Source organism: Hyperoodon ampullatus, assembly GCF_949752795.1.
Source record: "Hyperoodon ampullatus genome assembly, chromosome: 1".
Classification (NCBI taxonomy): domain Eukaryota; kingdom Metazoa; phylum Chordata; class Mammalia; order Artiodactyla; family Ziphiidae; genus Hyperoodon; species Hyperoodon ampullatus.
In genome coordinates, this window is record NC_136914.1 from 113,503,057 (window position 1) to 113,758,507 (window position 255,451).

Consider the following 255,451-nt stretch of genomic DNA (forward strand, 5'->3'; position numbering starts at 1 on the left):
TTTATAGGAACTTTTATACTTCACAGAGATAATTTTTCATCTATGAAACTGGCAATGATATATAGAGATAGAGACTATGAAATATGCGTTTGGTAAGGGCTCAGGAAACAGGAATGCTAATTTGCTGCTGGTAAGAGGGTAAATTGGTAGCAACCTGTTTAGTCTTATTTGGCTATATGTATTAAAATTATTACACCAGCTCAAGACTTCTATTACTAAAAATTTATTCTAAGAAACAAGGACATGCACAGAGAATTATTGACAAGGATATTCACTAAAATGTTATTTCACAGTGTAGTAAAATGTAAATGTCAGTAGAGGACATTGTTGTTTTATAATTCCCAAATGATAGACACTAGAGCACTTCTAATACAGGCATCAGTTATGAGGAATGCTTAGCAATGTGCCAGGTAAATAGCTCTCTGAGCAAGGACTGGGACCCACTTCCATCCCATTGCCCAGACTTTACCCTCAGGGCTAACAACATGGAGTGAAGCTCACCCACGGCTGTCTGCTCGACCCCCTCTACTCCTGGGGGAGCAGAAATTCTGCCCTGAAGAACTGGAGGCAAAAACTGAGACAGGAACATCAGGTCCTGCAGCAGGGAGGGGCCCAAGGAGGCTCTGGCAGGAGCGTAGCGCTGCGGGGGAAGGAAACGCCATTGTTCTAGGGAAGCTACAGAAACGTACCATAATGACTTCACAAGCCTGCTCCGGTATGGTCAAGTGGCCCTTGACGAAGCTCTTACCTATGATCTCATTTGATCTTCAGATCAGGGCTGAGATGGACAGCGGTCACCAAAGCTCAAAGGAACGAGCTTCCCCGAAGTCTCCGAGTGAAAATGAGAGCTAACACCGTGGGCACTCACGAAGTTGTGCTCTTCTAAGTTCTTTGAGCATATTAATTCATTTAAGGTTGATAACAAGCCAAGGGAGGGAGGCTCTCTCATCATTATTCTATAGATAGGAAGCAGAGGAACGCAGCGAGGCCACAGCCAGCTTGTGGCAGAGCTGGGGCGTGAACTCGGGGGTCCTCACTCAGGGTCCACACACTCGGCCTGGATCCCAGCTGGCTCCTAGGTCCGCCTCACTGGTTTTTGTCAGAAGCGGAGGAGTCTCCCAGGCACGAGCCCGGCATCCGCTGTCTCACCGTGCGGGTGGGAGCTGGGAGGCAGGCACTCTGGGCTATCACTCTCTTTGTTTCCTTCCCTCCAGAGCACAGACACGCCGCTATCTACTGATGGAGTTCATCAGTCAGTGTGAGGGCGTGTTGCCGGAAGATGTGACTCTGTTCCCCCTCACCCTGAGGACAAGGCAGGGCCACCGCACGATGCAACAACATGCCGATCTCCATGGATTCCCGAAAGACAGGTCAGTGCCCCAGCCACACAGTCATGGTGATTTGCTTGCTTCTGTTCTGAACTCAGAGTCCTAGAAGCCCTCACTCGGTTCCCTGGGACAGTCTTACAGGTGATGGTAGCTGATGCTAAGAATCCTGTACCCATGAGTCTTTTTTGTAGTGTCATTTGCTGAGTATGCAATCCAGTCCTTCCCACCCTGGCTTTGAGATGGTCCTTTGTTAGACATGCAACTTCTGGCTTTTAACTTAAAATGGTTCTTCAGGCAAGCGTGGCAGGAAAGCCGAAGCCATCTGCTGAAGACAAGACTGAATGGCCTAGTTAAATTATTATAGTAACCAGCAATATCAGGATGAAGAGAAGAAATAACCTTTCGTGAGGTTTGATACAGAACTACTTCTCAGGGTTACCCCAGGGGCATGAGCACCGTGACATAGCCAGCCTTCCGACTCACCCTGTAAAGCACACAGACCCTAAATGTTTTTTTAATGTAACATTTTTTCATACTCTGCACGTTCTGCATGTACAAAATTAACCTCCTAAAGGTTGAACTTCACTTTTAGATTTTAGAGCTTTGCCTGCCCTGCGGACTGGATAAGTAGGTCAGCAGGTCAGCTCTTCAGTGTTGCATTAATTAAAAATGTGGAGCTAATTAAATGTAAAGGATAGCACCATGCCTCTTATTCCTAGGGTCTCTTGCACATGACTGCTGTGTCAGGTGACAGGTGAAGGAGCAAAAACCTCTGGGGCATTTGTTTATTCAGGAAGCATCAAGATGGTGAGGGTGTAAAACCACGTTGACAGCATTGGTTTTTTCTGAGTTTCGTGTTTGATCATAAGAAAGACAATACCAAATAGGCTTGTCTGAAGAGACTGGCCCCTTGGCTGAGGCTGAATCCTAGTTTCCTGGGAGTAAGACACAGGCACAAGGCCATGGACAGAGAGTGGACAGGGCATGTGAAGCCAGGCCTTTTAGGATATGGCACGAAGGGAAGTAAGACTACGAAGAAAAGCAAGGAAATCATTAAAACTGAGGATCAAAGTGAACACCTGGGTGGGTCAGGAGGATATGGCCACATCCGGGGCCAATGGTTTGCCCCCTTGAGTTACAGACTCAGGCTTAGGCACACACAGAAGATGCCTGAACATGATGGTGTGTCTACTTCATCCACTGAGACATAGTAGTACACTGGCCCTACTTCCTAGCGCTCTTTATGCCCTGCCTTTATAACCTCTCATACACATAACGTGACATTTATTTTTTTAAGGTGCAAAACATGTTTACATACAAAAACTTGAATCCCCACAAAATCTATGCAAGCCTAAGACGCAGCCCTGACTCTCCCTGACACAAATGTCCTGCGCAAATCTGGTCTAGGAAAAACTCACCTTTAAGATGAGATGAGGAAAAGAATCTAGCAAAGGATCACTTTGGAGATCACGACATGAGAAAAGTCAAGGCAACACAAATGGTTGAGGAAGGACTGTTGCCACGAGGCCCATGAAAAGCATGACCAAACATCTTGTGTCAAGTGACACCAGATGATAGAGTCTCCTTTGCAAACAGGAGACACATGTGGAGACACAGAGATAAGGGGAAGAGGGCAGGACCTCAGAGATGAACCGTGACCTGGCAGAGCTCAGGGATGGAAAAGCCCTGCTCGGAAGTGATTTCCTCTGGGAGCAGGCGGTGGGGAAAAGAGGAGGGAGTTGCTACAAAGAGCCTCTTTCTCACCCTACTCAGTGTCTGAGCCCTCTGGACCGATTCCCTTGCAGGAGTGCTCAGGAGTCTGCTCACACATCTCCAGCGGCTGGAAGGCCTGTTCTAGGACTGCTCTACGATGGAGAAGGCCTTCCTTAGGACAAGCTGTTCTCTCTCCCACCTTGACTCCCCACTAGCTGGTCCTAGATCTCTTCTTTTTAGGGCTTCATGAACCTCTGGGCTCCCTCTCATGGGTCTCCCACCCATGTTCCCAAGTCTAAGCTCCTTAAATCCCAAATCCTTGATCTCTCAGATGCTACAGCCTTGATCCATAGGCTCATGGTCCCTGACCTCAGAGCCCTCTGCCTCCTGTCAAAAGTACCCTGGCCACCCCTTCTCCAGGACCCTTGAAACCCCACTTCTTTGTGTTCTGCCTCATTGCATCTGGACATCTGAGCATTGAATTAGGGATGGGGTGTGGGGACCTGGAAGTGATGCAGAAACAAGAGTTTAGTGTTGTATGTCATCACCATGGAAACACCTGGTCCTGTGATCTGGGTGCAGCTTCAGGGAGGTGGGACCAGAGACAGACCAGCAGGGGCACCAGTCTCCACTCCACAAGTGTTTCTGAGTGGCTGTTCTCCTGCTAGGCCTCTTCTCTCCCCTGATCTCCTCAGAGCATTGGGTCCTTGGGAAGCATCGGGTTCCTGGGGCTCATTGAGGAACTGGGGAGCTCCAGGATTGAGGGGCTGCTCCACTGGAGGCTCAATGTGTGGCGGACACAGAACAAGTATCAGATAAGGAGCCCATCACAGGTCACCCACAACTGACAAGGGCAGAATAAATGCCAGCTGAAGGAGACCATCAGGGGACCCTCAGAATTAAAGACAGGAGTGAGTGAGCTGAGGCCGTTCACTACTCATCAGAGAGGACAAGAGAGTGGAGAAGCAAGTCTTGGAATAGAAATGCAAGAAGAGGGCTGGGCATACCAGAAGACCCTCGTGGCCTGAGAACTCAGCACCTCTGACTCTGGCTTAGAAGAGGCCTAAGGCTTCGAGCTGTGGCGAAGGCGGGGCTTTTAATGAAATAACATCTGTTAAGAAGGACTGGGCGACTTAAAGTCTGTACTGCCCGAGGAGCCATGGCCTGGGCCAGTTTCTTGATGTGTGCAGGCAGCCAGTGCGTACTACCTTTTTTTTTTTTTCGGTACACGGGCCTCTCACTGTTGTGGCCTCTCCCGTTGCGGAGCACAGGCTCTGGACGCGCAGGCTCAGCGGCCATGGCTCACGGGCCCAACCACTCCGCGGCATGTGGGATCTTCCTGGACTGGGGCACGAACCCGTGTCCCCTGCATCGGCAGGTGGACTCTCAACCACTGCGCCACCAGGGAAGCCCCTTACTACCATTTTATTCTTGGAGCTCCACTCTCCTTAAGACACTGAGTGAATCAACAACGAACTGAGCCAAGGTTTAAAAATATCCATACAGAAATGCAACAAGTGCTGGGACTTCCCTGGTGGTCCAGTGACTAAGGCTTTGTGCTCCCAATGCAGGGGGCCCAGTTTCGATCCCTGGTCAGGGAACTAGATCCCACATGCCGCAACTAGAAGATCCCACCTGCCGCAACTAAGACCCAACGCAGCCAAATAAATAAATAAATATTAAAAAGAAAAGAAATGCAACAGGTGTTTAGAAAATGGCCAGATTGTGAAGAGAGGGCCGGAGCAACAGAGTTGCCTTTTTAAAATAAATATATTTATTTATTTATTTTTGGCTGCATTGGGTCTTCGTTGCTGTACGCGGACTTTCTCTAGTTGCGGCGAGCAGGGTCTACTCTTTGTTGTGGTGCGCAGGCTTCTCATTGTGGTGGCTTCTCTTTGTTACAGAGCACGGGCTCTAGGCGTGTGGGCTTCCGTAGTTGAGGCTCACGGGCTCTAGAGCTCAGGCTCAGTAGTTGTGGCTCACGGGCTTAGTTGCTCCGAAGCATGTGGGATCTTCCCAGACCAAGGCTCAAACCTGTGTCCCCTGCATTGGCAGGTGGATTCATAACCGCTGTGCCACCAGGGAAGCCCCAGAGTTGCCTTTTTAAAAACCCACAAGGCATCCAAAAGCCAACTCCTGGAAGATATTCATAAAAATCTTTCCAGAAAAATCACATCTGAGTCAAGAAGGCTCTTTTGGCCTGCCTCCTGGAATTGGAGAAGTCCTTCACAACCTATCAGTGGTGTACAAAACTGGTTCTCTAGTTTCTGAATGTGCCGAGAATGGGCCTTTGCCTCAGCTAGGGAATCACCCACGAGGCCTCAAATAAAGTCAAGCCACGTGCAGAAGGCACAAGGCTGCACTCGCTGGGCCTGCAGAGGCACACGGGGTAGGGGCAGCGGGAAGCACTGTGCTGGGATGTGCAGCAGCCAAGGCCTGAGATATGCAGAAAGGAAGAGGGAAATGAAAGGCACAAGAAAGTGCAGAGATAGAAAGGAACAAGCAAAAACCATCTGAGCAGGTAAAAACATACAAGGAGAGCAGTCAAGAACTGCAGGAAAAATGACAGAAAACCGTGAACCCACCTAGAACACAGGTAGGCGTCCTTGGTACCCAAGAGCCCCTGAACGCCTCACTTCCGCCCCCTAGTGGCTGCAGGGTAAGCTCTGGTCAAGGACAAGACGTAAGTGCCAACTCCAGGTGACTTTGCACAGAAGCACATCTTTTTTTTTTTTTTTTTAAATTTAATTATTTATTTATTATTTATTTTTCGCTGTGTTTGGTCTTTGTTTCTGTGCAAGGGCTTTCTCTAGTTGCGGCGAGCGGGGGCCACTCTTCATCACGATGCGTGGGCCTCTCACTATCGCGCCCTCTCGTTGCGGAGCACAGGCTCCAGACGCGCAGGCTCAGTAGTTGTGGCTCACGGGCCTAGTTGCTCCACGGCATGTGGGATCTTCCCAGACCAGGGCTTGAACCCGTGTCCCCTGCATTGGCAGGCAGATTCTCAACCACTGCGCCACCAGGGAAGCCCAGAAGCACATCTTAAACTGAAGAGTTTCAAAGACCAAGCAGTTTAAAATCATTTCCAGGTAGACCTGGGCAGTGGGGTCTCAAGGCAACACCTGGGCTCGAAGAGGGACTTCTCCCAGGCCTCCACTTAGGGATTGAGAACTTTAGTGTAAATGTAATTATTTTCAAGCAATTTTTTTTCTAGAATTTATTATGAAGTGAAAGTTTTATGAATCTCTGCCAAATATATCTTATGTTTAAGGTTCTTCCTATTTGTGTATCTGTGGCTTCGTGTGAAAGAAAATTTTCAAAATTAAGGTTCATTAAAAAGTAAGAATAGGGAATTCCCTGGAGGTCTAGTGGTCAGGACTCTGTGCTTCCACTGCAGGAGGCACGAGTTTGATCCCTGGTTGGGGAACTAAGATCCTGAAAGCTGCATGGCAAGGCTAAATAAATAAATGGCTGTTGTTAAAAAAAAAAGAAGAATACTTTTGTTTTTTATTTATTTTTTAATTAACGTATAGTTGATTTACAATGTTGTGTTAGTTTCTGGTGTACAGCAGAATGATTCAGTTTTATATATATGTACTACTTCACTTAATATGTATATATATGTATTCTTTTTCATGTTCTTTTCCATTATGGTTTATTATAGGGTATTGAATATAGTTCCCTGTGCTATACAGTAGGACTTTGTTGTTTATCTATTTTATACATAGTAGTTTGTATCTGCTAATCCCAAACTCCTAATTTATCCCTCCCCAACCCCTTTCCCCTTTGGTAACCTTAATGAGTTTGTTTTCTATGTTTGTGAGCCCGTTTCTGTTTTGTAAATAAGTTCATCTGTGTCATACTTTATTTTATTTGGCCGCACCTGGCAGCTTGTGGGATCTTATTTCCCCGACCAGGGATCAAACTCTTGCCCCCTGCAGTGGAAGCTCAACCACTGGACCGCCAGGGAAGTCCCTCAGTAAACACTTATAGTCAACACGCTGCCCGTAAACTTGTGGTGTCCTGTAGTAGAATTCAGTTAGCAATGTTCTCAGAGTGTGTGGGAAGAAAGGTGAGTGGAAGCTGATTCCATCAAGCTGAGTGGAGAAGCATGGGGCGGGGGTGGAAGGTTTGAGACCTGATCGCCCTCCCCAGGCAGCGGCCGGGGGTCCCTTCCCCAGCGCCTTCCTCCGGTGCATGACCAGAAGCCTGTGGCGGCTGCCTAGACTCAGCCACCCAAGCCAGGTCCCATGTGCCACGGTGGTGCCCGATATCACCACCAGAGGGCAAGCGGGATTCAGCATTGTTTGGCCGTGCTCTCTGGACAACAGAACAACCAACCTGGCTTCTGTTTCAGGACACCAATCTGTTTAGCTGAGCTGACTGCCGTGCGGGTGAACCCCCATTTACTAGAGTTTGGTTTTTAATAAAATTCCCTCTGCTCTTCAGGGATATAATAAGGGGGTATTTCATCCCGGTGTGACTTTGCAGTGTGTGTTTGTGAGGAGGGCATGTGACCTCTCCCTGTACCTCCCCCCCACCCCAGCTTCCTGACCCTGAGCCTCTCTGGCTCTCCTGATAGTGTAAGTGCAAGACCTGCACACTGACAACCACGATGCTGCCAAGGGAAACCGGCAAGGACCTGAGCAAATGGAGAGAGAGTTCATGTTCATGGGCTGGAAGATGCAATATGATTAAGACGGTAATTCTCTCCAAAGTATCTGTAGAGTCACTGCAGTCTTTTCAAAAAATCCCAGAAGCTTTTTACAGAAATTGGCAAGCTTATCCCCGAGGGCAAAAACAGCCAAAAGAATTTTGAAAAAGAACAAAGTTGGAGGATTTATGTTTCCCGACTTCAAAACTTACTATAAAGCTTCAGTAAAAAACAAACAAACAAAAAACAGTATGGTGCTGGCATATGGATAGGCATATATATCAGTGGCACAGACTAGAGAGTCTGTTGCAGCAAAAATAGAAATGAGGTTTTCCCTTTCCTGAGAACAAGGAAAATAAAGGGAACAGTGAACAGGCTAGAGAAGAAACATAACCTGGCCTGAAAGAGTTAATCACTCCTAGTTTTTTTGGTTGTTGTTTTTTTAAATTGTTACTAATCTGTAGTGTTTGTAACTAGATTTTACTTCACAAACCTAACCTATTTAACACTATGTGAATTACATCCTGCACTCCCTTGTAGCAAATCACCCCTTGTAGCGTTTGCATTTCAGAAAAGAGGTCGCAGGCCGATAACCCAGAGACAAACGGACCCAGTTACGGGGCTGCCTGACGCCAGCTGTGACTGTTTTGAAATAATGCAGGAAGAAGAAGAATGCAAGACCTTCACTACTTTATCATATACCCGGGACTGCGAGCCCCACATATAACATCTCCGATTCCCGAAGGGGGGGTGGGCACAGTTCTTGAGGCGCTAGCCTGCTGTGTCTTTCCTTTTGCCTGGCAGAAAAATAAAGCCATCTCTCTCTTCCTCCAAAATCTCTGTCTCCGTATTTCTGTTCGGCCTCGGTGCACAGGGAAGCCGAGATTTCGGCAACAAAATGGGGGCTCGTCCGGGATCTGCTTGCGGGCAGGCGGCTCCGCAGGGCCCTTGGGCTTGATGGGAAGCTCGGGGATCTCTCTCCACGCCAGCCTCCTTCGGGAGAGCGGAGGGTTGGAGGATATCTCTGAGTCCAGGTCGCCAGGGACTCCCTGCCGCAGAGCTGTGCCCGGATCGCACCCGGCCCGGCGACTCGGCTGCGGAACTCCGAGGCTGCGGCGGAGAACGGGGGAGAGGCTGACCTAGCAGCTGCCGAGGCTCCTTTTGCCTTGAGGACACCTTCTCTTCTCTTGCCCCAGCCAGTCTGGACTTCCACTCCGAGGAAACACTGAATATTGGAGGACCAGAAAGAGGGCGTAGGGAAGTCGCGACACACCCGTCAGCACCTACGTGAGTCTCCCCGAGTGCACTCCGTGACCTTTGACCGTCCCCATACGGGAACCTCAGTTCCAATTTAGGGACTTCCCTGCAAAGGGAAATCCTGATGTGGAATTCTCCCTGCAAAGGGAGATTCTCATGTAAGGCGCCGCTTTGGGGCAATGGTCCAGGTCGAGTGGGACTCGGAAGTCACGTTTGGGCAGGTTTCCGCCGTATGTTTCTCTTTTTTCTTTTTGAGCATCCCTTTGCTGTTTCCTTTTACGGTTTATGTTTTATGTGTGACTTCCAGCTGATGAGGTGAAGGTTCATGTTTTGATTTGAGCGCGAACATCTAACGTCTGTTACTAACTGCTGGAGCCAAAATGGGAAGGGCTTTCTCTAAGGTTCCACCCACACCTGGGAATCCTTAGGGAAAATTTTAAACGACTGGTCGACCTATAGCTATGATCCAGTGACAAAGAAAAATGGCCTCAAAATGGGTCTCCTACAATTAGATCTTTATTGCCACAGGATGGGAAGAATGGACTGAGGTTCCCTTATGTTCCGGACTTCATGCTCCTTTTATTATAACCCTGCTCTAGGTGGCTCCATAATCGTAAGCCTGAGGAATCAGAAAAATAAACAAACAAACAGCTCTCCAGACATTCTAAATGATCCTCTTCTAACTTCTCCCAACTCTGGAGGCGTGGAGGGGGGGCGGGAACCAAGCTTCCTCCACTCCTGCAAGTTCTCTTACAACTTCAGATTCTTCTGGTCAAACTAAGACCCCACCTCCCCAGAGGGACAATCCCTGCTGGGACAACATTTTATCAGCCAGTCTGCCCCTGTTATCAGAGCCAATTTGAGCACTATCTGGTTTAAATTTTAGCTATGAAACCATGACCACAGAAAGAGAAAGATGATTTTTGACAGTATGGCCACAATATTCTTTAGACTCCAGAGAAAATTGGTTAAAATAAAACTTTTCTTAAAATTGCAAAACGAGTTCTTTTTGCATGTGCAATTAGAAAAAGCTAGCTTATTAAAATAGTTTTCTTCAAAATTCTGCCCCTGAGAGAACAAAAATATGCCTAGGACAAAGTCTGAAGTTAAGTCTTATCATGTCCTTGAGCTACAAACACAGCTCACCTTGCCTGAGACTTCAGCGTTGGGTTAATTAGTAGAATTTCAAACTAAGAGAAAAAAAAAAAAAGAGGCAAAGAGACATTTTAAATGTCAAGTGGAAACTATGAGATCTCTGTCTGGGTATATGTGTATGTCTCAGTATGTGTTTTTGTCTTTGGATAATATTGCTGAGGTTAATTTGTAGATGAGCTCTATTTAATTGGCTTAAAAGAAAAGCAAGTGCTTACAAATCAAACAATTCTAAACCCAAGAAAAATTAAGCTAAATAAATTTCAGGTTCATGTGAACTGGGAAATATTCAATATTAAATTAATACCTGGTATTAATGTTTAAGTTTGTTGATCTAATTAATATAGATATGTCTTTAGACTCATCAGCATTAAGTATAATACTTCTATTGTTCCTAGGTTTAATATAAACTAAATAAGATCTTATATCTATTACAAATTTGTCAGCAATGAAAATAACTTGATGTGAAGAAACTTTTAAGAAAAAAAAAATTGCAAATGAGATAAGAGCTTTGGGTGAACTTTTTAAGAATAATTATGTTGGGCTTCCCTGGTGGCGCAGTGGTTGAGAGTCCGCCTGTCGATGCTAGGGGACGAGGGTTTGTGCCCCGGTCCGGGAGGATCCCACATGCCGCGGAGCGGCTAGGCCCGTGAGCAATGGCCGCTGAGCCTGCGCGTCGGGAGCCTGTGCTCCGCAACGGGAGAGGCCACAGCAGTGAGAGGCCTGCGTACCGAAAAAAAAAAAAAAAAAAAAAGAATAATTATGTTTTAGGAATATTTACTTAAGAATGATCTCTCCAGATATTCAACAACTCGAAAATTTAGAGTTGTGCTAAATTAAGTTAAAGGTTAGAAGTTTATTAAATAACTAGGCCATTTCCAAATAAAATAAGATATTGAAACATTAATTACTGAACAGTGGCTTCCTTTTACAGAGAAACAAATGGTTTAGAACTATTAAAAAATGTGTTTGGTGCCACACTGAGATATTTTCTATAAGAAAGCACATTCTAGGGAGTGTGGGAAGGAGGCTTAAGAGGGAGGGGATATGGGGATATATGTATACATATAGCTGACTCCTTTTGTTATACAGCAAAAACTAACACACCATTGTAAAGCAATTATACTCCAATAAAGATGTTAAAAAAAAAAAAGCAAGCACATTCTTCAAAAATTATTATTTGGATGTATGTTTACTAATCTACAGAATGCTGATATAAAGGACAGTTCATGGTTGCTTAAGGAAAGTAGGATGTGTGTTTTTAGTAAAGAAACTATGAGGAATGGAATTGCATTTTATTAAGGGAAAAGGAAGTAGGTCTGACTTACAGGTGGCTGTTTCTGAATGGGAAAATAAAGTGATGGATACAGAAAGTGATAAAAAAAGGTTTGTGGAAAGTGGACCCTGAGGAAAAGAGGTTTATTATGCATGGTACAAGGTTTCTTAAGATGTTGAACTGCCTTGGATGACAGATTTTAAGCTGCTTTACCTTTTAAGTGATCAGTTCGATATTTGCCTTTAAAATCTTTTATTGTTACTTCGCTTAATTGAATAACTATTGTTTCACAGTGACATATGTTCTTATCTGACTGAGTGTTCTAAACCTTTTTCATTTTTTTTTTTTAAAGAAAAGCTTATCTGTATTGGCTAACATTTTTAGAGGATGTTTCTTTTTCTTTTTCTTTTTTTTTAAAGAAGATGTTGCGGGTAGGAGTTTATTAATTTACTTATTTATTTTTGCTGTGTTGGGTCTTCGTTTCTGTGCGAGGGCTTTCTCTAGTTGTGGCAAGTGGGGGCCACTCTTCATCGTGGTGCGCGGGCCTCTCACTATTGTGGCCTCTCTTGTTGCGGAGCACAGGCTCCAGATGCACAGGCTCAGTAGTTGTGACTTACGGGCCTCGTTGCTCCATGGCATAGTGGGATCCTCCCAGACCAGGGCTCGAACCCGTGTCCCTGCATTAGCAGGCAGATTCTCAACCACTGCGCCACCAGGGAAGCCCCCCTTTTGATATTTTTTATCAAACTTCCCAAATCAAATTGTAATGAAGTTTCTTTGACCTCTAGCTAACTTTGGGGTGCTTCAAAGGGTCCCTGAAACAGCCCAAAGAGAGATATTACACAAATTAGGTTCATTTGGTATGTTAAAAGTACGTGGGAAGTATTTTCAAATGTGTAATAAATCTCCTTAGGTTATATTGTATGATAATTGTTACTAATATAGATATTCTAGAAATTATACGGAGTTTCAAAAAATTCTGATATGTTCTGGTAAAATGTTATCAGTCATAATTCTAGTTATTATCTTAAGTGTTGTATGTCACAACAGTAAGTTACCTTGTTAATTACATTGTAATCAGATTTTAAACTTGCCTTAAGTCTTTTGTCATTATAGACACTTACAGTTTCACTCTGATGCCTTTGCAAAAATGCTTCCTCTTACAGATTTATAAAAAGGACTTTTGGATAAATACAAGTTTCTGACTTTCAGACCATAATGCTAAACTGGATATAAAGAAGCCCTTCTCCTCAAGCTACTTAGGGTTTACAACAATTTGGTAATTTACACCTATGGGTAAAATTAAACCATTTACCTTTTCTATCTGCTCCCTCCAGAGACTGGAAGCTCTTAGGTCCCCAGCAGCTTTATCAGGTAAATTAGGAAGGCTACCTCACTAACAAGTACAGAAATCTCAAGGTATTTTGGGGACCTTGAAAAGGAGGAATTCACCTAGATCTGGTAAGCGAAATTTGTGACAAGCCCTTGGTGTGACTTTCCTGAGAGGTCTTTTAAAAGTTCAGTGTGAGGGCTTCCCTGGTGGCGCAGTGGTTGGGAGTCCGCCTGCCGATGCAGGGGACACGGGTTCGTGCCCCGGTCCGGGGGGATCCCACATGCCGCGGAGCGGCTGGGCCCGTGAGCCATGGCCGCTGAGCCTGCGCGTCCAGAGCCTGTGCTCCTCAACGGGAGAGGCCACAACAGTGAGAGGCCCGCGTACCAAAAAAAAAATAAATAAATAAAATAAAATAAAAGTTCAGTGTGAGACTCCATATAAAATTTCAGCAAGCAAAAAGCCTAATATGATCAATTACCGTTATATAAATCATCAGGCCAAGTTTATCGAGACCAGACTGAAATTTGGTTCTCTCTCTCTGTTAAGAGAACAAAGTTTTCTTGGAATGCTGCTTTTTTAATTTAATTAATGGCTGTGTTGGGTCTTCCTTGCTGCACGCGGGCTTTATTTAGTTGCGGTGAGCAGAGCTACTCTTCATTGCGGTGCAACGGGCTTCTCATTGCAGTGGCTTCTCTTGTTGCGGAGCATGGGCTCTAGGCGCTTGGGCTTCAGTCGTTGTGGCATGCCGGCTCAGTAGTTGTGGCTTGTGGGCTCTAAAGGCAGGCTCAGTAGTTGTGGTGCACAGGCTTAGTTGCTCCGCAGCACGTGGGATCTTCCCGGGCCAGGGCTCGAACCTGTAACCCCTGCATTGGTGGGTGGATTCTTAACCACTGCGCCACCAGGGAAGCCCTGGAATGCTGCTTCAATAACTGACTATGTAAATTTCTTTGCCTTTAAGTTATTTACATTTGCTTTTAAAATCTTTTGTTACTTTGGTAAAGTAAATAAGTATTATTTCACAATGATGTATGAAGATGAAGGCATGTGTAGATAAAGCTCATTCTGCTTCTTCAAAAATTAACCCCTCAGTGTCAGACTTTTGTCATCCTGATGTCCTTAAAACATGACAACAGTCTACTCCTAAATCAGGAAATTTAAAATGGGTAAACAATAGATGTCAATCAAACAGTAAGGGCTATGGGAAATCCAAGACGGCTTCTTGGCTTTTTCCGGCTCCCTGACAAACCTCATTTTTTATTTGATGGGCTTTATAGCCTTCCCTGGCTGCAGGGTTAATGCCCTCACAATGAAGGAAAAAAAATATGTTTTACTGAAAATTAAATTCTAGTTTTGTTAATTAATGTCTGTGTTTACCAAGACTCACTTCCCAGATAGTTCCTTGCTGTTATGTTATATAGCTAAAAAGTTTAATTGAATTATTATAGGACACTCTAAGTTTGTTTCTAAAGTTTATCTCAGTAATCTATTTTTGGATGAAGATCAGATGCCCCATGACCTACAATCAAGGGATTATACATATGTAAAAGACATAATTTGAAGGACTATCTCCAAACTGGATGGAAGGACCCTTATCAGGTTCTCTTAACTAGCTCATACAGTAAAACTAAAGGGAATTAACTCTTGGGTTAATTTCCACTCACAAAGGGCTCCTGCACTGGTCTGGCATATAGAGAGGACGGCTGACCTCAAAATTACCTTAAAACAACGCTGAAACAGAGGAGAAAGTACACTCACGCCAGGATGAGAAAAAGACAACATCAAAAGTAGACAGCTTACCCAACCAAGATCCTGGACCTGACTCATATGCTCATTTATAATGTTTTCTTGACTTCTTGGACTTTTGCATATGAATCAAATGTTTTTCTTTCATAGGCACTATCCTATGCTAGTTTTAAAAATCAATCCAGTTGTTGGGTTTGTGGCCAGTTACCTATGTCTAGTACTTCTGGGTTACCTGAGTGGATTTCTCCTCTCCAAGGCTGTAATTGGTTGACTCTTAGGAAATTTATCTTAAAAGGAAAATTATAGTCATGTTCAGGCCACTATTGATATTACTAGATGAGATCCCCTCACGTGACCAATTAATAATACGTGCTCTGACCCTGACCATAAATATGAATTTTCCTCTATTACTCAAAGTTCAGTCAGAGCAACAAGCAAAATTTCAGCCAAGGAATAAAACCTCCACAATTATGGGATGGATTTATGTAATTAACACCAGGCTATGGTAATTTTAGGTTAAAGGCTCCTCTATGCTGGGAACAATTAAATCATACTAAGGATAATAAGTCTAGTAACACTAGGAAACTGGGCTGAGTACTTTATGGACGATGCCAGTATATAATTTCCCTGAAGAATAGGGACCGGTACAGAACAGGCGACCTGGGATATACTGGGCTGCACCTAATGGAAGTTCTTGGCTTAATTCTTACTTATGTCTTTATTAATACTGCCAGCTATGTTATTTGTATTTTGCCTATTTCAAAAAAATTATTGTTTCTTACAATACCAAATGTGTGACTGAGCTTCTGATAAAAAGGTGATATATAGTTCCAAATGAGATCAGTGATTGCAATAGTCTAACTAGATATGAGAAGAAGCAAGAAGAGGGAATATTTTCCTGGACCATAAGAGACTAGGAAGACAGGTGGTTCAGAGACTCTTGGATACTAGTAAAGGCTAGTCCAGTAATAGCACATGGAGTGGCCTATCAGCAAAATCTTTGCCAGACCTGGGAATGAGCATTCCTAGCACCGTGGGACAAAATGGTCACGAAGTGCCCCAAACCATGGTTGAAATTATGACCATAAAGGGGCCCTGCCGACTGAAAACTGACACTTGCCATCTACTTCTACAAGGATTAAATCATGAGCTGGTGCTGTAGTTGGTGACCTTCAACACCCCATACAAGGAGTTCAGGGTGGAGATCTGAAATGAGGCCCTCTATGCTCTGGGAAAAACTGACAGGACAGGCCTTCAGATAGTTATATACTTTCAGGAGATTTTATGAGCCCCAATTCTTGCATCTTCTCATACCTAGAGAAACACTGACATCATTAATGGTGACACTATGGTGTGATTTTAGGCAAGTCCTTTTATTGCTAAGAACTTGAGGTTTCTGAGCTGTGTTAGATTTGGGATGCCACCAGCCATTCTCAAAACAATGTCTGCTGGCAGCTGGTAACTGCAGCCTTACTTCTTAAAGGTCTCCCCTTGTAATTACTACACTTTTAGATGATAAAATTGCTTTAGATTATATGTTAACAAAAAGAGAAGACATGTAGTGACCAATAGCTCCTGTTATTTATATGTTAATACCACATCAAAGGTTAAAACCTACTTACATGAAACTAGATAACCGGCTTCCTGGCTACAAGTCTCCCCAAAGTGCCAGGTCTAGAATGGGTTTCAGGCTTACTGTCCTAAAAAGAAATGAGATCTATTTTGTCTATTAACGTTTAGGTTGTCACTCCTCCACATACTTATAACAGGGTCTGTTACACGTACATCAATCACACTGGGCTAATAAAATTATATATATGACCACACCAAATGGCTCCATTCCTTTAGACAGGGTAACCCAGGCGCTGACTCTTATCTGGACCAGGATCAAAATTGCTACCAAACGTAACATGGCTCTTAATCCTGCTTGGGCCTCCGGCTAATGGCTCTTAAATCTGCTTGGGCCTCCGGCTACAATAATTCTTTTACTAATCCTTGGCCTCTGTTTTTTTAAACTACTTGTTAAGTTCTGTCTCTTCCAGATTACAATAGGTTCACATCAAGATAATGATGATGTAAAGATTCCAGCCATTTCTCAGAACAAATCCTGCCAAAACAATAACAGAAGTCACCCTGGGGCCCTTAATAAGACAGGGCGAGAGCTCCATGACCCCAACTAGGTAGGGTCTATGAATCCCTTGCCAGCCTGAAGAAGCTACAGAAGACAGACCGTCGTCCCTCATCCTCCCAATAAAGATTTCTTGGGGTTCACGCCTCGAAAGGGGCATTTGAAATAAGAGATAGATGGGCCCCTGGGCTGGACAGCTGGTGTTTGTCAAGTGGAGCAAAACTGAAGTTTTGTCCTCAGCGAGACAAGGACTACGCCCATTTCCCTTCCTCCATTGATATGGAGGGAATGAATTAGCAGTGGGGAATTTGTTGCAGCAAAAATAGAAAAGAAGTTTTCCCTCTCCTGAGAACAAGGAAAATAAAGGGAACAGGCTACAGAAGAGACATAACCTGGCCTGAAAGAGTTAATCACCCCTAGTTTTTTGTTTTTTTTTTTAACTGTTACTAATCTGTAGTGTCTGTAACTAGATTTTACTTCACAAAACTAACCTATTACTCTTTAACACTATGCAAATTACATCCTGCACTCCCTTGTAGCATTTGCATTTCAGAAAAAAGTTGCAGGCTGATAACCCAGAGACAAACCGACCCAGTAACAGGGCTGCCTGACGCCAGCACTGAGTGTTTTGAAATAATGCAGGAAGAAGAAGAATGCAGGACCTTCACTACTTTGATCCTTATCATATACCCTGGACTGCGGGCCCCACATATAAAATCTTCTCCCATTCCCGAAGCGGGGGTGGGCACAGTTCTTGAGGCGCTAGCCTGCTGTGTCTTTCCTTTTGCCTGGCAGAAAAATAAAGCCATCTCTCTCTTCCTCCAAAATCTCTGTCTCCGTATTTCTGTCCGGCATCGGTGCACAGGGAAGCCAATATTTTGGCAACAAGTCTAGAAATAAACCCTTACATTTATGGTTCATTGACTTTCAACAAAAATGTCAATGCAATTCAATGGAGTGAAAGGATAGTCATTTCAGCAAATGGTGCTGGGACAAAGGAATTAATGGTTGCCTGGGGGTGGGGTAGGAATGGGGAAGGACTGCCCATGGGGTGATAGAAATGCCCTAAAACTGAATTGTGGTGATAGTTGCTCAACAAAACAAATTAACTAAAAATCATTGAATTTACACCTGAAATGGGTAAATTCTAGGGGGGAGGGAGAGGTAGACACCTCAGCCTGGAAGCAGGTCAGGCACTGGCGTGGTGAGGTGGGAGGGTCTGCGGTGGACTGGCTGGGTCTCCACCTTCTTCCCCAGCCCCTTGCTGAGCCTCCCGGAGCCTCTGCCCCTTCATTTTCGTAAACTAGGATAAAGACACTTGCAGGCGGGTGGGGAGGGTGGAAGGAAGGCACCATGTAAGGCCCTTCGCATAGGGCCAGCTGTGCCCTCCCTGGGGTCCCACTCAGCTCCCAGAGCTGGGGGCAGCAATCCCTGACCAGGAGCCTCCCACTCTGGCTTCAGAGCACCCAGGGGCCGGGAGGGTCTGGCCAGCACCGTCCTGAAGGAGTGGCATGCTGCCCCCATGTACACTTTTCTAGCGGCTGCATTTAAAAAGTAAAAAGAAACAGGTGCAATTCATTTAAATAGTACATCTTATTTAACCTAATTCACCCTACATATTATCACTCTGACGTGATCATTTTATTAATTATCAATAATACATTTTACATTCTGTTTTTCTTACAAAGTCTTCCAAATGTGATGTGTATTTTTCACTCATAGCGCGTTTCAGTTTGGACCAGATGTCCAGATAGCCTCCGCTCATTTTTTGATTGGGTTGGTTTTTTTGTGGTTGTTGTTGAGTTGTATGAGCTGTTTGTATATTACGGAAATTAAGCCCTTGTCGGTTGCATCATTTGCAAATATTTTCTCCCAAACAATTAGCACAGGTGCTAAGAACACCGGATACCCACATGCAAAAGAATGAAGTTGGATTCTTACCTCACCCCATATACAAAATTAACTCAAAATGGATCAAAGGCCTACATATAAGAACCAAGATTATAAAACCTGGAGAAGAAAACATGAAAGTAAACCTTCATGATCTTGGATTTGGCAAAGATTTCTTAGATCTGATACCAAAAGCACAAGCAAGAAAAGACAAAAGAGATGAACTGGACTTCCTTACAACGAAAAACTGTTGTGCATAAAAGGAGAAAAGGAAAAAGATAATCCACCCTCCAAAATGGCACAAGATGTTTGCAAATCATGTATCTGATAAAGGTCTGTAGCCCAGCAGCCAAGCCTCCTGCTGCCTAGTAAGAGTGTTTGTGTGACCCCTCCTGTCCCAGGTAATAAGGGGAATTCAGGCTCAACAGCACCGGAAGGGTGGACACCGGTCATCCTCAGCATCCTCGAGGAGTGAGTGCTGGATTATTTTGAGCCCAGATTCCTTCCCAGTACTGCACTCAAAGGCCAGGGGCTTCAGCATGCCTCCGGAAGAAGACACAGTATTTGCAAGTCTTTGAGAACCAAGAGAACAGTCTTCAATTTTCTGAAAAGTGCATCTCATTATTTCATAGCAGTCACCGTTTTTTCCAACTGGCTCCCAGGGGTGTGCCCCCACTCTTCTTTATTTCTCTGCAAGTGGAGTTGCCATGACGGTTGGCTGTCCTCCATCCCCACACCAGTGACAAGGCCAGTGGTGCCACCTCTGGGTGGTCCTTACCTTCGCTGGAGATGAACCCAGACTCTCAGCCTGAGACTGAATGTGACGCCCCTGCTACTCCCCCTCACCACTTCTCATCTCCCTCCCCGTCTCTTTTCCTCCAGCTTTTCAGTCTCAGAGGTACCTGACTGTCACCAATCACAGTCCCTGCAGAGCCCAGAGATTTCTCCTTGGAGGAAAGGTTCTGGAGAAATCAGAGGGATAAAGAGTGCAGCCAATTCTCGCCTTGTGCTGATGCCCAAGAGGGTGAAGAGAGTGAGTGTTTTCTCCTTAGAATTGTAAAATCCTCCAAGTAGTAGATCATTCGGGAGCATCCTGTGTCTTCCAGCTCATTCTAATAACATGTCATTCCTGAATTTTAATGGGGGAATTTCTTTATCTGGTAAATATGCTGAGTGGGAGATCCATTTAAAAATGTTATCAAGGTAACTCCAAGGGTTGCAAAGAATGAGGATGCAGTGCTCTGTGTTCAGACACTGGCTGAGAGTTTCCCACCTGGAGCCTGGGCCCCTTGGAGGGCAGGGCGGCCACGACCCTCCTCCCGCAGGTGGGCCTCATCAGGCACATCCCGCACTCGGACCCACCTCATGGCAGAATCCTAGATCGGCCAATGGCAGGCAGCTGGCTAGAGATGCAGACAAGAGAAAAACCACTCAGCATCCAGGGACCACCAGGCGCGTGGCCTCAGGAACCTGGTCCAATCCAACTGAATTGAGCCACATGCTGCACCAGGAGCTCTTCTGGTCTGAGACGTGGCAGGCAACCTTGTGAGTTGAAAGGAGAGGTGTTGGCTGGGGGAAACTTTCCGCTGATCTGCTCCCACCCTTGCCACCGGCTTGGGAGTTTGGTCTCCAACAAGCCCCTGCCCTCCCTCCTTGGCTTGGGTTTCCTCACCTATGGAGAAATGAGTTGGATGCCGGCTTCTTGAGTTTCCTCTGAGTTTGAGGTGCCTCTGCGAGACTCCAGCCCCATGGGCCCCTCCCTCCCCCTCGGGCACCTAGTGGTTTGGGCTCCTAAGTTCATGAGCTTTTAATAGGTTTCCATCATTTCCAGAGGGAAAAATGGGGAGGAGGGTCGTTTGTGGCAGAGACGGACCTCACTGCATCTGGGCTGGCAGGACACTCATTTCCCTGTTACTTCAGCTGATAACCCGCCACTTGCATCAGCAGATGAGTGAGTGTGGCTTATTCTTCCCAATAATGGTGCAAAATATACAATTTCTCCTAATGAAATGTGATTTTAATAAGAGACTAGAGCACAGGAGAGAGTAATTATTTAGATGGTATGCACGTGCTGGGTTAATTAATTAATTAATTTTGGGGGCTGCATTGGGTGTTCATTGCTGTGCGTGGGCTTTCTCTAGTTGTGGTGAGCGGGGGCTACTCTTCATTGCGGTGCACAGGCTTCTTATTGTGGTGGCTTCTCTTGTTGTGCAGCACAGGCTCTAGGTATGAGGGCTTCAGTAGTTGTGGCACGTGGGCTCAGTAGTTGTGGCTGGTGAGCCACAACTTTTTTGATTGGGTTGGTTTTTTTGTGGTTGTTGTTTATTGAGTTGTATGAGCTGTTTATATATTATGGAAATTAAATCCTTGTTGGTCACATCATTTGCAAATATTTTCTCCCAAACAATTAGCACAGGTGCTAAGACCACCGGATACCCACATGCAAAAGAATGAAGTTGGGGCTTCCCTGGTGGCGCAGTGGTTGAGAGTCCGCCTGCTGATGCAGGGGACGTGGGTTCATGCCCCGGTCCGGGAGGATCCCACGTGCCATGGAGCGTCACGTGGGATCCCCGTGGCCGCTGAGCCTGCGCGTCCGGAGCCTGTGCTCCTCAACGGGAGAGGCCACAACAGTGAGAGGCCCGCGTACTGAAAAAAAAAAAAAATCCAGTTGGGAAAACTGATTGGCTTTTACTTATAAACTTAATACTTTATTGGGAGTTCCCTGGTGGTCCAGCACTTAGGACTCGGCGCTTTCACTGCCAAGGGCACGGGTTCAGTCCCCCGTCAGGGAACTAAGATCCTGCAAACCAGGCAGCGTGGCCAACAAACAAACAAAAACCTTTATCTACGCTATTAGAAAAAAGAGTAAAAGTAAATACAAAACAATGAAAACTCTCTGAAGTTCTTTTTCTTAAGTTTTTTTAAAAATTATTATTTTTTTAATATTTATTTATTTGGCTGAGCCGGGTTTTAGTTATGGCACACAGGATCTTTAGTTGTGGCCTGCAAACTCTTGGTTGTGGCATGTGGGATCTAGTTCCTTGACCATGGATCAAACCCGGGCCCCCTACATTGGGAGCACAGAGTCTTAGCTACTGGACCACCAGGGAAGTCTCTCTCTGAAGTTCTAAGACACTCTTACTTTCTGTATTCCTCCAGCCATCTATAATCAGCTTCTATTTTGTGCAAACTTTAAAAAAAAAAAAATCAAGAGTAGGGAAACAGAGACAAAGTTGAGTCCCAGTATCTACATCCTCATGGTTATTATGGGACTCCTAATGCCAAAATCCCAGGGTATTATGAAGATTAACTCCAATAATAGCCATGAGATTTCCAAAACAGTGCCCTGTAACCTACTTGTAAACACATAATAGATGTGTTATGTTCAGTAACACATGTTCAGTGATTGTTGCACTAATGACTATAAATATGTTGTTTTCCAAATAGAGACATACTCAGATGTTACAGCCTTTATTAGCCTTCTGTAAACTTTGACATGCCAGCCAAACATGTGATCCTTCAAGATTGTGATGGTGGTCTTTAATGGTCTTTAATGGTCTTTAATAGTTGTTTTGAGATAAAGTGGTTGATGTCAGGGGCTGAGGTGTAGTGTGCCTACTTTCTCTAGTGCTACTAATAACGGGTCTGGGGGAGCAGCATTGGCACAAGGAAGAAAGTTGTTAAAGATGCCAGTTCATGGGCCCCGTTCCAAACCTGCAGAATTGCAATTTCTTCCATGGGTGCTGGAATGCTTTGTGTGCATATTAAAGTTTGAGAGGCAAGATTTACATAAGTGCTTACAATAAAGATGACATGGATAGTTTTAATAACTACTATCACCTATGACCTTCTTCGCAGATTCTGCCTGAGAGCACATTTTAATTTTTTTTTTGGCTGTGCTGCACAGCATGTGGGATCTTCATTCCCCGACTAGGGGTCAAACCTGCGCCTCACATATTGAAGGCTGATTCTTAACCACTAGACCACCAGGGAAGTCCCACATTTTAAAAAATATGAAATGTAGTTAACTTCAATATTATATTTGATTCAAGTGTACAACATAGTTTCAGGTGAGCAACATAATTTATAGAGATGACAAATAAATTTGCTTTAATTAGTTCTCCAGGGAATTCTAGGGAGAAACCAGGGTTATGCAACAGGCCTCGCACGTATTTTTGTGGTGTGAGAGTTGAGTCCAGCCTTTGGTTCAAGGAAAGGTAATAATAGAGTCTGTGTGAGTGGGTCCGGTCAGTGCATCCCACATTCCCCATTCCTGTAGCACCATTAGTAGCTGAGTGTGAGACAGAAGGGCCTAGGTAAACAGGGAAGGAGAATATCACGTTTTGGTCTCCGTGTAGGAGCTCATTTTCTTCTGAATCTGTCATGTGACAAAGGATAGGGGAGCGTGGCCTTTCTGCATTTGAAGGGCCTTCTGCCTGAGTGTGCGGGTAGCAGGTGAAAGTGCTGTGCCGATGTCTTCAAGGATGTACAGGTGTGATTTCTTTACACAATATCGCCTGCGAAAGAAACCTGGTAATGGAAGAGGAAGAGGAAGAAATGGCAGGTTCTCAGGTAAAATTTGTGATCCAGATCAGCAGCTGTGTCACCTTTTCTTGCTGAAACCCCATGTATTTAGAACTTGCAAACATTTACTTCTGTACCTCTGGTAGTCCTGCCTAAAAAATTTGTTTTCAATACTTTTCTTTTTTTCCTAATGATAGCCAAGGTTAGATCTCTAGGCTATTCCTCTCTTATATCCCATTGCCTTCTCTCCATTTTCTCCATCCAGGTTCCCTTTACAGCATAAAGAATTTCTACCATGAATTACTGATGTGCAAATGTTGAAAATGTTCCCTTTTTGTCATATCAACTTGAGGAGGTGTTGATATACAGGATTCTCACTGAATATGAGGTTGGGTCCTGGGATATCAGTGAAGACAGAGAATATGTAATATTTAGGTCCTGTCTGGATGCAGGATCAGTCTACGTAGACAAGGATAATGAAAATGTACCAATTAAGCTGATTGCTATAGGGCCTAGAATAACCCAGAGTTCTGAAAAAGAGAGCTCTCAATTGCCTCAAGAAAAGACTTCCTATTTAAAATACACAAGAGTACAAGACATGAGAGTTATATGTGGTTTTAAATGTGCTTAACACTGTTCTCATGATTAGATTAATGTTTTTTGGTTTGCTTTTTTCTTTGCTTGCTTGCAAAACTGTTCCAGCAATGATGAGGCCTGTGTGCATGGGTCAGCTGATATCAATTTGTCCCATTACAGCTGATGGTAATTTTGTTCACTTGATTCAGGGGCTATCTGCCAGGTTCTTCAACTGAAAAGCTAGTAATTTTCCAATTATTGTTAATAGGGTCTTGGAGGGATTTACTAAGAGATGTGCATAAACCATCACATTTCATGTGACTACTACCTGTCTTCTTCATTTCCCTTTACTTGTAGATTGCTTTGGAAAATGAAGGCTCTCACCTTTGTTCAGGTTTTGTTAGTAAGAGTTCTGTAAATGTTCTTTTTAATTCCATTGTCATTTCAGTTATTCTTTTGTTTATTACTTTTTGTATCTCCAGGAAAAGAAAACAAGAGTCCTATAGTATATGTTCAAGTATCTTAAAATGCTATAATATAATCAGCACAAATGAGAAATGAAATAATTTCATGGAAATAGGGATTTGTTGATGCAAAGAAAATCTTCGTGATATTTCATCTTGTTCTACTCATTTCTTGAGTTGATCTGCATCTTTCACTCTAGATCAGCGATAATTCTAGATATTTATAAAATGAAATAAGATATTATTGCTCACATCTTAACATCAGATATCCATCCTTATTTTTTTTTTGGCCACACAGCATGGCTTGTGGAATCTTAGTTGCCCCACCAGGGATCGAACCTGTGCCCTTGGCAATGAAAGTACGGAGTCTTAACTAGGGAATTCCCTCCATTCCTTTTTTTTTTTTTTTTTCGGTACGCGGGCCTCTCACTGTTGTGGCCTCTCCCATTGCGGAGTACAGGCTCCAGATGCGCAGGCTCAGCGGCCATGGCTCACGGGCCCAGCCGCTCCACGGCATGTGGGATCTTCCCGGACCGGGGCACGAACCCATGTCCCCTGCATCGGCAGGTGGACTCTCAACCACTGCGCCACCAGGGAAGCCCCCATTCCTTATTTTTGATTGGGTAGTACTTGGAAGTAGAGTTATGGATCTGCAAATTAGAAATACTTCCTAAGTGTTTTAAAGGGTCTGTGAGGAAGTACTATTTGGTAAAGTAATTTTCTATAACTTACAGTATCCTCTCTTCTCGACTGAACATAGTACTGGATTGGAAATTATAGAATCCCCAGGATGAGTCATCTTCCTTTGTTTAAATAAACAGGTCTTTCTGTCTCTAAGCTGAACCTGTCACCCTTTTAGAGCAAAGGAAGGAACCCTGGGATGTGAAGAAAAGGAGACAACAGTCATACACCCAGATAGGTGGGAATGAATAAAGTAGATAGCACAGGTGCAATGTCCAAAGGTGAAGGGGGAAGCTAGGCTTTAAAATGTTGTTTGGGCAGCTCTGCTTCAATGGAAATTATGTTGAGAAGCCTAGGTTTGTCTCTTGCTCTCACAGAGACACATGTCCTGCTCCACTCATATCATGCTCCTAAATTCTCTAAGGATTTTCCTTTTGCTCCAGTGATCTTCCCTGGCAATCAGAGTGAGAGCCAAAGTCTTCCCAATGGCCAGTGAGGGTCTGTATGTTCTGACTCTTCTTCCATTGCTTATGGGGGCCTTGGAAAATCTGTGCACATACAGAGTTCTTTCATGGAGTTTATGTGAGTTTCTCCTCCCTTATCTTTGGGGGCACTTGTCTCCTAGAGACACCTACACATTCCACTACAACACTGGGAACGTGAGATAGACTGACTGTCCCCCATTCCAGTCTACATAGAGCATGCTTCCCCATGAACCAGACCCTGTACTAGGTCCTCAGAAATGAACCTGGGAGCCTCACAGTGTTTACTCTGGCCTCACGATAGAATAACCTGGGCCACTTCGTTAAGATATCATTGATCCTGGACCCTGCCAAAGACTAACTGACAGAATCTTTCGGGGTGGGATACAGGGGATGGTTGTTCTGAAAGACACACAAATGATCCCAATGGGGAGTCAAGGCTGAAAATGACTTTGGTGAATGTTGCTCATCAGAATTTCATGGCTATACAAATCACTTATGGATCCCTTTAAAAACAGATACTGGGGGCTTCCCTGGTGGCGCAGTGGTTGAGAGTCCGCCTGCCGATGCAGGGGACACGGGTTCGTGCCCCGGTCCAGGAGGATCCCACATGCCGCGGAGCGGCTGGGCCCATGGGCCATGGCCGCTGAGCCTGCGCATCTGGAGCCTGTGCTCCGCAACGGGAGAGGCCACAAAAGTGAGAGGCCCGCGTACCGCAAAAAAAAAAAAAAAAACAAACAGATATTGGGGCCCCATACTCTGATGTTATGACTCTCCAAGTCTGGGATGAAGGTCATTAATCTGCACTTTGAGCAACCACTGCTTCCCCCAGACCTCATTTCCAGCAGCATTAATCTAGAGAAATCAAGAACAGCACCTGAGTGCCTTACATACAACCACCCTATCTGAACACAAATACTGCTTATTCCCAGGGAAGACCACTAACAACTTCTGAAAAGATGACATTCTCTGCTCACCACTTTCAAATTGAGTGGGGACGAGAGAAAGCAGTGGGGTCTGAGCAAGACTGTTATGGAGAAACAACATTTCATGAAAGGAATGTTTCATGAGGATCTACAGCATGCTCACAGGTATGTGAGGATGCACTATGTTCAAGACACTGTGCTAAGAGCCTCACATTATGAGAGTTAATTATCGTAATCTGCTGGGAACTGGGTATTCTATGTTCATCTTTCCCAAGAGGATTTAGATGTTGGGCTTACCTTCCTGGGAGTAGAGATTATCTTTGTCTCTTTCATTATCTCTGATGATAGAAATAAAACCCATCCCCCAAATTTCAAGTCCTTTGCTCTCCTTTATCTGAGTCTGAGCATCAAAAATTGTGAATGCCAGGTCTGTTCACAAAGGTGACAGAGTTTCCAGAAACTCTGGTCTTTGAGCTGCTCCGAAAAGGGTGACCAAGGAATGGGGGCAGAGCCATGGCAGGACATTTTTTTTTGGTTGTTTAAGTGGTCATTTTAAATAGAATCTGACCTGATGTTCACTTTTAAGCTCTGCAAGTCTGATTTTGGAAGAGAGGCTATATTCTGGGTGGAAATTCTGGAGCAGCAGAGCTGTGCCTGCAATGTTAAGCCTGAAGTATGAAACAGGAATCTGTGGCATTAGATGGGCTGCCCTAGAGGTGGGACTGATGGGTGCCTTATGTGTTTATATTACTCAGGGTGATTCTGGGTGGCCAGTCCCTGATTCTGATCTTGGGGAGAGAGCAGTGAATGGTGACTTGAAGCGGGATCTTAGTTCCCTGCCCAGGAATTGAACCTGAGTAGCCTGGGTGCAAAAACCAGGAATCCTAACGGCTAGGGGCTAGAGGCTAGAGGCAAAGTTGCCCTGGCTCTTGCCCTGTTTGATAAATGAATTTCTCAAGGAGGCAAAAACTGCAAAAACAGGTATTAAGTTTATTATCAGAGACACAGCACAACATGTGGGAGAGCACTCAGAGAAACAGTTTAAGACAGAAGCAAATATTTATAAATAAATAAATAAATAAATAAATTTTAAAAAAAGGTGGTTAGGAGCACTTTATCTGCAGGAAATAGGGGAGAGGTTTTTCTAGAGAAGACACCAAATCAAAGCAAGGATAATATTTGATTGTATCTTAGCCAGTCAACATGATTTTGGAAAGCCTAGTTGGCTGTGTATGATTGGTTTTTTTTTTTTAATAGTTAACTTTTATAAATTTATTTATTTATTTTTGGCTGCGTTGGGTCTTTGTTGCTGCGCGCGGACTTTTTTCTAGTTGTGGCAAGCAGGGGCTACTCTTCGTTGCAGTGCGCGGGATTCTCATTGCGGTGGCTTCTCTTGCTGCGGAGCACGGGCTCTAGGTGCATGGGCTTCAGTCGTTGTGGCTCGTGGGCTCAAGAGTACAGGCTCAGTAGTTGTGGCACACGGGCTTAGTTGCTCCGTGGTATGTGGGATCTTCCTTGACCAGGGCCTGAACCCATGTCCCCTCCATTGGCAGGCGGATTCTCAACCACTGCGCCAACATGGAAGCCCCTGATTGGTTGTTCTTAATTTATTTTCTTAGATTAAGGTGCCTTGACTCTGTATTAAATTTTGTTTGCTTAAATAGGCTACCAAAGCATTAGAGTCACCTCAGCCTAATGGTCTCCTTGTTTAATTTCTTTAACACTGGATATGCAGTAGGTGAGAAATTATACTTTTCATCCATTTGCAAGGTAATTTAGCAATCGTCTACCTAATGTAGGAATGCACAGTCATGTTGGTGCAACAATTTCATGTCCCAGAACCACCCAGATAAGCCACATGTGTAGAAATCGAAGATCCACATTCTGTGATAACAGGAGAAAAACACATGCAGCTATGTAAATGCATAATTAGGGGAGTGTTTTAGTAAAATCATTTTATTCATAATTACCATGGAATAGGATGTTGTGTCTCTGGGAATGCAGGAAATCCATTTCTACTGGTGTGAAAATATCACCTTCATATATGATTGGTTAAGGAAAGCAATTTGATTGACAGAAAGTTTGATTTAACAATATCTATGTAAATATTGAACTATGTACATAATATTTTAGCGTTTGTCTATGTGTGGATGTATATTATACATATTCAAATGTAGTTTGTTACACATGGAAATTGTATATTAAGGAGGATATACTTGGAACTGATGATATTACCTCTGGAGATAAAACTCATTGCTTCTGGGGGTGCTTAATTATTGGGCATTTTTACTTGATTTTATTGTTTAAAGATTTTATAATTTCATATTTTATAATGTTTATTATTTTATAATTAAATTTGTCCCTGTGCGAAGTAGTTTTCTATCACTGCCATAACATATGACCACACATTTAGCAGTTTAAAAAACATTCTATAGGTACTTCCCTGGTGGTCCAGTGGTTAAGACTCTGCGCCCCCAATGCGGGGGGCCCAGTTTCCATCCCTCGTCAGATAGCTAGATCCCGCATGCTGCAACTAAGATCCTGCATGCTGCAACTAAGGTCCTGCATGCTGCAACTAAGACCCGGTGCAGCCAAATAAATAAATAAATAAATAAATATTTTTTTAAAATTAAAAAAATAGAAAACATCCTACAGTGCATAAGTTAGAAATCCAGTAGTCTTAGCTGGGCTTTCTGTTTAGGGTCTTACAAGGTCAGAAATCAGGGTTTCATGAGGCATACGCTCTTATCTGCAGCTTCCAGGGCAGAATCCACTTTCAGGACCATTCAGGTGCTAGGAGGAATCCATTTCATTCTGGTAGTTTCCATAGTCATACCTTGTATCTGGTGTCCCTAAAGGAGAGAAGAAATAATGTGTTATTGTTTACTTATTTTTTTCTCTAATCCTTTACTGTGTATTCAGTTGAAGGAATCATCACAAATATTTTATGTAAGCAAGGTTATTACCTCAAGGTCCTAAATTAGAAACTATTCATGATTAGGTTATGATTTGAATGCAAATCATGGAATTAGTGAATAGGAGAAAAAATTAGTGACCCTCAATCTACCCGCTGCAACTACCATCACCCCACCTCCATCCCTCTACTCCATCATTCTCTATTCCTCCCTGTGACCTCAATCTCTCCACTTCTGTGACCTTTAGATATCTCTAGAACTAATTCTTTGCCTTCTAGGCTTCTTTATTTCTCTCCCATGTCCATCCTGTGCACTTTAGACCTCCATCCCCATGAAACCTCTATTCCCCAGATTCCAGAGCTCTCAGCCCAACTCTCCTCCCCTTCTGTTGTTCCCAAGCATTTTATCCTTTGTATCCTCCTTCTCCCTTGCCCTTTATCCTCCCCTCATTCCAATGACTTCAGCCCATTTCTCGTGTCCTGTATGTCTAATGCCCTCAAATGTTCCAGTCATCAGTTATCAAGTGTCCTTAATGTCCTCATGACCCTGCACCCATTTCCCCCAACCCTGTAATTCCTGACTCTGCAATTTTTTTGGAATAGTTTGAGAAGAATAGGTGTTAACTCTTCTCTGAAGTTTGGTAGAATTCACCTGTGAAGCCATTTGCTCCTGGACTTTCAGTGGTTGGAAGTTTTTGTTTTTGTTTTATAACAGATTCAATTTCATTACTGGTAATTTGTCTGATTATATTTTCTATTTCTTCCTCATTCAGTCTTGAGAGATTGTACATTTCTAAGAATTTGTCCATTTCTTCTAGATTGTCCATTTTATTAACATATAATTGTTCATGGTAGTCTCAGGCTCTTTGGTATTTCTGTGGTGTCAGTTGTACCTTCCCCTTTTTCATATCTGATTTTATTGATTTGGGCCTTCCCTCTCTTTTTTTTTTCCTTGATGAGTCTGGCTAAATTTTGTTTTATCTTTTCAAAGAACCAGCTGTTAGTTTCATTGATCTTTTCTATTGATTTTTAGTCTCTATTTCTTCTCTAATCTTTATGATTTTTTTTTAAATTTTACTAAATTTGAGCTTTGTTCTTTTTCTAGCTCCTTTGGGTGTAAGGTTAGGTTGTTCATTTGAGATTTTTCTTGCTTCCTATGGTAAGCTTGTATCACTGTAAACCTCCCTTTTAGAACTGCTTTTGCTGTGTCCGATAGATTTGGATTGTTGTGTTTTCATTTTCATTTGTCTCTAGGTGTTTTTAAATTTCCTCTTTGATTTCTTCAGTGATCCATTGGTTGTTTAGCAGTATATTGTTTAGCCTCCATGTGTTTGTGTTTTTTGCAGTTATTTTCTTGTAGTTGATTTGTAGTCTCCTAGCATTGTGTTTAGATACTTGATATGATTTCAATTTACTTAAATTTACTGAGGGTTGTTTTGAGACCTAGCATGTGATCTATCCTGGAGAAATTTCCATGTGCACTTGAAAAGGAAGTGTATGAGTGTATTCTGTTGCTTTTGGATGGAATGTGCCATATATATATATATATATATATATATCGTCTCCATCTAGTCTAATGTGTTACTTAAGGCCAGTCTGGATGACCTGTCCATTGTTATAAGTGGGGTTTTAAAATTCCCTACTTTTATTGTGTTACTGTCAATTTCTCCCTTTATGTCAGTTAATATTTGCTTTATGTATTTAGGTGCTCCTATGTTAAGTGCATAAATACTTACAATTGTTATAACTTCTTCTTGGATTGATCCCTTGATCATTATGTAGTGTCCTTTGTTTCTTTTAACAATCTTTATTTTAAAGGATAATTTGTCTGATATAAGTATTGCTACTGTGGCTTTCTTTTGATTTCCATTTGTATGGAATATCTTTTCCATACCTCCACTTTCAATCAGTGTTATGTCTTTAGATCTGAAGTGTGTCTCTTGCAGCCAGCATATATACAGGTATTGTTTTTGTATCCATTCAGCCACTTTGTGTCTTTTGATTGGAACATTTAGTCCATCAATGGACTATGTATGTTCTTATTGCCATTTTGTTAATTGTTTGGGGATTGTTTTCTAGGTCTTTTTTGTTCCTTCTTTTTGTTCTCTTCTCTTGTGATTTAATGGCTATCTTTAGTGTTATGTTTGGATTCCTTTTACTTTTGTGTGTGTGTGTTAATCTGTTATAGATTTTTGGTTTGTGGTTATCATCAGGCTTATATATAACAATCTATATATCTGTATCTATGATTATTTTACATTGCTGATCTCATAATTTCAAATGCATTTTCACAAGCCTGCATTTGTACTAGCCTCCCCTCATTATTACTGTCTTGATACTACATTTTACATCTAATTGTTCTTTGTATCCCTTAACTGTTTATTGTCAATATAGATGATTTTACTACATTTGTAAATGTAACTTTCCTACTAGATTTTTTTTTGACAATAAAAATAATTTATTTCCCAAACCATTTGAGAGTAGTTGCCAACATAATGCAATGTCTCCCCCAAATCCTCTAGTATTTCCTACAAACATATATCCAAATGTAATCATGAAAATCAGGAAATTAACACTGACACATGACTACAGAGCTACTAATCCTCAGACCCCTTTCAAGTTTTGTCAATTATCCCAATCATGTCCTTCATAATAAAAGGATCAGCCCAGTGTCACATGTTGCATTTAGTTGTCCTGTCTCTTTAGTTTTTTTTTTTTTTTTTGGACTGTTTTCGGACATTCGGAGGTCTCTTTTTTTTTTTTATTAGTTTCTGCTTTATAACAAAGTGAATCAGTCATACATATACATCTGTTCCCACATCCCTTCCCTCATGCATCTCCCTCCCTCCCACCCTCCCCATCCCACCCCTCCAGGCAGTCACAAAGCACCGAGCTGATCTCCCTGTGCTCTGCGGCTGCTTCCCACTATCTATCTAGCTTACGTTTGGTAGTGTATATATGTCCATGCCTCTCTTTCGCTTTGTCACAGCTTTCCTACTAGATTTGTGCATGGATGATTTTCTACCTTTACTATACGTTTTCCTTTAACAATGAGCTTTTTTCTTTTCATAATTTTCATGTTTCTAGTTGTGGCCTTTTCTTTTTTGCTTAGAGAATTTCCTTTAACATTTCTTATAAAGGAGGTTTGGTGGTTCTGAACTCTTTTAGTTTCTGCTTGTCTGTGAAGCTTTTGATCTATCAATCTGATCAAGAACCTTGCTGGTTAAAGTATACTTGGTTGTAGTTTTTTTTTTCCCTTTCATCACTTTGAATATGTTGTGCCACTCCCTTCTTTTTCCTTTTCTTTTTATTTATTTATTTATTTATGGCTGCGCTGGGTCTTCATTGCTGCATGAGGGCTTTCTCTAGTGTGACGAGCAGGGGCTACTCTTCATTGCAGTGCATGGGCTTCTCATTGCTGTGGCTTCTCTTGTTGCAGAGCACAGGCTCTGGGCACATCTTCAGTAGTTGTGCACATGGGCTTCAGTAGTTGTGGCTCACGGGCTCTAGAGCACAGGCTCAGTAGTTGTGGTGCACAGGCTTAGTTGCTCCTCAGCATGTGGGATCTTCCCGGACCAGGGCTTGAACCCGTGTCCCCTACACTGGCAGGCAGATTCTTAACCACTGTGCCACCAGGGAAGCCCATGCCACTCCCTTCTGGCCTGCAGAGTTTATGCTGAAAAGTCAGCTGTTAGCCTTAATGGGAGTTCCCTTGTAAGTACTGTGTTACTTTTCCCTTGCTACTTTTAACATTCTCTCTTTAATTTTTGCCATTTTTATATACAATGTGGGGACTTCCCTGGTGGTCCAGTGGTTAAGAATCCACCTTCCAATGCAAGGGACAGGGGTTTGATCCCTGGTCGGGGAACTAAGATCCTACATGCCACAGGGCAACTAAGCACGTGCATCACAACTACTGAGCCTGTGCGCTCTGGAGCCTGTGTGCCACAACTAGAGAGAAGCCCACGCACTGCAATGAAGACCCTGTGGGCCGCAACTAAGACCTGATGCAGCCAAATAAATAACTATTTAAAAAATATTAATATACAATGTGTCTTCGTGTCTTCCTCTGTGGGTAATCCTGTATGGGACATTCTGCACTTCCTGAACTTGGATGTCTGTTTCCTATCCCAGGTTAGGGAAGTTTTCATGTATTATGTCTTCAGTTATGTTCTCAGCCTCCTTTTCTCTCTCTTCTTCTTCTGGGTTCCCTATAATGCAAATATTAGTGTGCTTGATGTTCTTACAAAGGTCTCTTAAATGTTCTCATTTCTTTTCCTTCCTTTTTTCTTTTCAGTATGAGTGGTTTCAACTACTCTGTCTTTCAGCTCACTGATACATTCCTTTGTATCATTTAGTCTACAGTTGATTCCTTCTAGGGTGTTTTTCATTTCAGTTATCTTATTCTTCACCTCTGATTGTTCTTTATATTTTCTAAAATTTTGTTAAAAATTTCAGACTCATCTGTGCATCCATTCCTCCCCTGAGTTCTTTGGTCATCTTTATCATCACTACCCTGAACTCTTTCTTGGGTAGATTACCTATTTCCACTTTACTTAGTTCTCCTTTTGGGGTTTTATTTTGTTCCTTTGTTTGGAACAGGTTCCTCTGTCACCTCATTTTGCCTAATTTGCTGTTTATATTTTTATGTATCTTATAGATTGTTTATGTTTGTTTCCTAACATTGGAGAAGTGGCCTTTTGCAGGAGACATCCTATGTGTCCCAGTAGTGCACTCCCCTCTCATCACCAGAGCTTTATGCTCTAGAGGATTCCCCTGTGAGGGCTGCATGGGTCTTCCTGTCTTGGTAGGCTCATTATATGGGTGGTCTGGTAGGCTTGGTTTGCCCCTGGACTTGTTGGTTGCTGGGTCCTGCCTTGTGCAGAGGCTTCTGGCTAGCTATGGGTTGTTAACTGTGTCAGGCGGTGGCTTACTGCAGAAACCCGGGGTGGGGGGACTAGTGCTGCATTACTTGTGGGTGGAGTCAGCATCCAGGAAATCTCAGGGCTGTTGCCCAACCACTGTGGGTGAAGCCAGGTCCTGGAGTCTGGTTGCAGGTCCCAGGGGTCCCAGAACTTGTGTTTTATCATTGGTGGATGAGGCTGCTTTCTCACACAGTTGGCTGCAGGGCCCAGGGTGTCTTGAACCTTCTGTTGGACTGCTGATGGTTGGGGCCAGGGCCCAGCTGGTCTCCAGGGAAGGATCTGGCCTGCTAGTGGGTGGGCTGTGTCTGTAGGCTGTGGGGCTATAGTTTTCTTGTGGCTGGTGTCTGCCCACTGGTGGGTGAAGCTGGGCCTGAGGCTACAGCAGGCTTGCTGGTGGCTGGCGCTGGGGCCCAGCCAGTCCCAGGGCATGATCTGGCCTCCTGGTGGATGGGCCAGATCCACAGACTGCAGGGCTGTGGTTTTCTTATGGCTGGTGTCTACCCACTAGGGAAGCTGGTCCTGAAGCTAGAGCAGGTTCCCTAGAGGGTGTGGCTCAAGCCCATGGGATTCTGGGGATGGTGCCTGCCCACTGTTGGTTGGAGCTGGGTCCCAGGTTCTCTGGCTAGAGGGCCCCGAGGGTCTCGGGTTGGATTTAATGCCTGTGCACTGGAGCATGGGGCCGGGTCCTGGGCCCTCTGTTGGGCAGGATCATGTCCAGGGGTGGTTGTGGACTCCCAGGGTCATAAGGCAGTCTTCCTGCCAGTGCATGAGGCTGTGTTCATGCCGTGTTAGCTGCTTGTCCTGAGGCGTCCCAGCACCGGCACCTATATGCTGTTTGGTCAGGGCAGGGCTGGGTATTGGGGCTATAAGCTAGAAGGAGGATTCCAAAATGGCATTTGTCAGCACCAGTGTCCATGTGGTAGAACAAGCTCCCCAGAATTGCTGCAGTTAGTGTCTGTGTCCCCAGGGTGAGCTGTAGTTGCCTCCTGCCTCTCTGGGAGACTCTCCAAGATCAGCAAGTAGGTCTGACCCAGGCTCCTATCATATTACTGCTTCTTCCCTCCATCCCAGAGCCTGTGAGATTTTTGTGTGTGCCCATTTAGAGGGAAGTCTATTACCCCCAACCCTCTGGGACTCCTGAAATTAAGCCTTGCTGGCCTTCAAAGCCAAATTCTTTGGGAGCTCATTTTCTGGGTTGTCACCCCTTTTTCCACAAGTCTGTGAAATGGACATTGACAGTGGGGAATTGTAACAGGGAAGAGCCAAATCGGACTACATGTTGGATCTGTTTCTTTTACTTTAACCTTTGCTTTGCCGCTGCTTTTGTTCACTAAAAGGATACTGTCTACACATAATGGCCTGCCTCGGGGAACCCTGCCCCTCTGCCTGAATGTTAAACCAAAGTACCTTTGTTCAGGGAAACATCCCGACCCTGTTCCACCTGTGGCTGGCTGCAAGGAACAAGAAATTAACACATCACCTCCCCCAGGCTGGCCATTCCAGGTGATATTTGCAAAACTTATGGCCTTTTTACTTTACTTCCTCATCTCCTCCGCCTCTCTGTGCTATAAAAGAAACTGGCATCCAAACCCGGAGAAGATGGTTATTTTGAGACTTTAGTCTGTCATGTAGTAGGCCTGCTGGCTTTCCGAATAAAGTCTTCGATTTATTGGCCTGATTTATTGGCCTGTCATGTGGCGAGCAGGGGAGCTTGGACTGGGTAACAGTTACAAAATGATGACACTCTGACTTATCATTTAGCCTTCATTTATGAGCTGAAATGTTTCCATAAAGGGAGTATTTAGTTATATTACAGTTCATATAGGTAATGTAGACTAAATGCGACATTACATTTTTGCCTTCATTTACTGGTATTCAAAATAATGTGTTAGTTACCTAGCATCTTCCAAAGTTAAACATTTCTTTTTTTTTTCAGTGAACTCATAGAATTAAATATCCTTGATGTATTTTAAGTCATTACAGGAAATTCTGATCGATGTTAATTAAAATCATCCTTCTTTGGCCCTGGGGGTTTTGGAACAGCCTTCTGTCTCCAGTAGTTTATTTGTTTCTGATGTGACAATATGTTCCAGGCTCCTCTTATCCCTTTCCAGCCCTGGAATCAACCATTTCTCCAGGAACCTAGTTTTCTCTTAAAGGAAAATGGTATAGAGTGATGACAATCTGGTGCCAGAGGTTGGTCCTTGTTTGGGGACTTTTTCAGTGGACAGAGCTAGGACCTATATCTGTATTTTTAAAAGATAACGTCGTCAAGTGTTTATAGTGATACTTCTAATTCAAATGCAGAACTATATAGGATTTTAATTCGACCTCATCAGTCTTACATCTGCTTCTTTTCACACACTGAAATTTTCAGGGTCCAAAACAGCAAGATAATTACTTACCTGCATCATCCCACATGTGTAGAACATTTCAATAACAGAGCATGCAGTGTCTAATTTTATCTGAAAGGTCAGGGTGAAAAGAACAGTTGTTGACAAGATGAGGATGCATATTCCGGTTAGAGCAAAGAGCATGTACAAAGATCCAGAGGCTGGAGAGCACATAATTCATTTAGGAAGGAGCAGGTCCTGTTCTACGGGAGGGGTGAGGGGTTCCAGAGTCGGGAAGGCACTGCAACACAATGGGCCTCACATTCAATGCTGTGGATGTTAGAGCATCCACCAGGTCTTGTGTTTGTTTTTAATAAACAATATGACTTTTCTACTTCGTCTATATAAGCAGAACTTCGGTGTGAGAAAACGGTAGGGGTTACTTGAAGAGTTACTGTCCTTAACTGTTCTACAGCAGTTCAGGGAAAACACCAGTGAAAGTGTAGCTCACTTATTTTCTGACATTTGAAGATGCAGTTGCATACTAATGACCCATCGTCATGGCATTTTTCTCCCCACAGAGGACAAAGTATGGACCATCGTGTCTCACGATTTGCAGACACAGACGGCAGTGGTGCACTACAACCCAGAAGAATACTCAGCTCATTTTCAGCACCTCCATGTGGGCAGGATGTCACCTGTTTCTGCAAGATGTGGAGGTTGTGGAACCCCCCAGGTAGGCTGAGCACATGAGGGTTACTGTTCATTGCTATCTCATCTGGTGGTTGGAATGATGGAAACAATCCAGCAGGTGTGGCTTATTCTCTTAATAGGCCAGTCTTCAAAGTGCCGGTAGCTGTGAAAGTGAAATACAACCCCTTGGTCTGTTTTCTGGGGAAGGAAGCTAAGAACGTACCATTGGAAAAAAAAATTTCCATTACTTTCATAGATTTTTTTCAATTTTCTATGCATATATGTGTGTGTGAGTGCTTCTAGTGTTTAATTACCAGTAGTAGCTTTGGGCAAAAGTTTATCAGAGCTCCTTGTGAGCTTTCAAGTAGTTCCCTTTGAGTTCTTCAGTTGTCTTCAATGTAAAGATGAAAGAATTCCAAAGTCTGTCCACTGGTAAATAACATATAGAATAGCGATGGAATTTAGAGCTCTTTGTTGTCTGTAGTCATTTAACAGTATCTGTTGGTCAAGAAATCCTCCCCAAATTTTTTTTTCATGATGACTTACTTTTAGCAGTGCTTCAGGATGTGTGTTTGTGTGTGTACGCTACGGATGTAGAAAATAGAGAGTTTACAAAGGGTATCCTGGAATTATCTTTAATGCAAGACCTATACCCTCTGGGGTTCTTGGAATTAAATTCAACACAATGACAGAAAACTAAATCTATCTATCTCTAGTATAACACAGTGGAAATAACACATATGCTCTGAGTCAGAGAAACATAGGTTCACATTTTTCAGCCTTGCTGCTCCTTGGGTATGTGACTTTGGGGGAGTTGCTTGAACTCTCTGCCTCAGTTTCCAGTGTCTTTTTCAGTCAAATAAGGATCATAATGCCTACTTCAGGGTGATTGTGAGAATTGAATGAGGTAATGTACTAAGTGCTTATTATAGGGCTTGATGCACTTAAGGACTTAATAAATAGCAAATAGTATATTGATTACTTTTTAATATTAAGCAACTTTGGAAGTAGCATTATGTCAGAGACCAATGGGCTGTTTGATGCCCCAAATCAGTGTTGTATTGGAGCCAGTGTTGTAGGGAGTCGCTTACAGAGAAGAGTAATAAGCAGGACAGTCTATAATATTTTGAAGATTTAAGTACTTTTTTTTTTTTTTTTTTTTTTGCGGTACGCGGGCCTCTCACTGTTGTGGCCTCTCCCGTTGTGGAGCACAGGCTCCGGAAGCGTAGGCTCAGCGGCCATGGCTCAGGGGCCCAGCCGCTCCGCGGCATGTGGGATCTTCCTGGGCTGGGGCATGAACCCGTGTCCCCTGCATTGGCAGGCGGACTCTCAACTACTGAGCCACCAGGGAAGCCCTTAAGTACTTTTTATGTGCAAAGCCTTGTACTAAAATTACAAACAAGTGTAACCTATGAACTCTAAGAAAGTAAAATCTGTAAAATAGGAAAATGATTGGTTCAGACAAGTAGTGCTTATGCTATCTGGAGAAAGAAGACATGACTGTGGCTAGGATGTTAAAGAGATGCTTCATTAAAGAGGTTGAAAGACAATTCAAGGTCATGGAAAGAGAAGAAACAAGAGTCTGAAAGGCAGGATACGAATGATCCTTCAGGCCACAGTGAGAAGGAGTTTAGCAGAAGCGGAGTTCATGTCAAAGAGCAGTAAGAAATAAGGTTGGAAAGTAAAAATGGGAAAAACTGTGGAGGAAACGAAATGAGATGCTGGGAATTTTCCCTGAAGGCCCGTGCTTCTCAGGCTTTAGTGTGCATGCGAATAACCTGGAGAGATTAATAAGACACAAATTGCAGGGCTCCATTTCCTGAATTTCTGATTCAGTAGGCCTCAGGCAGGGCTTCAGAGTTTTCATGTGTTACAAATGCTATGGACTGAATTCTGGCCCCACAATTCATATGTTGAAGTTCTCATCCCCAATGTGACCCTATTTGAAATAGGGCTTTTAGAAGATAATGAAGGTTAAATGAGGTCATAAGGCTGGGTTCCTAATCTGATTGGATGGGTGGCTTATAAAATGAGGAAGAGCCAGGAAGAGAGCTCTCACCAGAAACCAAACTGGCCAGCACCTTGATCTTGGACTTCCTGCCCCCAGCTCTGTAAGGAAACAAACATGTTGTTTTATCCACCTAACCAGTGGTCTTTTGTAATAGCAGCCAGAGCAGACTAGTACAATGAGTCCCCAGGTAGTGATGAAATAGCTGGTCTAGAGACCACTCTGAGAACCATGGCTATGGGCAATGGAAATCCGTTAAGGTCCCTGCAACCATTTTTCTGTCCACCTTCACTTATCACAATTTTTAAAAATTGGATCCTGTTTTCACTGTCAGGAAAAGTCAAACAAGGATTATAGAAAATCTAGGCACAATTAATGAATCCCATCAGCTTGTCTGCACTCAGTTTCATGAGTGAGTGCTTCCTGTCCAAGTTCACTCTAAAGATTTCAGTCAATCAGTCTCCACTCCTGGAGGGGATGGGGTGAGGGAAAATTGCTGACCAGAAAAATAACTTGGCACCATCAGCTTTATTTTCTTCCATTCTCCTATTAAACTTCAAAATCAACTTTTACTGTTTGGATTTTGCTCTGGTGGTTAAAAAAATACATTGCAACTTCCAAATATTGATAAGTTGAACTCACGGTTCAGGCACCAGGAGAATTAGGTTGGAGGTAAGAGAAACCGTTTGCCTTTAGTGCTTCTGGTCTTGCAGTTCATTTTTTCCCTTCCCTCACTGGTACCCTCTGTCCTTTCCCCCAGCCACCAAGAAACCTCACACACTTATTACCCTCCTCTTGAAAACACAGGATGTCCAAACCCTGAGAAAACATAGGGTAAATTTGTTTTTAACCAATACTTCAGTTACATTTTCTAATAATAAGCTAAACACACTTCTCTTCAACCTCCAGACACCTTTTCAGAGGATGAACTACTAGACTGAAATCAAGAGTGAACTGTTAGGGCTTCCCTGGTGGCACAGTCATTAAGAATCCTCCTGCCAACGCAGGGGACACTGGTTCGAGCCCTGGTCCGGGAAGATCCCACATGCCACGGAGCAACTAAGCCCACGCGCCACAACTACTGAGCCTGCGCTCTAGAGCCCGCAAGCCACAACTACTGAGCCCGCGAGCCACAATTACTGAGCCCATGTGCCACAACTACAGAAGCCCGTGCGCCTAGAGCCCGTGCTCCACAACAAGAGAAGCCACTGCAATGAGAAGCCCGTGCACCTCAATGAAGAGTAGCCCCCGCTCGCCGCAACTGTAGAAAGACGGCGTGCAGCAACCAAGACCCCACGCAGCCAAAAATAAATAAATAAAATAAATTTAAAAAAGAAAAGAGTGAAACTGTTAATCTGCACAATAAGCACACTTTTTTGTGTTTCCAGACATTTGCAGATTATCATTGTACTTAATAAACTGTACCTTGAAAATAAGTTTATCATATGCTTCTTGCCTTTTGGGACACCCTCCATGTATCAAATTTACACTCACACAGGATCCGTACTTAATAAATGTTTGCTGACTGAAATGAAGTGAAAAATATATAGCTTTAAATATTACCTCATCCAAACTTCAGGCAGTTGTTGTTTTTAATTTATTTATTTGGCTGCACCGGGTCTTAGTTGCGACACACAAGATCTTTGTTGCGGCATGCAGGATCTAGTTCCCTGACCAAGATGGAACCCAGGCCCCCTGCATTGGGAGTGTGGAGTCTTAACCATTGGATTACCAGGCAAGTCCCAGGCAGTTGTTTTTAAACAAGTGTGTATGTCAGAATTTTCAGGTTGCTCATCACAATGCTGATTCCCATGATTTTGACTTGGTAGAACTTGGTTGAGGCACAGAAATGTTTGCTTTTTTTTTTTTTGCGATGCTGCGTGGCTTGTGGGATCTTATTTCTCCAACCAGGGATTGAACCCGGGCCCTCAGCAGTGAGAGTGCAGAGTCCTAACCACTGGACCTCCAGGGAATTCCCAGGAATGTTTGCTTTTAACAAACATCCAGGTGTCATTCTGTGACCCATACATTGAAAAATACCATCTTGAATTTATGGCATGAGGTCTCTCATGTTGGATTTTCAGGTGTCAGTCCTCCATGTGGGAGAGGATTAAAACATTAGAACTTGTCTGACCAATTGCCATAAAATGGCATATATAACCACCTGTTCCTTCAGCTAAACTATATTGGCGTGGTGGTATTTTTAAAATCCTTTTCATAGACTAAATATTGTAAAGTGAATTTCAGCCTCCCCTTCTGAGTCATTTTTCGCATCCCAATTTCTATTTTCTAGGCTAATTAATCAGTAGAACAGCTGAAGCAAGGAAAAGGAGTGGTTGATATAGCAAGTTTTCCTGTATTATTGTATTCTGTACATGTCCAAGTGAGAAAACATGATTTAATATAAATCTTTAATTTGCTGTTTCAAGGAGCTGATGTTTGCTCTAATTAGTTTTTTCCCTCCTTCCTGGTAAAATTAATTTTTTTCTTTTCTTTTCTTTTTATTTTTAATTTTTGGTCAGGTTGGGTCTTTCTTGCTGCGCGTGGGCTTTCCTCTGGTTGAGGCGAATGGGGGTTATTCCTCGTTGCAGCACGCAGGCTTCTCACTGCGGTGGCCTCTCCCATTGCGGAGCACGGGCTCCAGGCACATGGGCTTCAGTAGTTGTGGCTCATGGGCTCCAGAGCACAGGCCCAGCAGTTGTGGTGCATGGACCTAGCTGCTCTGCAGCATGTGGGATTCCCCCAGACCAGGAATCAAACCCGTGTCCCCTACATTGGCACGTGGACTCCCAACTACTGCGCCACCAGGGAAGCCCTGCAATCTTAATACTCGCTCTTAACTAAGGCTGAATTATATTGGAACTGCTGTAGTAGAACTTGAGACATCAGTTTGAATACAGAGTATATTCATTAGCGTCATGGCAATTAAAATGAGTATCAAATGGGTTTGTAATAGCTATGCACTTAAAATGTTGTTTTAAGAGCCTTGCTACCCTCAAGAGTTCATGTGGGGCTCTATAGTTTCTAGTGATACTTATGATAAAGAGTTGATTTTGTATGTATATGGACCTCATTTTTATTTTGATAAGTGGTTGTACCATACCATTAGCTAATAAATGTAGAATTACTCATTCATGGTTTCTCACAACTTTTACAAGGATAGTAATACATGACCTGCAACGTTATCTCTTCTTTTTTATCACTACAAAATTCTTAAAAAGAATCAATTTAATTTTAATTTTATTATTATTTTAACAAATTTATTTATTTATTTTTGGCTGCATTGTGTCTTCGCTGCTTCGCACAGGATTTCTCTAGTTGCAGCGAGCAGGGGCTACTCTTTGTTGCGGCGCGCGGGCTTCTCATTGCGGTGACTTCTCTTGTCGCAGAGCACAGGCTCTAGGCACGCGGGCTTCAGTAGTTGTGGCATGTGGACTCAGTAGTTGTGGCTCATGGGCTCTAGAACGCAGGCTCAGTAGTTGTGGCGCACAGGCTTAGTTGCTCTGCGGCATGTGGGATCTTCCTGGAACGGGGCTCGAACCCGTGTCCCCTGCGTTGGCAGGTGGATTCTTAACCACTGCACCACCAGCGAAGTCCAAAAGAATCAATTTTAAAGTAATGCTTTTGCCGTTCTTTATGGTTATATATATTCTTACAATTTAACTATTAATTCAATTGTCCTTAATCAACTTTATAAAAGACATAGAAACAAGACAGTTATTTGATTTCATGCCAAGTTGAAAATAAACAAATTAATTCTACCCAAACAGAAAAAACATTAATAGCTATCCAAAACCACAGGGATGTCAACGTGTTTTATATTTATATCCCTGAGACTGCAAGTAGACTGATATCTGAAGTTAATGAAGGGCAGAAATCTTTAAAGTAGAATGAAATCTACTTCTGAAATAAATACCTTAAGAACTTGAATTTGATAAACTAGACACCAGGAGAAAGTTTCACTTAGATCCCACTTGAGTCAAGTCTTAGGCAACAATCCTAATGCTTTTAGATGTCAAAAATATTTCTCTATATTTGGACAAGACTTACTAGCCTGATTTAAAATGCTTATTTGTGTATCTAAGATGAACCATCATCACGTATTTATTTTACAAAACATTGTGCTTTCTAATTAAGAATTTTCTGCTGAAGTATTTATTCCCTACTATATAAATATTTATTTAATTATAGAGGTATAAAGTTGATATTTTAAAAAATTTTTCTGACTATATTTAGTGTTGTTTTCATTGGTTCCCAGTGTTTCATTTCTTTTAATTTCTCAATGTAGTCTTGTTCTCATAAGTCATAGTTTTATTGTTTCTTTTGTTGAAAGAAGTAATATAAATTATCCATCCTTTTGGGTAGTTTACTATTAGATTTTGTATCCATTGAAAAGGAGTTAAGTTCACAATTTTTGCCTGTAAAGTAAGTTGCGTAAAATTCAATATACCTTTTTTTTTAAGCATCTTTATTGGAGTATAATTGCTTTACAATGGTGTGTTAGTTTCTGCTTTATAACAAAGTGAATCAGCTATACATAAACCTATATCCCCACATCTCCTCCCTCTTGCGTCTCCCTCCCACCCTCCCTATTCCACCCCCCTAGGTGGTCACAAAGCACCGAACTGATCTCCCTGTGCTATGCAGCTGCTTCCCACTAGCTGTCTATTTTACATTTGGTAGTGTATATATGTCCATGCCACTCTCTCACTTCGTCCCACAGTTTAATGACACTAAACTGTGATTTGGTCGCATCCAGAAGACAAGAAAACATCACTCTGATGTTGTAACTTATAACCTACTTTTAGCAAAAAATTCGAAACTTTGGTGAAGCTATCAAGAAAGTGAATTTTCCAAGTTTGTGATATGCATTATAAGAAACTATGATGTTTAACTATTGAAACAATATCTTGATAAAACACTGCTCAACTGCAACTAAAGATTGGCATTTTCAGTAAATGAGATCTATGGTGATTAGTCAGTATATTAATCAAAAGATTAATGATTTATCTTATTAATTATTGTGTTAAATAATTGTGCTGAAATCAGAGGATACAATTAAATGGGTCAAGAAAGGAAGAGAGTAATAACTAAAAGGTAAAATTAGAAAATTAAATCTAGTAATGTTCCACACCCAGGCAACTAGCATCTTCATAGAGGACACTGTAGTTAAAAGGTACAGAGTGGTACAGAGGAGAGTAGAGGCTATTTCAGCAATGTGGATAGGAGCTGATGAAAGTCTCAGCTGGAATAATGGATGAGAGAATCAATCCATAAATATTTATTGTTTTTTGTATGATGTCTAGGCTGAGATGTGAAGGATTCATGCAATTCAACTAAGAAAAAAATGGCAGGGACACTTCTAGGTCTGAGATGTCAGAATGGGTAGTATTCTGAGATGCAGGTCAAGGAACACAGAACTTTGAAGGAAATGAGAGAGGTTAGAGTGGCTGCAGCAGAGAACTTGAGTGTGAGAGAGAGGAAAGCAGACTGAGGGGATCAGTCTAGAGTCTCTGCGTGATGTTAAGGATTTCACTCGAAGGGCAAAAGGAATGGTTTTAAGTATGGGAATTCTGGCTGTGATGTGGAGAATAGAATCCAGGAAGGGCACAGTTTATATAAAGAGACCATCTGGCACAGTGTCACAGGAGTACAGATGAGACAAGATGACTGGGATGTTCACTGGGAATTCAAAGGAAAAAAATTTTTTTAGGTTTAAATAGTAGAATATACAGGATGTGTGATTGCTTCTATGTGGAGTAACTTTAGGGGCAGTGAAAATGCAATCCTCCCATGTACCCAGGGGTAAGGATAAAATGAATGACTATGAACAGTTGTACAGCCTTCATAAGATGACGCAAAAAGGTCACGGGAGGAGCAAGAAAAGAACAGGGCTTCCCTGGTGGCGCAGTGGTTGAGAGTTCGCCTGCCGATGCAGGGGACACGGGTTCGTGCCCCGGTCCGGGAAGATCCCACATGCCACGGAGCGGCTGGGCCAGTGAGCCATGGCCACTGAGCCTGTGCATCCAGAGCCTGTGCTCTGCAACGGGAGAGGCCACAGCAGTGAGAGGCCCGCGTACCGCAAAAAAAAAAAAAAAAAAAAAGAAAAGAACAGAAGGAAGAAGGGACTTCTCTGGTTGTCTAGTGGCTAAGACTCCATGCTCTCAATGCAGGGGGCTCAGGTTCTATCCCTGGTCAGGGAACTAGGTCCCACATGCTGCAACTAAGAATTCCCATGCCGCAACTGATCCCGTGTGCTGCAACTGAGACCCGGCGCCGCCAAATAAATAAATATTAAAAAAAAAAAAGAGAGAGAAGTAAGAAAACACTAGTTTGAAAAAAATGATTTAAGGAGAGGATACTGCTAATTAAAGAGACTCAAAAGTAATGATCAGGGCTTCCCTGGTGGTGCAGTGGTTAAGAATCCGCCTGCCAATGCCGGGGACACGGGTTCGAGCCCTGGTCCAGGAAGATCCCACATGCCGCTGACAAACTAAGCCCATGTGCCACAACTACTGAGCCCACACGCCTAGAGCCTGTGCTCTGCAACTAGAGAAGTCACTGCAATGAGAAGCCCACGCAGTGCAACGAAGGGTAACCCGTTTGCCGCAACTAGAGAAAAGCCCACGTGCAGCAACGAAGACCCAAGGCAGCCAAAAATAAATAAATAAATAAATTTATTAAAAACAAAAAAGGAATGATTAGAGCAGCAGGAGAATCAAATTAGATTTGATGCCTTACAGTGGGGAAGCTAAGGAAAATGAGTGTTTAACAATCAACAAGTAAAAAATACACAAAATCAGGAAAACTGAGATGTAGTCATTCTCGAGACTTCAAAGAAGGAAGCCAGCCCCTGGCTTTGGGTGTTGGGAGGACACTGGAGTTTCTTGTCTGTGGGGTCTGGTGGGTAGAGTCACTGAAGAATGAATGGGAAAAGGAAACAACAAGTAAAGTTTTTCAAAACGTTCCATGAAAAAGGGATGGCTAAATACAGAATTGCTGCTTAATCAGAAGGGAGAGCCAAAGCAAGGGTTTCGGATTTTTAAAATAATTAATAAAAATTTAAAATAATTAATAAAAATTTAAAATCATGATATTTAAACATCAAATCAAATATTAATTTATTAAATATTAATTAATAAATATTATTTAATATTATCTGTTAAATATGAAATTAAATATCAATTATATAAATATTAAATATATAAATATTAATATTTATTGAAATTGAATCTTTGGTGGTTTTTTTTGCGGTACGCGGGCCTCTCACTGTTGTGGCCTCTCCCGTTGCGGAGCACAGGCTCCGGATACGCAGGCTCAGTGGCCGTTGCTCACGGGCCTAGCCGTTCCGCTGCATGTGGGATCTTCCCGGACCGGGGCACGAACCCACCTGTGTGCCCTGCATCGGCAGGAGGACTCTCAACCACTGCGCCACCAGGGAAGCCCGAAATTGAAATATAAAATATTAATTTATTAGATATTAATCAATTAATTAATATTATTTCTTAAATATCAAATTAAAATAAATATTAAATATTAAATTAATTATTTAATATTAAATAATATTCAAAATAATAATATTTTAAAATAATAATAAAATTAAAAAACTTTTTAAGGATGAGAGAGTTATGAGTAAGTTTATAAATGTAGAAGATAGTGCAAGTGATGAGGCTAAAGATATTTCTACAGCTTTTAACCTGTAGGCCTCTGTGGATGTTGGCATCTGGAAAACGGGGTTGGTCTTCCTGAACCTGGAGCCTGTAAAAGCCTGGATATTTGCTGGGCGGGCTTTGCTCATCCCTGTGCCCTCTCTTTCTCTGGAGAATTCTCCCCAAACGTTTGTCTTCCCTTTCTATCTGATCCTCTTCCTTCTGTTTCCACAACCCTGCCTGGGGAAAACTGACCTAAAGCCAGGTCACCTGAATTAAAAGGGAGGTGATAGAGTTCAAGCGCAGTACATCAGTGACTTCAGGGGGCTATTTATTTATTTATTCTTTTTTGGCCACGCCGTGTGGCATGTAGGATCTTAGTTCCATGACCAGGGATGAAATCCGTGCCACCTGCAGTGGAAGCAGGGAGTCTTAGCCACTTGACCTCCTGGGAAGTCCCGAGCTATTTAATTTAAAGTAGTGGGTTGCGGTAGGGTGGGATAGGACCCTGGGAAACTTGGAGAGAGAAAATATCCCCATCTGTAGGGCACTTCATTGTGCTAAGAGGGAGAGGGGGAAGGAACTCAGGCTGGCAGGTGCCCAAGGCCAGTGCAGCGCCCCCGGGCTCCGCAGGGAAGAAGGGCTGAGAGTTGCCATTAGAGCCGACGGCCACAAGACGGCGCCAGAGCACCAGCGGTACCCCCGTGTGCATCCCTGGGCAAACCTCCAGGTTCGGAGATGGGGTTTGCAGAACGTCAAGGACGTGCCCAGAGGAAAGGGGTTGTTACTGGGCACCTCTGATTCACTTGCTCAAATTGCCTCCTCTCAGAGCGGGCTGAATTCTGCCTTCAGCTTGCCATGGGGGCACTTTCAGCCAGGTCGGGTGGCCCAGTGACCCGACAGCCAGAGAGGCTGTCTGCAGACTGACTGCCCATTGTTTCTCCAGAGTCAGGACTCTGGACCCGGAAACACCTGGCTTGACTCGGGCTTCCAGCTTTTAAGCTGCTGGTCTCTGTGTGTGTTGGCATCTGGAAAACGGGGCTGTCGTCCTGAAGAACCTGGAACCTGTAAAAGCCCTGGTGTTTTCTGGGCGGGCTGCGCTCATCCCTGTGCCCTTTCTTTTTCTCGAGAGTTCTCTCCAAAAGTTTGTCTTCCCTTTCTCTCTGATCCTCTTCCTTCTGTTTCCACAACTCTGCCTGGGGTAACCTGACCTAAAGCCAGGTCACCTGAAGTATGTAGGAGATTATTGATTTAAAGCCAGCTACATCAGTAAATGCAGTGGGCCTATTTATTTATTCATATTTGGCCATGCCGTGTGGCATGTAGGATCTTTGTTCCCCGACCAAAGATCAAACCCATGCGCCCTGAAGTGGAAGAAGGGAGTCTAAACCACTGGAGGACCAGGCAAGTCCTGGGCTGATTAATTTAAAGTAGTAGGAAGTGGTAGGGAGGGATGAGTACCCTGGGAGACTTGGAGAGAGAAAATATCGCCATCTCTAGGGCACTTCATTGTGCTAAGAGGGAGAGGGGGAAGGAAGTCAGGTGGGCAGGCGCCCTGGGCCAGTGCAGCCCCCAGAGCCCGCAAGGGAGGCAGGAGGAAGGGCTATAAGCTGCTATTAGAGACGATGGCCACAAGAGGGCGCCGGAGCACCAGCAGAGCCCACCTGTGGATCCCTGGACAAAATTCCAGGTTTTGAGATGGGGTTGGAGATGAGGTTGGCAGAACCTCAAGGATGTGCCCAGAGCAAAGGGGTTGGTTACGGGCCCCTCTGATTCACTGGCTCAGATTGCCTCACCTCACAGCGGGGCAGTGGTCTGCCTTCAGCTTCAGATGGGGGCACTTTCAGCCAGGTTGTGGCTTAGTGGTCGGACGGCCAGACAGATTGCCTGTAGACTGACTGCCCTTTGTTTCTTCAGAGTCAGGACTCTGGACCCTGAAATACCTGCCTTGACTCAGGATTGCAGCTTTTTAAGCTGTAGGCCTCTGTGGGTGTTGGCATTTGGGAAACGGGGCTGGTTTTCCTGAACCTGGAGCCTGTAAAAGCCTGGATATTTGCTGGGCGGGCTGTGCTCATCCCTGTTCCCTTTCTTTCTCTGGAGAGTTCTCCCCAAACGTTTGTCTTCCCTTTCTATCTGATCCTCTTCCTTCTGTTTCCACAACCCTGCCTGGGGAAAACTGACCTAAAGCCAGGTCACCTGAATTAAAAGGGAGGTGATTGAGTTCAAGCCCGGCACATCAGTGACTTCAGGGGGCTATTTATTTATTTATTCTTTTTTGGCCCTACCGTGTGGCATGTAGAATCTTAGTTCTATGACCAGGGATGAAACCCGTGCCGTCTGCAGTGGAAGCGAGGAGTCTTAACCGCTCGACGTCCTGGGAAGTCCCGGGCTTATTTAATTTTAAGCAGCGGGGTGGTGTACGGAAGGATGAATATCCTGGGAGTGTTGGAGAGAGAAAACATCCCAATTCTTAGGGCAGTTTATTCTGCTTAGAGGGAGAGGGGGAAGGAAATTAGGCTTGCAGTTGCCGTTGGTCTTTGCAGCCCATTGAGCTGGCGAGGGAGGCCCGAGGAAGGGCTATGAGTTGCTATTAGAGCCGAAGGCCACAAGAGGGCGACGGAGCACCAGCATAGCCCATGTGTGGATCCCTGGCCAAACCTCCAGGCTGTGAGATGGGGTTGGAGTTGGGGTCGGCAGAATCTCAAGGACGTGCCCAGAGCAAAGGGGTTGGTTACGGGTCCCTCTGATTCAGTCACTCAAATGCCTCGCCTCACAGAGGGGGACAGAGGTCTGCCTTCAGCTTGCGATGGGGGCATTTCCAGCCTGGTTGGGTTTCCCGGTGGCTGGTCGGCCAAACAGGCTCTCTGCAGAGTACTGTCCTTTGTTTCTTCAGAGGCAGGAACCTGGACCCGGAAATACCTGGCTTGACTCGGGATTGCAGCCTTTAAGCTGTAGGCCTCTCTGTGTGTGTTGGCACCTGGAAAACGGGACTAGTTGTCCTGAACCGGGAGCCTGTAAAAGCCCTGGTATTGCTGGGCGGGCTGTGCACATCCCTGTGCCCTTTGTTTCTCTTGAGCTCTCCCCAAACTTCCTTCTTCCCTTTCCACCTGATCCACTCCCTCCTGTCCCCCCCACGCTTGCCTGGATGTCCTGACTTCAATGCAGGTGAAGTCAGTTATGGGTGTTGTTTGATTTAAAGCCAGCTGACCTGACGTAGATGGCCAGGCCGCTGGCTGATTTAAAGTAGTGGGGTGGGGTAGGGAGGCGAGAGTGCCCTGGGAGACTTTGAGAGAGAAATACCCTCCTCTGTAGAGCACTTCATGGCGCTTAGAGGGAGAGAAGGAAGGCAATCACGGTGGCACGTTTCCAAGCCAGTGCAGCCTCTGGGGCTGCGGCTGGAAGCAGCAGGAAGTGTCGAGAGTTGGCATTACAGCAGACGGCCTCTAGAGGGCTTCGGAGCACCCGTGCAGCCCACCTGAGACCCCCCAGCTGGACCTCTAGGTTTGGAATTGGGGTTGGCTCTAGCGTTGACAGAACCCCAAGGATGTGCCAGTTTGGTTTTCACAGCAGCTCTACCATTTTACATTCCTGTCAATAGTTCATAAGGATTCCAATTTCTCCACATTCTCACCAACACTTGTTATTTTCCATTTTTAAAAATTATAGCCCTTGTAGGGCCTCCCTGGTGGCGCAGTGGTTGAGAGTCCGCCTGCCGATGCAGGGGATACGGGTTCGTGCCCCGGTCTGGGAGGATCCCATATACCGCGGAGCGGCTGGGCCCGTGAGCCATGGCTGCTGAGCCTGTGCATCCGGAGCCTGTGCTCCGCAACGGGAGAGGCCACAACAGTGAGAGGCCCGCGTACCACAAAAAAAAAAAAAAAAAAAAAAAAAAAAAAAAAAAAAATTATAGCCCTTGTAGTAGGTGTGATGTGGTATCTCATTTTGGTTTTTATTTGCATTTCTCATGATTAATGATGTTGAGCATCTTTTATGTGCTTCTTGACCATTTGTGATTTTCTTTGGAGAAATGTCTTTTCAATTTCTTTGCCCATTTTTAATTGAGTTATTTGTCTTTTGTTGTTGTTGAGTTGTAGGAATTATTCTCCTGCAACTAAGGAGAAGAAAATTCTGATTTGTAGGAAAACAAAGACTGTCACGTGCAGGGATAAATGGGTTTCACATCAGCATAGTGAGTATCTGTAAGAACCCAACTCAAATCCCACTAGTGAGCAAATATAGATAGCCCTTATAATGACATGCAAAAATAATAATGATGCAGTTGTTCAAAGAAGAGTACCACCCTAGAGAACCATAGCAAATTCTTTCAGCAATACTTATTGAACATCTCCTATATCCAGGCACTATTCTAGATGCTTGGAAGACAGCAGTGAACCAAATAAAAAATCCCTGCCCTGGTAGCACCTACATTCTGGCGTGTGTGTGTGTGTGTGTGTGTGTGTGGATGCAATAAATAAAATGGTAAATGTACACATACATTTAAAAAAAGGATTATGGGGGCTTCCCTGGTGGTGCAGTGGTTAAGAATCCTCCTGCCAATGCAGGGGACATGGGTTTGAGCCCTGGTCCAGGAAGATCCCACTTGCCGTGGAGCAACTAAGCCCGAGCACCACAACTACTGAGCCTGCATGCCACAACTACTAAAGCCCACGTGCCTAGAGCCCGTGCTCTGCAACAAGAGAAGCCACCACAATGAGAAGACCATGCACTGCAATGAAGAGAAGCCTCTGCTCGCCGCAACTAGAGAAAGCCTGCGCACAGCAATGAAGACCCAACACAGCCAAAAAAAAAAAAAAGAAGCTGGTCCAAGAAGTCTTCACTTAGAGCTGACACCTGGGCTTCCCTGGTGGCGCAGTGGTTGAGAGTCTGCCTGGTAGTGCAGGGGATACAGGTTTGAGCCCTGGTCTGGGAGGATCCCACATGCCGCGGAGCAACTAGGCCCGTGTGCCACAACTACTGAGCCTGCGCGTCTGGAGACTGTGTTCCACAACAAGAGAGGCCGCGATAGTGAGAGGCCCATGCACCGCGATGAAGTGTGGCCCCTGCTTGCCACAACTAGAGAAAGCCCTCACACAGAAACGAAGACCCAACACAGCCAAAAATAAATAAATAAACAAATGTGGCGTTTTAAAAAAAAAAAAGGAAAAAAAGAGCTGACACCTGAGCAAGGTTTTTTTTTTTTTTTTTAGTTAATTTATTTATTTATTTGTTTTTATTTTTGGCTGTGTTGGGTCTTTGTTGCTGTGTGAGGGCCTTCTGTAGCCACAGCGAGCGGGGGCCACTCTTCGTTGTGGTGCGCGGGCTTCTCATTGTCGTGGCCTCTCCTGTTGTGGAGCACGGGCTCCAGGCACGCGGGTTCAGTAGTTGTGGCTTGCGGGCTCCAGAGCGCAGGGCCAGCAGTTGTGGCGCACGGACCCAGTTGCTCCGCGGTATGTGGGATCTTCCTGGCCCAGGGCTCGAACCCGTGTCCCCTGCATTGGCAGGCAGACTTTTAAACACTGCGCCACCAGGGAAGCCCATGAGCACAGTTTTAAAGCAAGTGTGGGGCAAGCCATTGTGACACCCGGGGGAAAGATGTTCCAGATGGAGAGCACACATGCACCCCAAGGTGGGATCACAGCTGCAGTGTTTGAGGAACAGCTGGGAGGCCATGCGGATGGTGCAAAGTGAGCTTCGGGCAGGAGAGAACTGGGGTCAGAGGGTCATCACATGGGTGTGGCAAGCACTCCTAGTGAGGTAGGGCCCAGCTGACCTTTTAGTAGGGTCATTCTAGTGCTTTTTGAAGCATAGATGGTAGAACTCCAGAAGGCAGACCAGAGACACCCTGTAGGAGTCTGCTCTAATAATCCTTTGATAGATGCTGGGGGTTTGGACCAGGGTGGTGGCCATGGAGGGGAGGCAGAGTATATTTGCACAGTCAAGCCAAAAGGATTTGCTGATGCACTGGGAGTTGGATTTGAGAAAAATAGAACAGTCCAGGTTAACTCCACAATTTTTGGCCAGAGGATCCAGAAGGATGGTGTGGCCTTTAATTGAGCAACTGAGGAGGAGCACTTTGGGGGGAGAAGATCAGAAATTTGGATGTGAGCTTGTAAAGTTTGAGATGTCTCTTAGACTTCATGTAAAGTGATCAAGCAGGCCATTAGCCATAGGAGGCTGGGATTCTGATTCCAGATAGCAATGCCCAGGCTGGACAGGTGGGTTCGAGACCTGTCAGCACCCACGTGGTGTTTGTAATGCCAGAAGAGAGAGGAGAGATTGGAGCCCAGGCACTGAGCCACGGGCTCATCAGTACAGAAGTTGGAGGGATGAGAGGGGACCAGAAAAGGAGGCTGAGGAGGAGAGGAAACCAGGGGGTATGTCCTGGGACAGGCGAAGCAGGTGGGTCCAGAAGTAGGGCAAGAGCCCATGCAAATGCCAATGACAGTTTAAGTCCTCTGGGAACTAAGGGTTACTCCTTGGATCTGGCCATTGGGGGACAGGTGCAGTCACTGAGACCTTACAAGACCAGTTTTTCTGGATGAAACTAATTGGAATGGGTTCAAGAGTGATAGGATGGGAGTGAGTATAGAATGTGAACATAGACGCACTTCTGAGAATGTTTTGCTAAAAATGGGAGCAAAAAAGAGACACAAGAGAGGTTTTTGTTTTTTTTTTGCAGTACACGGGCCTCTCACTGTTGTGGCCTCTCCCATTGTGGAGCACAGGCTCTGCGGCCATGGCTCACGGGCCCAGCTGCTCTGTGGCATGTGTGATCTTCCTGGACCGGGGCACGAACCCATGTCGCCTGCATTGGCAGGAGGACTCTCAACCACTGCGCCACCAGGGAAGCCCAAGAGAGTATTTTTTTAAGGGTATGGTTAATAAAAATGTGTTTGAGATTGATATTAATGATCCGTTTGAGATGGAAAGTGATGCTGTAGGGGTGAGAAGGCATCCTTGCTGAAGCAGTGGCCCCGAGGCAGTGGGCTTACCCATTGTGTCAGAGGGGCGGAGTAGCGCAGTATCATTTCAGACAGGTAGGGGGGTGCAGTGCTAAACCCAGTGGCCCAGGGGTCCCACTGAGGCTGGGACTTTTCAGACTGCAGCACTAGTGGGCAGAGCATAGCAGGACATGAAGAGCTGCACCATCCACACCCCCTTTTCCTGCTTCCAGGCCACCACTTCCACCGAGAGCATGAGAACACACAGCAATGTTTATATGGCTCACAAAGCTGCAATTTGGGCAGGTTTGGTGGAGACTTCTCATCTCTCTCCACTCTGCATCAGCTGGGGTAGCTTAAAGGCCAAGGCTGGACTCACCTGCTGGTTTCATCCCTCCCTCACATCTATGTCTGGCAGTTGATGGTGGGGAGAGGCAAACAGCCGGGGGTTGGGACACTGGGCATTCTCGGGCATCTCTGTCTCATGATGGCCTCTCCATGTGGCCTCCCCAGCATGGGGGACCAGAGTTCTCACCTGTCACCTCAGATATCCAAGGCTCATGTCCCAAGACAGGTCCAGGACAAGGCTGTGTTGATGTGTATGACTGAGCTTGGAAATCACATGCTTTTGGTTGAGGCAGTTATTGAGGTCTGCCCAGGTTCAGGGGGAGGGCACTCGAGCCCCATCTTTTGATAGAGGCAAGTCCATATAACACTGTAAAAAGAGCATATGTGGCCACCTTTGGAAAATACTGCTGCAAGAGTTCCCACATTAATGTGCAACCTAGATCACAGTCCATTAAAAATATGTAGTCCATCCTGTTGATAAGTTCCTCCTGTATCTTTCTAAAATGCCTTTTCTCTAACACCACTCCTGTGTCTATCATGACCATTGAGAAGAGGCTGAGTGGTTCATACCCACCGAAGGCAGATTGAAACCTTTTGGGTCCCAGAGATCTGAGTTCCAGTTCTGCCACCTACGAGCCATGTGGGTTTAGGCAAGTCTCTTAATCTCCTCAGCCTCTGTTATGTTATTTTTATTTATTTATTTATTTTTGGCTGCGTTGGGCCTTCATTGCTGCGCAGGGTCTTTCTCTAGTTGCGGCGAGTGGGGGCTACTCTTCATTGCGGTGCACGGGCTTCTCATTGCAGTGGCTTCTCTTGTTGTGGAGCATGGGCTCTAGGCACGTGAGCTTCAGTAGTTGTGGTGCATGGGCTCAGTAGTTGTGGCTCACAGGCTCAGCAGTTGTGGCGCATGGGCTTAGTTGCTCTGCGGCATGTGGGATCTTCCCAGACCAGGGATCGAACCTGTGTCCCCTGCACTGGCAGGCGGATTCTTAACCACTGCGCCACCAGGGAAGTCCCCATTATGTTATTTTAAAGATGTGGATGATAATGATATCCCTTTTTAAAAAACCAAATATTTATTGAGCTCCTACTATGTGCCAGACCTGCTTTAGATGATTGGATGCAGTGATGAAACAAGCTCCATGGGGCTCATACTCCAGTGGCCGTGCTGCCTCGTGAGCTGTTGAGAAAATTCAAAGAAATGATGCATGGGACACAGGCACGCAGCCCAGCCTGGCCATAAGAACTGCTTGGGAATGCAGGTCCTCGTCGTCTTCATCCTCTTCCTCCTCCTCCTCTCTTCAGTGTTCTTCCTCCTATGACAGGCAAAATAAATATGTTCCCACAAACAATGGTGCCCAGGAAACCTTATGACAATGAATTTGCGCTTCAAATCGAGAGTCTGAATCTTTTGGGACAAAGAAAGAGAACTGGCTGGGAAAAAAAAGTAAAAGCATTTCAAGCCCATCATCACCAGTGCTATAATCGCTTAAGAACAGTTAAGTCAACCATGAAATTAACAAGGAGCAGAAATCTCTGCTCCTTCCACTGAGATCTCTGTGGCTGGGCTTCTTATTTACCGAGATAAACGTCTCCCGCGATCATCCCGCGCCTCCAAGGAGAGCGACCCTTCTTGGAGATAGTATTCTCATTAATGCTAGACAAACAGAAGCAGGCTTTGGCAGCAGTCCCAGTCCTGACAATCTCTGACCATGTGACAGTCTCCCTCATGCGGAGAGCCCTGGGCTGCGGACAAGGACAGAGGTCGTCTACATATGGCTCTGCCCTATATCCAGGCGACCCCACGCACCCCAACCAGTGCACCTGCGCTCTGCCTCCAGTCTCTGATCTCCTGGGTCTCTGCCATCCCGTCTACGCTACCTGGCCCGGAGACCTGCCTCAAGCCTTCGGCCTGTGCTAACACCCTGGGACACCTGGCTTGGCTTCTACCCAAATATCTAAAACGGATATGTGACACCCTATCCCAAATAAGGCACTCACGAAATTTCATTATTACTGAAAGACTTGGAAGATAAGTAATAATACTATTTTTGGCATTGAACCACAGCAAAGGTTGCAACATCACCTGGTCCCTCTAGGTCTTCAACCCATAACATACAAGGGACTCCACCTGCCCACCCCCTTCCCCTACTCCGTCACGCCTAGCAGGGCCACTCCCAGCCACTGTCCTTGCCCCCCTGCTATGCCTCTGAAACTTGGAGCATTGTTCTTCCTAATTCATTATACTAAGCATGATGGATGCCTCATCCTTAAAGGGGAGATGGTAAGGAGCCAACCTATACCACTGGTCCTCTGTGCTTATATCAGTCAGCGTGGGCTAAGAGGTGTTGCTGAAACAAATGATCCCAAATCTCAGTGCTGTCTGACAGCAAATGATTATTTCTTGCCCACCTCTATAGTCCAATGCAAGCTGGCCTCGGCTCTGCTCAGTTAGGACCTCAGGATTCAGAAGCAGTCGGTACCTGGGACCTACTAGTCTCCCAGATGAGAGAAAAGAGCAATGGGAGAACAACACGATGGCCCCTTATGTTCCGCCTGGAAGAGGCACACGGTACTTCCGCTCAGATTTCTTGGGCCAAAACATGTCAGTTGCCAAGCCTGCCGTCAATGGATGGGAAGCATGATCCTAACAGGGAGGGGCTGTACGAGGGACATCAGACATTTAGAACAAATCATGCCAAACACAACGGACCCACCCACTGGGCTGATGCTTCACTGATGATAACGCCTTTAGTTCCCTCCATGGAACCCTGTGAAGAAGGTAGAAGTGACTTGTTTTACAGATAGAAATGGAGGCTCTGGGGCCAGGTGAGCAGCGACTCAGGGGAGGTCTGGAATTCTCTGTGGTGAGCCCTGGGGTGCTGCGTTCCAGCACCAGTTTGGAGCCAGAGTGACCTGAGGAATTCTATAGGGAATCCCAACTCTAACCCAGGTGGGTGGAGGGACATACAGTATTTAGGGAGAGGCAGGTGGAGTTCTCCTAGAGTCCAATCAGACTGGTCGGGAGGGGGCAGGGTTGCCCTTAGGAGGTGGGCAGGACTGCCTCTAGGTGGGAATGGGTGGGGACTGGGGTGACCCACAGGTAGATCAGCCTCGCCCGCTGGGAGCAGCCCCTCTGCTCAGCAGAATTCCATCCGAATTTCCCTTCTGCGACTTTCTCCAGAATCAAGGGAGGACTTGCCGGTCCTGGTTGACAAGGACCCTGCTTTCCCCATTCCTAGTTTTTCCCTCCATGATCCTGGGCTCTCAGAAGTTTGGCTTAGCAGTCTATGGCCAAAGGCTTTTGCTCATAGGTATTCCCTGGACCCAGAGGACTGTGGAACCCCTTTCCCTGATAGGTGGAGTCCAGTTCAATAAACTTGGGCAACGCAGTCTTTCACTGCCCACCAAGTCTGAGTCCTCGGGCAGGACGAGGCCCAGAGTCCTTGATCCAGATGCTACCGCTAGGCTCCTTGAGCCCATCTGCAAAGAAAAGAGGCTTCACAGTCTCACACAGTTTTCTTTCTGGAGATCACCCAGTTGTAGAGCTCCAGAGCTAGGAGGGCTTTCGGAGACCCTAGAGTCCAACATGCTCTTTCCAGAACTCTCGCCCAGGGAGAGGAAGGTCAAGAGCAAGGTCACCAGCTGTTCAGTGCTGAAACAGAAACCAAGCATATCACGGCCAACCCCCTCCTGGCGCCAACAGTGTCTCGTCCTATGAACAACGAGAGCCGTGCTGGACCTCCTCAGGTGTTCACAGGGGCCAGAACATGCTGCATGGTCAAGGACCAGACCCAAACCAAGCCCCCTCCTCCAGAAGGCTCCCGTGGACATGTAGCAGAATAGAGTAAGCAGTGGATTCAGAGCCACAGGCAATGAGTTCAAGTCCTGACTGCCATTTATTGACTATGTGACCCCAAAGAATTGACTTAAACTCTGAGCATCTGTGAACTTGGACTGGAGCTGCATCGACCTTATCTGATGGGTGTTGGACGACAAGAAGACTGCCCTGCCCTTTCCCGCCTCCCCTAGATTTCCTGCAGACTAATGACTTCACTGGGTGTATGGAGTTGATGGGAGAGAAATAGTGCATTTAATCAGTTCAGAAATGTATACCTGTACACCTCAACTTTTCAGAAATCAGGTCATATCTCTCCATCAAGAGTTTTAACTTTCTGTTAGCTAGGTGGCAGCCCTGAGGTTAATATCATTTCCTGCACATGTCCCTCCTGGTAGCTTGACTGGATGACCTCACCCCCTCAATGTTTCTGTCAACAAATCATTGAAGCACCCTTGGGTGGAAGGAACGAGAGTCCTGGATGGTGTCTGAAATGTTCTGCTGACGCCTTCTGGTAAGATCTAGAAAGTGCCAGCACCAAACCTTGTAAAATAGTGATCAGTGGCGTATCCAGAAAAAGCTAATGGGGTGCTGTGTTCAGAAATGCACATGATGCAGGCTCCTGCTGGCACAGAGGACAGCATCGTGTGGAAAAACCTGGACATTGATGTTGCAGAGTCAGAACGTGACCATCAACAACTCTCTCTCTCACACACACACTCACTCATCCTCTACCTCGGGGACAAGGTATCTCCCACGACTGGGCAGAGACTTGAGTTCTTTTCTCTTCTTTCTGCCCCCGGGAGGCTTTGTGACTGGGAAAGCAGCCCAGGAGTCCCTGTTATGCCTCACCAAGACCTGGCAGGTGCTTTCACATGTTCTTTGCCTCCAACCAAAACAAATCTTTTATGTTTATATTTCATTATATTCTAGTTGCACAAATAATACATGTACATGTTATGTTATTTAGAAAAATGAAACTTACAGATGCATCAGAAATCCCCCCACATGGCCACCTGCTCCCTGCCACCATGCCAAAGGCTCTCCCCAAAGATGACATCATAACTGTTGTAGGGACTTTCCTGCCTGTCCAGTGCTTAAGACTCTGCGCTTCCACTGCAAGGGGCATGGGTTAGATCCCTGGTTGGGGGAACTAGGATCACGCATGCTGCGCGGCACGGCCAAAAAAAAAAAAAGTAATTTGCTTAATCTGCTTTTGCATAATTTGGGTTTCATCAGTGAGTTAATACAAATAGTTAACATAAACGATATTCCATGTATTCATGCTTTTGCAGTATGCTGCCTCCACTTAACAAGAAATCTTGTGAGAACTTCCCATATTAAATGAATATAGGATGACCTCATCTATAAACTGCTGAATAGTGATAATTTATTTACCCTTTTCCATGTTGATAGACATTTGGTTGTTTATTTTATATATTTGTGTCGCTGCTATAAACAAGGCTAAATAAACATCCTTGTTTAGCCAGCTTATGCATATGTATAGGAAGTGAAATTGTCTTGGTCTAAGGGATTGCACCCTTTAATTTTAGTAGATATGGTTAAATTGTTCCAAAAAATGCTGTTCCTATTTACACTCCCATCAGTTCTAAATAGTATCCAGTTTTCCAAACTGTTGAATGAAAAATGTATCTCATATCTTGAGGTTGCACAGTATACTATTATTAATGTAAATTTATTTTATAGATATTGTAATTTGTGTCTTAAGAATCACTTTCGTAACTCAATATATATTCTTTCATATTTTCTTCACGTATAAATATATTTTAAAATATTTTCTTCAAATGATTTTTATAATTTTGTTGGGATAAATCATCTGTATTTGTTTTAGTATTGTGAGGTAGCTGTCTACCTTCATTATACTACAAATGTATAGTTAGTCAATCCAGCACCATTTTTTGAATAATCTGTTATTCAAAATCTATATTTTACACTCTTTTAGTTTATATAGTAAATTCCTCAATGTGTAGGCCAGTTTCAGGAAACTATCCTCTTTCAAAGTGAATATCTGATATTCTATATGTTTATTCTTACATATTCCTTCAATTATAATGGTTTATTATATATTTTTATGTGTCACAGAGAATTTCTACTTCACTACTTTCCTTTTTCCTAACAGTCTTGACTATTCTTACACATTTTCTCCAGTTTATCTCTTTATTCATGCAAATTTTAATTTAAAAATTATAGACATGACACTTTATCATTTTCTCATATGGGTCCTACACGTTTTTTTTTTGGTTTACCCCTGGCTGTGTTGTAACAGTGTTGCTATTATGAACGACATTTTTCTTTATGTGTTATAATTCATTGCTGGTAGATAGGGGTACTTGGTGTAGACAGGCAGTTCTCGCCATCTAATAGAATTTGTCCTAATTATTCTTATAGTTTGTTAGCTCAGTTTTCTAGGTAGAAAATCACATTGTCTGAAAAAAATGACACTGCAATTTAGGGTAAACCTTGTACTTTTTTGTCCATTTCTTCCCTTGCAGTTATTAGTTTATTAGCATTTTCGCACCCATTGTGATGATTCATATTTTCCTGTAAATTTCTCCATGATGTCTCTGATTTCAAACCCTTTATCGTAGATATTGGCCTACTATGATTTATTTAATTTCCTTGATCTCCCTTCTTTTTTCCTGATCTTGTCTGTGTTTTCTCCTCGTCGGTCTCATCAGGTTGCAGTACCCATGTTGTAAACATGCACGTGACGGCACTGAGCCTCCCAGCATTTGTGCAAATTCAGCATTGCTAATTCTGAGAGCCCGCTTTGTGTTTTATGGATTAACAGTGTGAATTTTTTCCTACTGTAGGTTTGATTTCTATTTTATTATCTTCATCTTCTTTATCAATCACAATTCAACTTTCTTGGGTTTATTTTAATGCTAGCATTCCTGCTTTTGAACTAAGATAGTAGTTCCTTTATTTATAATCCTCCTTTTCTCTAATTAATGCATTTAAGGCTCTAAATTTTCTCAGGATACTGCTTTGAAAAATATTCACAAGTTTAAAAAGTGGAGTATTCCGTCATCCATTTCTTGGTTGTCATCAATTTCTGTTGTGATGTTGGGAATTTCTGTCATGGTGTTCTTTTAAATCCGAGAGTAACTTTAAGTGTGTTATGTAATTTGGGGGAATCACTAGTTTCTAACCTAATTACTTTGAAGTCAGTGAATATGGCTATATGAATTATACTTTTTAGACTCAATTTAGAGCTACTTAGGAGTTTACATCTCAGGAAAATTTTGTCCCTTTTTAAAGATTAATTCTATTGTTTTTTTAAATTAAAAAATTTAAAAAAAATTTAATTTTGGCTGCATTGTGTCTTTGTTGCTGCGCTCGGGCTTTTTATCTGGTTGCGGAGAGTGAGGGCCACTCTTCGTTGCAGTGCGCAAGCTTCTCATTGTGGTGGCTTCTCTTGTTGTGGAGCATGGGCTCTAGGCACGCGGGCTTCAGTAGGTGTGGCACGTGGGCTCAGTAGTTGTGGCTCATGGGCTCCAGAGCGCAGGCTCAGTAGTTGTGGTGCACTGGCTTAGTTGCTCCGCGGCATGTGGGATCTTCCCGGACCAGGGCTCAAACCCATGTCCCCTGCATTGGCAGGCGGATTCCCAACCACTGCACCACCAAGGAAGCCCCACTTCTATTGTTGATAGAAGGATTTTAATGAAATTTTAAAAAATTGATTTATCATTTTCCATTTTATTTATTTACTTCTTACTTTATTTCTTAGGAGATATATGTATATCTCCTACTATAAGAGAGCTATTTTAATACCTTCTGATGTTTCCATCAGTTAAAAAAAATAACTTTATTGGGAGTTGCCTGGCCGTCCAGTGCTTAGGACTCGGTGCTTTCACTGCCGTGGCCCAGGTTCAGTCCTTGGTTGGGGAACTAAGATCCTGCAAGCCATGTGGGGATGCCAAAAAATAATAATAATAAAAATTAAAATTAAAATAAATTAAAAATAAAAAGTAGCTTTATTGAGATATAATTCACATTCCATAGAGTTCACACATTTAAAGTGTACAATTCAGTGGTTTTTAATCTATTACATTATGAATTTTTAAAAAACTGTGGTAAAAATATATAACAAAATTTGCCATTTTAACCATTTTAGAGTATACAGTTCAGTGGCATTAATGGCATTCACAATGCTGTACAACATTCACCACTATCTATTCCCAAGATATTTTCATCAACCCAAACAGAAACTCTGTATCCGTTAAACAGAAACTCCCCATCTTCTCCCCAGCCCCTGGTAATCTTTAATCTATTTTCAGTCTCTAAGAATTTGCTTATTCTGGACACCTCATATAGTGGAATCATACAATATTTGCACTTTTGTGTCTCATTTATTTCACCTTATTTTCAAGGTTCATCCATGTTGCAGTATGTATCAGAACTTAATTTCTTTGTATGAACGCTATTTCATGTATGTATGTAATACACTTTGTTTATCCATTCATTTAGTGGATGCTTGGGTTATTTTCACCTCTTGGCTACTGTGAATAATGCTATGAACACTGGGATATAAATATCTGTTCCCGTCCTTGCTTTTCAATTCCTTTGGGGTATATAACTAGGAGTAGAAGTGTTGAGTCATAGTAATTCCATATTTAGCTTTTTGAGGAACTGCCAAACTGTTTTCCACAGCAGCTGCACCATTTTAACATTCCCACCAGCAATCTATGAGCGTTCCAATATCTGTGCTTTTGGTGTCTAATCTAAAAAATAATTGCCAAATCCAATGCAATGAAGATTTCACTTACGTTTTCTTCTAAGAGTTTTATAGTTTCAGCTCTTATTTTTGGGTCTCTGATCCATGTTGAGTTATTTTTTTTTAATATGGCTTAGGTAAACTCCAACTTTATTTGTTAACATGTAAATATCCAGTTTTTCTAGCACCTTTTGTTGAAAAGATTATCCTCTCCCCATTGAATGATCTTGGCACCTTGTCAAAAATCATTTGATCATATGTGAGGGTTTATTTCTGGGCTCTCTATTCTATTACATTTGTCTAAATGTCTGTCTTTAGGCCAACACTGTACTGTTTTGATCACTGTAGCTTTGTAATATATCTTGAAATCAGAAACTGTGAGACCTCTAGCTTTGTTCTTCTTTTTCAAGATTGTTCTGGGGTCCCTTGATATTCCATATAAATTGTAGGATTTTTTTTTTCTGTGAAAAATACCATTGGGATTTGATAGAGATTTCACTCATCTGTAGATTGTTTTGGATATTATTGTCATCTTAACAATATTAAGTCTTCCGATCAATGAACATGGGTTACCTTTTCATTTATTTATGTCTTCTTTATTTCAGCAATGTTTTACAGTTTTTAGTGTATAAATCTTTAGGCTCCTTGGTTAAAATTATTCCAATGAGGACCTACTGTAGAGCACAGGGAACTATACTCAATATTTTGTAAAAACCCATAAGGGAAAAGAATCTGACAAAAAAATTATAGCTGAATCACTGTGCTGTACACTGAAACTAACATGACATTGTATCAGTAAATCAATTACACTTCAATAAAATAAAATAATAAATAAAAATTATTCCTAAGAATTTTACTCTTTTTGATGCTATCACAAATCAATTAAATTTTATCTTTCAGTGTGTTTATTGTGAACATACAGAAATAGAACTGATTTTTGTGTACTGATTTTATATCCTATAACTTTGCTGAATCATTTATTTTCTCTAACAATTTGTGTGTGTGTGTGTGTGTGTGTGTGTGTGTGGTTAAGAGCTTTACTGAGTTATAATTTATGTACCATAAAATTCACTCATTTTGTGTGAATGATTTTTTAGTAAATTTACAGAGTTGTATAGCTATTACGACAATCCAATTCTGAACATTTCCATCACCCCAGAAAGATCCTTTATGTCCATCTGTAGTAAATCCCTATTTCTACTCCCAGCCCTAGGCAATCACTGATATACTTTCTGTCTATAGATTTGCCTTTTCTGGGCATTTAATACGAACTGAGTCATACAATATGTGGTCTTTTTCTTTTGGTTTCTTTCACTTAGCATATTGTTTTCAAGGTTCATCTTTGTTGTAGCTTGTATCTGTACTTCATTACTTTTTATTGCCAAATAGTATTTCTTTGTATGGATACACTAATTTTGTTTACCAGTTCACCAGGTGATGGACGTTTTGGCTATTATGAATAATGCTACTATAAACATGTGCATACACATCTTTGTGTGGAGATAAATTTTCATTTATCTTAGGTGCATACATAGGAGTGGAATTGCTTGGATCATATGGTAAATTTATGTTTACCTTTTTTAGAAAATAAGTGTTTTTCCAAAGTAGTTGCATCATTTACATTTCATTAGCAATGTATAAGTGTTCCAGTTTCTCCACATTCTCACCAAAAGCTTGTAAGGACGGTCTTTTTTATTATAGCTATGCTGGTGGCTGGCAAATGATGTCTCATTGTGGTTTTGATTTGCATACCCCTAAATGACTAATGATGTTGAACATCTTTTCATTCACTTACTAACGATTCCTACACATTTTTTGGTGAAGTATGTCTTCAGATCCTTTGCCTATTTAAAAATTAGTTAAAAAAAATTTTTTTGCTACTTTGTAAGAGATCTTTACGTATTCTAGATACAAGTCTTTTAGCAGATATTTACATTACAAATATTTTCTCCCAGTTCCTGGCTTGACTTTTAATTTTCTTAATCATGTCTTTTGAAATATAAAAGTTTTTAATGTTGACAGAGTCTAATTTATCTATTTATCTTTGGTTGCTTGTGCTTTAGGTGTCATATCTAAGAAAGCATTGTTTAATCCAAAGTCATGATGATTTATACCCGTTTGCTTCTAAGAGCTATATAAATATCGCTCTTACATTGAAGTTTTAGATCTACTTTCAGTTAATTTTGATACATGGTGTGAGGTAGGGTCTGACTCCATTCTCTTGCATGTAAATGTTCAGTTGTCCCAATACCATTTGTTGAAAAGATGATTCTTTCTTCCATTGAATTGTCTTGGCAACCTTTTCAAAATCAATTGCTCATAAATGTGAAAGTTTATTTTTGGGCTCTCAATTCTATTTCGTTGATCTCTCTGCTATATCCTTATGCTAGTAACACAGTCTTGTTTATGGTAGCTTGGTGGTAAGTTTTGAAACCAGGAAGTGTAAGTCCTCCAACTCTGTTCTTTTTTAAGGTTGTTTTAGCTATGCTGGTTTCCTTGAATTTGCATGTGAATTTTTGGGTCAGCTTGTGAATTTCTTCACAGAATACACCTGGGATTTTGGTAAGGATTGCTTTGAATCTGTAGATTTATTTGAGGAGTATTACCATCTTAACAATATTATGTCTTCCCATCATGAACATGGGATGCCTTTCCATTTATTTAAGCCATCTTTAATTTCTTCCAATTATGTTTATAATTTTCAGTATATAAGTCTTTGTTAAATTTATTCATAAATATTTTATTTTTTGATGCAATTGTAAATGGAATTTGTTATGGGTTGAATTATATCCCTTCAAAATCCATATGTTGAAGGCCTAACCCCCCAGTAGCTCAGAATGTGACCTTATTTGGAGTTAGGGTATTTACAGAGGTAATCAAGTTAAACTGAAGTCTTTAGGGTGGGCCCCTAATCCAGTATGTCTGTGTCCTTATAAGAAGGGGAAAATTGGACATAGACATGCACACAGAGAGGATGCCATGTAAAGACTGGAGCTATGCTGTGACAAGCCGAGAAACTACCAGAAGCTAGGAGAGAGGCCTGGAAGAGACCCTTCCCTCACAGCCCTCAGAAGAAACCAAACTTGCCAACACCTTTGTCTTAGACTTCTAGCCCCCAGAACTGTGAGACAAAAATATTTCCATTTAAGCCACCTATTTTGTGGCATGTTGTTATGGCAGCTCTAGCAAACTAACACAAAATTGTTTTGTTTTGTTTTTTTAAAATAAATTTATTTATTTTATTATTTATTTTTGGCTGTATTGGGTCCTCATTGCTGCGCGTGGGCTTTCTCTATTTGCACCAGGTGGGGGTTATTCTACGTTGTGGTACGCAGGCTTCTCACTGCGGTGGCTTCTCTTGTTGTGGAGCACTGGCTCTAGGCTTGTGGGCCTCAGTAGTTGTGGCACATGGGCTCAGTAGTTGTGGCTCACGGGCTTACTCGCTCCACGGCATGTGGGATCTTCCCGGACCAGGGGTTGAACCCGTGTCCTCTGCATTGCCAGGCGGATTCTTAACCACTGCACCACCAGGGAAGCCCCCAGAATTGTTTCCTTAATTCTATTTTCTGATTGTTCACTGCTGATATATAAAGATACGAGTGATTGTTTACTGATCTTGTATACCCTGCAACCTTGCTGAACTCATTTATTAGCTCTAACAGCTGTGTGCATGTGTGTTCGTGTGTGTGTGTGTAAGTGTGTATTCCTTCAAAGTTTTCTACATCCTAGAGTGTGTTATCTGCAAATAGAAATAGTTTTACTTCTTCCTTTCCAATCTGGATGCCTTCAAATTTGTCACTGAATATTTTTCTGGCTTCCTATTCAGTCATATCTCTCTGTGGATATTAATTATACTTTTTCTAAATTCTTCTCTCTTTACTCAATTAACTCTAAGTCCTTGAATGTTGATTTCCACGGGATGCATTGGTTTCCTCTTTTTTTTTTAATTTAAAAAATAAAAAAAATTTTTGGTTTCGTTGGATCTTTGTTGCTGTGCGTGGGCTTTCTCTAGTTGCAGAGAACGGGGGCTACTCTTCATTGTGGTGTGTGGGCTTCTCGATGCATTAGCTTCTCTTGCTGCAGAGCACAGGCTCTAGGTGCACAAGCTTCAGTAGTTGTTGCACTCAGGCTCAGTAGTTGTGGCTTGCGGGCTCTAGAGCGCAGGCTCAGTAGTTATGACACATGGGCTTAGTTGCTCTGCGGCATGTGGGACCTTCCCGGGCCAGGTATTGAACCCATGTCCCCTGCATTGGCAGGTGGATTCTTAACCACTGAGCCATCGGGGAAGTCCCTGGTTTCCTCTTTTGTGGTGTTTGTTTTCCTTTGGTGTGTGTTAAGTCACAGGAACATATGACTGCGCATCCTTGCCTTGCCATTTCCTTTTTACCCCTGTATGAATGTTCTAGTTCTTTCTACAGGCTCTTGCCCAAGGAACACGAGTGGAAGGGACAAGCCTTGTGGTCAGTCATGAGTCCCAGTGATGGAGGTTTCTAGACTGGGGCTACCTGTCCTCTTGGGAGTTGCCCCAGGCTCTGTCTGTCCTCTGAAGCCCAAGTGCCCACACCTACTGCCCCTGTCCTGGAGCAAGTGAAGGAGGACACCTCACCCCCTACTTACTGCCCCCAGTGTCCCAAATCTTTACCCCTCAGGAGCCCAGGCCCCCTCTGCTCTGTGTCTCTTTCCTTTCAGAACCTCCAACACAACCCGCCTTTCACAGTGGTCCTCTCCTGATGTGTTTTTTTTAAATTTTTTATTGGGGTATAGTTGATTTACAATGTTGTGTTAGTTTCAGGTGTACAGCAAAGTGAATCAGTTATACATGTACATATATCCACTCTTTTTTAGAGTCTTTTCCCATATAGGCCACTACAGAGTACTGAGTAGAGTTCCCTGTGCTATACAGTAGGTCCTTATTAGTTATCTATTTTATATATGGTAGTGTGTATATGTCAATCCCAATCTTCTAATTTATCCCCCCCTTACCACCCCCCATAACCATAAGTTTATTTTTTACATCTGTAACTCTGTTTCTGTTTTGTAGATAAGTTCATTTGTAGCCTTTTTTAAGATTCCACATATAAGTGATATCATATGATATTTGTCTTTCTCTGTCTGACTTACTTCATTTGGTATGATGGCCTCTAGGTCCATCCACTGATGTGGTTTTTTAACAAAGATATTTTTTTATTCCATAAATTTGTGGCCACAAAGGACTAAAAGACTGACCTCATAGGTTTCATCCTCTCATCTATAAAATTGGTATACTATTCCTTTCTCAAAATGTCAACATGGAAATGAACATGGGGCAAATTACAGACAGCACCTGTGCATTAAAGTGCATTTAGATGTCCAAGACTGTCCCCATTGCCTCACTGCAAGCAAGTTTGGAAAGTGCCTGCACCATACTGGCTTGTCTGTAGCCCCCAGACCCTGACAAGTGGGTGGCTGGAGTCTATGGGAACTCAGGGGAGCAGGACAGGCCAAGCTCCATCCCACCCTGGCTCCAACCCCTCGAAATTTCTAGAGATTTCAACAAGCTTCACTGCCTTACTGGCAGTGCCCACGTGACGGATGCCCAAGCCCATGATGGCGGCCATTTGACTGATGCTCCCTTGCAGTGGCAAGGCTTAGGGCTGCATCTGTGAATGTGCACTATTCCCACACATGTCCCCTACACCTGGCTCGTGTGTGTGCGCCAGCAGACACGCACACACACCACACATGCACACACACGTGCTCACACACACAGGCACACGCTGTCCTCTTCAGGAGTCAGTTTTATTCTTTCTTTCCCCATGTTTATAGCTGTTTATTCTTTTTTTTTCTTTTCAGCCGTGCTGCGAGGCGTGTGGGATCTTAGTTCCCCAACCAGGGATCGAACCTGTGCCCCCTGCAATGGAAGCGCAGGGTCCCAACCACTGGACCACCAGGGAAGTCCCCTATCTCTGTTTATTCTCTATCTTTTCCTGTCCCTTTCCCTCTCATTCTCAAGGAATCATCTCTTCCTCCATCTGTCTGTCTCCTTTTCTGTTCTCTCTGCCTCAGTTTTGGTTTTCTGTGTTTTGTTTTTACCAGCCATCAGCTGTGCTGCATGCAGAGCAGGGGTGGTCAATTCAATGCCAGTCACAACGGCCCCCGAGCATAGGAGGCAAGGCTGAAGCTGCCTCACTGCCCTGACTGAGGAGGGCTGGTCGCGGTGTGAAAATCAGGACCAGGGACCCGCTGCAGTGAGTCCATGGAGCGCAGACCCTGCTGCCCTGGGATGAGGCCCAGGGCGTCTCCCAGAATACCTCATCTCTCAGCCCTCATCTGCTGGGCAGGGGTTCGTGGGCCACCCCTACAGGGACAGCTTTGGGTCCAGTCCTGAGGTCACCAGAGGAGGCCCTGCTGGTCCAACCTGGAAGAATGGCTGGGGGTCTGGCTGTGAGCAACTCAAGCCCAGGTAAGCGGCTGTGTGAGGGGCGGGGGTGGGCCTGTTGCTGGGGGGTCTGGGCTGTGCCCAGTCCCTCCCATTTTCTCGGAGCAAGCCCCCCAGCCCCTCAGCCCCTCCGCTCAGTCTCCTCTTCTGTAAGACAGCTGCCTGTTTTCCCTGTGGGATGTGAGCATTAGGGGACCTGAGTGGCCATCTTACCCAGCTAAGAAAACACAAATTCTTTCCTGAATTTCCCACTTCTGCACCTGTTTTCTCCATCCATTCATTCACTCATTCATTCATTCAGCCTGCCATGTGCTGGACATGGCTCAGTGCTTTGGGGGTGCAGAGACATGATCAAGCCCTGGCCCTTTGAAAACCCTCTGTTTCCTCTTTCACGCATCCCCCCTCTGTTTCTCTTCTTTAGCTTATGGGCCCCCCAACCCAGAGCCCATTGTCTGCTTCCTTGAAGCTGGCATGTAAAAGCAGATAAATCAGAAGAATGGAGAACATTTTCTAACCGGTTATGATCTGTTTAGATTAAAGACAAATACTGTTCACAGAAACACCCATGTAGGATCTTTTTATCTAAATTAGAGCTTTTTATCCAAATGAGAAATGAGTCATTTAATCTGTGAGGAGGGGAGAAGTTGGATTTTGACAAACACATCAACCTTCAGAAAGACAAGAGTACTCAACTCTCTCTCCCTCAATTAGCAGAGCACAACACTTCCGTGTGTGGCTCTCCGTTTTCTAGTGGAGAGCGGAGTGGGGAAGGGGGAAGGGGGAAGAGGAAGGGGCATCCACAGACCACCAGTGTCCTGACTGGTGCCAGGTCAAGAGGCTGGCAGGTGAGGGAAGTAGAGGTGTGGCCCACAGGCTCCATGTCTTTCCTCTTCAAGGACCAGCCACACACTCTCCCAGGGGGCACCCAACACACCACTGGGGCAGGGCACCAACTACACTTCCTGAGAAATACTGTTGGCCTCCAGGCATTTATCACTCTCAAAATGTTTTCATTATTCAAAACCCAGTCTTGGAGAGCTTGCCCCGAATGACTAGTTAAGCAGGCTTTGGAGGTGTGTGTGTGTGTGTGTGTTTGTGTGTGTGTGTGTGTGCGCGCGTGCGCGCGCGCACTGTCAACCTCTGTTGATCAGTGCCACTGTGGGGAACTGTTCTGGTGTCTTCCACATGTTACCTTTTCTTTTATCTGGAGAGGGAGCTTCAGTTTACTCACTTGACTGATGTAGAAACTGCTGCTTGCGGGTACCAAGTCCAAACAGCCAGTACGTGGCAGAGCTGGAACAGAAATCAGCTGTGACGACCCTCAAGCCCTCTGGGGCCACAGCTCTCTCCATGTCTAGTGCAGGTGCACCTAGTGGCTTCCCTCACCTGTAAGTTTGGGACACATCCCCTCCCTCCAAACTCCCATGCTCTGTGGGTTCAAGCCATCTCGTTTCTGAGAAGCACCTTGGCTTCCAAAGAAGAGAATCATGTGGCCAGGGAGGCCCCCATGCTGACCTTCAGCAGCATAAGAGTGAAGGAAAGGGAAGTGACCAGGAAGTGGTCACGGGGAAGATCTCAGCCTCCACCCCCAGGACAGCAGATCCACCATGATGCAGAGGCTGGTCAACCTTCACGACTCCTGGCAGGAGACCTGTTGCCGGTGACTCAGTGTCCAGGAGGAACAGGCTCAGTTCACAGGTCCCCCACATGCAGTTCAGAACGAAGTCATGTCTATTGAACCTGTACCCTGGACCAGACACCTTTTAGTGCAATTTCTTCCTGGGCAGTGTGTGAGAGAGACATGATTGTTATGTCTCTCATCGAACAGGCAAATAGTGGAGGCTGGGAGGTTAACACTGTATGACTATTTGTGCATTAAGACTGGCCTTCCTGTTGGACTCTTGGCTTCAGAAGCAGAGACCTTGTAAGCCCAGCACAGAGCAATGCCATTTGTTGTCTGACCCCCAAATCTAAATGGCTTCTGACTACCTAGAGAAGGAAGGTTATAGGGCTTGGCTGTGATGTGTCCTTTACCCCAGAGTCCTTGCCCCAGCAGTCCTCTTCCCTTGGAGTCATACACTACAGAGCAGGGACACTGGTTGGAGGCAGATCTGAGTGACAGTCCTGGCTACAGTTACTGGCCATGATTTAGCCTCTCTGAGTCTCAGTTTCTTGTCTGCAGAATGGGAGAAGAAGCAATACCCACCCACAGCGTTGCTGTGATGATCAGAAGAGAGGACATAGGTAAAGAGATTAGTGTTTGCAGGACATAGGAAGTGGTCAGTAGAAGGTAGCTCCTCGGAAGGCAAAGAAGGAACAGTGTTGTACCACTCAGTGATCTGGGAATGGAGCTCCGCCCCGACCCAGCAGCCACGTTGGAACCTGCATCAGGAACGTGGGGCAGCCTCATCCCATTGAGACCTTCTCCCGCTTGCAGGGGTTCCTACTGCTCCCAGGATTTCTCCAAGTAATGGTGGATCTATAAAGGCATATCCTTTCCCACGTCGAGGGCCTTTGGAAAGCTTAGCATCCCAGGTCAACAGCATGAGCACTAGAGAGAAAGTGTGCTCTGAGCCAGGAGGGAGCCATGAGGCCAGTCTGTGTTGGGCAGGCAGAGCTTGCCATTTTGGGGGACACATTGCATATCTCTCTCCAGGGAAGTTGTCCAGCCCCCAGTCTTCTCGTGGCATCCACTTGTGCCAAACGTTTGGCCTCCCAGCCCCTGAGTCAGCGACCCCTACTTTAGAAGGTGTAACTAGATGACTGGCTGTGATGACAAGAAGGGGGATGTCAACTGCTTGTGGCATTTGCAGGGCACCTGGGCACACCCCTACCCTCAGTCTGACCCTTCCCGGTATCTGTAAGGAGGCCCTTCTTTCCCAGACTTGACATCTAGTAATTCTATTAAGCGCCAATTCAGGCGCTGTCCTTGGTGCTGACCAACATCACACCTTATGGCCAGATTCCAAGAATCCCTACCACAGCGAGTGGGCTTTAAAAATTTTTTTTAAAATAAATAAACTTATTTATTTATTTATTTATTTATTTTTGGCTGTGTTGGGTCTTCGTTGTTGCACGCGGGCTTTCTCTAGTTGCGGCGAGTGGGGGCTACTCTTCGTAGTGGTGTGCAGGCTTGTCCTTGCGGTGGCTTCTCTTGTTGCGGAGCACGGGCTCTAGGCACGCAGGTTCAGTAGTTGTGGCTCACGGGCTTAGTTGCTCTGCGGCATGTGGGATCTTCCCGGACCAGGGCTCAAACCCGTGTCCCCTGCATCGACAGGCAGACTCTCAACCACTGTGCCACCAGGGAAACCCCTGTTCTAATTTTTAAATTACTTTTCTTCTGCTTACTTTGGATTTAACTTGTGCTTCTTTTTCTAGTTTCCCAAGGGGGAAGCTTAGATGGTTAGTTTTAGGTCTTTCTTCTTTTCAAATATAGGTATTCAATGCTATAAAATTCCTTTTAAGCATTGCTTTTGTTGCATTCCACAAATTTTGATAAGTTGTATTTTCATTTCATTTACTTTAAAATACTTAATTTATTTTGAGATTTCTTCTTTGAACCATGTCTCACTTAGAAGTGTGTTGTTATTCTCCAAGTATTCTGGGATTTCCTAGCTATTTTTCTATTATTTATTTCTAGTTTAATTCCATTGTGATCTGAGAGCAGATATTGTATTTTATATTTTAAAAAAATTGTTAATATGTGTTTTATGGCCCAGAATGTGGTCTATCGTGGTAAATGTTCCACGTGAGTTTAAGAATGTATATTTTGCTGTTGTTGAATGAAGTAGTTGATAGATGTCAATTATACCCTGTTGATCGATGGTGCTGTTGAGTTTGCTATATCCTTACTGATTTTCTGTCTGCTGGGTTTGTCCATTTCTGACAGAGGAGAGTTTATGTCTCCAACTATAATAGTGGATTCATCTGTTTCTCCTTACAATTTTATCAATTTTTGTGTCATGTACTTTGATGCTCTGTTGTTAGGTCCATACATGTTACTGTTTATTATGTGTTCCTGGAGAACTGACCCCTTTATCATCATGTAATCCCCCTCTTTATCACTGATAATTTTCCTTGCTCTGAAGTTGGTTCTCCCTGAAATTAATACAGCTACCCTGCTTTCTTTTGACAAGTGTTAGTGCAGTATATCTTTCTTCACCCTATTACTTTTAATCTATATAGATCTCTATTTAAAGTGGGTTTATGCAGACAACATATAGTTGGGGTCTTGTTTTTTGATCCACACTGACAATCTCTATTTTTAAATTGGTATATTTAGATAATTGACATTTAAAGTGATTATTGATATAATTGGATTAATATCTACCATATTTGTTATTCTTTTCTATTTGTTGCTCTTGTTTTTTGTTTCTATTTTTGTCTTTTTACACTTTCTTTTGCCTTTTGTAGTTTTTTTAAAGGTTTTAAATTTTTTATTTTTATACACTTTTAGAAGGTTACATTCTATTTACAGTTATTGCAAATACTGGCTATATTCCCCATGTTGTACAATACATCCTTAAGACTATCTTATACCCAGTAGTTTGTACCTCCCACTCCCCCATACCTATATTGCCCCTCCCCCTCCCCTCCCCCCACTGGTAACCACTAGTTTGTTCTCTATATCTGTAAGTCTGTTTCTTTTTTGTTATCTTCACTAGTTTGATGTATTTTTTAGATTCCACAGATAAGTGATATCCTACAGTATTTGTCTTCCTCTGTGTTACTTATTTCACTTAGCATAAAGGCCTCAAAGTCCATACATGTTCTTGCAAATGGCAAAATTTCATCCTTTTTTATGGCTGAGTAATATTCAATTGTTTGTGTGTATATATATATATATATATATATTATATATATATACCACAACTTCATTTATCTGTTGATGGACACTTAGGTTGTTTCCATGTCTTGACAATTGTAAATAATGCTGCTGTGAACATGGAGGTGCATGTATCTTTTTTTAAAAAACATCTTTATTGGAGTATAATTGCTTTACAGTATTGTGTTACTTTCTGCTGTATAACAAACTGAATCAGCTATATGCATACCTATATCCCCATATCCCCATATTTGCTCCCTTTTGCATCTCCCTCCCACCCCCCTTATCCCCACCTCTAGGTGGTCGCAAAGCACCGAGCTGATCTCCCTGTGCTATGCAGCTGCTTCCCACTAGCTATCTACATTACGTTTGATAGTGTATTTATGTCAATGCTACTCTCTCACTTCGTCCCAGCTTACCCTTCCCCCTCCCCATGTCCTCAAGTCCATTCTCTACATCTGCATCTTTATTCCTGTCCTGCCCCTAGGTTCATGAGAATGTTTTTTTTTTTTTAGGTTCCATATATATGTGTTAGCATATAGTATTTGTTTTTCTCTTTCTTACTTACTTCACTCTGTATGACAGACTCTAGGTCCATCCACCTCACTACAAATAACTCAATTTCGTTTCTTTTTATGGTTGAGTAATATTCCATTGTCTATATGTGTCACATCTTTATCCATTCATCTGTTGAGGGACACTTAGGCTACTTCCATGTCCTGGCTATTGTAAATAGAGCTGCAATGAACATTGTGGTACATGACTCCTTTTGAATTATGGTTTTCTCAGGGTATATGCCCAGTAGTGGGATTGCTGGGTTGTATGGTAATTCTATTTTTAGTTTTTTAAGGAACCTCCCCTCATTGTAGTTTTGATTTGCATTTCTCTAATGATTAGTGATGTTGAGCATCTTTTCATGTGTTTGTTAGCAATCTGTATATCTTCTCTGGGGAAATGTCTATTTAGGTCTTCTGCCCATTTTTGGATTGGTTTTTTTTGGGGTGTTTTTTTTTTGTGTGTGGTACGTGGGCCTCTCACTGCTGTGGACTCTCCTGCTGTGGAGCACAGGCTCCGGACGCGCAGGCCCAGCAGCCATGGCTCGTGGGCCCAGCCTCTCCGCGGCATGCGGGATCCTCCCGGACCGGGGCACGAACCCGTGTCCTCTGCATCGGCAGGCGGACTCCCAACCACTGCGCCACCAGGGAAGCCCGGGTTGTTTGTTTTTTTGATATTGAGCTGCATGAGCTGCTTGTATATTTTGGAGATTAATCCTTTGTCAGTTGTTTCATTTGCAAATATTTTCTCCCATTCTGAGGGTTGTCTTTTCATCTTTTTATGGTTTCCTTTGCTGTGCAAAAGCTTTTAAGTTTCATTAGGTCCCATTTATTTATTTTTGTTTTTATTTCCATTCCTCCAGGAGATGGGTCAAAAAGGATCTTGCTGTGATTTAGGTCATAAAGTGTTCTGCCTATGTTTTCCTCTGAGAGTTTTATAGTTTTATCTGGCCTTACATTTAGGTCTTTAATCCATTTTGAGTTTATTTTTGTGTATGGTGTTAGGAAGTGTTCTAATTTCATTCTTTTACATGTAGCTGTCCACTTTTCCCAGCACCACTTATTGAAGAGGCTGTCTTTTCTCCATTGTATATTGTAGTTTTAATTGAGCATTTTATGATTCCATTTTCTCTCCTTATTTAGCATATTTGTTGTACTATTTTAAACTTTTTTTTTGTACTAGAATTTTTACTATACATTTACAACTAATCCAAAATCACTTTCAAGTAACACTATGAAGCTTCCCTGGTGGAGCAGTGTTTAAGAGCCTGCCTGCCAATGCAAGGGACACAGGTTCGAGCCCTGGTCTGGGAAGATCCCACATACCGTGGAGCAACTAAGCCTGTGAGCCACAACTACTGAGCCTGCGCTCTAGAGCCCACGAGCCACAACTACTGAGCTCCAGGGCCACAACTACTGAAGCCTGAGCACCTAGAGCCCGTGCTTTACAACAAGAGAAGCCACCGCAATGAGAAGCCCGTGCACCGCAATGAAGAGAAGCCCCCGCTCGCCACAGCTAGAGAAAGTCCGTGCACAGCAACAAAGACCCAAAAATAAAAAAATATATAAATAAAATTAATAAATTTTAAAAAAAGTAACACTATGGATTCATGAGTAGTGAAAGTACCTTATAATAATAAAATATTTCTAATTCCTCCCTCCCATGCATTGTATCATTACTGTCATTAATTTCACTTATATATAAGTATATATATGCTTATATATGTAATTATTTTGAACAGTTATCTGTTAGATCAATTAAGAATAAGAAACTAAAAGTTTTTATTTTACCTTCACTTATTCATTTTCCAGTGTTTTTCCTTTCTTTATAGATCAGACTTTCTGACCTATATCATTTTCCTTCTCTCTGAAGAATTTCTTTTAACATTTCTTGCAAGCCCAGTCTACTGGAAAAAAATTCTCTCAGTTTTTGTTTGTCTGAGAAAGTCTTTTTCCTCCTTCTCTTTTGAAGGAGATTTTCACAGGGTACAGAGTCTAGGTTAGTTCTAGACACTTTAAATATTTCCCTCCATTCTCATCTTGCTTGCATGGTTTCTGAGGAGAAGTCAAATGTTGGTCTTATGTTTGCTTCTCTATAGGTAAGGTTTTTTTTTTTCCTTCTGGCTTCTCTCAAGATTTTTTCTTCATCTTTAATTTTCTGAAGTTTGAACATGATATGCCTAGTTATAGGTTGTTATTATTGTTGTTTTGGTGTTTATCTTCCTTGGTATTCTCTGAGCTTCCCAGATCTGTGGTTTAGTGTCTGACATTAATTTGGGGGAAATTATCAGTCATTATTCCTTCAAATATTGCTTCTGTTTTTTTTTCCTCTCTTTCTTCTTCTGATAATCTCATTATACATATGTTACACTTTCTGTAGTTGTCCCACAGTTTTTGGATGTTCTGTTCTGTGTTTTTTTTTTTTTTCTCTTTGATTTTCAGTTTTGGAAGTTTCTACTGTCATATTGTCAAGCTCAGAGATTTTTTTCCTCAGTCATGTTCTGTCGACTAATGAGCCCATAAAAGGCACTCTTCATTTTTGTTATAGTGTTTGTGACCTTGTGATCTCCAGCATTTCTTTTTGATTCTTTCTTAGAAGTTCTATCTATCTGCTTCCATTACTGATGTGTTCTTGCATGTTGTCTACTTTTTCCATTAGAGCACGCACTTAGCACATTAATTATACTTGTTTTAAATTTCCAGTCTGATAATTCCAACATCCCTGCCATATCTGACTCTTATTCTCATACTTTTTCAGTCTCTTCAAACCATGTCTTTTGCCTTTTAGTATGCCTTGTAATTTTTTGTTGAAATCTGCAGATGATGTACTGAGTGAAAGGAACTCTGGTAAATAGGCCTTTAGTAACATGGTGGTAAGGTGTGGGGGAAGGGGAAGCATTCTATAGTCCTACGATTAGATCTCAGCCTTTTGATGAACGTGTACCTTGGTCCTTGGTCTGTGAACTTCACCAGTACTTCTCAGTTGTTTTTCCCCCTTAGGTGGGACAGGATGGCTAGAAGGGACTGGAGTTGAGTATTTCCCTTTCCCTGGATAGGTTAGGCTCTGATAAAATCCCAGTAGGTTTTGGTAAAACAGTTTTTCATGAGGGCAGGCATTGCCAGAAGCTTGAGGGGATTTTTCTGTGATATTCACTGTGAGGACTTGGTAGAGCTCTTAGAGGTAAAACCCAAAAGGTGTGGGGTCCCCCTGATGACTAGGTCCTCCTGGAGTTTTTAACTCTCAGACTTGTCCATATTGGGCCTCCAGAAATTAATCAGTTACAGTTTACGTTGCCCTGGCACTGGTTCCTGCGGAGGTTTCTGCTCCATTGACTTGTGATTCTCCACATCTGCCCATCTCTCTGATTTGGGGAATAGCAGTTTGTCCTGTGATTTCACTTCTCTGTAGAATCTAAGAAGTGGTGGTGATTTTTCAGCTTGTTCAGTTTTTTACTTGTTAGGACAGAGTGGCAACTTCTAAACTCCTTACATGTTGGACTAGAATACCAAATAGTTGAATCTTAATGTGCTCTATGAGGAGACAGAGAACAACCATGAAAGTCCTCTGTATCATAGAGAGGTGTGCTGGTTACCACATGCAAATCACTAAAAGGAGTTACTAGAATTCATGATGTTACACATTTTTCTTAGACAAAAAGACAAGTGTTCTAAATTGTTAACATTAATGACTCTGTCCTAAATGTGATGGAAAATGAGCGTTACTTCTCAAGGAAGGGAGAGACCTGGTCAGATTTGAGTGTTTGAAAGATCACTCTGGCTGCATCAGGCAAAATAGGTCTCAGGCAACTTCAGCAAGAATGTTTTTGTAAAAAAAGACTCAGTCCCTTAAGACTGCCCTCACTTCAGACACCGGTCACAAATGTCAGGTCCCCAGGTTACCCACGCTACTGTCTAACTTGGATTCCCATGACCCTCCCAAGTTTCAGTTCACAGAACTCAGGAAAACAGTTTACTTGCACTTACTGGTTTATTATAGAGGCTATAGCTCAGGAACACCCAAATGGAAGAGACATGTAGGGCATGACTTCTCCAGGCTTACCACCCTCCCAGTACCTCAATGTGTTCACCAACCTGTAAAACTCTCTGAATTACATTGTGTAGGGGTTTTTATGGAGGTTTAATCATGTCAGCATGATCTATTATTAAATCAATCTTCAGTCCCTCCACCTTCTGGAGCTTGGGGAATGGGGCTGAAAGTTCCAGGATTCGAATCAAGGTTTGGTCTTTCTGGTGACTAGCCCCCATCCTGAAGCTAGGACATTTGCCAAGAGTCATCTTATTAGAAGAAGAGACACTCCTCTCACACAGGAAATTCCAAGACATTTAGGAGCTCCATGTCAGAAACTGGGAACAAAGACCAAATAGGTATTTCTTATGCCACAGAGGTTCAGGCAGATTGGAGGGAGACCATTAATTCTTTTAAGAAGCATGGCTCTGAATGGGAAAAGAAGGCAGGATGGAATCTACAAGGCTTGGGTGTTCCAGGTAGTTTTTGAAAATGAGAAAGGTTAGATGTTTAAATGGAAGACATTAAAGAGAGAGAAGAGAGAGGGTATATTTAAAGGCACAATATTGAAGAGGAGGTATGTGGAATGGCATCCAGGGCAGAGGAGGAGTGAATGACCTGTGAAAGAAAATGGATGGTGTCCTCCATTATGACAGGAGGGAAGGATGCAGACAAATGTGTAAATTTGGGGTAAGAGTTGAGACAGTTCCTGATGATGGTTTTGAATTTCCCTATGAGGTAAAAGAGGGAGGGTCACCACCTGACAGTGGGAGAAAGAGAGGGCAGCCTAGGATTTGGTAAAGGCCTGGAGGATTTGAAATTCTTGGGAATGTTTGGGGAATTTAGAGAGGAGTACAGTGAAAAACTCAAACCATGAAAAAAGAAAGCCATACAAGGATATACAATGGACAAATGACAGTCTCTTCAATAAGTGGTGCTGGGAAAACTGGACAGCTACATGTAAAAGAATGAAATTAGAACACTCCCTAACACCATACACAAAAATAAACTCAAAATGGGTTAGAGACCTAAATGTAAGACCTAAATGTAAGACCAGACACTGTAAAACTCTTAGAGGAAAACACTGGAAGAACACTCTTTGACATAAATCACAGCAAGATCTTTTTTGATCCACCTCCTAGAGTAATGGAAATAAAAACAAAAATAAACAAATGGGACCTAATTAAACTTAAAAGCTTTTGCAAAGCAAAGGAAATTACAAACAAGACGAAAAGACAACCCTCAGAATGGGAGAAAATATTTGCAAACAAATCAACAGACAAAAGATTAATCTCCAAAATATATAAACAGCTCATGCAGCTCAATATTAAAAAAACAAACAACCCAGTCCAAAACTGGGCAGAAGACCTAAATAGACATTTCTCCAAAGAAGACATACAGATGGCCAAGAAGCAAATGAAAATCTGCTCAACATCACTAATTATTAGAGAAATGCAAATCAAAACTACAATGACGTATGACCTCACACCAGTTAGAATTGGCATCATCAGAAAATCTAGAAACAACAAATGCTGGAGAGGGTGTGGAGAAAAGGGAACCCCCTTGCACTTTTGGTGGGAATGTAAATTGACACAGCCACTATGGAGAACAGTATGGAGGTTCCTTAAAAATCTAAAAATAGAATTACCATATGATCCAGCAATCCCACTACTGGACATATACCCAGACAAAACCATAATTCAAAGAGACACATGCACCCCAATGTTCATTGCAGCACTATTTCCAATAGCCAGGTCATGGAAGCAACCTAAATGCCCATTGACAGATGAATGGATAAAGAAGTTGTGGTACATATATACAATGGAATATTACTCAGCCATAAAAAGGAATGAAATTGAGTCATTTGTAGGGATGTGGATGGATCTAGAGACTATCATACAGAGTGCAGTAAGTCAGAAAGAGAAAAACAAATATTGTATATTAACGCATGTATGTGGAACCTAGAAAAATGGTACAGTTGAACCAGTTTGGAGGGCAGAAATTGAGACACAGATGTACAGAACAAATGTATGGACACCAAGGGGGGAAAATGGCGGGGGTGGTGGTGGTGGTGTGATGAATTGGGAGATTGGGATTGACATGTATACACTAATATGTACAAAATGGATAACTAATAAGAACCTGATGTGTAAAAAAATAAAGTATAATTCAAAAAAAAAAAAGGAAAAAGAAAGCCATAAATGGAACTCTGTTATACAGATTAAGACATTGTCTCCATCAAAAGATAACACAGGGACTTCCCTGGTGGCACAGTGGTTAAGAATCTGCCTGCCAATGCAGGGGACATGGGTTTGAGCCCTTGCCCAGGAAGATTCCACATGCCCCGGAGCAACTAAGCCCATGCGCCACAACTACTGAGCCTGTGCTCCACAACTACTGAAGCCCTTGTGCCTAGGGCCCGTGCTCCACAACAAGAGAAGCCGCCACAATGAGAAACCCATGCACCGCAACAAAGAGTAGCCCCCACTCGCTGCAACTAGACAAAGCCCACGTGCAGCAACAAAGACCGAATGCAAACAAAAATAAATAAATAAATTTATATTAAAAAAAAACACAAAGGGGGTGATAATACAAGCTACGACAATCTTGGGAGAAGGTTGTCCAAACAATTGGATATTTACCAAGTTGTAACACATTTAACTCTCATTGCATCAATTTCTAGAGTATACAGAAAGCTTCTATATCAATTAAAAAAAAGAATAATCAATAGAAAACTGAGCAAAAATGTTGAACAGGCATTTTACTAAAGAGTAAACTCAAATGACTAATAGATGAAAAGATGTTTGATATTATTTGTCATCAGGAAAATAACAATTAAATCTACAATGAGACAATACTGTACAACAAACAGATTGGCAAAAATTGAGAAATCAACACTTAGAAAGTATTGGCAAGGATTACATATTAGTTTCCGAATGCTGCTGGAATAAATTACCACAATCTCAGTGGCTTAAAACAACACAGTTTCTGGAGGTCAGTCTCATTGGGATAAATTCAAGATGTTGGCAAGACTAGTTCCTTCTGGAGGCTGTAGGAGAGAATCTGTTTTCCAGACTTTTACAGCTTCTACAGGCTATCTATCAATACTTTCCTTGGCTTGTAGTCCTGCAACTGTACACCTCAGGTTGGGACTTGAACCCACAACCTGGGACACGAACCCAGCCAAAACCCAGATTGGAACTTGAACTCATGGTCTTTTAATCAGAATCATTCACCTGGTGCCAGGACTTACTGAGGCTCAGGTTCTTTGTGTCTCAGCATAGAAGGAATTCAGCGAGAAGCAAAGTAATAGGCAAGAAGTAGATTTATTAATATACTTGTGAGGGATACAAATGGGCAGGCAAGGGGGCTCTGCCCCGAGAATTAAGTGGGCTACATTTTTTTTATACAGCAGGTTCTTATTAGTCATCCATTTTATACATTATTAGTGTATATATGTCAATCCCTATCTCCCAATTCATCCCACCACCATCACCCCTCACCTGCTACATTTTTATAATCAAAAGAAAGTGGGGAGGAGGAAAAGACCGCCTTCTTCCTCATTCTTTGAGTAGACGTCAGGCTTACATCACTAGCTTCTCCTTCACATTGGGCAGGAGAGTGTTTGACACTATAAGGTCAGACTAGGACTGTCGTGGTGCTTATTCAAATCAGCAGAAGGGTGGTAACATATACTAGAAAAAAAAATTTTTAGAGTGGCTTTTTATTTATTTATTGTTTGGCCACTCTGCATGGCTTGCCGGATCTTAGTTCCCTGACCAGGGACTGAACCCGCACCCTCGGCAGTGAAAGTGCTGAGTCCTAACCACTGGACCGCCAGGGAATTCCTTATACTAAAACATTTTAAATCATCTCAGGTTTCAGTATAATGAGGGTCTCCTGCTTTGGAATGTCACCTTTCCCTTATATTCCTGTCCTTGGTTCTAAGGATCATTATCTTGCTGGACTTGACCAGCAGGATGAAGGTCTCATTTTTTCATTTAATGGCCTGGGGCATATCTCCTGCTTTTTCTGATGGCTTTATAGTTAAGCAAGCCTGCTTTGTTCCATGATGTTCCGATAGCTTTCTCGAGAGATCGTTAACTTACAGTGGTCTCCCCAAATTCCCTAAGTTTCCCTCTCTATCTGTAATCCCCTAGTGGGATTTCTAAAACTACTTGTGTAACTATCCTACTGTGTCCCTATCAGTCCCTTCTTCCATCTTCAAAGCCAGCAATGTAGCATCTTCAAATCTCTCTCACTCCTTCTGACCTCTGCTTTTCTCATCATGAAACAGGAGGGAAGGGGGCAGGGCACAACCTTTAAAAGAATGACATAGCCATAAGACATGACAAAAACTGGTTAGAACCGACTAGGTCCAAGATGACAGAATATTTGACTTCCAGTGGACCTTGAGCCCAATCATATGCCCATTGTAATACATTAGCATAAGCTAAGTGACACGCCTGCCAGCGCCATGACAGTTCTGAGGCTAACCATACAAGGCCAAAGAGTGGGTGGTGGCCCAAGTCCTGGAAATATCCGCCCCTTCCCCGAAATAATTGGAATAATCCTCCCACTCATTAGCCTATGAAATTACCCAGCCCATAAAAACTAACCACGCCATATTTTGGAGCTTCTAGCCTTCTGAGATGGCCCACACTCTGTCTGTGGAGTGTGTTTCTCTCTAAATAAATCCATTTCTTACCTATCACTTTGTCTCTCACTGAATTCTTCTGTGATGAGGCAAGAACCTTAAATTCATCAGGAACAATCACATCTCCTTCTGTGACTCTGAACCTTAGCCTCCCTCTTATGTGTCCTTGTGATTACAGTGCCCACGCTCTCAATCTCCCCAAGTCGAGATACTTAACTAATCACATCTGCAAAGTTTTTTTATAATGTAAGGAAAGGAAACATATTAACAGCTTCTGGGGATTAGGACATGGACTTCTTGGGGGCCATTACTCTGCCTACCACAGATTGAAACAATGGGAACGCCATATGCTGCTGGTAAGCGTGTATATTGGTATAACTGTTTTAGAAAACAATTGGATATTTCCCAACAGAGTTGAACACATCCATTTCCTATGACCCAGAAGTTGCACTTCCAGTCTACACTTGAGAAAACCCTTCCACCCGGGCACAAGGAAACAGGCACTAGAATAACCGAAGGGATCTATTCCTAGTACCTCTCTGATCTCATCTCCTTTTTCTTTTTTTAAATTTATTTATTTTTGGCTGTGTTGGGTCTTTGTTGCTGCGTGTGGGCTTTCTCTAGTTGTGGCGAGGGGGGCTACTCTTTGTTGCAGTGCGCGGACTTCTCATTGTGGTGGCTTCTTTTGTTGTGGAGCACAGGCTCTAGCCGCGTGGGCTTCAGTAGTTGTGGCTCGCAGGCTCAGTAATTGTGGCTCGCAGGCTCAGTAGTTGTGGCGCATGGGCTTATTTGCTCCGTGGCATGTGGGATCTTTCCGGACCAGGGATTGAAGCTGCATCCCCTGCATTGGCAGGTGGATTCTTAACCACTGCACCACCAGGGAAGTCCTTCATCTCCTTTTATTTTTGGCCATGCTTACTCTTCTCCAGACACATAGGATGTTGTATGATGAAACTGGCTGGACTTTGTCCCCTGCTTCCTGGGAGGGAGCTCCTAAATCCTTGGAATTTCCTGAGTGATAGAAACGTCTTTGTTGTTCCTGGTGGGCCCTTAGACCACACCTGAGTTTATGCTAATGAGGTGACTCAGGATGGGGGTTGGTCATGCCTGAAAGACCATGTGATAAGAGGGGTGGGGCTTTGAGTCATGTGACATCAGCCCATCTTCTGGGGGAAGGGGAAGGGGCTAGAGATTGAACTACATGGGCAACGGATGATTTAATCATGCCTACATAATGAAACCCTAGACACAGAAATAAAACTCTGGACACAAAAGCTCAGGGTAACTTCCCTGGTTAACAATTCTCTATGCCAGGAGGGTGATGCATCCTGACTGTGGGGAAGAGACATGGAAGCTTTGTGTTCGGGATCCTCCCAAATCTTGCCCTATGAGACTCTTTTTCCTGATTTGAATCCTTTTTGTTATGGTAAGATTGTAACCCTAAGTACAGTGCTTACCTGAGTTCTGTGAGTTCTTTTAGAGAATTCTGGAACTTGAGGAAGTAGGGGGAGCCTCCATACGTGTAACCAGTTGGTCAGAAGCGTGGGTGGCCTGGGGACCCCTGAGCTTGGTGTGGGTGTCTGAAGTGAGGGCAGTCTTGTGGGGCATATGCCCTTAACTTGTGAAGTTTGGCCTAACTCAAGGCAGTTAGTGACAGAGCTGCATTGCACAGACCCTTCTGGATGGTCCTGCCTTGAGACCGCTGCGCTGCCCCTCCCTCTGCTGGAACACCTCACCTTAGGTGGCCACGTGTCTTGGCTTAGATGTCAACTCAGTGGCGAATACCGTACAAGCTCCATTGCAACCTCCCACCCTGGTACTTTCCATCTCTTTCCCTGCTTTTGTTCCTAATTAGGACCTCTCATCTTTTAACATACAACATAACTTACCTATATTTTTCTATTTATTGTAGTTTTCCACGCCTAGAGTACCCACGGGGGAAGGGATTTTATCAGTTTTGATCACTGTTCTATCCCAATGCCTAAAGTAGTACCCGGCACATAGTAGGTGCTCAAGAAATATTTGTCCAGTGAACGAGTGAATAATAGCAAAAATGTCAGCTCCCCAAATATCTACTAATAGTAGACCACATAAGTATAACAGAATACCAAACAACAGTAAACATGAATAAACTATACTCATCAACATGGGTGAATCTCCCAAACATAATAATGATGATACAGGCAAGTAACAGTAGAAAATATACAGTATGATTCCATTCACAAAAGTTCAAAGACAGGCATACATATCTAGGGGTGAAAGTTTAAATGAAGGCATGGGAATAAATATCAGGATAACAGTTACCTCTGGGAGGGAGGTGGTAGGGAGAGGGGATGAGGGAAAACTGGGGAGGACACAAAGGCGACGGCTTCTCATGTACAGGCAATGTCCTATTTCTTAGCCTAAGTCCTGATTCCATGGGTATTCTTTTTTTTTTTTTTTAAGAAGGACCTGCAACAGATTAAGAGAAGCAGTCAGAAAAGTAGGCAGAACAGCAGTCAGGTGTGGTGTCGTAGAAGCTCAGAAGTGTTTGAAAGAAGATATAGTGATTGATTGCCAAATGCTGATAGATCAAGTGATTCACGGACTGAAAAACGACTATAGGAATGTGGTGGTCACTTGTGACCTTGTGTCTTAGTGGAATTATGAGGGTTAATCGGAATGGGTTTAAGAGAGAATGAGAGAAATGAGAGATAGCACATATACACAACTCTTCTTTTATTTATCTATCTATTTACTTATTTTTGTACTTTTGTATTTTGGCTGCACTGCGTGGCATGCAGGATGGTTCCCCAACCAGTTACTGAACCGGGGCCTCTGCAGTGAAAGTGCCGAATCCTAACCACTAGGCCACCAGGGAACTCTACCCTGTGGGTTTTCTCATTGTGATTATTCTCGAAACTATACATGTACATTTCATACACTCTTCTGTATGTCTGACATATTTCACAGTTAAGAAGAGGAGAAAAAGTACCATAGGAGGATGACTGAGTCGTCTTGAGTCCTCAGTTCCACTGATGAACTTATTGTGAATTTAGAGTGATAGCAGGGCTGTATGATTGCATCTGGCAGCACTTAGATACTTGAGGGTACATCTGGAGAAGGCAGATTTGGATTCATCTCTCAACGGAGTTTTGCCAGGTGGGAGACATGAAGGTAAAACGAGCAAGGAAATCTATCATTTTGGCAAGGGAACAGTTGAAAACCTGTTCTATGGAAACGAGGCTGAAACGGGAGGCAAGTGAAGTCAGGAGGGAGAGAGCGGAAATCCTGGGAAGATCTGGTTTGGGTGGGGAATGACAGATCCAGGGCACCCCGTGTAGTCAATGAACTGGACTCCATGGAAATAAAAAGCTGTAAGCCAGTGCAGTCATGGTGATGAGAGGTATTAAAGGGCACGTTTGAGGCAAGACCATGTCTGGGTGCAACAGTGGCTGAATTGTCATAGACATATATCTTTTAGTTCCCACAACCTGCAGAAATCCCTCTATCCCAAAGCCAGCCCAAATAAAGCAACATTCAAAGCAGTGTCCCGCTATGCAGAGGCACCTCAGTACATGCTCCCCAGCATGGGCAAGGGGTGCAGCAGGAGTGACTGGGGCAAAAGGATTTCTGGCTCCTCCCTTTTCTCCGACCCAGGCACTTTGGGCTCCATCTGCAGTACATGTCCAGTTGCAAACGCTTAGCACTGTTGGCTCTATTAGCTTCATTAGACTCTCCTGGTCTGTCCATCATCCATCATCTAACTATTGCAACAGCCTTTTAACCTCTCCCTCTACTTCTCCTGTGCATCCTGCAGACTTCATCTTTGTGGCAACAGTGGCAATGCTATGTTCATTGGCAGTAATGGATCATCCTGATTCCCCCCATAATAATGGATATAGCAAAAAGGAAGGGAAAATCAGAAACTTGTGGACAACACCGCAACAAAAAGAGATGACAAGGTAGTCACAGAAGCCTGTAATTATATTGGAGATTGAAAATTATTTTAAAATTTACATATAGTAAAATTCACTCTTTTTGGTGTGCAGTTACTTTAAGTCTTGACAAATGCATAGAATCATGTGATAACTGCCACAAATCAAGATACAGGTACACTTCATGGCTCCTAAAATTTTCCCCATGCTGTAGTCAACCCTCCCCTCCCCTCCACCCCACCAACCCCTGGGGACCGCTGATCTGTTCTCCATCTCTGCAGTTTTGCCTTTTCTGGAATGTCATATAAATGTATTATACATGGAATCATGCAGTTTGGATCCCTTTGAGCATGTTGTTGCTGAGTAGTATCCCACTATGTGGACGTATCACAGTTTATCTGTTCACTCATTGAAGAACTTTTGGGTTGTTTCCAGTTTGCCTCAGGAACTGACAGAATACAAGATACAATTCAGTAGCAATATAGATTTGGACTTGACTAACCAACCTGACCTAACTGATACATACAGAATTTTCATTCTTTTCAAGGGCATATGGGACATTTACCAAAACAGAACATATTCTGGGTCATAAAGAATGTATAGCAGATTTTATATAATTGAAATAATTCAGAGTATATCCTTTTGTATAATTAAATTGGAACTCAGTAACAGGAAGATAACTAGAACATCCCCTAATATTTGGAAGTAACATCTTCTACCTAACTTATGGGCCAAAAGTTAAATGAAAATGGAAATTTAAATATCGTGAGCTAAATGATAATTAAAAAAACACTAAAAACTTGTGAGAGATGGTAAAGCAGTGCTTAAAAGGAAATTTATAGCTTTAAATGAATATAGTCAAAAATCAATAAGCCTAGCTTCCAACTTAAGAAACAAACAAAAGGGACAATAAATATCCCTCCAAAAGTAGAAATATAGACACAATAAAACTAAGAACAGAGATCAATGAAATACAGGGCACAATAGAGAAAACTCAACAAAGCTGAAAGTTGCTTCTTTGGAAAAAATTTATAAAATTGACAAAACTCCAGCACGACTGATCAAGGGAAGAGAAAACACAAAGAGCCCCAAATCAGAATGAAAAGTGGGACATCACTACAGATTCTACAGACATCTGAGGGATAATATGAGGATGTTATGAATAACATGTCAATGAATCTGAAAATTTAGACAAAATGGAAAAATATTTCAAAAACACAATTTACCAAAGTGACATAGGAAGAAGTGGATAATCTGCATGGTCCTCTATCTGTTAAAGAAAATGATTCTGTAATTTAAAACCTTCCCACAATAAAATTCAAGGTACAAATGGTTATTAGTATTCTCATTGAAAATCTATCAAGCACAAATTTATGATTTGTGTACTATCATCTATGTATAAATATATGTGTTATATAAAAAGCTGTCAGTGTTCACTTAAATTATATAGGGAGTGGTGGGTGAGGGTACAGGTGCAACAACGTTGGCCATGTATTGATAATTGTTGAAGCCCAACATTGGGTTTATTATACCTTCTTAGGGCCTACTTTTGTAAATATTTGCAATTTTCCATAATGAAATGTTTTTGTAAAAATAAAAAGTCAGACCATAACATTACTGTGCAAAAGCCTCCACAAGCTTTTTTTGCTCCCTTTGAGTCAGAGTCACAATGGGCTGATGGCCAACCTGGCTCTTCCTGATCTGGTCGCCCTGGCACCCCCTGGAATCTCACTCTCCACCACACTCTCACTCATTTTCATACCAATCTGACCTCCTTCTTATTGCTTGCCCATGACCAAGGCATACTCCCATTTCAGGGCCTTTGCGCTCCCTGTTCCTTTTGCATCAAATGTTCACCTTTCAGATTCAGCATGGCTTGCATCAGGTCTTTGCTCAAATGTCACCCTTTCACGGAAGACTTCCCTGACCAAAGTCAAAATAAAAAACTCCATAAATTGCACTCTTGTGCCCTCTCCCTGCCATGCTTTTCTCCAGAGCATCTGCATCATCTGACATATGAAATATTTACTTGTGTTGTGTTTTTTTTTGCGGTACGTGGGCCTCTCACTGTTGTGGCCTCTCCCGTTGCGGAGCACAGGCTCCGGACGTGCAGGCTCAGCGGCCATGGCTCACGGGCCCAGCTGCTCCGCGGCATGTGGGGTCTTCCCGGACCGGGGCACGAACCCGTGTCCCCTGCATCGGCAGGCGGACTCTCAACCACTGCGCCACCAGGGAAGCCCTTGTGTTTTTATTTACTGCCTGCTTCCCTCAAAAATGCAAACTTCAGGGGACTTCCCTGGTGGTCCAGTGGGTAAGACTCTGTGCTCCCAATGCAGGGGGCCCGGGATCGATCCCTCGTCAGGGAACTAGATCCTGCATGCATGCCACAACTAAGAGCCTGCATGCTGCAACGAAGATCCCCCGTGCCCCAACTAAGACCTGGAAAAGCCAAAATAAATAAATAAATATTTTAAAAAAAAACCCTCCAACCCTGCCCCCATGTTTTGACTGCATGAACATGTACCCCCCCAAAATGCAAATTTCAACCAGACACGGACATTCACACCTGTACCCCAGTGCCCAGAATGGCACAGTAGGTGCTCAATAAACAGGTACTGAATGAATGAATACAAAAGGTCCTCAGCTTCTCCACGCTGTGTTAAGGGGCACATTTCCGTTCCTTCACCCAGACCCCTCCACCCCTTCCTGGCCCCAGATCTCTTCCATATTCACCTGAGTCTGAGTCCCTCCTGACCCCCCTCCTCCCCCACACCCTGGTTGTTGCCAGCGAACAGGGATATCCCTTCAGAGAGACAGGAGGCTTCTCAGGGAGCCAGAAGACCTGGATCATCATCCTCTCAGTGGTTTTAGAAAAATGGGGACTATGGAATCTCTCAAGATGGTTTTGGACTCTCGCTCTGCCACTTACCAGCTCTGAGATCCTGCAGGGTCACTTCGCTTCCCTGACCATGTATATGTTTACTCATCTGCCCAGTGGCGACAAAACCAACACCAACCATGTATCGTGGCTGTGACAGTTGAAGGGAATAGCCGAAGAGACCGGGTTTGCCCACGGAAGCGCTTTCACTGTCAAATGCGGATGATAAAAATTTGGGCAGCTCTCTGAGAATCCCCAAACGGTCTTTCACACAGGAGGCCACGTAACCTTTTGGGGTGTTTGTTGCCTTATCCTTTTTAAAATGAAAGGCTGGCCCCGTCTCTCCCCGCGCCCTCCCTCTTCGCCCCCAACCCCTGCCCCCGCCCTGCGCCCTGCGCCCTGCGCCGTGGACACGCGTTCTACCTGTCCTTGCACCTTGGTCCTGCACTTTCGCTCTCCACGAGCCCGCCCTGCGCCTTTCCTCACCCCGCGCCCTCCCTCTCCCGGCGCCCGCCCCGCACCCTCGCCCCGCGCCCGCCCGCTCCACGCGCTCTCGCGCCCGCCCGCTTCGTGCCCGATCCGTGCCCGTTCCGTGCTCGCTCCGCGTTCGCTCGCTCGCGCTCCCCGGCGCCGGCTGCGGAGGGAGCCGCTCTGCCCGCAGCTGGCGCAGCGCGGGGGCGGCCGCGGGTGGGCGGGTGCCGCGAGCCCGGGTGCAGAGCATGAGCCGCCGCCGGCGCCGGCCGCGCGCTGCTGTGGGCCAGACTGCGGCGCGAGGGCTGCGCGGGAGCTACGCTGGCCCGGACCGAGGTAGGCAGTGGCCGCCGGTCCTCAGTCTCTCTGCCCGTCCCTCCCTCCCTCCCTCTTGCGGGCCGTCCCCTCCGCTCGCCGGCGCGGGCAGGGCGGGGCGTACGCGGGCCCAGGGTCCCGCCTGGCGCGGCCGTCGTGGGGCCGGGGCGCGGGCTCCCGGCGCGGGTCGCGGGGCGCGCGTGTAAGAGGGCGTGTGGGAGCCCAGTGCGGAGTTGCCCAGAACTCCGCCTCGGGCTGGACAGTGTCAGGACCTTCCAGTCCCCAGGCCCTGCGGGGCAGCGGGTGGTCTCAGCCTGGGCGTGGCGGGAGCGCACTTGGCAGGCTGGCGTGGACACCCGCCGGCGGGTCTCCTGCCCCGGGTCTGGTGTGAAGGAGGGGGGCTGGGAAATCTGAGGCGCTAGGGCTGCGCAGTTGGAAGTTTCCGTTTGCTTGTCTGCATTCTGGGCCCCGCGGTCGCATCTCACGCCCTTGCTGTGTGGCGAGGAATTGGGGCGTGAGCTCAGCATTTGAGGGGAGCCGGCCAGGGCCAGGGCGAGATGCCCCTGTCTGCGCCGTGGGCAAGGGTCATTTGAAGGACCGTGCTCTCTCTGCCCGGGGCCCTCCCTGCTGGAAACAGAGCCTGGGGCAGGTGTAGCTAGTTCTGGTCTGCGCATGTGAGGGGGGAGACAGACGAGCAGCAGGCCCTTTGCGCCCTGCATCTCTAGCTGCTTCTGAGCGCTGGAACTGGTGGATATTTACAGGGAGGCCTCCTGCCTCTTGGGAGCCGCCTGGGGCTGAGATGTGGTAGTGGACGGAGTACCCTTCTTCCCTGCTTGGAAATGGGAGCCCCGTCAGGTTCACCCTCCCCACTGCTGTCATGCTTCTCCCACCCTCCTGAGCAATGGAAGGGCCCAGATGGCCACCTGCCCTGGGAGCCCAGGACGTGCAGAGTCCGGCTGGCATGCAGGGGTAACTCGCAGAGGCAGTGGTCTGGTCTGCCCCTCAGGGGTCTCCCACCTCCCTCTGAACACAGCCTGGCCCGGCCCAACCTAGCCTGGGTCCAGGCCCTTCCCTGCCCAGATAGGAGGGCAGAGAGCAAAGCAACAGCTCCTGTTGTGAGCAGAAAACTAGGGAGTAGGGAGGCCACAGGTCTTGACTTTTGAGCTGTGGGCAGGCTGCAGGCTCCTCCGAGACTCGGTTTCCCTATCTGTAGAATGACACCATGGTTTCAGTGACTTATGAGGGCATTTCTGCTGACATCCAGGGACACTTTGCAATGGAACCTCAGGACCCCAACCCAGAATAGGAGGAGGGGATTCAGAGTGGGGGGAAATGGAGGGCTTGGCTTGGGGCACAGGGGTAGGTTTTCTGCCCCTCCAGCCTTTCTTTGTTCTTAAGGACATGTGTCAGAGTGACCAGCAGCCCTCTGGGGTCATGGGCCTAGGTGGTGTTAGCAGCAGAATCTGCAAGCCCTACCCCCTGAGAAGCGCGAGCAGTGTGGGCCCACATGCTGACACCCTCCCAGGGCGGCTGTGTGCTCCAGTACATGGCTCCCACGTTTGGGAGCACAGCAGGTGTCCCTGTCCCCAGGTATGCCATGGGGGCCAGAGAGCCAGCCAACAAGTTTGTTTTTCTCTGGGAGGCATCCTTGAACTGCCAGCCTGATGGCTTCCTTCCACCTGGCAAATCGTGGAAATGGAACAGTTCACACAGAGCAGGGGGGTTTTTTGGTGTAACTTAGCAACCGCAGGGGGAGGAGGAGGGGGGAGGGGAGGGGGAGGAGGGAGAAATACCGGCACCACCAGCGTTTGTGCTGGGTCGACCCGAGTGAGGCCAGGGGCTGGTGGGCCCAGGCTGAGGGGGAAGGGCATCCCCAGCACAAGTGGCCCCCCTGCAGCTGGCCAGACGAGGGACAGAGCCATTAGTCCGTCTCCTGGGTCCTCCAGAGGAGAGCAGTTGGAGGCTGGGATGCTCAGGTGTAGCCTGAGGGCCCCTGAGCCCACCTGTTTCCTAATCTGTGAATAATGGGCCAAATGGGCAGGATGGCAATAGCTTTAGTTGATAATTGGTTTTTAACCACAGAACCCTGTTCTCAAGCCGCATGTTTCAAAGCCAGATTTGTCAAATAGGCCAAGTGAAGGTGCAGGGCTGGAAGCGGGGGCTGTGGGGTCCACAGGCTGCCGTCAGGAGCTGGGGCTGGGGTAGGTGGGTGTAGGCTGCACTTTGCTGCATGGCCCTACCCCAGAAGAGGGCCCCCCGGGCGTCCTCACAGGACCTGCTGGGGGTGGGTGCCGGGGCCACAGTGGAGGAGAGGGACAGAGGTGCCGGGCAGGGCCTGTCCAGGTGGTCTTGACTCAGTGCCAGCCGGCCCTCCTACTGCCCCCTGCTGGGACGTCTCCTCCCTCCCTCTTCCCTCCCGAGGCCATCTGCTTCAGCCCTGGTCCGCTCTGGCTGTTTTTACTCTCAGAGCTTCCAAATACTGAGAGCTTCCAAATACTGAGCAGAGATCTGCTTCCTGTAGCTCCCACCCACTGCAGGCTGCCTCTCGTCCCTTTGCCCTCGCCTGCCCACCTCCCTCCTGAGATGAGTGTTTACTTAGCAACACGTCTTCCAGGCGGAATCTGAGGAGGGAAGCAGGGAGGACGGGAGGGAGGCCCGGCATCACAGGGTGGCATCGGTGGGGAAGCTGCCAGGCCCTTGGCCGTGGGAGACGAGGCGGACCTCTGACACCCACTGGCCACATGTCAGGGTGCCCTGATCTGTTGGGGTCTGGGGAGGACACTCTGCCCTCTTTTAAGACTATGTGCCTTTCTCACCTCTTTCTGGGCACAGAGCCTAGGGCTGTGTGTGTGTGTGTGAGAGAGAGAGTGAACACAAGGGTGCCCTGGGCTGGCACAGAGTGAGCTGGCTGCTACTGATCCATTCAGAATGTCCCTGCAGTGGGGACACCGGGAAGTCCCGGTCTAACAACTCGGGAGTGGGGTTTGGGAAAGTCAGCAGACATCAGCATGGCTGTGGCATGGCGGGAACCATGGAAGGGAAACTCGAAAGCCTCACCGTGTCCAGGCCTGTGCCGAGTATGGGAGGGACAGAGGCCAGGTGCTGGAGGCAGGGAGGGCCTTGGGGATTCGCCTTTTGGGACGGGTCTCAGGCCCTGGAAGGAGGCTGGTGAGAGGTGTCTGGTCAAGAGTATGAAATCATCAGGGTCCACACCGATGCCTACCAGGGCCGGGGAGGGGCAGGGGTGTGGGTGCTGCCTGTCGCTGACCCTGCCTTAGGGTGGACAGTCAGATGGCTTCAGGTGTCTGAATGCTTTTGTTTGCAAAAGCATGTCCTTAGAGCCCCACAGGTGCCTTGAGTAGGATTCAGGGCAACACCCAGTGGTCCTGCCCTGGAAGCTTCTCCCATCTCACTTATGTAACAGGGAAGCTCTTCAGGGTCAGTGCACTGGTGCCGGGATGAGGACATAGCACGGGAGAGAAGAGCCTCTTGTCCCTGTGGCCGCCACGAGTCCCTGCACTGGGTGGGGAGGGTTGGGGGCAGGCTGCGGCCCGTGCCACCCGGGGTAGTGGCAGGAGCTCGGGCCATGCCGTGGTCCTTCTGAGCGGGCTTTGGGGTCCTCCGCGGAGGGGGGTGAGTTTGGGGAGCGATGGGCGAGCACCAGCTCAGGAAGGAGGGGCCTGGGCCTTGGTGAGGGTCCCAGCTCTTCAGAGGAGAGCACCCCATTTCTCCTGGGGGACACACACGCTGAGCCCCCAGGCAGGGAGCCTGTGCCGTAGGTGCAGCGTCGAGAACTCAGGGCCTCGTTCCCACTCCTCCAGCCCCTCCCAGGTGCGGTGCTGCTGCCCTAGTTGACAGCTGATGGCCTCAGAGGTGAAGTCACTTGCCTGCAGCTTCTCCCAGCTCGAACACAACAACAGACCTTCCTCAGCTGTCTCCCCCTCCAGCTCTTTTGCACCCTGCTCTCCTCCCCTGCGCGGGCTGACTGTGAAGGGTGTTCTCTGCTTGCCCACTGCATACCAGCACTTCCCACTCAGCCCAGCCCACTCCCATCTGTACGCCCCTCACTCCAGGCAAACAGGCTTCAGAGGCCCTTGGGTGTCTCTGGCACGGCTCCCTGGCCATGGTCCCCCGGGCTCTGCGGGCCACCCCTGTGCCTCCGTGTCCTCCGGCCCCCCTGCAGACCTTCCTGCGGGCGCCCCCTCCTCTCCTGGGGCACTCAGTGTTCCCCTTCCTTTCCTGAAGACCTGGGCCTCCATCCTCTCCTCCCCAGACGTGGCTGCTGTTCCCTCCTTGGTGCTGATTCCACCCCAATGTCCCAGCAGCATTTGAGCCCAGGCCTGCTGGCTGCCTCCCAGGTGACCACGGGCAGCCTGTCCACTGTCATCGAACCCCTGAGCCTCTGCTGCCCAGCCCCCCCCCCCGAGCAGGTGGGCCAGCCAGGGCCTCCCTCGTACCTCTGCCAGGTCAGCCCTTGATTGATTGAGCCTTCGGCTGGTCTGACCCCACCCCTCCCGCCCTCCCCCTCCCCTCCCCCTCCCCCTCCCCCTGCCCGCTGCCACCTCTGCGGGCCGGGCTGCCCTCCCCTGGCCTGGACCGCCGCAGCGGCCTGCTTCCCCTGCAGTGCCTGTCCCACAGCGCAGCCCGGTGACCTTTAACCTTCTCTTTGTAAAAATGCTCGGAGCCTCCTGCTCCCAAGCAGGACGGCCTCTCCCCTCCTGGTCGGCTGGCTCCCAGCCTTCCTTAGGGCACCTTCCTGCACAGGTGTGCTCTGCGGGGTGCCCTGGGCATACTGTGTAATTGTCTGTCTCTGATCCCTCGGGGTCAGGTCTATACCTGGCCTGTCGGCCCCAGATGGACCGCCAGCTCTGCGATGCCGGCTGTGCTGGGGGACTCAGCAACGTTCGTGGGATGTGTGTGAAAGTCTGTGTGCGGCGGGCGGAGAGCACAGGTCTGTGTCTGGGAGCCTGCGTGTGGGTGGGTGGGAGGCTCCTGGCCTCAGCCACGTTGCTGTCCCCTTTCGGGGAGAGGAGAGGGGAGCAGACCCACAAGCTCTGGGACACGCGGGGGGGGGGTGGGGCCAGGAGGACGGGCCCTCGCCTGTTGTCACCACCATTTCCGTTTCTCCAAGTGTCACCCTCAGACTCTACCTTGAAGAGAGAGTTCTCCCTGGATCTGGTTGTCATGGCAACACTGTTAACAAAGAGTAGCTTCCGTGGAGGAGGCTGGCTCACCCAGAAACCGAGGGGGCTGGGCGAGGGCGTGCGCTCTGCCGGGTTTATGAGCAGAGCCCGTTTCCGCACCCGCACCGAGGCTGCCCAGGTGGAGTGGACCCCTCTGCCCCCGGGGCTCTCTGGGCCTCCGGTACCCAGACCCTCGCCATGTGAGTGTCACGGAGCCTCGATTCCATCTGCGTGTGGCCTGGATCCCAGCCGCAGCTGGCTCACGGGGGTGTGCCCAGCCCTGGCACCAGGCCCTTCCCAGGGTGAGGAGCCCCGTTTTGTCACTGCGGAACCCGGCTCAGAGGCCCAGGCTTCTCTTGCCTAGGACTTCCCCGGAGACTGGTTCGGTGCCCAAGCCCGTTTCGGTTGTGGACTCTGAACAAGCCCCATCTGGGTTCCGTTCCTCCTCTGAGGTTAGGGCTTCAATTAAATGTGGTAATGACACGCAGCCCGGGCCGTGCCGACTGGGGACCGGCGGTTGGCCCTGGGATCCAGGTCTCTGCCCTCAGAGCTGGGGGAGAGTGAAGGAGGGCGAGAGCTGGCCGTGTGCACCAGCTCGGGGATGAGGCTGGAGGGATTAGGGTTGGATGGGGTTAGAGGCTCATAGAGAAGGAGCTGGTGGACTTCTGAGGGGAGCCTCCGCAGCTTTCCTGAGTCGATCACTTGGAGCAGGCAGGAGGCTGCGTCAGTTATTGGTTTTATTGTGGTTATTAGCGGTGGGTGGCCCCTGCTGGGCGGATGAGGCCAGGAACAGGAGAGCATCAAGGCTGCCCCTTGAGCCCACGTCCTGTCCACACCACCCATGGCAGGCCAGGGCCCTTCTTGCTCAGCCCTACCGTGGGAAGAGTCCTCCATGCCCTGCGCCCCTCCGTCCTCGGGCCTGGGAGGGTAGCCCACCCCCACCAGCGTGAGCAGTCTGCCAGTCTCTGGGGTGACCTGTGAGCCCCTGGGCCCTGGTCCCTCGCTGCTGGGTCAGGGGGCTCTCCAGGACTATGGAGGGAGGCTTGACGGTGAGCAGGGCTGGCCAGGGTCCGAGCTATTCCTCTGGGAAAGGCCAGAGTCGCTTCCAAGAGTGGGTGTCTCACGTGGGGCAGAGCCTCCCGCGGTACCTGGGCCGCCCCAGGATGGAGGGCTCGTGAGCTCCAGGGTGCTTAAAGAACCATGCTGTTAATGATGGGAACATTCGTGAAAATTGCCTGCAAACTGGCCGTCAAAACGCCTCAAGGAATATCAAAGGCACCGTGTGATTCAGACCGTGTTTTCTGCCTACAACGCAGTTCTGACAGAAATTAATAACAAAACATAACTCTAAAAATTCTAGTATTTGGAAAATCTAAAACACGTGTATAAATACTTAGTGAATCCAACAAGAAATCATAATGGAAATGAGATGATACTGAAATGAAATGATAGAAACATAATGAGGGACACTTGTGGGACACAGCCTTCGTGCGCACAGCACCGCAGGTGTGTCACCAGCTGACCTTGTCTGGATATTCCACATTCTTTGAGGCGTCCGTGTCCAGGTACCACCTCCTCGGCCCCAGCTGGTGGGAAAGGGGCCAGGCAGTGGGTGCCTTGGAAGGGGGTTAGAGGCAGGGAGCAGTGGCCAGGCCTCCCGTGACTGCAGGGGTGCCTGGGGGAGATGCAGGATCCCCTGGCTTTTCCTTGCAGTCAGGCCAGGCTGGGTCTGGGGGAGCTGCCCTGCCCCCAGTGCAGAGACCAGGACTGTTTTTTTTTTTTTGGTATACATTTAATTAATTTATTTATTTTTGGTTGCGTTGGGTCTTCGTTGCTGCGCGCGGCCTTTCTCTAGTTGCGGCGAGCGGGGGGTTCTCTTGGTTGTGGTGCGTGGGCTTCTCACTGCGGTGGCTTCTCTTGCTGCAGAGCATGGGCTCTAGGCGCGCAGGCTCAGTAGTTGTGGCTTGTGGGCTGTAGAGCGCAGGCTCAGTAATTGTGGCGCACGGGCTTAGTTGCTCTGCGGCATGTGGGGTCTTCCGGGATCAGGGCCCGAATCCATGTCCCCTGCACTGGCAGGCGGATTCTTAACCACTGCGCCACCGGGGAAGCCCTGAGACCAGGACTTTTAAAGCACACTCTCTGGTCACAGCCACCATTCACAGGTGATAGCCATTCCCAGCCCTGGAGGGGAGGACATCAGGGGTGTCTGAGTTTGGGCTGAGACTTTGAAGAGCTGTTGTTCTATGAGGTTATTGGGGTGCTGTTAGGGGAAAAAAAGGAAGGGCCAGAGCAGGGAAAGGCCCAAGGTTGCAGAGCGGAGAGAGGATGGAACAACGGGCAGCATGGCGGAGGCCAGAGCCCTGGACCACCCTGTCCATGCTCAGGATCTTGGCACGCGGCGTGTGCGTGTGGACTCCGTATGTGTGTGTGTGTGTGTGTGTACGCACACATTCACATGCAGGCACCAGGGAGGGTGCCCTGACCAGCCCTCTGTCCCAAGGACTCTGCCGTGCCTTTCACTAACACCTGACTTAATTTAACGCCGTAAACTTTTTTTTGTTTTTGGATGCTGGCATCATTATACCCATTTTGCTCATGAGCCTCTTGGGTCTGGAGAGAGAGGCGAAGGCAGAACTTGAACCCAGGTCTTTCCTCTGTGCCAAGGAGCACTTTGGAGAGAAGGTGACGTGCTGCTTTTGTGCCTCCCTTCATCTTCCCGTGCCCTTCCTGCTGCCCTCTCCCTGTGTGCAGCCCTGAGCTGGCTCTTGCTCCCTTTCCTGACTTTGACTGTGACCTCCCCTCATCCCCTGTGCTTCCCTGATCTCACACTCACACCTCAGGTCTCAGCTTGGACAGGGCTCCCAGCAGGAGCTTCTCCACCTCCTGGGCGGTTGAGATGCCTCTTCCTCTGGGCTGTAGAACTCCAGGGACTTGTAGTGGGCGTAACGAGCTCCCCGTGTGCCAGCCACTCTTTTAAGTACTTTGCTCAAGTCCACTCATCTCACATACACTTAAAAAAATATATATATATATATTTATTTAGACTGTGCCGGGTCTTAGTTGGGGCACTCGGGATCTTCGTTGCAGCATGTGGGATCTAGTTCCCCAACCAGGGATCGAACCCAGGCCCCCTGCATTGGGAGCATGGAGTCTTACCCACTGGACCACCAGGGAAGTCCCTCACACACACTTTTTTTTGGTTAATAGATCTTTACTGGAGTATAATTGCTTCACAATACCGTGTTAGTTTCTGTTGCACAGCAAAGCAAATCAGCCATATGCGTACACATGTCCCCACATCCTCTCCCTCTTGAGCCTTCATCCCATCCTCCCTATCCCACCCCTCTAGGTCATCGCACACATGCTTTTGAAAGATGTGGCTTAGGTCAGGTTCCCCAAACGCAGAGCCTGAAATGGGGGATTCTGATGCATGGGGTGTCGAGGATGTGCCCTCAGGAGTGTAAGGAGGTGAGCAAGCAGGTAGGAAAGGGGAGAGGCAGTTTCACCAGAGTGCAGTTTCTTTTTTTTTTATTTTAATTTTTAAAAATTATTATTTTTTATATTTTAATTTTATTGGAGTACAGTTGATTTACAATGTTGTGTTAGTTTCAGGTGTACAGCAAAGTGATTCAGTTATACATGTACATATATTCATTCTTTTTTAGATTCTTTTCTCATGTAGGTTATTAGAGAGTATTGAGTAGAGTTCCCTGTGCTATACAGTAGGTCCTTGTTGGTTATCTAGCTTATATATAGTGGTGTGTATATGTTCATCCCAAGCTCCTGATTTATCCCTCCCTGCCACGTTTCCCCTTTGGTAACCACAAATTTGTTTTCGATATCTGTAAGTCTGTTTCTGTTTTGTAATTAAGTTCATTTGTATTTTTAAAAAATTAGATTCCACATATGTGTGATATCATAGGATATTTGTCTTTGACTTACTTCACTTAGTATAGTAATCTCTAGGTCCATCCATGTTGCTGCAAATGGCTTTATTTTTTTTTATGCCCGAGTAATATTCTATTGTATATATGTACCACATCTTCTTTATCCATTCATCTGTCGATGGACACTTAGGTTGCTTCCATGTCTTGGCTCTTGTAAATAGTGCTGCAATGAACAGTGGGGTGCGTGTATCTTTTTGAATTATGATTCTCTCCACATATATGCTGGATCACATGGTAGTTTTATTTTCAGTTTTTTTAAGGAAACTCCATACTGTTCTCCATAGTGGCTGTACCAGTTTACATTCCCACCAACAGTGTAAGAGGGTTCCCTTTTCTCCACACCCTCTCCAGCATTTATTGTTTGTAGACTTTTTGATGATGGCCGTTCTGACCGGTGTGACAGAAGTGTAATTTCAAGCAGTCTCACCTCAGCCTAACCACATGGGGGATTCTGGAGTGTAGACTGCACCACAGGCTTGTCTCACTGGGAGGCAGGGAGTGGGCTCTGCTCTTGACCCCTCCAGTGCCCTGGAGAAGGATGCAGGTGTGAACGGCCCAGTGCTGGCCGCCCTAGGGGAAGGTGCCCCAGGCTGGTAGGAGGTCCTAGCAGTCTGGGTGGGCCCAGCAGCAGCCCCCTCCTCAGTGCCACTGTTGCTTCCCACAGGCAAGAAGCTGCCTGCTTCTCCCAGGCTCTCCCAGTAGTCCTTGGGAGGCTTGGGATGCAGCCTCAGGTCCAGCCTGCTTCTGCCCACACGTCCTGTGGCCTGGCTCACGGATCACTGGCCTCCTTGCCGCGGTGCCTCATCTTCCTGGGGTGCATCTGCCTGTGTCCGAGTCTCCTGCCCTGTGCTGCTCACCACGGGGCCCAGGACTGAGGGCTGTGCTGGCGCGTGGAGGGTCTCTGTCAGCTTGTCCAGAGAAGAACTGAGAATCATGGTTGTCAGCCTGGGCTCAATGGCAGGACGCTGGGCAGGCCAGGGGTGGGAGAACCCTAGACCGAGGGCTGTCCAGAGCCCACCAGCCTCGAGAGAGGGTCCTGTTGCCAGGCCAGTGGGGGCAGTGTGGGGTGAAGAGCCCTAGCCTGGGGTCTGGGGCCTGCACTCCAGCCCCATCCATTGTCTCATCACCTACCCGCAGCTGTCTGCCCCGGGCTGGTTGGCTCCCTGGGGTCTGCCCTCGGGTATGGCCTGCAGCAGGAGGGCCCATGAGCTCCTCCTGGCTTCCTACAGCCCAGCTCAGGGCTGGCAGCACACGGGACTGACCTGAGGAAGCGAGAGACGCTGAGCCGAGTGGGCACACGTGAGGGTCGAGTGGGGGTGTGGCTGGCACACAGATGGGCTGTGGGCCTGGCCTCTGCCTGGTAGCCCGCCCACCCCTGCTGGGCCCCTCCGTGGCTCCCTGCCGCCTGCCCTGCTGGCCTGCCCAAACCGTGCCGTCCTCCTCTTCCCTGAACTTCTCTGAACTTTCCTTCCCGTGTGCTCCGAACGGTGCTCCTTGCTCTCAGGAATGGCCCAGGGAGGGCCCTAAACCCCCTCAGGGGCTGCCTACCTCGGTTTGCTTGGCTGCAGTAAACCATGCATCTAAGAGTGCCCCAGCACTGGGCCGGGAACAGCCTTGGGGAAGGCCCTCCTGGCAGCACCCAGCCACCTGGCCTGGGAGGGTGGGACGCCTGAGCACAGCCTGACGGTGAGTGGACCTGGGTGCGCTAACTAGGCTCCAAAGCACTCCCCGTGATGCTCAGAAAGGCCGCTCCAGTTTTCACAGACTGGCAGCGTCAGCAGCATTTTGCATAGAAGGGTCCAGGGCGTGTGATGCCACGTCAGTCTCCAAGGTTCTAGATGGTGGAGGAGCCAGGACCCCCTCTGAGGGCAGGGGACAGGGCCGGGAGGACAGAGACGGATCCATTGGGGGTGACAGACAGGGTCACTTCTTTTTTATTCAAGGTCACTGGCTAAGAGGTTGCAGATGGAGATTTGGAGCCCAGGCCTGTCTGAAGCCCAGGCCCAAGGCTCTGCCTCTCAACACAGCACATAATTAGATCGAGGGCGGGGGCTCCGAGCCCCTTCCCACCGAAGCATCTGTGGCCCCGTGAGGTGGAGGCGGAGCGGGGTTGCAGGGGCGTGGTGGCGGTGGCCCGTGCTCACTCCCCCGGCTGCCTTCTCCAGCCTGGACTCAGCCCAGGCCTCCCTCTGCAGCCAGCCTCTGGCACCTGGTGTGGCCAGAGCCTCGCCCCAGGACATGCACACGCACCTGTGGCATCAGACATGGTGTGGCAGGTGGCTTCCTGGGTGGGCTGTCCCCCCGTGGAGCGGAGGGTAACGGGCACCAGGCTGGCCGTGAGTATGAGGGCAGGGCAAGGGCAGGGAGAGCCCCGACTGAGCCTGACCTCAGCCCTCAGGCTGCCCTGGCAGGAGCGTGTCCTTTTTTTAAAATTAATTTTTACTGGAGTAGACTTGATTTACCATGTTGTGTTAATTTCTGCTGTACAGCAAAGTGAGTCACTTACACATATACAGATATCCACTCTTTTTAGATTCCTTTTCCATAGAGGTCATTACAGAGTATTGAGTAGAGTTCCCTGTGCTATACAGTAGGTCCTTATTAGTTATCCATTTTATATATAGTAGTGTGTACATGTCAATCCCAGTCTCCCAATCTATGCCTCCCCGCCATGTCCCCCTTGGTAACCGTAAGTTTCTTCTCTACATCTGTGACTCGATTTCTGTTTTGTAAATAGGTTCACTTGTACCATTTTTTAGATTCCACATATAAGCGATATCATATGATATTTGTCTCTATCTGACTTACTTCGCTCAGTATGACAGTCTCTAGGTCCATCCATGTTGCTGCAGGTGGCATGATTTCGTCCTTTTTAGGAGGGTGTCTCTACCTGCCCCTGCCCTTCACCTCGGGCCTCCTGACAGGGCAGGCTCGTTTGGCAGTGCCAGCAGTGGGCACCTCCCCCCATGAGTCCCCCCCTCAGGGTTAGACACCACCACCTACTCAGATGATCCTGAGTTGAACTGAGCTAAACTGCTGCTCTGTTTCCCCATCTTTCAGTAACGGGTTGACTGGAGCAGGGTGTCCAGAACTCAGGTCCCTAGGTGGCTCAGGGACAGACAGGCCTCTGTGCGCCAGGTCTGGCCCAGGTTTGGGGGGTGCAGAAAAATCTGAAAATAGATAGAGAAAGGCAGAACAGGGAATTAGAGGTCGATTGGGGGAGGCGGAAGAAGTGCCGGGGTCTTCCATTCAGAGTAGAGTGACTAGGGCAGCCTAACCGGGAAGGCCCCGAAGGGAGGAGGGAGGAGGAAGCCGCGTGGACGTCTGGAGGCCGGGGGGCTCCCTGCAGAGGGAACAGCTAGTCCCAGACCCTGAGATGGACACGCACCAGCATGCCCAGGAATGCCAAGAAAGCAGGGGGTTCGGTGGGGCACAGTCCAGGGCAGACAGTGACTGTGGGCCACTGATGACATGTCACCCTGGGGTGAGCCAGGGGACTTGTGGCTTTGACTGGGGCCTCATGCCACCTCCGTGGCTCACGCGTGTCCACATGTGGATGGCTCCGGCAGAGGGGCAGCTGACCCGCCACACCAGCCGTGTCCCAGCCCCAGTGTGACAGCCCTGTGCCACCTCCAGGAGAGAGCCTGGCTTGGGGGCTTGCTGGGGGTGCCTGCCTGGGGGAAGGAGCTGAGATCGGTGGAGTCCTGTTGAGTGTGGATGCTCTGGGAAGCCAAGAGAGGCATGGCCTGTGCGTGGCCATGTCGGTGGGGACTCTCCCGGCTCTTCTTTCCCTAGGATTCCCTTCTCCCTTCTCAATTTACAAATGCTGGTATTGTAATAGCGTTCAAAAAGTAAAACCGTTGGGGGAGGGATTGGGGTGGGTGTGTGGGTGTGTAGGGGGGACTTCCCTGGCCGCCCAGTGGTTAGGACTCTGCGCTTCCCCTGCAGGGGGCGCGGGTTCGATCCCTGCTCAGGGAACTAAGATCCCGCATGTCTCACGGCAAAAAAAAAAAAAAAGGAAAAAGGGTCCATGTGGAGCGTGTCTCCTCCCAACCCTGGCCAGCTCTTGGCTGCTCCCAGCTGAGGTCCTGTTGTTATCTGTTTCCTCAGTATCCGCCCACATTTCTGGTCCCTACACACCAGCAGTGCATTAGTTCTTGTCATGCACTTGGCGGCCACGGGCCTGTGCCTAGCTTGGCTTCTCTTCCCGGTGCATCTTGGAGCTCCTGTCTCAGTGTGTGTAGAGTGACCTTGCTGCTTTTAATGCCTGTGCGGTCTTCCCACGATGTGTGTATGATAACTCATTCATCCAGGTACTGCAAGGTGGCCGTTCAGACTGTGTCCACTCTCCTTTTCTACGCAGTGCTGCTGTGAGGACCCTCGCACACATATCCTTTTGCTCAAGTGTGAGCATATTTGTAAGATAAATCTCTAGAAATAAAATAGGGTGAAATGGAGGTGCATTTATAATTTTGATAGATTTTGCCAAACTGTCCTCCACAGCCATACCTATTTATACTTCTGTTGGCGAGGTATGTGAGCACCTGTTTTTTTACCCCCTTAACTTTGCCGATCTGATAGGTGAGAAATGGTATCTCGTTGCAATTTTAGTTAGCATTTCTCTTACTATGAATGAGATTGAGCATATTTTCGTATATATAAGAGCCACCTGTATTCTCTTTTTTGGCGAACTGGTGTTTGAATTATTAACATAGTATATCTGTTGGGTTGATGGCATTTTTCTTACTGATTCATAGAAGTTATGTATTAAGGAAACTGTTACTTTGGAGTATGAGTTGCAAATCTTTTCCCCAATTTATTGTGTTTTCATTTTGTTTGTTACGATTTTGCCATGCAAAATTTTAAAAATGTATGCAGCCAGAACCATCATTTTAAAAATGGTTTTGGGGTTTTGTAACATACATGAAATTATGTGAAATTACTATTTCTGTAGGCAAAAATGGTTGCCTACTGGTACTTTCATGGGATTCAAAGTAACAGAAAGGCCTTCTCTTCTGTGAAAGTATAAAGAAATTCTCATATGTTCTCATAGGCTTACGGTTTCATTTTTTTCAAATGTGAATATTTGATCCATCTGCTGGACTCCAACTTAATTTTTTTCCAGATGGCCACCCATTTGTCCAAAGCCACTTATAATTACCTTTTTTTCACTGATTTGAAATATCACCTTTATCATATACTGAGTTGCCATATGTGTTTGGGGTTATTTCTAGACTTTCTTGTTGGCTTCATTGCTCTGACTGTATATTCATGTGATGATACCATGTTTTAAATTTAACTGTTATTATGCAAATTTTCAAACGCACTAGAAGGTAAAGAGAATAGAATCATGAACCCCCATATTCTCATTACCCAGATTCGGCAGTTAAGATTTTACCAGCTTGCTTCACTTACTCATTTTTCTTTCTTCCTCCCTCCCTCCCTCTTTCTTTTCTTTTCTTTTTTTTCCCTGTTATTCTTTTTCCTTTTGACTGAAGTATTTACATCAAATCCCTGACCTCAGTAATTTGCTCCTATATACTCCAGTATGGATTTCTAAAACAAACATGGCCATTTTCAAACAAAACCATATGGTTATTAGCACACTTAACAAGATAACAGCAATTCCTTGCTATCGTTTAACACCCAGTACACATGTCATTTTCCTTAATTGCCTTGAAAATGCCTTTTTGCAGTTGGTTTGTAAAGTTAGTAACCGAATTAAATCCACATGTGGCATTTAGTTTGCATTGTTCTTAAAGCCTCTTTAATCTAAAGCAGAGCCTCTTCCCCCCCACCTTTTTAAAAAGCCATTGGCTTGTTGCAGAATCTTGGTGAGCTGTCTGTAGAATGCCTTATTTTCAAGACTTGCCTGTTTGCTTCCTCTTGGTGTCATTTAACTAGTTCCTCAACTCCTAGTATTTCCTCTAAACTGGAATTTAGCTCAGACAACTTCATGGGAGTTCATGTTACCTGGGCAAGAATGCTACATGGTGTTGCCCTTTGCATGGCATTGTGGCAGGAGTCTATCATGTCAAGTCTCGTTGCAGTGGGCATGAATGTGGGGGAGATAGACTCTCATGCCCTGGCATCCATTTGTCCATCCTTCTGACCATTTGAACCATTGATGACCACTGTCTGAGTCAAGTATGACATCCAGAGTTGTAACATGGTACCTTTCTAATTGTTCCTTCTGAATGCATTTGTGGAATTCTTCGATAAAAAACGTTCCCTCACCAACCAGGGCCATTTGGGTACCCTGAAATCATTTCATTAAAAAAAAAGGCAGAGGGCTTCCCTGGTGGCTCAGTGGTTGAGAGTCCGCCTGCCAGTGCAGGGGACACGGGTTCGTGCCCCGGTCCGGGAAGATCCCACATGCCGTGGAGTGGCTGGGCCTGTGAGCCATGGCCGCTGAGCCTGTGTGTCCGGAGCCTGTGCTCTGCAATGGGAGAGGCCACAACAGTGAGAGGCCCGCATACCGCCAAAAAAAAAAAAAAAAAAAGGCAGATAAGTACTAAATTCTTTCTTTGCCAACACGCGGTTCCTCTGATCTTTGCAGTTTGCTCTGGTTTCCAAAACTCAGCAGCTTCACCTGACCACATTCCTTTTCAAGCTGCCTTTACCTTTTTTTTTTTGCAGGTATAGCCCTATGTTTACTGCAGTATTCCTTTATCTGGTAGGACTTAGCCTTGTTAACTGTGCTGGTATTTACTCTGGTTGTCACTGTGACTGACTGTTCCCTGGTGTGACATCAGACCCATGGGGTGTTTGGCCCGACCTGGTTCTCCCATCAGTCCTGATATGTTGAGGGGCAGTCTTACAGCAGGTGAGGTTTGTTTGTTTGTTTTTTTCTCCCTCAATGTTAGATCTCGTTGGAGCAGAAATGCTTGCACATGTGGGAGGCTGGTGAAGAGGATGCGTGGAGGGAGACCTGCCTGGGATGTGGGGAGAAATGCATCCCAGCTGTCTTGTCTTCTCTCGGTCTGTGGATGTGAGCCATCTGTGCATTAGGAAAGAGGGTGGGAGGGGGAAGCTGAAGGCCCCAGCGGGCCCAGCATCTATCGAAACCAAAGAGCCTCCTTTGCATGGTAGAGAACACTAGGGAACGTCAGACAGTGGCAGCCTCATGACATGGCAGGGTTCCCAGCTGGGAGAACCTGGAGCACTGGGGGAGGTGGGGCACACAGGTGGTACCTACAGAAATGTGATTTTCCCAGTGAAGGGCTTAAGGAGGTGGGGACCTGTGATGAGGAAGGGCCCCTGGAGGCACAGACCTGGGTCTTATGGGAAGGCAGGGTCTGCGGGGGCAGGGCCTGTGGGAGGGGCCCACACAGTGGGTCCCTGGGTTCCAGACCCCAGCTCAATGCCCTGCTCCACCCATGCTGACTTGTGGGGATCTGAGCTCTGCCCTTGTCCTGCTATGCCTGAGCTCTGCTGGGGCCCCATATGGATGGGTTGATGCTGGTGTGGATCACGGGCAGTGAGCAGGGGGTCTCTGACATCATTGGTCAGAAGAACCCACCAGGAGCAGAATCCACACCTAGGAGCCCTCTTATTTCTTTCTTGCCAGGAGGCCTTTCACAGCCTGGCCTTGCTCCAGCACCTGCCTGGCTCGGAGTGCGGACTCCGACAGTGAGGGTTCATGGTGCCTGAACAAAGGGTCTCGAGGGTTTAGGCGGCCTCCTCTCCCCTCCCTGCCCAACCCCCCAGGCACCCAGCCCCCGATGTCTGTTGAATGAGTGAACAGGCAGAAGCTGCCTCCCCGCCAACGCAGTGCTGGGGCCACAAGGGCAGCCACACCTGTGGGCCACCTGGCCTGCTATACATCGGGTTCTGCACTGTGTTGGGGCATCCAGGGTGTGTGACCAATCACAGGGCTCTGCTTGGTTGGGGGTCAAGAGCCTCCCCCGAGGTGAAGTGTTGAGGGGGGTTGGTGGGCAATGGACAAGTGCCCAGAGGCAGGAACAAGCACAATGGGAGGAAGCAGGTTTCTTGAAGCTCCCAGGACCACCTGTCCGGTGAGGGGGGTGGGCAGTGCTGGGCAAGGGTGCTGAAGCCCGGGGCTTCTTTCCTCGCAGGCTGGGGTGTTCTTCCCACCCGGTGTGGCCTTCATCTCGAGCCACCTGTGTCCTAGCCCTGCCCAGCCTGGCCTGGGCCCCTGCTGACCCAAGGCTGCCTCTGGCCGGGCTCTGAGCACAGTGCCTCCTTCCTTCTGCTTCCCAGGCCCTCTCCCAACTATGATTTTAGATCAGCAGTTCTCAAAGAGGGATCCCAGCAACCTCAGCCTCCCCTGGGACCATGTTAGAACTGCAGATTCTCAGGCCAGTCCCCAGACCTCCTGAATCATACTCTGGGGGAAGGGGCTGCCCTCCAGGGGATTCTGACACCTTCTAAAGTCTGAGAACCACTTTTCAAGGGCAAACAGACCAGCCCAGGGGTTTAGGCCTGGACAAGAGTAAGGCTCTTCCTCTTGGTTCTGGAATCTTCCCATACCACAGTCTGCAGTTCTGAGCCCACCAGACCCTACTGAGTGCCAAGCCTGCTCCCAGATGCTGAACCACCAGGGTCAGCCCAGAATGTCAAGTTGAGTTGGGACCTGGACGCCTACCACACTGCGGGGGCTAAAGGCCTCAGGGCAGGGAAGTTTGAGTTCACAGAAAACGGGGAACTTTCCTTTCCATTGTATTTGCTTTGGTCTCTGGCGAGCTGCCCAGTGGCATTCGGCCAACTCTTGGCATCAGTCACAGAATCATGGGGCAGATCAGGTTGACTGCACCCTTGGGAGGGCCCTCAGGGGCTGTGGTCCATGCCTTTACCTAAAACCTCTGGGAGAGGTTAGTGGCTGGCCCAGGCCAGGACGTGGGGGCACTCACTTCCCAGGCCACCCCTGCCTGTCACTCCCCAACACACTCAACTCAGACAATCACTCGGGTGTCACTGGACCCAGCTACGCAGAGCACAGATGAATCAGACTTCCCGTAATTGGCATTCAGAAGCTTGGAAGGGTTTCCGGGACACTCAGGGGCCTGATGTCTCTTGTTGGCATTTCTCTCCCTGCCTGGGGCAAAACAACATCTGGGTCAAGGAGCCGCTGCATTAGTGGGAGATTGTGCCTGGCAGAGACCTTCTCTAAGTTGACCATTTGACAAAGGATCCCTGACTTTGAGTAAGGGAGGGGGTGGGATGAGAGGAAGGGGGCTCTTGGGCTCTTTCAGGTGAGATCTTTTCATTCTCACAGATCCCCTAGGATAGCGGCCTTCTCCAGTCCCACAGAAGCACAAAGTAGGCTCAGAGAGGCTGGGAAACCCAGTAGAAGTCACTCAGCAGTATGGGTCAGAACTGGGACTCAGACCCTGTCTGGCTGTCCCCAGAGACCCAGACCCTCTCATCAGGCAAAAGACAAGCCTCCGCCTCTAGGAGCAAGTGCATAACCTGGGGGTTCCTCCCCTCCCCCAGAAATATATAGGGAGGACTATTTAGTCGTTAAATGACAAGTTAAATTGATGTCTTTATCATGGGATTTGCTGGGGCCATAGTGTCTACATTTGGGAACAGAGTAAAGAGAATCTCCACAGGCTCTGGGGAGGAGGGACTGGTGGCCCCAGACCCTGGGTGAGGGGCCTGTGGGCTGGGAGGCTGCACAGGCAGCTGTGGCCCGAGGCCCTGAGCGCCCTGTCAGCGAGGCTGCAGCCCCACCCAAAGCAGGTCCTCCTGGTCTGACTGCCAGCCAGGCAGCCCAGGGCACGTGGTGTTGGACGTGCCTCGGTGAGAAAGGCAGGTTCCACGGTGTGGCCACGCAGACCTCAGCCTGGCTGTCCACCTTCCGCCAGGCGGCAGGCCAAGGCTGGGGCAGACCTGGTGGGTGGGCGGGTCTTTGTCAGGAGTAGGCAGAGAGACTGCACATCCGGAGCCTCTGTCCACCCACGGGGCCCAGGCTGCAGCCCCTGCCCTTCCAGCTCCAGGCCTGGGGAGAGCAGGGGGCCCTTCATTAAGTACAAGGGGCAAGTGAGTGGAAGAAATGTCCCCAGGACAGGCGTTCCCTGAGAGCTCAGAGGTGGATCTCACCCGCCTGGTGGGTCTTCCAAGCTCTCATCCTCCCCAGGTCCTGGGCAGATGTGGGCAGAGACTCAGCCCAGGGAGAGTGGGGGACAGGAGCCCCTGACCCTTCATGGCCCAGGGGAAGCCCCAGGTCGGGGAGGTACATCTGATGCTGTGAGACCGCACTTCGTTCACTCACCCCCTGTGGCTGTGCTCACTGTCCAGGGAGCCCCCTGCCGCCTGCCCACCAAGACTTTCCTCTTCACCCCTCCCTCCTGTCACCCACGGTGCCCCCTCCAGGGGTTTCTACTTCACCAAGGATGCTGTCCCCCCTCCCTGCCCCGCCCCCAGCGAGACCACCGCCCTCACCCGGCCCTCTGTTCCGCTCCCCAGGCCTGATCCCTGGGAGCCTGTGGACCACTTCAGGTCCCACAGGAGCTGAAGTCTGGAGCTGAAGTCCTGGTCAGGCCCCATGGCCCTGGGCGGAGGCCTACTTGGATCCTTTTTTTAACATCTTTTAAAAATTAATTTTTATTGGAGTATAGTTGCTTTACAATGTGTGAGTTTCTGCTGTACAGCAAAGTGAATCAGTTATACATATACATATATATCCCCTCCTTTTTGGATTTCCTTCCCATGTAGTCACCACAGAACACTGAGTAGAGTTCCCAGTGCCCTGCAGTGGGCTCTCATTACTTATCTATTTTATACATAGTAGTGTATACGTGCCAATCCCAATCTCCCAGTTCATCCCACCCCTGCCCGGCTCTTAATGAGCCCTGGCTCAGGCTGTGTCCTAAGACCAGTCCCTGTCCCTGCACTGCCTGCCGCCCACCACCAGTCCCCACGTCCCGCCGGTTACCACATCCTGGACTGCACCCCTCCTGACTTCCACCTTCCTCCCCGCAGCCAAGCTCCCTGCCCGTCCCCTGCCCCTACTGCGGGGGAGCCGGATGCCACAGAGCTGAAATCTGAGGAAGCCCGACCCCAGACCAGTGACCTCTGGAGCCTTTTCCGTGGAAAAGAAGTGTCTGTCCACAGGGCCCCTGCAGCCCTCCTCCTTCCCTCAGCCCTGTCTGTGGCGCGGGGACCTCAGAGACAAGCCTGCCTCCCCGCTCCAGAGGTGCAGACCTGGGCTGTGGGCACGGGGGCCTCAGTGCCAGAGCACCGGGTATGCTCCGTGGGGTCCTGGTGTGGGCGTGTGGGCAGAAGACGTTACAGTGATGATGCCTGTGTTGACGTGGGATGCTTTGTGCACATCTCACACGTGATAACTCATCTAGTCCTAAGACACAGGGCCGTTCCCACGCCCATCTTATAGGTGAGGGAACTAAGAGGTTAAGGACTGGCCAGGAGGTGCAGGCTGGTTCCAGGCTGCGCTGTTGACCACAGAGGAGAAAGGGATGCTGCAGGGGTACCGCTGGCAAAGGCCTGGGCTCTGTGGGAACCCTGCTGGGGCTCAGAGGCCCCACAACTACGCACCTGGAAGGTCTGGCTTCTGAGTTCGCCTGCAGCACCCTGATAGAGCTGGCCCATGAAGCAGTACCCTAGGCAGTTTCTCTGGCTGCCTTTGCTGGGCAGGGTAAGGTGGCCAGACTCGCCTTCCCTCTTGTTGCTCCCCAACAAAATGCAGTGGGAGCCATGCTCTGTGCCACCAGGGTCAGCCCAGAACCAAGGCCCATCACCTGGCCGGGCCCAGGATAAGCAGTGTGGCACACTAGCCTCAGTTTCCCCATGTGTGAGGCAGACAGCCAGGCCGAGGCTGCCCCAGTGCTCCCCAGGGTCAGCGCACACTGGCCTGTTGGCCCCGTCCCCCAGTCCCCCAGGCCAGTTGATGGGCCTACTCTCCTTGCTGTGCTTCTCATGTGAGGCCAGGTGGCATCCATCACCCCCTTGCGAGGCCTGAGTCCCTGTCGCCTCTTGCTGACAAGGGGCCCTCCGCAGGGCAGGAGTGGTGGGAAGTGCCAGGGATGCCGGGTGGGGGCACTGGTCATCAGAGATGCCCCAAAGTGTCACGCCTGGGGCTGCCGGGCTGAAGCTCTGGTCCCTGCTTCACGTCTCCCCCAGAGGCCTGCAACCCTAGACCCTGACTCCCCGGCACTGAGTGCTTGCTCAGGCCTGGGCCTCTTCCCTCTCCCTTATGTCCGAAGCCGGCGGGCGGAGCACGTTCCCACATGACCCCCTCCAGCAGAGAGCCTAGAAGGCACACGGCTGCCAGGGTGCAGCCCTGCGTGGGAAGGCGGCTCTGTCCCCTCCTGCCTGGCACAAGTGGCTGCCCCCTCTGGGTTTCAGACGCCTCTTCTGTAGAAGGAGGTGATCTGTGAACTGTGCTCCGGGGCGCTGTGGCTGCACATCCCTGGGGACCTGGGCCATCTCTGCCCTGCCCCCTCCCCAGCTCTCCCACCTGACACAGGACTCCCAGCGCTCCCGGCCCCAGGCCCACGTGGGCTCCACCCAGCTCGGTCTCTCAGGGCCCAGGTCCCGACCCTGGTGGGTGAGCCCTGGCCCACCCGGCCGAGCGCTGGAGAGGCTGCACAGCAGGCGCAGCTCAGCGTGACCTGGGTGTCAGCGGGCGCGGGCTCCCTGCGGTCAGGTCGGGGGGGCCTTTTCCCCCAGAGGCTTCCCCCAGGCAGGGGACACAGTGCACAGCCTCTCCTGTAAACAGTCTGACTGAGGTGGCAGGGGGTGAGGAAGGGGAGGGGTGGGGAAGGCTGGAAGCACCTTCCGAATTCACACGCATGCCGTAGCTTTTAGTGTTGCTTGGCAACCAGAAGAGCAAGGAGGGTGTCCGAGAGGAGTACTGATGCCTCAGCCCCACGCTGGGTAAGCATCCTCGGGGAGGGGGTGTCAGTGGGCAGACAGAGCTAGGAACCAGTTCCCTGGTGGCCTCAGGCTCTCTCTCCAGAGCTGTCTTCCCAGAGGAGCCAAGGGTGATGGGGCTCCCAGGAATGGCCACACACCTACCACCTGGTGGTCCTGAGGCTGAGCGCCCCCCTCTGCCCTCCAGCACCAGCATCCAGGGTGCCCCTGATATGGAGTCCGGGCTTTGGTTTAGACTTTGAACCTGACCAGTACCCTGTGTCCTTGGATGGACTGCTTCACATCTCTGACCTCAGTTTGCACTCCTGTAAAGTGGGCCAGTAGCACTCCTCGGAGGAGTTACTGTGAGGCGTAAATGACAAAGCTGTGATGTTTCAATCCTGGGGCCAGTCCGTCCTCAAGGGCACGCTGAGCACCTACAAGTGAGGCTGCGGGACACAGGAGGCTTCGTGAGGAGTGGCCCCTGCCCTCAGGAGTTGACAGTCTAAGAGAAGATGAGGGTGACAGACTATCCAGGGCCTTTGGACAGACTGGTCGAAGGCCCAGACCTGAGGCTGGATCAGGACTGGGGTCAGCTCTGTACACCCCCGCCTGCATGACTGTCCAGGTCATCCCTGGAGGGGTCCAGACTCAGAGTGGTGAGTGAGGCAAGGGTGGTGGCAGTGGGTGGAGCCGGAAGGAGTGACACTGAGCAGGTGACCAGAGAGGGAGTGAGGATGGCACCGTCAGCCAAAGCTGGGGGTGGGGAGGGTGCCTGGGTGTTGGCTCCTGGGAGGGCCTGTCGCAGGACAGTGACAATTGGGAGGGTTTTCCTGTGTCCCCACGTGGCATTTCCACCTCAGCCAACCAGAGGGCCTGGACTCTGCCGGGCAGTGACCAGGTGATGGCTGAGGGGACTTCCCAGGAGGGTGCTGGAAACCCCAGTGCTGCCCGTTTTCCTCTCCAAGTTCCTGGGAATGCCGTGGCCTCTGTCCAGGAGGAAAGTCCCCAACTTTCCCTGCTGTGCACTGTGGCCAGGGCTGCGGTCCAGGAGCTTCCAGTGGGTGTGGCTACCAGCCATACCAGGGGCACCTGTGTGGTCAGACCCACCATGGGGACATACAAACCAAGTGTCACTCTTGTCGTCGCTCACATGCCATGCACAGGCTGCCTCCTTTGACTTTTTTTTGGGGGGGCCACACCTTGAGTCATGTGAGATCTTAGTTCTGTGACCAGGGGTCAAACCCACACCCCCTGCACTGGAACATTAGAAGCACGGAGTCTTAACCACTGACCACCAGGGAAGTTCTGAGGCTGCCTCCTTTGTTCCCTCCCTTTAGCCACAGTTTCGGGGACTCCAGGGAGAACTCCTGCTTGAAGCTCATCCTGCAGTGACCTTGAGCTAGAGCCATGGTTCCAGTCTTGGTTTAGCAGTAGACACTCTGCTCAGGAAACACAGCCTTAAGGAGGGCATCACCTGAGTGACCGCCGAGCGGCGTGCGCTACCATCCCCTCAGCCCTTCCTGCAGCACAGGGCCCGGGAGGCCTGGTGTTGCAGGGCTGTGACCTGGGTGTGATGGTGTCAGTTCCAGGCCCTCCAAGAAGCAGACACGGGTGGGATTAGACTAGAAGTACGAGAGAGGGCGGGAGCTGGAGGGGGCGGCCGGCAGTGCCTCTGTGAGGCCCGAATGGAGAGATTAGGGTAGGAAAGACCAGGCAGGAAGAGCTGCAGACCACAAAGCACAGCCCGGTCTGGGTCAGGCCGAGGGAGCCTGCAGGAAACGTGCCCGTCAGTGGAGGCCTGCCCTGAGCAGAAGTGGTTTGGGGGTAGGGACAGCCCCAGTGCCCCGTGGTGGCAGCAGCCCGGGGAAGTGTGGCCTCAGTGGGCACCATGACAGATGCGAAGAGGCTATCCTGGGGTCGACGGCCCCTCATAGCTATCTCTGTGCCACTATCGCAGTGCAGGTGCCTGAGGGGGCCCTGAGGGCCACCCGCCTGCCCTCTTTGCATCCCCTGGGACTCCTGGGCTTCCCACCTTGGGTATTTTTGTCCAGCTCACTTCTTCCTTGGACAGCTGGGCTCACGGGACGCATTTCTGGAGGCACTAGCTCCGGGTACCGATGCCGATACGTGCTCGGGCCTGGCACGCGGGTCCTGCTCAGCGCTCATGGCAGCCTTGCGGGGTGCGGAGGCTGGTCGCAGACCCAGGCCCTGCTCCTGCGTGGAGCAGGGACAGGCAAGTGGACTGTCAGCTCTGTGTGTGTGGCCACGCCGTGGCTGCTGGTTGTGGGCGGCCTCCGGAGCCCACGTCCACATGGCCTTGTGCCACGGAGCCCAGGAGGGGTGTGAGGCCCCTTTCCTGGTGCCCACGAGGCCACACCCTGGTGCCTCGAAGCAGAGCTTGTTGCCATGGCCCCGGGGATGTGCACAGGGTGGCTGCCCGAACTGCCACAAAATGATCAATAACACACTCTTATCACTTTATGGTGCTGGGTCTCAGAGGCCAGCGAAGTCTCAGTGGGCTAAGACCAAGGTGTCGGCTGGCCTTCCTCTCTGCAGGTTCTGGGGTAGAGTCTTTTCCTGCTCATCCAGGTGTTCATTCCATGTGCTGTGGGACTGAGATCCCCATTCTCTGCTGGCTGTAGGCTGGGACCCCTCACCCCCCAGGCCTCTCGCATGGCTCCCTACACCTCAGAGCCTGCAGCAGGGGCTCAGAGCCATCTCTCTGACCCTGTCATCACATCTCTTTCTCTGGTCACATTCACAGTCATTGGATCAGGGTTTGGGCATCTCTGGGGCCCATACCCGCTGCTGAGAGTCTAGTCCCTTCTCTGGGGCATCAGAGGGGCCTCTGTCAGAGGGCCTTGGGCAATCACAGCCCAGGGCAGGCCAGATTGGGGCTCCCCTACAGCCTAGCCTCCCTGGTATGGGGGTGCCTCACACCCTAGCATTTTCGCTGTGCCACACCATCCACTGTGGGGGTCTGTGGGAGCAGCCACGCCCCACAGTGGGCCTTTCCAGGGCTGGGTGTGCAGCCCCCCTGTTTGGAGGATGGACACCAGAGGGGACACGGTGGTCTCTCCATGACCTGGCTCCCTGTGAGCTCGGCTGGTCCTGCAGGGAGGGGGCAAGCACGTGCTCTGAGAGGAGAGTTTGGGGAAAGGGAGGGGCGTTTGCAGCACGTGGAGTTCTGGTGGGGCCGGGGCACAGGGGGAGGAGCATCTGCGCAGAGCAGGGAGCCTGTGACGGGGGCGTGGAGGGTCCCCAGGGCTGCTCTCAGGATGCTGGCAGCCAGAGAACCCCAACCCCGCCCCGCCCGCCGCGGGGCAGGAAGGGCGGAGTTCCTGCCTCCGCTGTCGTGGCCAGCCCTTCCTGCAGGAGGTTTTCCGTCCGTGCAGCAAACACGCTGCATAGTTGCTCGCTCAGCTATCTGCTCCAGTCAGGCAGTGCTTGTAGCCCAGGCCCAGAATGCACCTCCTCTAGGGCTGCCAAAAGGCCTGAAGTTTGGGGCCGGAGAGGGGAGTACGGAGGGCTGTGGACGCTTAGCGTGTGCCGTGTGGGATCTGCGTTCAGCACCGTACCCAGGTCAAGCCACTGTATCTGACACAGGATTTGAAACCCTGCCAGGGGGTCTGACCACGGCCTCCCTCCATCCGTTCGTCCACCTGTCCCTCCATCCTTGTGCACACATGGATGTGCTATCGAGCCCAGCGTCCCCGCCTGGCGGCCCTCTAGCCACAGCGCACATACCTCTCTCTCCCTCCCCTCCTAGAAAGGGCTGCCGGATGTTGAGCCTTGGCCCGTCTTGAGACCACCCACTCTCCACTCCACTCCACCCCATGCCACTGTCAGAGCCCTCAGCTCATGGCTCATGGATCAGATCCCTCTGCCTTCGCCAGGCTGGGCCTGGGGAGAGTTGCGTCTGCTCCGCCTGCTGACAGCTTTTGACCCGGAGGCGTGTCCCCTGACGTGCAGAGTGTGTGTATTTGGTTGGGACACCAAACACGCATGGGAGAGATGCCCTGTTCAGCCCACCAGGGCCTCCAAGCCCCGTCTGCTTCTGGGGGCCTGACCTGGGCAAGTCTCCATCCTGGGTCCCTCCAGCATCACTGGGGACAGGTAACCCCCATGTCCTCATCCAGAATCTGACACCACGCGTCAGGGCCAGGGCTGGGCAGGAGCTTGATGACACCCCCATGCGTCCTTGTGGATGCCGCCACCACCCAGCCAGGGACTCCTACCCCTGCTGCCTGTTCCCACGTTGTCAGCGATCAGGCTGTCCTGGGGACCCGGGGGGTACCTTCACCCATTTTCCTCTGAACCCAAGGAGAACAAGAGGAAACTGATACTCCTGGGGGTTGGGGGGCCAGTGCAGGCCACCCGCAGGCCACCCCACTGGAGGCAGAGCTGGGCTGGAGCACGGCTTCTGTCCTTGTCGGGCAGCACCCATCCCCCGTCGTGGTCCAGGCCTGGAGGAACAGGCTGTGGTCAGGGGCAGAAGCACAGGTGCCCGTCAGCGGAGCCGGGAGTGCAGAGGCAACGACCCAGATTTCTGACAGTCCTGATGGGCCTGAGGCTCTGCAGCCACCGCATCGAGGGCATTTCACAGTCTGCTGCGGGTTCGCACAGTGAACGGGACTGTGCTGCGCGTCCCCGGCCGCATCTGGAGGTGAGGGGACGCGGCTGGGGGCTCGGGGCTGACACCTCAATTTTCACAGCTGCCTGCGTCTGTCACACACCCGGACGCCTCCTGACCCGCTGCACGTGAGGAACAGAAAATCAATCTGTGTGGCTTTTTGTTTTCTTTCCAGTACGTGTGTGCGTGCATTCCTGCTCCTGGGTTTGTGCCTCCTGGGGAGCGCTGGATAAAGCCGCAAATCGCAGGATGGCGAGGGGCGGCCCACCCCGGGCAGACAGGGGGACCTGCTGCCGAGCCCACAGGGACACTGCCCTCCAGGGCTCCAGGTGGCTGCCACCGGCTCATCAGCACCACATGCCAGGACTGGGGCGGGAAGGGAAACCGAGTCTCGGAAGTGGGGTCACAGTGCAACTGGAGCCAGGCCCCAACCTCAGAGCTGCCTCTTCCCACAGCCTTTCCTGTTGGATTTCTGGTGCCTCCCTAGGTTTCCCTCATGGCCTGGCTCCATCAGAGGGACGACCGGTGCCTTCCATGCCCTCCAGCTATGGAGGTGCCCCCAGAATGCCTGGGCTGGCAGTGCGGTTTGCACTGCCCTGTGTGATGCCCGGGCCCCACTGACTCTTAGTTTGCTCCTTGGGGCAGAGGCCCCTGCTGACACCCATCCTTCTAGACATTCAGCGGGCTGCAGGAGCCTCTGCCTGGCCCGGGGCAGGTCCTGCCTGCAGGGCCCCCCGTAGTGGTCGAGCCTTGTCTCTTGAGGACTGCCCAGCCCAGCCTCTGGCCCTCTTTCTCCCTTGCCCTACGGGAAGCTGCCCTTGGCCAGGTGGCAGGTGGGGAAACAGCTGAGCCATGATGCCCCTCGGGTACCTTTGACGTTTTTTAGCCTGACCTTGGGGCTGGGTAAGGGGCTCCACCTGGGGTACCTGGACCACCTTCCCCTGCCGCGTGCATACCCCACACCCAGGGGCTATCAGGCCTGACTGCGCATTAGAAGTCCCCTCAAGCTGGTGGGAAGTGTAAATTCCCGAGCCACATCTCCGGAGACTCTGGTTTAATTGGTCTGGGGGGTGGAGCCCAGAAATCTATTTTTAGCACCTTGTTGGGTTGGGGGAACAGTTTCTGAGAGTGAATTATGCCAGACAGCAGGCAGAAGCTGGACTGTCCTCCATCCGCCAGGACGGCTGTCTCCCTATGGGTGGTGGCAGGTGCTCGCCGAACTGGGAGCTCGTCTCAGCGTCACCCCAGCTGGGGATCGTCAAAGCTGCCCAGCGCATCCCGCAGTGGGAACGCCCTCCCACCTTCACTCCCTCCAGGGTCACTCTCCTAGGCCTGAGGCCTCAGCCTCATCTTTGGGGGGCAATGCTGGGAGGAGGTGAGCTGCCTCACCCTTCTGGGTGTACGTGACACGCTGTGTTTTCTAGAAGAGGAAACTGAGGTTCAGAGAGGTCAAAGGCTTGTGCCAACTCCCTCAGGGGGACGCAGAGGTGGCGACCTCGCCAGGCTGCCGTGCACTGCTGCTTGCACAGTGCTGCCTCACTCAGGGGGCTTTACCTGAAGAGGACGTGGAACAGTCCTGCTTTAAAAAGAAACTGTAAACACCTGAATTGAAACACATGCCAGAGTATTTTCTCTGAATAAGGAACTGTCAGAGCCTGGAGCCAGATGCCTCAGCACCACCTGACTCAGACAAGGCCCCCCGCCATCTCGGGACGTGGTCTCCGGCCCCGAAAACCTCCACCCCAAGACCCTCGGCCTCAGACCCTTGGGGCAGCGGTGCTCACTGAGCCCTGATTCCTGAGAGTGAATTGTTAACGTGCCTTCTGTCTCATTCTAAAGAAGGGTCCTCCCAGAGTTCTGGGAGTGTCTGAAGGAAGGCTGAGTCCGTCCTGAGAGCCTGATGGCAGAGAAGGTAGAGCTCCATGCACCTCTGTGACCTATTCTCAGGTCCCGGGTCTCCTTCCCCATCCCCCTGCTCAGCAAGACAGCAAGACACCGAGAATGGGACTCAGGCCAGACTGCAAGGGGCACAGCATGCAAGCCTGGTACTCCGAGTGCCTCTTCCAAATCGGAGGCAACATGGTGTGTGGCAGACGTTCTCAAACTTTCTGTAGTAGCGAAGGGAAAGAAACCCAGGGCAACACGAAATTCATGAAAGGGAATCAGCTCGGTTTGAAAGGAGGGGGAGAAGGCAGCTGAGAGTCTTGTAGGGGAGACAGACAGTCACAGGATGATCCCGGGAATAGCGCGGCTGCGATGCAGGAAGCGCTGTAGAGAAGGCTCCTGGTCCCCGGCAGGGAGGTGAGGCCAGGGGAGGCCGGGCAGGAAGAGCATTCTGAGCAGAGGGAACAGCCCGTGCAGGGCCCAGTGTGGGTGCAGGAGCAGAGCCACCTGACAGCAATGGGTGTGGGGTCAAGGTGAGTCTGGGCCTAGCCAGCCAGGTCACCAGGTTTCGTCCTCTTTGGGGCTGGGGGAGGGGCAGGTGCTGTTGAAGTGTTTTAAGTTGGGGCACGCAGAAGCCACACACATGAGCCCATCTGTAGAGGGAATAGCAGGTGGGGACGGGCTGGGATGGGACGGTAGTGAAGCAGCCGCTGGGAGGTCAGTGCCGTTCCGAGGGGGAGGGAGATGACTGCCTGGACTAGGGTGTGCCAGTGGCGTGGACGGACACATGCGGTCAGATGTGAGAAATACAGAGCAGGCAGACTGCCAGCATCGGGCGATGCGTTGCCCGCGGGCCAGGGGCCAGGGAGAGATCTGAGCCGTTCTTGGTCCTCGCTGTCGCGTCCTACTCACTATAGGGATGCAGCTTCTCAAGTCTTTCTCTCTTTTACAATTGTGTCTTCTTTTAAGATTTCTTTTGTTGCTTAAAGTATCTGTTTTCTCTGGGGTCAGTTCTTCCCTTGGCCATTTGGCCTTTTGCTTTCATGCCGTCCATCCTTCTCTCCTACCTCCTGAACTTGGGGGCCGTCTGTCCATTTTGAGGAGGGGGTCTGGGGATCGGCTGAGCGCTCCCCCTCTGTTGTATTGGGGTCTGCCTACCCCACAGCATCTTTCCCCTGTGTGGAGTTCCCAGGCAGACACGGTGAGGTGAGGTGGGATGTGCCAGCTCTCAGAGGGCTTCCCACTGGGCTCCTAGCTCCACACTGGAAGCCCGCTTAGGTGACAGCTCTCCACGTGGGGTCTGCCCCTGCCTGCCAGCTCGGTAATGACCTGTGTCCTGTGTCTGGAGGGCGGGAGTGACGCTCCCCCGCCCCTGGGCAGCCCTCTGCCTGGTCTTTGTCTGTGTGCCCACCTGGAAGGTGGGGTTTCCTGCTTGGGCTCCTCTGTGGCTTCTTCCTTCCACCCGCCCCTTCTGCCTTCCGTTTTCCAGAAGCATGAGTCACTCTTGTCCACCAGCGACTTCCATCACTGTTCCTCTGTTCTCTTTTATCTCATGGAGGTTGGGAAGGGTGTAAAGCAAACGCATGTGCTCGGTTGTCCATCTTGAACCAGAAGTCGGAAGTGCTACATAAAGTGCTCTTACAAATCCATAGATTCTGTTACCTCTTCTCAGGCTTAAAGCTACAGTGGCAGCCTTGATTTCTCTTTCTCTCAAAACCTGCATCTGATCAGTGAGCAAATCCTATGACTCTGCAATAAAGTCCATTTCTCACTCCCTGAGCACCCTCCTGAGAAGGTAGATTTTTTTTTTTTTTTTTTTTTTTTTTGCGGTACGCAGGCCTCTCACCGCTGTGGCCTCTCCCACTGCGGAGCACAGGCTCCGGACGCACAGGCCCAGCGGCCATGGCTCACGGGCCCAGCCGCTCCGTGGCACGCGGGATCCTCCCAGACCGGGGCACGAACCCACGTCCCCTGCATCGGCAGGCGGACTCCCAACCACTGCGCCACCAGGGAAGCCCGAGAACGTAGATTTTTGCAGGAGCTTCTAACTGGTCTCTTGCTTTGACTTTGCCTCCTGTGGTTTTGGCTCCATAAATGAGCCAGAGTGGTTTAAATTTGACTGTGTCAAACTCCACTCAAACCCTCCAGTAGGAAGTAGAGAGAGTGTGTGGAGGCGTGAAAGAGGCAGGGAACACCCCACTCAGACGTAGACTCCGAGGGTCTGAAGAGGAGCCCTGTACTGGGGTGAGTGGTGTCTCCCCAAATTTATGTCCACTTGGAAACAGTGATGTGACCTTATTTGGAAATAGGGTCTTTGTAATCAAGTGAAAATGAGGCCATACTGGATTGAGGTGGTCCTTAAATCCAATGACTGGTGTCCTTATTAGGACAGGGAATGTAGAGACCTGGAGGGAGGAAGACCACGTGACCATGAAGGCAGACATTGAAGCAACACATGTACAAGCTGAGGAGTGCTGAGCATTGCTCGCAGCCCCTGGAAGCTGGCAAGAGGCAAGGAAGGACTCTTCCCTAGGACTTCAGAGGGAACATGGCCCTGCTGACACCTTGATTCCAGACTTCTAACTCCCCAAACTGTGAGAGAATACATTTCTGTTGTTTCAAGACACCTGTTTTGTGGTAATTTGTAGAGCAACCCTAAGAAACAAGCCCTTATCTGGGTCTACAAGGCCTAGCAGGGTCTGTTCTCACCTCTTTCCACCCCCACTTTGCCTCAGCACTACTGGCCTTGAGCAGGCCTGTTCTTTGGACAGGCCACGTATGCTCCTGCCCCAGGACCTTTGCACTTGCTTTTCCCTCAGATCCACATGGATTACTTTATTCAGGGCTTGCTAAGTCACCTCATCAGAAGGGCCTTCCCTGACTGCCTGATTTAAATGACAAAGCCCCCGCCTCCCCTATCCATTCCTGGTCGACCCTGCCTGCTTTGGTACTCTGCACAGCACTTCCTGACAGCTGGGATCCATTCACTTGTGTAGTATTTGTGTCTTCCCTCTACCACATGAGCCTCATGGGGGCCTGGACTTTGTTGATTGTATTTATGGTTGTATCGCTAGTGCCTGGAGCAGTGCAAGTCACATGCTCAGTATGTGATCACTGAATGAATGAATAAGAAAAATCCACAAGCCAGTTGAATATAGGGGGAAAACCCCAAAGCAGGCAATTCCAGGGAAAAAAATGCCTTTTTTACCTCAGTCTCATTATTAGATTGTAGTGAATGTGAGGGGAATTGGGTCCTGTCCTGGGAGTATAATGTGGGCTATCTCTTTTTTTAAAAAAAAATTTGAATGTATAATTCATATAATATAAAATCTACCTTTTTAAAGTGACTAATTCAGTTGTTTGTAGTATATTCATGGGGTTGTAGAAGCATCATCACTGTCTAATTCCAGTACATTTTCATTACCCCAAAAAGAAACCCCCATACCCATTAATACCCACTTCCCCTTCCCCCGCTCACCAGCCCTGGCAACCACTATCTATTTCGTGACTCTATGGATTTGCCTATTCTGGACATTTTATGTAAAGGAGTCATACAATATGCAACCTTTTGTGTCTGGTGTCTTTCACTTGGCATGATATTCTCAAGGTTCATCCATGTTGTAGTATGTGCTTCATTCCTTTTTATTGCCATGTAATATTCCATTGTATGGATATCCCACATTTGTTTATCCATTTATCAGTTGATAAATATTGGGGTATTTCCACTTTGTGGCTAAAATGAATAATGCTGCTATGAACATTTGTGTACAATTTTTATGTGAGTATAAGCTCCCAAATATCTTGACTATGTTCCTAGGACTGTAAATGTTGGTAACTCTATGTTTAAAATCTTAAGGAACTGACAGACTGTTTTCCAAAGTGACTGCACAATCTCTCTCTCTATTTTATTTTTTTGGCAATGACTTCTTTTTTACTGAAGTATAGTTGATTTACAGTGTTGTGTTAGTTTCTGGTGTATAGCAAAGTGAATCAGTTATATATATATGTGTGTGTGTGTGTGTGTATATATATATATATTCTTTTTCATATTCTTCTCCATTATGGTTTATTACAGGATATTGAATATAGTTCCCTGTGCTATACAGTAGGACCTTGTTGTTTATCTGTTTTATTTATAGTGTTTTTTATTTGCTAATCCCAAACTCCTAATTTATCCCTCCCCACCCGCTTTCCCCTTTGGCAACCATAAGTTTGTTTTCTATGTCTGTGAGCCTGTTTCTGTTTTGTAAATAAGTTCATTTGTGTAATATTTTAGATTCCACATATAAGTGATATCATATGGTATTTGTCTTTCTCTTTCTGACTTATTTCACTTATTTCCTGGCTATTGTAATTAGTGCTGCAGTGAACATTGGGGTGCATGTATCTTTTCGAATTATGGTTTTTTCTGGGTATATGCCCAGGAGTGGGATTGCTGGATCATATGGTAGTTCTATTTTTAGCTTTTTAAGGAACCTCCATACTGTTCTCCATAATGGCTGTATCAATTTACAGTCCCACCAATAATGTAGGAGGTTCCCTTTTCTCCACACCCTTTACAGCATTTATTGTTCGTAGATTTTTCTTTTTCAGCTTCCTATCTGACTATTCGTGAAAGGGAACCTTACTTCGGGAATAAGGACTGAGCTTTCATTTTTGTCTTAAGCTGAATTTTCCAGGATCCAATTCCATTGTCAGTGACCAAATGACCTATTATGTCTAGAGCCGGAGTCATCCAAGGTGTGACATTTATAGAGAAGTCATACTATTTTCTCAAATTTTAGGGTCAGCCTGGCTTCCCATCCCAGTCTCACCTAATGTACTGAAGCATGGGTACTCACACCTACCTGTGCTTTCTGTCCTTATTTTATTTTATTTTTAACATCTTTATTGCAGTATTTACAATGGTGTGTATTTACAAGCTTTTATTTACAAGTATTTACAAGCTTAATTGGAGCTTTACAATGGTGTGTTAGTTTCTGCTTTATAACAAAGTGAATCAGTTATACATATACATATGTCCCCATATCCCACCCCTCTTGCATCTCCCTCTCTCCCACCCTCCCTATCCCACCGCTCTACATGGTCACAAAGCACAGAGCTCTTCCATTCATCTTTATTTCTGTTTTTGTGCCAGTACCATACTGTCTTGATTACTGTAGCTTTGTAGTATAGTCTGAAGTCAGGGAGCCTGATTCCTCCAGCTCCGTTTCTCGTTCTCAAGATTTCTTTGCCTATTCGGGGTCTTTTGTGTTTCCATACAAATTGTGAAATTTTTTGTTCTAGTTCTGTGAAAAAGGCCAGTGGTAGTTTGATAGGGATTGCATTGAATCTGTAGATTGCTTTGGGTAGTTGAGTCATTTTCACAATGTTGATTCTTCCAATCCAAGAACATGGTATACCTCTCCATCTATTTGTATCATCTTTAATTTCTTTCATCAGTGTCTTATAATTTTCTGCATACAGGTCTTTTGTCTCCTTAGGTAGGTTTATTCCTAGATATTTTATTCTTTTTGTTGCAGTGGTAAATGGGAGTGTTTTCTTAATTTCACTTTCAGATTTTTCATCATTAGTGTATAGGAATGCAAGAGATTTCTGTGCATTAATTTTGTATCCTGCTACTTTACCAGATTCATTGATTAGCTCTAGTAGTTTTCTGGTAGCATCTTTAGGATTCTCTATGTATAGTATCATGTCATCTGCAAACAGTGACAGCTTTACTTCTTCTTTTCCGATTTGGATTCCTTTTATTTCTTTTTCTTCTCTGCTTGCTGTGACTAAAACTTCCAAAACTATGTTGAATAATAGTGGTGAGAGTGGGAAGCCTTGTCTTGTTCCTGATGTTAGTGGAAATGGTTTCAGTTTTTCAGCATTGAGGACGATGTTGGCTGTGGGTTTGTCATATATGGCCTTTATTATGTTGAGGAAAGTTCCCTCTATGCCTACTTTCTGGAAGGTTTTTATCATAAAGGGGTGTTGAATTTTGTCGAAAGCTTTCTTTGCATCTACTGAGATAATCATATGGTTTTTATCCTTCAATTTGTTAATATGGTGTATCACGTTGATTGATTTGCCTATATTGAAGAATCCTTGCATTCCTGGGATAAACCCCACTTGATCATGGTGTATGATCCTTTTAATGTGCTGTTGGATTCTGTTTGCTAGTATTTTGTTGAGGATTTCTGCATCTATGTTCATCAGAGATATTGGCCTGTAGTTTTCTTTCTTTGTGACATCTTTGTCGGGTTTTGGTATCAGAGTGATGGTGGCCTCGTAGAATGAATTTGGGAGTGTTCCTCCCTCTGTTATATTTTGGAAGAGTTTGAGAAGGGTAGGTGTTAGCTCTTCTATAAATGTTTGATAGAATTCGCCTGTGAAGCCATCTGGTCCTGGGCTTTTGTTTGTTGGAAGATTTTTAATCACAGTTTCAATTTCAGTGCTTGTGATTGGTCTGTTCATATTTTCTATTTCTCCATGGTTCAGTCTTGGAAGATTGTGCATTTCTAAGAATTTGTCCATTTCTTCCAGGTTGTCCATTTTATTGGCATAGAGTTGCTTGTAGTAATCTCTCATGATCCTTTGTATTTCTGCAGTGTCAGTTGTTACTTCTCCTTTTTCATTTCTAATTCTATTGATTTGAGTCTTCTCCCTTTTTTTCTTGATAAGTCTGGTTAATGGTTTGTCAATTTTGTTTATCTTCTCAAAGAAGCAGCTTTTAGTTTTATTGATCTTTGTTATCATTTCCTTCATTTCTTTTTCATTTATTTCTGATCTGATGTTTATGATTTCTTTCCTTCTGCTAACTTTGGAGTTTTTTGTTCTTCTTTCTCTAATTGCTTTAGGTATAAGGTTAGGTTGTTTATTTGAGATGTTTCTTGTGTCTTAAGGTAGGATTGTATTGCTATAAACTTCCCTCTTAGAACTGCTTTTGCTGCATCCCGTAGGTTTTGGGTTGTTGCATTTTCATTGTCATTTGTTTCTAGGTATTTTTTGATTTCCTCTTTGATTTCTTCAGTGATCTCTTGGTTATTAAGTAGTGTGTTGTTTAGCCTCCATGTGTTTGTATTTCTTACAGATTTTTTCCTGTAATTGATATCTAGTCTCATTGTGTTGTGGTCGGAAAAGATACTTGATACGATTTCAATTTTCTTAAATTTACCAAGGCTTGATTTGTGATGTAAGATATGATCTATCCTGGAGAATGTGCCATGAACACTTGAGAAGAATGTGTATTCTGTTGTTTTTGGATGGAATGTCCTATAAATATCAGTTAAGTCCATCTTGTTTAATGTATCATTTAAAGCTTGTGTTTCCTTATTTATTTTCATTTTGAATGATCTGTCCATTGGTGAAAGTGGGGTGTTAAAGTCCCCTACTATGATTGTGTTACTGTAGATTTCCCCTTTTATGGCTGTTAGTATTTGCCTTATGTATTGTGGTGCTGCTATGTTGGGTGCATAAATATTTACAATTGTTATATCTTCTTCTTGGATCGATCCCTTGATCATTATGTAGTGTTCTTCTTTGTCTCTTGTAATAGTCTTTATTTTAAAGTCTATTTTGTCTGTTATGAGAATTGCTACTCCAGCTTTCTTTTGATTTCCATTTGCATGGAATATCTTTTTCCATCCCCTTACTTTCAGTCTGTATGTGTCCCTAGGTCTGAAGTGGGTCTCTTGTAGACAGCATATATACGGGTCTTGTTTTTGTATCCATTCAGCCAGTCTGTGTCTTTTGGTTGGAGCATTTAATCCATTTACATTTAAGGTAATTATCGATATGTATGTTCCTATTACCATTTTCTTAATTGTTTTGGGTTTATTATTGTAGGTCTTTTCCTCCTCTTGTGTTTCCTGCCTAGAGAAGTTCCTTTAGCATTTGTTGTAAAGCTGGATTGTTGGTGCTGAATTCTCTTAGCTTTTGCTTGTCTGTAAAGCTTTTAATTTCTCCGTCAAATCTGAATGAGATCCTTGCTGGGTAGAGTAATCTTGGTTGTAGGTTTTTCTCCTTCATCACTTTAATATGTCCTGCCACTCCCTTCTGACTTGCAGAGTTTCTGCTGAAAGATCAGCTGTTAACCTTATGGGGATTCCCGTATGTGTTATTTGTTGTTTTTTGCCTTGCTGCTTTTAATATTTGTTCTTTGTATTTAATTTTTGATAGTTTGATTAGTATGTGTTTTGGCATGTTTCTCCTTGGATTTATCCTGTATGGGACTCTCTGTGCTTCCTGGCATTGATTAACTATTTCCTTTCCCATATTAGGGAAGTTTTTAACTATAATCTCTTCAAATATTTTCTCAGTCCCTTTCTTTTTCTCTTCTTCTTCTGGGACCCCTATAATTCGAATGTTGGTGCATTTAATGTTGTCCCAGATGTCTCTGAGACTGTCCTCAATTCTTTTCATTCTTTTTTCTTTATTCTGCTCTGCAGTAGTTCGTAGATTTTTTTGATGATAGCCATTCCAACTGGTGTGAGGTGATACCTCATTGTAGTTTTGATTTGCATTTCTCTAATAATTAGTGATGCTGAGCATCTTTTCATGTGCTTTTTGCCCACCTGTATGTCTTCTTTGGAGAAATGTCTATTTAGATCTTCTGCCCATTTTTTGATTGGGTTGTTTGTCTTTTTGTTATTGAGCTGCATGAGCTCTTTGTATATTTATTTATTAGTTCTAATTGTGTGTGTTTGTGTGTGTGTGTGTGTATGTGTATTTTTTAGGATTTTCCATATACAAGATCATGTCACCTGCACGAGATTGTTTTACCTCTTCCTTCCAGTATGGATGTCTTTTATGGCTTATATCTTTCGTAATTGTCCTGGTTAGGACCTCTAGTACAATATCGAATAGAAGTTGAGATCTTTGTTCTTTTTAAATACATATGTTTACATCTATAAATTTCATTCTAAGCACTGTTTTAGCTGCATTACATAAGTTTTGGTATGTTGTATTTTTATTTCCATTTATCTCAAGTCAGTTTAAAATTTCCCTTGTAATTTCTTCTTTTCCTTGTGGTTATTTAGGAGTGGGTTGTATAATTTCCACATATTTGTGAATTTCCTAGATTTCTTTCTGTTGTTGATTTCTGCTATTCCTTTGTGGCCACAGAACACACTTTGTATGATGTTAGTTCTTTTAAATTTATTAAAATGTGTTTTATGGCCTAACTCATGTATCTTGGAGAATGTTACATGTGCACTAGAGGAGAATATGTATTCTGTTATTGTTAAGTGTTCTATACATGTCTGTTAGGTCTAGTTGGTTTATTGTATTGTTCAAGTCTTCTATTTCCTTACTGATCTACTCTCTAGTTGTTTTATCCATTATTGAGAGTAGGGTATTGAAGTCTCAAACTATTTCTGTTGAATTGTCTATTTCACCCCTCAATTCTATCAGTTCTTGCTCTTAAACTTGGGGGCTCTGTTGTTAGGTGCCTATGTTTATAATTGTTTTATCCTCTTGGTGGATTGACTCTTTTATCATTGTAAAATGTCCTTCTTTGTCTCTAGTACCGTTTTTTTCTTAAAGTCTTTTTTGTCTGATAAAGTCTATGTCATCTGATATTAAAGTGTGTTTTGACTGATCTAGCCATTCTAGCTCTTTTTTGGTTACTGTTTACATGCGATATATTTTCCATCGTTTCACTTTCAACCTATTTGTCTTTGAATCTAAAGTGTGTCTCTTGTAGAAAGCATATAGTTGGATCATGTTTTTTCTTTTCTTAAAATTTATTTTATTTATTTTTGGCTGTGTTGTTGCTGCATGTGGGCTTTCTCTAGTTGTGGCGAGTGGGGGCTACTCTTCATCGTGGTGCACAGGCGTCTCATTGCAGTGGCTTCGGAGCACAGGCTCTAGACGTGCAAGCTTCAGTAGTTGTGGCATGCGGACTCAGTAGTTGTGGCTCGCAGGCTCAGTAGTTGTTGTGCACAGGCTTAGTTGCTCCGCGGCATGTGGGATCTTCCCAGACCAGGGCTCGAACCCATATCCCCTGCATTGGCAGGTGGATTCTTAACCACTGTGCCACCAGGGAAGCCCTGGATCATGTTTTTAAATTCATTTTGCCAATCTCTGACTTTTAATTGGAGTGTTTAATTTATTTACATTTAATGCAATTACTGGTAAGATAGGGCTTGCTATTTGTTTTTCAATTGTTATGTCATTTTTGTTCCTCTATTCCTCCATTATTGCCTTCTTTTGTGTTGAATAGATATTTGGTAGTACCATTTTAATTTCCTTGTAATTTCTTTTACTATATATTTTTAAGTTATTTCCTTAGTTTTTGCTTGTCAGATTAACATTAACATCTTAACTTATAACAATATAGTTCAGATTAATACCAACTTAATTTCAGTAGTGTACAAAAACTTTGCTCCTCTGTTGTTCTGTTACCTCCCCTCTCCTTTGTGCTTTTATTGTCATAAAATATTCATTTTTATACATTGTGTACTCATCAACACACACTTATAATTATTGCTTTATGCAGTTGTCTTTTAATTCAGATAGGAGAAAAAAGAGTTACAAGCATAAAATACATTTGTACTGTCTCTTGTAGTTACCTATATCATTACTTTTACTGATAATTTTTATTTTTTCATCTGGATTTGAGGTCCTGGCTTATGTCCTTTTTATTTATTTGTTTGTTTGTTTGTTTGTTTGTTTTTGTCCTTGCCATGCAGCTTGCAGGATTTCAGTTCCCTGAGCAGGGATTGAACCTGGGCCACAGCAGTGAAAGCCCGGAATCCATACCACTAGACCACCAGGGAACACCCTGGCTAATGTCCTTTAATTTCAGCCTGAAGGACTCTATTTAGTAGTTATTGTAGGGTAAATCTCCTAATGATGAGTTCTGTTTTTATTTGCTGGGAAATTTCTCCTTCATTTTTGAAGGACAGTTTTGCTGCATAAAGAATTGTTTGTTGACATCTTTTTTCTTTCAGTACTTTGTATATGTTATCCCACTGCTTTCTGCCCTTCCCTTCTCTGGTTTCTGATGGGGAATCTACTTGGAGTTTGTTGATCTTTTTGGATGTGTAGATTAATGTTTTTCATCAAATTTGGGACATTTCAGCCATTACTGCTTCCAATATTCTTGTTGCTCCTTTCTCTCTTTTCTTTCTGGGACTTCCATTATAAATATGTTGGTATGCATGGTAGTACCTGAGGCTCTGTTTATTTTCCTTCATTCTTTTTAGTTTCTATTCCTCAGACTGGATGACAGTAATTGACCTCTCTTCAAGTTTACTGATTCTTTTTTTCTGCCTGTGCAAATCTGCTGTTGAGTCCCTCCAGTTAAATTTTCAGTGCAGTTATTGAAGTTTTCAACACTGGAATTTCTATTTTTTCAAATAATTTATACCCCTTTATTGATACTCTTTATTTTGTGAAACATTGTTTCCATGCTTTAATTGTTCTGACGTAGTTTCCTTAATTTCTTTTTCTTTAATTCCTTTTTTCCAGTTTTATTGATATATAATTCACATATAACATTGTGTAAGTTTAAGGTATAAAACATAATGATTTGATATATGTATATTTTGCAAAATGATTAGCACAATAAGTTTAGTTAACATCCATCAACCCACATAGTTACAAATTTAGTTTCTTTATGATGATAACTGAAGATTTACTCTCTTAGCCACTCTTAAACATACTGTATGTATTGTTAACTATAGTTATCATGCTGTACATTACATTCTCAGAACTTATTTATCTTTCTGTGAGTTTTTACCTTTTGACCACTTTCACCTTATTCCCTCACCTCCACCTCCTACCTCTGGCAACCCCAAATCTTATCTCTGTTTCTATGAGTTTGGTTTTTTGAGATTCCACATATAAGTGAGATCATATAGTATTTGTCTTTCTTTGCCTGACTTATTTCACTTAGCATAACACCCTCAGGATCCATCCATGTTGTCACAAATGGTAGGATTTCCTTCTTCATGGCTGAATAGTATTGTGTGTGTGTATGTGTGTGTGTGTGTGTGTGACATTGTCTGCACTCATTCATCCCATGATGGATATTTAAGTTGTTTCCATGTCTTGGCTATTGTAAATAATGCTGCAGTGAACATGGGAGTGCAGATATCGCTTTGGGATAGTGATTTTGTATTTTGTTGGAATACATGTCCAGAAGTGGGATTGCTAGATCACATAGTAGTTCTATTTTTAATTTCTTGAGGAGCCTCCATACTGTTTTCCATAGTGGCTGCACCAGTTTACATTCTCACCTTTTCTCCACATCCTTGCCAGTGTTTGTTATCTGTTGTCTTTTTGATGACAGCAATTAGAACAGGTGTGAGGTAATGTCTCATTGTGGATTTGATTTGCATTTCCCTGATGATTAGAGATGTTGAATTACTTTTCATATACCTGTTGGCCATGTGAATATCTTCTTTGGAAAAATGTCTATTCAGGTCCTTTGCTCATTAAAAAATTGGATTGTTTGGGTTTTTATTTTTGCTCTTGAGTTGTGTGAGTTCCTTATATATTTTGGATATTAACCCCTTATCAGATGTGTGCTTTGCAAATATTTTCACCCAACCTGTAAGTTACCTTACTTATTTTCTTTTAATATATTTAAAATAACTGATTTAAAATTTTTGTTTAAAACAAAGTCAAATGTCTGGACTTCCTCAGGGACAGCTGGTGATTGCTTTTTTGCTTGTGGAACATATATATTTTTTCCCTGCATGTCTTGTAATTTTTTTGTTGAAAACTGGACATTTTAAATAATTTAATGTGATAGCTCTGGAAGTCAGATGCTCACTCCTCCTCAGGGTTTGTTGCTGTTGCTGTTTGTTGAAGTCACTGTGATTTGTTTGTTTAGTGACTTTTCTGAGTTAATGCTGCAAAGTCTATTCTTTCGTTGTGTATGGCCACTGTACTTTCTGTTTGGTTATCTTAGTTGCCATTTAATGATTGGACAGAGGTTTCCTTAAATGCCTGGATGCAGTCTCCAAGTCTTGGCCCAGGGGCTCTGTGTACATGTTGGGGCACATCTTCAACTCTCAGCCAGGCAGTTAACAACTCTGCCTTAGCCTTCACTTCCTGTTTTCACAGAGCTTCAAAGTCAGCCAGAGTGAGAGCTGAGGGCCTTCCCAAGGCCTACCTAAGCATGTGCACATGCCTGGGCATGCATGTGGCCTTCTGGATTCCCAGGAATACACTGCAACTTTTAAAAGCCCCTATGGACATCTCATTGCTGAGCTTTGTCTTTTAAGCTTTTTGGTTCGTCAGATGTTTGCTCCAAATGTTATCCACTGCCTCAGGCAGCTGTGAAGTTAAATGCCTGTAATTATCTCTGACAATCAACCCTCGGGAATAGGCTTTTTGTACGGGGTGAGCTCTGAGTCAGAGAGACATCCTTGCAAATGGGTCTTCCGGGAAACCACCAGACAGGCTGAACAATGACAATTTTCTGGAAATGAGGCCTTGAAAGAGTTTCAGCCCTGTTCAGCTTCCCCCCAGTGGCTCCCAGGCTACTGGTTTCCATGGCAAGGGTCTTGTTTTTCAAGGCACTGGGGATGAGACTGAGGCAAGTTAGCACACCACAAAGCTTACAGTTCTTAGTGGTACTCAGCTGCTTTTTGTGAATAAATGCTCCCTGCTTTGCTCCACATCTCTGATTAATTTTTGAAGCTCTAAAAAAGTTGATTCTAATAATTTTTGCCAGTTTTCTTGTTGCTTTTATGAGGAAAGGCTTTTCAGAGGTCCTTACTATACCATTTTGCTGACATCTGTCCATCTTCCTTTGAGAGCGGGTCTGTGATGTCTCTTTAAACTTATAATGCATATAATCTTTGATCTAACACATCTAATTTTAGAAATTTATTCTTCATATATGGTCACACATTTGAGTAAAGACACTTGGTCAAGATGGTCATTGAGGTATGTTTGTGGTCACCACGTCATGCCACACCTGAGTGCCTTGTGCTAGGGGGCAGCCCAGCCACCCAGCAGAATGCCCTGCAGCTGGTACAGAGAACATGAGGAGTTGCCCAGAGAAAAGAGCAAGTTGAAAATAATGTGTGAAGTGTGAGCCCTTTAGTTCAGAAAAAGAACCCTGAATGCACATGTAAATCATCTCATGAACACAGAAAGTTCTGGGTGGTTGCACACAAGATTAATTAATTGTGGGTGTCTTTGTGGAGGGGCTGGGGCCTGGGGCAGCAGGGCATTTACTTTTTCTTGTATAATCTTTTGTACTGTTGAGTGTTTTCTCATGAGCATATATTGCATTTTCAATTTTAAATTGGGTAAAATAAACAAGCAGACTAGGCAAACAAACATGTGACTGCACGGGAAGGCCCTGCCCAGGTAAGCTCTGATCTCCTCCCCTCCCCCGGGGCCCTGGTTCCGGCTGGGAGGCTGGGAGAATGAAGAATACTTCTCTGCAGGCCGTGCCTACAACTCTCCCTCCTACAGGGTCCAGGACAGGGCTGGGACCCTGAAGGGGAAGGGCACATGCTCTGCTCTCAGCTCTGTGCCTTTACTGGGTGTCCTCAGGACAGCCGCAGCTCTCTGGGGTGAGAGGAGAGGGTACGGTGGTGGCATCCCTCAAGAGCCCGTGATTCTGGGACTGACTGTGAAAGACCCCTCCTGGGAACATTTGTGTCTGCTCTAGGGACAGGCATGTACACAGAAGCACACACAGGTCACCTCATGTCCATTTGGCATCAGGTCCCTTCCTACCAGCCTGGAGCATCGTTCTCTCTGGCTAAAGACAGGCTGGGGCTGAGCGGATTCTCATGGGCAGGCAGCTGCAGTCCATCCCCAGGAAGGAGGGCAGAACTCCCAGGGGGCCACCACCTGCTCACTCCTCAGTCAGCCCCACCAGCCTCCCCTCTGGATGCTCGTCATGGTCCCCCAGTGCCCCTCCCTTGCTCAGATGCCTCTCTGTCCACCACAGACGGCCTCTTCCTGCCACAGGAGAGAGGGCTGGGGGAGAGCCCAGGGACCCTCGCAATGGCCCTGGTGCCTTGTCCGGGTTGCAGGATCTCGGCAGGACTATATGTGGGTATGAGAATGGGACAGTGATCAAGGAAATCGGAGGAGGAACACAAACTCTCCTTCAAAATATAAGTAAACTGTCAAAAAGTGTAATGTGACTCTCCAAAATATTGAAGTCAGCCAAGCAAATAGAGAAGCTCAAGTGTAGGAGACCATATGTTCTGCTCCGGTTAAAACCTTTTCCCGAAGGTGGAATTCAAACATACTTGTGTCAGGCCCGGCATATCTCCACCTGCACGGTCGGCCGCCGCTCCCCCGCCGGGACCTAGGTCGCTGTCCAAGGTGTGCAAGGGGTGGGTCCCCTGCTGCCAGTGCCCAAGAGATCGCAGGACAAGCTTCTGCTCTCAACCATGAAGAGGGAGGCTTGTGGTGGTCCTGGGACATGTGTCTTGGTGGCTGTGGGCCTGGCTATGCGTGTGAGCGGGTCCCTGGGGACTCCTGCCGGCCGGTGGGGCTGGGCCCCGCGGAGGAGCAGCTCAGGAGGAGGGAAGCCCAGGCCAGCCCAGCATCCTGCATGGAGCCCCTGTGGACCTCCCTGGCATCGGGTGCCTGGGCTTGGCACCAGGCTGAGGCTCGGCTGTGAGCAGTTATGTCTCGTTGAAATCCAGGGCCTGGGTCAGCCAGGTGCCCCAGGATTGGTCAGGCAGCCACAGGGAGGGAAGAGGCGGGAAAACTGTTCCAGAAGCCGAGGAAGAGGAGGAGGCCCGGGCTGGGGAGTGTGCGTGGAACCAGGAGAAATAAAAGTGGCAGATGCCGTCTGCTTTTTCTAGAAATGTGGATGAAAGAAGAAATTGGAAGGCAGCTAAAAGGGGTGGGAGGTCAGGGAGACTGTGGGTCTGGAGAAGGGCAGAGCTGAGATGAAGGCGAGGCAGAGAGACAGGCTGAAGGGGAGAAGGGGATGGGAGGGAGGACAGGCCCCCGGGGGGCTCCAAGGACTGGCCCACCTGCTGGCTGGGGCTCCATCCCAAGGGGAGGATGAAGTGGGAGAGCAGACGGGGAGCCCCCAGGGACCGGGCAGGGGGAGGGGCAGAAGAAGCTCCAGAAGCATGAGGGGGGTTGGGAGGGAGTTTGGGAGCTGGGCACGGGTAAGGGGGACCCAGTGAGACGGAAGAAGTCCCTCCCCTCACTTTCTGGCAGCTCCAAATTCCAACCCCCTTACCCCACCAAACCAGGCTGGTACTGACTCTCTGCCCCCATTCCCTACCCGCAGCAGCAGGCCCAAAGCATCCATCCCCACCTCCCAACACACACACGCTCAACAGGGGGCCTCAGGTGTGAGTCCTCTGGCAGAGTCTCCTCTGAGAACTGAAGCCAGATGACCCTGTGGGTGGTGGTCACTGACCCAGCCCCACCACGCCTTCTCTGAGCATCCCTAGGAGCTCACTGCTGGGTCAGCCCCCAAGCGCTTAAAGCTGGTGCCCAGCTGCACTGGGACTGCTCAGGGCCTCGAGAGGGGTGTCAAACCCTGCACCTTCTGTTTCACACCTTCTGTTGGGGAAAGCCTCCCAGGTAGCTTGGGTCTCCCTTCCTCCCTGCCCCCTCCCAACTTGGCCACTCAGTTGAGCTTCTGGAGAATTCCCAGGACAGCCATAGTGTCCAGGTGTCTCTCACTACAGGTCCCCACATTGGTCTTTCTGTGCCTTGAATGCACCAATCTCCTTCCATTCTTGGGGACCTTTGCACTTACTGTGCCCTCTGCCTGGCACACCTTTCCTGGTACCTTTACCAGGACACTCCCACCCAGCAGCCCAGCCTCCGCTCCAGGCTCACCTCCCCAGGGAGGCGGCCTCTGACCCACAGACTCTGGGCCATCGCCCTTCTCATCACCAGCTGTATTGTGTTTACCATCCTCCCCTCCCACAGCCCTGAGAGTAAACCCTGAGAGCAGGGACTGTGTCTCTGAGAACTTAGCACGTAGTAAATGTTCATTAACTTTTAAAAAACGAATAAGTGAATAGTCTAGTTAGGAATGCAAAATGCCACCCAGTGGTTGAGGAGCCCACCAATGAGGAGCTGGAGGAGGGATGCAGATCTAAGGCCCTGGTACCCTCTTCCTCCACAGCCTCACCTGAGGCAGACATCACTAATACAACACAGCACATTGGATTTATGGAGCCCAGACAGCCCAGACAGGAGCTCTGATCCTCGGGGAGCCCTCTAAGGAGCCACTAGCTCTCCTTAAGAGGTGGCGGGAAGAAGACTAGGGTATAAGGTGCACCTCATGAATGGGCTGGTAGTCCAAGGGCAAGGCCCTCAGGCATGTTCTAAGAGTCAGGAAGGCTTCCTGGAGGAGGGGACAGGGTGGACCTGAAAGGCATTGGGACAGAGGGGGAAGGAGAAGGACAGTGTGGAGTGTGGGTGATAACATAAGTCTTGGAGGTAAGAATCAAGTGGACACATCCCCGAGATGGTGAAAACCAGCCTGTGTGGAGAGGAGGGCGCCTGTCAGGCTGACTCCCACAGCTTGCTCTGCCCAGTACCAAGCAGAGCCTTCTGGCCTGCCAGCTGGAGGGAGAAGCTAGCGGGACGTAAGGAGAGAAGCGATGAGCGCTGCTGAGCACACGCACCAGATCACGCTCTCGGTGGGTGAGATGGAACGGGGCCCCGTCCCTTGTCTGGAGGGTGCTGCTCCCATGCAGCCGTGCTGCCTGATGCAGCCTTTCCTGACACCCAACCATCAGGGTCCTCAGGCTCTGCTGACTCTCCATACCACCTGTCTGCCCTGGGCACCCTTCCTCCCTTGGTTATACCCCGGCTGGCGGGAACGGGTCTCCCTTCTCTAGGAGCCGGTGAGGGTGCTCAAGGGCAGGCCCCCCGCCCCATGGGCTACTGCCAAGCCAGCTCCGCCTCCCGCCTGGCATCCTGCAGAGGAGCGCTGTAGCCTCATGTCCTGGTTTTAGCGAAAGAACATGCACTGCGTTATGCCAGTGACAGCCCTTCACGTTCATTGGAGAAAACTTGGAAAGCATTCAGTGAGGACAAATGGAGAGAAGGGAGCAAAAGAGGCCATCGGAGAGATGGCCAAGGCGGGCAGGCACCCCGATTAACCTTCCAGAGGGTGTATGCTGGTCTGTGTTATAGGCACATACACACATGTGCACATGGAGAGCACAGGCACGTGCATGCACACACACACACGTGCTCGCACCATACACATGCACATTCACACACAAAGCACACGTGTGCAAACACATGCACACACATATACGTGCACATGCACCAGATCACGTGTGTGTGCATGGACAAGTTATGCTTTCAGCCAGGTCTGCTGCCAAGGAGGGGCTGTTCTCCCGTGAGGTGCCTTGAGGGAACCCATCTCGGCAACCCATTTCTCCCCTTTTTCCCACCAGTGACCCTGACACTTGCACAAACACCCTGTGTTACGTTTAAAGTTATTTTTGCAGATTGCACAGGTGAAAATTGATGACTCGGGCTTTTGGTTGCCATGAAGCAGTTTGCTCCTTGTGGAGGGGCCTTTCCTGCTTCTTCATTTGCATGCCCTCCGCCTCTTTCTGGCTCTGAGGTTGAAGCTCTGCAGGGTTCCACAAGGACATTCATACCTTGTTCCTGTCCCACTTGCTGGCCTGTTCCCCAGGCAGTCCTCCGCTTGGGTGGGAGCTTTGTGCGGGGAAGGGTCTCCCTCCGTCTTCCCCTTTATATCTCCTGCCTTCGCTGCCCCTGCAGATACTCTCATCAGGCTCTTTATGGGCGCCTGGCTTACATCGTGACCTGCTTCATCTCAGGTAGTGAGTCCTGGTTTTGGGGGGGGGACTGAGGCTCACAGAAGCTGTGACCTCGTCCAGGACTGTCTGCTGATGACATCACAGTTCAGGGGGCAGCTCGCTGAGAGTCCCGTGTGTGTCCTAGTTCACCGCCACCCAGAGACCAACCACTGTCCTGGACAGAGTGGCCTGCGGGGCTCCAAGGCCACAGGGCTGCCCAGCCTGAGGTCATGGGCCTTCCAAAGAACCCAGCCTCAGGATCTTCGTCCTCCCAGCTTTGGGACCCTGCAAGACCCAGAAGACTCACCTCAGCCCTGACCTCCATGTGACCCCTCCAGGGTCAGCTTCCCTGCGGCAGGGCCTCCAAATGGGGAGGTCATGTCCTCTTGGCAAGAGGAATGTTCTCTGACGATGACCAGCACTGGAAAGGACCAGGCCCTTCAATGTCAGGGTTGTCTATCGGCCAAACGTTGGAGTCAGAGGAATGGAAACTTTCGGGGTGCAGTGGCAGGCAGGGCCTTGCCACTCCAGTCCAGGGGGAATCTGCCCAGGTGAGCAGGCAGCTTCCTCTGCAGCTCCCACCACTGGCACCGTCCAGGGAGGCAGGTCTGGGCTTCCTTGGGGGAAGGAGGGGTTTCCTCTTCCCACCTTTCCCCGGGAGAACATTCTCTCCCCTCCTCTGCTCTCAGGAGGCAAATGCTGGTGGCTGGTCCCACACACAGACAAGAAAACAGCCTCACTCCAGAAGCTGGACTGGCTAGGGGGTGTCGCCTGAAAGGAAACCTTGCTTAGGAGAAATTAATTTATTTCTCTGAGAGCAGGAACCTGAGTGTGGCCTCTCTGAGGCCTCGGGGTGGGCTGTGGAAAGGGCTGCAGTGTGGCCTTGGGCAGCCCTCCTGGTGCTGGCACGTCCCCGCCCCCCATCCTGGCCCACTCCCCACATAGGCACCAGGGCACCAGCCCAGGGGCTCCTGCAGGCTGCCCTGGGCAGGTTGCTCCACCTCTGCCTGGTGATCTCCGTGCAGTGGGCTCGGGTCCGTGCTCTTCCCACCACTGCCAGCCGGGATCGGTGGGCACTCAGTGTGAAGGGTCAGCGGAACTCGGGAGTGTGGTCAGGGAGGGGCGCTGCTAGGAACTGCCCCCTTCACTGGGCGGACAGGACCCAGACGTGCTCATGCCCAGGCCCCCCACTTCCCTCCCTCCGTCCACCGAGGGACCCCACCTGCATGAGGGAAGACCCTCCTCCCACCTGTGTTTCCTCCTCCTCTGGAAGCGGAGGTCAGGCCTCTGGCACCCAGTAGGGAGGGACTACTCTCCCGATGCGATGCGCCCAATTCCCTTTCCAAAGGGCTGCTTCTCTAACATCCGGCACCTCCCAGCGCCCTCTGTGGGAGCACGGCCCTCCCCTGCCCCCGCACCAAATCTCTGAATCCTCCCAGCCCTGTTCGCCAGGGCCACCCAGGCCCTTCCCTAGCCCCCAGGACCCTCTGGGTCTGGCCAGGCCCCTGGGGAACTGTCCCCGCCCAGCCCACCTGGCTCCGCGGTACCCCTACCTCACCCACTGGTCCCTGCGCCTGGTGGGGGAGGCGTGAGAGCTGGGACAGTGGAGAGGGCCGTGCTGCAGGGACCACACAGCCCTGTGGCCAGCTGAAGTCCCATCTCCACCTGCTCCTTTCCCAGCTTGTTGACGGGAGAGCGATGACAGGGCCCGGATGCAGCAAGTGGCCGCTGGCCCAAGCAGTCCGTGCTGTTAGTCACGGTTAGCTACACGCCCGGTTACACGCATGCAGCAAGTGACACACCCGGGGTGAGCGGGCAGTTCTACCTACAGTGGGGGACAAGCAGAGGCTATGGGGAGAGGCTCGTGGAGGATGCTGCCCTGCTGGGGGCTGTTTCTTAAGGCAGCGCAGTAACCTCTGTGGTAGGAGTGGTGCATCAGAACGGTCAGCTGTCCCCCCATTTGCCCTCCTCCATATCTTGTGCTTCAGTGGTACCTAAAACCATAATGATTTGTTTGCTTCCAACATTATTCTCCAAAAGGGACTATTCATCAGACAGGGTTAGGGAAATGCAGAGACCTGTTTGTGTTCCTCAACTGCTCCAGGCCACCCGGGGACAGGGTCAGCAGCTGAGTAGAATGGGCACTTCGCCCTTCCCCAGGGTGTCGGCCATGCGTGCCCTGAAGCTCATGGGTTTGCACGGGTGTGATTGCCGCAGGGCGACCCTGACCACCCAGAGTGCTGACTGGCCCTGAGGCCACACCGTGTCCCAGCCGAGTCCTGTTGAGCACTCTTGGTGGGGCGTGGAGGCAACAGGAGAGGGCCTCTCAGTGGACAGTTGCTGAGTGCAGGTGGCCCAGGCTGTTTCTCAGGGCAGGCATAGAGCCTCTGGACAGCTCAAGCCCTCGGAACTAGAAACTGAGAAGTCTCTAGGGCTCACCAAGTGCTTGATTCATTTGGCTTCATGTTTTGCCAGCCATCCTGTGAGTTGGGTGTCATGAACCCTGCTTTATACCCAGGAAATGATAACTCAGAGAGGCACCCACCTCATCCATCGCACTCAGAGTTGGAGCCGAAGCTCTGCCTGCACAGCTGCCCTAGGTGATAAGTGGCTGGTGGGGTTGGAGAAGGGTGGACCCAGCTGGGCAGCGTGGGGAGGGGAGTCCGTGCAGGAAGCAGAGGCTGCACGTAACCTGCTCCCTCGCCCTTGGTGCTCACCCCTGCGTGGTCCCGCAGATACCATCAAACTTTCACCTGCGCCTTCTGGCAGCCTGCCCCCCACCCCCCTGCCCTGGAACCCTGGCTTCCGAGGTTTTAGCCTCTGCAGGGTCTTCGTCGTGATGCTGGTGTGGGCACCACCTGTGTGGGCACTTGGGTTCCTGCTTCCTCTGTTCTTCAAAGTTGGTCACCCCACATTAGGCCACCTTCCATCTTCCAAAACTAAAACCTTGCAGGCTGTACCTTTTTAAAGGAAGGAGCTGGTGGGGGGTTTTTTTGTTTGTTTGTTTTTTTGTTTTATTTTACCAGAGGGGCCTTTGGTCTTGAGGGGAATGAGGAGAGGGAGGCAGAGACCACCAGTGTCATTTAGATGCTCCTTCCCCCAGTTTGGCTTCTCTGAGTTGTGGCTCACAGCAGACTTGGAAGGGCCTTGGGGCTCAGACAGCTTTGCCTGCTCTGCTTGGGAAGTTATTTCTTTTTTTAAAACATAAACTGTTTTGAAGTGCAATGTACATACAGCTAAGTGCATGAGTCATAAATATTGCAGCTCAGTGACTTTTCACGGGGTGAGCACGTGGGTGACCAGCACCCAGCCACATCCCCAGCAGCCCCGTAGGATCCTGATTAGATGTTCTTTTGCGCCTGGTTTCTTTTTTTTTTTTGCGGTACGCGGGCCTCTCACTGTTGGGGCCTCTCCCGTTGCGGAGCACAGGCTCCGGACGCGCAGGCTCAGCGGCCATGGCTCATGGGCCTAGCTGCTCCGCGGCATGTGGGATCTTCCCAGAACGGGGCACGAACCCGTGTCCTCTGCATCGGCAGGCGGACTCTCAACCACTGCGCCACCAGGGAAGCCCACACCTGATTTCTTTTGCTCCACGTGATGGTGGTGGAGACTGCTCCTTGTGTGTGGCTGTCTTCGTTCATTCTCATTGCTGTGGGGTGCTCCCTGAGTGACTACACCTCCTGGCTGTGGAGGGCAGCTGGGTGGTTCCCAGTTTAGAACCATTGTGAAGAGTGCTGCTATAAACACTCGTGGATGGGTCTTTGGGTGTGAGTATGTAAGCATTTCTGGTGGGTCTACACCCAGGGAGGAGTTTCTGGGCCTGTATATGCTCGACTTTTATAGGCACTATGGGTCCATCTTCTCACGTGGCTTTACCAGTTCAGCTCCCACCACCAGCGGCTGGGAGTTTCTGTTGTGCCACATCCTTGTCAGCACTTGGATATTTCTGCCTTTTCATTTTAGCCATCCTGGTGGGTGTACAGCGGTATCACACTGTGGTGTTAATTTTCCTTCCGCTGATGACTAATGAATGCTTTTTCTTATGTGTATCACCCTTTTGGATATCCTTTTTGGTAAAGTACCTCTTCAAGTCTTTCGCCTATTTTTAAAAAGTTGGGTCTCCTGACTTCTTTGATTTGAGTTCTTTATATATTCTGGATATGAAGCCTATACTAGATACATACACCTATATCTATATCTGCACAGTTATACACAGACATACATACAGACATATTCATTCAACAGATAGGTGTCAAGTGCCGCCGTATGCAAACATGTCACAGTCACTGGGGCACAGCAGTGAACAAAACAGACAAAGGCCCTGCACTCATGGAGCTCGAATTCTCCATAGAGGAGACTTACAAATAAGGAAGTAGAAAGAATATGTCAGACTGAAGTAGCCATGAGAAGGAAAGTTCAGTGGGAGAGGAAGTGTGGGAGTGGAGGTTAACACTGTAAATATGTCACCAAGAAGGTGACACGTCAGTAAAGACCCAAGCAGGAGAGCCATGCAGACATGCAGGGCCGGTGGGGGCAGGGGTGAGTGGAAGGTGGGAGGTTTCAAATGGGGGCAGGCCAATGGGGCCTGCAGGGCCACTAGGACCCTGACTTTCATTTCACTGAGGGTCTGGGCAGAGGAGAGGCAGGACCTGACTCAGGTTTTAACAGGGTCAGTCCAGCTGCCGTGTTGAGACAGGACAGGTGGAAGCAAGGACACTAATTAGGAGCTTGTAGCAGTGAGTCCAGCCTCCTGTCCCAGTTTCCCGTCTGTCCCAGGTGTCCGTACTTGTGAGGATGTCCAGGGTCACTGTCATTCTGGAACCAGGCTTCCTTGCTCTTTGCTCAGAACATCCTCTCATGGTCACGGGATGGATGCACTGTTCCTGGCCTCATGGCCAGCCCACATCATCTGGGTGCCTCATCTTTCCAGAAGCCCCCAGCACATGTCTGCTGGCCGCACCACAGCTGGTTCCTTCTCCACTTTCTAAAGCCAGTTCTGGCAAGGTCATTGTGTTCCTGTGCCAGTCCCCACAAGTCCTCCCTGCAGCACCTTGCTCTCTACGCCCAGCCCCACCCACAGGTTCAAGCAGGGGAGCACCCTGGCAGGGGACAGCCCTGGCACGCCCATCTCCCTGCTGCCTTGGGATGTGGATGTAGTCCATGTACACACATGAATGCTGAGGTCACACCTGTGAGCAAAGGCAAGAGAGCACCACCTGTGTCTGCGAGGACATTCCCATTGCAGAGACTACTGGCAGAGGGTGCTCCTTCCTCCTGGGGAAGCATCTACCTTATCAAGGTTCTTAGAGATACTTGTGAATCTGTGAGTGGGCATGTACAGAAAGGTGCAGTGGTGCTGCATATTGGCCTAGCCACCTCCTCTGGGACATAACATCTAGAGAAGCAGAGGGGAGGGCTTGCTCGGGGTGCAGAGGGTGTTAACTGCTCACATGGACTTCCTGAGGAAATACTGTGGCTGCCTGAGGGCCCAGATGTCCTGCAGGGCTGTGGGGTAGGGCTGAGGACCGCAGGGGTAGGTGCCTGGCAGGCTCCCTCAGGGCAAAACCCCTCACCCCTCTTGGCACTGTGGAGCTGTCTGAAGGCGTAGAGTGGCCAGGCGGGCTCAGGACCAAGGGCCCAGGCTGGTCCTGGTTCCACAAGTCCCCTGCAGAGGCCAGTGTTAGCTTTGCATCCTCTGACTGGCCTGAAATGAGATGCAGAAGCAGCAGGGGGAGAAGGACAGTGTGAAAGCTTGGGGGGCTGATGTGCCAGCAGTCTGCAGCCCTGGCCATTTCTGCTGATGTTGCCCCCCTCTTCCCGACTGCCCACCCACAGGAGCAGGTGCTGGAGCAGTGAGATCTGGGTTCCAGTCTTAGTAGAGAAAGTGGGGTGGGGGCACACCTCCAAGAGAAGGACAGCTGTCTCCAAACTCCTGCATTCTCTTGGAGGAGGATGGTGAATGGACTCAGCACAGCCCCTAATTCCTCAAGACGGAAATAGCTGTCCAGCAGGACTCAGCCTCAGGGCCAATCTTGCTACTGGTGAGAGAACAGGCAGAGGAGAACGGGTAGCTGGGAAGAGAGATGGCTGTCTCACGGGCTGCAGGGGGCCAGCGTCCTGGGACTTGCCTGGACACTGACAGCATCACCTCTCCCCATCCCAGCCCCAAGGCTTGTTCCTGAGCTCTCCCAGATCCCACCCGGCTCCCTCTCCCTACTCAGCCTCTAGGCCCTCCGGTTCTAGATCTCCCAGAGAGGGCGCTCTTCCCTCAGTCCACCTTTTCCTTTCAGATTCTCAGAGCCCGGGTTGGGGGCAACGCAGGAACGCGCGGGAGGGAAAGATCCGTCACCGGACAGGATTCTTTCTGAGCGCCGGGGCTCCTGGGGGCGGGAGGACGCCTCGCTGTGCCATGTGCCAGGTCCGACCCACGCCGTGTCTTAGAGTAGTCCTCCCACAAAAGCAGCTGCCGTGTCCCCTGTGTTCACTCAAGGAAACGTAAGGACAGAGTTCCGTGGGACGCTCGAGGCCAGAGCTGTGTGGAGTGAGAGCCCCGTGAGGGGAGGCATTCAAGCCAGACGCTGGCCAAGCACCTGCCGTAGCTCTGTAGTGGACCTCTACGATGGGGTGAGGTCGGGGAGGGGGAAGAGAGGCTCGAGGGACGATATGGGGGCGCAGGGGGCTCTCCGTTAGCTGGATCTCACCGGCACCACCGCTCCTACCGCGCGCTAAGCGCCGACCCACACGGCGCCCCTTCGCAAGCCCACCCGGCACACCCAGCACCGACACCCTGCCATGGCCTCCGTCCTGACGCCACGGCCCGCTCCGCCTGCACTCCCAGCGCCCCCAAATCCAGCGCCAGGCCTGTGCGCCCTGCCCACGCCGCGCCCCTCCCGGCGCCCCAACCCCTGCACCTTCGCCGCCGCCCTCCAAGCAGCGCCCCGCCCCTCCGGTGCTTGTCACGCCCCCTCGAACTCCACGATGCCCCGGCCCCGCCCCTGGCCCTGCCTCCAGGTACCTCGGCTCCACCCCGTCCCTCGCTACCCCTGGGCCCCTCACCTCCGCCCCATCCAGAACCCTAGCGTTCCCGGCCCTGGCCCGGCCCCGCCTCCCGGGAGGAGGAGGGCGTGGGGTAGTCCGCGGGCGGGGCGGAGGGTTGGAGCTGTCGTGGCGCGCGGGGAGAGAAGCGGCCGCACGCGGGACGCCCGGGGCGCCGTGAGACAGCGCTGGGAGCAGGCAGCCAGGATGTTTCTGGACCCCCAGGTAGGGCTGCGGCGTGTGGCAGGTGCGGGGCGGCGGGTCGCGGAGGCGGTGACGTAGACGAGCTCGCAGGGCAACACCTTGGTTGCAGTCGGACTGCGGGGTCAGGGGTTCCTGCGCCGCCGAGTTCGGGAAGCGGTCCTGACCTCCGGACAAGGAGTGTGGCCATCCCCAGAACATCTTTGGCCAGGCCCGGAGGAAGCCTGCCCTTGGGAACCACTCTCTCTGTGGGTCGCCACTGGGGCACCAGCTGTCAGGTGGGCTGCGCCCAGGGCTCAGAACGGATGGGCAGCCCAGGCTGCCACTGCCTTTCCTGGCACTGCCTGCGGACGCCGGTGATAGTCTATGGCCGCGCGGCACCTGCACACCTGGTAGGGACCCATGTGGGGTGAACAGGGCCGGAGAGGCAGGAGACAGCAGCCCCAGTGACAGGGTCGGCAGGAGGGTGGCTGCCCTGGGACTGGCAGAGGCAGGCTTTTAAGCGCCAAGACAACAGTGGATCTTTTTCTGGACTTGAACACAGAACCACCTGTTTGCCCTGGAGGAGGTGTGGAGAGAGGAGGTCTGTGATGAGGTGGGCACGTGGGAGGTGCGTATGTGTGATGTGTGGGCGAGAGTGAGAGTATGTGAAAATGTGGGCATGTTTATATATGGAGTGTGTGTGTGAGAGAGAGGGAGAGGCAGGGCGGGCAGGAATGTGCCTGTGTGGGCCCACAGACACCTGTGTATTTAAGGAGAGTGAGGCCCAGCCTGGGGCTTCCAGGGGTGTGGACCCCAAGGTGAGGGGCAGCTTCCTTTCTACAGGAAGGGAGGCTGAGGACCTGTCCTGGAATTAATCCCGAGCATGAGGCAGTGTCGCATTTCCATGGCTCAAACCCTTCCTTTGAGGCAATCAGGCAATGTGATTCAGGTGCCACTGTTCTAAGGCTTCAGCCTGGAGCTGACCGGCGTAGACCCGAGACCTCAGGCTCAGTGCAGGTGGGGCACAGAAGGGGGCCACACCTGGGCTGACTGGGCCTGGCTGTGCCCAAGAAGCAGGACTCATTTATTCCTTCGCTCTTTCACTTATTCAGTGCACATTTACTGAGCACTTGCTGTGTGCAGGCACCATGGATTCAGCAGGGAACCAGACACACCCCAGTCCCTGTCCTCATGGCTCACCTTTTAGCAAGAGAGACAGGGAAAAGAAAAGCACAATCAAGAAATGGAATATGGAATGTTACGTGGTGATAAGTGCTAAAGAGAGAAAGTAAAGCAGGAAAGAGGAATAGAACATATCAAGGGTGCATATCAAGGGCAGGGTAGTTTAGGTTATCAGCAGTAACCAAACAACCCCCAAAGCCAGGAGCTTATAACAACACGTTGTAATTTTCACTTATCGGTGAGTTCTTCATGGTTTGGCGGGGCCCTGCTCCAAGCCTTCCTCACTCAAGGACCTGGGCTGACAGGTCCCGTGGCAGAGGGGGAGAGAGGCCCTTGCACTAACCTTTCAGTGCCCCCGTTCAGAGTGCCACACGTCACTTCTACTCACTGCTCTTGAGCCAGATGAGTCACAGGGCCCCACTCAATCTCACTAGGACCAGTAATGACAATTCTGCTCAGCCTGGCGAGCAGGGGTCCAACACGTTTGGTGCCCAGCGCACTGACCACCAGTGTGGGGCAGCTGTTTGTGCCTTGGGTGGGGCAGTCGGGAAGCCTCAGCCTGAGGACCTGCTGGAGGAGGGAGGGAGATATGTGACAGTGGGAGCACAGGAGCACAGCAGGAAGAGGGCAGGCGAGGCTTCGGAGGGGACCAGACCGGAGGCCGGTGTCAGGAGCAGAGCTGGTGAGCGTGAGCGCAGGGGCCCAGGGGCTCAGACCAGGGAGGTAGCAGCGGAGGAGGAGAGAAGGGCCGATTGACTCGGAAGGTAAAGCAGGTGGCCTTGCTGATGGTGGAGCCCTGCTGTGGTGTAGAGATGGAGAGGAGACAGCCGACTCCAGGAAGGAGAGGCGGGAAAGGATGCAGGTGGAGCAGGGGGGGTCGGGGAGGAGGTGGGACAGGTTGACACCCCGGGGCACTGTCACCTGGCACTGGCTGGGCATATGGAGTTAGGGGAGGGTCTGGCCTGGGGTGCTAATTTGGAGCCCCAGCTTGCTCCATCCTGCAAGCCCTTGCTGCCTCCTGGCCACGCCGCCTACACCTGTACCTGCTGGCGCAGGACCGTCTGGTCCAGGCACCACGCCCTCATCTTGCTGGGCCTGCCTGCTGCTGGGGTTGGAGGAGCTTCGTGTGAGCTCCACCGGGGGAGGCAAGGTGAGGTGGGGGGCCACAGCATCTTGTGTCGATCTGGCTGCCGTCCCCCTCCGAGGTTCAGGAGCACTGGGGGCAGTACCACTTGTAGGTCACGCACCCACCAAGCACAGGGACCACAGTGGTGCAGGGGCTTTGCGGGCAAGGCCATCTGGGAAAGCTGCTTGGGGGTGGGGAGTCACACACTGGCTTTGGGATGGGTAGGGTTTGACTTGAGAGACGGAGCTGAGGTACCCGTGGAAGCTGCCTGCACCCTCCACAGCGCTGGGCTCCTTGGACCTCACCCTCTGGGGAGCTGCTGTTGAGTGACCAGAAGAGGGCTGGTCTGTCGGGACTGTGGTGTCACAGTCCTGACAAACAGTCCTGATAAGAACAGGTCAGCCAGGAGACCTGTTTTATCTCCCTGCTCTTCCTTCTCCTAACCCACTGGAAACCCCCTGCTCATCCTTGGAAGCCCACCTCCAAATCACCTCCTCCAGGATGCCCTCCTTGACTTCTCCCTACAGCGATAGTCCCTCCACCCTATGCCCCCTCAACACCCAGCCAGCACAGACCTCTAATCCCGAGTCTCTCCTACTGCACTGCGGTGTTACTTCTACCCCTAGTGGCTCACACTGAGCTCCATGGGTTCTTCCATTTCCAAGTGTGCAGCACAGATCAGTAGGACCTCAGGGATGTTTGTTGACTGAATAAGTGAGGGAAGGAAGAAACAGACACGAGGGCTGGAATGGCCCACGGAGACTGCCTAGTTCTGCTTCCATGGGTTGCACGTGGGGAAGCTGAGGCCCACAGGTGCTGCGGCTTGCCTGAGTTCAGCCAGGGTGTCAGGGGTCACAGCTGGCCCCTTGCCCAGGATGTCCACTATGCCAGGTTCTGGGCTGGCTGGAGCCCTGTGGGTTCCAGGACAAGGGGAGCCCAGAGGCAGACAGATTGGAGGGCCCTGGGTTATCAGTCAGGTGGGAGCATGTGGACAGTGGCCCCGGGGTCTCCAGAGGAAAGCAGCCAGGGACTTCCACCGTGGTTCTTCGCTTCTCACCCCCTGGAGCCCTGCAGCCCCCCCTGCCAAGAGCTCTCGCCCTGTGGCCTCATGGTCGCCGGCCAGCCGGTGGGGTTTCTCTGGCAAACCCACTGCCCTGTGTCTCAGCCTCCAGTGGAAGAACCCCACCCTCACTGTCCCGCTCACACCGGCCTGCCTGGCTGGGGCCAAGCCCACGGCATTTCCCAAAGGTCAGTGTGGCTGCTGCACGAGCCGCCCCCTGCCTGTGGCGAGTGTGAGTCAGAGGACTTGGAGCCAGCTCTCGCGTCTCCTTTAACCCTCACGAGGTCGCTGCTCCAGTGACACAAGAGGAAGCTGAGGCTCTGAGGTGTAAGGCAGCCCCATTAGCAGAGCAGGAAGAGGCGACATTCATTCTGGGGCTGGCCGACCCCAGAGCCTGGCCACCCTGCGCACAGTAGGGCCCCGTGCAACATCCTTAGAAGAGGGGTGGCAGGCCCCTAGAGGTGCCCCACCCAGAGGGCAGAAAGCTGTGGTGTCAGGGGTGTGTGGCCAGTAAGGGGGCTGTGGGCCGGGTGGCTGACCTGGGTGGCAGAGCAGGCCCAGTGGGAGCAACATGTCCCTGCCCAGAGGCTGGGAGACCTGCAGAGCCGGGAGGCCCCAGGGCACGCACGCACGCACGCACGCACGCACGCACACAGGCACTGGCTCACACACACCCTCCTCCCTTCTGCCACTGGGGTGAAAGCACGCGCTCCACATGGACTGAGTCGGGATGTCTTTGGGGATGGGAATACCTGTCTCCAGGCGAGGTTGATAGGTAAGACAGAGATCTTTAAAAAATGTATGTTAGGTAATTGGTAATTAAACTCTCAGTATTTTGAACAGATTTTTCAGTTGGGCTCCCTGGAAAACCCAGAAATGAATTTAATTCATTTCTAATGTATCTTGTTAACATTTTCTTATCTTAGTGTGTTTTCTGAAAGGTACAAAGCAAATTTATTTTTTAACATCTTTTTTGGAGTATAATTGCTTTACAATGGTGTGTTAGTTCCTGCTTTACACCAAATTGAATCAGCTATACATATACATGTATCCCCATATCTCTAGCAGTTGTCCTTGGCTTGATCTTCATTTTAATGAGGAGGCCTCTAATGTTTTACTGTTAAGTCTGAAACTGGCCCTAAATTTCAAATACATAATCTTCATCATGAAGTACATTTCATTCCTACATTAATTGCCGAGAGTGTACACCAAGAATGGATATCATATGAGGCTTTCCTGTATATAGCAGAATCATCAAATTCCTTTCCTCCTTGGACCTATTAATGTGTTGACTTATTAGCTTTTCTGAGCTAAATCATCCTGTTTCTGGAATAAATCCCACTGGGTCAGGCTCGATTGTGCTTTGAAATGCTGCTTGGTTCATTCTGCCGATATGTTGCTTGGGGTATTTTTCATCTATATTCATAGGTAAGAATTTATACCTACTTCTCTATTAGGGGAGATATTTGTCACATTTATAAATCATGGTTACGTTAGCTTCATAAAATGAATAGGAAAGGTTTTCAATATGAATTGTGTAGTTGAAATAGTTTAAATATCATATAAAATTATCTTATTCTTCAAGGGTTGAAATAATTCATTTTGGAAACTGGCTCAGCCGGGGCTTGCTTTTATTTCTCTCTGAGGTTTAGTTGGCTGTCAGCTTACTTAATTTGTACTATGGTTATTGGTCTTCTTGCGTTCTAAACATTTTTAGTCTATTTCGGTTATTCATATTTTCTAGGTAATATCCTAGTTCAAAATGCTTTCAGACCTTTTAGCACAGATTTACATCATCTATTCTTTTAAAGTTTCTTCTCCACATCTGTGGTTAGAGTCTCTTTTTCATTCCTCTGTTTTTGCATTTCTCCCTCTCTTCATTCCTTCCCTCCCTCTTTCCCTCTCTGCCAGCTTCCTTCCTTTCTTCCATCCTTTTGTTGATGAGAATTGCCAGAGGTTCATCTTTTTAATTTGTGTTTCCAAAAGAAAATCAGCTCTTGAATGTAATCAGCAAGTTCTACTGTCTTTCTTTCCTTAAATCCACTAATTTACCTTTTAGTAATTCCTTCCTCTAGTTTGCTTTGCTGTATGTCTGTTTCGTTTAGAAGCTCTTTTTAGCCTTTTAAGTCAAGTGCTTAGTTTGTTTTCATTGCCTCCTGTTTATTTAAAATATATTGAAGTCCATGAATTTTTCTCTGAGTACAGCTTTGGCCATGTCGAATTTCATGAGATTTCTTATAAGGATTATTTTTCCGATGTGTCTGTAATTGGAGTTTTGATTGCTACTTGAACACAAACATGATTTAGGGAAGTTTTTTTAATCAAATGGGTGAATTTTTTTGGTTCATCGTTTGTTTATTAATATCCAGACACATCATTCTGTCACCTGTACATTTCTGTTTGGGTACTCCATCAGGGTTTCATTGGTGATATGATGTATGAACAATGTGGATGAGTACTCTCGGAAAGAAGAATATGCCGTGCTGTCGTTAGGCCATGGGATTTCATGCATTTTTCTCTTTATGTTTCCATTCCCACGTCTTGAGAGAATGCCCTGCAGTATTTTCATTCCTTTCTACCACTCGTCTCTTTGGGTCTGAACCACGTGTCAGGAATTGTAGAAAGTTCTAGTTGTCATCCTGCCTGTCTCTGGTCCACGAAGAGGAGCTCCCTGCTCTGTGCTTGGGCACCGGCCCCATTTCCTGGGCACAGCGGGGCAGGCGTATTCTTGGCAGTTTGCCTTTCACTTTCAACTCTTGGCAGAAAGAACCAGCCTGCAGGCAGGAGCCGTGGGCTGTTCCTGGCTCTGCCCAGCCAGACAGTGTGGCATTAGGCTGTCCTTTGCCTCCTGGGCTGCACCTCATCTGGACAATGGTCAATAATGCCTTGGAGGGCACTGTGGAGATGTGTAGGACAGCCCAGTAGGTGGAAACCCCCTGTGAGTGTCACTCATTGGCAGTGAGGCTGCTGAGCTGTTTCAGGGGAGGGTTTGGGTTGGGCTGTCCAGCAAGGGGCCCCGTGCGGGCACGTGCACAGCTGGCCTTTGGACCCTGCCCTGCTTCCCACAATGCTGTTCTCACTGGCCTCACCTTGCACGCTGCAAGCAGGTGGCTCCTTCTGGGCCAGGCCTTGCCCATCTCGTGGGGACCCTGGCCGGCTCCACCTGCCTTCGCCTCGCACCTGCCCTTCCTTCTCCTGAGCCTGCGCTGATGGTCCTGGGTTTCCTATCAGATCGTGGTGGTTACACACACCAGGGTTCAAATCTCAGCTCCCTGACTTTGGAGCTGTAAGGCCTAAGGCTGATGACTTAAACCCTTGGGGCTTTGTTCCTTGTCTGGAAAATGGGGTGACAGCTGCCTTGCCGGCAGTGTGTGCAGGGTGGTGTGCGGGGAAGTGCACTGCCCTGGGGAGGGATGCAGGCAGCTGTGCTGCTGGCATTCCTGGGGGCTGGGCTAGACACTTGGTTACCAGCCCCCAGGGCCAGGGGACATAGGGCATGTGGCAGGAAAGCTGCTTGTGTACAGAGAACATGCACAGGGAGCGGGAGATGTTTCTGCTGGAGGGTCAAGACGCACGTCCTGGTCCTGTTCCTGAGAGGCTGTGGCCGCAGGACAGGCCGTGACTGTCCAGGCCCAGCAGGGAGCTGGGCACCTGCTGCTCTCCACCCGCAGGTTAGCGTACAGAAGTCTCCAGCTCCTGCAGTGCAGCGGGATCCCAGAGTGGGCTGCCACTCTGGGTGTCTGCCAGGAGGATGACAATTCAAGCGAAGGAAATTGATTTTTATTTGTTTTTAAACACAAAGGAAAATCGTTGCTCAGCCTAATTCGATGTCATTGAAAAATAAAAGGACCATACGTTCTTTTTTCTGTGCCCTGGCAGCCCCTCGACGCAGCCTGGCGGGTGGAGTAGAGGCTGCTCCTCACTCCTGGAAAAGCTTGAGCGTGGCTCGGACCCCACCCCCTCCCTCCCTAGGGGCCCAGCCTCCCTGCCTCCGAAGGACCCTGAGCTCTGACACGGTCCCCTGTTATCCTGCTCGTTCACAGCCACGCCCTGCTGCTCCTTGGGGTCCTGCCTGGCTCCTGTGGCCGGAGCAGGGGGAACCTGGGTCAGATGCTCCCGCCTGGAACCTGGGGTTCTGGTGGGTGGGAGCTCTGGCTGCCCCAGATTCTGCTTAGCACACTTATGAGCAGCAGCCTTAAGTGGATGCCCCATACAGGAAGGGGATCCCAGAGGTGCAGTTCCAGTTGAGGTGGGGGTCTGCACCCTGCCTTCCAGCCCGCCCTCCTCCGTGGCATCTTGCCGGAACCCCCAGAAATGACAGGAGTGCTTTCCAAGGTTATGTCAGTTTCCACACGGAGTCTGAGCGCCACCCGTCCACGTGCAGGAGCGCAGGGTGACCCCTGTGGAATCTGAGGCCAGGGGGGAAGGGGAGGCCCCGGGAACCCTCCCCCTGCCCTGAGGGCCCTGAGTGGGAGGCCGGCTTGCCAGCAGCCTGCCCTGTGGGGAGAGGGCAGGGATTCTCTGAAATCCTACCTGCTCCTCCCCGGGCCTCTCAAGGCTTAATAATGGGATGGTTATTGGCGGACAATGACATTTTGTCCCTTGAGCAGCCACCAGAAGAAGCTGACTGGACAGAAAGGCAGAACAGAGGGAGGAGAAAACCCCGACGCGGCAGAATCTGTATTTAGGAGTGTGAAGAGGGGATGGCAAGATTCCTGTAGTCAATTCAAATAGGATTTGGTAATAGGAGGGAATTCAGAAGGAAAAAAGAAAATGAATCATGCATCTGTAACAAAGCTTTAATTGTCGGCATCTCTTGGAGGCCGGGCCTTTGTGGAGAAGGCGCCGAAGTGCTGCGTGGCTCTGGCTCCCATGCCAGCCACCTCCTGGCTGGAGTCCGGCCTGTAGCCCTCCACCGGGACCGGGCCTGCCCTGGCCGGCCCCGAGGGTACAAGAAGGTAAATGTGGCTCTTCCTCCCGGCATTTGCGAGTACGATTTCTTGAAGCTCGGTTTATGTGAAAAACGTCACCGCTCGCCCCTCCTGCCCCCGAGGCCCATCAGGCTGGGAGGATGGCAGCTGCAGGGTGCTCCCGCGGCCCCGCCTGCAAGGATGGGGCCAGCCTTGCCCTCCGGAGGACTTCTTCCCTGCTGGCAAGGCCACAGGAGTACAGGGGTGAGGACTAAAGAGGGCATGTCACCCCTACCACTCCCCACCCCGGGCAGAGCAGCCACCTCTAAGGCAGAGCCAGTTCTTCTATTTAAAAAAATTTTTTAGAAAACTTTTGGCCACGCTGCAAGGCTTGCGGCATCTTAGTTCCCCAGCCAGGGATCGAACCTGCGCCCTCAGCAGTGAAAGCAGAGTCCTAACCACCGGACTGCCAGGGAAGTCCCCAGAGCCAGTTCTGAGCGCCACCTGCCAGGACAGGGCAGTGCAGCCGGGCCAGTGGATCTGTATGCCTGGACAGAGGAGGCAGCTTCTCCCCACTTTCTTCCTGGCCACACCAGGGCCCCGTGGCTGCCCGGGCTGTGGAGCGGGGAGAGGGCCTCAGAGGCGGGGTCAGGAGAGGGGCAGCACCAGCGGCCATAACTGTGTCTAGGAAGGCGGTGGGTAACCTGGAGGACAGGTATCCCAAGCGCCTGTCAGTGTCCTGCAGTTCTGACTCCACCGAAACCAGCAGGTACTAAGCATGTCTGGAGCATGGTGGCCTCCGGCCGTGCTCACTACTGCCTGTGAAGTTGCTGCCGCAGGTGCCATTTTACAGAGAGGGCTCTGGCTCCCAGCTCATGGGGTGGCCGGGCCTCCCCCAAGCCCGTGTACAGCCAGATCTGCAGCATGTGGTCCCAGCAGATAGGACCAGGGCTTCTGGAGCTTAAGAGACACACATTTCAGCTCAAAGTTAGGAAGCTCTGAAAGCTGGAGTTTGGGGAGGGGAAGAAGAGCCCCCAGGAGGGAGCTTTCTGCCTTAGGAGTGTCTGAGTTCAGGCTGGCAGCTGCTCTCCTGACCCCCTGCTCCTCTTCTTCTTCCCGAGCACTGCTCTCCTTCTAACCCCTAATATCACATCCTCATCTGTGTGGTCATCACGCGTGACAGCCACAGCCGGCTCCGGGGGTCTCAGTGGGGACAGAGACCCTGTTTCCTTCACTGGTAGGTCTCCAGTGTGTAGGCAGGTCGTTGGTGCCATTTGTGAAGGAATGAAGGAATGATTGGTTAGTCTGTCGGTCAAAGAGTAAGGGCCCCACCTCCTACCCCACCCCAGTGCAAATGACATCAGAGAACCAGACAGTCAGCCCTAGAAGGGTGGTTAGGTCCATTGTGCAGACAGGGCAGGAGGCCTGGCCTCAGCTGCCCAAGGTCCCCAGCCGAGCTGGGTTCCAGTGTTGCTGGCCCTGGTTCAAGCAGCCAGCATGGGTCTCTCCCTAACTGTGGCCTCTGAGTGCTGATGGAGCTCCTGCCTGGCTCCTACCCGCTCTGGATTTTTCTGGAACTGGGATGAAACCAGAGACAGCCCCCTGAACGCACTCATTCTGAAATCTCGGCCAAAGGCTGCCCTCCTGGTTAAGTGGCCCACCAGGGTGTGGGCCAGGGATGGCACCCAGCTCACCCCAGGAGCACTTTCTCTCTCTCTCCTCCAGCCAACAGAGGGGAGACTGGCAAGATGTGTAATTTTCAGTTGCTAATTGTGATGCCCTGCAGCTTGCTGAGCTAAAAATAGTCTCCATTTTGTTGAGTAGGTTAAAAAATAGAAGTCCATGTGCTGCCTCCGAAAGAAGCACCACTTGCAAAGCCTGGCAGAGGCAGGGGGGCTGATTCGTGCCCCTCCTCCACCTCCCAGAAGATCCCTGGGGGCTCATGCAAGATGGGCCCTCAGGGCCATTTTTGTCCCAGTTTTCCAGAAAGCTGGGTTGCTTCACTTGACATCCATGGATGAGCTTCTGGGAGCCCGTCAATCCCTGAAATCATATGCAGAATGCCGTGGGAATGTGCACTAATCCATGTGCCCAGGGCGAGGGCCTCAGCCTTCATCTGGTGCTCGGAAGGTTATACCCCGGCCAGGCACAATGATGAGGAGAAATGACAGTCCCCAGAAGGAGCAAGGCAGTGGGGCAGGCAGGCCTGGACAGACCTACTCACCACTGCCTGCCTAAGCAACCTAGTGCAAGTCGTGGGCACTTGGCATCCTCATCTAAGAAATGGGCATCTCCACACCGCCCCCCGTGGGTTGGAGGGACTGCGTTGAGATGAGAGATGTAAAGCCCAGCACACGGCTGGGCTCCCAACTCCTGATGATAAACATTGAGAGTACAAAGGTTAGTCAAAGAAAGCTTCTCCCTGCTTCTCCATTTCTTAGAAATTTCCAGAATTGCAGACTCCAGGATTGGAAGGGGTCCTGAATTCTGACTGTGCCCTGGGAACCTGCCCCAGACAGCTCCTCCCTTTCAGAGTTGAGTGGGGGCCTGACACTGCTCCCGTCCAGCTGTGCAGCAGGCTGTCCCCTCCCTGGGCTGCTGTCCCCATTCTCAGCTGGGGCAGAGCTGGCTGTGTCTGAGGCTGCCCCGGGGGGGGGGGGTGGGGCGCAGTGAATGCTTGTTGAGCACTGCCACCCCTTTCCCAGGATGTGCCCCGAGGGCAGAGGTAGTGTTGGGAGCAGGTAGCTGAGCATCAGAGGCCAGGAGGCCTGCGGACCCCGGAGAGCCCACGGGTGGGGAGCCTCCCAAGTGGCTCCTGAAGGATGAGGCCCCTGCCCCACCTGTAGCCCCAAGTCCCTTCCTGCCGTCCCCTCCCAGCCCACCTTCCTGCCCAGAGCTGGGGCATTGAACCGGAGGCTCCCGGGCCCTGCTCCTGGGCAGATACCCTCCCCTTCAAGGGCCAGGAGGCAAGAGATGAGGCAGGAGCAGCCCCGGGCATGCAAACATCTCCAGGAAGCTGTGCAGTGCTGCCCCGGACAGTTGTGAGCACGGACAACCCTGCACGCGGATGCTGCAGTAATTGGATGTTTGTCTAGAGTCAGTGTCACGTGCATTCCTTACCCAAGTATGTTTAAGTAAATTGTTTGTGACAGCGTCAGCTGTGGGAACCTTTTATGAGACCATTGGGCAGTGTCAGGCCTCCCCAGGCCTTGTTGAGCCTCTCAGTACAGGAAGCAGGAAAAGCACTTGGGAAAGGCCTGTACCCAGGCCTGGATGAGTGTGTGAGTGGAGGACATGAAGATACATGACGGTGTAGCCATGGATGCATCCAGGTGCACATGGTGGGATCTGGCTGTCGTAGTGAGGCCAGCAGCCCTTGCTCAGCACCATCTGGACCACTGTCACAGCTGCGGCTCCCAGGGGTCCAGGGGGCTCCTGTGTGATGGGAGTGGAGTGCAGGGTCTCTGAAGGCCGTCTTGGGCACAGCTGGAGTTTGTGAGCCGAAGGACTGTGCCCCAGGTCACAAAAGCCATACACACATGCCTGTGTGTGTGGCCGCCCCTCCCGGCGGGTGTCCAGCTTTTGCACGCGTGTGGCCAGGAACAGATACTCTCCTCCCGATTTTGCTGCCTGCAGGCTCCCCTTCGCTAGGGCCACATTAGAAAGCACTGCAGCAGTGAGCGGCACCCAGATCTCTAGCCAAAGTCTCTTGAAGAGGGACTTCCCTGGCGGTCTAGTGGTTAAGGCTCCGCGCTTCCACTGCAGGGGGGTGTGGGTTCGATCCCTGATGGGGAACTAAGATCCCACAAGCTGTGTGGCGTGGCCGAGTCTCTCGAAGAGGCTGCAGAAGGGAATTTCATTCATAATCTTCTGTGTGTGAAAACCCTCTTTTCCCATCTTTGCCGGCATCTCTCACAGCAGTGGGGCTGCCTAAGATCTCCTCTTACTTCCCCACTGTGCTTCCCTCTCCTCCTGGGCCCTCAGTCCAGCAGCTTCCATGTCCTTGATGCTTTGGAGCAGTGTGTTCCTTAGAAGGTGTGCACTGTGTGTGCAGGGCAGCTGCACGTACTCAGAAGCTAAAGGTTTTCACCGAGTGCCTCAACGGGGCCTCCAGCCTGAGTTGTGTGGACGCAGAGCTCCGGGCTGTACCCGCAGGAAGGAATCCCATGCTCATGCAGGCCTTGGACGGGCTGAGCGGAACCCAGAGGACGCTGTTTACTTTCTGAACTACGACACGCCAGGTGTGTGAGCACTTGTTCTGGGCTGAAGCCACCCTCCTTGCCTTCTCCCCTCCTGTATCCCCACACCCAGGCCGGGAAGTCTGGGGACCAGTGTCTTGTCTGACAAACAGCTGGGGCTCACACGGATGGAGTAACTTGCCCCAAACCAACAGCTGGAGAGGGCCTGGGCCCGGGACTGGGTGTGTAGGCTCCTAAGCTCTGGCGCTCGGGGCGCTTGGGGGCCTTCAGCTGTGCCTCATCTCGACATGGGCGGGGCTGTGGAAGCAAGAAGAATGGCTGCCCTTCTCTGAGCCCAGCCTCCCTAGAGATCGAGGCAAAGCTAACATGCCACCACTTTACGGGGGAGCTGGTCCTGGGGAAGCAGGAGGGAGGGAGGGAGAGCAAATAGATAGTGGGGATGGGAAGCTTTTGTGCCTCATTGATCCGAGTTTACTCCAGGGTATTACCCGACCTCCCCGCCCCCGCCACGCCTGGGTTGTACGCATGCGCACACACGCGCACGCACGCACGGGCTGGGGTGGAGCCACAGGGTCTCGCACCTGAGCAGAACCCACAGCCCGCGCAGGAGGCCAGTGGCCTGCGGATGGCTGTGAGGCCCTAGGTCAGAGGCCGTGGGTCAGAAGTAGCGGCAGCCCGTGCCGGGCCACTAGGGTGCCATCGAGGCAAGGCACAGAGGCGGGTGGCACAGAACAGCGCTGCTCCCGCTCCCAGGGGCATGTTTTCTCGTCGAACCCTCATCGCAACCCTGCGAGGGAGGAGGGGCAAGAACCTCTACGCCCACTTTACAGCGGAGAAAATGGAGGCTCAGAGCAGCTCAGAGGCTTCCCCATTGTTGTCGAGACAGTGTCTCCTGACTCCAGCCTGGACTCTGTCGCCAGGTCCCAGACCCAGGCCTGAAACCACCGGAAAGGACTCGGCAGGTGTGTACGTGAGGGTCACGGGCGAGGGTGCAGACAGGGAGCGCTGAAGGAATGGTGTTTCAGGAGCCTGGGGACTGGGCTGGACCGTGGTGTAGGGGTAGCTGCAGCCTTGTCACGCTCAGGGCGGCAGCAGGAGTTAGTCGGATGGAGCGCCTCTGCCGAGCCTGGGGGTGCCGGGACGGCCTGTGTCATACAGAGTGGTGGCGGAGCCCCGGAAGGGGCGGCAAGAGGGAGAGGGCGACAGTGCAGCCACAGGAAACTCGTACGCCTCCTTGCTTCGCCCACCTGGCCCGCCTGACCCACGGCCAGCCCGCTGGACACTGCTGGTGGCGGCTCATCCAGACAGGCAGCAAAGGGTCCCTCGGGCTCAGCTTTTGCCCGGCCAGTCTTCCCTGCCCACCCCCTGCCGCCACCGTGCCACTCTGCCTGTGCAGGGGCAGTAGCTGTAGCCTTCTCGCCTGGCACCCCGGCACCCTTCGAGGCTTGGCCATGGGGACCCTGGGCCCAGATGCAGAGAGGACCCTCTTCCTCCATGGTGCCCCCAGAAAGCCAAGTAAACCCAGGGAAGAGACGGGCAAGCGCTGACACTGAATTCAGAGCCAGCTCTCTCCCGAGCTGGCAGGAGCGCCCCTTTTCCCCCTGCGCCTGGGATGCCCTCATGCCCACCAGGGCCTGCGCGTGAGGTGGGAAAGGTGGGAAACTCGCAGGGCCTGGCTTCTAGGAGCCGGTGAATCACTTTCACCCACCTGGCTGTGAGTCGACTGCATCTATAATTATAAGGTGCTGGCCTTCCTCCTGCGGGAACAGAGGCGCAGCTGTAAGAACTCAGAGGGGGCAGGCTGGGTGCAAGTCCGCCCCCCACTGCCCCCAAAAGGGCTGCTGCCTTGTCCAGGCCAGCGCCAGCTGACCTGGGGCAGTGGTGTGGGTCCTTGGGGGCTCCATCCTCGGGCTTACCCCAGCCCCATCTTCCCCCTCCCTCGGGCTGGCTTCTGGAGGCTTCCAGAGCTCTCCACCGATGTCTGAAACTCCCCAGGTGATTCTGTTGTGCAGCCACAGCCAGAGGCACTGACCTAGGTGAAGCTGCTCTCGTCACCTGGAGGATGAAACTCTCCAAGGGATAAGCACGTCCAGGAAAGGTGAGGACGTGACCCAGCAGGCCTGGGCTCGGACTCGAGGTCCTGCGTTTCAGTGATCGACCAGGTGATGGCACTGCTGGTTGGGCCACAGAGGGGCCAGTGAAGCTCTATATAGGAGAGGGTCTGAAACTCCAGAGCAGGCTGAGTTCTGACTCAGGGGAAGGTGCGCTGGCGCTGTCGACAAGTTCCTGGTGATGCTGATGCTGCGGCTCCAGCACTGCATTTGCTTTAGGGCGTCCCCGCAGGGTCTGACTCCCTAGGAACCTTGGGGACCTGTGTGTCTGGAATGGCCTGTGTGGGGCTCTGAGCAGGCACACCTGTGGGAGTCAGCACCTCAGTTGGGAGGTGCTACCATGTCTAGTGTGCAGTGCTTTACCCCAGTGAGCGCATTCATTCCTCCCAGCAAACCTCTGAATTAGTGCTCCCTGTGCCCATTTTACAGATGAGGAAATTATGGCTCCAAGAGGTTGAGGATCCTGATAAAGCCACAAGTGGCTGAGCCAGGGTCGAACTCAGGCCTGCCTGACTGCCTTTGTTTCCATCCTGGCCCTGCTGCAGTCTCCGCGATCTTGAACTTTCTTCTGTGTCTTCTTCCAACGTCTCTAAGCCTTCATCGTCACCTACTGAAGGTTTATCGTAAAACTTGTCAGTGGCAGCTCTGAAGCCCTCATTGCATCCCCTTCCTCTGATGATTTGCTTTGTGACCTGGGGCAGTTACTTGGCCTCTCTGTGCCTTGTCATCATCTGCAGCATGCAGAGAGTAAGGGTTTCTCTCGTGGGGTTATTGTGAGGATTAATGAGATGATTCAGCTCTATCATTACTGTCACTGCTGGCACGTGAAGTACTTAGAGTCTTAGCTCCTGTATTTCATTTTTTAAAACAATTTTTATTGGAGTATAATTGATTTACCATGTTGTGTTAGTTTCAGGTGCACAGCAAAGTGAATCAGTTATACATATATCCACTCTTTTTTAGATTGTTTTCACATATAGGTCATTACAGAGTAGTGCTAGAGTTCCCTGTGCCATACAGTAGGTCCTTATTAGTTATCTATTTTATATATAGCAGTCTGTATGTGTCAATCCCAGTCTCCCAGTTTATCCCTCCCCCGTCCCCCACCGATAACCATAAGTTTGTTTTCTACATCTGTGACTCGATTTCTGTTTTGTAAGTTCATTTGTACCATTTTTTTAAGATTCCACATATTAGCAATATATTTGTCTTTCTCTGACTTCACTCAGTATGCCAATCTCTAGGTCCATCCATGTTGCTGCAAATGGCATTATTTTGTTCTTTTTTATGGCTGAGTAATATTCCATTGTGTATATGTACCACATCTTCTTTATCCACTCCTCTGTTGATGGACTTCCATGTCTTGGCTCTTGTAAGTAGTGCTGCAATGAACATTGGGGTACATGTATCTTTTTGAATTATGGTTTTCTCCAGATATATGCCCAGGAGTGGGATTGCTAGATTATATGGTAGTTCTACATTTAGTTTTTTAAGGAACCTCCATACTGTTCTCCATAGTGGCTGTACCAATTTACATTCCCACCAACAGTGCAGGAGGGTTCCCTTTTCTCCACACCCTATCAAGCATTTATTGTTTGTAGATTTTTTGATGATGGCCATTCTGACCAGTAAGAAGCAATACTTCATTGTTGATTTCTATTCCTCTAATAATTAGTGATATTGAGCATCTTTTCATGTGCTTTTTGGCCATCTGTATGTCTTCTTTGGAGAAATGTCTATTTAGATCCTCTGCCCATTTTTTGATTGAGTTGTTTGATATTGAGCTGCATGAGCTGTTTGTATACTTTGGAGATTAATCCCTTGTTGGTTGCTTTGTTTGCAGATATTTTCTCCCGTTCTGTGGGTTGTCTTTTCATTTTGTTTATGGTTTCCTTTGCTGTGCAAAAACTTTTAAGTTTAATTAGGTCCCGTTATTTATTTTTGTTTTTATTTTCATTACTCTAGGAGGTAGATCCAAAAAGGTCTTGCTGCGATTTATGTCAGAGAGTCTTACATTTTAGGTGTTTGATCCATTTTGAGTTTGTTTTTGTGTTTTGTGTTAGAGAATGTTATAATTTCATTTGTTTACACATACTATACAGTTCTCCCAGCACCACTTGCTGAAGAGACTGTCTTTTCTCCATTGTATATTCTTGCCTCCTTTGTCATAGATTAGTTGACCATAGGTGTGTGGGTTTATCTCTGGACTTTCTATCCTGTTCCATTGATCTGTATTTCTGTTTTTGTTTTGATTACTGTAGCTTTGTAGTATAGTTGGAAGTCAGGGAGCCTAATTCGTCCAGCTCCATTTTTCTTTCTCAGGATTGCTTTGGCTATTCGGGGTCTTTTGTGTTTCCATACAAATTGTGAAATTTTTTGTTCTAATTCTGTGAAAAATGCCATTGGTAATTTGATAGGGATGGCATTGCATCTGTAAATTGCTTTGGGTAGTATAGTCATTTTCACAGTATTGATTCTTCCAATCCAAGAACATGGTATATCTCTCCATCTGTTTGTGTCATCTTTGATTTCTTTCATCAGCGTCTTATAGTTTTCTGAGTACAGGTCTTTTGCCTCCTTAGGTAGGTTTATTCCTAGATATTTTATTCTTTTTGATGTGATGGTAAATGGGATTGTTTCCTTAATATCTCTTTCTGATCTTTCATTGTTAGTGTATAGGAATGCAAGAGATTTCTGTGTATTAATTTTGCATCTTGCAACTTTACCAAATTCATTAATGAGCTCTAGTAGTTTTCTGGTAGCGTCTTTAGGATTTTCTATATATAGTATCATGTCATCTGCAAACAGTGACAGCTTTACTTCTTTTCCAATTTGGATTCCTTTTATTTCTTTTTTTCTCTGATTGCCATGGCTAGAACTTCCAAAACTATGTTGAATAAAAGTGCTGGGAGTGGACATCCTTGTCTTGTTCCTGATCTTAGAGGAGATGCTTTCAGTTTTTCACTGTTGAGAATGATGTTGGTTGTGGGTTTGTCATATATGGCATTTATTATGTTGAGGTAGGTTCCCTCTGTGCCCACTTTCTGGAGAGCTTTAATGATAAGTGGGGGTTGAATTTTGTCAAAAGCTTTCTCTGCATCTATTGAGATGATCAGATGGTTTTTATCCTTCAATTTGTTAATATGGTGTATCACATTGATTGATTTGCATATATTGAAGAATTCTTGCATCCCTGGGATAAATCCCACTTGATCATGGTGTATCATCCTTTTAATGTGTTGTTGGATTCTGTTTGCTAGTATTTTGTTGAGGATTTTTGCATCTATGTTCATCAGTGATATTGGCCTGTAATTTTCTTTTCTTGTGCTATCTTTGTCTGGTTTTGGTATCAGGGTGATAGTAGCCTCGTAGAATGAGCCTGGGAGTGTTCCTTCCTCTGCAGTTTTTTGGAAGAGTTTCAGAAGGATAGGTGTTAACTCTTCTGTAAATGTTTGATAGAATTCACCTTTGAAGCCATCTGGTCCTGGGCTTTGATGGAAGTTTTTAAATCACTTTTTCAATTTTAGTACTTGTGATTGGTCTGTTCATATTTTCTGTTTCTTCCTGGTTCAGTCTTGGAAGGTTATACCTTTCTAAAAATTTGTCCATATTTTCTAGGTTGTCCATTTTATTGGTGTAGAGTTGCTCATAGTAATCTCTTATGATCCTTTGTATTTCTGTGGTGTCCGTTGTAACTTCTCCTTTTTCATTTCTAATTTTATTGATTTGAGTCCTCTCCCTTCTTTTCTTGATGAGTCTGGATAAAGGTTTATCCATTTGTTTACCTTTTCACAGAACCAGCTTTTAGTTTCATTGATATTTTCTGTTGTTTTCTTCGTCTCTGTTTCATTTATTTCTGTTCAGATCTTTATGATTTCTTTCCTTCTACTAACTTTGGGTTTTGTTTGTTCTTCTTTCTCTAGTTGCTTTAGGTGTAAGTTTAGGTTGTTTATTTGAGATTTTTCTTATTTCCTGAGGTAAGATTGTATTGCTATAAACTTCCCTCTTAGAACTGCTTTTGGCGTGTCCCATAGGTTTTGGATCGTTGTGTTTTTGTTGTAATTTGTCTCTAGGTATTATTTGATTTCCTCTTTGATTTCTTCTGTGATCCACTGGTTGTTCAGTAACATATTGTTTAGCCTCCATGTGTTTGTTTTTTCCCTGTAATTTATTTCTAATCTCATAGTGTTGTGGTCAGAAAATATACTTGATATGATTTTAGTTTTCTTAGATTTACCAAGGCTTGATTTGTGGCCCAAGATGTAATCTATCCTGGAGGATGTTCCATGTGCACTTGAGAAGAAAGTTTATTCTGCTGCTTTTGGATGGAATGCTCTATAAATATCAATTAAATCCGTCTGGTCTAATATGTCATTTAAGGCTTATATTTCCTTATTATTTTCTGTTTGGATGATCTGTCAATTGGTGTAAGCGGGGTGTGAACGTCCCCCACTATTACTGTGTTACTGTTGATTTCCCCTTTTATGGCTGTTAGCATTTGCCTTATGTATTGAGGTGCTCCTGTGTTGGGTGCATATATATTTACAGTTGTTATATCATCTTCTTGGATTGATCCCTTGATCAATGTGTAGTGTCCTTCCTTGTCTCTTGTAACAGTCTTTATTTTAAAGTCTATTTTGTCTGATAATGTGTATTTTTACTCCAGCTTTCTTTTGACTTCCAGTTGCATGGAATATCTTTTTCCATCCCCTCACTTTCAGTCTGTTATGTGTCCCTAGGTCTGAAGTGGGTCTCTTGTAGACAGCATATATATGGGTCTTGTTTTTGTATCCATTCACCCAGTGTTTTTTTTTTTTTTTGCGGTACGCGGGCCTCTCACTGTTGTGGCCTCTCCCGTTGCGGAGCACAGGCTCCGGACGCGCAGGCTCAGTGGCCATGGCTCACGGGCCCAGCCGCTCCGCGGCATGTGGGATCTTCCTGGACCAGGGCACGAACTCGTGTCCCCTACATCGGCAGGCGGACTCTCAACCACTGCACCACCAGGGAAGCCCCACCCAGTGTTTTTTGATTGGAGCATTTAATCCATTTACATTTAAGTGATCATTGATATGTATGTTCCTATTGCCATTTTCTTGTTTTGGATTTGTTTTTGTAGGTCTTTTTTCTACCCTTCCTCTTTTTTTCTCTTCTCTTGTGATTTGATGACTATCTTTAGTGTTGTGTTTGGTTGCTTTTTCTTTTTTGTGTGTGTATCTATTGTAGTTTTTTGGTTTGCATTTCCTGCCTAGAGAACTTCCTTTACCATTTGTTGTAAAGCTGTTTGGTGGCACCGAATTCTCTTAGATTTTGCTTGTCTGTAAAGCTTTTTATTTCTCTGTCGCATCTGAATGTGAGCCCTCCTGGATAGAGTATTCTTGGTTGTAGGTTTTTCCCCTTTCATCACTTTAAATGTATCGTGCCATTCCCTCTGGCCTGCAGAGTTTCTGCTGAAAAATCAGCTGATAACCTTATGGGGATTCCCTTGTATGTTGTTTGTTGCTTTTCCCTTGTTGCTTTTAATATTTTTTCTTTGTATTTAATTTTTGTCAGTTTGATTAATATGTGTTTCGGCCTCCTCTTTGATTGTATCCTGGATGGGACTCTCTGCACCTCCTGGGCTTGGGTGACTTCTTTCCTTTCCCATGTTAGGGAAGTTTTTGGGTATAATCTCTTCAAGTAGAAGAGATTTCTATTTGAAATCTTCTCAGGCCCTTTCTCTTTCTCTTCTTCTTCTGGGATCCATCTAATGCAAATGTTGGTGTGCTTAATGTTGTCCCAGAGGTCTCTGGGACTGTTCTCATTTCTTTTTTCTTTTTTTAATATTCATTTATTTATTTGGCTGCACCAGGTCTTAGTTGTGGCATGTGGGGTTTTTTAGTTGTGTCATGTGGGATCTTTAGTTGTGGCATGTGAGATCTTTTTTTTTTAAATGAATTAATTATTTATTTGGCTGTGTTGGGTCTTCATTGCTGCACACGGGCTTTCTCTAGTTTCAGCGAGCAGGGGTTACTCTTCGTGCGGTACGTGGGCTTCTCATTGTGGTGGCTTCTCTAGTTGCGGAGCACGGGCTCTACGCGCATGGGCTTCAGTAGTTGTGGCACACAGCCTCGGTAGTTGTGGCTCATGGACTATAGAGCACAGCCTCAGTAGTTGTGGCACACGGGCTTAGTTGCTCCGCAGCATGTGGGGTCTTCCTGGACCAGGGCTCGAACCCATGTCCCCTGCACTGGCAGGTGGATTCTTAACCACTGCGCCACCAGGGAAGTCCTGCATGTGGGGTCTTCACTTGCGGCATTTGGGATCTTTAGTTGCAGCATGCGGTATCTTTTTTAGTTGCGGCATGTGAGATCTTTAGTTGCAGCATGTGGGCTCTTAGTTGTGGCATGCATGTGGGATCTAGTTCCCTGACCAGGGATTGAACCCAGGCCCCCACATTGGGAGCGTGGAGTCTTAACCACTGGACCACGAGGGAAGTCCCTGACTGTCCTGATTTCTTTTCCTTCTTTTTTCTTTTCCATGGCAGTGATTTCCACCACTCTGTCTTCCAACTCACTTATCCATTCTTCTGCCTCCGTTATTCTGCTATTGATTCCTTCTTGTGTATTTTTCACTTCAGTTATTGTGGTGTTTATCTCTGTTTTTTTTTTAATTGTTGTTCTTTTTTTTTTTTTTTTTTGCGGTACGCGGACCCCTCACTGCTGTGGTCTCTCCCGTTGCAGAGCACAGGCTCCGGACGTGCAGGATCAGCATCTATGGCTCACGGGCCCAGCCGCTCCGTGGCATGTGGGATCTTCCCAGACTGGGGCACGAACCTGTGTCCCCTGCATTGGCAGGCGGACTCTCAACCACTGCACCACCAGGGAAGCCCTATTGTTGTTCTTTAAATCTTCTCTTTGTTAAACATTTCTTGTATCTTCTCGGTCTGTGCCTCCATTCTTTTTCCAAGGTTTTGGATCATTTTTACTATCATTATTTTGAATTATTTTTCAGGTAGATTGCCTGTCTCCTCTTCATTTAGTTGTCCTTGTAGGTTTTCTATCTTGTTCCTTCATCTGCATCATATTTCTCTGTTGTCTCATTTTGTCTAACTTTCTGTGTTTGTGGTCTCCTTTCCACAGGCTGCAGGATCACAGTTCCTCTTGCTTCTGGTGTCTGCACCCTGGTGGGTGAGGTTGGTCCAGGGGCTTATGCAGGCTTCCTGGTGGGAGGGACTGGTGCCTACCCTCTGGTGGGTGGAGCTGGGTCTTGTCCCTCTGGTGGGCAGGGCTGTGCCAAGTGGTGTGTTTTGAGGTGGCTGTGAGCTCAGTAGGACTTTAGGCAGCCTGTCTGCTGATGGGTGGGGCTGTGTTCCTATGTGCTGGTTGTTTGGCCTGAGGCTTCCCAGCACTGGATCCTGCAGGCTGTTGGGTGGGGCCGGGTCTTGGTGCCAAAAGGGGGACCTCCAGGAGAGCTCACGCTGATCAGTATTCCTTGGGGAATATTGATCCTTCCCCCCACAAGTGTCCTTGTCCCCCACAGTGATCTACAGCCAACCCCTGCCTCCCCAGGAGACCCTCCAAGATCCCTAGGTAGGTCTAGCCCAGGTTCCTGTGGAGGTACTGTTTTGTGCTGGGTCCCAGTGCACTCTTGTATGCACCCTCCAAGAGTGTTTCCCCCAGCCCTATGGAGCTCCTGCTCTCAAGCCCCGCTGACCTTCAGGGCTGAGATCTCTGGGGGTTCTTCCTCCCAATGCCAGACCCTCAGACTGTCTTGGAGGGCTATTTTTATGTCCCTATATAGCCTGTGTGATTTTAATATTTTTTAGTGCAAGGGCTGTTTTCAGTATGGGTGTCTGCCACCTCTTTCCTCAGTGTATGCTGGCCATTATCCCCTTTATAGGAGGTTTGACTGGTGTTGTGACCAGAGCCTGCACTGGGTATTGAGCGGGGCCTCCCCTTTGGTCTGTGGTTGTCACCGCCATGTCAGGGGCGGAGTCTGCTCCCTGGTTGTTGTTGAAGAGGCCCCCAGATCTGTTTCTTAGCTGTGTTTCTGATCTGCAGTGCAAGGTAGGCAGGATTGGAGCACTCCCACTGGGAGAGAAGCCACTGAGTATTCCTTCTCTGGAGATGTTCACCTGTGAGTGTGCTCTGTTGTGTCACCTTTCACCTGTTGTGCAGGCTCACAAATTACACTGTTGTTGGTACTGCTTTCAGCCCCACCTTAACCGTGGATATGCCTGCAGTTGGCCCTGGTGTCTCTCAGGTATTGTTTTCACCAGGCCACCAGCGTAGATCCACTGAAGACATGTCCCAGGACTGCAGTAATCATGCATCTGACCCTTCTGTGGGCGCTATGGGGGCAGCTCAGACTCTGGCCTGGCCCAACCCCTGTGTGTATGTCCCCACAAAGTCCACAGCTGCTAAAACTAGACCCATCTCAGCGGTGGGAGCACTCATTGTTCGGATGTTCTGCAGCTCTGAGTTTACAAAGCTGGTCACAGGGGTATAAATCTGTGCTTCACACAGCCGCGAGGAGTGATTTCAGCTCTTCTTCCTTAGTTGCATGGCCCCTGGGGCTCAGCTGTGACTTCAGCCCCACCTCTGCATGTGGGTCACCCACCAGTGTCTGCTCCTGAGGCTGCCCCGGAGCACAGGTGCCCGCCCAGGCGGGAGGGGGCAGAGGCGGTGAGTGACCGGGACACACGGGCCTGCTCTAGCGGAAGCCCCTCCTGGTAGCTACTGCATTTCTGACTCTGATTGCTCTGGCCATGTGCTCCCTCCCAGGACAGGAGCCCAGATTTCCTGGGTCCTCTGCTCTGAGTGGCCCTTCCTTGAGAAAGGGTCCAGCTGGGGGTGATGGACACACAGGTGTGTGGCCAGAAGCCTCAGTCCCTGCTCTTGCTGGGACAGGAGAGGAGGACCCCACGTGCAAGAGCAGAAGAGACCACAGAGTGGGGTGGGGGGTGGCCAGCAGAGATGCCAAGCAGAGGTCTTAATGGGTAGTCCTGCCATCATCCCCACTTGACAGCTGAGGAAATCGAGGTTGGTTGGACTTGTCTAGGAACAAGGAGTTGGCCCGTTGCAGGGCTGGGATTCGAACCCAAGGGGGCTCTAAATTCCTGTCCAGGAAGACCCACTTGGGGAACCTGTCTCCTACCACTTGGCACTGAGCCTGGAAACCCTCCCCAAGGTGCTCATGGCCTGGTGGGGGTGGGCTCTGCTAGGGACTGGGTGGGAAGGGAAGGGCCTCTGTGGGGGGGAGTCCCCAGGATCCACAGGGCTCAGCGTACAGAGGAGCAGGGAGAGACGTGGTCAGAGAGACCTGGCCCCAGGCAGAGTCCCAGGGTAGGGGAGAGGCTGGGTGGTTCTGCACAGCCCCTGGGGACTCCGTCCATTCCCCGAGGGGGTTTTGGGCCTCCGCCTCAAAGCCCACCCTCACATTATGACCCGCTAGATGGTGGCCATGCTTCTGTCTGCAGACCCAGCTCTGGGGCTGCAGCCTCTTTATTATGCCTTTATAAAAAGAGCTGATTTCAAAACTCAGCTTCTTTGCACTAAAAAACAAAGTTATTTAGAATATGACAAAACAGATCCGCCATTTAGAAAAGTTACCAAATAGGTGACAAATGTGTAGAACGGAAAGCGAAAGTCTCTTCCCCCCTCTGCTTCCTTGCAGTAAAGTCTGTAATGAGTGTGGCCACGGGTGGCCAGATGTTTTCTGTGCCTTTATTTACATGTCATGTACACATCTGTTTATGTCATTTAAAAGTGACTGGTGCGGGATCTTGTGCAGCTGGGGAGTCCAGGGGTGGGGTCCTTGGCCCAGCTGCTGTCATAGGGGTCACTGCCCCAAGCTGAAGGGATGGGCCTCACGTGGCTGCCCCTTCCTTCCCGTGGCCTCCTGGGTGGTGCACGGGCATGGTGTAGGCAGGACGCAGTCTCTGGAGGACCGAGACCCCCCACGGGTGGGGAGCCCTGGGGGAGGAGCAGCGTGATGAGGGATGTGCCGCCCAGTGGCTGTGCAGCACACACGGACTGGGGCCCCACCCCCGGGGTAGGTGACTGTACCCTGAGCGCACGCCCCTCCCCTGTCGAGGGGGACAGTGAGTGCCGTCTGAGGCTCCCTAAGGAGCTGTGGGCCGGTGCCCAGTGTAGAGCTCAGCCCCCTGGCTTCCTGCTAGGCTCACCTGTTCCCCCACAGGGGGCTGCAGAGCTGGGGGGCTGAGTCCCCAGGCTGGCTCCCCACTGGCTAGCCCTGGGGCAGGTGTCCCTGCAGGCGGCCTTGCCCTGTGGAGGATCTGGTAGGGGCTCTGTGAGTTAGTGGGGGGTCAGTGTGCTCCCCCCGTAGCACCCTCCGACCAGAGCAGCCCTCTCTCTCCACGGGGGGAGAGGCCAGAGGCTCTGAAAATGCCATTTCTGATGACCAAGAAGCTTGGGGTCAGGATGTCCAACTGGCCAAGGTTACCACTCTTGGGTCACCTTTTGAACCCAGAACTGTGTGATCTCAGGAAAGTCGCCCCACAGCGCATGGCCCTCAGCTGAAGTGCTGGGGGTCGGGTCCCCTCGGGTCCCAGTGACGTCACAGCAGAGCAGCTGCCAGGGCTGAGGTGCCCAGGGAGCCCACCTTCCTTATTTCCTCCCACAAAAGGCTACTGAGCACGGCCATGGGGCGGGTTCCAGCCAGACAGGAAGACGTGAAGGCAGGTGATCAGCCACTTCTGGCCTCGTGGGTTAGCAGTCTAGCGATTAACCCAGGGGTCTTCCTAGGGGTGGTGACACCCGGGCTGGACTCGGAAATCCTAGGATTTCCTCGGTTGAGTTCCTTCTTGCTGAGTCTGTTGCACTATGTGAAAAGTGAAAGGTTTGCTCAAGTCAGTGGTTCTTCGACTTGAGCGACAAAGAGGACCCACCCCAGGGTTCTGACACGGTGGGGCCTGAGACTGTGCATTCTAACGTGGGTTGAGGGGAGTGTTCTGTGAGTCTGAACCCAACCTGACACGAGGGCAGCACGGAGCCTGGGGGCCACAGATGTTGCAATCCAGGCCTGTCCCCGGGGACTTCCCTTGAGCGCTTGCTCTCCTTGCAGAGGATTTTCTGAGAATCCAAAGGCGACCTCCAGGCGTTTGGCAGAGAAACCAGTGTCTTGGGCCGGGCCCCTTTTGCCCTGGTGTGAGGCTCAGCTGATGTGCTGGGGTGGGAGTTGGCTCTCCTTGTAAAGCCCTTGGAGGGGCCCCTCATGGCAGTAAAATGCTCATGGCTGCTGTTTGCTCCGCCCAGTGGGGAGACTGAGGCCAGAAGGGCTCAGAGGCCAACACTGGTCCGGGCAAGAGAGCAGGCCAGGGCTGGTTGGAGGTGTCATCAATGGCAAGCTCAGAGCTGGGGGCTCTTTCTGCCCCCTGAGGCGTGGGGAGCAGCCCCGGCCCGGAGAGGGAGGCCAGCGCGGCGGCCTGGGGAGCTAGGGGTGGGGCAGCGGCGCCTGCCTGCCAGTGACCAGAGAGGGTGACACCTGGCCATGGTCCCCGCCAAGGCAGGAAGGGCCAGCTCCTCCCCCCGGACTTCAGCCTCCCTGCTCTCCAAGGGTGGGACTAGCCCAGCAGGTGGTGCAGGTCACCCCTGGCCAGCAGGAGGGGCAGTGCGCCCACAGCACTAGCTTCCGAGGCCTCGGGCTGGCAGGTGTGCGTCAAGCTGATGCCACAGAGCCTCCTCCAGACGCGGCCAGCTGCCCCGGGCAGTGAGGAAACTGAGGCCCAGAGGGCTGCAGACCCTCCCGGGCCTCATGAGAGCCTGCAGCAAAGCCTGGCTGCAGTGTGAGGTGGGGACCCTCAGCCCTCGTCACACTGAGCCCCCAGACTGCTGCCCAGCATCTGTGTCTAATAGGCATTTCAAATCCACGTGTGCAAAAGCAAGTTCCAGGTCTTTCCCCACACCCCACCCTCGAAGCCCTTCCCCGTGCTGGTCAGTCGCTCAGGCGGAATACTGTTCTCCACAGCGTCCAGAGTTGACCCTCCTCCTCTGCCATCACCTGACCTGAGCAATGTCTCCCAGGGTTTTGTCATGGCAAAACCCACTGATTGGTTTTTAGATCTCTCCCTGGCTGGGTCTCCACACGGCGGCCACGGTGACCTTCACCCTGAGTCAGGTCACTCCTTTGTCCGGCACCCTGGGCCCCCAGGTGTGCATGGTCTGGCCAGACCACTCCCCTGCTGATCACCTTCCCCGACACTGGCCTCAGGACCTTGGCACCTGCTGTCCTTTTTGCCTCGAACCTCCCTCTCTTATCCCGGGAAGCTGCACAGCTAACAGCATCAGTCTGTCTCAGGGCCCCTCCCTGAGGCCGCCTTGATCACCCCCCGCACACTCAGTGTTCTCCTGGTGCTGTTTTTCTCCATAGTTTCTCTTTTCCCACTGGGATGGAACCCCGGGAGGCAGGGCCTTCTGTGTCCAGATGCCTGGACTGAGGCCTGGTATGCACAGAGCAGGTGCTGAAGAAACATTTATCAGACACATTGATCAGCGGCTTCGGGGCCACTGAGGAGCCTGCCCGCCCACCTGTGCTGACATCTAATGACCCCCCTCCCGGCCCTGCCGGGGCTCAGGCTCTGCACCCGCACGCAGGCTGCAGGCGGCTTGGGAGGAGGGCCTGGCGGAGGTGCCTTTGATGCCTCACGGCCTCATTCTTTTCTCCCAGGAAACTATGCCCCAGACGTCCGTGGTCTTCTCCAGCATCCTCGGGCCCAGCTGTAGTGGACAGGTGCAGCCCGGCATGGGGGAGCGAGGAGGTGGGGCCGGCAGCTCCGGGGACCTTGTCTTCCAAGACGGACGTCTCATCTCCGGGTCCCTGGAGGCCCTGATGGAGCACTTGGTCCCCACAGTGGACTATTACCCCGATGTGAGTGCCCGGTGACTGGTGGGATCGACCTGGCTTCCCAGGGAGACTGCTGCTGGGGTGGAGAGGGAGGTCCCCCATCAGTCAGAGCTGGACGGAGCAGCAGGGAGCCCCGGCCCTACCTCCTGTGCTTTCCTGCTCCCTCCCACCCTGGCCCCCAGCCTAGGAGAGGGGAACCGGCAGTGACGTCCCTGCTGTCCCCAGGCAGGTAGGAGGTGGCCCTGGAGGAGCAAGAGGGGTCTAAGGGGCAAGGCCAGGGCTTCAGAGTCCTGGTGAGGGTCCACCCATCAGTGTCCCGTCTCTGAGCTGGGAAGTTTGTTTTGTGCATGAACTGCAGTGGCTCAGAATGAAGAAGGTCGGCCCCTCCGCGCCCTCCTGGGCACGTGTGTGCGGGCAGGACGGGCCTTTGCCAACCCGAATCCTGCCTCTTCATCTCAAGGTGACATTGGTGCGTTCTCGGAAGAGTGAGAAAGAGTTCCCTTGTCACGTGTGTCTTCCCTTCCGCCTCCAGTAGATGACGTCTCGTAGTGGCAGTGGGGCTGTTACCTGCTCCCTTTCGAGAGCCAAGCTGCCCCTCTGGGTGCCCCCTCCCTCCTGAGGGCAGGGCCCTGCGCATGGCCTCCGGGCGACAGACAGGGCTGCGAGGGAGGGTGGGGAGGAATTGCCCCCTCTGCCCTCCAGCTGGGTTTCCGGGGCTCCAGGCCGCCCCCCGCCCCCGACATGTCAGGCCTCCTCCCTCCCTCCTGGGGCTCTGTCCACTCCTCTGTCTGTCCTTCCGTCCACTCCGGAAGTCCTCTCAGGGCCTGGCTGGGGCTGGTGGTGCCGATGTGGCAGCCGAGGGCCAGGCGGCAGAGCCGGGGAGAGGGGACCCCAGGCCCTGAAGACGTCCGGAGCAGGGCCGCGGCCCCCCAGGGGCTGGGACCTCCAACCCCAGTGCTGGTCTGTGCAACAGTGGCCTTGTGTGGCGGGGGGAGGGGCCTCCCCTCCTTCAGGCCTGTCCCCGGGGAGCCTCAGCCAGCTCACCCAGTGTTGTCCCCAGAATACTGTGCCCTGGGGTCCCAGCCTGCTTCCCAGGAGAGAGCCAAGGGGCGGCGGAGGTCGAACGGGGGTCCAGCTAGGCATCAGCCCGGCTGCCGAGCACCCGGGCTCCCCGCCTTTCCCTCACGGCCCGTGCCCTGCAGACGTGGGTGGCTGGGGACACGGCGCTCCGTCTGTCTCCCTGCTCCTCCCGGGAGCCGCGCAGCTCCTGCCTTGGGCTCTCCTCTGCCCCTGGCTGAGAGCTCCGAGGTGTAATAGCTGCGGCCTTCCTTCACGCTCTGAGCCTTCTGCTCAGGAGGGGCCCCTGGAGGTCCCACCACTGACAGGCCGGGCCCCTGGAGCACCCGTGCTGCACAGCCCAGGGACACCCTGCTGCTCCAGGGAGAGCCTCCCCAGCGGCCTCTGAGGGCTGCATCGGGGCAGGGAGGGCCTGAGGGCCGAGTCCCGATCTGGGAGGCTGCGTTAGGCTGGAGCACGGAAGACCTGCTCCTTTGGACCTGGAGTGGAGGCCGAGGGTCCGAGGGTCCTGGGCCCCCTGCCTGCAGCAAGCCGTGTGGCAGTAGATCACTGTCTGAGTGGAGTCCCCGGGAGACCCCAAGCAGCCTCCCCACCCCAAAGTCCGCCCTGTCTGCAGGCAGAGGCCTGCTAAACCCCACGTCAGCCAAACGCTTCCGAGAGCCCTGGGCTCTGCTCCCTGCCGCCGTTCAGCCGGACCAGGTGCACCCCTCAGCCTGCACCGCGACCAGGGGACGAGGACATGCGGCCTTGGGACTGGGGGGCCCTGGTGTGGCAGGTGGGGACGGGGCCCACAGCTGGCTAGTGACCACACAGCGGCTTGCAGCAGCTTCTGATGTGGGGTCCTGGGGCCAAGGAGGCCCCCACCGCCCCCAGCCAGGCCCTGCCCCACTGAGCAGTGAGGATCTGGCACAGAGCAGGCTGGGCGCCTGGCCAGGGGAGCACCGTGGGCCGGGCCACAGGCCCACACAGGCCCGGAGATACCGCCAACATCCAGGTCCGGGTTTAGCTCCCGGCGTGGGGTAGGGGAGCGTCCCAGCCGAGTAAGACCCCTGGAACCGAGCTTGTCAGGGACGCCTCCGAGGGCTGCTGCGAAGCGAGGTTTGATCTGTGCCTTGCACGGTGGGCAGGGTTTGGGAGCAGCGGGAGTGGAGGAAGGGCATTCGAGGTGAGGTAAACCACGCAGGAGGTGACGCTGGGCCCGGGAGGCAGGGACCAGGTGGAGGAGCAGGCCGCGGCTATACCTGGGGGCCACGCCGGGCCCGACTCACTCTTCACCCTCTGTCTCTTTCCTTCAGAGGACGTATATCTTCACGTTTCTCCTGAGCTCCCGGGTCTTCATCCCCCCTCATGACCTGCTGGCCCGCGTGGGGCAGATCTGCCTGGAGCAGAGGCAGCAGCTGGAGGCCGGATCTGATAAGGTAAAGACGAGCCCCTGGGCTGCTGCCCGTCTCTGTGCCCCTGGCTTCCCCGCTCGCTCCCGCTTGGGAGAGAATGCTGCTCAGGACAGGGCCCGGCCGAGCCCGGCCTGGGCCCCTCCCTGCTGGGGGCAGGTCTGCTTGTCTGGCCTCCTGACGTCCCTGGAGCAGGCCTCCCGGGGGTCTGCAGGGGCGCCCACCTCCCAGGGCGCTGGATGGAACTGCCGCTGGCGGGTGCTCACACCCACTCCCGGGGAAGGGCCACAGCAGACAGCCCTGCCGGCTCTCCTGCTCAGGGCCAGGCACTCTGGAAGGGAGAGTCCGGCTCCAGCTGGTGGAGACGCAGCCTGGGTCACTGCTCCCTCCAAAGCGGGGTGGCGGGCAGCACCCTCAGGCTAGAGTTTTCAGAGACTCAGATAGGGATGTTTTTCACTGTCATGTCTTCTGATTGAGTCAGGCTTCGGGCAGTCAAGATGGGTAAGAAACCCCAGCTCATCCCTGAGGCCCTGGGGCAGGCCTGGGGTCTGGTGTGGAAGCAGGGGTGGTGGGCGTGCTGTCAAGGCACTGGCAGGGCCTGTTCCTGATGACCTTCCCCTCTACCAGGCTGGGCCTCCTGTCTCTGGAGGTTTGCAGCAAAGGCCTGTGACACCTGTGCCCTCTTCAGTATCCTCTCCAGAGGGGCGTGTCCCCGGGTGTGCTGGGCAGGGACAGAGACAGGCACCCATTGCAGCCCGGGGATCAGGAAAGGCTCCTGAAGGCGTGGGTGGGGAAAAGCCAGAACAGGGTGAGTGGGAGATGAAATTCTCGGCTGAGGGTCAGCAGGGGACAGTAGAAGCCTGAGAGGAGCCTGGGGTGAGCCCTCCCGCCTTCGTCTGTGATGACAGGCAGGGCGGGGCCTCTGAGGAGGGAATGCAGGGCTGTAGTTCCTGCTGAGTGCGGGGTGCAGCGGGCACCTGGGGGGAATGTCAGCTGGGTGGAGGCAGCGGAGCAGAGGTGGGTGGAGGGGGGCAGGTAGGTGTAGGTGTGGGGAGTTGGGTCATGAAGGAGCTGGGCCCTGAGGGCAGTCAGGGCCGGAATGGTCCAGGGTGGCCAGGTGGGCACGGGGAGCTGGTCAGGGCCAGGCAGGAGCCAAGGCGGGCATAGGAATGGTTTAGCGTACGTGAGCCAGTGCGGGGCTGGGCCCAGAGGACTGGCCGGGAGAGCACGGCTGGGCATCCCGCACCCCCTCCTTGGGCTGTATGTGCGTGTGGACCTGGGCCAGTGGGAACTGGGGAGACGATGCCTGGTGTGTCTGCGGCCCTTCCCAGCACTTGCCGACCTGCTTTTTACTGAGAGAAGGTGGCTAGGGTCTCTTGCTTAACGTTAATGATTTTGCTTGGTTTTCATCGTGTCCTGTTTTATGGGTAACTTCTAATGACAGCAAATGAAACTAATTTTCTGTGTCATGGTAGCGATAGGACAGGTTCTTTGAAAATGAATTTAAGTGAAAAAGAGAGCCGGCTTAAGGGGAATGTGAAGCAAAGCAGGAATGACAAAACCGCAGGTGGACAGGGTGGAGGATGTCCCTACCCAGCAGCCCTCCCCCCAGCGTCGGGGTAGGGGACACAGGTCCCGCGGGGGAACGGGTCGGAGGGTGTTGCAGAACTGGGGCTGCTTGTACCGCTTGTCATCTTGTCGCCCACTCTGGAGGGTCAGACCTTGCTTTATCCCCCGACCCCCGCCCCCTGCCCCAGGCCAGGCTGAAGTCCTTCTCAGCCAAGATCGTGCAGCTACTGAAGGAGTGGACAGAGGCCTTCCCCTACGACTTCCAGGACGAGAAGGCCATGGCCGAACTGAAAGCCATCACCCACCGGGTCACGCTGTGTGACGAGGTGAGGTCCTCCTCGGAGCCTGGCAGAGTTCCTTATCTGAGGGAGGGGTGGGTCTTCAGGGACAGCTCTGTATGTGGTCCCCTTTGCTGTCACCCTCCCAAGAGGACTGCTGGGTGGCTCCATTTGCCCCTCAGCCCCGTGAGGGCCGCTCAGCTGGCCAGCAACTGGCCAGACTTGCCCTCGGCATCCTGCGCACGCGGGAGGCCGTGTGGCCCGAGTGGGGTGATCCCAGGCCCCAGCTTCTCCCTCTCTTTGGGTGGGTGGAGTGGGGGCCTAGCGAGGGCCTTGTCCGCCTTTCCCAGCTCCCAGCTCCCGCTTGGTCTGCAGCATTGAGACGGGCCCTCCAGACAGCTTGGTCCTGCCGGTGGCCCCCATCGCGGGAGCCTGGGTTCCGTGTGCTCAGCGCCTCTGCCTTCCTGAGGGCCCAAAGCCCAGGGAGAGTGGGGCAGGGCCAGGGCTGCTCCCACCCAGGGAAGGAAGGCTCCTAGCCCTGGAGGAAGCCCTTCTGGAGTCCCTTGTCCCTACTGTGGGCCCCTCCTACGGTGGAAAGGCCATGAGAAGTAGCTCAGCCGGCCGCCACCCAGAAAGCCATGCTTTTCAGACCCAGAAGCCTAGCCCTGGCCTTCAGCTCCCTTCTCCTCGGGACGGCTGTGGAGTCACCCTCCCCTGCAGCCCTCAGCGGAGCCCACACTGTGCCCCACCCTGCTGTCAGAGGCCCAAGTGCTCATGGCAGGTCTGGCTAGGGGACGTGGGCTCAAAGTTAGACACATCCCTGGAGACGAGATGGGTTCCTCCGGCGCGGTGCAGGTCTTGCTGCCAGCCCAGGCCAGCACCTTCTCTGCCCCCGCCCCTCCCAGGAGAATGGCACGGTGAAGAAGGCCATCGCCCAAATGACGCAGAGCCTGCTGCTGTCCCTGGCTGCCCGGAGCCAGCTTCAGGAGCTGCGTGAGAAGCTCCGCTCACCGGCCATGGACAAAGGGCCCATCCTCAAGACCAAGCCGCCAGCCGCGCAGAAGGACATCCTGGGCGTGTGCTGTGACCCCCTGGTGTTGGCCCAGCAGCTGACTCACATCGAGCTGGTCAGTGCTGCAGTGCACCCTTCACAGGACGGGCTGGGGCGTGTTCACTGACGCTCACGCCGGCACCTTCCCAACATGGCGCCACAGGGCCTTCCCCTGCCTGTCGGACCGGGGTGTTAGGGGAAGCCTGCTTGGTAGCCCCAAGCGCTGCCTCTGGCGGCTGTGTGTCCACCTGAGCAGAGGGTTTCTTGGTACCTGGGTCCCCAGGATCACGGCAGCCCCATGTTAACGGGAGGGGCTGGGGTGATGGGGACTGCAGTGGCCTCAGGATGGAGGAGTGGCTCAGGAAGAGGTGAAGGGTTTCAAGGGGGACGGCTCTCCCTGCCCTGTCCCCTCATCCTGCCTGTGCCCAGGCTGGGTAGGGGCCCTGCACATAGCAGCCACTGCTGAGGCTGTCGCCTCCCAGGGGAGGGCCTTCCAGACGCTGGGGTACACCTGGGGGGCCTGCCCACTGTCTGGGTGCTCTGATCGAGGAGGGGCCATGGCTGAGGGGCATGCCTGCAGGGAGGTCGTGACTGCTGCTCTCGACACGCCCTCCACGCTGCGTGTGGGGCCTGCCTGAGGGTGGCAGGCTTGTCACTCCTCCTGGGCTGTCTCCCCGTTCCACCCAGGAGAGGGTCAGCAGCATCCACCCTGAGGACCTGATGCAGATCGTCAGCCACATGGACTCTCGGGACAAGCATAGGGTGAGGGGCTGCGGCGTGCTCCAGGGTGGCTGGGGGAGGGTGTGGGGGCCTCGCCCAGACGCCTGAGCGCCTCCGGAGTGTCGGGCCTCACAACCTGACGTACGTAGGTCTGGCCTCCCAGCGCCTGCCCCAGGCCTCGGTGGACAGCCACGCAGGGTGCTGCATGCTGCTGGGGAGCCCTGCAGGGCCGGTGGGGGCATCCTGGGAGACCCGGGTGGGCCCAGGGGGCCAGTCCAGCAGCTGTCCCCCCTCCTCTGGCCACAGCTCCTTCTGAGGGTTCTGAGGGTGGGGATGGGGCGGCAGCCACGGGCAGGGTCCTCGGGCTCCCTGTGACCTGCTGTGTCCCCACAGTGCCGAGGGGACCTGATCAAGACCTACAGCCTGGAGGCCTACGACAACTGGTTCAACTGCCTCAGCATGCTGGTGGCCACCGAGGTGTGCCGGGTAAGTGCCGCGTGGCGCACACAGCAGCAGGGCCGGCCCTGTCTCCTCCCGACCCCACCGTGCCGCCTGGGGCTCTGACCCCTGTACCCCGCAGGGGACGGGACTTTGCAGGTGGAGACAGGAAGCTTTTATTGCCAGGGCCTTGGAAGCGCCAACCCCCAACCGTGATGCCTTAAATTACAACAGAGACCCATCCGGGGAGGCATCCTGTGCCCAGCATGGCCTGCCAGCTCATCTGGGTCTCCCTTGGTCCTCTCAGCCTGCTCTCCCGCCCCTCTGCCCAGCATCGAAAATGCCACGGCTGCATTTCCTGCCTCTGCAGCCTGCGAGAATCCCTCCACCCCCGGCCTGACAGCTCTGAGGGCCCAGGGCAGCTCACTGCTGGGGAGGCCCCTTCCTGGGCCCAGGGCAATGCCCTTCGGGGGCTGGTGCGGGAGGGGATGACCTCCAGTGGGGGCCGCGCTGAGCAGTCTGGCCGCCCTCCAGGTAGTGAAGAAGAAGCATCGGACTCGCATGCTGGAGTTCTTCATCGACGTGGCCCGAGAGTGCTTCAACATCGGGAACTTCAACTCCATGATGGCCATCATCTGTGAGTGTGCGGGGCTCCCCCTCCAGCACGGTGTGGCCCACCTCCCCCCGTCCTGACCCTAGCTGTCGCCCCCTGCAGCTGGCATGAACCTCAGTCCTGTGGCGAGGCTGAAGAAAACCTGGTCCAAAGTCAAGACGGCCAAGTTCGACGTCTTAGAGGTAGGCACCCTGTCTTGTCCCGAGTCAGCCTGAGGAGGGCTGGGCGTCCCATCACGCTCTGGCCCCTTGCTGAGGGCCTGCTGCCTCGAGTGCTGTCTGATGTTGGGCGTGTTCGCTGACCTGGCCGCGGTGCCCCCAGAAGGCAGGTAGCCTATGCTCTCCTCGGCCCTTGGGACTTGAGCCACAACTGGCATCGCCTAAAGCAAAGCTCGGGGGAAAGATCAGCAAGGAGTTTGTTGGCAAAAGCAGGCCGACAGCCCCAGGTTGGGCAGTGCCGACCAAGCAGAGACTGGCTTTTTCCTCGTTCGACTTCCATGGTCCCGGATCGTCTGGGGGCGCCCAGGGGCTGACAGGCGAGTCTACAGCCTTGACTAGATGTGTTTGATCAGAGAATCCGGTTTTTGCAAGTGTGTGTCTTGTGGAGCTGGTCAGGTTTGGGAGGTGTCCACGAAAGCACAAGGGCAAAGGAAGGTTTTGAAAGGAAGGAGGTGAGACCCAGACTTAGCAGGGCAGGGAGGTGTGTGTGAGCTTCAAGATTTCTGAACAGCTTTCCCCGTGACGCCTGGACCCAAACCCAGAAAACCCCAGCCCAGTGCTCAGATACGTGCCTCTGGGCTTCCTTCCCCTGTGCTCACTCCTGGAGAGGAGGCCTCTTCTGGTGACGGTACAGGGCCACCCCGAGCTGTTTCCTGCAAAGGGGCCTCCTGAGCATCTGAGGGGGAGCAGTGCCCACCACATCCTCCTGTCTGCCCACAGCACCACATGGACCCATCCAGCAACTTCTGCAACTACCGCACAGCCCTGCAGGGGGCCACACAGAGATCCCAGATGGCCAACAGCAGCCGGGAGAAGATCGTCATCCCTGTGTTCAACCTCTTCGTTAAGGACATCTACTTCCTGCACAAAATCCACACCAACCACCTGCCCAATGGACACATTAACTTCAAGGTCAGCTCAGCCCCCTTGTGGTCTGAGGGGAGGGGGCCAGGCTGTCCCAGCACAGGGTAGGGCAGACTTCCTGGCCTTGCTCTAGGACAGGCAGAATCCATCTGTGCCATGAGAGCTGCCAGGCTGTAGCCCTGTGGCAGAAGGGCCTTTTAGGACTGAAGGCTCCAGGGTGCATCATGGGTGCCCTGTGACCTCAAGGTGTGAGGGTGGCCCCAGTTCTGGGTGGATGATCTGGTTACAGTGCTAGGAGCCACAGGGCCCCAGAGTGAGATCCTGGGGTGTTCTGGTTGGTGGTGCTGTGCTGGGTGTGGCTGGGACGCCTGCCTCAGCCTAGAGTCACAGATGAGGGGCTTCTTGGGGTTCCTGCACAGCAGAAGCACAGGCCTGGCTGCAGCCCAATGGCTCAGGTGGAGGGCAGGACTGAATGGCCTTGGAGACACCGGCTGGCTCTGTTGTTGTACAGAGTGCTTCCATGGCTACGAAGTCAGCTTTGTAGGGCTACCGTCCAGTCTCTCTGGGACCAGGGAAATGATGAGCCGACCAAAGCCAGAGCCTACGTCCCCTGTCCTAACCAGGGTTTCCAAGCTTCAGGTGACAAATGAACATCCAGTTGGTCTTCTGCCCCTTCAGAAATTTTGGGACATCTCCAGACAGATCCATGAGTTCATGACATGGACACAGGTGGAGTGTCCCTTCGAGAAGGACAAGAAGATTCAGAGTTACCTGCTGACGGCTCCCATCTACAGCGAGGAAGGTGAGGTCCACCTCTGCAAACTGTAGGGGTCACCCTGACTCGTGCAGGGTGCCCTCCCAGGGTTGTTATTCCCATGCTACGCTGGGGAAGCTCAGCTCGCAGGGGTGAGTGCATGAGGGTGGGCCGTGGGTGGATGGCAGGTCAAGGATAAGGACAAGAAAAGATCAGGCTCCCGAGGCCACTTGAGAGAGCCAGTACGTGGTCGGGCCAGCGTTGCAGAACCAGGAAACGTCTCAGAGTCCCCAGGCAGGTTGCCAGGAACCCCACGCAGCAGAGGCCTGTGGACCAGCCGAGGCCCGAAGTCGCTGCCCCCTTGGTTTAGGAGTTCGTTCCCGGGCCTCGCTCCACCCTGGGAGGGAGAGTTTGAGAAGGGATAACTGAGGTGGGAGGCAGACTGACCGGGTGTGGACATGGCTTCTGCGGGGCTTCTCGTCTCTCAGCTCTCTTCATCGCCTCCTTCGAGAGTGAAGGTCCTGAGAACCACATGGAAAAGGACAGCTGGAAGACCCTCAGGTAGGAGAACTCCAGCAGCAGTCCGGTGAGCCCCCAAGACCAGCCCCATACCAGAGTCTACAGGGAACGGAAAGGACGGGGTGGGGGGAGGCATGATGGGTCTGCTCTTTTGAAAGGCGGCCGAGGGCACCTCTCTGCAGACCGGGGAGAGGAAGGCATCCCCGGTGCAGGCTGAGGACTTGGGGTTTGAACGTCCCTGACCCCTCCCTCAATGGGCGGTTCCAGGCAGCTGGGCCTTCCCCTAGTAGCACAGGCCTGCCCTCTGCTTGCTCAGGGGAAGGGCCTGCGGCCGCCTGACCACTTCCTCGTTCCCTGCTCACCTTTAGGACCACTCTCCTTAACAGAGCCTGAAGGCACGGATGCAGCCTGCAGACGCTGGGATTAAGCACACCTACGTACTGAGTTTTAATCTTGAGTGATAATGGGTTGAGATGAGGCCTCACTGGTTGGGGTCCATTTTGTACATAACTTTTATGAAAAAAAAAGAAGTAATTATTTCATGCATCAACCTTTGGCACTTAAAGCGTTTTGTTTATGACAGGGCAGGGCCCTGCTTTGGGGAGGGGTGGGGAAAGAGTATCATGGAAGATGGCATCCATGATAACATCTTATTCTAATGAAATGTAGATTTTTATTTTCTACTTTTGATTATTAACAAACATCTTACAAAAAAATATTTTAAAAAACCCAACCAAAACCAACGTGAGCCCTGCCTCCTTTCCAGCCAGTGTCTCTGATGTCGGGGTGAGTGCCTTAGAGGGTACTGGTGGGCCCGTTCTCGCCTGCAGCCAGTGCCGCTGGAGGCGCCGGGGAAGCTCTGCCCTCAAAGCGCAGGCACACAAGGTTCTGGCAAGAAGGGCTCGGGTGGCCCGGAGGTCTCATTTGCGTACTTCCAGAAGTGAACCTTGAATACGGGCTTTCCGAAGTTTACATTTTCATTTTCCTTTATCAGGGATTTATGGGGGTTGGGGGGAGGGCAGGGGGACACCTGGCAGCGTATTTTCTGTTGGAAGATGTCTGGCAAATTGTTATTCACCTACATTTTAGGAAAAGAGAAAATCTAAAATAACGTAAGGAGGGAGTCATGGAATTGTCCGTTTTCCAGCCTGTAACTTTGACACACGTAGCTGTAATGAAGTGAATACAAAGTACAATTAAGGATGGGGACATATAAAGCCATCTTGAAACTCCAGTACAAAGTCAAAAGCAGCAACTTACAAATCAGTATCCTCCTTCCCTCTGGGTGGGGGATTGGGCTCCCTTAATGGAATGTGAAACATGGAAGGTTAGCCAGGCCAGTACCTGCTGGAGCCCACTCACGTAAAGCTGCCCAACATTTGGAGGTATTTTCCACACCCGAACTCGAGGAGTACTCGCCATTTTCCGACTTCCCAGCCGTGGGACAGTGACAGCCCTGCTCCCTCCAAGGCCAGAAATGGGCAATTCATGCTGACTGTATAGCCCTCATGGCAGGGCTGTCATTCCATCCAAGCAGATTTGGAACTACTCACCCTGTTTCTCTCCACATGGCTGGCTTCCGCCGGAGCCTCCAGCTGGCAGGCCTGGGTAAGGACAGTTAGCTGCTAATTCCCAAAACTCCTAGGAGAGCCTGGAGATGTGAAGGCGAGGCCTCAGGGGGAGGTGGTTCCATGATCCGATGCTGATGTCGCCCTCAGCCCAGGGTGGAGCAAGGATATTTACACTGTATTGTCACAGTGTTTTTGCACTTTTCAGACGTTCTAGATAGTACATATTGTATATTGACAGTACATATTGCTTTGTTTATGTATTTGAGAGAAAGGTTTAAAACTTGAGAATATATATTTGGAATACAATGTTAGAACCTTTTCTGTCCGTGTGTTAAGGAGCTTTCACATCAGTGTGTGCTTCACTTGGTCATCAGTTCTAGTACCGACCTGACACAGTGCTACATTTGCTACTTTATTTTCCCAATTTGATACATACCCTATGATGTTTTGGTATTTTGAGATGAACTCTGCGTATAAAGCTGTACTTTATAATAATAAAGGATGTCACCTGTTGGTGTGACTGGACGTACTTGCATCAATAAAAGAACATGTTGCTCCCCTCGTGTGCCTGTTCTCTATGCACAGTTCTGTGTTGGCAGGAGGCATGGGGATGCCCGGGCCAGGGGGGAGGACGAGACTGCCAGGGCCTTTCAGAGATGGAGCAAGCAGCTCTCACCTCCACATTCTGACAGAGGGCTTTTCAAATATTGCAAAACAAAACAAAGCTATACAAGAGGCATGTTCTATGCTGCTTTCCTCAAAGAAAGATCCAGAAGGCTATCACTAGCAGTTTGAATTACATGGTCATGTCAGTTCAGGAAGCCTACCTTAAACGACTGTCAAGGTTCCTTTACTGCAGGACTAACAAGAACCTTCAGTGTCCATGGGTGCTGTGGGTCTCTCTGGGGGTTGGGGACATTGGGGAGTGCCTGCCGACGTCTTTCTGCTGCGTGGTTCTCCTGTTTCAATGGGTCACGCTCAGGAGCACTAAATAAAAGGGATTTGTTGAGGGGCACACGAGAGCTTGTGGCACTGAAGGAAAAGAACTGAGACACTGCTCTGCTCTGGCCTGTCTCCCACTGCCTGTGGGAGACCCTGTCAGCAGTGCCCAGGCTGGATGAGGTCTGCCCGCGACAGCTCGCCAGACCTGACACTGCTCCTTCAGGGCCAACTCAGCCCGTTCGAGCAGCAGCGCCCAGCAGAACACTTTCTGTGCTGAGGGGGTATTCTGTACTGCATCACCCAGTAGTGTTGCTAGATACACAGAGGGACTGAGCCCTGAAATGTGGCCAGTGCGACTGAAGAACAGAACTTCTAACCTTACGTACGTTTAAATAGCTAGTGGACGGAAGGCGAGGCCGGCGGGGCCTCATCACCTGCTGCCGCTCCACGTGCCTCGCGGAGTAACAGCACACAGTAGGTGTTCAGGTGTTTGTGGAGCAAACGAGGACCCCTGTGAGGATGCCTAAGTGACTTTTGGGTAAGTGACAACACTTTTTAGGTCCTTCCATTTAAGGGCATCCTTACTTTCTTGGTAAAGTTACTTTTGGAAGTTTCTACCTACCTCAGCTGAAGAAGGAGCAGCACACCTAGCCTGCATCTTGGACACGGAGCTGGGAGCAGGACGCGAGCTGGCTTGGCTCGGCACGGCCCCGTCCTTCACCCGTGGGTGGTCCCTCCAGGCAGTGCTGCTCAAGGTGTGGGTCCCAGCCTGGCAGCAGCAGCAACACTGGGAACTTGTCTGAGATGTTCTCAGGGCCCCTGCGCAGACCAGCTGAATGGGAAACACGGGAGCGGGGAGCCCAGGCAAGTTGGGGAAGCTCTCCTGGTGGGTAGGGTTCTGCAGGACCTGGCTCCTGCCCACCTCTCCCAGGGGCACGCTGCTGCTCGGGCACTAGACTCACATGCTGTGCACGTGCACCTCTCCAGTACACTTGCCACCCCGTTCCACACACGTTCTCTGAGCCTCCTTACGTCTTCCTGGTGAGTAGCGCTCGTGCTCCTCTGGCCTTGCCCCACCATCCACACCACACTGTTGGCATCCGTCTCATGCACTAGAGCCTCAGCTCTTTCTGTGTAGAAGCCTCTTGGCGTGTAGCTGTGTGGCCAGCGACCAGCGCAGTGTGCAGCTCCATGGGATGACCGAGGGTTACCACCTTTCACTTTACACACACGTTTCAGGGACAAACCTGTTAACAGCATCAGATGTGACAGGAAGATAAGCCAAGAATCTCTACTAAGGCCACAGAGACTTCTGTGACAAAACTAAGATTTTTATACACCTATCACACCTACACATTTGTAAAACGTGGGTCATGTTCCTCAGGGAGGCAAGACAGGGTAAGTGGAAGAGCAAGGAATCGAGAGCTAAACTCTTTGGATTTGAGTCCTAGTTTCCAGTTCCCAGCTGGGTACCCTTGGACAAGTTGTCTGCCTTTTTAAGCCTCCATTTCCCCATGATTAAAGTGGAATTACAATACTCTTGATCTCATGGGTTGTTGTAATGTTATATGGCAGAAAGTGCAATGCCTGCTGCATTAGAAGTGGTCAGTGTTAGCTGTGTACCAGCAGTGGCACCCCTGATGAAACTGAATGCCACTTCTCCCACAGAGAGAGGAATCTTCTGGGAAAAGTGAAGCAAAGGATTATTAAGTGCCCTTCTCAAAGGAACAACTCAAGTCCTGGTCAATACAAATATATTCTAACATTACCAAAGAATCACTTAAGTGTCAAATATAACCAAGATATAAACATGTATGAGAAGAGGGCTTCCCTGGTGGCACAGTGGTTGAGAATCTGCCTGCCAATGCAGGGGACATGGATTCAAGGCCTGGTCCAGGAAGATCCCACATGCTGCAGAGCAACTAAGCCCGTTATGCCACAATTATTGAGCCTGAGCTCTAGAGCCCGCAAGCCACAACTACTGAGCCTCCGTGCCACAGCTACTGAAGCCCGCGCACCTAGAGCCCGTGCTCCACAACAAGAGAAGCCACCGCAATGAGAAGCCCGTGCACCGCAACAAAGAGTAGCCCCTGCTCACCACAACTAGAGAGAAAGCCCGTGCACAGCAGTGAAGACCCAACACAGCCAAAAATAAAATAAATTTAAAAAAAACAAAACTAAAAATCTTAAAAAAAAATAGAAGAAATGCACGCGAAGTTGGGATTCAAAACTACTTTCTAAATGAAAAACTTACTATCCACCTATAGGCTGGTAACTTTAGATCATGCCAACATAATTTCTATCTTTAGTCTCAAAAAGGCATTCATGATACTAGGAGGAAGGTGAAGGGTTGCTGCCCAAACCCCACACGCTTCTATCTCAGCATACCCAGGACTCTCAGATATGGATCTTCAGCAACAATGTTAAGGGAACAGTGTTGTCAAGAATATAAGAACGTTTAAGTTAAGCACCTGTTCATTTCTGGCAGCATGAAAGACTAAGTGCTTGCCTACTGAAATTGACTAATAAACTTATGCAAAACTTTAACATCCAAGTGAAGGCAGAAACCCAGAGCTTCATTTTCCAATCCACAACGGGGATAGAGAAGGAAGTCCTGAGCTTGCTCAAGAAGAAGGGTCAAATAGGAGACCCTAGCCCATAAAGCTGACATCCCCAAAAGCCACCCCTCAGTGTAACAGTGAACTTGAAATAAAGCACTCCTACTCCAACCCCACCAAGGGGGTTAAGGAAGATTGCCTGTTTTGAACCTTGGCACTGAACGGAGATGGGGAAAATTTGCCCCTGATAATTTATAACCACAAGTCAGTGAGTTTTACAAAGTTTTGCAGCACAAATCACACTGGTCAAAAAAACTTAAAGCTGAGAATTTAGTTTAACATGGCCCTGAACTGGTACTGTCCCTAAGTTACTCAGCAGAAGCAAACATTCTAACCTATATTCTAGTTTTAAAAGCCTCTCCTTAGCTGTGTCTAATATTCTGTTAAACCCACCTACTGGATTTCAAAAATTCATTTTCATTTCTAGATGCTCTATTTGGTTCTTTTCCAAATCCATTTGGACAAAATTCTGTATAAATTACCAGAATGTAACACAGAGAGACAAAGATTGGAAAATATGAAACAGGTTTAACGTATGTTATCAGAGTTACAGAAGGAAAGAGAGAAGAAGGCAGAGACAATGAAAATGAAATAGCTGAGAATCTTCCAGAATTGACAAAAGACAATCCAAGAAGCCCAAAGATTCTCAAGCAGGATAAAAAACAAAAAACAAAAACAAAATCTGCACACAGACATATCATGGTGATACAGAACAGAGATAAAGAAGAGATTTTAAAGACAGCTGGAGAAAAAGAAGGTTGATTACCTCCAAAGGCATATCAACTGTTAAGCTGAGAGCTTACTTCACAACAGAAATAACTGAAGGCAGAAGACAGTGGAATAATAACATCGATGTGCTGTGGAATTAAAGAAACCTCAGCTAGAGTTAGAGTTGGGACAGGCCTGGAGGGGGAGTTCTCATACCTAGCTACACATCACCAATTACTCCAAACAGGAAGAGAGAGAGCAAACATCTCCATCACAGAAAAGTGTTGCCCGCTTTACCACCAACCAGGAAGAAGAAAACTTCTCTCCCCTGAGCACAGGCCAGCCAGTCAGAGACTACAGAAGCCCACCAATGAGAAGCCTCCATACTGTGAACTCCCAGCTTCCTCCAATGGACCCTTGGGTTAATACAGTCCCTCCCAATTCCCCCTTTTACCTTAGAGAAGCAAGTTTCCTTTCCTTGCTCTCTGATTTGCCTATGGTCCACCGTAGTTCACATGCCCAGAATTGCAATTCCTCTGGCTATTCCCGAATAAACTCACTTTTCCTGGTAAAATAACTGATTGTATTATTAAAGTTGACAGTGCTAAAAGATTTCTCAACCTAGAATTCTCAACACTTCAAAAAATATTTCTTAAATGAGATAAAGATATTTACACACTAAAATGGAGTTTGCTATCAGACCTTCACTAAAAGAAATGCTAAAGGATGAATCTTGACTCCTACTGCATACTATATAAAAATTATTTCCATATGAATCATAGATCTAAATACGAAAGGCAATACAATAAAGCATTTAAAAGAAAACATGAATGTTTCTTCTTTACTTTGGAGTAGGCAAAGGTTTTTAAAACTGGACACCAAAACCACTAGCCATAAAAGAAAGAAAACAGATCAACTGGACTTTATTAAAACTAAGAACTTTTGCTTATTAACAGATAACATTAAGAGAATGAAGAACAGTCCCCTGCCTGGGAGAAGATATTTGTAATATATAAATCTGACAAAAGACTCATATCCAGAATATATAAGTAACTCCTACACATCAATTTAAAAAAAAAGCCAATTAAAGAAAAAGGGCAAAAAAATGGAACAGGCATTTCACAAACAAGATATCCAAATGGCCGATAAGCATATGAAAAGATACTCAACATTATTTCCCTGATGATAAACTACACTAAACTCAAAAGGAGATAACTGTACACACCCAACAGAAATTAAAGAGTCTGAGTTAAAAACACTGAAAATACTGTGCTGGGGAGGATGTGAAGCAACTGGGTCTCTCGTATGTGGCTGGCAGGGGGTCAGTTATTTGGAAGGACTGAGAAAAATTTGCCAACACCTGGCAAGACTATTCAAGAAAAAAGAAAAGCACAGACAAACAGTATCAGGAATGAGAAAGAAGCTATCACTATAGATCGCATACATATTACACAGATAACAAGAGGAAATGGCAAACAACTTTGTACATTTCATCTAAAATTTCAAATTTATCAGGATAAATTCCTAGGAAACAGCACCTTACCTAAAACAACTCAATCGAAACTGACTCTAGAAGAAACAGAAAATCTGAACAGTTCTACAGTCATTAAATAAACTGAACCAGTGATCAGCGATCTTACTATCTAGAAAAGTTCAGGCCCAGGTGGCTTTCAGGAAGTTTTGTCAAATATTCAAGGAAGAAATAATTACAGTCTTACAAAACTTTTCTAGAAAGAGTACAAAGGAACACCTGTAACTTATTTTATAAGCTAGTAAAACCTTAATAGAAAAGCCCAAGGGTGAGAAAGGAAGTATAATATATACAGGCAATCTTACTCATGAACACAGATGAAAAACACCTGAAAAAAGTACATATATAATATACACACCCATACACACACAAATATATACAAATATGTAAATAAATATGTGTTTGTGTATGCATTCAAACCGAATCCAGCAATGTATAAGGATAATATAACACATCATGACAGATTGGCATTGACCCCAGGAATGCAAGGGTACTTCAGACAATTAACCTAATTCATCAATTTAACATATTAAAGATGGGAAAAAATCATATAATTATCTCAAAAGATATAGTAAAAATATTTGATAAATGCTCTCAAGCATGATAAAAACTTGCCAAGTAATAATAGAAAGTAACTTTATTAACTTAATAAAGGGTATTTATAAAAACACCTAGAGCAAATACCATACTTACTGATGAAACACTGAGAATGTCTCCCTTGAAATAAGAAATATGGGCAGGAAGTCCTCTACTATCACTCCAGTCAACACTGCACAACAAATCCTAACAAGCACAGTAAGACAAGAAAAATAAAGATATAAAAATTGATAAGAAACAAAACTTCTACTACTCATAGATAACAGAAAAATGTGAAAGAAACTAGAAATACATTATTAGAATTGTGCTCAGCAAGGCTACTGAACACAAAAATTAACACACAAAAACCAGTCTGATTTCTAAATACCAGCAATAGACAATAAAAATAAATAAAAGATAGTTACAATGGCATAAAAAATGCAAACTACCTAGGAAAAAAAATCTAAAAAAATAATACACGAAAATCCACTGTGTGAAAAAGTATAAAACTTAATTGAAAGACAATAAAGACCAAAACAGATAATGTCATGTTCAAGGATCAGAGGGCTCTGTATGATAAAGATGTACATTTTCCCCAAAGTGACCTTATAGATTCAATGAGATTCTAATAAAAATTCATAAGTTTTCATTAAACTTAACAAGCTTATTCTAAAACTTATATGAAAGTACAAAGGCTGCAAACAGCCATGACAATCTTTAAGAACAAGGTGAGCCGATTAATTCTCAGAAATTATCAACTCCTATATGTTACAGTAATATTAGACTGTGATGTGATGACGTGGTGAGAGACAGCCTAATCTGCTGAACAGATGAGAGCTCAGGAGCAGACCTGTGTGTGTATGACATCTGATGGATGAGAGTGGTTTTGCAGATCTGTGGGTAAAATATGGACTTCATAGTAAGGCAACGCTGGAAAAAAGTGAAATGCAATCCTTACGTCACATAATACACAAAACCTCTTCCACTTTTATGACTGGGATAAAGCAAAGCTATGTATGAGGTATTCAGAAGATAATACAGAACAATAGCTTTAAGATACCCTTCTCTATTATGAGGTCATAAATCAGTAATAAAAAGAAAACATAAAGGAAAAAGATTAATTGAACACATTAAAGTTAATTTTTATTCATCAAAAAGTACCATCAAGAATGGGAAAGACAAGCCACATCCTGGGAGAAGTTACTTGTAAACATTTAACCAACAAGAATTGGTACCCAGAATATGTGAAGAATTCCTATAAACTTATAATAATGGGCAAAAAGACTGGAAATGAAAATTATAATTACAATTCATGCCTAAAGCCCACTAGATTAGCAAGAATTAATAAGCCTGACAAAATTAAGTATTGCCACGGATGCAAAGTGAATCTCTTACAGTGCTGGAGGCGGTCCACTTTGGAAAGTAAGTTGAGCATACACACAACCGATGACTTAGCATCATTACTCCTAGAGAAAGTCTCGCACACTCCTAAGAGACACGCACAGCAGTATTCATGACAACACTGTTTGTGATAGCAAAAGCAAATAAGTAAACAAAAAAAAACTATGAATGATCCAAATATCTATAAACAGTAGAATACTACTACAGTATTTTCATTCAGTGGAATACTAATCAGTAATGAAAATGAATTAATTTTGAGATTAACATGAGTTAACCTTCAAAACAAAATACTGAAAGTTAGAGTATAATGAAATAATATGCATACAAATTCAAAACAGGCAAAATCGTCATTGGGTAGAGATACATACATAGTTGGGAAAACTGTGAAGAAAAATGAGTGAAAAACTATCACAAAAATCAGGATAGTGACTACTATGGAGAGAGTGAGGGTATGTAATCGAGAAAGGGCACACAGAGGCCTTCCACTGGTAATGTTCTATATCCTAAGCTGAAAAGCTGCTGCACTAGCGTTGGCTTTATTATTCTTTAAAGTACACATTTACATGTCATACACTTTTCTGTATTTATGACATTTTACAACAGAAAGAAATTAACTTATCACATTTTCATTTAACTTTCAGTAATAAAATACTTTATTGGTACCTTTTACTGTCAAAAACAGAGTAATGTTTCCATTGCTTAGCTTCCATCTTTAACTGAAAAGCTTATTTTTTTTAAAAAAAAGGAGAAAAAAAATCATTTGATTCTGTTAAAAAACCAGCTACAACTCACTTTTGCAAATAATTAGGTTCTCTCACTTTACATACTTTAATTCACTGGTCTTCACAATAAATAACTGTATATAACAAGGGACAATGGCCTGAGCAATTTTGCAGAGAACATTTTACACATCTTAAAAAACTAAGCCTAAATGCTACCCCAACTAAAAACTTGTAAGAATATTTAGTAAGAGTTATTATAAAGTTGAATTCATGTAGCACCAAGAAATTTGGGATTTATAATATTTCAGATGATATGATTTACTGAGCAAAAAGAGTAATGATTTGTCTTCTATGAATTTTCAGGGGCTTCTATACAAATAAAAAGAATTTAATATAGGTCCCTTTTAAAAGCCAAGGGTTCAAAAATCTATGCATGCCTTTCACCATATCTCCAATTTGTGGGTCCAGCAATTGACCATATGGTAAAAGATCCATGTGTGATAAATAACATAGTACAGTCATATCTGAATATAATTTCTTACTCATCTTGTCTCAATATAATTTACACCTCAATTAAAACATCATTCTATCTGCAAGTTATATATTTCTCTAAAATATTCTGTAATTCAGATTTCCATTTAGACAACCTTCCCCTCCTCCCCTTTTCTCGAATCAGTATGATCTTATGGTATACCTCATTAAATTGTTTGTTTTTTCTTCCTTCAGTGAAACTCCTCCTCAACTCAAAGTATTATAATAACACAGATGTAGCTTAATTAACATATTAGAAAAAAAGGATAATACATACATATGGATCCATGCTAAATAAGACAATACAAAGCAAAAAACACACGACACCATGTTATGTTCATCTATTCTGAACCACCACAAGAAGGTCCTGGCTCATGTAAACTGACGTCCCAGACACCCCTAGTGTCCTATACTCCAGCATAATTAACTGTTCTGTTAAAGACGTTTCCATGTTTATTTGTTTGTTCAAAACAGTCTACAGCAACTTTGACTCCTAATCCTGAACATGATGCTAAATTAGAAACACATTATATTTTTAATCAAGCCACAGATTATAACCTTAGTATTTTCTACTATCACCCATTTGTTTAAAAACAGACATTGAGGGGGCTAGGCAACAACACAAAGTTGAGGGATTTTTGCCTCTGCCTTCTCTTGATTAGTTGGGGATTTCAGATGTGTCATTTAATTATTCTCTGCTTCAGTGAAAAAGGATCCTTTAAGCAACTGCCCAAAGATCTTAATTTAAAACCAAGTAGGGTGACTCAGTGGTCGGTAGGTGAAGAGCCCTTATCCACACACTCCATCCATAACACTCCGTCCTCTCTTTGGGAACAGGATGCTCCCGACCCACCTTCAGCACAACACATTCCATCCCTCAGCCCAGATGCAACCAGGATACACATCAGAACATGAAGCCGGGTAAAATTAACTCAAAGCTACTCTTAGAACAAATACCAGATTTTGATCTGTCAATGATTCCATAGTGAAGTATACTCATAAAACAGAGACTTTGCATTGCAAAACTTGCTTTTTCTTCTCACACTAAGTTAAATTGCTAAAGTAATGTCAGCAAGAACACAAAAGATAAGCACATCTTCTCTGAAAGAGGCACTGCATCTGGAATTGGAATTAAGGCTAAATAAATAGTGCTGGTTTGTGGTTCAGACTAACGTGTCACTGATTACATTAACCAACAGATTCGCTATTTGTCCTGTATGCCTGTTTGTGAAGATGCGTCTCTATCTCCTCCCTGAAGACCAGCATTCCCAGGTGCGAGTGAGAGGCCTCGTTCATGGCTTTGGACTGGATGCACATGCGGTACTGCTCAGGGGTCAACTCATCAGCACAGCGTTTCTCGTGCCAGAGGTGGAAAAGACCAGGAACCGGAGTCCGAATCACAATCAGGTCACCATGTAAGTATTTTCGATAAAGATGAACATCTTCTCCACCCCAACCTTTTACTTCCATATCAAATCCACCTGCAGGATCAAAACTCACACTGTTAAATAACTGCCTGGCAGCCGGAGCACAGTCAAACCTGATAAAGATTTAAACATTCTGCTTCAAATGAGATGGCACGGTATAATCCAAAGACACCTGAAGTAGAGGACTGACTTCCTGGTTTAGAAATCCAGTTACCAGCTGATGTCTAGAAGCTCACAATCTGTTGTTGAGAGTATCAAAATGAGATTAAACATCTGAGAATACTTTGTAAGCTTCAGAGTTCTACAGAAAACCTCTAGAAAGTCAAAGAAAGGAGAAGGAAATATAAATCACCCACAATATCACCACTATTAATATTTTATTATGTTTTCTTTCTATCCTTTGAGATCCAAGTTATTCTGGGTCACAGAAAACTTTCCAGAGGGGAAAACAGAAGAAATGGCCAAGGTGGACACATAAAGTTCAGAATGGGCACACAGATGATTTAAACCATGGAAGTGGGTGAAATTACTAGAGTTTACAGGGAAAACAGGGCCCAGGTCTAAATGCTAAGAAATGTCAATATCTAGAGGGTAAACAGGCAGAGAAAGACAAGTCAGCAAAAGAGACTGAGAGGCGGCCCCAGAAGAAGGAGAAAATTCTGGAGAATGTGCTATCATAGTAGTGAAGTGAGGAAAGCATCTTGAGAAAGAAATGGTCAAGTGTGTGCTGCTCAATTAAGAACTTAAAGAGAATCAAGTAGACCTGGCAGTGTAAATGTCACTTAGAGCCTTACTTAGAGCAAGGGAGATAGAGTTCACACTATTTTCAAATTGGTTTAAGCTGAACTAACTTTAAAGAAGCATGGAGAATACAAACTATTTTGAGTTTTTTGAAAAGCTAGAAAAGATTCTTAAAAATGGAGAAAAAAATTAATTCTTTAATTAAAAGCTAGGTTTCCAAATTATGTGTTTTGTCAAATAATTCTATGTCACTTAATTTCACTCTCATAGGATGACAATAATCCTGAGATCTCTGAAAAATATTACTTTAAATAGTCACAGCTTTACTAAATGCTATGTCTGATTATATCTTGGCTTTTCTTCCTTGTAGATACGAATAAGCTCCTCAAATATTGGAGATGGTATAGATAGTGAAAATAAACAGAGGACTTCCGGTTTCTGGTCCAGCATGTACAGACCTTAGAAGTCATCACTCCATCCCGATAACAAGTAAAAAGTTGAACAAACTGAAAACTCAACAACTCTTTTCAGATCCCTCGGAGAAGTAAAGTCACAGGGCAAACTGTGAAGAGACAGATAGGTGGGTAAGACAGAGTCACAACTATTAGGGAAGAAATGGACTAGTAGAAATCTCCAGGGGAACCAGTACTGGGGTAGGAAAATCTGAACTGTAATTGATGAATTGCTAGAGGCTCAGTGGAAAAGTCTAAGAGTTGAAAATTCCAGAGAGGCCTGCACACTTTTGTGAGTTTTACCTCTAGGTCTACCAGGTTCTCACAGTGAAGACCGGAGAAAAATCCCCTAGTGCTTTCATAAGGAGGGGGAAAGTAACCATTCTGAAATATGCCAGGGCATTTTGTTCTTCTTAATAAGGCCTGTGCTCAGGAAAAACTATTTTACCAGAGTCTAACCTATCTGGGGGAAGGGATATACCCAACTCCAGCCCACTCTAGCCATCCTGTCCCACCTAAGATTGGGGGCTGTGTCTGTGAAACAATTGTGAAGTTCATGGTCCAGGCTCACAGGCTCACTAAAGATGGACTGAGACCTTATCATAGGACTATAGAATTCTTCCTCTTCTCCCATACCTTACCATCACTAAAGGCCTATTTACTGCAGTTTCCTTTACCCAGTACATCATGTTCAGCTATGAAGAAAAAAATTAGGCAAACTAAAAGTCAAAAAACAGTTTGAAGTGAGACAGGCTGGGACCCGGGACCCTTTGCTGCAGTGCTGCAGGGCTTACACCTGGACACACCTCTCCTCGAGCAACAAAATACAAAGAAACCAAATGGGACGAAAAATAACTGCATGAATGCGCAGCTGGGGCAAATTATGGATAGAAAGATACAAAAGATCAAAAAACCCAACTGCCACTTCTAAAGAGCCTGGAGCAAAAACTGGGTGTCAGGAGCAAAAGCAGGGAACTGCGCACACCCCCTGCACTCAACCCCACCAATGGGTGGGCAGACCACCTAAGCCACCCCTCTGGCCCGACCCCTGGACACACGCCTACCCCCACCCCATATAAGGAACAAGCTCGCCCTGCCACAGCGAATGAGCAAGCAAGGGAACCTGTCGTTTGTTCTCACTCCCCGGCTGCTGCAGCAGGGGCCCCAATAAAGCCTTTCATGAATTTCTTGTCTGGCCTCTAGTCAATTTCTATTGATTGGGGAAGGCTAAGAACCCTGGTCAGTATCAGAAGAGAAAGAGCAAACATCAGAACCAGACTCAGATATGGCAGGGATGTTGGAACTAAAGGACTGTGAATTTAAAACGATTATAATTAATATGCTAAGTGCTCTAATGGAAAAAGCAGACAACATGCAAGAACAGGTGGTTAATGTAAGCAGAGAGATAGAGATCCTAGGAAAGAATCACAAAGAAATGCTAAAGATAAAAAGCAATGTAACAGAAATGAAGAATACCTTTGAGGGGCTCACTAGTAGATTGGACTTGGCTGAGGAAAGAACCTCTGAACTTGAGAACAGGTGAATAGAGACTTCCAAGACCGAAAAGCAAAGAGAAAGAAGACTGGGGGCGGGGGGTGGGGAGGGGAAGAAAAGAAAAAACAGAACAGAATATCCAAGAACTATGGGACAACTACAAAAGGTGTAACATATGTATAATGGGAATACCAGAAGGACAGGAAAGAGGGACAAGAACAGAAGCTCCAAATGAAAGAGGCTAAACTGCAAACAAGTGCTGCTGAGAGGGCAGGGGCTCCCTTTCTCACCCAGCCCACAGTCATAGGGTAGAGGCTCTCCAAGAGGGAGTAGGCCCTTCTGCTCCCACCTAATGTCCTGCTCATAAAGCAGGGGTGTCCCTCTGAGAGGAGTGTGCCACTACCTCCACCCCTAGGTCTGGAGCAGAGGCTCAGAGCCTTTTCTCAGGAGAAGCAGCAGTCCATGAGAACAAATGCTCCAGAGGTTTTCCCAAAGGAACTGACTTTATTTAAAAGAGAATGTGTAGAAATTCAGGCCTAAGGGGGCTCTTGAAAATACTGGAGATTTGGTGGTAAACAATTAAGAGGAGGCTGGTAGACCCATTAGAACAAGCTAAAATGTAGGCCAGCCAGTTTACCAGAGCGAGGCAGGCAAAGAGACGGCTAAGATGAGCCCTCCTGGGGTCCAAGCAAACCTCAAAAACTTGCCTCAAAAACTACCCTGCAAAAGGGTTCGACTTAATTGGTTCAGACTATGGAGCAACTTATGTCCCAGAGCACTGTCAAATCAGCGAGCAAATTAGTGCAGCCTAACAGCCTAATAGGTAGGAGTGACATCAACAGGCATGGAAAGAGACAGTCAAAGAAAGCTCCGCTAAATCCAACGTCATCCCAGGATGGCTGTGCACATGCCCTGATGAGTGACATGAGAAGCTTCATATTGTTGGGAGGCAGAGGGTAGGGAGACAGAATTCACTAAAATAGTAAAGCCAAGTCAATTAATAAATGAATAAGCAAAGTCAAAACAAAATACAAGCCCTGGAGGCAGGGGGAGTCAATATCCAGAATCAACACAAAATATTACCTAAAATGTCGAGTTTTCAAAAAAGTATTGAAAGAATACTGAAAAGTGTGACCCATATACCAAAAGAAAAGCAAGCAACAGAAACTGCCTGTGAGAGCGCCCAGATGTCAGTTTTAGCAGATTTCAAAATAACCATTATAAATATGTTCAAAGAATTAAAAGAAATCATGCTTAAAGAAGTAACAAAGTAAGATGACAATGTCTCATCAAGAAGAGAATATTAATAAAGAGATAGAAATGAGATTCTGGAGTTAAAAAGCACAATAACTCAAATGAAAAATTCACTAGAGCAGCTCAACAGTAGATCTGAACTAACAGAAGGAGAATCAGTGAACCTGAAGATAGATCAGTTGAGATTATGCAATACAAAGAAAAGAGGAAAAGAATGAAGAAAAATGAACAGTCTCAGAGAAATGTGGGACACCATTAACTGCTCCAACATGTATCTAATAGAAATACAAGGAAAAAACAATGAGAAAGGAGCAGTGAGAAATAACAGAGGTCAGAAGGCAGTGATGTATCCTTACTATTTTATTAAGCAAGAAATCAGGGAAAAAGGCATTAGTTTCATGTAATAGTCTTTTTTATTACTATTTGCTGATTTTCCATCATTTGTTACAGAGATAAAAAGACAAGGTGGAGGACTTCCCTGCTGGCACAGTGGTTAAGAATCCGCCTGCCAATGCAGGGGACATGGGTTCGAGCCCTGGTCAAGATCCCACATGCCGCGGAGCAACTAAGCCCGTGTGCCACAACTACTGAGCCTGTGTGCTGCAAATACTGAAGCCTGCGCGTCTGGGGCCCGTGCTCTGCAACAAGAGAAGCCACCACAATGAGAAGCCTGCGCACCGCAACGAAGAGCAGCCCCTCCTCGCTGCAGCTAGAGAAAGCCCGTGAACAGCAACGAGGACCCAACGTGGCCAAAAAAGACAAGGTGTAGGAATTTCCAAAACAAATGGCTGATTATAAAAATGAAGGTAAGATGGACCTAAAAAATACACAAAATATATTCTATTAAAAAAATATATACCATATATTCTAATATGCTGTGGAAAGGTAGCCCCTGAATGAATCAGGAGACATGGAATGAATGAATCAGGTTTCAGCCTGCTTCCTTAAACTAGGCTCTGATACTTTAATTTTTGCTGGGTGAGACTAAAGGTACAGTGGGGCAGGTAGCTTAGATGAGATTCTTCATGGTTAGCTTTGGTTTAGGGGAGTGGATGACTAAGTCAGTGATTCCAAGCTCCCCACTCGAACTTCAACCAGAGCTAGAAAGAGTAGGCATTTTTCCATTTGTTTTAAATACTGGGATTTTGCATTATGTTCAAGAAAACGGTGGTTTCCTCTCCAAGTAAAAAATATGGAAGCCCTTGGACTAGATAACCCAACATTATTTCTAGCTGTAACAATTCATGAGTACACCACCAAAGCTAGGTACAGATCTTTTGTAAGAGTACTCGAAACAACTGCAAATATGGGTATTTTATTTTATCATTATGACCTCATTTTTCAATTCAAAGACACTAATTATAAGCTCACTTTGCCTTTCATATTTCCAGACTCTCCAGTTAATCTCAGACATTCAAAATTTAATAGGAAAACATTTAGATCTGAGACCTTTTAGAAAAATGCCATATTACAGTATATACCTAAAGTCCTATCCTTAAATGTAAGGTATACTTACCAATGGTCAGGAAATCTGATCGATACTGACAAGTCATTCCAAAGCCAAAATCTCGCCAAAAGCCAGAATCCTTTTTGTGAACCTTAAGTTTAAAAAACAAAATTCAATTTAATCCCTCAAAAACCAGAAGTAGTTTCAATCAACAATGAAACAAATTAAAATATTTTCCAAATAATACTTTTTCCTGTCATTTATGTGATTGATAATGGATCAGATGCCTTTATATTATTAAATCCTTACAAAACCAACAAAAATACAGTAATCCCCATGAGCATAGGATTCTTGCTACTTCTTTTTTGTTGTTTTGTTTTGTTTTATGAATTTTGTTTTATTTTACTTTTTTTATACAGCAGGTTCTTATTAGTTATCTATTTTATACAAATTAGTATGTGTATGTCAATCCTAATCTCCCAATTTATCCCACCACCACCGCCCCACCCCCTACCCTGCTGTCCCCCCTTGGTGTCCATACTTTTGTTCTCTACTTTCAATTTAATTTGTTCTAGCCTTGTACAAGGTGCAAGCTGAGGTTACTAATAAAGAATTTGATGCCTGACCTCAGGGGGCTTACATTCTGTTTAAGGAGGATACCAGTTGCACAAGCACATACACTGATCACTTCTACACAGTAGACCTTATTTGGTGCCTGGCCAGCATCCATTCCCCTACTGCTTTCCTAACTGTGTACAGTTTTGCTCTGGTAATTACCTGGCCCCATGCAGCCCGTGAGCTTCAGGGATGCTCCTTCCACCGGCAGCGTCAGACTGGGCCGTGAGCACGCTACACCAGTGAGACGGTCTCACCCTACTCACTTAGGAACTGATTAGGCATTAGACAAAGTTCAGGTCAACATGCTAAAACAGGAGGGCTATTGGGAACTCTGGAAAACAAAGCCCCCTCATTCTTTTGAGAGCTACTAGAAAAGACACTTGCTCTCTTTGGATGGTGTAAGGCAGGAGTAAGCAACTACCACCTGGCTTTGTAAATAACTGTATTGGAACAAAGCCACACTCATTTGTTTACAAATTGTCTATGGGTATTTTTGTGGTACAATGGCAGAGTTATTAAATAGTTGGAACAGGGACTGTATGGTCTGCAAAACCTAAAATATTTTCTATGTGGCTCTTTACGGAATAAGTTTGTCAACCCCTGGTGTAGGGTATAGATGTGAAGTTTGGAACTGCTGCAGTCCTTTCCCACCATGAGGGAAACCAGCTTTAAAATGGAGCAGTCACCACTGAAGTCCAAGCAGAGAAAGAAAAAGAAAACCAGGGCTTTGATGACACTGAGCCTGCAGAATGAAGTAAAAGTTGAAGCTTGATAAACCTCCTTTTAAAATTCATACATTCAACAAGTGTTTAATCTGTTGGACTTGGTTTTGGGAGCTGGGACCCAGCAGGGAACAGAGGTGACAAAATCCCTGCTACCACAGAGCCTCCGTTTTGATGGGAAAATAACCAATAAATAAATATAGGTCTCAGGTGGTGACATGCTAGAAAGAAAGATGCCATAGGCTAAACAGAGAGCAAGACAGAAAGCCTATTTTAGATATAATGGCCACAAAAGGCCTCTATGATGAGGTAACGTTTGAGCAGGGGCCCTACTGAAATCAGGGAGTGGGCTATGGAAATATGTGGAGATCATTCCAGAAGCATGTACAATGGCTCTGAGGGAGGAGCTCACTTGGAGTGTTTGACAAACAGTAAAGAAACAACTGTGGCAAGAGCTCAGAGAACAAGGACAAGAAGAATGAGGCCCCAGGTCAAGAAACAGCTATTACATTTTCCAAACATAAGTGGTATTACAGTATTTTGGTAGGCTTATGGCAATGATCTAGAAGAGGCAAAATGTTAGGATAGGAGAGAGTGAAGAACGGCTGAGGGACGCCCTTGTTTAGGCATGAGGGATGAACCCCACGCAGTTCACTACAAAAGGACGAGCTGGCTTTGTGAAGGAATGTGGCAGTTCCTCCACTGGGACTGGAGAGAGGCTGAGAATGTGATACAGAGCCAGTGAGGCCGATGGATCTCATGACAGGAGAATAAGGAAGTGAACATCCAACTGCTTCTCTTTTCTAAATGAAACAGGTACGTGGAGAGTGAGGAGTGGTGAGGGTTGCTGGGAGGCGTGAGAAGGATAGTGTGGCGGGCTTGGAGGACAAAGAGTGCGTGGACTAGGGTAAGGCACAGGATTTCAGGGAAGTCTGGGACTCCTGAGGCCTGTGGTCATGTTTAAAGCTATGCAGTGTAGTGGGACTGTGTGTCTCTCACTCTCCACATTCTGCTGCTCTGGGGCCTGGTTGACAGAGTTGCCCTTAACCAGGTTAGGGTTCTAAGAGAAAACACTGGAAGGAGTGAGGGATGAAGGAGGTGAGTGTATGGCAAAAAAGAGGCTGTGGGTAACAGCTGACCATGGAGTCTGAGTTGGGTAAGGAGGGAAATGAGGATATGGATGTAAAGAGGGTGACAGAGAGGAGAGAGACAGGCACCTCACCCAGGCTGCAGCATTCTGAGACAGCTTCCTCCAAGAAATGAAGTTAGAGCTGGGATCTGAGAGATAAGTAGGAGTTAGTCAAGTGAAAGATGTGCTGGGAGAAAGCTCCAGGCAAAGGAACAGTTTACGCAAAGGCCTGTGATGGAAGAGAGCACTGTGCGTGAAAGATGGTGGGACTAAACACTGGGGTCAGAAGTAGAGGTGCCCACAAATATGAAGCAGGGCTCAGGAAACTTTTATAGAGAACTGAACAGTAAATATTTTAGGCTCTGCAGAACATAGAATCTCCGTCTCAACTACTCAACTCTGTCACTGTAGTGTGAAAGCAGTCATTAACAATTAAATAATCAAATGAACGCGTTCTGTTCCAAAAAACTTTAAGGCCACTGAAATTTGAATTTCATATAATTTTCATGTGCCATGAAATATTATCCTTTTAAAAATACTTTTCAACCATTCTTAACTCATGGGCCATTCAAAACTAGGCAGCAGGCCGGATCTCGCCTGCAGGCCACAGACTGCTGACCCCTGGCCTAGAGGGATCAGCAGGGCCACATCAGAGAGAACTACATGTGCCTCGTCACATGGTTTGGGCTTTATCCTAATGGTAATGGGGGTTCTCTGAAGAGTAGGAGCGAAAGGAGTAATGTGATCAGATGATGTTTTTGGAAGATCATTCTGGATGATAAGGGAGAAGAGATAAGGGGAGAGAAGAGGTAAGAAGGCAAGAATGGAGGCAGTGAGTCTGGTTAAGAGGCAACAGTTATAATCTGGGGATAAGAGGCTGGTGGTATAGACTGTCGTGGTATGTACAGAAAGAAAAAAAATTTGATGGATGTAGAAAAGATTTAGGACACAGAATTGACAGAAGTCAGTAAGTGACTCAATGGGCAGGAGCAGGGGATGAGACAGAAGGATCATCCAAGGATGACAGCAGACTTGTCCTGACAATGGGTATGTGACGGTACCTCCCCCACAAGAGCAGGGGTTTGGGGGCGGGGAGGACCAGCCCAGAGATGGATGATGTGGAGCTAGGTTCTGCACACAATGAATTTCAGTGATCTGTAGGGCAACCACAGACTGGAAATTCTTGCAGATAGCAGGAATATAGGAATATACAGGTCTGTAGAGGAGGCAGCTTTTGAGAAGAGTGGGACAGTCTGAAAAAGCTGCTGTGCAGAATGGGAGAACCACTCCGGAAAACAGAATGAACCAGGCAGTACTGAGGACTTGGCTCAAGTAGGAGCTAATAAATGAAATACAAATTTTCCTTTAACATTTGGTAGGGGGCGGAAGGCTTCTTCCTGAGGGCAGGACTTTTTGTTAATTTTGCTCGCTATTAATTTTGCTCACTGCTATATCCCTAGTACCTAGAACAATGCAAGGCACAGGATAGGCTTTCAATAAATACTTGTTAAATGAATAAATAAATTTATAGAGGCATAAGTTTTGTGGCAAAACCAAGACTGGGCTCTAATATTCTTATCTCCTTTGTCAAAAAATATATAATATATATAATCCTGGTGCAAAGTATTAAAACATCCACTCTGGCATTTCTACCCCAGGCCAATTCTGATTTTATAAATATTATGACTTCATTTATAACTTTAGTTTCTTTAAAAATTCTTCAAATATTATCAGACTTGGGGAAAAGAGTCATTGGTTTTGATTTTTAAATCAGCACATTTTCACTGAGGAAAGTAGATGAAAACTCATATTGTCTACAATCCCTGATTGTTGATATTTTACTGCATTTTACTCTTTCTCCTAAGCATGTGGGAGATGCAGCCATCCACACATAACCTACACCTCCAGCCCTCAGCTGCTCACAGACGGCAGGTTCACAAATCCCCTTGGCAACTTGGCACTTTCCCTTGGACGTCTGATAACCCACACACACCTACCATGCTCAAATTGAAGTCCTGATCTCTCCTCTTGCCACTCCTGTTTTTCCCTCACTCCCCACATCTAATCAATCTACCAGCAAGCTGTGTCAGTTGTCTCTAAATCATAGCCAAACCTTTCTCCACAATCACCATCCTCACCCAAGTCACAGCACCGCCCCTGGTCTACTGCAAAAGCCTAACTGGCTACTTGCAGCTAGAGCCACACACAATCCATTCTCCAAAGAACCAAAACTCCCAAGGCTTTCCATCACACTTACATAAAATTCAAACCCCTTACAGGGGTATAGCAAGCTCTACATGACCTGGCCCAGCTCTGTGCCCGCTCGCCCCCTGTGCTCCAGCCACCTTAGGAAATCAACTAGCTGTCTTTCTGCCTGGCACTGCCTTCCCCAATCACTGTGTAGCAGGTTCCTTCCTTTCATTTGGAAGCCCCTCCAACAGCGCCATCTTAGAGAGGCCTTTCTGACCCAATGCAACACAGATACCACCTAATCACTCTTCACAACGCAGTCTGTTTTAATGATCTGCATGGTACTTGTTAATTGATTTTATTTTCTGTCTTTTCCTACCAGACTAAAGATTCTTGTGAACAACAATCGCGTCTGTACGGTTCTATGTGCTGGGGTTACAGCGGTGAATAATGGCTGGCATAGAATGGATGCTCACTATTTGATGAATTAATATAACAGAGTAGAGACTATGGAGCCACACTGCCCAGGCTCCTGGCCCCATCCTGGCCAGCTGTGCATTAGGGGAGGGGGCACTCATCCACGCACAGCTGTCTCCTCATTTGTAAAATAGGGGTAATAATAGCACCCACCTCAGAGGTTGTTACAGGATTAAATGAGTTAACGTGTATAAAAAGCAGCACAGTACCTTGCACAAACAAAAGGGTACATAAAAACACTAGCTATTATAGCATTAAAATATCTAAAATATATATACACCATTTACCATTTCTTAACTTCACATTTACCTCTACGTTTACGCTGTTGTATTTATTTCCATTTCATGAACATTTTCCTCTTGACACACAACATTCACCACAGTATATACTATAATTCAATTTATCATTTTATTATTAGAGTTTTGCTTGTTTTCAATCTTGTCAATATTATGTATATTGCTACTCTACACCTCTGATTATTTCCTCAGGAGAGACTCCTGGGAGCAGAAATTATTGGATCAGAGGGATGAACCTGTTTGAAAACTCCTGACCCAGAAAGCTCACCTGCATTCCCACACCACTGGCAGGGACGGAGGAGCCCCTACAGCACCAGCCTCACTCACGTGGCTGTTTTTAAAAACAGCGATTTCACAGCAGAAGAAAAGTATCGCACCGCTGTTTTAATGCATTCTTAGTAAGAATGACTATTTAAATATGTTTACTGTGAATTATTATCAAATGCCTTTTAACTATTTTTTTTCCTATTTGGTGTATTTCCTATTTACTTCTAATACAACTTTAAACATTATGGAGAGCAAACTTTTGTCTTACGCTTTTTAAGTGAGAAGAATGAAGCTTAGAAAGGTTAAATAACTTGCAAGGGTTACAAACTGGTGAAACTACAATTTGAAATGGAAGTACTTAAACTTATTTTTCTATACAACATCTTAGAATGAATCCACTTTCAAATCATTCTTCGCCCACATCCTCCCAAACCAGACAAGAATATTAACTCTTTACCCTCATAGGTTGAGTCCATTTTGCACTTCTTCTGGTTTGTTTTTCCAAGTAAAATTTTTTATAAATAAACTTTTAATTTTGAAATAATTTCAGATTTACAGAAAAGTTGCCACATAGTAAAGAGTTCCCATATGTTTCTCTTGTAGCTTTAGCTTCCCCTAAATGTTATTATCTTACACCGTTTGGTACATTTGTCAAAACTAAGAAACCAACAATGGTATATTACTATTAACTAACTGCAGATTTTATTTGGATTCCACCAGTTTTTCCTTTAATGTCCTTTTTTCTGTTCTAGGATCCAGTCCAGGTGACCACATTGCATTTGGTGTTATGTCTCCTTAGTCTCCTGAGAAACTGTGACATTTTCTCAGTCTTGTTTTTGATGATCTTGACAGTTTTGAGGAGTAATGGTCAGGTATTTTATAGAATGTCCCTCAATTTGGGTTTGCCTGAAGTTTTTCTCATAATTAGGCTGGGGTTATAGGTTTTTGGAAGAAAGACCACAGGGGTGAAGTGCCTTTCTTGTTACATCATATGAGGGGGTACATGACAACACTAGTAACGTTAACCTTCATTACTTGGTTTAAGGTGGTGTCTGCCAGGTTTCTCTGTTGAAACCTACTAGTTTTTCTTTTTTCATACTTGTTTCTTTGGAAGTGAGTCACCTAGCTCCACCTTCTGGAAAAGGGAGTATATACAAGTTATTTAGAATTCAGTAGGGAAGATCTGTCTCTTTTCCCCCTATCTAATCTAATCAACCTATCAATCTATCCAGTTCATTCATTATTATTACTTATTTACTCACTCACAAATTTATTTATATCAGTATGGACTCATGGATATTTATTTTATGCTGGTGTTATAATCCAGTACTAGGTTATTTATTTTGCTGCTCAAATTGTTCCAGCTTTGCCACTGGGAGCCCTTTCAGGCTCTTCTGTCCCTCTGACATACCCTCATCCTTTTGTTGTTTGAATATTTCCTTACTTTCTAGAGCTACAAGATGCTCCAGGCTCCTCTATTTCCTGTCCCAGCACTAAGATCTGGGAGCTGGGTATGCCTTTTACTCTAAAGATGTCACTGCTTCTGGGTCTCTTGGGACAGAGTTAGGTCATATATGTATGTATACCATGTATATACCCTTTGATTTTTAATCCTAAATTGCTATTAACTTCTTTTTTATTATGTGTTTCATCAACAACTATTTAAAGAAACTAAAGTTTTACTAGGTTCTTGCTGTTGTTGACCACTTTTTAAAAATAATTTATTTTATTTTAAATAAAAATTTTTTTGGCTGCGTTTAAATAAAATTTTTTGGCTGCACTGGGTCTTTGTGGCTGCGCAGAGGCTTTTCTCTAGTTGTGGCAAGCAGGGGCTACCCTTCGTTGTGGTGCACAGGCTTCTCCACTGCAGTGGCTTCTCTTGTTGGGGAGCATGGGCTCTAGGCACACGGGCTTCAGTAGTTGTGGCACTCGGGCTCAGTAGTTGTGGCTCACGGGCTCTAGAGTACAGGCTCAGTAGTTGTGGCACACAGGCTTGCTCTGCGGCATGTGGGATCTTCCTGGACCAGGGCTCAAACCCGTGTCCTCTGCATTGGCAGGTGGATTCTTAACCACTGTGCCACCAGGGAAGCCCCTGACCACTGTTTTATTCTCAGGTCTTCCTCTTTCAATGTGCTCATTCTCATTCTGCTGAATTAGAAAAGGTCTGTGAGAAATAAACTCTGAGTTCTTCAGTGTTCAAAAATGTCTATTTTAGACTTTAAAATAAAGACTATTAGAAGAGACAAAGAAGGACACTACATAATGATCAAGGGATCGATCCAAGAAGAAGATATAACAATTGTAAATATTTATGCACCCAACATAGGAGCACCTCAATACATAAGGCAAATACTAACAGCCATAAAAGGGGAAATCGACAGTAACACAATCATAGTAGGGGACTTCAACACTCCACTTTCACCAAAGGACAGATCATCCAAAATGAAAATAAATAAGGAAACACAAGCTTTAAATGATACATTAAACAAGATGGACTTAATTGATATTTATAGGACATTCCATCCAAAAACAACAGAATACACATTTTTCTCAAGTGCTCATGGAACATTCTCCAGGATAGATCATATCTTGGGTCACAAATCAAGCCTTGGTAAATTTAAGAAAACTGAAATTGTATCAAGTATCTTTTCCGACCACAATGCTATGAGACTAGATATCAATTACAGGAAAAGATCTGTAAAAAATACAAACACATGGAGGCTAAACAATACACGACTTAATAACGAAGTGATCACTGAAGAAATCAAAGAGGAAATAAAAAAATACCTAGAAACAAATGACAATGGAGACATGATGACCCAAAACCTATGGGATGCAGCAAAAGCAGTTCTAAGGGGGAAGTTTATAGCAATACAATCCCACCTTAAGAAACAGGAAACATCTCGAATAAACAACCTGACCCTGCACCTAAAGCAATTAGAGAAAGAACAAAAACCCCCCAAAGTTAGCAGAAGGAAAGAAATCATAAAGGTCAGATCAGAAATAAATGAAAAAGAAATGAAGGAAATGATAGCAAAGATCAATAAAACTAAAAGCTGGTTCTTTGAGAAGATAAATAAAATTGATAAACTATTAGCCAGACTCATCAAGAAAAAAAGGGAGAAGACTCAAATCAATAGAATTAGAAATGAAAAAGGAGATGTAACAACTGACACTGCAGAAATACAAAAGATCATGAGAGATTACTACAAGCAACTCTATGCCAATAAAATGGACAACCTGGAAGAAATGGATAAATTCTTAGAAATGCACAACCTGCCAAGACTGAATCAGGAAGAAATAGAAAATATGAACAGACCAATCACAAGCAATGACATTGAAACTGTGATTAAAAATCTTCCAACAAACAAAAGCCCAGGACCAGACAGCTTCACAGGCGAATTCTCTCAAACATTTATAGAAGAGCTAACACCTATCCTTCTCAAACTCTTCCAAAATATAGCAGAGGGAGGAACACTCCCAAACTCATTCTACGAGGCCACCATCACCTTGATACCAAAACCAGACAAGGATGTCACAAAGAAAAAAAACTACAGGCCAATATCACTGATGAACATAGATGCAAAAATCCTCAACAAAATACTAGCAAACAGAATCCAACAGCACATTAAAAGGATCATACACCAAGATCAAGTGGGGTTTATTCCAGGAACGCAAGGATTCTTCAATATATGCAAATCAATCAACGTGATACATCATATTAACAAATTGAAGGAGAAAAACCATATGATCATCTCAATAGATGCAGAGAAAGCTTTCGACAAAATTCAACACCCATTTATGATAAAAACCCTGCAGAAAGTAGGCATAGAGGGAACTTTCCTCAACATAATAAAGGCCATATATGACAAACCCACAGCCAACATTGTCCTCAATGGTGAAAAACTGAAACCATTTCCACTAAGATCAGGAACAAGACAAGGCTGCCCACTCTCACCACTCTTATTCAACATAGTTTTGGAAGTTTTAGCCACAGCAATCAGAGAAGAAAAGGAAATAAAAGGACTCCAAATCTGAAAAGAAGAAGTAAAGCTGTCACTGTTTTCAGATGACATACTATACATAGAGAATCCTAAAGATGCTACCAGAAAACTACTAGAGCTAATCAATGAATCTGGTAAAGTAGCAGGATACAAAATTAATGCACAAAAATCTCTGGCATTCCTGTACACTAATGATGAAAAATCTGAAAGTGAAATCAAGAAAACACTCCCATTTACCATTGCAACAGAAAGAATAAAATACCTAGGAATAAACCTACCTAAGGAGACAAAAGACCTGTATGCAGAAAATTATAAGACACTGATGAAAGAAATTAAAGATGATACAAATAGATGGAGAGATATACCATGTTCCTGGATTGGAAGAATCAATATTGTGAAAATGACTCTACTACCCAAAGCAATCTACAGATTCAATGCAATCCCTATCAAACTACCACTGTCATTTTTCACAGAATTAGAACAAAAAATTTCAAAATTTGTTTGGAAAAACAAAAGACCCCGAATAGCCAAAGCAATCTTGAGAACGAAAAACGCAGCTGGAGGAATCAGGCTCCCTGACTTCAGACTATACTACAAAGCTACAGTAATCAAGACAGTATGGTACTGGCACAAAAACAGAAAGATAGATCAATGGAACAGGATAGAAAGCCCAGAGATAAACCCACGCACATATGGTCACCTTATCTTTGATAAAGGAGGCAGGAATGTACAGTGGAGAAAGGACAGCCTCTTCAATAAGTGGTGCTGGGAAAACTGGACAGGAACATGTAAAAGTATGAGATTAGATCACTCCCTAACACCATACACAAAAATAAGCTCAAAATGGATTCAAGACCTAAATGTAAGGCCAGAAACTATCAAACCCTTAGCGGAAAACATAGGCAGAACATTCTATGACATAAATCACAGCAAGATCCTTTTGGACCCACCTCCTAGAGAAATGAAAATAAAAACAAAAATAAACAAATGGGACCTAATGAAACTTCAAAGCTTTTGCACAGCAAAGGAAACCATAAACAAGACCAAAAGACAACCCTCAGAATGGGAGAAGATATTTGCAAATGAAGCAACTGATAAAGGATTAATCTCCAAAATTTATAAGCAGCTCACGCAGCTCAATAGTAAAAAAACAAACAACCCAATCCAAAAATGGGCAGAAAACCTAAATAGACATTTCTCCAAAGAAGATATACAGACTGCCAACAAACACATGAAAGAATGCTCAACATCATTAATCATTAGAGAAATGCAAATCAAAACTACAATGAGATATCATCTCACACCAGTCAGAATGGCCATCATCAAAAAATCTAGAAACAATAAATGCTGGAGAGGGTGCGGAGAAAAGGGAACACTCTTGCACTGCTGGTGGGAATGTGAATTGGTACAGCCACTATGGAGAACAGTATGGAGGTTCCTTAAAAAACTACAAATAGAACTACCATATGACCCAGCAATCCCACTACTGGGCATATACCCTGAGAAAACCATAATTCAAAAAGAGTCATGTACCAAAATGTTCACTGCAGCTCTATTTACAATAGCCCAGAGATGGAAACAACCTAAATGTCCATCATCCGATGAATGGATAAAGAAGATGTGGCACATATATACAGTGGAATATTATTCAGCCATAAAAAGAAACGAAATTGAGCTATTTGTAATGAGGTGGATAGACCTAGAGTCTGTCATACAGAGTGAAGTAAGTCAGAAAGAGAAAGACAAATACCATATGCTAACACATATATATGGAATTTAAGAAAAAAAATGTCATGAGGAACCTAGGGGTGGGGCAGGAATGGAGACACAGACCTACTTGGGAGTGGACTTGAGGATATGGGGAGGGGGAAGGGTGGGCTGTGACAAAGCGAGAGAGAGGCATGGACATATGTACACTACCAAGCGTAAGGTAGATAGCTGGTGGGAAGCAGCCGCATAGCACAGGGAGATCAGCTCGGTGACCGCCTGGAGGGGTGGGATAGGGAGGGTGGGAGGGAGGGAGACGCAAGAGGGAAGGGATATGGGAAGAGATGTATATGTATAACTGATTCACTTTGTTATAAAGCAGAAACTAATAAAAAAATGTCTATTTTGCCCTCAAGTAAGTCAAATATGGATTCTATAATCGAAGTTATTTTTCTTCAGAATTTTCAAGGTATCATTTTATTATCTTCTAATACCAATATTATCACGAAGGCCACGAGTGCCAACCTATTATTCCTTTGTAGACAAGCTAGGTTTTGCTGTTTTTGGCGTTTCTGGAAACTATTAGGATTGTCCCTTAACTTCGGTTCTCAAATGCCAGAAGACTTATCTTTTCTTAGTTCTTTGAAGTTTTCTTCTATTTCCTCCCCTCTCTATTCTCTTTTCTTTCCCTTCTGGAACTCCTATTAAACAATCTGGGAGCTTCTGAATTGATTTTCCACATCTCAATATTTCTCTCACATTGTCTCTTGGCCTGTCTGCCAGTTTATAAACTATTTCAACTGTGACCATCTGCTATTCAGCCCATTTACTGAGTTTTATATTTTCACAATTTCCAAGTTCTGACTGTATTTTTAGGAACAAATAGTTTTATGAAATTAGCATTTTCTCTAATTTCCTTAAAGATATATTTAAAGTTGTTTTCTACCTGTATTCATATTCTCATGTGTTAATTTTTCTATTTATTAAAATTTGGTGCCTCTTTCATTGTGTTAGCTTCCCTCAAATGTTTGGCTAGCTGTGGTTAGCTGCTACTTGTTTTTGTTTCAAAAATCATTGTTCAAAAACCCCCGGTTGTTAGCTATGATTACAGGGGTCTATCCCCAGCAATAGTGAAGGAGGGGCTAAACGTGGTCTTGGGCAAAATGTGCCAACAACAGCTCACCTCTGGAGTCTGGGGCTCCCTATCCACCCTACAACTCAGTATTCCTAGGACCCTACCCTGCCTTTCTAGCTCCAGGGACCACACACACTGCCTCAGCCTGTAGGTCAGTGCCTGTGATGCCTGCTGTTCAGCACACCTCCCAGAGAAGCACAGATACTCTACCACTCCCTGTCTTCTATGAGCTCAGAGGATGCAAGGCAGCCCCATCTTCGGTGTTGTCCTGAATATGTTCCAGACTGTTCTCTCCTCCATTAATCAATCCTATGACAACTACTGTCATCTTACAGAAATTACTCAAAATTTAGATCTCCTAATGGCACTTCTCTCATTCTCCAGTACGAATATGCCTTTTTATTTTTAATAATTCACTTCTACAAAGGATTTAGGGTGTCAGATAAGGCAGATGTAGATGCTCAGTTTGCCACTTTGACCCCATTTGTATCTATATTCCTAAGTAATACTGGCCTACAGATAAGGTAGAAGTGTGTGTGTGTGTGTGTGTGTGTGTGTGTGTGTGTGTGTGTGTGTGTGTGTGTGTGTGTGTGTGTGTGTGTGTACATGCTTTGCCAGGGGTTGGTATGAAGATAATGCTGGCCTCTTAAAATATATTAAGTAGATCATATGGCACTAATATTACCTGTTCTTTGAAAGTTTGGAAAAACTCACCAGTGAAACATATCTACGTATCTGCAGGTTAAATGTTTGATAACTATTCTAATATTTTAAATTGCTCTTCGTCTCTTCAGAGCTTCCATCTCTTTTATTTATAAAATACTAACATGAGCTTTTATAAAATATTAACATGAGGGACTTCCCTGGTGGCCCAGTGGTTAAGACTCCATGCTTCCAATGGAGGGGGCGTGGGTTTAATTCCTGGTCAGGGAACTAAGATCCCGCATGCTGTGCGGTGCAGCCAAAAATAAAATAAAATAAAAGTACAAAAAACAATTTTACATGAATTTAGTTCATGCTAATATTTTCTAAACTCTAAAATCTTTCCTTTTATTTAGAATTTTTTAAACTTACTATATGAAATAGATTTAATGTTTTCTTATTCTAATTTCGTATGTTGTTGTTTTCTATTTTACCCTGAATCTGCCCACTTTATGATTACATTTTTTCTGCACATAAAGAATAAGCTCCTATATTTGTCAATCTATTATTTTTGGTTCATTAATTTCCACCTTTATCTTTATTTCTTTCCTGGAGTTACTTTTCACTTTTTAAACATGTTAAATTGTCTTCTTAGTTCATTTGTTTCCTTTTTGTTCTTAATGTTAACAATAAAAGATTAGGCTAAATGCAATATAGTATCCTGGACTGGATCCTGGAACAGAAAGAGGAGGTGTAGTAGAAAAACTGGTGAAATCCTAACAAAATCTACAGTGTAGTTGGCAGTAACTTACCAATGTTAATTTCTTAATTTTGACAAATGAACCATGGCTATGTAAGATGTAAACAATAGGGAAAACTGGGTGAAGTACAGGAACTCTCTATACTATCTTTCCAACTTTTCTGTAAATCTAAATTATTTCACATAAGTTTATTTAAATTTTTTTCAAAAGTTTTATAACTTTGTCAATAACTGTAAGTTCTGATATATGGCATTCTCATTCCAAGACTTTCTAAGTAATTTCCCATAGTATATTATTTCTTATTTATTTAGTAGTTTTAATTTCCAGTTAGTAAGGTTTCTAAAATTAAAATTTATTTTTAGTATTACTAAATATAAGTTGGTAGGAATGACCATACAATTTTCACAATCTAGAACCTGAATTTTTCTCTGTAGCCTAAACTTTTCTGCCCACCCCCCAACCCCCTGCCAGAATCACACTTTATGGAGGGGGTACACTATGAAAATGTGTTCACAGTAACTACAGTTTTTAATTGAAACTATGTTTTCTGTTTGTGAAACAAACATAAAGGAACCAGGCAAAGATCTCTGAGACTTTTCATAACCAATAGTAAGAGTCTTACCAGCTGCTGTTCCACAGGCGGGGGCACATCCAGATTGGCATAAACAATGGCAGGGTTGTAAAGACTAAACACCACAGGGTAAAACACCTTCTTACCTATAAATTAAAATATGTTTACATCACAAAAAGAAGTAATAAAATAAAGCATTGATCTTTATTGCAATATCTACTACGACTTTGTTAAAGTGTTTCTTTGTTACATATGATGATTTTATTTGATTAATATTGTATTTTATCAATGTTCAGGTTACTGAAACCTCATGTTGATGAACATGATGATGATTTTATAGCATATCAGTAAGTTTGGCTATGAAACTATAACCTTGCAAAAGGACAGAAAAAAAGACTAAAGGGTGCTTTATTCCCTTTTGACATGTTTATTCCTGTTGACTCTGGGGCGATGCACGAAAGCATTCTCTCAGCTGTTCCTGAGGTGAACCATTTATTAATCATTGTTTCATCGAGTTAGCAGTAACAGATGTAGGTTAATCTCTGACAGTCACCAAGAAACTTAGAAACTTCTGTTAAACTCACCCTTCAAAATGAATCATAGAAACAGTGAATCCAAAGGATATTGTATAATGGATACATAAAGAATAATTAGAATATAGAACTGTAGACAGATCTAAACAAGATTTGGAAAACTTGGGAAGATGGAGTTTAAAATACCTGATGTAATAGCCCCCTCAAAAGGCCTTGTCATTAGCATTCAAATTGTTAGCACTGAAGGGACGGACCCTTTAAGGCTAACTAACTAGCCCATCTCCTCTCAATAGAGAACCCTTTGCTGAGACTGGCCTCAATCAGACGTGATAATATGTAGCACTCAGAAATTGTCAAGGACCCTGTAAGTAATGTGGCAGCCTTTTTATTACAAGATCCCCAGCAGATGTTCATCTCATCTTCATTAAAACCCACTCAGGGAAGGGGAGCTCAATTTCCCACAGGCAAATCTATTTCTTTTACATTAAAGAAATAATATAAAAATATATAAAATATATATTTTTGCCTGGTGCAAAAAAGGTAAATCTAACCCTCATTTACCCACTTGACTCTCAGAGAGTTCCTGACAACCATCCCTAACCAAATTGATTAGTAAGAAGATAATAATTTGTACAATATGAGTAGTTCTATATAAAAAAAATTAACTATGAGATTTAATATAGAAAACTTCCTTTTCACATTTAAAATAATATTTAATATATAAAAATGTCATTTGCTCTTAACATTTTCAAAAAATATGTACAACATAAAACAAAGTATAGTAATCATCCCAAAATGCACAGTCTGGAGACCAAGCACCATCTGTATCTAGACCTCTGCCTGACTGCATGCCTGCATGTGTGTTGGCACCACCTGCCTGAGGTAGAGTGCTTCGGAATCTCACACATCACACTATTGCTTTGCTCTTTTTTGATGGGTGCTACTTCCTCCTTGTCAATTTCAAGACTTTTTATTTCTTTGCATTTGTTTATTTATTATTATTATTTTTTTGCAGTACGCAGGCCTCTCACTGTTGTGGCCTCTCCCGTTGCGGAGTACAGGCTCTGGACGCACAGGCTCAGTGGCCATGGCTCACGGGCCCAGCTGCTCTGCGGCATGTGGGATCTTCCCGGACCGGGGCACGAACCCGTGTCTCCTGCATCGGCAGGCAGACTCTCAACCACTGCGCCACCAGGGAAGCCCTGCATTTGTTTATTTGAATCCAAATGTATACATTGGAATCTGGCCATAAAAGAACAAGGGGTATGAACTTCAGAGGGGCAAATTTTCACTTTCCCACTTAATATTCCAGCTAAATTACACCAAATATAACCTTTAAAAAACATAATTACCTTGATTCAAAATATGGGATGTGCTGACATTGTTCTAAATTCTACACTCAACTCACCTACTAACATTTTACCCACCTGGCTCAGCATTTAACCGGCAGCTGTTTAGGAATTCGGCTGAGAAATATATATCAACATCGCAGAAAAACATCAAGACCTCTCCCTTGTCCCAAGCTCGGGCACCCACATTTAGTCCTCGTCCACGATTAAATTCTTCATTCAATGAGACCAAGGTGTAATTGTGAAAATTAGACTCACTATAAGGAAAGCACATACAACAAATGGTAAGTCCCACTTAAAGCTGACTCTCTTAACACAACTTACAAAATACATTTTACCTTCAGGTATTTATTATGTTGGGTCTACATTCATATAAGGAAAGGCAATGATCAGTTTCATGCGTATGATCATCATCAGGGACAGAGAGTCAACTAAATGCCCACATTTGAGGCAACATGCTAGTGGTGTGAAGTTAATAGGTGTTGAGGGGCCACTACCCTTCAGGATCTTAAAAACCTATTGGGGAGGTAAGAAATATACACATGGAAAAGTAGCATAATATTTGGTAATAAATAATGCAAATCCACATGAATGATACATACAAAGAGTGCTCTTCTCTCTAGTTCTTCAGATCTTTGCTCAAATGTCCCCTTATCAGAGGGATCCCCTCATGCTACATGTGAAATAGCCCTGACCTCCCTTTTCTTTAATCTCTATCCCCTTGCCCAGCTTTGTTTTCCTCAGTACCACCAGACATGTTTGTTTGAGTGTCTCCCACTAGACATGTTTGTTTGAGTGTCTCCCACTAGAATGTAAGCTCCATGAGAGCAGGGATTTTGTTTTGTTCATTACTATGGACACAACGCCCCTCAAAGGGTAGGAGTTCAATAAATATTTTCTGAATGAATGAATGAACAGCAGTTCTGAGGAAAAAAGATTGCTTTTGTCTGAAGTAGTTAGAGAAGATGTTAGAAACAGAATTTAAGTTATGACTTAGTTAAAATCCTGAATTCAGTGGTGAGTGTAAAGGTCATTCCAATTAATTATTCTCAAAGGCAAGGAGGTAAGAAAGGAGAAAGTTTTTTTAAAGAACAGGAATAAGACAACACAGGGATTCTAAAATGGAACAATGAGAGAAGACCAGAAAAGGGTCAGACTAAGGAGTACCTTCCATGAGAAGTTGAAGAACTTGGTCAGTGTTCTAAAGTCAAGGAGGAGTCAGGGTGTTTCCACCAGGGCAGTGGTTTTTCACAGCCAAGTCCATGCACCCACAGCATCAGAATTCCCCGGGAACAGGTCAGAAATACATATTCTCAGGCCCCACCCCAGGCCCCTGAATCAGATACTAGGGGAGGAGCTAAGCATCTGCGTCTCTCCTGGGACAAGTCACTCCAGGTTACTGATGTTAAAGTTGGAGAACTGCTGCACTAGGGGACAGCTGGATCAAAAAAGGAACACTTTTAAAAGATTACTCTTAAAATAGTATAGAATGGGAAATGGAGAGACGGAAGCAAAGACTCAAACAGTGCATGGAGTGGACTCCAAGTGCTATGAGTGCCCATGCCTCCCCCGCCCCCTTTATAGGTTGTAAATCTCTCCCTTCTTTTGGGGAAAGTGCTGATCACCACCTCACACTCCCAGCACCAAGTGGAGGAACTAATCACAGAATACCCCAACCACAGTAATTTCCCAGGGGCGAGGACCAGACTCAAGCTGGGCTAATCAAAATACCCCCACCCCACCTGGCCATAGTGACTGGCTCAAGAGTGGGCAAAAGTTCTTCCCTGGGATTGTCTCAACTGGATCTGGGAGAAAGCTCTTTCCTCTCTGATGGCAAAGCTGAGAAGATGTGAGCCCAGAGCCGCCAACAGCCATATACCTCACATGTGGAAGAAGCCAATCTGCAACAGGAGAATGAAGTCAACATGCAAAGAAAAACAGACAAGAAGACAAGAGAATTCTGATGGTATTCAAGTCTCTGGTCCGAGTCCCTAAGATACCAAAGCTGTTTTGGTTTTCTTCTCATTAAATTTGGTTATAATAACCCCTTTAGTTTTGGGAGTTATCCAAGATTCTTCAATAATGCTCCCATTTTCCTCAACCAAATTCAAGATAAGTTTCTGTTGTTTGCCACAGAGGAGTCTTGATTAGTGCAGGGACAACTTCAGTAATACCAACATGAGTCACTGGTACTTAGTAGGTGATCTGAAAATGGTAAGGAGGGAAGAGACAAAGGGAAGAAATGGAGGGAGGGGAGCGTGGGTTAGAGCGGTGGCAGCAGCAAGGAAAGGACAGAACAGAGGTCCTGTGCGGTAAGCAGAAACCGATTAATCAGAGGTAGAGAATGAATGAAAGACACTGGCCCTCAGACATTAAGCTCAGGGAATCATGAGAACCTTCGTCTGAACTGAAAGAGGGCCAGCAGGAGGAGGAGCCAGTGAAGGCGGAGGGGAAGACAGTGTTTGTTTTTCCTACTCCAATGCTGTGAGAGTCCCTTTGGGGTAGGGACTGCAACTCCCTCCTCTGTGCCCAGTCCTATCCCAACCACCCCAGTTAGACTCCCGAGCAGTGTACCTGGAACATAGTCGGTGGGACTCAATGAATGTTAGTTGAACGATTCGAGAAGAATGGCCGGCCAAAGCTGGACTCTTAGGGAATGGCCACAACTAGCAGAAAGGTAAAGAAGCAAGTAAAGGATACAGAGTTGATGTGGTCAGAAAAGTCAATCAACCTATATCTTACATTACAACATATCTACATTTACAAAATATTTACATTTTACAAACATCAGAGGAGAGGTTCAAGAAGGTACTGGTTAGGTATCAAATGTAAGAAAGCAAAGAGGATGACAGAGAAAAGGCTGAATTTGGCAGTTAGGTCATAACTCTGGGCCCATAACTTAGAGATGAAAAGGCTGAGAAGCTACAGAATTAATAATGGAGTATTAAGGAATTACTAATTCATTCATTCAAACCTCTGAGTACCTAATGTGTGCCAGGTACTATATGAGTTGCTTGGTTAGATAGCTACTGTTTTGTGAGGTTCAGATGTTAAAGGACAGAAACCTAATAGCAGTTACTGGGTACTGTAGGGTCAGGTGGGGGTCTCTTAAGGATAGGGGAGACCTAAGCATCATTTGCAGGGTGAGAAGGAACTTAGGAAAATGGAAGGAAAGAAAAGTGGCAAGCAAGAGAGACAAGCTCAGGAGATGATATCAAAGCGAAGGGATTAAATTTAGAAAAAGGGAAAGAGTTCAAAAAGAAGGAAATGGAAGAATAAATGGAGGCAAATATATACAAGGTGAGTGGGCCGCAGAGTGAGAGCACCCTAATCATGCCACACTGTCTAAGAGGTTAAGGGAAGATGAGTCATTTAGAGTGAACTTAGGGGTGAAATGAGGAACTTACTAGCACCACCACTCACATGCTCAGCCAACTTTTAACAGCAGCTATTCAAAATTATTCATTCATTAAGTATCTGAAATTCTCATTCTTCTATTATTATATATAAAGGACTTCAATGTGGACATGGCTCACCAACCTTGTGACAGATTCTAGGATAGACTTGACTTTAGATAGTCCTTCTTTACCAAAATACACCACTGTGAGATGAATTCTCTTGTCCTGATGAATACATACATCCCTAACAGAATTGAAAAATAAAGTTCATTCAGGAAAATATATGAGGCACTACTCATTCAGAAAGCAATCACATGAAGCTTTAACAAGAAAACAAATGAAGCATTACTCATTTAGAATGAAATCACACAAAGCTTTAAGTAAATATAAAACTGGCAATATTGCTGAATTTTGCCATATTTCAAAACATTTTTGGAACTTTTGCTTTGCTATTGCCTTCAGAAGCAAATTATAAGCTACTCAAGGAAATAAGTTCAGTCAGTTCAAAACCAAATAAATAAATAACTCAAGTTTGGGATCAAGAGTTACTTTGTCTTCAGATTGGCTAATTAGAGAAATTATACTTATCATCAAGGAGTAAATATTTGTCATGACTGAGATCAGTAACTGTAAAGAATAATGTAGCATCTGAAGGTAATTCCAAGAAAGGCAATTAAAAAATGCTTTAGGAAATCAGATCTCAAGCGAGCAATTTCAAAAACGTAAAACTCATTCGGAAGCATGACTTCTAGATATTCTGCAACAGAACTGTGTTAACTAACTTTTACATCAACAACTTCAATGAGAACAAAGATTGGGACTACAAAGAATTAAAACTATCATATTAAAGTATTAAAAACATGACAATTGTTCAATTAAAACAAAAAAGTAAAACTTTCCTCAAATCGCTACCCTAATACGTAGTTGTTAATTTTTAACACTTCAGCATTTAAAAATATCCAAATTTAATGATTAAAAAAAAGAAAAAAATTCTTTTAAAAACTGCTACAGTCTCTGCTTCCCAAGACGGAATAACATTCTCCCACGTTTACTTGAATATTTGTATTTCTAAAATTTCTTTCAATTTTGAAATTCAAATTGTTCTCGAGGAATTTTCTGGGGAGATAGTAATGCTCTATATCTTAACTGGAGAGGCAGTTACATGAGTGTATACATTTGTCAAAAGTCATGAAACCTCTATCTTTGGAATATGTCGATTTTATTGTATGTAAGTTACATGTCAGTAACTTTATTTTTAAAAATTCAACTTGTCCTAAAATGAATTCAAACACAATTATAAAGGTAATCAAATTTAGTTTCTAATAGTTGTCGCCCTCAATTTACTTCACAGTTCAAGTTGTCAGTAACGCAATATACTATACATGCCTTAAGAAAAAAGGGAATATCAAAACATAAAGTTCCCTAAAGCCTAAAAAATTGTTCTGTAATCCTAAGTAATCATACTCAGTGAAGGTAAATTAAATAAAATGGCATGAAATGTGCTTTTTTTTTTTTTTTTTTTTTTTTTTAGGAGAGCTCAGTCAAATCACTAAGCCCCGGGAGTTACCTGAAGTTCTGCATAAACTGTGCAAATGCTTCAGTTCTTTCAGCAAGCGGCACAATGATATTAATAATTGATCTAGTAATGTCAATCATCTCGCTCTTCACTTTCATGAGAGGTCCAAAAGGGCGGAAGAGAGTCACATGTCTATATTCCGTAAGGTCTGCTTTCTTAAAAAAGAGTTCATACAGTGTGCCCTTATCTCTCTCAGTGCGATAATAACCTAAAGGAAAGAGTTAGGAACAAAGATGTCTCCATGTCAAAGTTTACAAGTTCAATATGACTACTGATTTTACTCAAAGATCAAAAGTGTGATACCAGACTTGTAGGGTTTTTATATATTTGTGAAAATTTTATCCCCACAGTATAGTCAACAACAACTGTTTCTTTAAAAGGAGAGGTTAAAAAAATGTTCACCACTCTGCTATATTATTCAACCCATAAAATATGCTCCAAATGACAATGATTCCTTTTCATATATGACTTTAATAGCAGAGCCTATCAACACAGAAACCAAATGACGAAAATAAAGCAATTACTTCTAGCAATATTAAATTCTAGACCCGAGAGTCAAATCATCTACTACTTGGTTCAGCTTAACAAAAATGAATTGAGTGCATCTGTGTCGGGCACTGATGGTATAAAGAAGGCTACATGGTCCCAGTTTTTTGGAAGGGTCAGTCTAGTGAAGAAGACAGAAAAATAAAAGAAATAACAATATAGTGATATACACATGCAAACACACAAGACTCTGGATAGAATGAAGTCAGACAAAGAAAAATCAGTATAAATTTAAACATGGTGATACGAGACACCTTTGGGAATAAAGTATGGAAGTCTATTGGGCAATCTGGTTTTTAAGTGTGACACTCAGGAGAGAGGTTAGACCTACAGATGTGTGAGTCAGTCAATATCTGGAAATAAAATGATGAACAAGATTGACTGGTCCCACTCCTCCTGAGGCTTACAGTGTATCAGGAACTACAAATCAGGAAATGGGAAATGCCATATACTATGACAAGTGCTATGAGATGGGACACAGGGAAGAAGTTAAGAAGTACTGCTATCTTAAACTTGCAGGTTGGAGATCACCTCCCAGAAGAAGTGACATCAAAGCTGAAGTCTGGTAGAGAAACAGGAGTTACTAAATCATTGTCAGTAATTATTTTTTTTGATGAGGGAAGCAGCACAATGGAGGAAAAGCAAGGGACAAAATGTGTTCCATGCAGAGAAAAATCCTGTAAGTGACAGAATCCGAGGAGTTATAAGAAAAGCAGAAGCTGCAGAATATAAAACTGGCATAGGTTCCTTCCTTTTTAGGCAGACATGAAGACATTTTACATATCTTAGTTATCTTATTTCCTCTGTAGCTTTCAATTCTGCCATAAGCTACAAACATATACAGTGAAAAGACAAAAAGCTGAGCTTTCAGAAAAATTACAAGTGTTTTGAAAGAAACAACCCATCAAACACTGCAGGAAGTGACAGGGGAAAAAAGAGGTGGCTATAGGGAGAAGACAGCTAAAATGCCACAGAAAAGCACAAGCCCCTCCCTGATGGCCTCCAAAGGCTCAAGGTATTATATTATATTATAGCAAGTGATACCCATGATGATTTAGGGTCAAAAAAAAAAAAACTACACGTGGTATACTGTTTACAGAATCGAGCAAAGAGAACTTTCAAGACATATTTGTATCCAAAATGGTTTTAAGTCTACAATTAAATATCTAGCAGGGGGTATTAAGATGGAGATGGGTTGGGATTTATAATTATTCTTGTTTATATTAATCAACAAATATCTTAAATTTATACAAATGTTCCTCAACTTCTGAGTCACGTCCCATTTTGACATATAAAAATCCTATGCCCTTTCTGCAGTCTGTATTAGGAAAATAGGTTTATTTCTTTACTTTTCCAAATGCCAAATATGCTTTTCAAAACTATGTATGCCTCTTGATGTTCTGACATGTGTTTCTCCTCCACTCAAAATACAGAACAATCACTAATCTAAATTAGGTTCTTTTTCTTTCCTTTAGCAAATGGTTTTCAAATCTTGAGCCTTAGTTCATATATTTTAAAAAATATAAAAAACGGACATCAAGACCAGTTAAGAGATGAATGCAAATACATATACGTGCAAATACATATACAACCCTAAGAGCCCTTCGACCTGGGGAGTATTTTGCTATATAAACTTAGATTTATTCTATTTCCCTGGTCCTTATTTTCTATTTTATCATGATAACATTATAACTTTTTCTAAAAAGCCACTTTAAATTCTTGGTGGAATTTAGTGGGTAAAAATTTAAATGTTTTAATACTGTGGATAATGACTGACATGTTACTAGCATACAATAACAGAATTTTGTCATACTAACATAACTATGGACCAACACTGTTTTCACATTACCTTCTATGAAGTCATTTTCATTAAATACCAGTTTTTCTCCAAGGGGACCATCCTCATCTTCCTGTTCATCGTCTTCATCAGGATTATTAATGACCTCCAAGCCAGCTTCAATAACTTCTACCAATTCATCTCGCTTATCTTTTCTAACTGGTTTTTCCTCAGGATGGCGAGTGAGACCCATTTCCAACTGGAACACTTTCATTAAGGTAAAACTTTCAAAGGGAATGACTCCATACTCACTAGGTAGTTTGGCTCCTATGCTAACTTCAGCTTTGTCAATTTGTGAATGAAGAAACTCTAAAAGATCACTAGGTGCTTGCTCTTTGTTGCCTTGATAGCCTATGCCATTAGCCCCTACATTCTTTCTCTCTTGCAGTGATCTCATCTTTTCACTCATTTCTTGCAATTCTTGTTTTAATTGGGCAATTTGGCGTTTCAGACTGGTTGCTCTGGTTTGATAATGTTCTTCTTGCTCCTGTAGGAGGGCTTGATAATACTCTTTACCATAATTTTCCCCAACGATACCGGGAAGAGATGCATTTCCATCAGTCTGGGGGGCACATTCCAGAAGGTACAAAAATAATATTAAACTGCAGAGTAAAGCGAGACCCAACAGTAGCCAGTGGGTCCGGGTCTGAAGAATCAATCCTCTTCTAGGCATTCTTATTAATGTGGACTTGCCTAATGAGATGTGCTCTTTGCTTGTTCATACCTTTTGCGAAAGGTTATAAAAGAGTAAAAACAAAATCAGGATTTCCATAAAAGGTACCAAAATGAATTTGGCTGCAGCTTAAAAAATTTCTTCCTTCAGCAGTGAATTCTACTTGAAGAAATGAGAAATAATGCATATTTCCTATATTGTTACCATGATATCCAGAATAAGGAAATCTGATCTACACAATCAGATAAAATCCATGACATGGGTGGTGATTTTTCTGTAAGAAATAGATCAGAATCAATCAGAATTTTGTTTCTTTAAGTATATCACAGTGTTGACAGCTTCAGTAAACTTAGCTATGTGACTACCATAGGCAGAGCACCAGGAGAGGCACTAATATAGAATATTCAGTAAATGCTGGGAGAAAGTATTAAGAAAAATACCTTATGAAACACTAAAATATCACATGTAATACTTTCAACCAGAATGTCTACACATCCATAACCTGAATGAATCAAAGAAACATTAAACTTATGTTTAGCATAGCTTGTGTTACAATAGATAGATTCTATTGGTCCCTAACTATTTGAAAATTACATCACGTATAACTCTTTATTGACATAATATTTCAATTAACTCGCCATTTCCCACCTATAACATATCACCATTTGGGAGCTGAGTTTCTATAAAATGTTTTTGTTATGTTGATAATGGCTTTCTAGAGAGAGAGATTTTCTTCCAGTTTATTCAGTTCAAGCATTCCACTTCATTAATTTCTATAGCTCAACTCAGTCAATATAAGAGCCTTAAAATTAAGTTGGGAGGAAAAACAATTTCAAAAGGTCACAGACATCTGGAAAACACATTAAGAAACAGTTTTATATCCAAAGTCCTCCAGTAGATTATTTGAGCATTAGATCACATAATTCTTTCCACTGTATTACACAGCAACAGATTTCCTACAACTCTGGAAAGTTTGGAGTCTATATAAAGAAAAACAGGAACATATTTATCTACAGGGAAAGAAAATCCAAGAACCATTTATAAATTTACAAAATTACATGCTATCCCTCATACCACAACCAGCTATGTGAGCTCTTCCATGTTTCTTTCTAAACTAAGGATCCTTAATTCTAGAAATAGAGAAGGTTAAACCTAGGAGATAGGAAGCAGGGAAGGCCTCCACTGCAGAGAGAACTTATATTCTAATGAAGGGTTTGTCAAGAAGAACATGTGATACTACACCTTGCTTTTAACAGAGTTGGTTTCTACCAGTGCAGCAGAACCTATGGAGGAAGGTCACTAGAGAACATCAGCCCTCGTCAGTTTCTTGGTGATTAGGAAAGCCTGGATGCCTTCTGTGAAAAATGCTGCAATGTGTGTTTTTTGTGGCACATATTTATACAAAATGTAGGATAGATTCAAACTTCTTTTGGCTAGTGGATCACAAACAATGGACTTAACTACCCTTAGCCATTTATTACTTTAGTTAACCAAAAGATAACCAAGTATCCTTAAAATTTTAATTCACAAATTTTACTATGATGGCATCTGTTTTACTGCTTATAAATCTTATTCAAGTGATATAGGAAAAAATTGTCAAGAAAACTAAGTAAAAAACAAAGCCAGTATTAGTTCTAGGACTTTAACATGTCTCAGAACTGTAATTCTTAGCATAAGAAACCACTTAAATTTCATTGTTTAAAAGTTAAAACTCAGAGGTATCTCTTAACTATAAGTTATTACTAGCCCATTTATAGGGAAAAGAAAGATTAAAACTAAAAATGTGGGAACATAACCTTGAATAAGTTAATAAAGTTTCATATATTTAACTATACTATATTCGAACTTGATAACTAACAGCATATAAGCTAAGCATGTCAACCTTATATTAATATGGTACCTCATAGTTTTTTTCTTTATATAGACAATGTATTTTAAACTGTGAGATATCACCCATTAATGGGTCACTACCAAAGGTTTACTTTTCAGTGAACTAGAACAGGAAATACTGGTGCATATCACATATAGTAGTAAATTTTGTGTTGCAAACACACACACACACATATGCATGAGCTACCCACATAAAATGTATTTATAAGTGGGTTGTGATCCAAAAATCTTGAAAAATACTGACTTATAAGGTATTTTTATACATTTCCCATGTCATCCTTTCAGAATAGTGTTGCTAGTATCTTCTTTTGTATAGGAAAAATAGGTTCAGAAATGAAAAGATTTAAATAAGGTTATATAACTATTAAGTGGCAACATTAAAGCCAAGGTCTTCTTTCTCCCTCCTTTAAGCAAAATACAGGTCTGAGATATCTTACATGCTTATCTTACAGCTGAATATCTTATGGTTAAATATTATCCACTGAAATGAAAGAAAAGTTGCTGTAATTAAAGATATTTTTGATGTGGACCATTTTTAAACTCTTTATTGAATTTGTTACAGTATTGCTTCTGTTTTATGTTTTTTTGTTTTTTGGCCATGAGGCATGTGGGATCTTAGCTTCCCGACCAGGGATCAAACCCGCACCCCCTGCATTGGAAGGTGAAGTTTTAACCACTGGACCTCCAGGGAAGTCCCTGTAATTATTTTAGACTATAAATGTTAGTTGCATAGCTCTGTGGTTGTTAAACATAAAAGATTCCAATTAAAGTCATATTTGCCTTTATGTTCCCTGAAGGGAACTCTTTAACAACATCCTAAAAAACTAGATTATGACAACTCTAAATATGTTAAGAATAGTATTAGAGAACACACCCATCTTCTGCTGTTACACCTTGACTGCCATCATTCTATGTAGTCTGTTTGTATGATAAACCAAGTTCATTCATAACCCAGAGTTAATCCCAAGCAACCTTCCAAGCACCAACAGCAGATAGTTAAGTGTTCTGAGGAGAGAATGGGATACTGTGGAAATGGAAAACTGAGCTGTCAAAGATATGTAAAACAAAGTCAAAGAGCTCAGAGTAGAAAGAAACGTTAGGAGCCGTCAATTCTTACACTCTAAAACAGACTAAAGAGACTTCCTCTTATAGCCGAGATCAAGTAACATGGACCAGATTTACTCTCACACTGGAAACAACTAAAAACAAACAAAATCAATTTTTAAAAAAACCCAATATATGAAACAATGATTTTCAAGATACTGAACATTAGGTAATAAAGTACACTGATCCTTGGAGGAACAAAAAACAAGTGACTGCACAGCTTTCTGCCGTAGTTTCCAGGCCATAGCACAGGGAGTCCCCTCCTAAGTAGAGCCCAGGTAACTCCCTGAGTTGATGAGGTGGAGCTGACAGTCTGAGGAGACCAAGGTAGCTGGGTTCAAAGGATATAGTACCAGAGGAGAGAGCTGGACAGGGAGAGAACGCCAGAGATCTCAAGAGGACACCCTTTGGGTGTGCAGCAGAGCACTAATAAGGGCAGGCATATGAAGAAACTAACTGAGGCTAAGGACAGAAGCACACAAAAAATTAGAAGACACAGAACTCAGCATTCAAACAGGGCCAAGAATAGTGACTGTTCCCACCAGACAAACTGGAAAACCTCAAAATTCATGGGGCATTGGGTAGAGTACTCAAAAAGGTCTTGCCTCAGTAGTGGGAAATAATTAGCTCTAGACTAAACACGGGCCTGATCCTGCCAACAAACCTTAAAAGCAAGACCTGAAAGGATCAAATTGTTTCCATATAACTGTACAACAAGCCTCACAAATATTTATAGGAATATAAAAATATCCAGCATCCAGTAAAATAAAATTCAAAATGTTTGCCCTCCAAACAAAAATGATCAGGCATACAAAGAAAAAGAAAAACACAACCCATAATGAAAAAATTAATGATTGAAACTGACCTAGAAATGACAGAGATGCTGGAATTCACAGAAAAGGACATTAAAACAGTTATTATAACTGTATTTAAAAAGATATTCATGTTCAAAAAAATAGGGAGACACACAGATGACATTAGAAAAAGATCCAAATTGAACTAAGGAGATGAAAACATCAATTTCTGAGATGAAAAATATACTGAATGGGATTAACAGCAGATATTTCAGAACAAAATATTAATGAATTGAACACATAGCAACAGAAATTATTCAAAATATAGAAGGAAAAAATAATGAAAAACATGAATAGAGCACCTGGTAAGCTGCGTGACAACTTCAAGCAGCCTAATATATATGTAACTAGAGTCTCCAAACGAGGGGGAGGGGGCTACGGGAAATATTTAAAGAAATAAGGCTGAAATTTTTCCAAATTTGATGAACTATCAACACATATATCCAAGAAGCTCAACGAATACCAAATACAAAAGCCACAAAGAAAACTAAAGCAAAGCTCATGATAATCAAACTGCACAAATCCTACGATAAACAGAAAATCTTAAAAGTGGCCAAAGGAAAAAAACACATCATACAAAAACAAAAAACAAAGAGAATGGAGCAATGTCTTTAAAGAACTGAAAGGAAAAATACTTCTACCTAGAATTCTACATTCAGAAAAAGTATTCAAGAACAAAGACAAAAACCTGTTTTTTAGATATTAAAAAGCTAAAAGAATTCATCACCATCAGACCTTCACTACAAGTCCCTTAGGCAGAAGGAAAATGTTAGCAGATGGAAATATGGATCTACACAAAGCAATGAAGAAACCAGAAATGTTAACTACATGGATAATTACAGGATGTCTTTCTTTTTTTTTTGGCGACACTGCGCAGCTTGTGGGATGTTAGTTCCCGGACCAGGGATTGAACCCGGGCCACAGCAGTGAAAGTGCTGAGTCCTGACCACTGGACCGCCAGGGAATTCCCCAAGATTTCTGTTATTATTTAAATTGCTTTCAAATATAACTGAATGAAATGGACAAATTCCTAGAAAGAGACAAACTACTGTAACTGACTCAAGGAGAAATAGTAAATATGAATAGACTTATAATGAGATTCAATTAGTAATCAAAAAGCTACCCACAAAGAAAAGTCCAGAATCAGATGGTTTTACCAGTGAACTCAACCAAGAATTAATAAGAATTATTACCAATGCTTCACAAACTCTTCCAAAAAACAGAGGAATACCTCCCAACTCATTCTATAAGGCCAGTATTGCTGTGCTAACTAAAACCAGATAAAGATATCAAAAGAAAACTACAGATCAATATTCCTTATGAATATAGACACAAAAATCCTCAACAAAATGTTAGCACACTAAATCTATCAACACAAAACACCATGACCAAGTGTGATTTATCCCAAAAATGCAAGGTGAATTTACCATCTGAAAATCAATTGATGCAATACACCACATCAATAGAATAAAGGAAAAAACCCGTATGATTGTATCAATAGACACAGAAAAAACATTTCACAAAATCCAGCACCACTTCCTGATAAAACCACCCAACAAACAAGGAATAGAAGGCAACTTCCTCAACCTGATAAAGGGCATATATAAAAAACCCACAGCTAACTTCATATTTAACAGTGAAAGACTGCATGCTTTCCCCCTAAGATCATGGATAAGAAAAGGATGTCTGCTCTCATCACTTCTATTAAACATTGTATTGAAGGATGTTCTAGTCAGGGCAATTAGGCAAGAAAACAAAATAAAAGACATCTGAATTGAAAAAAAGAGGACTATCTCTATTTGCAGATGATGTGATCTTGCATAAAGAAAATCCTAAGAAATTAGGAACTCAGGATACAAGATCAATAAACAAAAATCAACTGCATTTCTATATACCAGCAATGAACAATCTGAAAATAAAATTATGAGAACAATTTGTTTACACCAAAAAAAATAAAAGTGCTTAGGAATAATTTTAACAAAAGATTGGGGCTTCCCTGGTGGTGCAGTGGTTGAGAGTCCGCCTGCCGATGCAGGGGACATGGGTTCGTGCCCCGGTCCGGGAAGATCCCACATGCCACAGAGCGGCTGGGCCCATGAGCCATGGCCGCTGGGCCTGCGTGTCTGGAGCCTGTGCTCCACAACGGGAGAGGCCACAACAGTGAGAGGCCCGCGTACCACAAAAAAAAAAAAAGAAGTACAAAGATCGGATCAAGATGGCGGAGGAGTAGGATGTGGAGCTCACCTCCTCCCACAAATACATCAAAAATACATCTACATGTGGAACAATTCACACAGAACATCTACTGAACACTGACAGAAGACCTCAAACTTCCAAAAGGGCAAGAAAATCTCCACATAACTGTGTGGGACATAAGAAAAAAGAAAAAAGAAAAAAAAAGAGAGAGAAAGGAATCAGGATGGGACCTGTGCCCCTGGGAGGGAGCTGTGAAAGAGGAAAAGTTTCTGCACACTGCAAAGTCCCCTTACTGGTGGGGAAATCATCCGGCACAGAGGGGGAGCTTCAGAGCCTGGGAGGAGAGCATAGCAAACTGTTTGCAGAAGGCAAAGTTGGAGAGAGACCTGCAGAGATGGTTGGGGCCACCGCCAAGCACTCCCCAGCCTGAGAGGCTTGTCATTCGTCCGCTGGGGTGGGTGGGGGCTGGGTGCTGAGGCTTGGGCTTTGGAGGTCAGACCTGGGGAGAATACTGGGGCTGGCTGCATGGAGACAGCCTGAAGGGGCTAGGGTGTTGTGTGCCACAACTCAAAGAGTAAGGGAAGAAGCCTGGTCCTGCCAGAGAGGCAAGGCGCCATTGTTGGGGCGCACGAGGAGGGGGTGCCATGGCCGTAGGAGCTTCTTTCTCCACACGTGCTCTCTATTGGCAGGGCACCTCCTACACGAGCTCCAGGGCTGGGCATGAGCCACCGCTGCCATCTCTGACTCCAGAAGTGGGAGCAGACCATTGCCACTGGCAAGGGTCCTGCAAGTGGACGCTGGTTACTGCCCCCACCTCCCTGGGAGCATGTGCGGGCTATGCACCTGCACACCCCCTATCAAGGGGATAATGGGCAGCACATGCTGAGCAAAGAGACAGCAAGCACCCAAACCAAAAACAGCCCTCAAGCCAAAAAAATATTAAACACAAGCTACACAGGGACACACCTGCATATAAAGAGCCCTCCAAGACTAGAGTAGATAATTGTTTCACAGAGTAAGAAAAATATAAGCAAAATGAAGAAGCAGAGGAATAGCTCCCAGTTAAAAGACCCAGAGAATTCCCCTGAAGGAACAAACAATGAAACAGACCTCTTTAGTCTAACAGACACCAAGTTCAAAAAGGAGGTAATGAAAGTACTGAAGAAATTAAGAAAGGGTATCAACAGAAATGAAGATTATTGTAAAAAGGAACTAGAAACTATAAGGAGGAGCCAAGAAAAATTGGAAAATTCATTTGCTGAGATGAAAGTTGAGCTAAAGGCAACAAACAGCAGAATGAATAATGCAGAAGAAAGAATATGTGATCTGGAAGATAGAATAATGGAAATAACCCAATCAAAACAACAGACAGAAAGCCAAATGAAAAAAAAAATGAAAGTAATATAAGAGACCTGTGGAATAATATAAAGTGTGCCAATCTACACATAGTAGGGATTCCAGAAGGAGAACAAAGAAAAAAGGGAATTGAAAATGTATTTGAAGAAATTATGGCTGAAAACTTCCCAAACCTAAAGAAGGAAACAGATATGCAGATACAGGAAGCACAGAGGGTCCCAAACAAGGTGAACCTGAACAGACCTACACCAAGACATATTATAATAAAAATGGCAAAAGTTAAAGATAAAAAGGATTCTAAAGGCAGCAAGAGAAAAACAGAGTTAATTACAAGGGAACCCCCATAAAGCTATCAGCTGATTTCTCTAAAGAAACAGTGCAGCCAGAAGGGAGTGGCAAAATACATTCAAAGTCTTGAAAGGGAAAAATCTGCAACCTAGAATACTCTATCCAGCAAGGTCATCATTTAGAATAGAGTAGAAATAAAGAATTTCTCAAATAAGCAAAAACTAAAAGAGGGCCTCCCTGGTGGCGCAGTGGTTGAGAGTCCGCCTGCTGATGCAGGGGATACGGGTTCGTGCCCCGGTCTGGGAGGATCCCATATGCCGCGGAGCGGCTGGGCCCGTGAGCCATGGCCGCTGAGCCTGTGCGTCCGGAGCCTGTGCTCCGCAACGGGAGAGGCCACAACAGTGAGAGGCCCACGTACCGCAAAAAAAAAAAAAAAAAAAAAAAAAAAAACAAAAACTAAAAGAATACAGCAATACTAAACCTATCCTAAAAGAAATATTGAAAGGTCTTCTCTAAACAGAAAAGCAGCAGGAAGATACAGGAAGGAGGAAATCACAACTGGAAAGTAAATCACTTAAATTAGCCGGTATACAGAGCAAAAAGGAAAAAAAAAAGAGAAAAAACCTATTTGTGAAAGCAATGATAAACACAAGGAACAGCAAAAGGATGGGAAGGAGAGTAAGAAAATGTAGATTCTTTTTTTTGAGTGTGTTAGAGGCTATATGACTATGAATCTAAAGCAAGGAGATATAGGAAGGGGTTAACATACTTGAAAAACAGGGCAACCACAAATCAAAAACATACAACAGATTCACAAAAACCAAAGAGAACACAAGCATAAAATAAAAGGAAATCATCAAACCACAAAAAGAAAAAGGAACAAAGAAAAAACAGAATCAACTGGAAAACAAGGTTTAAAATGGCAATAAATATATATGTATCAATAATTCCTTAAATGTCAATGGACTGAATGCTCCAATCAAAAGACAGAGTGGCAAACTGGGTAAAAAAACAAAAGCCTACAATATGCTGCTGCCTACAAGAGACCCATCTTAGGGAAAAGGACACACACAGACTGAAAGTGACAAGATGGAAAAAGATATTTCATGCAAACGGAAATGACAAGAAAGCCACAGTTGCAACTCGTATCAGACAAAATACTTCAAAACAAGGCCATAAAGAAAGATAAAGAAGGAAACTATATAATGATAAAAGGATCAATACAAGAAGATGATTTTACACTGGTCAACATATATGCACCTAATATAAGAGCATCCAAATACATAAAACAAACACTAACAGACATAAAGGGAGAAACTGATGGGAATACAATAATATTAGGAGACTTTAACACCCCACTCACATCAATGACAGACCTTCTAAACAGAAAATCAGCAAGGCAACAGAGATCCTAAATGATACAACAGAACAGTTAGACTTAATTGATATTTTCAGGACATTACATCCGAAAAAAAAAACCAGAACACATTCTTTCCAAGTGCACATGGACATTCTCTAGGACTGACCACACACTAGGGCACAAAACTAACCTCAACGAATTTAAGAGTACAGAAATTATTTCAAGCTTCCTCTCTGACCACAACAGCATGAAACTAGAAATCAACCACAAGAAAATAAATGAGGAAAAAAATGATTACATGGAGACTAAGCAACATGCTACTAAAAAACCAATGGGTCAACAAAGAAATCAGAAAGGAAATTAGAAAATGCCTTGAGACAAACAACAATAAAAACACAACCATACAAAATCTATGGGATGCAGGAAAAGCAGTTCTTAGAGGGAAGTGACAGTGATTCAGGCCTTCCTCAAAAAACAAGAAAAATCTCAAGTAAACAACCTAACCTACCACCTAAAAGAATTAGAAAAAGAACAACAAATGAAACCTGAAGTCAGCAGAAGGAAGGAAATAATAAAGATCAGGGAGGAAATAAATAAAATAGAGATTTAAAAAAAAAGAAAGGGCTTCCCTGGTGGCGCAGTGGTTGAGAGTCTGCCTGCCGATGCAGGGGAAACGGGTTCGTGCCCCGGTCTGGGAAGATCCCACATGCCGCGGAGTGGCTGGGCCCGTGAGCCATGGCCGCTGGGCCTGTGCGTCCAGAGCCTGTGCTCCGCAACGGGAGAGGCCACAACAGTGAGAGGCCCACATACTGCAAAAAAAAAAAAAAAAAAAAAAAAAAAAGAAAATATCACTAAAACCAGGAGCTGGTTCTTTGAAAGGATAAATAAAATTGACAAACCTCTGGCCAGGACCACCAAGAAGAAAAGAGGGAGAACCCAAATAAACAAAATAAGAAATGAAAAAGGAGAAATCTCAACTAACACCACAGAAATATAAAAAGCCATAAGAAAATACTATGAACAATTATATGTCAACAAATTTGACAGCCTACAAGAAATGGACAACTTTCTAGAAACATACAGCCCACCAAAACTGAATCAAGAAGAAACAGATAATTTGAACGGTCCAATCACTAGCAGTGAAATAGAATCTGTAATAGTAATTTTAAAAAAACCTCCCTACAAAGCAGCCGCAGAGCACAGGGAGATCAGCTGGGTGCTTTGTGACTGCCTGGAGGGGTGGGATGGGGAGGGTGGGAGGGAGGGAGATGCATGAGGGAAGGGATATGGGAACAGATGTATATGTATGACTGATTCACTTTGTTATAAAGCAGAAACTAATAAAAAAAAAAAAAAAAAGAAATATTAGGCAAAACTAAAAAAAAAAAAAAAAAAAAAACCTCCCTACAAACAAAAGTCCAGGAACAGATGGCTTCACAGGTGAATTACACCAAACATACAAAGAACATATATCGATCCTTCTCAAACTCTTCCACAAGACTGAAGAGGAGGGAACACTCCCAAAGACATTCTATGAAGCCACCATCACCCTGATATCAAAACCAGACAAAGATACCACCAAAAAAGAAAGTTACAAGCCAATATCTTTGATAAATATAGATGCAAAAATTCTCAACAAAATATTAGCAAACTGAATCCAACAACACATAAAAAAGATCATATACCACCACCAAGTGGGATTCATCCCAAGTTCACAAGAATGGGTCAACACACGCAAATCAATCAATGTAATACACCACATTACAAAAGAAAAGTCAAAAACCACATAATCATCTCAACAGATGCAGAAAAAGCATTTGACAAAATTCAATATCCATTCACAATAAATCTCTTACGAAAGCGGGTACAGAGGGAACATATCTCCACATAATAAAAGCCGTTTATGACAAACCCACAGCCAATATAATACTCAATGTTGAAATGCTGAAAGTCTTCCCACTAAAATCTGGAACAAGACAAGGATGCCCACTCTCACCACTTCTATTCAACATAGTATTGGCAGGCCTATCCACAGCAATCAGACAAGAAAAAGAAATACAGTAAGTCCACTATATACGAAAGAGTTCCATTATGAGAGCATGCTTGTAAGTCCAACTTGTTCATAAGTCCAACAAAGTTAGCCTAGGTACCCAACTAACACAATCATCTATATAGTACTGTACTGTAATAGGTTTATAATACTTTTCACACAAATAATACATAACAAACACAAAAAATAAAACATTTTTAATCTTACAGTACAGTACCTGGAAAAGTACAGTAGTACAACAGCTGGCATATAGGGGTTGGCATCAAGTGAACAGGCAAGAAGAGTTACTGACTGGAGGAGGGAGAGGAGGTGGGAGATGGTAGAGCTGAAGGATCATCAGCAATAGGAGATGGAGGGCAAGCTGCAATTTCACTCATGCCTGACGTTGGTGGCACAGGTTCTGGTTCCTTGCTGGATTCAATTCTATCTAACCTCTTGAAAAAATGATCCAGTGATATCTGGGTAGTAGCTCTTTTTTTCTTGTCATAGAAGACACAGTAGTACTGGATTGTATTCTGAATGGCTGCTGCAACCTTTGTGTACCGTTCTACATCCAGGTCCTCTGCCTCTAAAACTAACAGTTAGTTCTCCTCAAACAGAACTAACTTACGTGATTAGACATGTGAACGCACATTCGAATCTTTGGAAGCTCACAACTTGAAGGTTCGTATGTAGGGGACTTACTGTAAAAGGTACCCAAATTGGAAGGGAAGAGGCAAAATTGTCACTATATGCAGATAACATGATACTATATATAGAAAGCCCTAAGGACTCCACACAAAAATTACTATATCTAATAAATGAATTCAGCAAAGTACCAGGATACAAAATTAACATTCAGAAATTGGTTGCATTTCTTTACACTAACAATGAGATACCAGAAAGGGAATGTAAAAAAAACCAAAAAAACAAAAAACTTTTAAAATCACACCAAAAAAAATAAAATACCTAGGAATAAACCTGATCAAGGAGGTGAAAAACTTATACTCTGAGAAGTATAAAACATTAGTAAAGGAAATTAAAGATGATTCAAAGAAATGGAAAAATTTCCCATGCTCAAAAATTTATATGGAACCATAAAAGAAAATTTCCCATGCTCAAAAATTTATATGGAACCATAAAAGACCCAGAATTGCCAAAGCAATCCTGAGGAAAAAAACAAAGCAGGAGGCATAACTCTCCCAGACTTCAGACAATACTACAAAGCTACAATAATCAAAACAGTGTGGTATTCGTACAAAAACACAACATATGGAGCAATGGAACAGAAAAGAGAGTCCAGAAATAAACCCACACACCTACAGTCAATTAATCTTCAACAAAGGTGGCAAGAACATAAAATGGGAAAAAGTCTCTTCAGCAAGTGGTACTAGGAAAGTTGGACAGCTGCATGTAAACCAATGAAGTTAAAACACACCCTCATACCATGCACAAAAATAAACTCAAAATGGCTTAAAGACATAAACATAAGACATTACACCATAAAACTCCTAGAAGAGAGCACGGGCAAAACATTCTCTGACATAAATCGTACCAATGTTTTCTTAAGTCAGTCTCCCAAGGCAATGGAAATAAAAACAAAAACAAACAAACAGGACCTAATTAAACTTACAAGCTTTTGCACAGCAAAGGAAACCATAAAAAAAAAAAAAAAAAAAAGACAACCTACAGAGGACTGGGAGAGAATATTTGCAAATGATGCGACTGACAAGGGCTTAATCTCCAAAATATACAAACAGCTCATACAATTCAACAACAAAAAAACAAACAACCCAATTGAAAAATGGGCAGAAGACCTTAGCAGACATTTCTCCAAAGGAGATATACAAATGGCCAGTAGGCACATGAAAAGATGCTCAACATCGCTAATTATTAGAGAAACGTAAATCAAAACTACAATGAGGTACCACCTCACACCAGTCAGAATGGCCATCGTTAAAAAGTCTACGAATAACAAATGTTGGAGAGGGTGTGGAGAAAAGGGAACTCTCCTACACTGTTGGTGGGAATGTAAGTTGGTGCAGCCACTGTGGAAAACAGTATGGAGGTTCCTCAGAAAACTAAAAACAGAATTACCATATGACCCAGCAATCACACTCCTGGGCATACAGCCAGATAAAACTACAATTCAAAAAGATACATGCACCCCTATGTTCATAGCAGCACTATTCACAATAGCCAAGACATGGAAACAACCTCAATGTCCATCGACAGATGAATGGATAAAGTAGATGTGGTACATATATACAATGGAATACTACTACTCAGCCATAAAAAAGAATGAAATAATGTCATTTGCAGCAACATGAATGCAACTAGAGATTATCATACTAAGTGAAGTCAAAAAGAGACAAATACCATAGGATATCACTTATATGTGGAATCTAAAACACGGCACAACTGAACCTACCTACAAAACAGAAAGAGACTCACAGACATAGAGAACAGACTTGTGGTTGCCACGGGAGAGGGGGGAGGGAGAGGGATGAACTGGGATTTTGAGGTTAGTAGATGCAAACTATTACATGTAGAATGGATAAACAACAAGGTCCTATTGAATAACACAGGGAACTATATCCAATCTCCTGGGATAAACCACAATGGAAAAGAATATAAAAAAAGAATGTATATGTTTGTATAACTGAGTCACTTTGTTGTACAGCAGAAATTAGCACAACATTGTAAATCCACTATACTTCAACTAAAAAAAAAAAGAAGTACAAGACTTGTATTCTGAAAACTACAATACACTGTTAAAAGAAATTAAAGATTTAAATAAGTGGAAAGATACCGATGCTCACTGACTGGAAGACTTGATATTATTAAGATGGCAATACTCTCAAAATTGATTTACAGATTCAACACAATCCTCTTCAGATTCCCAGCTTCACAGAAATTGACAAGCTTATCCTAAATTCATGGAAATTCAAGGAACCCAGAACAGCCAAAATAGTACTGAGAAAGAAGAACAAAATTGGAGGACTCAACTTTCCCATTTCAAAACTTACTTCAAAGCTACAGTAATCAAGATAGCATGGAACGAGCATAAGACTAGACATATGGATCAATGGGATAGAATTTAGGATCCAGAAATAAAACTTCACATTAAGTCAAGTGATTTTCAACAAGGGTGGCAAGGTAACTCAATGGGAAAAGAACAGTCTTTTCAATAAATGGTGCTAGGATACCTAGATACTCACAAGCAAAAGAACGAAACTGAATCTCTACCTCACCCTATAGTCAAAAGTTAACTCAAAATGGGTCAAACATCTAAATTAAGAGTTAAAACTATAAAGCTATACACTTATAAACAAAACATAAATGTAAATCTTTGTGACCTTGGATTAGGCAATGGTTTCTTAGATCTATGACATCAAAATACCAAAGACCAAATACATAAATTAGACTTCATTAAAATTAAAAAGTTTTGTGCTGTAAAGGCTATCATCAAGAAAGTGAAAAGGATGGGAGAAAATATTTGTAAACCATATATCTACTAGGAAATATAATAGAATATATAAATATATATATCTAGAATATATAAGATGCATCTAGAATATATAAGATGCATCTAGAATATATAAAGAACTCTTACAACTCAATATTAAAAAAATAAATAACCCAATGAACAAAAGGTATGAATAGACATTTTTCTAAAGATTAAGCCGATAAGCATATGAAAATATGGTCAACATCATAAACCAATAGGGAAATGCAAATGAAAACTACAATGAGATACCGCTTCATATGCACTAGGATATAATTTAAAATGAATTACAGGGGAGAAGGGCATAATAGGGGAAGGGGGTTAAGAGGTACAAACTACTAGGTTTAAAGTAAATAAGATACAAGGATGTAATGCACAGCACAGGGAACTTAGTTAATATTTTATAACTTTAAATGGAGTATAACCTATAAAAGTATTGAATCATTATGTCATATACCTGAAACTAATACTTTAAGTCAACTGTACTTCAATTTTTTTTTTTTTTTTTTTTTTTTTGCGGTACGCGGGCCTCTCACTGTTGTGGCCTCTCCCGTTGCGGAGCACAGGCTCTGGATGCGCAGGCTCAGCGGCCATGGCTCACGGGCCCAGCCACTCCGTGGCATGTAGGATCTTCCCGGACCGGGGCACGAACCCGTGTTCCCTGCTGCATCGGCAGGCGGACTCTCAACCACTGCGCCACCAGGGAAGCCCAACTGTACTTCAATTTAAAAAAAATCACAAAATGAATCACAGATTTAAATGAAAACCTTAAAATATAAAACTAGAAGCGTAAGAGAAAATCTCTGTGACCTTGAATTAGGCAAAGATTTCTTTGATATGACACTAACAGCATAACTGATAAACCGGACTTCAACAAAATTTGTGCTCTTTGAAGAACACTATAAAGGGAATGGAAAAACAAATGACAGGCCGGGAGAAAATATGGGCAAAGCATATATATGATAAAAGACATGTATTCAGAATCTATTTTTAAGAGTATCAAAATGCAATAACAAAACAAACACAATAAAAAATTGGCAAAAGATTTGAAGAAACACTTCAAATAAGCACATGAAAAAAAATACTCAACGCTGTTAGCCATCAGGGAAATGCAAATTCAAACCAAAATGAGACACCACAGTGGCTAATCTTAGACGGGCTAAAATTAAAAAGATTGATATGTTGGTGACAATGTGGAGGAACCAGAACTTTAATACACTGCTGGTGGTAATGTGAGATGGTTTCACAGTTTCTTAACAAGTTAAATATAAGCCTATCACTTGATTGAGCCATTCCATTCCTAGATATTTAACCAAGAGAAATGAAAGCATATGTCCATACAAAGACTTGTACACATGTTCATAACAGCTTTATATGAAACAGCCAAAAACTAGAAATAACTCAAATGTCCATTAACAAGTGAATGGATAAACAAACTAATACAGCCATACAATGGAACACAGCTCAGCAATAAAAAGGAATAAACTACTGATACATGTTTCAATCTGGGTGAATCTCAATAATAGAAGCCCGACAAGAAAGGAGTACAATGAAAGAGTGTGATTCCATTTATATAAATTCTAGAAAACGTAAGGTAATTTGTAGTGACAGAAAGCAGAGGAGTCAGTGGTTGCCTGGGATGGGGCGAGGGTAGGGAAGGTCGTACCAGGAAGGAATTATAAAAGGGCACAAAGAAACTTTTGGGAGTGATGGATTTGTCCATCATTTTGATTGTGGTGATGATTTCAGGTATATACAGTATATTCAAATTATCAAATTTTATACTTTAAACATGTGTAGTTTATTGTAAGTCAATTATACCTCAATGAAGCTGTTTAGTAGTGCCAAAGAGGCATTTGTAAGTAAACTCCATTTTGTTCATTAAGACAAATATGAAGATTTGTTGACTACAAATCTGGATTTAAAAAGACAAAATGAAGCATACACCAGGCCCCGGCCCCCACAAAAGTAGTACTTAGATTACTCTGAAAGTCTTGTTACATCTTTTCTATTTGCCTTGTGCTTCTGAGAAAACAAGAGAGTATTAAAGATAGTTCATTCTACAGTAATGATCCCTAAATAATATGACCTTTAACCAGTTTCTACTCAAACATTTGATTCTATAATTTTATGAAACTACCAATAAACATTTCATAATCACTTCCAGGATGCTTACACTGCAATGTGCCAAACTAACTTCTGCAGTAAGAGTAGCCTACTGCTTTCTGCAAAATACAAGCAACCCATTTGAATCTGAATCTATTTATTTTCAACGTTCTAGTCTGTATAATCTTCCTAAATTTTCAGAACAATTTCTAAAGTTTTCAAATACTAAATGTATAATTTTGAGTTCATCCTTTAAACAACAAAAAGTCACAAAAATTATTAGGAAAACAAAACCTCTGTCAGCAGGCTAAACTAAAACATTATGAAGTACAAACACATGTAAGGGAGAGAATTAGAACTTTTTACTTCTTGAGCAACTGATGAGTATTACAATGATACATGGATTCTGTAAGGTCACTGGACAAATACTTCGTAAATATTCAGAAATAGTGATCACCAAAAGGCAGCGTGCATTCAACAAATATTTGAGTACCTACTGTATGTCAGGCACTGCAATGAATGGAATATTCCCCCCCTCACCGACAAATTCATATGTTGAAATCCTAACCCCCAATATGGCAGTATTAGGAGCAGGGCCTTTGGGAGATAATCAGTTCATGAGGGTGGAGCCCTCCTGAATGGGATTAGTGTCCTTATGAGAGAAACCCCAGAGAATTAAGTAGCCCTCTTTCTGCCTTGTGAAGATACAAGAAGTTGGCTGTCTACAACCTGGAAGAGGATCCTCACCAGAACCCAACTATGCTGGCACCCTGATCTCAGACTTGAGAAATATATTTGCTGTTTATAAGCCACTCAGTCTATGGTACTTTGTTATAACTGCCCAAACTGACTAAGACAGCCACTGTGTTGGATGCCAAGAACAAGTAACATCAGATGGATCATTTTGACAAGTGTTTCCAGGGAAAATTAAATTTATGGTACGTGGATTTCAGCAAAACAAATGGGAGTAATACCCATATCTTTATAAATAAAGCAGAAAATTGTGCCAAAGGCAGCCTGTGGCACAGTAAAAACTGAGTCAAGTGTCATAGCTACTTAATAGTTATGTAATCTTGAGCATAATACTTAACCTTTCTGGGCTTCCTCTGTAAAAAGAAATCACTTGCTTGGATGGCCAAGGTTCTTTCCAAGGTGTTACAATTCCTTTGATGAACGATAAACTAAAAATACACACACACACACACACACACATTCTTATTTTTTGGAGGACAAATTTGATTTAAATGCACATGCCCTTTAGTGCAACAATTTGCAATTCCACTTTTAAGATTCTAAACTACAGAAATATTCATACTAGTATATAAAGTCACATGCATAAGATGTTTACTAGTGTTATATGTAACAGCTAAATAAAAATAAAAGCAACTTTATCCATCAGTAGGGGAACGGTTCAGTAAACTGCAGACATTTATACAATAGAATGTCTATCTAAAAGGAATGAGGTAGATCCAGATGTGCTGACATAGATAGTATCTATACAATGGTGTTAACAAATTACAAATAATTCTTTCAGTTTTTGTCTGTATAAAAGTCTTGGGAGCCAGATAGCCTAAGTTCACATATCTGCTCGACCACTTTCTAACTCATCAACACAGACAAGTTCCTTAATCTCTATAAGTTTCAGTTTTCTCACCCGTTAAGTGGGTACAGTTATAGCATCTACCTTGGAGTATTATTGTAACAATTAACCAAGTAAAACATGACAAGCATTAAGTGTTCAGTAAGTTTTAGGTATTATTCCCCATTACTCAAAGTTTTGTTTTGTTGTTGTTAATGGTTAAACCTATCAAGTTTTTCCTGTATTACTTCTCAATTTTGGCTTCCCTACCAGAAATAATCCTACTATAAAATGTATTTCCTCAAATAGATAGTCAATTCTTACCACTTATTAAACAATCCATGCTCTTGACACTAATTTGAAATGCCACTTTAATCATAAGCAAAATTCCTATATATATGGAAGTCTATTTCTGGCATCTAAATCGGGGGTTAGCAAACATTTTAGGTAAAGAGTCAAGTAGCAAAGATCACAACCAATTAACTCTGCCTTGTAGCACAAAATGCGTAAATGAATGGCACAGGTCTGTTCCAATGGACACTGAAATTTGAACTTCATATAATTTTCATGTTACAAACTATTATTCTTTTTTTCCCAAGCACTTAAAAATATAAAAGCCACTCTTAGGTCACAGATCATACTAAAACAGGTGGTCAGCCAGATTTGGCAATCCATGCTTTAAACGCTTACAATTTTTACACTCCTAAAAATTTCTTATATTTATAAAATTCCACAAAATAAATACACGTGATAAAAAGGTTAAACACTATATGAGGGCATAGAGTGACACCTCTCCCTTCTATCCCAGAGGCCCAGTTCCCCTCTCCAGTTTTTCTGTATCCTTTTATTTATTTATTATTATTATTTTTTTGGCGGTGTTGGATCTTCGTTGCTGCGGCGGGCTTTCTCTAGGTGCGGTGAGTGGGGGTTACTCTTTGTTGCAGTGCACAGGCTTCTCACTGCGGTGGCTTCTCTTGTTGCGGTGCACGGGCTTCAGTAGTTTTGGCACGTGGGCTCAGTAGTTGTGGCTCCCGGGCTCTAGAGCGCAGGCTCAGTAGTTGTGGCACACGGGCTTAGTTGCTCCACGGCATGTGGGATCTTCCGGGACCAGGGATTGAAGTCACATCCCCTGCATTGGCAGGCGGATTCTTAACCACTGCGCCACCAGGGAAGTCCCTTGTGTATCCTTTTAAATCTACTGACACTATTAACATCTCAGCAGACATAGTCTTATATGTATATACATGACTTTCCACATGTTAATTCATCTATAGAATAAATCCCTGTTAATGGAATTGCTGGGACAAATTTCCTTAAAGCATTCATTCCAACATGTAACTGGTCAGTATCTATAGCGTAGATACTCAGGATAAGCCTTCCAACATGCCTTTACTTATTACTCACCTTCCCAATCAACTTTAAAATCACGTTAAATATTTCTTCCAGATTACAGACTTGAAAACTATACCTACTCTGGTTTATGAATCCTTCCTTTGCATTGCATTACATTTCTTAGCTATAGTTATCAATGCCTTGGAGTAAAGAAATAAGTTTTACTGTTTTCTTTGACCACTGTTTCTTGAATTCCACATCTATTTTTCTTGGATTAATTTTTCATTTGATATAGTACATCCTGAGGTATTCCTAGTGGTTCTGGGTGAAAATAACTTTATTTTGCCCCACTTTGAATGATAGTTCAGTTAGGGATAAGATTTTGAATTCGAAATATGTCCAATGGAAAAAAAATGTCCAACGAGCACTTTTAAAACTCTGCTCCACTGTCATCCAGCATTCCACGTCTCAGATTAGAAGTCTAATCAGGTTGCCCAAGATTCTGCCTGGATACTCCTACCTTCATGATCTGTTACCTCTGTGGTTATTTCTCCTCTTCTAATTTCTATTCCCTCCTGGAATTCCTATTAGATGTACACTAGCCCTCTCCTGGATCCATTTTCCACGTTAGCTATTTTTCCCTACTTTCTATGTTTTAATATTCAAGAACTGATTGTGTGTTTTCAGGGCAGCCTGTATATGTTCAGTAGGCATGATACCCTCCAAAATCTATGCATATTAACATTTAATATGCATAGATTAAAGTTTTCTTCTTTTTCTTACATGAACTACATTGCTTCAGGTCCAGTCCTTGTATCTGTTCAGTCTGGGCCATCTCTTACATGATACTGATTTCCCACAAATGTTTAGTGATTTTTGTTGTCTGTTCCCATTATAAATATATCAGTATCTCAGTACAGGTGGAAATCACTGTACTCCTATAGTAAATTCACAGTTGTAACTAACCTTATAATTCAATTTTACATTTATCCTAGGACTTTGTGCAGTATGACAACAACAATGTAAGTTTTTTGACTTGCAATCCTATGATTCTTCAATCCATTTTTAGGCACATCCTTTTGGTGTTTCATTTCCCCTAGCAACCACTAACTTGAGTAACACAGTTCTTACCTAAGTGTTATACAACAAGCTTCAGGGACAGAACATCACCAGCTCTATCTAACAGACTTGTCTAACAGACAGTTAAACAAATAATGACAGTCTGGTAGAAGACTGTCATAGATGTGCAATCCAAGGAGTAAATAATAATAATATGGTAATGAATCACTTAAGTCTTGAAATCATAATAGTTATGCTTTTTACCAATCTTTAATGTTATAGAAGTTAAAATAACAAATTGTATTTTTTAAAAAGGAAGACTCAGGCTTCCCTGGTGGCGCAGTGGTTGAGAGTCCGCCTGCCAATACAGGGGACACGGGCTCGTGCCCCGGTCCGGGAAGATCCCACATGCCGCGGAGCGGCTGGGCCTGTGAGCCATGGCCGCTGAGCCTGCGCGTCCAGAGCCTGTGCTCCGCAACGGGAGAGGCCACAACAGTGAGAGGCCCGCGTACCGCAAAAAAAAAAAAAAAAAAAAAAAAAAAAGGAAGACTCCATGATGGTTAAAACGTAATTTTCCACCTACCTTATGATTTAGCCATTCCACAGCTGACAGAAATGCACAGATGTTCACCAAGACATTTATAAGAATGTTCATAGCATTCTTCAAAATATATAATATACAAAAACTGGAAACATAAATATCCACCAACAGAGGAGTGTCATATAATGATGCAATGGATTACTACACAGCAATAAAAAAGAATTAACTACTGATACATGAAACATTATGGATGAATCTCATAATCAATATGCTGAGTATACTGTAGGATTCCATTAATATCAAGCCCCAAATAGACAAAACTAATAGATGATGAAATCAGAATACTGATGGGGGGTGGGCAGGGGTATAACTGACTTGGAAGAAGCAGGGGGAAACTCCTGGAATGATGGAAATGTTCTACAGGTATAATATGAAAGCTGGGGGTTGCACAAGTTAATAAAAACATAAAAATTCACTGAGGTGTACAACTAAGATTTATGCGCTTGATGACTTCATAGATATTTTATATCTCAATCAAAAAGTTAAGGAAGAAAAAAATGTAATTTCCAAACTGAGGGAACTAAAACTGTGTTTACTTATCTCAAAATTCTCTGAGCCATAAATACTGGATATTTTTACATTAAGTAATAAGACAACTTTAGACAAATGGTATCAGAATAATAATACAAAATGAACGTTAACATCCTCAGTCATAAAATACTACTTGGATTCCTACTTCCACGTTCGAAGTCCTGTTTTAATACAACATTAACTCCAGCAAAAATCAAGGCCCAGCTCCTGAGAACCTTCAATGATAGTTAAATGTCCAGACATCGCATATAAATCTCAAAAGTAGTCTGACGGATAAAAGCCTCAGGTTTATAATCAAATTTTCATTCTTTCATTCTGCCAATAACATCATAAATAAAAGCTTCACTATGGCGTTTACAAATTATTCCTCGGCAAGTTGCTCAGGAATAGTGTAATTTTCAAGAAGTCTAAAAATGCAAGAGGCTTCCCGTCCTGTGGTCTCCTCGGGGCCACTAATTCCTACACAAATATGCATCTTTTAAAGGTGCCTAGCGTCTGGCAGGCAAAGAAAGGCTGCCGCCAGAGAATACTAATTTAACGCAATAAAGCGGTAACAGCTGACTACAAAGTTTACCCACCGAGGGGAGCAGAGATGGCGGTGAGTTGGTTTAAAAAAAAAAAAAAGTGATTAAAAATAAAACACACGCAAACCAACGGTCTCCGGCAGCACAGTTCTGAAAAGCCAAGTCAAACGGCTCCGAAAAACCGCGGCTTTTCCTGACACCGGAGCAGACTCCGGAGGGCTTGCGGCGAACCCACGGGGACACGGCCCCCAGGAGAGCTCGTCCGTGAGGTGACCCGACAGCGACGGGAACCCACAGTCCAGGGCCCGCGCCCCAGAGCCCGCACGGGCCGGGCCCGAGCCCTGGGAGCCGCGGGCAAGCGAGGCCGGGTGGCCCGGATACTCACCGACTTCACCCGCCTGCGCACGGCGACCGCCGCCCCTCCGCCACCTCCCCAGCCGCGGGCACACCTGGGCGGAGCCCGACACGCCGGGGCCGCCACCAACTCCACGCCCACCCTCCGGGCGCGCCGCCGCGCCGACAACCTCCACTTCCGGCGCGCGTGAGGAAATGAGGCCGCCGCCGCGGCGCGCGCCCGCCCCGGCCCCGCCCACGCCCGTCCCGCGCCCAGTGCTTGGCATAGAAAAGCTCAGTAATTGGCGTCGAGTACTGATTAACCCTGTATCTGTTACAAATGTGTGTGTATGTGTGTGCGCGCGCGTGTAGCCCAAAAAACGATTTGTGGAGGTTAGGAGAGTGCGGGAGGAAGGAAACCGCTCTTGCCCGAGCTAGCGTCTGCAGGGATGGGAGTACCAGCTCCGGCCGGACGGCTGGCTTTGCAGGAGGGAGGGACTCAGCGGGGGATGGCAGCGCTTTCCTGCCCGGGAGCCTTTGCCCTGGGAGCTGGAGGGGGCGATGAGTGCCTGCGTGGGCACTTAGCTAAGGACTGACAGGTCGCCAGAAGTGTCCGAGCATCCTCAGGAGGGCTGGGCTGCGCGTGAGGCCCCAGCGAGGAAACTTTGGGCTGCCAGTCACTCCATTTCTTTGGATCTGAATTTCCGTATATGTGAAAGGAGGGGGTTGAGGTAGACTTTCTGGAAAATGGCTTCGAGGTCTCACATTGTATGACTTTAGTGGGTGGCCCTGACATCCCCTACACTCAGATGCTTATTCCAGGGACATCCCCAAGGCACTCTGTCCGGCCCTGAGCTGAGCAGGTGAGGGGATACCGGGCAGCACCAGACCCTGCCTGTGTCTGGGCAGGACATGGCTGTGCTAAGAGGGGATCTGCCTTCCATCTGGGCTCTGCTCTCCTTAGCGGGTTACCTTGGCAGGCTATGTGGGCTTAGCCTCTCTAAGCCTCAGTTTCCTCAGCTGTGTTATGGGGACAATAATAGTACGTGCTTCCTAAGATTGTTGTGAGGATTAAACGCAATTTTGCATTTGAAGTGGTTGGCACTGTGCTTGGTAGGTAGGTGGCAGGCAGTCAGAGCTCATTGTTATCATTAAGTGCATTAGTTAGAGCAGAAGTCTGGGGCGACTGTGGTGGTACATCCTGTAGGAGTGGCAGCATTGCAGGGGGAATCTGTTCCTAATCACAGCTGTCTTCATTGGATGATGGTTGTAGGGATATCTTTAACTTGGATGGTCTCCTTGGATATGTCCTGTGGGGAATTCCATGGGTAGGAGAGTCTGGACAGCCTACTTCTAAGCCAGGCTTGCTGAATGTCCAGTCTCTACCCAACTTCAGGATCTCACTCCTCACTCATGTCACTTCTGAGCAAATGAAAACATTTATGGTTCTAACACCCCTTCCTCCTCAACCTGGCCCAAGAGTAAAGAATTCATCTAGTCATAGACTCCATGGGTCTGTAAGCTCCTGAAAGTAAGGACCATGTCTTTTTCATCTCCCAGTACTTTGCACATAGTAAGTGTTCAACAAATATGAATTGAATTGGTTAAAATAAGAACATGCAACAATCCCTCTCTTGTTCAGAATCTCTACCACTTGACCAGCTCCTCGAGCAGACGGCATGCCTGATTACATTTTCTGCCTGCCGTAATTAAGGTTTTGGTCTGGTTGGCTGGTTATGTTCTAGCGTGAGTTTCCTGACATCCCTGTGGAGTAGGTTATGGTCCTTAGTTTACAATGGAGAAAATGGAAACTCAGAGAGGAAACTGCATAAGCTCTCCCAGGACAGGACCTGGCATGAACTCATAGCATAGGGTCATTTCTTTAAAACTGTTCTTTGAATCCTCCATTAGAATTGTTTTTAAAGTAATTGAGGTTCTGCCATCAATGGATTTAAATTGTAAGCTTATTATTAACTGCCAAGTCAAATACTAAATGTATGTAATTTGAATTTGGAGAGAAGATAATGCTTAATTCAAATTCTATGGCAGATAATGGATAATATACTGGGGCTTATAAAATAAGTAGTTCACTTGGGAAAAATACTAAAGCACAACTGTGGTATGATTAGTATCAGAAGAATGTAGTTTTAAAAAAATTTTTCCCACCAATCTCTAATCTGAGGCTTTTTTTTTTTTTTTTTTAAACTATGAGGCTTTCCCATTCCCCTAGCCTGCCTTTGAGTCTCTGCCAAAAGTAAGTGACGGGTCTCATGCCCTGGCTACCACAAGCTCTGAATAAATAGCCTTTGCCTGTTTCATGTGGGCAATCTTCATTTGCTTCCAGTTTTCCTGGTAGCCCCGCCAAGATATGGTCTGCATCATAGTCTGCTTGTTACCTCAGACTACAGCCTTCAATCAGGTGTGGCACCCACAGTGGCCTACTTGTGCCTTGCAGTTCTTGGTTTTGGGTCTTACCTCTGCTCTCTTTGTGTTGAGTTCCTTGGCTATTTATTCTCAGTTTGGTACTCAGCTTTTGTTATTGGTTCACATTTGTTTGGCATCTTTGATAGAATCAGTTCATTCTTTTGCATGCTTTTTGCTGTCTTTTGTGTTACTGTTTTGTGTTGTACTGTCTAAAAGTGTTGTCATAAGAAGGAGAATCATGGTGTAGAACACAGGCATAGTAGGCCCTACAACCTGTTGCTCCAGCCAGCCTCACTGACCTGTGAGTTTGGGGTTCTCACCAGACTGGCATCCACTAGGACCAACGTTATTGCAGTTGCCAGTAAAACTGGATGGGGTTCTTCGATCTCGATTTTGTGTCCAGAGAGACATGAGGTGCACAAGCATTACATTCCTACCCACTGTTGCCAGCTCTCATGGTGTTGCCTAAGTTTAAATCCTCTCCTCCTCCAGGAAAACTCTGCTTCTTTTATGTGGTCTCTTTGCAATCCCAGCTCTTGGGTCTATCTCTCTAAATGGCAAAACTTCACCAAGGATGCTTTGGGCCTTCAGTGGCCACTCTGAACATTCCATGTGAACAAGTTTGTTCATTTGAGAGATGCATTAGAAAAGAAAGGGAACAAGATTTCTCAGGCCCAGTGGTAGCATTTTTTGATTGGTACTCAGAGGTCACCAAATAGAATCCTGATTCAAAAATTGTTTCCCTAAACGATTCTTTGGCCAAAGCTAATGAGAAATTTGACAAATTTAAGCAACAACGAACTAGACTCATTTTCCTAGAAAAACCTTCCTCTGCTTGTCCCCCAGTTGCCTTCCTGCATACACCCTCCCTCCTTCCCCCCATCCTTCTGATCTCTCTAACTACCAGCCTCCATCCACTCCTTCTTCTTTCCCTTGTCCAGACCCCTTCCCTCTCCCCAACAACTCTCCTAAGACCCCCCAATTCCATTTGCCTCTGAAGGTCCATTCCTCTCATGAACTAGGTATGAAGCCAGCAACCGTAGAATTTAAACTTTGGATCCAAGCTGAATTAAGAGCTATAATTAAGGACTTTCTCAAACCCAGACAAGACCAGCAACTACTCATAGAATAATTTAGAATATTTGGGGGAGTATGTGATCCAAGGTTACCTGACCTCTATCAACTTGTACATGTGTTGCTCAGAACATCAGGTGCTAAATCCTGAATGGAAAAGCTGAGTGGACTCACCTGGAAAGGAGTCTACAGGCTCCTTCTTTCCATAATAAACCTGAGAATCCACAAAAAGACTCAAAAGGTAGGGTGAAGTCTCCTAAAATCCCTACCTAAAACATTTCCAATAAAAACAGATTGAGCCATAATTCCATCATGCAAACAGAAAAGATGAATCTATAGGAGATCTTTGGGATAGGCTAGAAAACACATTGTAGCAACATTTGGGAGTTTAAAAAGTTGCCCTTTCATCATTCATTCTGTTAATGTAGTTAAACCTGAAATTGGAGACCCAGTTCAAAAACAGAAATTAAAATGGGAAATAGCCTCTTGACCTGAACAACAATACCCAGCAAATATTTCTAAAGGACTTTAGAACAAAAACAAGACAGGACCCCAGATAAACTTGTGGCCCTGCAGATCAGTCAGGTAGCTTACTCCTCAACCAACCACCTATTGACAAGGACTCTTGCAGACATCATAAACAGAAAAGACACTGGGAAGAAGATTGTCTCATCTTATGAGAGAAACACCAAGACCAAGAACAATCTCTCAGTTCAGGTTAACGACCGTGCTCCAAGGAAGGAAAAGCACACAATACCTGCCGTACCCTTAAACACTCAGGTGAATTAACTATAAATATAGAAAGTGTGTTGGCTTCCCAGGGCTGTTGTAACAAATTACCACAAACTGGGTGGAATAAAACTACAGAAATGTATTCTCTCACAATTCTGGAAGCTAGAAGTCCAAAATCAAGGTGTCGGCAGGGCCATGCTCCCTCCAGAGTCTCCAGGGGAGGATCCTTCCTTGCCTCTTCTAGCTTCTCGTGGTTGCCAGCAACCCTTGGCTTGTAGCTGCATCACTCCAATATCTGCCTCCATCTTCACATGGTATTCTCCCCGTGTCTTCTCTGTGTCCCAATTACCCTCCAATCATTGAATTAGGGCCCACTCTAATCCAGTATGCCCGCATCTCAATTTGCATCTACAAAGGCCCTATTTTTAAATAAGGTCAAATTTACAGGTTCTGGAGGTGAAGATGTATCTTGTGGGGAACACAGTGCCACTATAGACGGTAACCTCATCAGTTTCGGGTAGCTTCTGGTGCTAATCTTTCTACATTAAACCTTGCCACCTTTGCTCAAACTGTGCCTGGCAGTAAACAAACATACGTCATAGGTGGTAAGCATTTCAGATAATCCACAGCTGTTCTCTATCTCCTGGCCCTTAACTGTAAGCCTTGAGCCCTTGATTGCAAACATTCCTTGCTGCTCTGTGATACCACCTCTGCAAATTTAATAGGGAGAGACTTACTTTGCAATATTAAATATACACCAGAGTATTTGGGACTATTTGTGAGACTCCAGAGGACTCCTCTACTCATAAGCAAGTTGATTCTGTTCTGGATATACCTTTGCCTTCTCCCTTATATTTAGTGCATACCCCAGACAAGTATTGAAACAGAACCTGACACTCTATGGGCTCAAAGTTCCACTGATATGGAAAAATAATTGGAGCAGAACCTACTAAAGTTCATATAGATCTTACCAAACCACTACCTAAGCTTCCCCAATATCCCTTGAAGCCATAAGCATAGTAAAGGATCAAACAGATAGTTGAAAGCCTTAGCTCCAAAGGTCTTCTCAAACCCCACCCTTGTAATATGCCCATCCTGGCAGTAAAGAAACCAGTGGACAGGTTTAAGACTGCAGGGCCATCAACGAAATTGTTATTCCTCATTTCCTAACTCAAATACCATCCTGCAAGCCACTTGCTGTAGTGAATCTTTGCTCAGCTTTTTCAGTGTGCTTCTAGAACAAGACAATCAATAGTTTTCTTTGTGTGTGTATGGTAAAATACACATAATGTAAGATTTACAATTTTATTCATTTTTAAGTATACAGTTCAGTGGCATTAAGTACATTCCCATCGTTACGCAACCATCACCACTATCTCTAGAACTTTCTCATCACCCCAAACTGAAACTCTGTACCAATTAAACATTAAATTCCCACTTTCCCTTCCCCCAGCACCTGGCAACGACCATTTGACTTTCTGTCTCTATGAATTTGACTTTTCTAAGTACTTCATATAAGTGGAATAATCTAGTGCTTATCTCTTTGTGTCTGTCTTATGTCACTTAGCATGATGTTTTCAAGCTTCATCCATGTCATAGCACATGTCAGAATTTAATTCCTTTTTAAGGCTGAATAATGACAATCAATACCTTTTTGCCTTCACCTGGGGAGGGAATATGTTACAGCAGTGAAACTTTAGGGCGTCAATCCTCGGGTTCACCTTTCACAACTAGGAGGCAATCTGGAATTCCACACAATTGGAGGGCTATTCCAATAGGGGACCTCAAACTGAGGATTCTGAGACCCTCTAAAAGCAGCTGATCTTCAGAAGCAGAGAGCTGACTCAAGACCTTTAGAACAACAGATGACCTAGGACAGTGGACAACTTCTGCCCAAGATGTCGGATCAAGACCCTAATTCTTGTTTTTTTTTTTATTTGCTTGCTTATTCTTCTTGTCATTTTCTATAGATCCCTGGTTGTCATTCACCAATAATGGACCTTTTCCTCTCTTGTTTTTTCTCTTTATTACAATGGTTAGGTCAGAGCACACTAATTCTAAATGCCATTGTTAGATTATCCCAAGCAGTAACCACTGCCCTAGATCTTAAACTGACTGCTGAATCTACTCTCCACCCCCAGAACCCCATGATGAAAACCACAAAGAAGTTATCATCTCATCAAGGGAGGCAATAAGGAATTACAGCTGTTGGCAGCTCCATTTGCAGCAACATGGAAAACAACCTTAAACAAGTTAACCTGTGACTTTTCTGCTTTCCCAGAAAAAGAACCAATTATTACAATCTATTGACCAGACCTTAGGCAATTCTAAATTGGAATTCAATAACTTTCATAGGGTGATGAGTCAAATATTTGCCACCTGTAAGAGACCAACAGAGATCTAAACATGTAACACAACTCATGTAAGCCCTGGTTCCAGCCTTCTGTCACGAACAACTTCTTTCCTAGATCTCCACGTATCCCTACCAGATATTACATCTTTTGTGGTCAGGATGCCTGGTCCTGTTTGTTTCAGACTAACATCTCATGCACGTTAAGAATAATATTCCAAGACTTGTCTGTACAAGTCTTGTCTGTATAAGTCTGTAAATTACCAAGGCTGAAAATTCCAAGCTCCAAAACAGTCACCCTTGATTATTTAGCACTCTACCTGGGGGAATTACTTACTATTTATGTGAACAATTAGAGCAGTGTTCCCATCGGTAGGAACCATGCATATAGGATTGTAAGAAACTTATCACTAACTCTGGCAGAAGTCATTAGCAGTACCACTTCTTCCCTAGATGTAACACAGATCAGTCCCATCTTGTTGGCACAAGTAGGGATGGACAGGTGCATTGCTCTAGATTTCTTGTTGGTTAGTTATGATCTGTGCCATTCCTAATAACACACTGGGATCAATGAAACAAGGAAGCTGAGACAGACTATACAATGCCTTAAGGCAAAGCTACTTGGGCTCTCTAAATTTGATCCTCATGGTCTATATGGGATTTGTTCTTGGCTTGGATTGGGGTTCTTGGTTCAAAGCATCTTACAGGGGTTATTAACTGTTCTTGTTTTTGTCCTAGTGGTCATAATGCTGATCCACTGCATTCTATCCAGGTCTCAAATGCTTCTGCACAGCCACTTTCTCGTCAGATGATCACCATGATGATACAACAACAGAAAGGTCAAGAATACCTCACAGTACAGTTAACCACAGAGATGACTGAACAATCAGTCTCTAAGTGGTGAAGATCTGGACTTCTAAACTTACCTGAATTCATCAACCTTCAAGCAAGAAAATTAGCGAAAGGGGGGAACTGAGGACTGAATATGCCAACAGACAATGACCAGACCACATATAACCGAAGATCTCTGACCCAAGAACTCTGACCCACACCCTCTGCAGTAACTAGCCCAGAATGGTCAGAGTTTAGTCAATGACTGACAGATTCCCCATTTTTTTGGCCCCAATTTCCAACTTGAAACCAACTAGAGAAAACCAAATATATTCTCCAAGTGATCACAAGACGCTCTGTTCCTAGTTACTGCCTCCAGTCTCCCCATGTAAACAGCCTCCAATCACAGTACACTGGAAGCCTCCCCACTATTTTTTTTTTCCTGTAAAGCTTTCCCACTCCCCTGCCTGCCTTTGAGTCTCTGCCAAAAGCAAGTGATGGTGGCCTCTTCCCTTGCTATAGTTAAGTTCAAAATAAACAGCCCCTGCTCCTTCTCCTTTAGGTGGTCTTACTTATTTCTGCAAAGCTAAAGATTATTAGGTAATTTACCTCTCTTAAAAAATACAACTTTTGGGGACTTCCCCGGCAGTCCAGTGCTTAGGACTCCAAGCTTCCACCGCAGGGGGCACAGGTTCGATCCCTGGTTGGGGAACCAACATCCCACAAGCTGCAGTGGTGCAGCCAAACAAAACAAAAGAATTTTCTGCCACAACACTTCTTTTAACTTCTTCCAATGACTGTCCTGTGAGGCACCGGAATCCTTCCCGCTTCTGTGTCCTTCCGGTCCTTACACATTGTTTCCTGTTATCTTACCTTTTCTTTCTATATATTCATGAAGTCCCTCAACCCCTTCACCCTGGAGTTTTGAGCAATCCAAGAGCTATGGCCTCTCAAGCGCTGTGGCCACAGAGCCTCAAGGAAGATTTTCAAGCTCTTTAAAACTCCCAGAAAAAAGGTAGAAAATATGGAGCAAGGCACATGCTCTTGTTGAGAGGAAACTCCGAGGACAGAGGCTGTGACACAGGCATGTGTGGGCTACCTGCAGTCCTCCGAACAAAGTTCCCTGCCTCAGGTAGCAAAAGGCAGCCTTACGTTCTTCTTTCTTCCCAACCCACAGGAATGACTTTCCTCTGTGGGGAAATGACAAGTGCAGAAAAGGACTGGGCTACAGGTGAGAAACAAGTGCAGCCAAAAAGAGTACCGTTGACAAAACTGACATCAATAAATAGGGACACAAAAAATGAACTTCGAACTTTTATTCAAGAAACTGACAGTCTGCGTGGTAAATACGGTCTGTGTATGAAATATCAAAATGGTTTCTTTCTCGAAAAATGATTTTTTCCCCTTAGTTTTAGAATGTACTTTCCTTACCTTGCCTGCCTATACCAATTTTGAACTTGAGTTGCTCAGTGTCATCTGAGAGGATGCAGGATTATGGTCTCTCCCGATGTGGAACCCAAGTCCTGAAGTCACAGTGATTAGCGTGGTCTCTGGTCATGGCTCCCTCCACACTGCCTAGCCCAGTTCCCTGTGACACTGATGTCCCTGA

General features: G+C 46.4%; 2 protein-coding genes across 4 annotated transcripts; one reads left to right on the top strand and one right to left on the bottom strand.

Annotated features, from left to right (window-relative positions):
• Window positions 1-1,352: 1,352 nt before the first annotated feature.
• Window positions 1,353-182,387, top strand: RASGEF1A (RasGEF domain family member 1A). 2 transcript variants are annotated; one of them, XM_079707529.1, is made up of 13 exons: window positions 1,353-1,370; window positions 172,267-172,467; window positions 174,816-174,938; window positions 176,669-176,806; window positions 177,664-177,885; window positions 178,497-178,571; window positions 178,923-179,015; window positions 179,502-179,604; window positions 179,683-179,762; window positions 180,519-180,710; window positions 181,341-181,464; window positions 181,905-181,977; window positions 182,304-182,387. In XM_079707529.1, the coding sequence occupies exons 2-13, from the start codon at window positions 172,273-172,275 to the stop codon at window positions 182,326-182,328; spliced, it is 1,443 nt and encodes a 480-aa protein (XP_079563655.1). In that variant the 5' UTR covers window positions 1,353-1,370; window positions 172,267-172,272; the 3' UTR covers window positions 182,329-182,387. The 2 variants fall into 2 exon arrangements, with proteins under 2 accessions (XP_079563655.1, XP_079563654.1); XM_079707528.1 differs by lacking the exon at window positions 1,353-1,370 and having other exon boundaries at window positions 172,270-172,467; window positions 177,637-177,885.
• Window positions 182,388-193,723: 11,336 nt separating this feature from the next.
• CSGALNACT2 (chondroitin sulfate N-acetylgalactosaminyltransferase 2) lies at window positions 193,724-223,796 on the bottom strand (the record flags this gene model as incomplete). Of its 2 annotated transcripts, XM_079707504.1 has the most annotated exons (7): window positions 193,724-194,016; window positions 199,420-199,501; window positions 213,921-214,015; window positions 215,830-216,008; window positions 219,292-219,393; window positions 220,717-220,933; window positions 223,121-223,796. In XM_079707504.1, the coding sequence occupies 7 exons, from the start codon at window positions 223,779-223,781 to the stop codon at window positions 193,724-193,726; spliced, it is 1,629 nt and encodes a 542-aa protein (XP_079563630.1). The 2 variants fall into 2 exon arrangements, with proteins under 2 accessions (XP_079563630.1, XP_079563631.1); XM_079707505.1 differs by lacking the exons at window positions 193,724-194,016; window positions 213,921-214,015 and having other exon boundaries at window positions 199,416-199,501; window positions 223,121-223,781.
• Window positions 223,797-255,451: the final 31,655 nt, after the last annotated feature.

Bases quoted from the DNA above. Each gene is read 5' to 3' on its own strand.
- RASGEF1A (XM_079707528.1), top strand. From the start codon at position 172,273: ATGCCCCAGACGTCCGTGGTCTTCTCCAGCATCCTCGGGCCCAGCTGT. The intron at 177,886-178,496 runs GTCAGTGCTGCA...CGTTCCACCCAG, and splicing joins AGCTGACTCACATCGAGCTG to GAGAGGGTCAGCAGCATCCA. The intron at 181,978-182,303 runs GTAGGAGAACTC...GCTCACCTTTAG, and splicing joins GACAGCTGGAAGACCCTCAG to GACCACTCTCCTTAACAGAG.